Raw genomic sequence first — 288,358 nt, 5'->3', positions numbered from 1 at the left:
CTGTTTGATTTCTTGCTTTCTGATGTATCACATTGAAGGGAGTTTATTATGCTCGAGGCTGATGTTAGTAATATTGATATTAGTAGTGATACTTTTGTAATCACCTTTGTTTATGTGCAAGCAGCTTTGAAGGTGCTTTATATGGGAAATTAGTTCTATAAAAGCAAATCTTTCATGCTTTAGGTACAGGGGACTGCTTACGTGAAAAGAGCATGGGGAGGGGAGGGGGCAAAGGAGTTATGGTGGAGCCTGGGTTGTTGCGTTTGAGTCATCATCTAGGAATTATTTTTCTGTGCCTTTTGGTTCCTGGTACCAGGACCAGATCTCTTTGTTCTGAAGGGGTATAAAAGGTGGAAGACCTCTTTCCTGGTTGTGGCCTTCATCTCTCTACCAGCCACCAAGAGGGATGTGGCCACCCAATTCTATTTTGATCAAAATAAAAGTTGTTTGCTTGCGGAAACCTCGGCTCAGGAGTTTCTTTTGGCTCTCTTAAATTTTGGCTCTTTTAAATATGCTCCCTTTTCTATTAAACCTTGAGCTCAGTTGAGAATACGACCACCAATCCAACTCTATACCCCCAGAATGTAACTCCTCCCTGGATTTAAGATTGCCTCTCAAATCTATGAGATCTTTATACCTATAATTTCTGTCCGGATTGTGTAACGTTGAATAAGTTACAGCTTCCAAAGGAGTAAACCAGCCAGGTATCTTTGTATAGATCCACCCTCTCACCATACGCCAAGAGTTTATCAATACATCCCTAATATAATGATTAGAGAAAACTTTATATTGACTATCCTTCCTTGGCCAGAGATAGGCATGCCATCCCTGCGTTAAGTTATATCCTTCAATAGTTAACACCCTCCTTCTAGATAGCACAACCCAGTCCCTAATCCAAGCCAAGGCAGAGGCATGGTAATACAGCTCCCAATGTGGGAGCCCCAGTCCTCCCCTTGTTTTGTGCTCCTGCAGCGTTCTTCTTTTAATACGTGGCTTTCGATTATTCCATATGAATTTACCAACTATCTGTTCTAGTTTTTTAAAAAAATTCTTATCTAGTTTTGCAGGAGCAGTTTGGAATAGGTATAACCACTTTGGCAAAATATGAGTCTTAATCACTGCGATTCGTCCTAGAATTGAGAGTTGAATGTTTTTCCAGCTGTCTAATTTCTTCTCCATCTCAGTCATCAATTTTTGATAATTTAATTCCTTTATAGATGGACACCTTGAAGATAACCAAATACCTAAATATTTAACTTTTTTAACTATTTAACTATTTAACTATTTTCACATTTCTTGATGGCTACAGACCTCCACCCTCGGCTCGGGGCTATTTTCCATCATCCTTTCCACCCTATTCCTTGCTTTTCTTTGATTGGAGCACTGGACAGAATAGAAAAATCCCAATTCCTTAGCACCCAACGTCAAAAAGCCCCACCATCTGTGGAAACTCTACCTGTTAACCTGAGGCCACCTCACCGTGAAAACAGACAACGTTTATTCTGCTCCCAAAGGCTTGTTTACTATGCGGCTTCTTGTCTCCACTAGGGTGGCAGAGAGGGGGACCTTTGGGCTCCCCCAGACCCAAATCAATCTCAAGGCGTATTTGCCACCCCCCACCCCCACCACATTCCACCAAGTCAGCTTTTTTGCATGGTGCCCAGACGGATCTCTTTCTCTCTCTCTCTTTTTTTTTTAATTAAAAGTAGCTGGAGGCAAATAAAACATTTTCTATTTCAGTAAATCATCCCTATAGATCTGCTTCCTTTGTCATTTTAATTAAAATTGGCCTGTGCTGAAACATTGATATTGGCCCATTTATTAGTACTAAATCAAGTTGTGGTGGGGGGAGGGGGGCAGTTGGATGAAGAATGAAATAAATATTTGACATGGAGCAGGAGAGACTGTGGGCAAAAGTGGGGCTGTTATGGGCCCAGGAGCTGCCACCGAGGCTCAGGTGGAAACAATTTACCTTCCTGTGAAATGGGTGGATGTGAAGAGAGCAAACAGTCCTGCCTCTTCTTGCTTACTGGCATTTTTTGCTTGCCCAAGTTCCTTCTCTTGTATTAACAGAGGCACAGAATAAGGATCAGGCAAAGTACTAGTACCACTTTATAAAGCCCTAGTGAGGCCACACCTGGAATACTGCAGCCAATTCTGGTCACCATACTACAAAAAAGATGTTGAGATCTTGGAAAAAGTTCAGAGAAGAGCAACTAAGATGATCCAAGGCTTGGAGACTAAAACATACGAAGAAAAGCTGCGGGACTTGGGTTTGACTAGCCTAAAGAAAAGAAGAAATAGAGGAGACATGATAGCAGCGTTCCAGTATTTAATTTAATTTTTAATTTAATTTAATTTTAATTCCATTTATATCCCGCCCTTCTCCGAAGACTCAGGGCGGCTTACAAGCAAAGAAGAGGGCGTCAAACTATTCTCCAAAGCACCAGAGGGAAGGATGAGAAACAACAGTTGGAAGCTGATCAAAGAGAGAAGCAACCTGGAACTAAGGAGAAACTTCCTGACAGTGAGGACAATCAACCAGTGGAACAGAAGTTGCCTCCAGATGTTGTGGGCGCTCCATCACTGGAGGTTTTTAAGAAGAGACTGCACAGTCTCTTGTCTGAAATGGTAGAGGGTCTCCTGCTTAAGCGAGGGGCTAGACTAGAAGACCTCCAAGGCCCCTTCCTGCTCTATTCTATTCTATTCTATTCTATTCTATTCTATTCTATTCTATTCTATTCTATTCTATTCTATTCTATTCTATTCTATTCTATTCTATGTATTCTATTGTATTCTATTCTATTCTATTCTATTCTATTCTATTCTATTCTATTCTATTCTATTCTATTCTGTTCTGTTCTGTTCCGTTCCGTTCCGTTCCGTTCCGTTCCGTTCCATTCCGTTCTGTTCTGTTCTGTTCTGTTCTATTCTATTCTATTCTATTCTATTCTATTCTATTCATCTTAAGCAATGATCTACAGACATTCCTCTTCTCCTAGCACTGCAGTACCTTCTGGATGATAGTCCCGAGTCGGCTTCTTCAGAATAGCCCATCTGGCCCCTATCTTCAGATGGGCCCTGCCCCATCGGTGCCTGTGACTTGCGTGGCTTCTCTCTATATATCTATGTCTATGTCTATATCTATATCTATATCTATATCTATAGCTATAGCTATAGCTATATAATTATATATATATATATATATATATATATATATATATATATATATATATATATATATATATATATATATATATATATATATATATATATATATATATATATATATATATATATATATATATATATATATATATATATATATATATATATATATATATATATATATATATATATATATATATATATATATATATATATATATATATATATCCCAATCTGTACATGTTTGTGTATCTGCATAGAATAGATATATATAGATGCAAACAGCAATATGGATATAGATATAAACTATAAAACTAGTCCCATTTCAGCCCTTGCAGATTAACTAGATTCATTTACTGACTTGTGCAAAGAACCTCATGACATTTGGAATTCTTTTGTCCACATGAATCTTTGATCTTCAGCAAAGAGCTATGAAAAACGGCAGGCCCACAGTTGCACCAATCAATCCCACTTCTTTAAATGTTTGAAAACATTTTGCTTGGTGAACCTTTTTGGAACTCCACAGCTTCCACCCTATTGTAGTCTGAGCTGCCCAGATAGCCAGGATACAGGCTTTCCCTTGTGCAAACCACCTCCTAATTATAACTGAATTTGTAGTATTTAGTATATAAACTGATTCTGCACAATATTAGGAATGCTATCTGTAATGTACTGGGCTTTTTACCTGAACTGTTTTCACTGTCTTTGAATGCTGCTTGAGATTGCTTAATTAGGGAATCTGTGGTCACTGGCTGCCCAGACATGCAGTCTCCAGGATGATCATTGGTTGGCTCTGGGGTGGGAATAGGTTCCTTCAAACCTATTGGCCGCCACCTAGTGGCCAGCTGTATAAATAGCTGCATAGAAGCCTCTGTTCTCAGTTCTGTTCCTGTTACTACAATAAAGCAATGTTCCTGTTTGAACCCTCTCGTCTCGCCTCCTGCTTCCCAAGAATCCACTACACAACATTATCCATATTACTGTCAAGGGAGAATGGAGTGTTCAATACATTTTGCATTGATATGAATAAGCAACTGAACTTATTCTTCACTTTCTCTCTCTCTCTCTCTCTCCCCATCCCCCATCAAACAGGACCCGTAGTGCAGAAAGTCTACGAATCCTTCAGCCCTTTGATCTGTCCAGATGTGGGGAAAGACTGGCCAGAAGGAGAGAAGAGAACTTGGCTGTCTCCCTTGAACTTTCAGGATGCTGTTTTTTAAAAGACTTTCCTTGTTTTTCTACGTTTCCATCTGTGTCTTTGTACATGTTGTTAGAAATGCTGGTTCTTGTCTTTTCTCATACTTTCTGAAACTCTTTGCTAAGTTTGTTTCTGAAATATTTGTCTTCTCGACAATTTCTACAGTTCGTTCTGACATCCAGTTTCCTGTCTTCTTTTTCTTCATTTTGGGCAGACTTTTTTTTTTGTACTCATCCTTAACAACTTCTTTTGTTGATTCTGTAATGCCTATGGCTCTCTAAGGAGGTTCAAGGCTTCAAAGCGATTCCTTTAAAAAATACTTCTATTAAAGAATATAATTGCAATAATGAAAATGAACACACATTTTTGAAAAAGAATAAAAAGTGCAAAGGAAAAGAAAAATGTAGAGAACAGAAAGAAAGGAAAGTAAGAATATAGCAGAAAATAAATTTTTAAAGAGAGGACATAAGTAAGTAAATGAAAAAGGAAGGAAGGAGGAAGTGAGGTACCACCCAGTTCTTTTCAATATCTTCATAAATAATTTAGATGAGGGAATAGAAGGGGAACTCACCAAATTTGCAGATGACACTAAGCTGGCAGGAGTAGTCAACACCCTGGAAGACAAGCTCAGGATCCAAACATTTAAGATCCTTTAGGGCAACACTAACAATTACACATCTCAGAAGGTGTAGCCATGTCATAAACATCATTAGCATTCTGAAAACCCCTCAGCATTTCTCTGTTGAGTGCCGTTGTCTGGCCGTCTATGGCCAATCCGTTTATACAATTTTCTACCCACTTGGCTCTCTGGATGGTTTGCCATGGCCTTCTCCTGTGCAGCGCGCATGGATGCATTTGCCAGTGTCCTCTTCCTCCAGCATCTTCATTTCCTCATGGTGCCTGCCCGTGGCATACCTGCCTTACCTTCTTCCCTCATCCCTCCCAGGAACACCCCCCCACACACACACACACACAATAGGACGAAGGAGGCGGTGGCTAAATTATCTCTAAGCTCTTTTGCAACCCTTCCAAATTGTGATGCAGTTTTTTGGAAACAGCAGTGGGAAACTATGCCACTTTGGTCCAGGAAAGGGATTCTTGGGCCATCTGGTACTTTTATTTGGGAAAGCAAATAAGAGCCTTGGTGGAGCAGTGGGCTAATGCCTCCTTAAGTAACACCAGCTGCCTGCAATTAGTGCAGGTTCGAGTCCCACCAGGCTCAAGGTTGACTCAGCCTTCCATCCTTCCCAGGTAGGTAAAATGAGGACCCAGATTGTTGGGGGCAATAAGCTGACTTTGTAATAATGCCGCTTGGGGTGTGTGTGAAAGCCCTAATAGGCAGGCATATACATCGAATGAAGACTATTGCTAAGCACATTTGATTTGTGCTTAGACTGTGAAGCCACCCTGAGTCTTCGGAGAAGGGCGGGATATAAATGGGATTAAAATAAAAATAAAATAAATAAAATTTCCCAGCAACCAAGTAACATTCAAGGGGAATGTGCCTGTCCCCTTGACAGGCACACATAGGATAATCTTTTCTTCTTCTTTTCATCTGGAGGAGAAATGAGGAACAATCTGTTGCAATCATGGTTCACTTCTGTAACAGGGTCTGCTTTGGGTGTAAGCCAAGTACATAATAATTTACACACATTTGAAATCACACAATGCATCATCTTTTGGGTTTTAGAGTCTTGTTCCAACTACCAAACCCTATAAAGTTATTTAAAACTGTTTTATAGCTTCATAAAGCACTTCCAGTAACTATTTAACTTTACTACCAAATCGACTTCTGTCTCCAATTACACACACACACACACACACAGACACACAAACAGGAGATAATTAGAGGTAAGAGATGAGAGTGAAGGGCTGATCTATATTCAAAATGCCTCTCATCTGGCATTCTGCTGTGCTAATTAGACTGACTTGCCAAGTAATAAGGTAAAGAATAAATCAGCACTCGTGTTAATTTGGTGAAAGATGGCACCCCCAGGCAATTCTTCAGGGATCTTTTCTCCACTTGTTTCTAGCTCCTGTTTTTACCCAAAGCAGAACGGCGTGTAAGAACCCAATAAACGCAAGAGGCGAGTAGACCAGGTTCCAATACGGACAAGTTGTATGAATGCGGATGTAAGGTTTTACACTTAGCCTCACAATTGCCCCAGCATTATTCAGGAATTTAAGAGAGCCAAAAGAAACTCCTGAGCCGAGGTTTCCGCAAGCAAACAACTTTTATTTTGATCAAAAAAGAGTCGGGTGGCCACATCTCTCTTCGTGGCTGGTAGAGAGATGAAGGCCACAACCAGGAAAGATGTCTTCCGCCTTTTATACCTTTCCAGAACAAAGAGATCTGGTCTCGGTACCAGGAACCAAAAGGCACAGAAAAATAATTCCTAGATGATGACTCAAACGCAACAACCCAGGCTCCACCATAACTCCTTTGCCCCCTCCCCTCCCCATGCTCTTTTCACGTAAGCAGTCCCCTGTACCTAAAGCATGAAAGATTTGCTTTTATAGAACTAATTTCCCATATAAAGCACCTTCAAAGCTGCTTGCACATAAACAAAGGTGATTACAAAAGTATCACTACTAATATCAATATTACTAACATCAGCCTTGAGCATAATAAAATCTCTTCACTAACATTTTGGAAGATAGATTCAAGATTCAGAAAGATCTTGATAGACTTGAACACTGTGTCCTATCCCACAAAATGCAATTCTAGTTTGGGGGGAGATTTTATTTTATTTTTTTACATTTCAATAGGACACTTTCATGAGCAGCGTCTGTCCGAAAGGCAGTTTTTCTCAAGAGTGCCACGGTATTAATATTGGACAATTTTCAACATTGAAAAAATGTGCATTTCGTCAGAACTGTGATCATAGCCATTTTTCTGATTTTGTTAATCCTAGTTTACACTTTTTAGCACAAAAGTCGCTCGTCGTTTGGTGCAGAAGCCTTGATTCTGATTGTGATGAGAATGATGGAGGAGCTGTTGCGGGACACCCCACACCCAACAGCCCTGGATGCTGCACCCCTAACCTTCGCCTTCTGGGTTGTAAATCAGTGGATTAGATGAGAACAGTTTGCCTACTTTGAACTTGACACAGAATGCAGCCAAAATTGTCTTCAGCTGGAGCGGATGAGGAAGGGCCGAGTTGCAGGGTGGAAGCCGTTGGCTTGGAAGGGCCTGGCCAGGACTCTGCTCGGTTGCTAGGAAGAGCGAGCAGGAAGGGCCTCGTCTCTCTTTTCTACGTATAGGTAGTCCTTGACTTACAACAGTTTGTTTAGTGGCCGTTCCAAGTTACAACGGCACTAAAAAAGATGACTCATGACCATTTTTCACAGTTACAACCTTTACAGCATCCCTTAAAAATATCGATCTGTGAGGGGATTCCTCAGATCCTGTCAGAACCCACTTCAGCCCACATCTTAAGAAAGAAGGACTCTTGGAGACGAGATTTTTCCAAGCAGGAACTTTTATTAAGAAATAGGAGATAGCAGGCATAATAGACAGGATCTGAGGAATCCCCTCACAGATCGATATTTTTAAAGTGTCCCCAAGCAAACCCCACCCCACAGTTCATTCGGGCAGTTCCAGACCAGCCAATCTCCAGGTGGTAAGTCCATCACGGGAAAGGAGAGATAACGGTCCGTTTGCAGCAGGATCATTTCCACAGCTACTCACACCTCCTTCGGAGAAATAAACCAGATCCCGGAGGGTTGCATTTCTCCCTTTTCCACCCCCTTTCCTCGTTGCCCATAGTTTGAGAGTGTGCAGTGGTGGCGAACCTATGGCACGGGTGCCAGAGGCGGCACTCAGAGCCCTCCCTGTGGGCACCTGTGCCGTGCTTTGGATGTGGCAACTGTCCCTCTTCAACCAGCTGCTCCCCACAGGTGTCCCTCCCCACGAGCGACATTGAGGTGACCACACCCACCTTGGCCACACCCACCCGATCTTCCATGACCACCTCAGCCACCGAGTAGGCCACGCCCACCTGGCACCCAGTGATAAATAAGTGGGTTTTGGGTTGCAGTTTTGGCACTCGGTCTCTAAAAGGTTCGCCATCACTGACCTAGTGAGAAAGCAATTGGTTATAATTGTTAGATGTTTTTGTGCCAGCCATGGCAGTTCCCCAAAAAGGTCATCAGATGGGAGCAAAGAGGCATCTTTGCTCCCCCTGGTGGGTCAGGGGTCTTCGGCCCCTGCAGCCCCATTGGAGAGAGTTAATGGCCCTCCAGCCCCCTCACTCTCATTGGTAAGGGAGGGGCTGGGGACCCCCATAAAAACCTCTGCTCAGGGGCTGCTCTCTCTCTTGTTGCTCTCTTGTTGCTTTCTTCTTCAAGCTCCCTCTGGGAATGATCCACGAGCTCAATCCAGGCATGGATGCCTCCATGCCAGGGAACTCTTTCTCTTTACTCTATCTTTAAATAAAGCTTCATCTGATTGCATCCCTGCGTGCTGCTTTTTCCTTGGAAGCACCTCAATGAACCATCGGTCTCGTGAGGCCATCTCACAATATTGTGATGGATAGCAGGCAGGTGGAATAAACAAAGGTTACATTTAAGGGAGGAAGTGAAAGCCATAAAGGCCCATGCCTGTTCCTTCTCCCTCCTTGGGAATGGCAGAATCCAGGGGAAGTTGAGATTTGGGTTTAGTCCAGAGGAGATAGTTAGAAATGAAATATAAATGGATTCTGACAATGCCCCCAGTCACGCGATCAAAATTCAGACACTCGTCAACTGATTCATACTTACGACGGTTGCAGTGTCCCGTGATCCCCTTCTGACAAGCAAAGTCAATGGAGAAGCCTGACTCACATAACAACCATTTACTAACTTAACAACTGCAGCAAGAAATGGGGCAAAACTTACCTAATGTCTCCCTTAACAACAGAGGTTTTGGGTTCAATTGTGGTCGTACATTGAGGACTACCTGTAATTATGTAGCTACATGTAAAAGCAAATAAAAATGTCATTATTTCACCATAACCTTATTCAATTGATACTGTACGTTGTGTTCCTACCATTTAGTTTGTAGTCTTAATATTAAGAATGTTTATACCGTATAAGGTTCTTAGCATTTTAATATTACAACATTGTGTTAGCAGCATTAATGTTTAGACCTCTTTTTATAGGCTCCACTGAAATAGTGGCAATTTTTATTGAGGTTACTGTATGCTCTTCTATGATCAAAATAAAGATCCGATTTGATACATGCATAGTTTAGTTTATAATAATTTTGGGGGGTGGGAATCATGCTTTATGACTATAATAATAAGTTGGAAGGGACCTTGGAGGTCATCTAATCCAACCCCCTGCTCAGGCAGGAAACCTTATACCATTTCAGACAAATGAGTGTCCAGTCTCTTCTTAAAAATGTCCAGTGTTGGAGCATTCACCACCTCTGGAGGCAGGTTGTTCCACTGGTTAATTGTTCTAACTGTCAGGAAGTTTCTCCTTAGTTCTAGGTTGCTTCTCTCCTTGACTAGTTTCCATCCATTGCTTCTTGACCTGCCTTCAGGTGCTTTGGAGAACAGCTTGGCTCCCTCTTCTTTGTGGCAGCCCCTGAGATATTGGAACACTGCTATCATGTCACCCCTCACCCTTCTCTTCGTTAAACTACACATACCCAATTCCAGCAACCGTTCCCTATATGTTTTAGCCTCCAGTCCCCCAATCATCTTTGTTGCTCTTCTCTGTACCCTTTCTAGAGTCTCGACATCTTTTTTACATCGTGGTGACCAAAACTGGATGCAGTATTCCAAGTGTGGCCTTACCAAAGCATTGTAAAGTGGTATCAGTACTTATTTATTTAATTATTTATTTATTTGTTTGTTTTATATACCGCCCTTCTCCCGGAGGACTCAGGGCGGTGTACAGAGCAATAAAGTAAGAATACAATAAAGCAATAAAGTGAGAAAATTTTAAAACCCAAATCCATCAGGCCAGGCCGGCTTGTTGGAATAGATAAGTTTTTAGATCACGCCGGAAGGAGCGAAGGTCGGGGCCCATCCGGATTTCAGCTGGTAAGCGGTTCCAAAGGATTGGCGCACCCACCGAGAATGCTCTCCCCCTGGGGGTCACCAGCCGACATTCTCTGACTGGTGGCACCCTGAGGAGGCCCTCTCTGTGGGAGCGCACAGGACAGAGGGATGTTGACGCTGGCAGTAGGTGCTCCCGTAGGTAATCCAGACCCACGCCATGTAGGGCTTTGTATGTCATCACTAGCACCTTGAAATTCACCCGGAAGGCAACTGGAAGCCAGTGCAGCTCACGGAGCAGAGGTGTAATATGGGAGTATCGGGAGACCCCCAAAAGCACTCGTGCAGCTGCACTCTGCACCAGCTGAAGCTTCCGAGTGGTTCTCAAGGGCAGCCCCATGTAAAGAGCGTTGCAGTAGTCAAGACGAGAGGTCACAAGTGCATGGGTGACTGTACGCAAGGCATCCAGGTCACTTGATCTTGATTCTATCCCTCTGTTAATGCAGCCTAGCACTGTGTTGGCTTTTTTGGCAGCTGCAGCACACTGCTGGCTTTGTTATAATACTGATTATCTATTGCCTGGATGCTACCACATTGGCCAGGCCACAGCATGGAGCTTTAACGTGCACACTGATGCACAGATCTTGGGATGCTGGACTATTTCAGAAGACATTTGATTTGCCATAGCCCGGGGTTCAGGGGTTCCCATCTCCCCACTTTTCCCCCTTAACTTTGAGTTTTCTTCAAGCTGGGGAAATAGAAGAGGAAAAAGTACACAGGAGTTTTTCTCAGAATCTTGATGTGATTCATACAATACGTTAAAACTGTCTCCTTTCTTCACAGGGCATTCAGTCAGGAGGATGTGAGCTGAAGATAGCAATAAAGGTTGTTTTTTTAAAAGGTTTTGACATGACAATGATTCTTTTTTTTAATATTTTAAATTTGCAGCCTGGAAGTTAACTGAATTTGTTCCAGTAGGCACCATATCAATTATAGTCAATAAAACAATAAACTAAGAGCCATTTTTGTTGGGAGTTAAGCTAGCAAACTGGAAAAAAAACAGGCAGAATGGAGTTGTACTCCTGCGTGAGGCCCAAAGCCAGTGGGAGGACTTTGGGCCAATCACTTTGTCTCAACCCCAGGAAGGAGACAATGGTAAATCACGTCTGAAATCTCACTCAATAAAACTGTTGGGATTAGTTCAGGCATTCTCCAGGAGGCAATGCTAACCTGAAGTCATCCATCGCCATCTCATATGAATGAATAAATAAACTAGGTTACTGAATTAACCAACTTCCTGACTCCAGACAACATCCTAAACCCTACCTAGACCGGGCTAAGTTAAATTAGCTTAGACCTAATGAAGGTGGCTCAGTGGGTTAGGACGCTGAGCTTGTCGATCAGAAGATCGGCAGTTTGGCGGGTCGAATCCCGAGTGCCGCATAGCAGAGTGAGCACCTGTTACTCGTCCCAGCTTCTGCCAACCTAGCAGTTCGAAAGCAAGTAAAAATGCAAGTAGAAAAATAGGGACCACTACGGTGGGAAGGTAACAGCATTCCGTGCACCTTTGGCGTCTAGTCATGCCAGCCACATGACCACGGAGACATCCTTGGACAAGTGCTGGCTCTTCGGCTTTGAAATGGAGATGAGCACCGGCCCCTAGAGTTGGAAACGACTCGCACACATGTGCGGGGGAACCTTTACCTTTACCTTTTAATGAAGGGACGCGGTGGCTCAGTGGGTTAGGACACTGAGCTTGTTGATCAGAAGGTCGGCAGTTTGGTGGGTCGAATCCCAAGTGCCGCGTAACAGAGTGAGCGCCTGTTACTCGTCCCAGCTTCTGCCAACCTAGCAGTTCGAAAGCACGTAAAAATGCAAGTAGAAATATAGGGACCACTACGGTGGGAAGGTAACAGCGTTCCGTGCGCCTTTGGCATCTAGTCATGACCACAGAGACATCCTCGGACAAGCGCTGGCTCTTCGGCTTTGAAACGGAGATGAGCACCAGCCCCTAGAGTTGGAAACGACTAGCACGCATGTGCGGGGGAACCTTTACCTTTACCTTTAATGAAACAGAGCCTGGTCTGGATGCATACAGCTTTGGCTCCAGCTCCAATTAAGAGCATCTGCGACAGCAGCCAAGAACCGGAAGACCGAACTCTGAATTTGAGGGCCAGATCAGACCTGCAAGAACTTGCGGAGAACCCAAAGGTGCTTTTTTTCCCCAGTTCCGAAGAAGCTTCTTGGATGGTCTTCAAGCAAAAGCAAAAAAGCCCAGTTGATTTTTGAAAAAAGCACCTTTGGGGCAACCATGACCTGGAGGACGGGGCATCTCTGTAGACTTGTGGAGAAGCAGCTTCACAGGGACACATCTTTGGAAACAGGCAGGGCCACAGCTGCCTGAGCCCGACCTTCTAGGAAGTGCTCAGGGCCTTCCTTTCGTTAGCATTTAAATTCATTACAGGATGAACTTGCAGCAACATGGGTAGCAAACAGGTTTAATAAGTAAGTAGGTAAGTAAGCAAGTAAGTAAATAACTCCTGCTCCTCTGAACTCCAAACTTGCCAAATCTATGGATTAAAAGACTTGCATCTGGCTACAGCCGGGAGCTGTTGGGCTGTTCAGAATACAGCCCCCTTGGCCAACCTCCATTGCTAAGAAGCTCTTCTCCACACATGGGGGCATCAGCACCATGGCTGAGGATGCTTTGTCTTATTTTTATAGGTATGTGTTTTATGAAGTTTTAAATTGTTGTCGAAGGAAGGAAGGAAGGGAGGGAGGGAGGGGACGGGGAGAAGGGAGAGAGAAGAGAAGAGAAGAGAAGAGAAGAGAAGAGAAGACAAGACAAGACAAGACAAGACAAGACAAGACAAGACAAGACAAGACAAGACAAGACAAGACAAGACAAGGCTACTTCCTGGGTCAGCTACTTTCAAGGCCTGTAAACCGTGGAGAGTAAGAAGGCCAATAAATGTTAAAATAAAAAATTGGTGAATATAGAGGAAAACTCTGTAATTTAGTAACTTGAGTCGTAACTGATTTTTTTTTAATTCCAAAAAGTTCACAATGAAACTGTTCAAAACAACTCTTGCGAAAGAGCCATGCGGTGGCTTGTGACTCCCCAGCAGAAATTTTTAAATCAACAGACCTGGGAAAAGGTCATTGCTGTTCATCTCCCTTAATAGATGTTTTTATCAAAACTGGTGCTGTATTACTCAGCAATTATGGGAAAAGATGGTAAAAATTCAGTTGTATTGATTCCAGCTCTTTTATTCTGTTTTTCAATGCCTACCAGAAACTCATTTTTTCCAATATGTGAATTAATTCAGCAGAATTAGCAATGTATTAGAAAGAAATGCAGTAGTATGTATGTAAAAGTAATAGAAGATTGAAGAGCAGCGGTGATGTGTGTGCATATCTTGGCTTCCATTCAAATACTGGAATTCAGTTTATATTGTTAATGTTGCAAATGAACAGTTGTAAAAAAATACCTCTTAAAGTTAGAATCCTGGGACGTCTCAATGAATCAATTCAATTAAATGCAGTCAAAGATGAACAAAATTTAAGACGGAATTAAAATATACGTATAATATAATCTAACATAGAATGCAAAGTTTGGAAGGGATCTTGAAGGTCATCTAGCCCAACCCAGTGCAGTAATCTCTACTACAGGCATCTTATGCATCCAGCACAGTGGTAGGATTCAAATATGTGAACAACCGGTTCTCTGTGTGAATGCTGCTTCCGGAAGTCCATTCTGGGCCTCAGCCAGAACTCAAGAAAAAATTAGCTACCGGTTCTGCCAAACTGGTGCGAACCGGCTGAATCCCACCACTGATCCAAACGTCTAAAAGAGGTTTAATCAAAGAAAACCCAGCACCTTCCCAGGCATCTGTTTGAGTGATGAACAACTCTTGCCAACAAGAAAGGCATTTGATAATGTTTCCTGGCAATTTATGACTCCACAACTAAAAACAATGGACTTTCGACAACATTTTATAAATATGATAATAATAATAATAATAATAATAATAATAATAATAATAATAATAATAATAATAATAATAATAATAATAATAATAATAATAATAATAATAATAATAATAATGAACCCACCAATTCCTCTCCCAGGTTCCAAAGGGGGTGTGTGTCCTGAGTTGCTGCTTCGTGCTTGGGGGGCATTGAAGGCACTAAACCCAGGCGAGTGAATTCACTCATCTTCTAGATTTGCCAATAAATTGCTCCCCATGTGCATGGAACAGGAGGGATTCACACAACTTGTTAAGCAACACACACAAAAAAGCAGCCTTGATCAAGTTCAGTTACTATAAACGCAGATTTTACGCTTGCAACTGACCTGGTTAACTTCCTGTTCTCCCCCCCCCCCCCATATTTTATACTTAAAAAGGGTCTCTGAGCTACTACAGATGAAAGCCAGTCCCACCTCCAGCATTAAAATTGCCTCCGGATCCAAGCAGCCTCTCAGAAGATAAAAGGGCTGTGGGCTGAACTCAGATCTAAACTTGGAAGAATGCCCATTAAAAATTGATTTGAAAAAGATAAAATAAGGTTGTAGACAACATCTTGAGGGAGAAAATATGGTAGCAGTGGGGAAGTAGGTTGGTTTGCTGATACTTGGCTCCTGTCATACTGTAATATAAATATTACAGAAAAATGATACTTCTCCAATTCCCTCTTTTCCAAATCTGGAAAAATAGGAACATCTTGGAATTGTACATCCAACACTGTAACTGCTGTGGTCTTTAAACAATCCTTTTCTTCTCTTTCCCCCTGGAAAATTGCCTCCCCTAGGATTTTGCAAGCATCTTTCCTTTCTGGTTTGTTTGATTTTAAATTATGTGACAAGCTTTATATTTGTCTGTGATGATAATACAGACAAATGATGATTTTTCTTAAAATACAGGCGCTGTTGATCCATCAATGGATTTATTGATCATGATCAATACTTGATCTTTTAAAAATAAAATAACCAGGGAAAAACAACCTGCGTCCTCTGGAGTTGTGTTAGTTTTACTAAGGGGCTGTAAAAATCAGCTCCTTGATCAGTGACCTGGTCTGCCCGCTTTCTGTTTAGCTTCCAACTGATGATCCAAATGAAGTGAGCACAGCTGAGGCACTCCAATCTCTAATGCAAAACTTTATTGAGTTCAGCATATCTGCCCTGATGAATAGAAAACCAGCTCTGGTGAAATTGGTGCCAGAAGAGAAAATTAAAAGTATAGAACCTCCCGCTTGATAGTAAAATAGAATAGGATAGAGCTGGAAATGACCTTAGAGGTCTTCTAGTCCAACCCCCTGCTCAAGCAGGAGAACCTATACCAGACATGTCAAACACAAGGCCCGGGGGCCAGATCCGGCCCGCAAAGTGGTTTCATGCGGCCCGGAAGCCATCCTAGAAACAGTGAGGGAACGGCCCCCGCTGCCTTGGCCCTGGCCCAGAGACCCTCCTTCTGCCAGAGACCCCCAGATCTGTCCCACTCCTGCCCAGGCCCTCATAGGCAGCCTTGATGCGAATGATGTAGAGCTGGCCACGCCCACCCAGTAGGCCATATGCACTCTAGCCACGCCCACCCAGTAGGCCACACCCACCCTGGCCATACCCACCCGGCCCCCTGAGGGCAACCGCAATGCTGATGCCGCCCTCAATGAAATTGAGTTTGACACCCCTGACCTATACTTTCTCAGACAAGTAACTGTCCAGTCTCTTCTTAAAAACCTGTGGTGATGGAGCGCCCACGATTTCTGGTGGCAAGCTGTTCCACTGGTTAATTATCCTGTCAGGAAGCTTCTCCTTAATTCCAGGTTGCTTCTCTCTTTGATCAGTTTCCAATAATTGTTTCTGGTGCTTTTGAGAATAAGTTGACCCCCTCTTCTTGGTGGCAGCCCCTCAAATAGTGGAATACTGCTATCCTGTCTCCCCTATTTCTTCTTTTCTTTAGACTAGCCAAACCCAAGTCCCGCAGCCGTTCTTTGTATGTTTTAGTCTCCAGGACTTTGATCATCTTAGCTGCTCTTCTCTGAGCTTTTTTCCAAAGTCTCAACATCTTTTTTGTGATACGGTGACCAAAATTGGTTGCAGTATTCCAGGTGTGGCTTCACTAGGGTTTTATAAAGCGGTACTAATAGTGCAGGCCATGTTCCCCAATTAAGTGTCAGACATTGGTTATGAGAAAAATCTTTAGATCCCAGCCAACGGTTCTCCGATGACCTAGATTTCCATGCTGCACCGCTTACACCTGCAATAAGCATTCCAACCACCCCCCTCCCTCCCTCCGGGTCTGATGGCAAGCTAAGAAACAACAATGGCTGAAGCAGAATAAAGTTTCTTTGAAGCTTGACACTTCCTTTTCACGCTTCACAATCCGCATCTTTCATTTACAATGCCTTTTGTAAATTAAATTAAAATTAAACTTACATAACATATCATATCTTATCCAGATTTCATATAATATCTGGTCCAGATTTGGGCTACTCCCAATGCCAGATTTTTGACAACTGAATGAACTGGATCCTCTGTTTTAACTTTGTCACCAAAACAAGTAACTAGTCCTCAAAATTACTAGAGATTCAAAGCAAGGCATACAGGAAGCACTCTGTCTTGCCACTGGTTGAAAAATAAGCCTGCTCCCACCTTCTTTTTGGATCTGACCAATGAAAGAGTTCACCTCAGTGATTGGCCTAGAAGCAGTGATGTCCAGAGAGACGGAGCAGGTTAAGATTTATAGTTCAATTCTTTGGAGCTGGAACTACATTCCCAGGGTATTGTTTGTTTCCCCCACGAACAGCACCAGAAACAGTCAGATTTACTGTGGCTATAACAGGGAAGCAGAGAGTATGCTCAGAAAATAAAGGTACAAAAAAGACGGGTGTTTGCTATAACTCCAGCGCTGAAAGGTTTACAGCTTTGTTATGCTTGTCTTTCTTCTAAATCACCTCCCGCCCAGATGTCAGTGCAAGCTCTGGGGGGACGGTTCAGGCTACGTGCTCAGGGAGCCAGAGCTGGGTCACAGCACTCTGCACAGCCCCTAGAGGGCAGTGTGGACAGCAGCATTTTGCATTATTGTGTTCCCCTGGTGGACATCCAGAGCTTGCAGCCCAGAAAGGGTGCTTGGACTGCCTTGGACTCCCAGCCCTAACTCTCTCTCTCTCTCTCTCTCTCTCTCTCTCTCTCTCTCTCTCTCTCTCTCACACACACACACACACACACACACACACACACACACACAGAGAGAGAGAGAGAGAGAGAGAGAGAGAGAGAGAGAGAGAGAGAGAGAGAGAGAGAGAGAGTTGTGATTTGATGATCCCCCACATAGACATACTTTCGCCAGGACAATCTGTCCCCAGCCTGTCCCCTTTGCGTCCATCTTGCTCTTCTCTTTCCTTCCACTTTTCCCAGCATTATGGACTGCTACAGTCTCTGGATGGACAGCACTTAGACTTAGACTTATATAGCACTCCATAGTGCTTTACAGCCTTCTGTGAGCAGTTTACAGGATCAGCATATCATCCACAAAAATCTGGGTCCTCATTTTACTGACCATGGAAGGCTCAGTCAACCTTGAGCATAGTCAGGACTGAACTCCTGGCTGTGGGCAGAGTTAGCCTGCGATGCTGCACTTTAACCATTGTGCCATCATGGCTCACCATGGATAGATGATAGACAGACAGACAGACAATAGATAGAGGTAGGTAGAGGTAGGTAGAGGTGCTGAAGCTGGCTTGTACTATCTTGCAAGAAGACAATTGTTACATTTTCTGCAGTTTTGCAAGCCATCAGAGAGACGAGCTGAGCCATCTAACACACCAACAGTGTTTGGTGCGGAGCGGTGGTGGAAATGAAGACAGCAGAACCACCTGCTAAATCTTTACCAACAAACCCCTGGAGATGCAGATAGTTCTAGGTTACATAGCAACCATTTAAAGTGGCAATGATGAACTAGGGCAGGGGTAGGCAACCTTGGCTCTTTTATCACTTGTGGACTTCAACCCCCAGAATTCCTGAGCCAGACTAGCTCAGGAATTCTGGGAGTTGAAGTCCACGAGTCATACAAGAGCCAAGGTTGCCTATCCCTGAACTAGGGGGACGTAGGACAGATCGTTGTTTCAGCCATTGCATAGATGAGACAATAGAAGGGGAACTCACCAAATTTGCAGGATAAGTTGGCAGGAATAGCCAACACCCCAGAAGACAAGCTCAGGATCCTAAAAGATCTTGACAGACTTGAACAGTGGGCCCTATCCAACAAAATGATATTTGTGCTGGACCAATATGTAACCATTTGGCCATAGCTTATATTTAAGAACTGTGTTAGAGTATTTAGCATTTACAGGGTTAATACTGCATCCTTAGCAGAATTGTATGTAAGAACATGTAGCATTTACAGGGTTAAATGCTATTTCCTTAAGAAATGGCTTCTGGGAGATGTAGTCTAGTTCTTAGTAAATCCTATAGCTTATCTAAACAGTGGGAGGAGTTTCAAAGTTTATTGCAGGACTTCCTGGCTTTGTGTCTTTGTATTATCTCTCTTCACGAACCCAAGTAATGAGGCTTCTTCACTCCGAATCGATATGAGGTGAATCTACCTTTAATTTTTTACACTGCCAGAATGGACAAATATACTCATGATCGGATGAACTTATCAGCAAACGTAAGTCTGCCTAGGATTCCTGATCAATAAAAGTCTGATTAAAACCGTTCTGCAGAGTTTATGCTATCTGGATCAGAATTATAAAGCATTTTAATTCATGGTCCACCATAATATTTAATGTGGAGAAAAGCAAGGTTTTACACCTGGGCAGGAAAAACCAAAGGTACAACTACAGATTATTTATTTCCCAAAGCACCAGAAGGAAAGACAAGAAGCAATGGCTGGAAACTGACGAAAGAGAGAAGCAACCTGGAAGTGAGGAGAAACAGTGAGGACAATTAACCAGTGGAACGGCTTGCCTCCGAAGCTGTGGGTGGCTCCATCACTGGAGGTTTATAAGAAGAGACTGTGGACAGTCACTTGTCTGAAATGATATAGGATCTCCTGCTTGAGGAAGGGATTGGACTAGAAGACCTCCAAGGTCCCTTCCAGCTCTATTCCATTTGATCATGTGATCATGATCCAGGTGCTCAGCATCCGGCTCAAAATCACAACATTGCTGTGAGCTGCAGTCAATGACTGTGTTTTCCAGTGTTCCCTCCCAGCTTCCCACAAACAAAGTCAATGGGGAAGCCAGCAGGAAGTTGGAAATCCTCCTCATATGAGGCCCTCGCTTAATGACCGGCATGATCCTCATTTAACTATGGCAACCGGGATTGCCAAACTTGCCATCAGTGAGCAACGCAGTCATGTGAGGTCACACTTTATGACCTCATCACATAGCAGTGGCCTAGGTTTGCCTGAAGGAGATAGTTCACTCCCCACCAAACCCCCAATTGCCCCATTTGTCCTCCCCCCATCTGTGGGAGGGAAAAGGGGATCTCTTCCATCCACCTCCTCCGGGAAATCAGGGTGTGGCTGGAGGGGGAAACGGCAGAGGGGAAAGCCCAGCTGAAGATTTGCTTTTTCCTTTCCTCTCTGCCCTTTTGGTTTCCTACATTTCTCTAAAAAAAAAAACCCAAAAGACTGAAAATGAAAGTCAGAGCACTGGGCAATTAATCAAAACCACTAATAAATTTCATGCCTGACATTCCAAGGAGCCCCCCTGCAAATCATCCCTCATTTGCCTCTGGGGGGTTTTCATAAATCCGTTTAATTAAGTGAATAATCTTTCAAAATTAAACGATAACGAATGGCATAAAAATCCTTCTTGGTGGGTGAACTGCGAGGCGGCAGGTGGCCTTTGGAAGAACCCGCTCCTCCCCCCCCACCCCCGCTGAGCCCCCCCCCCCCGCCTCTCCCACTGGCTCAGGGTCGGTCCTGGGGTCTCGGCCAGAAGCAGCAGCAGGCAAAGTGGGGAGGGGGCAAAGAAAGGAGGAATGGGGGACCCTCCGGCCCTGCCGCACAAAGGCACATGGTGTGGAGGCAGACATTTTCCCCTGGTTTCCATGCCTTTCACCCAAAATGTTACTTTAATTAAAGTTAAAGGGGAAGTTGAGCTCAGCTGCAAAGTCAAGACTAGTTGAAGAAATCAGATCTCCTCCCCCAAATTCCTCTTCTATTTGATTGAGACCTGACCTACATTTTCGGGAGAGAGTGTCCCGGGGACTGCAAGCCATCTGAACTCATGGGGAAGGAGCCCTATGGCTGCCTCTGGGGAGCGGGGGGGGGGGGCAAGGGGGTCTCCAGAAGCCCCCAGGCCTCTTGGCTAAAAGCCTCTGACTGGCTGGCTTATGCAAGCGAGGGGGGAAATCTCATGGCTTTAAGCCAGAAGAATCGGGGGGGGGGGAGGCGGCTCCAGGGATTGGGGCTGGATGAGGAGGGTCAAGCTCAGATAAATACAGTGAAGGTTGTATTTAAATACAGTGAAGGCAAAAAACAGGCAAAAAACCACGGCTGTGCCATGGGGTCACCTGTGACAAAAGTTTTAACACTTATGTTTACAGAACCCCCCCTCCCCCCCAGACACACAGATCAGTATTTACATTCTGATTCTCACCATCCACTGGAGCACAAAATGGGAGTGATCAGAACCCTACACCATTGGGCTAAAGAATCAGAATAGAGCTGGGAGGGACCTTGGAGGTCTTCTAGTCCAATCCCTTCCTCAAGCAAGAGATCCTATATCATTTCAGGCAATCCAGGAGTACACTAATGTAGGAGCTTGTCTAACCTAACATAAACTGAGCAATGGGATATGCATAGTACCGTGCAGAGAGACATGTGCAGACCTGTACATTGGAGAAACAAAACAACCACTTCACAAATGCAGGGCACAACATAGCAGAACAAACCCATCAGGACGAGATTCAGCAGTCCATCTGCCTTTGAAAGACAAGGGTCACTCTTTTGAAGACAGCAAGGTCCACATTCTGGACAGAGGGGACCGTTGGTTTGAAAGAGGGGTCAAAGAGGCCTCTACATTAAAACTGAACAGCCCTCTCTCAACAGAGGGGGAGGGATATGACACCACCCATCTCCTGTTTATAACACAGTCCTGTCAGCAGTTCCAAGAAGGTCCCACACCCATTTGCACGGTTCAGGTGACCCTGAGGGCGCGAATAAACCTCCCAGTGGCCTGAATGATTCTCAGAGAAAGTGCTAACAACCAGATGACTGCAAGGAACATAAATCCTTCCATTCTCCACCATTCAGTCAGAGCTGAAGAAGCTTCCTAAATGAGAAGTGAAATGTCTTCAAGGAAAAAACCAGAGTATGGTCAAAGAAGTCAAGATGGCATTGCGACTGTGACTTTGAGTAGACTTTGAGTAGAGGAAAGCCCATGCACCCTCGTGCCAACATACATACTGTCAGAGCCCCTCAAATGAATTTGCCTTCAGTCCTCCCTTTCTTGCTTTTGCCTGTGTGTTTTCGGAGCCTGCCATACTGTTGGGGGAGGGGGCTTGCATTATTCTGCTCTGTATGAGATGCCCCCCCTCCCTCTGGCTTTGCTCCTCCCCACTCTTTTGTTTGAGCTGCGAGCCAAGCTGCCTTTGTGACGCCCCCTTGAGGCGCCCCCCTTCCTTCCCTGGTCCCCCAACACACTCTCGCCTGTCTGCCCCCCCCAGTGACCCCGGCGGCTGCTACTCCCCCCACCACTCTCCCTCCCTTGGGTCCTGGTGACAGAGCTGCAAGGCCCCAAAACTTGTGGAGCAGCCGCAGCACTTTTTAAAGGATCTGCGATCTCCCCTCGCATGCTGCTGCCTGCCGCACTGTGGCTTCTGCCTGCCACCCAATTGGCTGGGCGCTATTTGTCCTTGTAGCCAAAGGCCCGGGTCAAGCGGTGCTTGGAGAAGGGGCCGAAGGGGCGAGGGGTGGAGGGCCTGGGGCTCATCGGCCAGGGAAGGGCCAGAAGTGGAGGAATGGGGTGAGGTGAGTGGCAGGGGCTGAAGGAGGAGCAGCTAAGGGTCTTTGCCTAAACGTCCTAACACACACACACACACACACACACACACAGAGAGAGAGAGAGAGAGAGAGAGAGAGAGAGAGAGAGAGAGAGAGAGAGAGAGAGAGAGAGAGAGAGAGAGAGAGGTTGCATGACGTGCAAATATATGACTATTCCCACGTGGAAGTTATCGATCAGAATAGAGCTGGAGGGGATCCTGGAGGCATTCAGTTTCTTTGGAGCCCACCATGTCTTCCCCATCTTGTATTCCAATCATGGGCTCTCTGTCCCGCCAGGTAATGCCAACCACCTCGGCTCAGTTGCCCCTGATTAGTGCACATCATCAGGATCCAGATCAGCATCGGGGGAGGGGCAGGGTGTGGAGGGAAGAAGCCTTGTGTTTCACTGCAGGGAGAAAGAGCAATCACCATTCCATGAAAAATTGATCAGGGCCCATGGTTTGCCTCAGGCATGGGTGTGTGTGTGTGTCTGTGTGTGCCAAATAACACATTCAAAGCGAACGAGAGATGCGCGTCCTTGCACCAATCCAGGCGGGTGCTGGAGTTGCCTTCCGACTGCTGGCTAAACCTCAGGGGCTCTTTCCGGCCCAAAAGGTCAGGATGAATATTCAAGCACTGTCGCTGAGAGTGGGAGAACCACAGGGCACCATTCTCCCCCCTCCCCCCACTGAATGCCAGCCCCACCACATCCCCTGAGCAGCAGCGAGACAGGTGCAAGAGTTCAGAGGGGGGGCTGGGGTCCTCCTTCTCCTTCATTTCTCTCTACGGTTGGGTGGCTGCCCTGCCCTGGAAGACACTTTGCCAGCTTGGGAAAGCTTGGCTCAAAGATGTTTGGGAAGTGTGTGTTGCTTTGGTAGTAGGTAAAGCACACTACACATAAGAAAGGCTGAGCTCCAAAGAATTAAGGCCTTTGAACTCTGGTGCTGGAGAAGACTCCTGCGAGTCCCTTGGACTGCAAGTCGATCAAACCGGTCAGTCCTAGAGGAGATCAACCCTGACTGCTCTTTAGAAGGCCAGACCTATCAGCCTGACCTCAATACCTGGGAAGATTCTGGAAAAGATAATCAAACAACAAATCAGCGAACACCTTGACGCGAACAAAGTTATCACTAAAAGCCAACATGGGTTTGTCAAAAACAGATCATGCCAGACAAACCTTATTGCATTCTTTGACACAAGTGACAAAACTAGTGGACAAGAGGAATGCTGTAGATATAATTTACTTGGACTTCAGTAAGGCATTTGATAAAGGAGCCTTGGTGGAGCAGTGGGCTAATGCCTCCTTAAGTAACACCAGCTGCCTGCAATTAGTGCAGGTTCGCATCCCACCAGGCTCAAGGTTGACTCAGCCTTCCATCCTTCCGAGGTAGGTAAAATGAGGACCCAGATTGTTGGGGGCAATAAGCTGACTTTGTAATAATGCCGCTTGGGGGCCCCCGAAAGCCCTAATAAGCAGGCATATACATAGAATGAAGGCTACTGCTAAGCACATTGATTTGTGCTTTAAATTGTAAGCCGCCCTAAGTCTTCAGAGAAGGGCAGGATATAAATGGGATTTTTTAAAAAAAAAAAAAGTAGAGGAAGGAATAAGTCCAAGCGCCGTCTGGAACCTATCTGGGTCCATCAGGCGCCTGGGGCGGAACCACCTGGTCGGTTCCGCCTCCCAGCAGCGGGGAGTGGCATGACGGAGGCTCAGCTGCAGGAGATAATGGTCTGTCCATGAAAGGGGTTGAGATGTTGGAGTAACCCCACCCAGACCAACTCAAATGTGGGAGCATAAACTGTGCTCCCACCTTATTCCCCTCCTACAACAGTCCTGTGAGGTGGGTTAGTGGGAGGCAGAGGAAATAAAGTCACCCAGATGCCTTTCCATGCCCAAGGGAGGAGTAGAACTCGCAGGCTTCTGGTTTCTAGTTCAGCGCCTTAAACACGACACCAATGTGATTCTTGTTAATGCACCTTGAACCTAATGGAGGAGGACAGCATGGCACCTGGGACAGGGTGGGCATCCCACTGGGGGCAGCAGACGCTGTGCGGGCAAGTTCCCTACTAGTCCAAAGAAGTTCTTGGAAGTTCTGCTCCACCTCCAGAAGGATCCCGGCCCATCCGTCTCTGGCTGCCTTCTGGGGTGGGGGGGTGGGGGGGTAGGTGGGAGCTGACTTCAGGCAAACCAGAGACCACAGCTAGATTCGGACCGGTTTGGACTCCGACTGGGCAGAGTCGGACGATCAGGACACGGGTGGTCTCCTCAATGTTATCTGGGAGGAGTTCGATCCTGTAACTCCGGAGGAAGTGGACAGGATTATGGGGAGGCTGAGCTCCACCACATGTTTATTGGACCCGTGCCCTTCCTGGCTGGTTTATGCAACCCGGGAGGGGACACGAGGCTGGTTCCAGGTGGTTATATCTGCCTCTTTGAGTGAGGGTAGTTTCCCCGCCGCCTTGAAAAAGGCGGTGGTGAGACCTCTCCTCAAGAAGCCTGCCTTGGACCCAGCTGTGTTAAATAACTTTAGTCCGGTCTCCAACCTTCGCTTTCTTGCGAAGGTTGTTGAGAGTGTGGTGGCGCATCAGCTCCCTCTAGTTCTGGATGAAGCGGATTACCTAGATCCGTATCAATCGGGCTTCAGGCCCGGGTACAGCACGGAGACGGCATTGGTCGCGCTGGTGAATGATCTCTGGAGGGCTCGGGACAGGGGATATTCCTCTGTCCTAGTCCTATTAGACCTCTCAGCGGCTTTCGATACTATCGACCATGGTATCCTGCTGCGGCGCCTCAGGGGATTGGGAGTGGGAGGCACGGTCCTTCAGTGGTTCTCCTCCTATCTCCTGGGATGCTCGCAGTTGGTGTTTGCAGGGGGGCAGAGGTCGACTGCGAGGCCTCTCGTTTGTGGAGTCCCTCAGGGGTCGGTCCTCTCGCCTCTCCTGTTCAACATCTACATGAAACCGCTGGGTGAGATCATTCGTGGTTTTGGAGTTGGGTATCATCAGTATTGCTGATGATACCCAGCTTTTCATTTCGACCCCAAACCACCCCAGTGATGCCCTCAACGTGATGTCCCGTTGCCTGGAAGCGGTTCGAGTCTGGATGGGGAGGAACAGGCTTCGACTCAACCCTGACAAGACTGAGTGGCCGTGCGTACCGGCATCTCAGGATATTCAGGATATTCCACCCCTCTCTATGGGGGGTGAGTTATTACCCCCCGTAGATAGGGCTCGCAACTTGGGAGTCCTCCTAGATTCACAGCTTTCCCTAGAAGACCATATAGTAGCTGTGACTAGGGGGGCCTTCGCCCAGGTCCACCTGGTGCGCCAGTTGCGGCCCTATCTAGACTGGGATGCCTTACGTACGGTCACTCACGCGCTCGTGACCTCTCGTCTGGACTACTGCAACGCTCTCTACATGGGGCTACCCTTGAGGACCACTCGGAGGCTCCAACTGGTACAGAATGCAGTCGCGAGAGTTGTGTTGGGAGTTTCCCGACACTCCCATGTTACACCTCTGCTCCGCGAGCTGCATTGGCTTCCAGTTGTCTTCCGGGTGAGATTCAAGGTGTTAGTAATGACCTACAAAGCCCTACATGGCATGGGTCCGGAATACCTTGGGGAGCACCTACGGCCGGCGTCAACTTCCCTCCGCCCAGTACGCTCCCACAGAGAGGGCCTCCTCAGGGTGCCACCAGTCAAAGAATGCCGACTGGTGGCCCCCAGGGGGAGGGCATTCTCTGTGGGCGCGCCGGATTTATGGAACCATCTTCCGGTCAAGATCCTTCCGGCGCGATCTCAAAACCTACCTTTTTGAACAAGCTGGCCTGGCCTGATGGGATGGGGTTGGGTTTTATAAATCGGTCTTAATTTTTTAATCTGTACTAATTTATTTACGGGCATTGCTGTTTAATTACTTTTTAATTTTTGTATCTTGTTTTTTATTATGTATTGCCCTGTTCACCGCCCTGAGTCCTTCGGGAGAAGGGCGGTATACAAATTAAATAAATAAATAAATAAATAAATAAATAAATAAATAAATAAATAAATAAATAAATAAATAAATAAATAAATAAATAAATATCCAAGCAACTCGGCTGGTTGCAGAGACACCCCCCCCCAAGTCATGCCTTCCCCTTTAGTCCCTGTTCATCGGCCGTTTCCTTGCTACAATTCCTTCCAGGACCCTTGGCAGTTTGAGCAATAAGTCAAGTTGAAGGATAGATGGAGAGCGACAGGTGGGAAGCGGAAGAGACAAACGGCGAAACTAATGAAGTCCTGAGCACTCTTACCCTTTGGGGGAAAAAATCATTTGCTGCTGAGCATTTCAGGTAACTGACCTAATTTCATTTAATAGGACAGTCCCTGCCTGCTGATTCAGTGTCAGGCCAGTATTTAGAACCGGATTTAATGGGTTTCACGCTGGTAAGAAGCCAAATCGTGGACCTCGGCTGCATCTCCTAAAAGGGGGGGGGGCTTCTCTTACTTCCTGGCAGGATCAGTCTCATCTGGGGGCAAAATGATGGTCTGCATTTTTAATCACGAGAGGCTACTAAAATGTCCTATGCGCTCCACCCCCCCACCCCCCGTGTGTGTGTGTGTGTGTGTGTGTGTCAAAAAAGTTAAGGTAGCCGCTTTTGTTCCACATCAAAAAGACTCTCCTGATTGGAAGTCCTTATAGGCCTTTTGTGTGAAAACCAAAAGATCTGAACTCATGCTATGTTTTTGATTATTAGAAAAAAAACAGATAATAGAAAAAAGGCCTTCTTTTCACAATCATAGAGTAAGAGGCAACTTTGTATTTGTACTTATAATGGCTGTAAAGAAAATTGGAACCTATTTAAAATTTTTCTTTCAGAACTTCTGGCTTTTTCTTTGTTCCTTTTTTCTTTGTTCCTTTTTTCATGTTATATTGCTTCTTGTTTGTTTTTACCTTTTGCTTAAAATCCTTACTATATAGTAACTGGATAGTGTAGTATGTGTGTGGGTGGTGTGTGTGTGTGTGTGTGTGTGGTCCTTGGGCAAAGACCCCCCCAATGGTTCACCTGCCTACCTGAAACTACGAGAATGAAAGGAACTAGGAAAGTCATGCTGGCTTGGATGTAACCCGGATTATCAAGGTCCATGTTGAATATTGGGGAACCAGAATAACCTGAGGATAAGTGAGCTATTGGAACATACCCTACATGGATGGCCCAAGAACTGCCGGGGATGCATGAAACGCCTGAGGGAATTAGGGATGGAGAGAAGGGCTGCAAGCGCACCAGCGGAGGAACAGCTTTTATCCAATGCTTCAACACAGTAGTGAAAGGAATAGATCAGACATGTCAAACACAAGGCCCGGGGGCCGGATCCGGCCCACAAAGTGGTTTCATGTGGCCCGCGAAGCCATCCTGGAAACAGGGAGGGAACGGCCCCCACTGCCTTGGCCCTGACCCAGAGACCCTCCTTCTGCCAGAGACCCTCAGATCTGTCCCACTCCTGCCCAGGCCCCCATAGGCACCCTTGATGCGAACGATGTAGAGCTGGCCACGCCCACCCAGCAGGCCATATGCACTCTAGCCACGCCCACCCAGTAGGCCACGCCCACCCTGGCCATACCCACCCGGCCCCCTGAGGGCAACCCCAATGCTGATGCGGCCCTCAATGAAATTGAGTTTGACACCCCTGGAATAGATTATTATTCAGAAATTTCTAATGAGTCTAAAGGATGTTAGAAGAAGCCACCTGAAAATCATAAGTAATAATAACGGTTGTCCATCTATCTTATCTAAAAGTTGACGAGTACAAATGAGACAAGCGGAAGTCGCTAGCTAACTGAAACCGCAAGTAGAGGAAAAACACCTGTGTGTAAAGTTTAGAGCTGAATGCATAACCGCAGACAGATAAACACCAAGCTTCATGACAGAATAGCAGATGGTGATAGGAGGTGCACAAAGGGGGCTTCTTGAAACATGGGGAGGGGAGGGGGCAGTGGTTTTAGGCGGTCCGGAGTAGTTTTCAGATGATTTGGAAAGGGGTGTTGAGTGACATAAGGGAGGGGGGGAATCTGCGTGGGGAGCAGGATATAAAAATGTGTCAAACAGCTGTTTAAGGTGTGACTGAAGTCCTAGGTGTGTTTCAGCTCACCAAGCCTTTGCAAACGCTTCCTTCAAATAAAAATTTGTTGCTGGCATTCCAACCAAGTGAGTTTGCTTGTTTTGGGATCTTGAGCCACTCTCTCACAACTTGAGGTAGATCAACTGCACGTTACATCCCGTATTCAAGAAAGCCCGGGAGAATGACTGGGTGTGCAGCCAATCCCTGAAGCTGGAACATCACTACCGCCCTGCCCATTACAGAACACAACTACTGATACGAGGCATACAACCACGGATAAACTAGCTACAATCAGTACTTCAGACCAGTTGCCAAGGCCTGGTAGAGACGTACCCTCAGATAGAAGGCTAGAAGATGCTCATAGAGAGCCCCCACAATAATTCCTACTACCACCGTAACTCAAACCATTGAACTCTGCTTGGCTACACAATCAAAGGGAACAGCGGTTCATACCGCTGAAATGAGAGACTAAGATTAAGGCAACTCAGAGAACGTTTAGTCAGTTGGTGGAATTATGGAAGGCTGAGAAAATTAAGGATAAAACAGCTGCTGGAAAAATAGTAGTCCACCAGAGAGTACTAAACAAAGACTCACTGCCAGTGGTGCACAGAGCAGGCATACAAACTGCTTGCAGATAGATACCTTGGTATCCCACAGTCACATGGGGACCAGGATGAGGAGGCGAGGAAGAAAGCAACATCCAAGTACCACACCAAAGAATAAGACAGGCCTGAAGATCCAGCTCAATGGAAAGAGCAAGATCCACGCTATCAACAGGGTCTCCTGCTTGAGGAGGGGGTTGGACTAGAAGAGTCCTTTCCAAGCCTATGATTCCATGTTCCATGTATGCTCTGCCAGTCATCAGCTACCCTGCGGGTATAGTTAGCTGGCCAAAGCAGGACATGGAAGCTGCTGGTGCTAAGACCCAGAAGCTCTTCACAATGTATGGAGGTTTCCACCCCAAATCCAACACACAGAGACTGTACATAAACCAGAAAGTAGGAAGGCAAGGTCCGGTGAGAGTCAACGCTGGATTAAAGACTAAGGCATTGATAATAGCAGCACAGGAGCAGGTACTAAGCACCAGGTCCATAGATGACAAGTCTACCACACTCTGCACTGCAGGTTGTGCAGAGCGATCCGGATAGACAGGCAGGTAACTGGGCAATCAGCCAGACATTGTGGTAGTAGACCAAGTCCAGAAGACAGTGGTGGTGATATATGTAGGGGTGGCAAGAGACAGCAACATCAAGAATAAAAAGAATGAGAAACTGGAGAAGGACAAAGATCTGAAGAAAGAACTGGAGAGGATGTGGAAAGTCAAGGCCAAAGTGGTCCCAGGGATGGTTGGTTGTAACCACATTAACCCAGTAATCCAGAGTTGAAGTTTGGCACTCAAAAAGGGATTTCTAGTAGGGTTAGGGTCAACATTGCCCTCCGCTAATGCAGAACATCAGAAAAGGGATTTCTGGAGGGTGAAACTGACCAAGAGACACACAGGGGATTCATACCCAACCCCAGGCTTGGATGCCACAGGACCTGATTTCTGAGACTCACTAACCTCCGTGCAGAATTTAGTTCAGTTTTAAACTCAAGCTTATGTGCGTTTAGGTTAAGCACCGACCGTACTTCCAATGTGGTTGTTTTCAGATGGGCTGGACCTGCAAATTCCCAAGCCCCCTCGCTAGATCAGGGGGATCAGAGGACAGAATCAGAGCAGGCAAATGGGGTTTGTTGCTTTTGAAAACCTTGCTGTTTGCCACGCAGCTGTGTGGGGGTATGGAGGCTTCAGCTAGAAACAACCACCTCCAGAGGCACCGCATGGCCCCAGCTAAGGCTTCTCCTTCCCTCTCTGGAGAAGCTAAAGGTTTCGCTGCTTCTCCTTTTCTGGAAGGGAGAGAAGATGGCTGCCAGATCCTTCAGCATAACAAGCATCCCAGAAGCCAGGGTTAGGCTGTTTCATGGTTTAGGTTTAATGCCAGGCAAAAAGCGTGTGTGTGTGGGGGGGGATTCTGGAGATGGAGTAAGCAGAGCTCCAGCTCTTTGGTCCACCTGCTTCTGACTGGCCACAGGTTGCCCAGTCCCAGCCTCTGGGGTGCCCTCTCACCACTTGACCCTCCCTGGTTTCCGTGTATGACATCAGCAACTCTGCCCTTTTTTACAGCTGCATCGCTTTTAGCTCTGTTCAGCCTGCAGCCCACAAAAATACTCAGATCCTTTCACACGGACTGCTATCTCATTATGGTCGCCCTCCACTCCCACCCCCTCCCACTTCACTTTTTTTTCTGCCTGATGCGCAATAATTGATGCAAACCTAGTGGGTAGAGTTGTTCAGTCAACTCTGAATCCACCCAGTTCAGCCCACATTTTGTCAGCTTCCCTGCTTCAGATCTGCTTCAAATCTCACGAAAGACTGTCGAATGCTTTGCAGAAGCCAAATGTCCTCTGTGGCCACTGCGTCCTGACGGTCAACTGAACTCAGTCTTATCAAAAAGGAGACCATGTCGGCTTTTCGGGGGGGGGGGAAACCCTCTGGTCCTGAGGACCAGCCCAGATTGGATCCTGCAACATCTCTTTTTTTAAATCCTCACAGATAGAATGCTTAATGATTTTATTATAAATAATACTATACTATACTATACTATACTATACTATACTATACTATACTATACTATACTATACTATACTATACTATACTATACTATACTATACTATACTATACTATACTATACATAATAATCAAATTGACTGCTCCTCTTTTTCCCCCTTATGAGGTGAGGAGGAATAGTTATCTTTCTCCAAGATGCTTCCTCACAGAAAAGGGCCCCAACATCTCTCCTGTAATTGCTGCAGTCCATGTGATGGGACGCGGTGGCTCAGTGGGTTAGGATGCTGAGCTTGTCGATCAGAAGGTCGGCAGTTTGGCGGGTCGAATCCTGAGTGCCGCGTAACAGAGTGAGCGCCTGTTACTCGTCCCAGCTTCTGCCAGCTTTTGCACGTAAAAATGCAAGTAGAAAAATAGGGACCACTCCGGTGGGAAGGTAACCGCGTTCCGTGTGCCTTTGGCGTCTAGTCATGCCGGCCACATGACCACGGAGATGTCCTCGGACAAGCGCTGGCTCTTCGGCTTTGAAACGGAGATGAGCACCGGCCCCTAGAGTCGGAAACGACTAGCACGCATGTGCGGGGGAACCTTTACCTTTACCTTTATGCAGTGCTTTTTTTGTAAAAGAAAAAGGTGCCGGAACTCACACATGTCATACAACCTGCCTTGCCTACTCTACAAGGTTCCATCCAAAAAAGGGGCCGGAACTTTGTTCTGAGCGTTCTATGAGAAAAAAAGCCCTGCCTTTATGTGATGGGAGCTCTACCCATCTCCTTACTTGCTTTGGGGTGTTACTACCTCCTTGAGATCAGCCCTCCTTTGTAAGGAAGGATAAACCAAAGTAGGAGTTGGGGACCGATGCTCCCTCCCTGCCACCCATTATTTCCCCTGGCATGGCAATGGGGCCACTTCTTCCTTTAGCTTCCTTTATGGCTGAGATAGCCTAGCCCTAGACTCTCTGGGGACTGCAGCCAAGAAATTAAAAGATGCTTGACAAGCCATGGCAAACCTAGACAGCACACTAAAAAGCAGAGACGTCACCCTGTCAACAAAAGTGTGTATAGTCAAGGCTATGGTCTTCCCAGTTGCAATGTATGGCAGTGAAAGTTGGACCATAAGAAAGGCTGAGCGCCAAAGAAGACTCCTGCGAGTCCCTTGGACTGCAAGGCGATCAAACCGTTCAGTCCTAGAGGAGATCAACCCTGACTGCTCTTTAGAAGGCCAGATCCTGAAGCTAAAACTCAAATACTTTGGCCACCTAATGAAAAGGAAGGACTCCCTGGAGAAGAGCCTAATGCTGGGAAAGATTGAGGGCAATAGAAGAAGGGGACGACAGAGAAGGAGGTGGCTGGATGGAATCTCTGAAGCAGTGGGCGTGAGCTTAAATGGACTCCAGAAGGTGGTAGAGGACAGGAAGGCCGGGAGGAACGTTCTCCATGGGGTCGCGATGGGTCGGACACGACTTCGCAGCTAACAACAAGACTCTCTGGGTCGTACGTAGCTTCCCCTGCAGCCCAAAACCCTTTCAGGCTTAGTCTTCCTATTCCTTTTCCATGCAAATATGAGTCTTGCTGGGGCTCCCTGATAATTACCTCTGTCCCCCCTCTTAAATTGTGCCAGCTCCACCTGCAACCCCGGCTCTTGCGAAGCTGCCACCTTCCCCCATTTTATGGTGTGCAATTTTACTTCCCGGATTTTTACTGGAAACTTCCTGTAGAGAGCCAGTTTTGTGTAGTGGTTCAGGCATCAGGTTGGAAACCAGGAGACTGTGAGTTCTAGTCCCACCTTAAATACAAAACCAGCAGGGTGACCCTGGGCCAGTCCCTTTCTCTTCGCCCCAGGAAGGAGCCAATGGCCAACCCCTTCTGAAAATCCTTGCCAAGGAGAATGGCAGGGACTTGTCCAGCCAGTCTCTGAGAATCAGGCACGATTGAATGGAAGGGGGGGTGGAATCCTTTCTGTGCTTCCTTGGATGTGATGATTTCTGTCCATGGGATCCCAGCTAGTAGATCACCAAGCTTGTGGAAATTAGATCTGATTGAATCTAATATGTATGTACAACAATGTCCCAATTTCTCCTTTTGAGGTAGAGAAGAGACTTAGATGAAGAAAGAAAAAGAAAGAACAGAAATTGATTTATAGCCTGAGAGGCTGGAAACATTATATGGATTCACTTTGAACCCTTGTAATAATTCATAAGTACAGTATGATAGGATAAGGCAGATAAGATAATATGATAAGATAAGATAATATGATAAGATAAGATAGAAGATAAGATAAGATAAGATAAGATAAGATAAGATAAGATAAGATAAGATAAGATAAGATAAGATAAGATAAGATAAGATAAGATAAGATAAGATAAGATGATAAGATAAAATGAGATGAGATGAGATGAGATGAGATGATAAGATAAGATAAGATAAGATAAGATAAGATAAGATAAGATAAGATAAGATAAGATAAGATAAGATAAGATAAGATAAGATAAGATAAGATAAGATAAGATAAGATAAGATAAGATAAGATAGATAAGATAAGATAAGATAAGATAAGATAAGATAAGATAAGATAAGATAAGATAAGATAAGATAATCTTTATTGTCATTTTTTTACTGTGGGCACAATGGCGCACATCAAAAATGAAATTTAGTTGCCCGCTCTCAAAGTGAGACACATACATGACACCCCCAAAAAATATACTACATACAACATATGTATAGACACACACCCCTACATATACATAAAATATTAAATACTGTCCATGTGCTGCCACCACGTAGCTGTTTTGGAGAAATTACAATGTGGGCAGTCAGACCCTCCTACTCTATGATGTATTTCCTCTTCCCTCCCCTTTCTGGGATGGACTTCCTCCTCCTTTGTCTCTGGAGAGAATCCCATCCTCCATTATTATTCAGCTAACATGTGACAACAGCAGACTTACGCAGGCACTGGGAATATTACCATCTTCTGACCTTGGGGACACCTTGGAAATATCTTGGAAATGCTGTACAAACGTCATCTTAATCTACATGCAATAAAGGTATTTCTATATGATAAAGGGTGTTTCCATGAGTTCAAACTATCTGGAGAGAGCTGTTAATGTTAAGGAAATCTGTTTATCTAGACCATAGAGGTCTTATCAAGAGATTAATTAATGCACAATGGCTTTGGACCCAGAATAGTCCATCTTGAATATATAACGGAAGGAGGAAGCCTGAGAATTCACAAGGTTAATGCTGTATGGAATGAAACTATGGTTGAATCTGGATGTTCTGCTATGGATATCACGAAGCCCCCACCTCCCAGAAGGTAACAAGAAAAACAGGTTGTGAAGAGGGTGTGTCGTGTCCCAGATAATCTTCCGGACCCTGTTCAAACAACACTTCTGTGCTATGTCCTGGATGGGAGGGAGGGAACTGCCAATGATCTTTTCAGCTGTCCTCACCACTCTCTGCACCACCTTCCTGTCTGAAGCAGGGATGCTTCCAAACCAGACTGTGACGCTGTATGACAGGATGCTCTCGATTGTCCCTCTGAAGAAAATGGTCAGGACAGGGGAAGGAAACTGTGCTTTTCTCATGTGATGCAGAAAGTGCAGGTGTTGCTGTGCCCGCTTCACCAGGATCTCGCTGTTAAGTGACCAAGCCAGCCTACTTCTTAGCTGCACACCCAGGAATTTGATGCTGGTAACCATCTACGCTGGTGAAGCATTAATGCACAGAGAAGCGTGGCTGTGCCTGCCTTTTCTGAAATCGACAACGATCTCTTTGGTTTTCCCGGTATTTAAAACTAGGCTGTTTTCCTTACACCAGTTCACCAACCCCTCAACCTCCTTGCGGTAAGCTTCCACATTGTCATCATCAATAATATTTCATGAATGGCAATTGTTCTGGGAATAACAGTATTTCCTTGTTAATTCCAATAAAGATTGATTAGTATATTTTTATAGGTTATGAAAAAGTATAATGAAGTTTCATTAACATTAGTTAATAGGACTACATACATTTTGAAAATTATGCAGGAATGCTTCACACCTTGGCCGAGCAAGACCCCAGCCCTCCTCTGATCTGCTTTGAAAATACTGATATTTTCTGGCTATTTATGAGCCTGGACAAAGGTGCTTCTGCTTTAAATATTGCCTGCTTTAATGAGTAAATTCTTCAAGCAGAAAGTATAATCCAAACAAACAAAATTCCACATGTAATTTTCTTTGTGCAGTATGGATGCTATTTACATGTGCTATTTTAATAAACTTTGCAGCAGGAAATTCAAGTCAAGCCCTCCTCCTCCTCCTCCTCCTCCTCCTCCTCCTCCTCCTCCTCCTCTCATTTAACATGCACTAGCCCAGATAGCTCCCAGCACCCTGGCCTGGAAAAGAGAGACCTTTCTTTGGTATGCAAAAAAAGGAAAAAAAGATGTTTTTTCCCTAGCAGATCATCAAGCGTATGGTTCCCTCCACCCCCGCACAAGCTTGTAAGCATTTATGCAGGAGATGGCCAGACTGAGGGAGGGGTCAAGTGTATCATTAGTCTCCAGTCTCTAGAGATCTAAGTACAGCTCCCACTTGAATTCGGCTGACTTTTATCTACAGCCAATTTGCCTGGACTGATAGTAGTTCAGATTCTTGTAGAGTATTAGCAAACAATAAACCTGTATTCATCTGGACCACCGTGTCCCTGACTTTTCTTGTGCCTGATGATTTATTTTGGGACACCTGGGAAGTTTGCAGGCTCTCACGCCCACAACAAAAGTCAGCAGGTAGGTTTGGGCCCTCTTTTGCGCCCAAAAAGCCTGTGAAATTTCACAGCTATGTTGAGGTAAGTGTGTCTAGGAATGTGTGAAGCCGCAAAATGTACTGCTCTGCCATTGCTATAGCAACCTTCCCTGATTCTGCAAAGCAGAGTGTGGAGGTAGGAGGCAGGCTTGAATCTGGAGAGCAGGCCTTAGGCTCCTGAGACCCCAGCCTCATTTCCAGAAAGCAGGCAGGGAGTTTCCTCTCCTCCTCCTCCTCCTCCTCCTCCTCCTCCTCCTCCTCCTCCTCCTCCTCCTCCTCCTCCTCACCCCAGCCCTGACCCCTGGTGCCCTCTGCACTGGGCAAGGCAAGTGGGGAAAGGCTCCTGCCGGCAGCCCCCTTGCCTGGGTCTCCCCTTTGTCTGCAGCCAGCTATCCCCCTTCTGCACTTCAGGTGAGGCTGTTATTTTAGGAGGAAATTGCTTTCCACTTTGTTAGTAGCTTCCTGGCCAGCCTTGGATAGAGGACTGAGTGACTAAGCTGGATGAAAACGGTGCAATTAATCCTTGTGATCCGGGCCCATTGACACCAGCCATTGTGGAGGCCCAGGTGTGTCTTGCCACTTGGCGGGGGTGCGCGAGAGCCAGCTTCTGTCCGGGGGCTCAGCTGAGCAGAAAGAGGCAATGCTTCTTCTCCTAAGCCTTGGAAGATTAATAATTTAACAGCCAACAGAGCTGAAAGCTTTTGGGGCTTTTGAAGTATGCCGGATTGTCATAAATGAAATAAGGAAGCAAAACAGCCAGGATGGTTCACGGTTTATCGTTTACAAAATTCCTGGTGGGCATTTGTCACAGTTCTCTCTCTTTCTTCCTTCCTCTTTGAATTTAACAATTTGGGGTTAGGGTTTAGCTGCACGGTAGCATTTGCTTGGAGAAGCTGCGAGGTGACAGGGGCTGTTGTTACCTGAAGAGACTTGGGCTGAGAACACCTGGCAGGAGAGAAGCTGGCAGGGCAGCTCCATCCCCGTCCTCACCCCAGGGCCCCGCTGGTCATCTGGCTGGTTTTCCAAGGCATTTGTGAAAGTTCCTCAGAGTTTCCTGGGATTATATTCTCCTAACATTTTAGTTTGTTTGTTTTTAATCCCACCTTTATTACTCTATAAATAACTAAAGGTGTAGGATATGCATAGTACTCCTTCCTCCTCCTATTTTCCCCACAACAACAACCCTGTGAGGTAGGTTGGGCTGAGAGAGAGAGAGAGAGACGGCTGGCTTTGTGCCCAAGGCAGGACTAGAACATCCCCTCATTTCCTGGTCTGCACCTTCCACCCTGGACCAAACTGGTTCCCGTCCAGAATGCAGAGGCCAAAGAGACCTTAAGATCCAGCAGTCATGATCTCCATAAAATGTCATCAAACCTTTGCTGCCAGCGATGTGGGAGGCAGAATGAAACAATCATGATTAATAAGACTAATATCTTTAGAGAGTTAAATCATGGTCTAATCTTCTTTTAAATACATCCAATTGCTGACAGTGTCTCGCAGCAGTGAGTTCAGTGCCCCGTGTGAAAAAAATTATACTTTTTTTCCTGGCCTAATAGTCTCTTGCTTCCCGGGGTGCTTCTCAAATGTTGACCTGCAAAATCATGGGATGAGTCCAGCCTCTGCCCACTGCAAGAATACAGCTCCCCAGATGTGCCATGTACTGTTGTGTACTGGGTTCTTTGCTTGAATGAAGAGACGAGGCAAGTGAGTTCAGGCAGCAACATGCTTTTATTGAAGAGCAGGAACTGAACTGAGAAAACAGGGCTGCAATGCAGCTATTTATACACTGGCCTCTAGGTGGCGGCCAATAGGTTTGAAGCAACCTGTTGCCGCCCTAGAGGCAGCCAATGGCAGCGCTGGAGACGGGTTGTCTGAGGAGCTGGGAGCCATTAGCCAGCTTCTATCTTAAGCAAACTTCCAGCATTCAAACCCATGTGGTACGCTCAGATAAATAAGGCCCAATACATTACAGATGCTTCTGCTTGAACTCAACCAGTCTGATCTAATGGTTAAGGCCTAGGCTAGAAAGCAGTGGGCTGTGAGTTCAAGTTCTGCCTAAGCCATGAAAGCCGGCTGGGTGATCGACCTCTCTCTCTCTCTCTCCCCAAACCACCTCACAGAGTTGTTGTTGTGGGAAAATAGGAGGAGGAAGGTGTGTTGGAGATGTTCACCGCTTTGAGTTATTTGTGAAAATGATACAGGTGGTATACAAATAAATAAGCAAATAAAATCCTTCAGTTTGGAAAAGAAGAAGCCTTGGGCATTTTCTAGGGGGCATTTTTCAGATGTTCAAGAATATTTGCTACCATTTTCCTCATTTGCTCAAAATAAATACCTTCAGCTCCTTCAAACTTCCTGCAGAGGCATTACACCAGTTTCTTGTGCGTTTTTCTTCAGGGCAGCATTGCCCCATCATCTTCACGAATGAAAGTAGCATTAAGACTTGCCACTTTTGAAGGGTTGCACCCAGAACTGTGCACGGTGTTCATAGAATCCTTAACCTGGACGGTCTGGTGCAGAGCAAGGAGGCAAAAAGGCCTCTGATTGATGGAAGAAACATGATCACAGCAAGGTTCCAATCAAAGCACCCAAAGACAACCGTCTTATGCACAGCAAATGGAAGTGAAAAGTGCGTGTTCGGTGAAGAATTACTAGACATTGTCAGCAACATGCCCAAATATGACATTGCGTGTTTTATTGACAACAGGAATCTATTCATAATAGGCAACGACAGGAACCTGGGATTGGTGCATTTAGCAAAAGTGGAGAATGGTGGCTCTTATTCAGTCACATAACATTTGTGTCAGGAAGCCCTACTTTGCACATAAAAATATTCCTCACCAAAAGGATGACTACTGCATGAAGACACTAACAGTGAAATGGACGACATCTGTGTCTGCAAAGGGTGGTGGTCAGCACTCCCAGGAGCCAGAGCATCTGTGACGCAGATGTGGGATCAGACTATCATCTTCAGATGGCTTCACTAAGACTGACGAAAGTTTTTGGTGTGAAGCAAAAGGATCTACAACGCACCCCCTGCTGTTGAGAAGGTCAGGAATTCTGTCATCAATAGAACAACCCAGAACTGTCCAAACTCAGCAACTACAACACGAACATTGAGCTTGAAGATCATGATTCAGGCACGCAGCATCTGAAGAAACATTGGTTGAAGGAGGGGGACACGGAAAGAACGCTGTGACAAAAACTGGAGCTGATTAGTGGCAAAAGGATGAACAGAGTCACTAAGTGAGAAATCAGAACCTATGGAAAAATATACTAGTCATTGGCTGTAGAATCAAAAAACAAAATGAGAAGACACAATATTTGGAATATTAACTATCTGCTTATCCTGAGATCTGGATGGCCCCTAATGTGCTGTTTAGAAATTTGAACTCAAAGCTAAATGGAGGAAACATCATTAAAGTTTTCACACTTACGACCTTTGCAGCATCCTCATGATCATGTGATCACAATTCAGATGCTTGGGAACTGGTTCATACGGATAACCATTGCTGTGTCCTAAGGTCACATGACCACCTTTTTGTGACCTTCTGACAAGCAAAATCACTGGGGAAGCGAGATTCACTCAACAACCGGGTTACTAACTTATCAACTGCAGTGATTCACTTAACAACTGAGGCAAGAAAGGTCTAAAAAATGGGGCAAATCTCAACAACAGGGCTCAACTGTGGTCGTAAGTCAATGACTACCTGTAGTGAATACCTGAGCCATCCCTGTTATTTGATAGACATCAGGAATCATTGACTGGATCCAGGTGGAGCTTGATCGACTGGATCAGAAGAGAAGAGGGCAAAGGAGAATGCCCCATGCTTGGCACCCAAAAAGCGACATTGACTGGCTGTGTGGGCCAAGAGGCGAAGGGGATAGAAACAAAATGTGGAGGAAGAAAAACCTACATTGATTGACCATGTTAAGAAAAGCCCAAGTCTCTTGACGAAGGAAGTTAATCAAGGAAAGGTCTTGAAACAACAAAGGTGAAGGCTGAACTTGGGAAAGAAACAATTGGAAGCCAATGTCTTAACTGGAAGAACAAGCCCATCCATAGTCAACACTTGAAGGATATAGAAGGAAAGGCTGGAGTTGGTTAGGATCAAGAGTGCTAAAAAAAGGAACTCAGAGGCTTTATTTTAGAATAGAATTTAGAATAGAACAGAGCTGGAAGGGACCTTGGAGGTCTTCTAGTCCAGCCCCCTGCTAAGCAAGAGATCCTATACCATCTCAGACAAGTGACTCTCTAGCCTCTTCTTAAAAACCTCCAGGATGGAGCGCCCACAATTTCTGGAGGCAAGCTGTTCCACTGGTTAATTGTCCCCATTATTAGGAAGTTTCTCCTTAATTCTAGGTTGCTCCTCTCTTTGATCAATTTCCAACCATTGTTTCTTGTCCTGCCCTCTGGTGCTTTGGAGAATAATGTGATTCCCTCTTCTTTGTGGCAGCCCCTCAAATACTGGAATACTGCTATCGTATCTCCCCTATTTCTTCTTTTCTTTAGACTAGCCAAACCCAAATCCTGCAGCCATTCTTCATATGTTTTACTCTCCAGGCCTTTGATCATCTTAGTTGCTCTTCTCTGTACTTTTTCCAGAGTCTCAACATCTTTTTTATAGTATGGTTACTAAAATTGGTTGCAGTATTCCAGGTGTGGCCTCACTAGGGTTTTATAAAGCGGTACTAATAGTGCAGGCCATGTTCCCCAGTTGTCAGACATTGGTTATGAGAAAAATCTTCAGTTCCCAGCCAACGGTTCCCATGTGATCTTGATTCTATGCCTTTGTTATACAACCCAGGATTGCATTAGCTTTTTTGGCTGTTGCTGCACACGGCTGGCTCATGGTCAAGTGATCGTCCACTAGGACTCCAAGGTCCCTTTCACAGTTACTGTTTTTCAGCCAGGTTTTGCCTAATCTTTACTTATAGCTTTGGTTTTTCCTACCTAAATGTAAAACTTTGCTTTTCTCCACATTAAAACTCATTTTATTGGATAGGGCCCATTGTCCAAGTTTGTCAAGATCTTTTTGGATCCTGAGCTTGTCTCCTGGGGCATTGGCTACACCTGCCAGCTTAGTTTCATTTACAAATTTGATGAATTCCCCTTCAAGTCCCTCATCTAAATCATTGATTTTAGCTGCCTGGAGAACAGCTTTTTCCAACTAATTAAAGGAAGGCAAAAGTCCAACATGTAACAAACAACACTAAATGTCATCTTTGTGGTAAAGAGGATGAAACAATTGACCATGTTGTCATGTACTGTCATGACCAAATCGCCAGAGCTATTCATTAGAAACTTTGCCAGGATTTTAATGTGGTAAAAATGACCCTCAAGCTGAGAACGTTTTGGGATATGAGGGTGTTAATCTTATGGGACTTTAAAATCCAAACAGACAGGCGCATTTTCTTGTTCACAATGTGCCTGATATAAGCGCAATTGAAAAGAAGAAAGTCTGGCTCATTGATGTTGGTATTCCGGCTGCTGCTAGGATTGAGAAAAATCATTGGAAAAAATTACAAAATCCTGGGACTTGCAGATCAAAGTGTTTTTTTTTAATTCCATTTATATTTATACTCCGAAGACTCAGGGCGGCTTACAAGCTTAGCAGTAGCCTTCATTCTATGTATATGCCTGCTTATTAGGGCTTTCACACACACCCCAAGCGGCATTATTACAAAGTCAGCTTAATTGCCCCCAACAATCTGGGTCCTCATTTTACCTACCTGGGAAGGATGGAAGGCTGAGTCAACCTTGAGCCTGGTGGGACTCGAACCTGCAGTAATTGCAGGCAGCTGGTGTTACTTAAGGAGGCATTAGCCCACTGCTCCACCAAAGTTGAAAGCTCATGGGGGGAAAAGAAACAGTTGTTTTACCAGTCATTACTGGAGCCCTTGGAGTGCTATCTAAAATGCTTCCTCAATATCTGGAAATACTGGATTTATCAGATTCAAACACCTGAATTTATAAAATCCCACCCTTCTTGGAACTGCCCATACTAACAAAATAACAGAGCTGGAAGGGACCTTCGGAGTCCACCCCTCTGCTTAAGCAGGAAACCTAGACCATTTCAAACAAATGACTGTGCAGACTTTTCCTAAAAACCTCCAATGTTGGAGCACCCACAACCGCTGGAGGCAAGCCGTTCCACTGACTAATTGTTCTAACCATCAGGAAAAATATTCTTAGATGCTACTTTAATAATTCTTAGGTCTTTGGTTCGGACTTGAATTTCCAGCAGTCTTAAACTGTGCATCTAACTGTAGATTATTCACACATAATAACAAGTAGGGACGCGGTGGCTCAGTGGGTTAGGACGCTGAGCTTGTCAATCAGAAGGTCGGCAGTTTGGCAGGTCGAATCCTGAGTGCCGCGTAGCAGAGTGAGCGCCTGTTACTCGTCCCAGCTTCTGCCAGCCTAGCAGTTCGAAAGCACGTAAAAAATGCAAGTAGAAAAATAGGGACCACTATGATGGGAAGGTAACAGCGTTCCATGTGCCTTTGACATCTAGTCATGCCGGCCAGATGACCACGGAGACGTCCTCGGACAAGTGCTGGCTCTTCGGCTTTGAAACGGAGATGAGCACCAGCCCCTAGAGTTGGAAACAACTAGCACGCATGTGCGGGGGAACCTTTACCTATAATAATAAGTAGAACAATGGTGGCAAAAGAAATCAAAGAGGGAACCAATAGTGGAAGGTGCCTTGAGTGCCATCCCAGAACATCATTGGGCATTGACAAAAATCACCATCAGTCAATTGCAAAAGGCAGCTTTACTCAGAACAGCTGACACTCCGTGGCAGAAACTTTAACCAAAGCAAACAATCACACCTGCCCATCCTGGGTCCTCGGGAAAGTCAAATCCAGTCTGAACTGCTGCTGTGCAACGAGCCATCAATAATAATACAGGTTTGCTGAGTGCTTATTCATGTCAGAAGCATCACAATTAAAATAAGGCATAATATAAGATAAAATGTAAAATACAAGATGAAAGTAATAATAAAATATTAATATTTTAATAATACAGGTCATCCTCACTGAACGACCACACCTTCAGTGACATTCAAAGTTACACTGGTGCTGAATGGGGGAATTTGCAATGGCTTCTCATAGTTGCGGCCACAGGACCGTGATTCAGGAATTGGCAACTGACTCACAAGAGCGAAGTCACAGCATCCCTTGGTCACGTAATCACCTTTTCTGACCTTCACTGTTGGTTTCTGACATGCAAAGTTAATGGGGAAGCCCAGCTGTGCAGGGTTTGTTTAATGAAGGCAACTGGGACTGCCGTAACTGCCGTTGTAAATCTATGTGGTTACATGACATTATGCTTGATGACTGCATTGCTTAGCAACCGAGTTGCTGGTCCCAATAATCACAATTAAATGCAAACTCTTTGCAGTATAGAAACACCAAGATGCTGTGTTATTTCTGTTGTGTACCGGGTTCGTTGCTTGAGAGAAGAGACGAGGTGAGTGAGTTCAGTCAGGAACATTCTTTATTTGCTTGCAGGAACCAAACTGGGAAACAGGGCTGCGAATGCAGCTATTTATACCCTGGCCTCTAGGTGGTGGCCAATAGGTTTGAAGCAACCTATTGCGGCCCTAGAGGCAGCCGATGGCAGTGCTGGAGACGGTTTGTCTGAGGAGCTGGGAGCCGTTAGCCAGCTCCCTGCTTAAGCAACCTTCCAGCATTCAAACCCCACGTGGTACACTCAGTAAAACAAGGCCCAATACATTACAGTTTCATACAGGTTTCAACAGGAAGAAGTAATGCAGATGCTCATATTAAGGATGAGAATGAGAGAACACTGCTAAGAAAAGAACCGCACTCAAGCAGAGAAGCTCAAAGCACCCCAAAAGGCAATTCCATACACCAGCTTGGACTTCTCTACATCCAGCAAATCTGCATGTGATCACAGTGAGGACATTACGGAGTAATACATTTGCCAGTTTAGGACAAATCCAAACTGAACTGCAGAAGCTTGGTGGGACAGGTATGGCTCAAGACTTTTATAAGTCTTTATAAAGCCTTAGTAAGACCAGACCCGGAATACTGCACCCAGTTTTGGTCACCACATTACAAAAAGATATTGAGACTTTGGAAAAAGTGCAGAGAAGAGCAACTAAGGTGATTAAAGGCCCAGAGGCTAAAGCTTATGAAGAATGGATGCAGGAATTGGGTATGGCCAGTTAGAGAAAAGAAGGACTGGGGGGGGATGATAGCAGGATTACAGTATTTGAGAAGCTGCCACAAGGAAGAGGGGGTCACATTATTCTCCAAAGCACCAGAAGGCAAGACAAGAAACAATGCATAAAAACTGTCCAAAGAGAGAAGCAACCTGGAATTAAGGAGAAACTTCCTGACAGTGAGGACAATCGACCAGTGGAACAGCTTCTCTTCAGAAGTTGTGGGTGCCTCCATCACTGGAAGTTTTTAAGAAGAGACTGGACAGTCACATGTCTGAAATGGTATAGGGTCTCCTGCTTGAGCATGGGGCTAGACTAGAAGACCTCCAAGGTCCCTCCCAGCTCTATTCTGATTGTGATTGATTGTGAAGTCCAAAAAAATTGACGAATGATTGCTGGCAAATAGAATGTGTCTGAGGTGAGTAGGGAAAGGAGTTGATCATCAAGCTACAAAGAAGGACAAACCCATTTTGGAGAGTCATCCTGCTCCCCTCAATCCGTTGGAAGCTCTTTTGCTTTCCAGGTAACTGTTGGGTGTTCAAGGTAAACGACCGAAGGAACAACAAGCAGGTTTTCTTCATGGACACTCATTCAAGTCTTCACATTGTGCCACTTCATTAAAATAGCACATCACATTTCAGTGCCTGTGGCTAATAAACGATATCAACTTCAAAAAAGCTTTTGATACTGTGTTATCAAGACAGCATATTCTTCGGAAAGAAATGAAAGTGAAGCTAATCTGGTGCAAAACATTTAGAAAAGAAATGCAAATCATGAAACTACATAAGAAAAAGTAGAAATTGTTGCAATAATGGACATTAGTCACTGCACTGCACAACACAGGCAGACCTTAGACTAAGATTAAGGCAATCTCTCCAAATGGTGTATAAAATGGGTGGGTGGGGAGCACGTTATGCAGCCTCGTGCCATCCCAAAGGACAGAAGGAGACCCTGTCTTGTGACCAGTTACTGGCATGGCGATAGTTTTGTAAATGTCAGTGGATAATGTTGTGTAGTGGGTTTCTTGGAAGCAGGCGACGAGAGGGTTCAAACAGGAACATTGCTTTAGTGTAGTAACAGGAACAGAACTGAGAACTGAGGTTTCTACGCAGCTAGTTATACGGTTGGCCACTAGGCGGAGGCCAATAGGTTTGAAGGAACCTATTCCTGCCCCCGAGCCAACCAATGATCGTCCTGGAGACTGCATGTCTGGGCAGCCAGCAACTGTTACACAGACACCCTAATTAGGCAGTCCCAAGCAGCATTCAAGACATGTGAAAACAGTTTGAGTAAAAGGCCCAATACATTACAGATAAGGCAGCATAAAGAGACTGGAGGAATGAGTGAAGGCAAGCATATATGTCCCAGGATAATGTTGCAGGATCCCATCTGAGTCGGTCACTGGGATCTTTGTGAAGAGTGGACCTTATTACCAGCACCTCCACCTCTTCATCTCTGAATGTCATTAGGTCCCATATAAGTGAACGTTAAAAGCTTTGACATTAGAAAGAGGTTAGCAGAGCGAGAGGCTTTGGGCTTTGATCCAGGGTTGAATCCTGTGGTTCCCCCATTTAATACCACCATCCAAATTGATAACGAACTGCTGATGAGCCTTCTTGGAGTTTTGCTTATTATGTCAGAGGCATCACAATTAAAATAAGGCCTATTATATGACATAAAATTTAAAATATAAAATGCCAGATGAAAATATGTACAAATAAAACTTGCCCAGAAGCTAGCAACATTAATTATGTTCTGTTGCTCTGCTGTGAGGTCCTTAAGTGTACACTGATCAGGATACAAAGGGCGGGCATCCATATGTGTTGTTGTCTGCATGTCACCACAATCACAAAGGGCAGAAGCCACTGGAGAGCCCCATTTGTTCGGAGTGTCTCTAGATCTTGTATCCATATGCAGTCTATTCAACGATGTCCATGCTTCCCAGCTTTCGACCCGGGTGCCAGCTCCTCCGTTGGTTCCACCCAGTGTTGGTCCTTTGTAGCTTTCCATAGATCCACTCTGCTTTCAAATTGTTCAAAGTCTTCCATCAACCTAAGGAAGATTTCCTGGATTTTAATCTCTGATGATCTGGTTGTAGGCCATAGAAAGGGTGTTGTCTAGATATAGTTGATTTAAGCTCTCTGTGTATGTTGGTGTTTCTCTGTGAACAGCAGAAGGGCAGTGCTGGCTAGATGGTAGACCTTATTTAGAAGGGCATCCATCTGGTAATAATTCTGCTAGCTTCATTCAGAACAATGTCCACTTTCCCAGTGTGGGCTGATTTATACCAACTGGGCAGGCATATTCACCTGCTGAGTAAATATATTAAACCTGGGCATATACTGGTTTAATAGTCATACTATCCCAGCTCATAGTTAACTAGCATGTTAATGAGCATGTCACAGAACAAGTTATATTACTCTACAACATACCCACGTTCCATAAGGGAAGCTGAAAGAAGCTACCCCATCAAAACCAAACACTGTTTGGCAAGAAACATTTTTGAGCAATGCATGGTAACTTTTGATAGTTCTTGCATTATGTTCAAGTTGCTTGCAGACAGATCTCTTTGTGGATTTCTCTGCAATCTTTCTGGGAACTGATATCAGCTGACTGAAGCAGTGTCCCTTGGATCCCTGTTTCGCCCTCTTTTGAAAAAACATAATTTGCTCTCCTCCGTTATTTCATATCACCGGTTACTTCAACGCCCAAGGGTGCACTCTGTTTGGCTCTAGATATTCAAATTCTGGATACTTAGACAAGCCTTCCCTGCCTCTGTTCCTATCAGTCTTAAACATTGATTCTGCTCTCCATACTTGTCCGGTGTGCAACATAAGAATGGCTGGAAAGGAGAGAGAGCTAACTTCTATTTAGGATGGAGCCAAAGAGGCTTTAATCAAATTTCATGTTGCAGTTGCTTCAGTGGCCTCAGGCTTTACCTCCCACACCATTTCAAGATCAGCTCTCATTTCTGTATCTGTTTTCTCAGGGGCTGCATATCAGCAGCATTCTATAGTATATATATAAAGCCCATGAATTTTTTTTTTAAAAAAACCAGAATGAAACTGTATTTGTTTTGTGAGGGAAGTATGTGTGTTGAGATAAGAAATTTTATAATTTATCTGCAATCTGTATTAGAGAAGAAAAGAAAGGAAGGAAGGAAGGGAGGGAGGGAGGGAGGGAGGCAGGGAGGGAGGGAGGGAGGGAGGGAGAGACAGAGAGAGAGAGAGAGAAAGAAAGAAAGAAAGAAAGAAAGAAAGAAAGAAAGAAAGAAAGAAAGAAAGAAAGAAAGAAAGAAAGAAAGATCATGCTAGGTCCACCAGCATGTCCTGCCATTCTGTGGAAAGGGTGGAGGGGAAGTAGTCTTTGCTGGCATCTTTCACATGCTTTTGCTTTTGCTGTGACTCCTTGGGAATTAGGGGGATTGTCTTCAGAGATGGGACAGACTCTCTCTCAGCCAGTTCCAGCTTGGCTTCAAGGCCATTGTGCCCTATTATCTGCCTAGCACCTCAGCATTCTCAAAACAACCTTGTGGCATCACATTGGCTACTGGTGGACTAGTCTGTGGGGGATGGGTTTGGGGAAATGGAAGAATTACTTTGTGCTCCGCATGGGGCTTGTCACTGCACGTTTTTTTTGTTCGTCAGAAAAGTTCATTTCTAACTGTACATTTCCCCCTGCTCTCTGCACCTGTTGTGATAACTTATCTGGTAACCATAGTGAATCCCATATGACTAGTAATGTTATGGTTTCAGTCTGTTTAGTGCGCATGTCTAGAAAAAGTTCCCAGTGTTTATCTTTATTATTTTATTCACTTTGCTGTTACTGTCTGTTACGTTAGGATGTAGTGAACTAGCTCTCTTTATAATATATATTTAGTTTTTATATTTTTGTAAGTAAAAGGTATTTAGTAAGATTATGTGTCGTGTTTTTATTGCCTTCCTGCATGCACATCAAGTATTCTCTGAAGCACGGTCCTTCGCCCTCTACAAAGGTGATTTATACCTTGACATTTTGGTAGCAGAGGATGGTTTGATTTATGTTTTTAGAGATGCATGTTTCTGCGGCTGTTATCAGTTAGTTAGCGAGGCAGCGGTGATTAACTGCTGAAACATGTCAGGAAGGAAGCCACGGCTGAAAAGGAGTCTTTCTGTGGGGCAGCTCCCTTCAACTTTAAGAACTCCGATAGCTTCGGCCACACGCCTTGGAGAAGACGCACCTGCTCCTGTCGACGATGCAAGGTCAGTCACTCCTTTTTCTACTTATCCAAGCTCCCTGGCAGCTGCTTTTGAAAATGTTCACACTCCAGGGGCTCAAGATGAATTTCAAAGGCTTGGAGCGAAACCTAAAGTTCAGCCGAAGAAAATTCCTTCTGCTCCTTCAAGCCCCAAGCAAACTATGCGAGATAGGGCTATGCAAGGCTACTGTGAACAAATTGGGGGTTTTGAAAGGCGTTTGCAGCAGGCAAAGGAATATGTGTCAATGGTTCAGCAATATGAGAGGAATTATGAGCATGAACCGGCCATATTGCCACACCCACAAGGAGAAGCCATATTGCCTCCTTCTTCCCCAAAGCCAAAGTCACGCCCATCATTGAGTGTCATGCAAGACGAATGGGAACCGGAGGCTCCTATGTCACATGATTATGGGCTGTCCCAAAGGCCATACAGAGCCACAGTGATGCCTGAAGCAAATGTTATAGCACCATCTACTGGTGAAGCTGCATTAAGGCATGAATTGGAGCTCTCACTCTCGCAATTGTCTATGGAGGAATCTTTGCTCAGAGATACAAGATTTCTGCCGTTATCTGAGGCTCCAGCCCCTGATGGTGCTAGGATTCCTGTTACTATTGCTTCTCCTGTTAATATTGCTTCTATGCAAGCCCCTCTACCTGGCAGAACACAGCCATATTTAACCCACATGCAATTGCCACCGGGTTCTTATATGCGAAGGCCAGTGTCATCTGCAGGTTATGCTAATGCACCAGCCCCAGCGCCAGCGCCTCCTGCTGGCCAGGGTGGAATAGCAGCTCAAAGACAGTCACAGCCAGCACCAAGACTACCGGCAGCTTCAATGCAACTGCCGCATGTCCAGGCACAGACGCCACTGGTGCCCCCTGCAGGTTATGGTCGGATTGCACAACCTGCACAGCCAGTACCTCAATTGTATATTCCTCATCAAACACCTTCCATTGTACCACTGGCTGGTGATTCAAAATTAAAGAAGTCAGGACAGAATTACAGGGCATGGGTCAGTGAGGTTGGACTTTTGTTACGCAGAGAAGGTACTCACATGATGGTGTTTAATCCTCCTGCCCAGCCATGGACTCCTGACATATGGGACTTGGATAATAGAGCATGCACAACATTATTGATGTCAATGGACACTGAATTGCAGCTCACGTTTTCACAAGATGCAACTGCCCAACAAATTTGGACTCAGTTAGAGACATGTTATCGGCCTACATCAATTGAGTCTACATGTTTACTTTTGTCTGAGTTCCATGGTTCCAGATTAAAACCTGGTGAACATATTGGAGCACATTTGACTAAAATGAAAGGTATTAGAAAAGAACTGGGTGAAAAAGGCTATCCTATTGATGATTTTCAAATGATCAGCATTATCATCAATTCTTTGAATCATGAGTGGAAAGATGCTATTTCCAAGATCAATCAAGTGCCTATTGCTCAACGCACAGTGGATCATGTATGCAGGATTTTAACCGAAGAAGAGGCACTTATGCAAGCTGCACCACATTTAAGGGAACCACCTGCATCAAGAGCTTCAGCGAGGCGTGCCTTCCGTGGAAGGACCTACGTTCCAAGGATGCCAAGATGCTACATCTGCAATCATGTGGGACATGCCACCCGGGATTGTCCCCAACGTGTTCCAGCGCCCGTCACATACCAGCCCAGAGGAACAGATTCCAGAGGAGGCAGAGGTAGAGGCGGACGACAAGGTCGTGGTCGTGGTTCCAGGCGTGATTCACAAGCTCCACTCGTCACATTGGTTGTGGCCAACGATCCACAGCCTCAACCAGAGTATGACAGACGACTTCTTTGGACTTTGGACAGTGGAGCAGCATTACATGTTACCTACAGAAAAGAGCTTTACACAGAGATGCACGAGCCTGAACCTGAACTTCGTGAACTTTACTCTTTTTCCAATCATCCTGTTCAGGTCATGGGAAAAGGAACTGTTTATATTGAAGAGCTCGGTGCTCTCATTCCAAATGTTTACTATGTTCCATCTGCCAGTAGTAATTTGCTTAGTCAGAGTCATTTGTCTAGGTTTTCTCATTTTCAGGTCCACCATCTTGAAAAAGCAAGTTATATAGTCAAAAACGGAGATATTGTTGCTGAAACCATGTTGATTGGTGGTGTTTATTACTTAAAACCAAAGTCTAAGCAGCAAGAGCAGGCAAGTATACACGTTCCAAAAAGCACAGGCCCAGAGAGAGACGTCCCAGAGAGAGATCCTGTTGCTACTCCAAAGGTTCCTAATAATGATAAAAATACAAAAAAGACACAGGTTGCTCACAGCAAGCCTGGGGTTCCTAATAAAAATGCTAATGTTGAGAATTCACTAACAGGTAAACCTTTGCATTCCAGGTGTATCCATAAGTGGCACAGAAGATTGGGTCATGCCAGTTTCCGTGTTCTGAAGAAGATGCCAGAGTTCGCAAGAGGTTTGGATCTAAAGGGGTGTAAGGTGTTTTTGGACTGTGCTGTCTGCAAGAAAGCCAAATCCAAGGCAGCAGCAATTCCAAAACGCGCTACACGCCTGTCAACACGCATTTTTGATTTGGTACACACTGACATAGTTGGTCCTTTTGCACCAACAATTGGTGGTAAAAGATATTTCTTGACAATCGTTGATAATTATTCTAGATATGGATATGTATATCCTATGAAAGAAAAATCTGAGACCTTTCAGATCTTTAAAGACTTTGCTAGTCTTTTCTATACCCAATTCGAGGTCAACATTGCCAGAATCCAGAGTGATCGCGGTGCTGAATTCATGTCTCAGCGTTTCCAGGACTGGATGCGTGAGAATGGGATAATACATCAGACATCTGCTCCTTATACGCCAGCTGAAAATGGGGTGGCAGAACGCAGAAATGGAGTTCTGCAAACCATGATGCGTTGCCTTCTTGAAGATGCTAACCTCAGTCTTCCATACTGGGGTGAAGCTATCAAATATGCTAACCATATCATCAACCGCACTTGGAGTAGTGTGATAAATCAGACCCCTTATTTCATGTTGTATGGACACAAGCCTGATCTCTCACATCTCCATATTTTTGGTTCCTATGCTATGGTCAATATTCCTTTAGCCCAAAGAAAGAAAGGGGGTCCTGCAGCAAAAAGGATGAGATTTATGGGCATTGATGATAATTCAAAATGGAGCAAATACATTGACTCTCATCATGTTATTGTGGTTTCACAATCTGCTACTTTTGAGGAAGATGCTGACTGGTCCAGAATTCATTCTAACGATCCTGGAGATTTTCCTAGAGATGATGTTGCTGATGCCACACAACCTGATGATCAAGATTCACAGGAGAATGTTCCTTCCACGAGTTCTTCTCAACCTACTGTTCCGTCTTCGCAAGCCGCTGATGTTGCTGCTGGCGACAATGATGAAGATGAGGACGACACGGAAGAATGGACGGTTGGCCCGAGACGTTCCAAGAGGACCACAAAGGGAATCCCTCCAAAACAGTATTCGTGGCAAGTAACAAAAACACCTGTACCTTTGATTTGTAATGTTACACTTCCACCTGAGAAGTTCACACAGATCAAACATCTTCCTGAATCAGAACAAGATAAATGGTTTGAGGCAATGCAGGCTGAAATGGACAGTCTAAAGAAACTCCAAGTGTTTACGCCTGCAAGCCCTCCAGCAAACAAGAAAGTTATTGGTACTCGATGGGTCTACAGGATCAAAAAGAAGCCAAATGGTGAGTCGTTGTACAAGGCTAGACTCGTAGCCCAGGGTTTCGCTCAACGTTATCCTGAGGACTATACAAATACATACTCACCCACAGTGCGGACTGAAAGTGTGAAAATTGCTTTAGCCACTGCAACTATCCTTGGCCTGGAAGTTTTCCAGTTCGACGTTGAAACAGCTTATCTACACGCTGATCTTGACGAGGACATCTACGTGAAAGGTCCTCCAGGTTTCAGACAGCAAGAAGGGGATACCTGGTTTCTACACAAAAGTCTTTATGGTCTGAAACAGTCTGGTTTAATGTGGTACTTATGTCTTTCTGAGAAACTAAATTCAATGGGCTTTATTAAGTCCGAAACAGATGAATGCGTGTTTACTAAATGATCCGGTAATAGGTATGAGATAATTCTTGTTTATGTCGATGATATTGTTTATATTGGTCCAAATAAGCAGATGAGTGAGGTTTTTGCTAAAGCTTTACAAAAGTTTTTCACATTGAAGTGTTTAGGATGTATTAACACTTATTTAGGTGTTCAAATTGCCAAAACTCAGAAGGGGTTCAGTCTCACACAAGAAGAGAAGATTGAACAACTGTTACATCACTGCAACATGGAGGACGCTAAGCCTGTGAGTATACCCATGCAAACTGACTTTCACATTTTGGCACATGAACCAAGTCCTGAGTTCGAAGATCAAACACTATATCGCTCAGTCATTGGGTCGCTGCTGTATATTAGTAGTTGGACTAGACCCGACATTGCACTTAGTGTTAATCTTTTATCACGACACGTAGGCAAGGCAAAACAGTTTCATTGGACATGTGTTAAAAAGTTATTGAGGTATCTAAAACACACCAAAGACATGAAGTTGTTGTTGGAACCCACACATACTGATTATGCAGAGTTATGTTGTTATGCAGATTCCGATTGGGCGAGTGATAAGAAGTCACGGAAAAGTACATCAGGTTATATGATGTTTTTGAATGGATGTCCTGTTTACTGGCATGTGCGTAAACAGAATTTTGTTTCTTGTTCCTCTACAGAAGCTGAGTATGCTTGTGTGTCTGATGCATGCAATTCTTTAACCTGGTTTGATGCTTTAGTCACAGATATCTGGACACATCCGATTCGACCGATCACTGTGATGGAAGATAATGAATCTGTGGTTTATATTTCTGAAACACGTTTTACAGGTTCAAGGTCCAGACACATTGACATCCGATATCAAAACATAAGGCAACTGGTTAAACAAGGTTTTGTGACATTACAGTATGTGCCTACACGTGATCAAATTGCTGATATGCTGAACAAACCACTTCCTACAGCCCAGCATGAGTATCTGCGTGAGAAGATGTGCCTTACTTGAGTCTTCACTTTGCTGACGAAAGAAGGGGAATGTCACTGCACTTTTTTTTGTTCGTCAGAAAGTTCATTTCTAACTGTACATTTCCCCTGCTCTCTGCACCTGTTGTGATAACTTATCTGGTAACCATAATGAATCCCATATGACTAGTAATGTTATGGTTTCAGTCTGTTTAGTGCGCATGTCTAGAAAAAGTTCCCAGTGTTTATCTTTATTGTTTTATTCACTTTGCTATTACTGTCTGTTACGTTAGGATGTAGTGAGCTAGCTCTCTTTATAATATATATTTAGTTTTTATATTTTTGTAAGTAAAAGGTATTTAGTAAGATTATGCGTCGTGTTTTTATTGCCTTCCTGCATGCACATCATGCATTCTCTGAAGCACGGTCCTTCGCCCTCTACAAAGGTGATTTATACCTTGTCAGGGCTCTCAGATTTTGCCTGACTTTACTGCATCCACTTTCTCTCAGCAAAGGTTCTTTTTATTCCATTCAAGGAGTCAAGAGTTTTGCTTTCCTGAGGGACTCACTAGGGCAGGTCCTTACATTAGGTAAATCAGCAAACTCAGCCAACCCAGAAACGCACCTAGCCCTACCGTGGGGACCGTGCAAGCGATGTCAGCTCAAGGCAGCAACCAGGAGGAAGCTGAATGCTGAATACTGGGGGGAAGCATCATCTAAGCCTGGGAGATTCATTGAGACCCAGGTGGTCCACTGGAGTTGGAAAAAAGGAAGACTGGGAAGGAGGGACCAGAGGGGTGATCCTCACCTGAGGCAGCTGTGGCAGCCGATGGCGAGAGCGACAGCAGAGCTGGAAGAGCAGGAGGAGGAGGAGGAGGACAAAGAACCCAACCACATGCTGCAGCTGCTGCCAGTGAGTTCTGACAAACCCAGGAGGAGGAAGATGGGAGCCAGTGCTAGACACCATGGTGGGAGCTTCAGCGGGCCCAGCTGCTGCCACAGCCACTACCAGTGCGGTGCAAGGGCCCCCGCCAGGACTGCCACCTCACTGGGAGCTGGTCATGCAAGGGCAGAATGCCGGAAAGCCCCATCCCTTGGTGTGAATTTCGATGGGGACGCCCAACAGTTGGGATTTTTCCTAGCACTCGTCCTGACATATATGCAGAAGGCTCAGGGCAGGCATGAAAGCAGTCTTCCAATGTTTGAAGGACTGTCACAGGGAAGAGGGCATCGATTTATTCCCCATAGCACATGAGGACAGAATTAGTTCTTCAGAGGGAGATTCAACTTGGAAATGATGGAATTTCCTAACAGTGAGAACGATTAATCAGTGGAACAACTCGCCTCCATGAGTTGTGGGTGCTCCATCTCCAGAGGTTTTCAAGAAAAAGATTGGACAACCATTTTCCCAGGATGTTATAAGGCCTGCCTTGGGCAAGGGGTTGGACTAGACCAGGGGTAGACAACCTTGACTCTTTTATGATTCGTGGACTTCAACTCCCAGAATTCCTGAGCCAGCATGGCTTAGCTTGGAAACTTAGCTTTTCCCTCAGCATGGCTGGCTGAGGAATTCTGGGAGTTGAAGTCCACGAGTCATAAAAGAGCCAAGGTTGCCTACCCCTGGACTAGACTTTCAAAGTTCCTTCCAGCCCTGTGACTCTATGATTCTATGATGATTCTATGACTCAAGAATGGTAGGTAGGTAGGTAGGTAGGTAGGTAGGTAGGAAGGAAGGAAGGAAGGAAGGAAGGAAGGAAGGAAGGAAGGAAGGAAGGAAGGAAGGGAGGGAGGGAGGGAGGGAGGAAGGAAGGAAGGAAGGAAGGAATGAAGGAAGGAAGGAAGGAAGGGAGGGAGGGAGGGAGGGTTTTTTTTACTACACCTGTTCTAACTTGTTTATAAAAACCTCTATAATTATGTGCAGACAAAATGGTAAAGATATTGTGGCAGGTGTGGAAGGAGAAACTATTTATGCTTCAATATATTTTTAAAAGCTATTTTTCAGGACTTAAAAAACAGAAATCCTGCAGAAGCCAGCTGAAAGAATAATTCATTCATCTGTCCCTCATGGGCACCAGCGGGTCTACGGAGAGGAGCCTGGCTTGGGTGGCGTTCAGGAAGCACCGTTCTTCTCTTCAGATGAAGCATCCCAGTTTGCCTGGCTGCAGCCTCGCAGCCCCTCCGTGGGCCGGAGCAGATGGTGCTGGAAAAGCCTCAGAAGAGGACAAGGCTCTGCAAAGCCACGCAGCTACTTGCCTTCCCTTTGAGGACTGGTGGGGCTTTGTAGCTTTGAAGGGGGCTTGACTTGAAGCCTTATCAAAGTAAGCTTCCCTCAAAGCCTTGCACCAGACTTAAAAGTTTCCTTAGCAGAACAAAAAACTCTCACCTTACTTTAGAAAACTATGCCTTTGCTTTCCTTGAAACGTAACTGAAATGGGACCAAGCACCTGGACGTATTCTTGGAATCTTTGCGTTGGAGTTGGACCATCTAGTCCAGTGCAGGAAAGCTAATTTGAGCATCCATGATGGAAGGTGCCAAGATACCAAGCCAAGCTTCTGGCTTCATCTTTCTTCTGTAGGCACTCCTAAAAATTAGGATGGGATCTTTAGACAGGTATCAACACGTTCCCAAAAAGAAAAGCAAATTGATGTGGGAGGGAACATCTGGAAGGGTTAGAGAGGAAATGCTTGGGGAAAACTCATTAATTTCCTCCCTTCCCATCTTTCCTAAAACTGATTGAATCCACCAACTCCACCATTTTGTGTCTTGACCAGTGAGAACACCCAGGACCTGCTTTCATTCCAATCTGCCGTCAGCCCCCCCCCTCCCCCAGACACACACACACAAAAACTGGCAAAGACTCAGCTTGAAGTAAGTGGCCTTTGGCTTTCAAAGCAGAGTCGGTGCAAACATTTGGGGACATTGTGGGTCAAAACAGAATTCCAGAAAATGAGGGAGAGGAAGCGTATGGGGCGGGGGCTAAGTGGAGACATTTCTTATGTGCCTGTCAGAATCCATTTATATTTCATTTCTAACTCCCTCTCTGTGCAAACCCAAATCTCACCCACCCACTCTTACTGGATTCTGCCATTCCCAAGGAGGAAAGAGAAGACAGGGGTCTTTATTGCCCCATCTCTTTCCCTTAGATGTAACTTTTTGTTTATTCAGCCTGCCTGTTGGCCATCGCAAAAAGACCGGTGGAAGAAACCCTCTCCCTCTGAACTACGAACAACTAAGAAAGGGGGTGGGGGAATTCTGGCTTGTATCTCCGGATGGAATGGGAAGGGGAGGAAGTAATTGTGTTGTGAATGGACTGATGGTTTTCCCTTTCCCACGAGAGGTTTGACACCTGAGACTTGACTGATCCGGGACTGACCAAATGGACTGAGGGGTGGGGTTTTGCTCAGGGACACTTTAAAAATATCGATCTGTGAGACAGTTTTCAGATCCTGTCTATTATAGCCTCTGTCATCTATGTCTTAGTAAAAGTTCCTGCTTGGACAATCTTGTCTCCAAGAGTTTTTCTTTCCTAAGATGTGGATTGGAGTGGCTTCTGACACTGCCCATCTTATTTGTCCAGTTAAAAAGCTCTAGCCTGGAATTGCAGAAAGCCACCTGGTTGCCATCTCAAAAATGTTGCACTAGAAAAGGGGGAAAAAGTGGTGAAATATTGAAAAGGTTGAAGGGATTTCCTCTGAAGGAAGCCAAATTTAAATGTAGGACATTTCAATGTAGAGCAATGGAGGGCAATGCTGTAATCCCTTATAGCTCCAGAGTATGAAAATGTTTCTGATTTTCCCTTCATGACTGCCCTCCCACCCCATCCCTAGCAGAACAAGCCTTTGTCTCATTGACACACACCCCCGCCCCCATGCAGCTGTATGGAAGACCTGTGGGGATCACAGCAAGAGTTAGGATGTCCCCCTAACACCCAGCCTCCTGGCCTGCCCTCTCGTGCCCTGACCTGGCTCAGATGGACTGTGTGGGGTTCGCTGAGCTCAGCTGCTTTTGGAAAACTGCCCCCCCTCCAGTTGCTGCCTTGCACTCTGAAGACACTCCAGAGAGTGCGGCTCATAGGCAAGTTTTGCTTCCACTTTATTTTTGGGAATGCATCAATTTCCCTTCCCTGCTCTACTCCAGGAACCCTGGAGAATCTTCTCAGAAATATGCACATAGAAGAGTTTTGTGAGAATTTCCCCCCCACCATTAACACATTTTTGAGGTTTTGAATCAGCTGAAGGCTTTCTCTTTGCTTCCCCAAGACCAAACAAATTACCTGGCTCTGTGGTCAATTAGCCATCCTCTCTCACGCTTTTCCAGACAATTGGATCATTAAAGCAGAAGGAACGGGGGGGGGGACACAGATGCCCACCTGCTCATACCTGCAGTGCTGACCTTTGCTGAAATTGGGGGAAGGAGGGGAGGGTTCAGACTCCTAAGCTCTCCCCCTCCCTTACGATCTATCAAGCAGCCAGAAAATATCAGGCATGACTGACAGTTGGATACCCCAGAGAGATTTGCTAATTTTGTTTAAAGAGATGTTTTATTTATGGGAGGATAGATTTGATTATCTGTGAAGCAAACCAAGTGTGATGCGAGTTCCACGAAGCAACTCAGCTAATCCAGCACTTGGGCAAATATGGGGCTCTGCTAACATTGCAGTTTTCTAGAGTGCTGGAGCTGCTGAGCCAGGCCATGCCTTCGGTTGAGTGCTTAGAGTTGGAGGAGCTTCTTAGAAAGCTCCTGGATTCGGCATGGCCTTCTCCTGAACATTCCTGAAGCAACGAGAACACCTGGCCTTCCTTGGACAATGCTCTGCTATGGGAATGAAACACGATGTCAACTGTCCCAACTTGGCCCATTAGAAAAGAAAGATTCTCAGGTCTATGTTAGCCAAAGGGGTACTTTACTAAAGCCAAGGGGTTTAGTAAAGCTGGATCTGGGGTTTTCATGCCCAAAGCATATGGTTAACATTCCCTTGTTCTCATCCAACCCCCTGGTTATCAGAGTGTCCAGTTAGGTGCTAACAAATTTGTAATGTATTGGGCCTTTTTACTTGAACTGTTTCCACGTGTCTTTGAATGCTGCTTGAGATTGCTTAATTAGGGAATCTGTGTAACGGTCACTGACTGCCCAGACATGCAGTCTCCAGGACGATCATTGGTTGGCTCTGGGGCGGGAATAGGTTCCTTCAAACCTATTGGCCGCCACCTAGTGGCCAGCTGTATAAAGAGCTGCGTAGAAGCCTTGGTTACTAGTTCAGTTCCTGTTAAAGCAATGTTCCTGTTTGAACTCTCTCGTCTCACCTCCTGCTTGCAAGAAACCCAGTACACAACAAAATTGTTTGGGTAACAGTCCCTGTCTTGGTGGGCAGGGTGGTTCTGCCTTTCTTTGTGGGACCATGAAACGGCCGGTGATTCTCATGGACAGCCTGATGCATAGTTTTGATTCCTCATGCTAACCCTCCCCTTATCCCATCTCACTGATCTCCCCACCCCCACCCCATTTCGTATGGCAGGCTGACAGTATTCCAGTATTTGAGGGGCTGCCACAAAGAAGAGGAGGCCACATTATTCTCCAAGGCACCAGAGGGCAGGACAAGAAACAACGAATGGAAACTGACCAAAAAAAAAAAGAGAGAAGCAACCAGGAATTAAGGAGAAACTACCTGACAGTGAGGACAATTAACCAGTGGAACAGAAGTTGCCTTCAGAAATCGTGGGCGCTCCATCACGGGAGGTTTCTAAGAAGAGACTGGACATTCACCTGTCTGAGATGGCATAGGTTCTCCTGCTAGAGTGGGGGGCTGGACTAGAAGACCTCCAAGGTCCCTTCCTATTCTATTCTATTCTATTCTATTCTGTTCTGTTCTGTTCTGTTCTGTTCTGTTCTGTTCTGTTCTGTTCTGTTCTAAATATAGCAGGCAATGCATGGCATAGCAAAATGGCAACCCTGACACACAGATTGCCTGCTGTTCCTCCTCTGCCTCTGGAACAGGCAAGCCCAGGAAGTTTTGGGGTGTGCACAACTCTGTTGACATGGCTTCCTGTTGCCTTGGAGCTGTGTGGAGGAATGCCATTTGGCTAAATTCAGGTTAAAATTTAGAAGAAAATCAAGGAAATGACAGAAGAGAGATTGTCTTCTATCTCCTTTGACAGCCAGGAACATTTTGTCTGAGGAAGAGTTTGGAAAGAACTGGGCACTAATATCATTCAGCAATAGAACATCCCTCGCAAGAAAAACATTTTTGATTCTAGCCTTGCTGCTTTAATCTAAGGAAAGCCCTTTGGGGATCCAGTTGCCACCCATACTGAGAGAAACCAAGATGATTGGCTAACGTTCGACACGCCAGTCTGCCGCAGTGCTGGTGTGTCAAAATGTGATTCGTCACTCAGTTTGGCCTTCAAACGAGCTGTGAGTCCTGCTTTTATCCCCATGTCTGGCATCTTCCATTTAATTTAAGGCAACTGAGCATCACCTTCTCTTTTTTTGCTTTTGGCCATGTCTTTTAAAAAACAGCCCCACTGCCTGGGTGCCTTCAGCATGGCTGTGCCTGGTGGCTGCTGCCTCAGCCAAAGCGATGGGCTTGGATGAGAAGCAAAGCATTTTCAAGGAAAAAACAAGAAAATCCAGTTGCCTTTTGAAAAAGCACCTTTGGGACAACCCCGACCTGGACGACTGAGCTCAGAGTCTCCGGGCCCCTCCCTCCTTGCTCCCCCCCCACACCTGAGAAGCAGCAGCTACATTTCGAGTTCCTCCTTGATGACTCGGGGACACCGGGGGGGGGGTCGTCCCGGTTCCTGCTTGGCAGGGTGTCAAAGAAGTCAAGGTGGGATTGTGACTCCCAGCCGAAAAGCTCTGGGGGAGATGACAGGGGCGCCGTTGGCTCACTTGCTGGGTTGATGTGGGCCGCTTCTTGATCCAACCACACCGTGTCAACCACAGCCTGGAGGGCAATGTGGGCCATCATAGCAGGGAGAATGAAAGAAGCAGTCCGGCTCTCATGGCGAATCGACCAGTTGCTCCCGCCAGTCTCCCAGGAGCCCCCTTGCAAGGCAAATCTCTCTTCCGAACAGGCGGGTCTTCTGGAGAGAGTCCCGTTGGCACCAGCATCTCCGGGCAGCGCTCCTGGGTGTCTGGAGGGGGAAGCCGGGCAGAAGGAGGCTGGCATGAACTATCAGCTGCAGCCCTGTCCCGAAGCATTGGTGGTATTAATGCAGCTGTTGAGGGTCTGTTGCAGAGGGTCTGCTGTGGTATGTTGTGCACATTCATCCTCAGTGTCCCACCTCAATGTTTATTGCTAATAACACAACAAAATGAATGTGCCTTTAAATCCTATTTTTTTAACATAGCAGCACAACAGGAATTATTTGAAATAATACATGTGAAATTATTCCCCTCCTACACTGGAAGATTCATATAGTTTCCTTTTAAATTCATGACTCATTTCCATATTTTCCTTTTTTAAAAAAAGGTCTCATTTAATTTCCTCTCTCTAGCTCTATGCCAGCACCTTCTACTGCATCACCTGTCAAGCCCCACCACCAACAGGCTGCCTGGTTTCTCTCTTTCTGCAGCCTCCAATATTGCTTTTCCAGAAGGTGAGGAAGGCCAGAAACAAATTGAAAAGCTGTGGCAGTTTACGCAAAGCCGCTGGATGAGCAGAGGGGCCCTTTGTAGCTCCACCAGCACAGTGATGGGATTATACACCTAGCAGAAGATAAATTCCAATTTACAGTGACACAAACTATTACTGTGCAAACAGCAAGCATCCGTCTTCCAGCCCCCCTCCTCCCACGTGGGCGCACATTTAAACAGATATTATCTTCTTTGGGAAATTCGAAAGGAATTAAACAGGGACAGGAAGAAGAAGAGGAGCTAGGACAACTTGTGGAAATATGGTCCTTTTAGGTGTCAGGACTCACTCGCCCTCTCACTCATACGCTGCTTTGCTGGCAGCTTGACAAAGAAAAAGGAGGGGTGGGATGGAATGCAAGGGGGGGTGGTATTTAAGCAACTGAGACATTGCTGGCATTTTCAAGGACACCCCAAGTGTGGCTGGATGTTTTCTCATAACAACATGAACAGAAGTGATAGGTGGATGTAATGGACTGTGGGTGGCTCGTAGGGAAAGAGGGAATTAACTATGCTTGCTTTTGCATGGGAAACCTAGAGCTGGTTTTGCTTCTTCTTTGCCCATGTAGTTTTTTCAGTAAAGTTTTACACTCTTGGTAAAATAATGTCCCAGGAGTTTCTTTTTACTGGAAATGCCAGCTGGACAGTTGACATTAGGAATGGAACTGGCCACCTGGGCTAGGATGGACTTAGGTTCAATGCCTTCCTCCCCCAGTGAGGAAATGGCAGGTGCTATGGAAGATGGTGGGGGGGGGGCGCTGAGCAGACTGGTCTAGAAGCAGCTCCAGAGCAGTTGATTTCTTGTTTACATCTAGACACCCATCTAGCTGTGGAAAGGGAATCTTACCTTGACTCATTTGGTGGTTTGAAGAATTTTATAAGCCTTTTGCTCTTCCAGATTGACAAGTCCAGATATGACGTCCCTGTTAAGCCCAAGGCTGGGGCAGGGCTTCCAAATCATGCTAACTCCTAAAACCACACGCCACCTTATGGCTTAACCTAATGACATCTTTGCCTGTTTACACTATATTCACATCAAAAGCTGAACTACAAACTAACCAACCTCACTTAGCCTAGCCAAGTGTATTGTGTAAACCTCCCATAGAAGGATGCCCAGATCGCAGGGTAGCCTTCTGCCAAAACACACTCCCGGTTCTAGCTGAGCATCGGGTGGCAGGGGCAGCTTCTATGCCGCGACTCTTGCACCACAAAACAACCTCCCTCCCCCAGGCCTGACAGCTGCCACGACAAGGTATTGTTAAACTGAGGCTCAGCACTTACAGCAGTGGCAGATCCCAGCTTCAAGGACACCCAGCTAACAGGTGACAGGCATGGGGGAAGGTCGCCCCTCCTGCTACCTTTTGCAACCCCACTCCCCTTGTCACCTGGTAGTTCAGGAGATCTTCAAGGCCAGCCAGAACCTGCTCAAGGCAGAATGACCCTGGCAGATGGGGAAGGGGGGGTTGGCTGATGACCTCTGGACGTCTTGTCCTGATGATGGTCCAATTGAAGAAGCATGCGTGGCCTATTGAGAAATGCCAAGCATGGTGTTTCCTCCCTCTACAGACCCTGGACACCGTGCTTGGCATGTTACATTTACTTCCCATCTTCCATCTGGGAGCTCAAAGCCATGTTCCAAGATCGTTTCTTCTCCACAACCCCCTTGCCAGGTGGCTGCACAGACGGACTGGCCCACACCCTCCCTGTGGTTGAATGAAGCTCTTCTGTCTAAATCCCAAAACTTCATTGTGAACAACATAGTTTTCTTAAGATGTTCTAAGATGGTGGCACCTGGATCAGCTGTGGCTGCATTGGCTCTCAAAGGTGAAAAGTTTTGGGAGGGATATTAAGGGATATAGGCCACATGATCAGGATGGTTTTAATGTGTTTGAGCAACGTGGTGGAACTAAGGTAACATACGACCGACAATCTTTGCTGGCATGGCGAGTTTCTAGCTGTTTCTGAACCGTTGGTGAGATCGTTAAAAGTTGTTGGCGCTGTTTGAAATTGTTCTGCCAGCAGCAAGATCTGACTGCTGGACCAGCGACGGATTCTATTGCAAATCAGGGCTGTTTCCGAAGGAGGCCGAGGAGGAGAGGTCCCAGGGCAAAGGAACTGGATGAGGCTGTCAGCAGGCCCAGAGGAAGAGAGAGAGGCTTTCGGAGGAGTTGGAGGCGGCGGCAGCGTGCTCCAGGGGCGAAAAGAAGCAAGGCCTCTTTAAGGAAAAGGTGGAAGAGACAGGATCAGAAAAAGGAAAGGAGGTGAGGTTGTTGTGCAGGAATACAAGCTAATTTGAGGGCTGATCCACATGGAGCTCTGTGCCCATCTGTCCCATTTTCCATCATTCACTCCCTAGAGACTAAAATGGAAGATCTGTAACTTGAGCTGGTCATGAACAAGGAGTGTATATAGGAGGGTGTACATTCAAAGTGACAATAAAGTTGTTGTTATGATGATGATGATGATGATGATGATGATGATGATGAATATCAAGCTTCAAAGAAACCTCATGATGCTTCGGCTGTGAGCTGTGGGAATCAAGGTCATTCAGATTGTTTCCTAAGTAAAGAAAGATTTCTCTCACAATTAAGCATCTCACAATTGTCTGATGCTTAATTGGGGAACGTGGCCTGCACTATCAGGAGGGAGTTTCTGTACTTTTCATTTACTGTTCTGGTGCCAATTTTACCAGAGCTGGTTTTCTATCCATCAGGGCCGATATGTTGTGCTCAATAAAGTTTTGCATTAGAGATTGGAACGCCTCGGCTGTGCTTACTTTGTTGGGTCATCAGTTGGAAACTTGGACCTGAGATCAGAACTGAAGCCTCCATGGTTTTCTCCTTAATTCTGGGTTGAATCTCTCTTTAATAAATCTTCCGTCTGTTACTTCTTGCCCTGCCCTCGGGGTCTTTGGAGCATAAGCGGATTCCTCTCCTGGATTAGGATTCCTTTGAAAAGGAGGCATTGGGGAGAACTTCCACTATGATGCCAGCTGTACCCATGGCATGGTTTCTCCTGGAGAAGGCAGAATAGAAATTCTTTTTGCTGAGAGGGCCGAGTGTCCCTGACTGTGGGGATCTGGCATCGTATCACTGGCCCTCGGCATGGAAAGAGTTGGCTCCTCTGCAGAGCAGGAGTCAGAAAATTGGGCCTCCCTCCTTTGAAGGGTGCCAGCCTACCCCTCTGCCCCTATTTCTGTGCCCCACCTCACTGCTTTCCTTTCAAGACGCTCACCTGCTGGCCAGAGAGTGGTGAAGCTTCTGTTGGCCCCCACCCCATCCCCCGGGCTGGGCTGGTTTGGGGAATCAAGAAAGTGGGGCAGGTTTTTGGACCCACAGGCAGAAGAAGCATTCATGTCACAGGGGTTAGGTGGAAACAGTAAACTTGGTTTATTGAAAAATATCGATTACATTTATCCTTTATTACACAGGTTCAATTTTTTTTTCTTAAAAATACCTCTAATGGGCATTGATACTTTGGAATTTGGAAACCTGTACAAATAGGGTCACCTGATCATACGTGAGTGTGTGTGTGTGTGTGTGTACACATGTACATACATGCAGGGATTCATACCCACACATCCTCACTTCAAAGGGGGAGGGGCTCTATGTATTTAAATCTTTGTTTTCATACTTTTTTTATCAACATTTGTTCAAGTCATGATATATATATATTAGGGGATAAAATTACACAGAAAGATATGTCTGCAAATACAAGAAGCAAATTTTATTGCAATATACGGTAACTACGTGTTCTGGGAGGGAAGGAAAAAACGGAACAGGAATGAAAGACGCAACAGTACAGTTTTACAACACTCTGTAGGATTTTGATAGAAGCACCAAAAAAAGGAAGGAAGGAAGGAAGGAAGGAAGGAAGGAAGGAAGGAAGGAAGGAAGGAAGGAAGGAAGGAAGGAAGGAAGGAAGGAAGGAAGGAAGGAAGGAAGGAAGGGAGATGAAATAATCAGATCAGAATCACATGACCTAAGAGAGAGAGAGAGTATCTTGGCTCTCCACCCTCCATGCGGTGATTCCCCCCAAATTCCCCAGAGAAGGGAAAGAGCACCATGAACATTGTGCCTAAGTTGCCACTTGGGGAAGGGGATACAGAACAGCTTCTGAACTGCTGACTTCCAGGGAATCTGTTGCGGAGGGATGCTCCAGCTTAGGATCTACAGCTCACCAATCCCCGAAGACCCGGTGCGCCTCGGGAGGCTGGCCAGGAGAGGGACAGAGCATTGCTGCCTGCCAACGAAGAGTGGGAGCGGGCTGCAGGGAAGGCCCCCCCAACCGCTTCAAGAGACAAAAGGCCACGACTGGCCAAGCAGGACTATTCAGAGGGCAAAGTGGGCTGTTTTCAACCAGAAAGGCGTCGTTTCCTGGCCCTCCGGGCAATATTTGGACAGCTACTCTCGGAAGCTCCTGCTCCTTCGGTGGAGAAGGAAGGCAGGGGAGGGGCCAGGGTCCCCAGTAAGGGCAGAAGGAAAGTCAGCCAGCCCAGCAGGGGAATCTACAGATGCAAAGGCTGGCCGGTGACTCTCGCCCCCGGAGCTTCCCTGGGTTAGGAAGGCTGTAGGAAGAGGCATCCCACAAGGGCTCCCATTCAGACACGGCGATGGCCTTCCCTTTGACCCCGAGGCCGAGGCCCGGGTGTGGGGCGCTTTCTCCCTTTCTACTCACGGGGGCAGTGAGCAAGAGGGTGGGTGGGTGCTGCAAGCTCCCCACTGGAGAAAGACAACCCACAATTGCACTGTTCAGTTTTGCTCTGGAAAGACAGAGGAGGGGAGTTGTAGAGACAGGTCAAGTCTGGCCTTGACTTCAGTACATTGAATAAAGTCATAAATTAGCACCACAAATATTCAGCAACTGAGTACAAATCTGGCATGTTTACCCTGGTAGGCATTGCACGAAGAGCCATTTGCTACCAAAGAAAAACCCAGATCCTCAGCCCGGCTGTAAAAACTCAGTCGTCGGACACACCGCTGAGTCCAGGCTGATGGGTCACATGATACAAGGTCACGAGGGGGAGCGGGGGGGGGGGAACGGGCGATGTATTCCTGGGCTGAAATGAGGGGAAAGCTGGGAGAGACCCCCGGCAGGGCTCAGCCAGGGTGGTCTGGAAGTTTCCTCCAACAGCTATAGCACCAACAAAATGGAACGAAGATAAGATTTTCTTGGCAAAAGGTATTTTTTTAAAAAATCTCTCCACTGAACCACAGTACGTAAGGCTGGAGGACGGGGTGGGGGGAAGCTGGCCACAAATCTTTATTGCTCGTCAGAGATGACAAATTTCAACACTGCTGGTGCACTTGGTGCAAAGATGCAACGATCTGGCAGCCGTTTTCCTTTGTCTGGAGAAAACGCCTGCCTCAGTTCCCCCAAAGTTCAGCCACACTTAATTTTAACCCTGCTTGCTTGGGTGAGGCGTGTCATTCCTAAGGCTGACCGGGCTGGGGAGTGGGGGGGGGGGCTGAGGGAACCGGCTTCCTGAGTCTGGGGGGAGCAGACGGTTCCCTGCCAATTCCTACTGTGGTCTTAGGGGACGCATCGGACCATGCTGGGACCAAGGAGGCTGCCCGCTCTCAGTGCAGCACGGGAGGGGGGGGACTCACATGCATGTTTTGAACCCAGAAACATTTAATATTTAATATAATAATATACAAATATTTACTTACAAAATACAAAAATAGAAGCACCTTTATCATATGGGATAAGCAGTCAGAACCTGGCATTATTAAAGGGGGTCGGTTTCTGGTGGCAGAACAAGACCAGAGGAAGGTCTCTGGGGCTGGCGGAGATCCATCCAGGTTCTGAGAGAAACCCCAGCAGAGAAGAGAATCCACACCGGGGTGGGGGTGGGGGTGGGTGGGCTTCAGAGTTCTTCGTCCATGTGTCTGTACAGAGATCAGGCATTGGCTGAATCGCCTGGCTGAGGGCTTTCGATGGCCTTTTAGGGACTGTCCAGTGATGGGAAGCTGGCGACCACCGGGCACTTTTCCATCGGATGCGGAGAAGCTGCTGACAGGAAGGCCTCTTCCCCGGCGGGATGTGCTGGTTTCGAGGAGGCGGCAGGCGTTGAAGCGCAAGAGCGGAGGGGCCCTGGGGCGGCCTCCGAGAAGGAAAAGCTTGCTTTGGCCAACCGGGGGGGCTCTAGGTCATGTGATTCTGGAGTCGGTGATGAGCAGGGTCCGGTTTCTGACTGGGATTGGGGGGGTCTTGCGGCAAAATTGACGTTGGGGCACACGGGAGAACAAGTAAAAAGACAAACCCATCAAACTGTCCAGTTTCAGAACGTGCACGTGATGACCAAAAAAAAAAAAGTAGCCAAAAAATAGAAGGCGCGATGAGGTTAGGCAGTTGCTCTTTTGGAGAGTCTTCTGAGCGGCCCTCAGCCCATGAAGCACGCCGGTCCCACCTCGAACCCAAACTTCTGAGACGCTTCGCCAAAGTCATTGAACATGATGTCGACAATGGGGACCTGCTCAACTTTGGGGGTGCTGATTTCCAAGACCGTCTTTTGGTAACCCTTCTTGGCCTGCAGAGGGAGAAGGCAGCAGAAGAGGCGGTTCAGGGCCCCGGAGCAGCAGGCTGGCTTTATCTATCATTTTATTGACTCTCCCTGACACACCTTCCCACTCCTTCTGCTCTGCTCTGCTGTTCAGCAACAGGAAATAATGCTGAGCTAGATTATTTTTTTAAAAAAAATCTGGCTGGGACTGAATGCGCAGCAAGCTGCAAACCTTGGCCCTTGCCAGTTGAACCGCTGGATGGCGAAGCCGGTCGGTTTGGGTCTCTTTCAGTCTGTGTTTACTGCATATCAAGTTTGGCCTGCTGTAACTTAAATATTTTTTTAGAATTCCCATTAAGGTTTGTATCTTTTTGTTCATGTTTTAAAAATATATACATTTTGTTCAAAATACTGCCTAACACACACTGCTTTTGCCAACAGTTTTCCTTGATATAAGGCATTTGTGTACAAGCGTATGAATCTATGTATGACTTTATGTTTAGCTGGAGGTCTGTCTACCTCCCTCCATTTCTCTCTCCCTCCCTCTCTTCCCCCTCCCTCCCCTTCTCTCCCTCCCTCCCTCCCACTCTCCCTCTCTTCCCTCCCTCTCTCTCTCTTCCCCCGTCCGTCCCGTTCTCTCCCTCCCTCCCTCCCTCTCTCAATCTCCCTCCCTCCCACTCTCCCTCTCTCCCACTCTCTTCCCTCCCTCCCTCTCTCCCTCCCTCCCACTCTCCCTCTCTCCCACTCTTCTCTCCCTCCCTTTCTCACTTCCTCCCTCCCTCTCTCTCTTCCCCTGTCCGTCCCGTTCTCTCTCCCTCCCTCCCTCCCTCCCTCCCTCTCTCTTCCCTCCCTCCCTCTCCCTCCCTCCCACTCTCCCTCTCTCCCACTCTCTTCCCTCCCTCCCTTTCTCTCTTCCTCCCTCCCTCTTTCTCCCTCTCCCACTCTTCCCTCCCTCCCTTTCTCACTTCCTCCCTCCCTCTCTCTCTTCCCTCCCTCCCTCCCTCTGGTCCAAGAAGATTTTGCAGGTGGTCCCCAAAAAGTGCTCTAGGGGCCCTGGGGGCTAATGGCCCCTCCCTCCTTTCCTTAGCATCACGTGGCTACTGGCTGCACCTGAAAGGCCACCTATTAAGAAGCAGTACGCCCCCATCGTAGGAAAGAGTGAAAACCTGGAGGAATGTAACTGTATAAGGTGTCAGTTTGAAATGGAGGAAATGTAACAACACCTACTCAAAATTAGATAATTATAAGAACTGGCAACAAGAAAATAAGCAGCAGAAACCGCAGGCAGAAGGCATAACTCTATAGGGGCAAAATAACATGCTCAAGCAAGGCATAACTGCACAGACAAGCGGACACGAAGACTAAAAGAACTTCAAAAAGGGAAATAGCTTTGTGAAATTTTACTTCCCTATTTCTGAAAATCAATGGTATAAAAGGTTGTGTTTTGCTGTTGTTCAGAGTCTCAGCTCCTTTAGTGGCTGGGACCCTTTTGCTGGAAAGTGAAAGTCCGTCACTCCTTTCTGGCTCTGATTGGCCTCTGCACCAGGCTGAGCCCTTTTGGGGACAACACACCCTTGCGCCCCACGACCCTTGGCAGAGGCCAGAGCTTTAGGGGGTTGCAGGCAGATGCTGCTTTTGTGCTTTCATGTGCTCTGCAGAGTCTTCTGGAGGCTGAAACTGACAGCTCTGCACAGACTTTATGTCTGAATGTAAATCTCCATCTTATTGACAAACCACCTTACAAGCCTCTGGGAGGTGAATTCTGCATTTCCATTAAGTATCAATTTTGAAATGCAAAGTTAGCTAAGTTCACATCAGTTATGGAAATCTTCCATCTTTTTTCTCCAAACGGTAGGATGGGAGGAGACCGCAGAGGTTCTCTCCGTCCACCCCTCTCCCCCAGGTCAGAGTCCTTCTCAAGGTCCGGAGATCCCTCCTAATTTCAACTTCAGATCTCTCCCTGTAAAACCTCTTGGCTCTTGGGATCTGCCCCCTCCCTCTTCCCTGGGACTGCTTTCAAGACTCTCGTCGTGTCTCTCATTCGGTTCTTTAATAAGAGGGACACGTGAAATTGTCACTCTTGTATAGGATGCTGTTCAGACCAAGGAACCTGAAAAACCTAAAAAAAACTTGGTTTGTTCTGAGATGTATGACACAGGTACCCACCAGAGAATCCCAGTCAAGACCACTCTGATGGAGCCCCATGTACTTCCTCTCCCCCCAAATTAAATGGATCATTCATTCATCCACCCAAAGACCGTTCATCCTAATCTCTGTTAGTGATATTAGTGAATGTGATATTCTGTGCTTAAAGTCAGACTTTTACTGGAAATCCAGTACTGATTGTTGCACTTAATGAATTCTAATCAGCGACAACAATACACATTATTATATCACACTTAATTAAGCTCTTTTAGTTGATGGCTAATATATGCAGTAATAATTATTTTCAGACATTAGTCAAAAAAATTAATTTATTGCCTCTTCTCTTTTCCTCCTGCCCCCCTCAGATAATCAGGCGCTTGAGAAGGTGGTCCCGCTATCCACGTGAGCAGCCCACGAGGTTGCACGAGAGGGCTCTGAGCCCCCCTCCCCCCCACCCCAGGAGCCTCTCCTTTGCACCACCACTCACCGCACAGCCGTCCAGGGCCGCCCTGATGAAAGGGCTGTTGTCATACGACATCTCTTCGTCATTGGAGCCCAGGAAACGCAGGGCCTTCTCGTAGTTGCCCGCGGTGGCGTCATGCCAGGCCACGGACTGGAAGCAGTTGTAGGTGACGTTTTGGTGAGCCGACGCACTCAGGAGCCGCAGGAAAGTCATCTGAACCACTCCGATGGGGTTGCCGTCAGCGTCCACGTAGGAGAGCTAAGGAGAAGCGGGAAAGGAGACCAGGAAGAAGCAGACCAAGGCAAGAGGTGGTGGGCAAGCAGAAAGTTTACCCCCAAGTGCACAAGTTATCACAAAGCGTGTCACAGTATTCTTGGACCACCTTGAGGAGGATCAGAGAACGCTTTAGCTACATTTGAAAAAGGAACACAGCCACCATGGTTTCCGAAAACTAAATGGGATTTTTTTGTTTCAGGGTGGGCAAATCCTAACCTAAGAAATGGGTCTCATTTTGACAACATTCAGGATGTAGGAAATAATTGAAAACCCTACAATTGGCAGAATAATCAATAATTAGAAAGATCATTACATAGACACATAAGAATTAGGACCACAGTTAGGAAAGATCCAAGACGTTAGAAAACTTGAATGTTGGGTTAACCGTAGATAACTCACCCATGTTAGAATTTTGGATTTTTCCTCCATGGATTTATCTGAGTCTTTCCTGTGTGTTTGTGTCAAAGATTAGGCTACCCAATGCATCAGATGCTCACTTTATATTTTGTATTGCATGCCGAAGTTAAACAACTTTCAGACAAAACCCTCGTGTTCATTAGTTACTGTGGGAAGGGACTGAGTGGGCCAGAAGGGAATGGCAATGCGTCCACACATGCTCAGAATCAGTCAATTTAACACACACACACATACACACACACGATAAGAAGAAACAAAGGTTTTACCAACCAGTTATGTGGACTCCTGTCCGTGTTTGTCTTGAGACAGGTCAATATGACTGACTGAGGCAAGCAGAAGCATGCTAGATGAAAGGCTAGAAGGAGCGACCAGGAACTAGAAGATGGAATGGATTGTCCTGGATCAGGACCTGTTCACAAGAGACTCACAGATGGCAACTGACTCTTCCGTAGTAATGTCTATTTACAGCAGTGAGGATGGACTGGCAGAAAGTCCCCTGTGCTTAGAACCACAGAAAGATTTTTTTCTCCTTCCTTCCAAGGCAGAACAGGTCTCTTTCGAAAGCAGCTCTTTTTAAAAAAATGAAAGTCTTACTAAACATCACTAATCTTAAAAGGTAAAGTTTCCCCCGCACATGCGTGCTAGTCATTTCCAACTCTAGGGGATGGTGCTCATCTCCGTTTCAAAGCCGAAGAGCCAGCGCTTGTCCGAGGACGTCTCCATGGTCATGTGGCCGGCATGACTAGACGCCAAAGGCGTATGGAACGCTGTTACCTTCCCACCGTAGTGGTCCCTATTTTTCTACTTGCATTTTTTACGTGCTTTCGAACTGCTAGGTTGGCAGAAGCTGGGATGAGGCGCTCACTCTGTTACGCGGCACTCAGGAATTCGACCCGCCAAACTACCGACCTTCTGATCGACAAGCTCAGTGTCCTAACCCACTGATCTTATTCTCTCCTAAATTTTTCTGATGCAGAAAGACCTAAAAGTAACTTCTTTCCAGTTATTCCAATGAGAAGTGGAGTGGCCGTCTACCTGACACAACGTTCATTCAGTTCAGAGGCCGCCCAGCACCATCAGACTCCGGGTGGAACACTTCCTTGGAAGAAATTTCGGATAAAATTCCTGAGGGGCTGCATCCCACCTTTGGTTCAGGGAACGGCCAGGTTTTTAGCACCGAGACCGAGACGGCGCCCTTCCTGGGTCTTCCTCAAAGGGGTCTGGATTACATCTCCCCCGCCTGTTCTTCCAGGATGGGCAGAAGCAGTTGGGGTCCCTCAGGAGGGACACCAGCGCCTGGCAGCCCAATGGCAGCAAGTGCAGCTGGCAGAGCCGGGGTGCCCTTTGGACAGACTGAGGCATCTCTACCCACTGAATTCTGGCCCAGGTGCACCTCCGATCATCGTCGAGCAGAGGCCCCGCGGATGACTCATTGCGGCCACCCATTGGTGAAACTCCAGGTAAATTTTTACTACATCCTCTGCTAAAACGCCCTTTGAATTTGGAAGGAGATTAAGAGATCTCCTAATATCCTACTACTACATATTTTTTGTTGTTGTTAGCTGCGAAGTCGTGTCCGACCCATCGCGACCCTATGGACAATGTTCCTCCACTACATATTTTTACCTCAAGGAATATTGTGTGTGTGTGTGTGTGTGTGTGTGTGTGTGTAGGATTCAACTACTTCTAGAAATTACATACGCAAATTAAACTGATGTTTATCAACGTTTAGTTAACCAGTCAATTAAATTAATTAACTTTTTTTTTACTGAAAAGCTAGTAGCCTTCTCTCTCGCTCCCTACCATGCACAGAACCCCAGTGCACCCCACTTACAGGTCTGGAAATCTTTTTGGGGGGGAGGTGGTACCTAATTTGCATTTATTATGGAAATGATTAATATTTCATACTGGAGCTTCATACTGGAGTTTGATTAATTAAAACATAATCCCCCCTCCCCTTCCTGCATGTCCAGCTCCCTCCCTTGCCATCTGCTGTTAATGATTTTATTTGTTAATTATTTTATCAGCTGTGTTTCTATGAGTGATGATTTTAATGCTTTTAATGCTTTAATGCTTTTATGTTTATAAGCTACTCGGAATCATACGAGATGGGCAGCAAATAGATTTCATAAATAAATAAATGTTTAGAATTTTAAAAATGCTAATTGGAACCACGAAGGTTAAACCATCCTATTAATCAATCATGCATTATTCAATGCGTGAACAAGGGAATAAATCCCACCTCCAAAAAACTGTTAGTTGGCAACCTCTCCCTAAGAAGGTTTCAAGCCAAGCCAACAGAGCAACAGGTCCTCCAAACACTCAGGATGAAGAGTTTATGATGGAAACCGTCTGTCACCCAAACCAGAAGGAGCTCAAACAGGCGTTGAAGCCCCTGAGATACCAAAAGGAGCACCTGCAGGCCTTCTGGGTGAGGGGAAAATAGCGTGAGAGACGAAACCCCGAACCCACCATCTGGGTCGAGATCCTGAGCTACAAATGGCCTTTAAAGGCCCTGGGACCACACCAATAGCTGCTCCCCAAATCAAAATGCAGTAATACCTAAATGGGCAATCACAACTATATAAACCGAAGTGAATATTAGGATTATTCTTCAATCTCTGTCACCTAATGCATCAGAGGAGCGGTGACATTTCTCAAACAAATCTGGAATCCCCACTGCATGAGCAAACGGGGCATGGTTGCCTTTGCGAGTCTTCTAGATCCTGGTGGCTCATTTCCAGTTCAAGAAACAATCCTGATGACCAGCAAGATAATGAGAGGGAAGGGAAAATTTGAGGTGATGAGCAAAAACCAGCTGTTGAAAACAAGGCCCTTCCCTTCCCCGACAACAAAATGATTGGCACAAGACTGGTGGGACGATCTGGCCTCTCAAGTTAGTTCGGTGTGGTGAGTCTGGGAACATGCACGGGCTCCCTCGGGCAGGGAAGAAGCTCTGGACACACACAAACACACGTGACTGCAAGCCTTTTCTGTGAGGTGGCAGTGCCGCCTAGCTGGAAAAGCTTTTGTGCATCTCATTCAGAAGCATTCCATGCGCAGTAATGTTGACTGCAGACAGAAGAGTAAGATGTATTTTTTTTTAGAGATTAAAATAAAATTAAGACTGTTGGAGAAAACTGTGCAAGGGTGTTTCAAGAGGTCCTAAAAGCTGTCACTGTTGTTGTTTGGAAGGAGTGAATTCCCTTGCTCAAGAGGAAGCGATGGGCACAGCAAAGAGCATCGTCGGGAAAATAATTGTGATGGAACTTCAGCATCTTCAGAGTCTTGCACCGCTCTTCTTTCGTGTGCTTCCAAATGTGCACCAACACTTCTCTCACAAAGAGAGGACTTTTCACTTGCCTAACTTCATCTAAAACTGTTTTACCCCCCCCCCCCCAGCCTTCCAGATTATGAAATATGGACTTGTGGAATATGGAACTCAAGTAGAAAAATTACGTTTACCTTATTTTGATTTTTGCCAATCAAGCTGGACAACTTGTGGCCAAACCTCCAGTTCTGAGACTATAGCAAACACTGGACAGAGACTGTCAAGCTGAGAAGGTCTTTTCTGAACAACAAAAGCTGAGAGAAATGAATTCTACATCTTTTATCACTTTCTTGGCTTTTCTTGATTGCCACACCCAAAGTTTTCTCCTCATGTTTCAGTTGTTCAGCAATGCCCCCCCCCCATTTGGTGCAAGCAATTCCACCACTTTTCCAGTGTTAAGTAGGGTTCCCTTGTGCTTCTGTTGCTCCAGTGAGGAGAACGCCTGAGATTTGGCATCAGGTTGCTTCCCATAGGTTCCCGTGATCGTGTAAACTCAGGTCTGTATTTGCTTCCAAAGTGAATTGAAAATTGGGGTTGAATTCCATCAGGTGCCGTATGGGAACGAATTTTGGCAGAAAGAGGCAAACCGGTTGATTTTGGCTATTCTAATTTTGAAAATGTTTCCATTCCATTTTCCCAGTTTTGGGAATCTTCCAATCTTTCCAGTTCAATCATTTTTAATGTAATGTTTTTAGTTTATTTTGGAGCATATTTCTCCAAACACAAATATTTTTATATGAAATTCTTAGAATTTACATAGTTTCTGTAAAGTAGTTCTGTAAAGTAGTTCATCAATATAATACCGTTTATGCATATATAATTTCCATGAATATTCACATACTTAATTTTATATATTTATATATATATATATACACACACACACACACACACACACACACACACACACACACAATATGTGTGTGTGTGTGTGTGTGTGTGTGTGTTGTGAATTCTGCCAGTTGTCTGGAATCAAGTTCTGATTCAAGCCCTGTCCTGTCCTTTCCTGTCCTGTCCTGTCCTGTCCACAGAAGAATCTCCTGATCAGGTCAAAGGAGAAGCTAACCTCAGGAAGGCCAAGGAGTTGTCGATCACGGCGAGGGCCCCAAACTCCCTCTGCAATTGCTCCTTTGCCCTCCTTGGACTCTTCCATCCAGCGTTGCTTGTTAGTTCAGCATATAGAGTGAAATTAGTTTGGGGCCAGACGTGGAAAGCGGACATGGCTGGCGTGCTCCAGATGGAGGGCGGAGGGAGCCAGGAGCTTTACCACTTACCAAAGACCCTCGCTTGTAGCGACTATACCACGTGGCTGGCTGCTCTTTGGGCCAACGCGCCATTTTGCTCTGCAAAATACGAGAAGGGTTAAAGCCAAACAGAAAGCCGAGTGTGGGTTCCTCTTACCAGTTTACCGCGCTTGAATTCACTGAACCAGGAGCCCGGGGTTTCCTTTGGCCATGAAGTAATTCTAGCCTGAAAACGGTGGAAGAGGCACGTTGGGGAAGAGAAGAACAGAGACAAGACAAAAAGAAGAGTTACAGTCTGCAATAAAAGATTCCCACGGAAATCACTTGAGTCTTTCTTTTAAGCAAAACCAAAAACCATCAACTCAACTCCTGATGTGTTGAAAGAGCACCCAGAAAACCTGAGCCTGGATGGTTGGCGGTTGGTGGGGAGGAAGCCAAGAGAGAAACGGGCCTGTTAAGGCAACCGGGGGGGGGGGTGTTGATTCGCCCCTCTATTTAAAAAGCCAAAAAAGGCTGTTCTGCTTCCAAGGATTTGCTTCTCTGAATGCTTATTAGTGTCTTCAAATATATTGTCATCGCTGTGAAGCCTAGAGCCCTCCTATTCCTTCTTTCATTTCATTTCATGGTGATCCACTGCCGTGGATAGGTGAAATCTCCAGGGCACAGTTGAGGAACCGGTGGTCCTCCAGATGTTTTGCATACCAACTCCCAACAGCCTCAGCCAGAGGCCGTTCTAGAAGGAGAAGTAGTAGAAGCCACTTTTATAATCATAGTGTCAAGCAATACGTCAGAAACCTGACACATAGGAGTACTCTATTATTTTACACACTCTTATTTGCCAAGAAATGTTCATGGTTCTGGAATCAAAATTCAACATGGTGCATGAATTTTAGGGTAACCTCTGAGCCATCAGACACTGTTGCGTCCTGTTTCCATTAGTTCTAGTCTGCAGAGCCAATAATGGATGATGGAAGTGCAATCTAAAAGTATCTAAGGCCCATCCAATTCTAAAGCATCCCCCAGTAAGCACCATGGCTAAAACTCAACACAACAATTTCCCACAGTCTGAGGCAGTTCAAAAATCAACAATCATTGTCCTTCTTGTATGTTTATTTATGGCTGTTTTCAATGAATCTCCAAGGAGTTCCAGATATTGTGATAGGAGAGCTATGTCAAAGTTCAGAAAAAAACCAAAGTTCAGAAAAAAATCTGACAGTCAGCTGCCACCTCATACTTGCTTGGGATTCACCGATATGCGGTGACACATTATGGAGAAAGGGGATGTATTTTTGTATGTTTGTTTTAATCCTCCCTGTACACCGCCCTGAGTCCTCCGGGAATAGGGCGGTATATAAATTTAATAAAATAAAATAAATAAATAAATAAATGAAGGGGGCATGTTGGGGAAACCCCAAGTAAGGGCCATGCCAACTTGAAACGCCGCTTCAAGGTAACCCAGCTGGAAGGAGGAGAGAGAGGCACAACAGAGCACGCTTGAACTGACCCTTAGGAAAACAGCTTGCAAGATTTTAATTGGTTACCTTGAGTGGGAAAGGAAAGACGGTTCAGAAGGGGAAAGGAGGGGAAAGTTCAACATAAGGATTTTGGCACGCAAAATCTCAGTTCTGGCTACGCATTTGCTGCAACACCTTTGATCTCTAATAAAAATATATCTTTCTCAGCAAATAGCCCTAGCCCTTAGCACTTAAGACTTATAGGCCACTTCACAGAGCTTTACGGGCCCCCCCTCTAAGCAGTTTACAGAGTCAGCACGTTGCCCACAACAATCTGGGTCCTCATTTTACCGACCGCAAAAGGACGGAAGTCTGAGTCAACCTGAAGCCAGTAAGTCTGAAACTGCCAAACTGCTGGCAGTGCTGCCCTCCAACCTCTGCACCACCAGGGCCAAAGATTGCTTTCTACTTAGAGCAGAGGCCCCCAACCTTTTGGGCACCGGGGCCCGGTTCCGTGGAGAGGTTTTTTCTGCGGACCGGAGGGGGCCTGGCTTGTTGTGCTGCCTGCATCCCACGGATGGGGCTTTGCTTGATTGTGCAGCCTGGTTGCTGGCATGCCGCGGCCCGGGGGTTGGGGACCCCTGACTTAGAGGATTAAGTTTGTGGTAGGTCTGACACTGATAGCAGCTTTTCAGACCAACTGTGCCTTCTGTGCATTCACGTGCCTCTTTCTTGCTACAGTTGTGTGTGTGTGTTTGTTTGCTGCCAAGAATACAGTGGCAGGCAGGAACTTAGGGACTCGGGAGGCCGAGTGCTGAGAATTCAATGCTGCCTGCGCTGTTCAAGTGGAGAATGTTCTGGAACCTTCCACCCCCCCCCCCCAACTCTCCTCCTCCCCGGTGGGAAGCACAGAGGACGTATCCATCCCCAAACCCAGCCTGAAAGATCTGATGCGGCTTTGAGCGGCTTTCAAAAAGGCTACAGTGATTAGGGAAAGAAAAGAGGATTGACTCCTATGAACAGGCCCAGACTTTTTCATGTGACTCTACGTTATTTGCAGGGGTTTCACGGAGCCTCCTTCGTACTTGAACAAATAGTTTACATTTCAACGTGAAAAAGCTGTTTTTAGGGCAGTGTATAATGAGGAAAATAAATCTGTCCCATGAATAAACAGCATTTAATCACAAGAATAAATAAACAGATGCATGTCTGCACGCTTATACCCCCCCACACAAACCCCTTTTGGTCCATAGCTTAAAGAAGTTGAGAGTGACAAATGTTCTTAGGATAAGAGTGTTTTATGCTCACAGGGCTGAGTGTGGTTGTTGGTCCCACACATCCAGGCCCCTTCTGCCTCCTAGAAGACTTCGGGCCCGACTCCTGGAGGCTTTTTGTGGTCAAATTGTCACGGTTGTGTGGGTGGGTGGGGAAGGAGGCACAACAACAGAGGTTTCCTCATTTTCAGAGACACAGAGAAGTATTTCTGCCAAAAAGAGTGTGCTGGCTGGAAAATGATGGAATTAGTTTTCCATCTAAGAGGCAGAGGCCCTCAAAGCCTCCAGAGAGCCGGGGATTCTCAAGGCTGAGTGCTCCGAAGGACATCAGCCTCATCTCCAGAGATGCCCCAATCTATGTGGGGAAGAGAGGGGCCCGGATGTGCTTGGGGTCCTAAGAATCACAGGCCTTCCATAGATGTTCACACCAAGAAAAGGAGATCCAACATGTTGGATTCCAATCTGGACAGGGAACAACATGGGGCAATATTTAACCCACCCAAACCAGGAGGCCCAGCAGAAACCTTTGTCCCAATGGTCCCTAGGCCTCCCCCCAACTGCCCCGCCCCCCAAGAACAGTCACAACCAGACTGGGCTGTTCTCTAGATCTCACTCTCAAAGCAGACTGGCTGTGTGTGTCAGTACAAGGCCCTCATTCACCCATGTTCACGTGGGATCTATGAACTAACAGGGCACCATGGAAGTGAAAGTGTGAATGGACGACAACAGGACGGGCAGCCGTTCTCACCTCCAACGCAACATTTTTCACTCAAACTTAACCTACCAATAATTTAATATACAGGAAGTGACATGATATATTTGCATGTATGAATCTGCGGGAAATGCCACATTTCAGCTTTTTTGCAGCTTATTAGCAGCGCAAGTTGTTTTCAGAAGTCTATCAATAAACAGGAAGATTTAAAAGATGTACAAGGCAATAGACTGGAGACTAAAACATACGAAGAACGGCTGCAGGACTTGAGTTTGGCTAGTCAAAAGAAAAGAAGAAATAGGGGAGACATGATAGCAGAGTTCCAGTATTTGAGGGGCTGCCACAAGGAAGACGGGGGTGACATTATTTTCCAAGCCACCAGAAGGCAGGATGAGAAACAATGGTTGGAAACTAATCAAGGAGAGAAGCAACCTGGAATTAAGGAGAAACCTCCTGACAGTGAGGACAGTCAACCAGTGGAACAGAAGTTGCCACCAGAAATCGTGGGCGCTCCATCATGGGAGGTTTTTAAGAAGAGGCTGGACAGTCACTTGTCTCAAATGGTATAGGTTCTCCTGCTTGAGCAGGGGGCTGGACTAGAAGACCTCCAAGGTCCCTTCCAGCTCTATTCTATTGAAGTGAGAAAGGTCAAAGGACAAAACGTAGCATCTGAATCAGCGTTCAGACGTGTGAGAGGCAAGGATGACTTGCAAAGGGATGGAGAAGGGATGGGGCTGTTGCTGAAGTAAACTAGATTTGCTCAATTTCATTTTCTTTGCTCTTTTTTTCCTGCCTCTAATTCATAGAATCATAAAATCACAAGGCTGGAAGGGACCTTGGAGATCTTCTAGTCCAAGGCCGGAGTTCTCATCCCATCCTAGACCAATGGATGCCCAATCTCTTCTTTAAACACTACAGGGATGGAGCACCCGCTACGTCTGGAGGCCAGCTGTCCCATTGATTAAGAGTCTTTACCGTCAGGAGGTCCGTCCTTAGTTCTAGGGTGAATCTCTCCTGTTCAGAATTTAGAATAGAAGAGAGGGGCTTTGGAGAATAGGTGGACACCCCCCCCCTTCTCTGGGACAGCCTTTCGCTCACTTTTCAATCTTTTCCTGATGGGCATTATGTCGCTGAAAGCAAAATCAAGGCAATGTGCAGACCGCGAACATTTGTATCTTCCAAAGGGAGAGCAAAAAATAACAAGAGTTACTCACCCCCTCAGACTTCTTATCTGGGAAGATGCAAGTTTCCCCACCAGCTGTAAAATTACAGTACACTTTGAAGGAATCCCGGGAACAGCCTTGATTCGGGTCTACCCAATATTCTCCTAGAGTTGGGAGAAAAGGCAGTGGCTAGAAATGATAAAGCCCAAACACCGTCTTCGGCATTCGCTCCAAAGGCCCTCCAGAGAAGCTCCGTCTTCAGCGTTTTTCCAGGCGTCTGACACCGTTCCAAAGAGCTGGAACTGACCCATCACTGAAAAGCTTCATTTCTGTCTTTCAGCAGGACTTGTTCAAACTTCCTCCACTTCTGAAATTCATGTCATTCCTCAATCTACCTTTATTCTTTTTTAAAAAGGGAATGTTTCCACTTTAAAACACAAATATGAAAAACAGCTTCCAAGAGAAGAGCATCTCTGTGGGCTCCGTAGTGCCCGCTGAGCCCGGCTGTTTGCTTGCAGACATTTCGTTACCTGACTAGGCAACACCATCAGTGCTGGTGAGTGTGAGGTTTGCTCCCTGTTCACACACGGTTGCTTCTCCTGCTGCCTGCCTGCCTGTCTAAAACCAGTCAGGGTGGGAGCCCTACGGAACTCTGGAAGGAAAACCTGGCACCCATCTGGATTAACTGTGTTTCTGTCATGCCATCCACGATATTTACACAACTTTTTAACCTTAGATTGAAATCTCTGGTCTAACTGGTCTGATCAATGGGGCCGAACTGGAACATCTGCGAACATTTCGAAAGAAGTTCAATTGCCGCTTTCTATGTCCAGACCCAACCATTCCCCCTCCCCTTCCAGGGATGCCGCCTACCGTCTGGGAAGTCCGGGTGGCAAAGCTGCAGGTCCTTGCAGGTCCGAGCGGGATTGTGCTGGGTGCCCAAGGGGTGTTTCATCTGCTCGATTTCCAGTTTCAGGGAGTTCAAGGAGCCGAAGATCTCTTCCATGCCATCGGCGTAGTCCACGTAATTGTCAGAATTGGCATCATCCATCAGCTGGCTGGCATCAATGTTTCTGCGAGTCCGTTTGGAGGACTGGATGGGAAGAGGTTGGATGACCTCTCCTGGAGGACCCTGGAGGGCGGGAGAAGAACAGGAGCCTGGCTTGAGCGAGGCCACAGCAGAGAAGCGACCACCTGGAAGGAATCTTAGCCGCAGCACTTACCGGAGGTCCTGGCAGGCCGGGATGGCCAGTTTCTCCCTTTGGACCGGTTGGCCCCTGGGAAGAAGGAGAAGCAGAGGAGACACGGCCAGTTAACCGGGTGCCGAAGCGCGACTGCAGCCCTCCAGAGCCCTTAAGGAAAGCCACCCTGACCACTGCGGTTCCCACCGTACAATTCCCGGGGGGGTTTCAAGAGGACGAAGGGGGAGGGATGAGGTTGTCTCCTGGAAACCCACGTGGAAATGGTGTGGCGGGAACCGCAACCTGCCGAGGCCTCTGAACATCTCTGTCATGGCTGCATCTCGCCTATCCAAGCCTCACGAGCTGACAGCCGGGCATTAGCGGGCGAGGGGAAGGGAAGGTCGGAACGTGAAGGAAGTGGGGGGGGATGGAAGCCCAGCTGAGCCGTGTGAGAAGCGAAGGCGATGTGGGGAGCCGGGAACCGAGCACCTGTTTCCTGAACAATATGCAAGCACCCGATTGGACCTTTGCAGACAACGGGGGCAGGAGGGGCAGGGAACTTTCCTTTGTGCTCAGATTCAGCTTATGCTACTTCTGTGACCATTTGAGCTTCAATAGACTCTTGGCAAAACAAACGGCCAGGAGTCTTTCTTTGCTAGATGGACTGAGTGGGACATTTGACCATCTCCGTGGAACAAGTCTCCTCTTTCGATCTTGACTAGCTCAGTTCCTCCCAACCTCTAACGTTTTCTCGGGCCAGGCGGGGGCACCCAACTCCCCCTTCTGCATTCCCTTCTGGGCAGCCATAAAAGGGTGAAAGGATTGAGCAAAGGCTACATAGACCCCATGGCCCACTAACGGACAAGTCTCCAAGCAGGGACTCATCCTGTTGCTTTTCTCCAAAGGAAATTCATTGGAAGAAGAGATGCAGAAGGACAGTGCTCCCAGCCACCCTCACCCCGCTGCTTTTACAAGTGGACCATCCCCAGTCTGGGGTCTGGAAGAGGACCCCCCCGCCCCCCCCGTCTTCTGCCACTGTGCTCCTTGTTAGAGCTACTTTTCCTTTCTTCCCCAGGAATGAGGAAGATTCAGGAAACACAAATGTCACCTTTCATTCCTCTGGGGGATGACACCAGAGTAATCAACCTCAGAGTAATCAAAGGAGCAACTTCTTGAAGGGGGAGATGTGGATGATGGGAGGGACAAAGACACGGAAAGGGGAAGGGGCTGGAAAGACAGGAAAGGAATGAAGAGCTTCTTTCCCCCCTCGCCCCCTCCCGAGACCATGAGGACTGCAATACTACCATGAATAGTAATAAAACAATTTTCTGATAGATTTGATACTTGTACTTACGGAAGATCCTTTAGCACCTTTTGGACCGGGGGGGCCCTGGTTGAAAGACAGAAGAGCTAGTTGGCAAGGCGCCCATTAAAAATAACGAAGCAGCCCCTACCCGAGGTCGGTGCGGATTAGCAGAACAAAGTTGCGTCCTAATAAACGCGTCCAGCGTGTCAGTCTGAGGCTGAAGCAGCCGTTGGCTCTGTACGCTCAGAATTCTTACTATCCTTCAGAATAAAGGCATTTATCTTTCTGAAATCACCGAAAGGCCAAATCATGTTCTATTATATTGGGGTGGGGAGGGACACGCACGTGTTCATTTAATGGAGCCAAGTCCCGGCCTCTTTGCTACTCACCGGCAGCCCTGGAGGACCAGGAGGGCCAAGCGGGCCGGACGGACCTTGAATACCCTGGAAGGAGGAGACAAAGAGGAGAATCCATGCTTGCAAAGCCTTCTTAATCGCCAGCTTTAGTGGGGGAGTTCTTTCCAGTTCGGAAGCTTCAGCCGCACCCGCCGCTCCCATCCTCACCACGGGGGGGGGGGGAGCTTAAGAAGAAGCAGCAAGGGACCTTGTGGCAAGGCTCTCCGTGGTCTCTACCTGCTCTCCTTTAGACCCTGATCCTCCTTGAGGTCCCGGCAGTCCTCGGTCTCCCTTTTCTCCTTGCTCGCCGGGAGGCCCAATAAGACCGATCAGCCCAGGATGACCCTAGAAAAAGGCAAGGGCCGGCATGGCAAACGCTCTTTGGGTCAAGAGCGGAGAAGGCCAGGAGCTGCAATTCCCAGCGGGCTTCAGGAATTCCCTTTCCAGCTCCGGATGTCACCGTCAAGACGGGGGCTTCCAATTCACAGGCTTCTCCGGAGGTTAATGTTTGGGCCACAGACGTATCTTAATGCCGAAAACTCACCTTTTCTCCCTTGGGACCCGAATCCCCTTTCAGGCCAGGTAAACCAGGTGGACCCTTTGGAGAGAACAAGAAGGATGACACTAAAAATCAGGCGTCTCGTTCGGCCACTTTTTTTGTTGGTTTGTTTGGATTTATGGCAGCCAAATGTAATTTGGGAAAGGAAAATTAACGCATTTCTAATTCCGAGCCTTCGCTTTCCGTGCCGCTCAAGAGGGGCCACTTTCAAAGGGCCCTCTGGCTACATTCCAGTGCTTCCGCATAAAGGTCAGGACAGGAGCTCTTTTGTGAGGGAGGGGCTGGCCAGCCAAGGTGCTCGGGGGAGGAAAGAGGCTGCTCGGGATCCCGGGCTGCAGACGCCCCCCCGACCCCCCCATTGAGAGGCAGATCTTGCTTGAACCAGGAAGGGGTGGGGGAGGGGCCAGCCTTTGCTTTCAGCCCCAAGGCAGGTCAAGCACAATTCCCAAAAGGTCAGACATACCATTGGGCCAGGAGGTCCATCTGGGCCTGGAGATCCGGGAAGCCCTTGCTCGCCCTAGAAAACAACGGACACATTGAGCTATTATGGTGCATTCTGGGTTAGTAGGAGAAACGGCTAACTGAGGTGGGAGATGCTCGTATATCTCCCGCACTCTAGAAGAATCAACCGAGGCAAGGAGAGTAGAGTTTTTATGTTCCATTTCCACCCCGACTATTTGTTTCAAGGAGGGCTGCCCTAGTAATAGCCATGATTAATGCAGCGTTCACTGTCGAAACCTGAACTCAGTGCTGTCTCCCAGCAGGTGCCAAGCACGTCTGTGCATCGCCTTTCTTTGGGGCAGCAGCCGGACGCGACTCCCCCGCAGTCTAAAAGGGCCACAGGCGGTCCTGTACAACCACAACTGGAACCGCCACAGGCGGTCCTGTACAACCACAACCAGAACCACCACAGGTGGTCCTGTACAACCACAACCGGAACCGCTACGGGCGGTCCTGTACAACCACAACCGGAACCGCTACAGGCGGTCCTGTACAACCACAACCGGAACCGCTACAGGCGGTCCTGTACAACCACAATTGGAACCGCTACAGGCGGTCCTGTACAACCACAATTGGAACCGCTACAGGCGGTCCTGTACAACCACAATTGGAACCTCTACAGGCGGTCCTGTACGACCACAATTGGAACCACTATAGGCAGTCCTGTATGACCACAATTGGAACCACAACTAAGCAATGCAGTTGTTATGTGAGTCTCACCCAATTTTAGGCCCCCTTTTTTTGCTGCTGTCACTAACCAAACAGCTAACAATTATTACAGAAATGACTTCACTTGCTGGAAGCCGGCAGGGAAGGCTGCAACCAGGGACCCCCTCACCCTGTGAGGTGGCAACAGCTCTAAATGCATGCTGGTTGCCAAGGGCCCGACTTGCAGTCATGCGACTGCGGGGATGCTGCAACAGTTGTAAGTGTGAGGCTAAGTCACTTTTTCAGTGCCATCATAACTGAACAGTCGCTAAACAAATAACTGTAAGTTGAGAACTACCGCTATTGGCCAGATGTAAAATCTAACATATAACTAAGGATAAAGGAGTGGGAGTGAAATGCCTGGTGGGGAAAATACCTGGGTGTCTGTGTCTCTGCTTTAGTATTCCTAGTCCAGACTACCAAGAGGAATATCGCCGAGTAGGAGGCCAGCCTGCCCTTGGTCTCCACCTGGGGTACAAATTTACAGGCCTGACCAAATTCTGATTTCCCTGCCAGGTAGCTGGACGGCGATCTGCTTCCTGGGATTCGCCCTCAAAAAATCCGTTTCCTAGAATTTGCTGCAGCAGCAGAGTCTGCAAATGGTGTCAGAGACCCCATTACGTGGAGCTTTCCTGGAAACCAGGCTTCAAAAATCCCATCTCCTCGAATCTGCTGTGGTGGCCGACTCTACCGATCGAGTCACGAACCTTATTACATCAAACGGAGATTTTCTGGAGGCCACCAAAATAGAAAAAGTTCTTCTGAAGGACTCTGCAGTGTCACCCTGTATGGCCAGAAGAGTAAGGCCAAAATAAGGCCTCATAAGATACAAAACAAGGCCTCGACAAGGCCAAAAGGAGAGAACAAGAAGGCATCTCCTCTCAAGGCTCGGTTTTTCTGACTGACACCTGACATCAGAGAGAAATCCCATCTGAAGATTCTTGTGGTCCACGAAACCTGCAGCTTTTTGGTTTGGCTAATTTGTGGTCATGACTGACCGTCCGAAACGTGTTTGCTTTTCAAGGAGATCCAGATTCCTTTTCTGTCAACTCTCTGCTCTCCATGCATACTACTGAGGTGGGTTTTTTTCCCCTTCTCACAACCAGCTGGTGGGCTTTGACCCATACCATGAACCGGGCTGTCTTGATTTTTAGTTTATTAAGTGATTTGAAACAAAATCTATTCAATCGCTCACAGTTATCTGATGTCTTGACAAGCGCCTCCGGTCAAGTCTCTGGGGAGGCTGCTGTGTCAGTGGCGCCACCACAATCAGATTAACATCCATCACAACAATCAACAGACACACTTGGGGCACCTTTAATGCCAACAAACACAGGCTGGCTGAAGCTTCCACAGACTAAACTCCAATTAATCTTACATGAACACTTGTCTTCAGCTGTCATATCTGTATCCATCATTATAAAAACCTTGACAGCAGCTGCAAACTGAAAGAGGATGGAGGACATCACATCGTAACGTCATAACCTAACTAATTTTATATGTGAGAATTGATGCCTTTCTTCTTAGAAGGAACAGGGAAATGTTTGTCCAAGGTCTTCAGTCTTCCAGTCCCTCAGATTGTCATGTCATTTGTAGTTCTAGTTCTAGGTTAAAAAGGTAAAGGTTCCCCCGCACATGTGTGCTAGTCGTTTCCGACTCTAGGGGCCGGTGCTCATCTCCGTTTCAAAGCCGAAGAGCCAGCGCTTGTCCGAGGACATCTCCGTGGTCATGTGGCCGGCATGACTAGACGCCAAAGGCGCACGGAACGCTGTTACCTTCACACTGTAGTGGTCCCTATTTTTCTACTTGCATTTTTACGTGCTTTCGAACTGCTAGGTTGGCAGAAGCTGGGACGAGTAACAGGCGCTCACTCTGTTACGCGGCACTCGGGATTCGACCCGCCAAACTGCCGACCTTCTGATCGACAAGCTCAGCGTCCTAACCCACTGAGCCACCGCGTCCCTTGCTAGTTCTAGGTTACCATCTCCAATACTTCTGATCTGATGTTGCAGATTTCAAGTTCCAAGGAAGAACACCAGCCAGTCTTCATGGCAAAGGACATTTGTTGGTCTGGATGTTTGTAGTACTGGATTTTTTGATTCCCTAGAAAATGCTGGAAATAAGGTGGTTTCTTGAACTTAAAATGTTCTGCAGATAAGAATTCTGGGGCAGTTCCTGAAAAACTGAGCCAAGGAAATTCCAGCAAGAATTCCACAACTCAACCTTTACGAAGGGCACATGGGGAGATGGCTCTGAAGGACAGGAGGAACCTTCTTGCCACCACCAAGGCAATGTTCAGACAAGCATGTCTTGACCCCATTCCAAGAAAATAATTTAGGAAAACTTTTCAGGCCTTTCTTGGTTTACCCAAAGATAAAGGCAGGGAGGGAGAAGCACTTTCAGACTTGAAAGGTCCTGTAGCCACGACAATAAAAGCAGCCTTGATGTACATGCTTTTGGTTTTGGATCAGCACTCTCCTAGAGATGAAGTGGACCTTGGTTGGCCAACACTTACCACTGGGCCAGGTATTCCCCGAAGTCCATCTGGACCTGGCTTTCCTGGAGGTCCTTGAGGACCAACAGGGCCCGTTTTCCCGGGAGGTCCTTCCAATCCAGCTTCACCCTAAAGAGAAGCGAGACGTTACAGGGAGAACATGGCCGAAACCAGAAATGCTGATTTGTCTGGCAGCAGCTCAGCGTTTTACCTTGGCGCCTTTCTCTCCCTGACGGCCTTCAGGTCCTGCTGGTCCAGGTGGCCCCTAAAGAGATGGGGAGACACAGCGCAGTGTGATTAAACCCAGATGGTTGGGGCAACTTTGCCTCTTACGAACCTCCTGCCAGATCTAACAACAGCTCGAGCAAAGGAAGGCCCAACCCCCATCTCCAGCACGAGCCAAGAGGCTGGATGGCTCTTCAGAGGTATGGTCATTTTTTTTAAAAAAAAAAACTCTTTTATCTTTCACGGTTATTTTTTATCCAACGTTTTGGTTGTTAAAAACAATACCTTCCTTTCACTGAATGCCAGGAGTTGTCTGAGATTCCCCCAGGTAACGAAATCAAAATTGCTTTTGCTTTTTGAATACAGACTACAGAGCAACAGAGGTGGAAGGGACCTTGGAGGTCTTCTAGTCCAACATCCTGATTGGGCACGAAAACCTGGACCATTCCGAACAAAGGGTTGTCCGGTCTCTTTCCAAAGACTTAAAAGAAACCTCCAGTTGCAGAGCTTCTCTACCTGTTTTATTGGCATCTAACCTTCTTCTTAAGTGGAAACCAGCTTCAAAGCAAAACAGCTGATTTGTACTCAAAGAAATGAGAACAAATATATAACTTTGAAATAGTATCTATGGGAGGTTTGAAGTCTGGCTGGAGGGGAACCAGGGCAATCTAGAAGACCCCCCCCCCCTATTTCTGGGGGTGATGTGATTTCTCCAAAGCCTCTGACAACTCTTCTTATCCTTGCTTTCCTGTTTTTCAAACGAGCTGCAAACTAACATGTTGTCACGGCAAGAAAGATAATCATTTATTCATAGCAGCAACACAAGAGTCTGCCTTTATTCAGGCCAAGATTTCCAAGTATGTCAGAGATTTGTTGTTATGGTGATACATTATATTTTCAATAATTAACACCTCTGATGTCCCCGTTTTCTTTGCAGGTATGCAGAACTGGCCCCTGTTTGCATCAGGATACGGGTGTCCATTCAGTAAAACGAAGCTTGGCTGTGCCTTTTGGTTGCATTTTCTGAGAGGTTTTGGCTAAAAACTGGGAGATGAAAGACTGAAAAGGCAACTTACTCTCTTGCCTGGTGGTCCAGAAGGGCCTGGCTCTCCAGTGGGACCCGGGGACCCCTGGAAAGAAAAGAAGAGGGGAAAAATGTGCTTATCCTCTGAGCTCTAACACAAGAACCGGCAGGACAGGCTAAACCCTCGTTTGGTTACCCAAAGTCCTCAACTGACCCCAAGTGTCTGTTGCTAAGCAAGAGTTGATAAGTGATTTTTGCCCCCCCCCCCACCTTTACGTCTGTCAGATCTGCCATCAAACCGCTTCAGCCCAGCTCAGCTTTGCTTTGCTGGGAGCCTGTCATAAAATGTGGGGAGGGGGAATGACGGGAACCAGATGTAACAACCAGAGACAACAGTGGACAGATCCATGGACACCTGCCAGGGAACAGAATGCAAACACCTGCCACCAAAGAGGCGCCAAAATGTGGAACTGTTAGCAAAACCCCCAATTTGAACGTTCCTGGACACCACCAAGATGGGGGGGAGGAGGGCCTAGGAGAAGGGAAATCATCACATCTGGCTTTGCTATGCTGTAACCACTTGGCTTTCACTATAAATGGAGTCGGGGGGGGGGTCTTCCTTCCCTGGATGCCCAAGCTGGGACAAGCCTGACAATGTCCTTTTATGAGGTTTTGGGGTCACCACGAGCTCAAAAGAGCATCCGTAAGTATCTTTCTGACTCCTAGGCTTCTTATCATCTTGCCCGTTAAATTCACCCTGGCATTATGACTCTAGACGCACCAGAAATTTGCTATTTCCACACTTGTGGAAAGAGAGAGACGTGCCCAACTGTCTTCTGCAGAGAAGCAGCAGGAGTACCAGCTAGGACAGTTGTGAAAAAAGAAGAAAAGGGGGCTTAGTCTTGGGGCAGGCTTTCCTCCAGACGAAGGCTTCCAGGTCGACCCATTCAGGAAACACCAGCTGACCCCAGCTTCTGACTCATGGCTCCCACCACTCCTCAGCTCTCCTACTCAGTCACTAACTCATCCACATCCTATTTTTGCTACTAATCAAAGAGATGCATCTTTTGCCCCTAAGAAAGACACGCAACCTGCGTCTAGTCAGGGTACTCACCGTTTGGCCAGGTTCACCATCGTCTCCCTTATCGCCTGGTGGGCCATCCTGACCCTAGGAGAAAGTAGAAGAGAACAGAGTTGGAAGGGACCTTGGAGGTCTTCTAGTCCAGCCCCCCACTCAAGCAGGAGAACCTACACCATCTCAGACAAGTGGCTGTCCAGCCTCGTCTTAAAAACCTCCAGGGATGGAGCTCCCAGGATTTCTGGTGGCAAGCTGTTCCACTGGTTAATTGTCCTTCCTGTCAGGAAGTTTCTCCTTAATTCCAGGTTGCTTCTCTCCTTGATTAGTTCCCATCCGTTGTTTCTTGTCCTGCCCTCTGGTGCTTTGGAGAATAACGTGACCCCCTCTTCTTTGTGGCAGCCCCTCAGATACTGGAATACTGCTAACATGTCTCCCCTGTTTTTTATTTTCTTTAGACTAGCCCAGGGGTAGGCAACTTTGACTCTTTTATGACTCATGGACTTCAACTCCCAGAATTCCTGAGCCAGCCATGCTGGCTGAGGAATTCTGGGAATTGAAGTCCATGAGTCATAAAAGAGCCAAGGTTGCTTACCTCTGGACCAGCCAAACCCAACTCTTGCAGCCGTTCTTCATCTGTTTTAGTCTCAAACAGAAAATAAATTCTTAACTTTCCCATTACTATTTCATGCCTTTTGAAGGGCATGTTCCTGAGGAATTTCCTAATAAAATGGAAGTTATTAATAGCTAAATGCAAGAGGTGACACAGAAACTGTAGATATCTTATATATAATTTATTACATTGTAATATATTTGTGTGGCTTCGACTCAGTGTTGGCTCCTCATGACTGCCTAGACCGGGCCCTACAATTTTCTTGGCAAAGTTTCAGAAGGGTTTGCTTTTCCTGCTTCTTCTTGGGGCTGAGAGGAAGGGTCTGGCTCAGCCCCCCCCCCCCCATGCTTAGGGCAGGTCTAAAACTCAAGGTCTCACTCTCCACCTGGTGCCATGACCACAGCACCAACCTGGCTCTTGTAATTAAGCCATACAGGATGAATGTATTAATATCTTCCATGGGCATTATCTCTAATGAGTTCAATGGAAGATCGAGATTTCAAAAGATCAAGTTTCCCCCTGGATTAAAAATTTCTACCATTCAATAATATCAAAGAAAAATGAGACCATTGTAAAAAGAATAGACTAGATGATGATGATGATCAGACAATGAATCAACAAGCCACAAAAAGTGAAAAACACGCATATATGCAGAAATATATATCTCTGAAATCTTCAGGGAAATACAACATCCACAATCCCTATTTCAATCCAAACTGAAATATTTCCAAAAGATCTGGAGAGCAGCTGCCTGGAATTTTCTTCCCGTGGAAATTCTCAGACCCGTTTTGAGGAAGAACGGCTCTCCCTGTTTTTCCACCTTGGTACTTACAGCGGGACCAGGCTCCCCCGGAGGTCCTGGATCACCTGGAAAGCCCACTGGGCCCTGGAAAGGAATGGAAAGGAAGAGCATGTGTCAGAATCCATTTATATTCCATCCCTAACTCCTTCTCTGTGCAGACCTAAATCTCACCCCCTTACTGGATTCTGCCATTCCCAAGGAGGGGAAGAGAAGACAGGGTTGTTAATTGCCCATCTCTATCCCTTAGATGCAAGGTTGTTTATTCAGCCTGCCTGGAGGCCATGACAAAGACCAGGGAACAAAACCTTTGAACTGAGAAAAACAAAGAAGGGGGGGCATTCTGGTTTGTATCTCCGATTGGAATTTGAAGGGGAGGAAGCAATTGTTGTAAATGCATGGGTTTTGACAAAGGGTTTTGACACCTGAAACTTAACTGATCCGGGGCTGACCAAATGGACTGAGGGGAGGGGGTTTTACTCAGGGACACTTTAAAAGTATCAACCTGCAACACAGTTTCCAGATCCTGTCTAGATTATCCACTGTCAACCATGTTTTAGTAAAAGTTCCTGCTTGGACAATCCTGCCTCCAAGAGTTCTTCTTTCCTAAGATGTGGATCGGAGTTGGTCCTGACATTATGACTGGATTCCCATGAAATCCTACATTCAGCAGAAGAAAGAAAGGAGCGACAATCTTGGCAATACGCTGACCACGATCAAGGGGGATTAGAAAACCCATTGCCATGAAATGGAACAGCTCCATGATCTCAAGCAGAATACTGAGAGAGAATATCCTGTTATTGGTCTGAGGGTCTATCAACTTGGCCCCTGCAGTCAGAGGGGCCAAGTTGAGGTCCCTGGGCAGCGGGTTTGATTCTGTGACTCTTAGGCAAGGGGAGACTGCTCTAGCCTATTAACGCCGCCATCTGCTTGTTAGACCCTAGGTCCGTGGTGGCGAACCCATGGCATGCGTGCCACAGCCCTCTCTGTGGGCACACATGCCATCGCCCCAGTCCTAGGACTTCAGCTGGGTTTTATAAAACCTTTTTGCTTTAGGCCTCCGCCACCGTGTGCAAAAAAAAAGTTCAATCAATCAATCAATTTCAACTTCTCATGGGAAAAAAAAATCTCGTAAAGTTGGAATTGATTGATTGAACTTTTTAGTCCCATCCAGTTTGCCGTGACCACCGCAGTCACGCCCACCCAATGGGCCACGCCCACCCAATGGGCCACGCCCACCCAATGGGCCACACCCACCTGGTATCTGACGATACATAAGTGAGTTTTGGGTTGCAGTTTGGGCACTCGGTCTCTAAAAGGTTCGCCATCATTGCCCTAGGTGGTTAATGCTGCCCAAGCAAACTAGAGTCGTCGCGTCAGGTTCCTTGAGGGATGGGATGGTCCCCTCAACCTTGAAGGAGCTACCCTTTTCTCAAAAAAGACAGGGAGCCAGCGTTCCCGGTCAGTTATCATCCAATCTCTAACCTTCCTGCACAGGCGTGCGAGACTCCCAGCCTTACGTCATTTGTTTCTTTAATTTATTTGCTGCCCATCTCACCCCAAAGGGGTTTGTCGAAGACTTGGTTATTCACCCAGGCTTTGGGGACAGGGTGACCGAGAAGTCCACTTTGGGGTTTGTTTTTGTTTTGTTTTTTTTGCTTTGCTTTTATTTATTACATTTATTTCTGCCCCATCTCACCACGAGGGGCTTTGTATTTTGGTCTGTTGGATTTTCCTTTCCGTGACTTGCTTTTCAGATGTAAGCTGCTTAGACTTGTGTAGGAGTTGGGCAGCCTATTATTCATAAGAATAACAAACTTGTTGCATAAATAAAAAGGCCCAGCCAAGCAAGCTCCTGATCTCCCGCAGTCCCCCAGCCCCCTCTGGATGTCTTTCTGAAGGCCCCACCACAGTCTGCCCCCAAGGTCTGTTGGAAGAAGCGCCGAACCACCAGGCACGCGGAGCAGGATTCTCAAGGAGCAGGAGACACGCAAAGGAGGCCACCCGCTCTGCCAGCCTGGAGAAGAATGGCCAAAGGGGGCAATCTCCTTCCAGGACTGGGCAAAACAGAGGAGGGAGTTACTTACCGGGCTCCCTTTGGGGCCGTCATCTCCTGGGGGACCTTTGGGGCCTGGGGGGCCAGCAGCCCCAGAGGGGCCTGCTTCACCTTTTTCCCCTCTCTCTCCTTTAGGACCCTGTCAAAGGAAGAGGCTTGTTAGGAGGTCGGAGTTGCTTCAGCAACAGATTAGGGGGGACAAGGACAAGTCCACTTAGCACTTAAAGAGAATCAAAACATGGCCAGCACTTGATTATTTTCTGATGCTCAATCAGCCTCGCCTCAAGACACAGAGGTCTCCTCCGCTGCTGTGTCTTCCTGGGACACAAGAGCTCACTTCCTACCCTGGAGTTGGGTCTTCTGACTTCTCCTGCCTTGATTGAGAAGCTGGTTTCTGTGGGGCTGGGTTTCAAGGGGCCAACTGGCCCAACAAACAGACAGGCTGATGGGTGAATTGTTGGTACTCAGAAGAATTAGGGCTCTGAGAGATGACTGAGACGGGAACAAGCACAACCGTGGCTGCCAATCATCTTGTCAGTCCATCTGGTGGAATATTGCTCCAGGAGACATTGTTGGCGGCAGGGTCGGAAAAGGGACAGAACCGGAAGCGGTGTTATGAACTCCATTTTGAAAATCTTTGCTTGAGACTTTGGAAGCATTCCTGAGTACCGATCTGATTCCGTTTCATCTCAACGATACTGTCAGAATCCATTTATATTCCATCCCTAACTCCCTATCTGTGCAAACCTAAATCTCACCCCCTTACTGGATTCTGCCATTCCCAAGGAGGGGAAGAGAAGATGTTAATTGGCCATCCCTATCCATTAGATCCCCTTCATGGATTCCTGCCTTGTCGTGGCGAAGGGGCTTGCGTAATTCAATGAAGCTATGAGCTATGCCGTGCAGGGCCACCCAAGACGGACAGGTCATAGCAGAGTTCTGACAAAATACGATCCACTGGAGAAAGAAATGGCAACCCACTCCAGTATCTTTGCCATGAAAACTCCATGGACAGTAGTAAAAGGACCTCCTGGAGGAACGTTGTCCATGGGTCACAATGGGTCAGACACGACTTTGCAACTAACAACAACAAATCCATTAGGTGGAAGGTTGTTTATTCAGCCTGCTTGGAGGCCATCTGAGGGAAGAACCTTCAAAATGAGAAGAACAAAGAAAGGGGGTGGGGGATTCTGGTTTGTATCTCCGATTGGAATTTGAAGGGGAGGAAGCAAATGTTGAAAATGCATGGAAGTTCTCTTTTCCCACGAAGGGTTTTGACACCTGAAACTTAACTGATCCCGGACTGACTGAATGGGCTGAGGGGAGGGGGTTTTACTCGGGGACACTTTAAAAGTATCGATCTGCGAGACAGTTTCCAGATTCAGTCTAGATTATCCACTGTCAATCATGTTTTAGTAAAAGTTCCTGCTTGGACAATCCTGTCTCCAAGAGTTCTTTTTTTTTTAATCCCATTTATATCCCGCCCTTCTCTGAGGACTCAGGGCGGCTTACAATCTAAAACACAAACCAATGTGCTTAGCAATTTCTTTCCTAAGATGTGGATTGGGTTAGGGTCCTGACAGATACTTTTCACCACAGATACTTTAAAAAACGTCTTAAATCTTACTGTTGGTCCAGAGTCTCCGGGCAGGCCAGGCCCTCCTGCTTCTCCAGGTTCCCCCTGCAAAAGGCAAGACATGTGCTCATGTGCTCCAGGCAAACCCCTCTCAGCTCCAGAACGCTTTGGTCAGACGGCCGAAGATGCTCAGAGTCCAGAGCTTTCTCCAGATTTCCTACAATCTCTCCAACCCCCAATCTGGAAGTTGGTCCAGCTGCTCTTCATTTGCACCCCTGACAGGTAGCAGGAGAGCTTTGGTAAGCCCCCCCATTAGATCTCCTTAAAACCCAGCTGAGACTTTCAGCCAGAGGATTCCCTCGCAACTGGATCTTTCTGAATGGCAGCGTTTTTAGGCTCCGTTTTCCCCTCCCGAGATTCCCCTGCAAAACGGCATTACCTTTTCACCAACGGCCCCTGGATTTCCAATCCCTCCGACTGAACCTTGTGGTCCATCAGCTCCAGGGGGTCCACCTGGGCCTCTGGGTCCGGGAGGGCCCGGAGGACCCTGGGGGAGGGAGAGAAAAGAGCCTTTCAAAGGATGGAAAGATAAAGCTTTTGACCAGAACATACACAGTAACATTAACACTTAAGGGAAAATAATTTGCTTTATTACCATTTGACCAACATCTCCAGTTTCTCCCTTGTCACCTGGAGGTCCAGGTAAGCCCTGTTGAAAGAATTAAAAAGAGGTGTGTTTTTTTTCCCCTTTAGCTTTTGAAAAGATAGAACATTTTGCTTGAAGAGATAAAGTGAAGACAGGCTTGCATTTGCAAACACCATGGCTGTGTTGATGCGACACATCTGACAAATCCATGCAACCCACATGATGTGAGAACCCAGGTGGTACAAACAGCCATCACAAGAGCTCTCTGCTGTTGACAGGCAGGTTGTTAAGAAATTGTTGGTGCTGATCAGCTGTCAAATGACAGCAGCTTGATGCCCATTTCCTTGCCTGGCTAAAAGATAACCCAGTGATAGCTGAAGATCCCCCTTTGGTAACTCTGAGGGCCAAATATCGTCCTGGACCTTTTATGACTGACACTGTGCTCCAGTTCATTGCCTGCACCGGTTGTGTCGAAGAGCTCGGCCTTTATTGACTACAAGTTGTGGCTATCAAACTTATCCAGTTAAACTTTGCCATCTTTTTGCAAGCCCTACATTTGTTCTCAGCTAAAAGGCTAAAAAACACTCTCCTTATTTTATTGAAGACCTGGCAAGACCTGGCTAGGAACGGTGAGACTTGTATTGGTAAAAAGGTAAAGGTAAAGGTTCCCCCGCACATGCGTGCTAGTCGTTTCCGACTCTAGGGGCCGGTGCTCATCTCTGTTTCAAAGCCGAAGAGCCAGCGCTTGTCCGAGGACGTCTCCGTGGTCATGTGGCCGGCATGACTAGACGCCAAAGGCGCACGGAGCGCTGTTACCTTCCCACCGCAGTGGTCCCTATTTTTCTACTTGCATTTTTACGTGCTTTCGAACTGCTAGGTTGGCAGAAGCTGGGACGAGTAACAGGCGCTCACTCTGCTACGCGGCACTCGGGATTCGACCCGCCAAACTGCCGACCTTCTGATCGACAAGCTCAGCGTCCTAACCCACTGAGCCACCGCGTCCCCTTGTATTGGTAATTGTCCTTTATTTTCTTGATTCTATTTCTAACCATACTTTGTATCATCCATCTTATTTTATTAATCTTATTTGCTCCGTTACTCTACAACCAAAATAAAGTACTTTGAGAAAATATTTACACTTTGCAAACATTTCACACATTTTGGAAATAATGACAATAATGCTAATAATAACAACGTGTTAAACTTGTTCGCTTCCTGATTCTCAACAATGCTGGGCTGCTGCTCACTTCAGACGAGAGATTAGAATAAAACCAATAAAACATAAAAAGTAAAGATAAAAGCTGGCAGGTTGGATGGAGAAAATAAGAGCCCCCCCGCGCCCCCCCCCCGTCTCCCACGGAAGCCCTGGGTGGGGGGCCAGATCTTCACAGCTCTTCTAAACAACATTGTGGGGGGGAGAGATGGGGAAGGCATCCTGATGAGGGGAGGGAATCTCGCTTCAGAGGGCATTTCACACATTTTACAGATATTTCGTACATCCCTCCATCCACCCACCACCATGACAAAGCTGGAACAAACACTCCAAGCTTAAAAGCCCTTTTAGATTTTTACAGCCCAAGCAGTAGTGCAAACAGGCAGAGTCAATGTGCACACACACAAAAAAGAAGGAATCATAACTGCAGAAGCTCTTTGACACCCAGTTCAACGGGCAACCCTAATTTCTCTGTTTTTCTGTTTTGGCTGGAACCATCCAGCGCTGTGAATGAGGAATCCATCCCAGACTCCTTTTGACAGTTACCTGCAACCCAACTGGTCCCGGAAGGCCAGGAAACCCTCTCGGCCCTTCGTCCCCCTTCTGTCCGAAAAGGCCTTGCTGTCCTCGTGGGCCGGGCTCCCCATCGGCTCCCTTGGAAGAAGAGGGGAAAGTGTACAGCTAACAGCACATGAAACGCTCTCTGGATTCCAGGAAGAAGAAGATCAAGGTCTTCCAGGAGGCCATCAAAGGTTATGGCCATACAGGCATCCATCCAACCGTTTAAGGAACTCGATTCTAGTTTCTTGAGCCGAGCAATTCAACTTGAAAGGCCTTTTATTTGAAAAGTGTGGTCTATTTATGCTCCCAGAACTACAGACCGCGTGGAGTTAAAAGGATACATAACGAGAAGTGGGAGAAGCTGAGAGGAAATGAGAGATGGACAAAACTTTTCTCATCTGCCTCCCGTTCCCTCTAAAGCCACAGAGTGATGGACCTCATAGCTTATATTTTATATACAGAGAACATCCATACGCAGAAGGATTACTTACCGCTGGACCTGGTTGGCCAATTGGGCCCTGTGGACCAATAGGACCCGGTGGACCCTGGCAAGAAACAAAGACGTGTCTTCAAAGAAATGGCCAAAAATTTGAAATCAATCGAAGGAAACCGACGCGGAATGAGGCTCTCAAGTCGCACCGACGCTTTGCTGGATCTGGCTGAACGGGTTCCCCCACCCACACTCAGGTTCTGCCAGGTCCTCCAACCACGGTGAGGGATGCTCAGAGGGGAGGGCTGAAATATTAGACCCTTGCCACTCAAAACCTTGCTAAAGAAGTAACGAGGCGCATCCCGATGATATCGGGCAACTGAATGTGTCTCTTTGTTTGGGAAGTGGTGGGGTGGGCTCCAGTACCGAGTTGAGATTTGTGTGGCCTCACTCATTCCTGGGGCCTCTGGCCCACCCCGAGGGGGGAGAGGCTGGAAAAGGAGTTTTGACTCATGAATGCTCACGCCAAAGCAGCTCCGACTCCATAGCTGCGCATGAGAGTTAGTAGAAAAGGGAGGCTGGGATCCCTCAGCACATGGGTGATGACCTCCTCGCTTGCCTCCACGTGGGAAAGCCACAGCTCACCTGTTCTCCTTTGTCACCTCTGCTTCCTTTCTGTCCCGATTCACCAATTTCACCCTAATAAATGGAAAACATCATTCCGTAATACAGGCAAAACTGTCATATGCAAGAACCAGTGAGGACCTGAGAGAGGAAGAAGATTCCTGGATTTGCTCCATATCTTATACATTCTTTACAAATTAATAACGTTTATTAGTTTGGTCTGATCCTAGAAAATGAAGAATGAATACACCTCTGGGTAGATTTTTTTTTCCCCAGGTCAAAGCTGCACTTCCAGGGGAAAAAAACATTGTAAAATTAAAATCATTTTGGTATGTTGAGAAATTTCTTGGAAGAAAACCATGCATGAAACACGACCAGCATTGCAGAAAAGGCATCTGAAGAAAGTTCCTGCTTTTCATAAAAAAAAAGCCTTCCTCACGTTAAGAGCAGCTGGACCCCGAGAGAGGCTGGGCTTTCCTTCAAGGGATGACTGGACAAGCCATTCCTCTGCTGGGCTTTGACCACAATTCCTGCACTGCGGCAGCCTTACCAGTAATGGACTCCAGAGCCCCTGCCAATGTGGGCCTTTGGATACCATTCCCATCGCTCTCTGAACAGGCAAAGCTGCTTTACGCCCTGTGACAGGACACTTGGCAAGGCCACGGCGTAAGCACTGAGCGGATTCGGGCCAAAGTGTGCCAACACCTGCAAGGCCATCTTGCATTTTGATAGCCTTCAGCTCATGGGCAGAGACAGCCTTGGATCCTCAGCTGCCCTTAGAAGAAGCCTTTTCACTTGGAGGGAGAACTCTTCCGCCCTTAAGACACCCCAAATGTGGACAGATAAAGATATACAAGAAATGGAATGGCCAGTTCTGAAGTTGGCACAGTTTCACTGCCTGCCGTTTGAAAGCATTGGAGGAAAACCATCTTGTTGCCAGGGGTTTGTGGCCCTACATGCAAAGCAAACCAATCTGTCAAGTTTCCGACGTGTGGGCTTTTCAAGTGACTCTGAGGCATCGTTTACCTTAAAAGTCCTTTATTCAGCCTAATACACCGGCAAATGCTTGCTCGAAGGAAGCTGGAATCTGAAATCTCCGCCCCCTTGCACAATATATTAAAACACAATTCTCCACCTTTCTAACTTTGTCATTAATCATATTCTCCAATTAATTTAAAGAAACAGTTTCCCTTCCGTTAGAAAACCCGCCAAGGCCTTATCTTCTTTAGTTTCAGATGGCCTTGAGGAACAATCCTCCTCGTCCCCCCTCCCAACCTTAAACTAAATGTCTTAAAGCAATACACAAGTTTAACATACGAAATGGCTACTTCTTCATCTCTTGTCAAACAAGAACATTCGATGTTAGCAGCATTGACACAATCAATGGAAGAAAGCCAGAACGTTTGCCTGGCATGGAAGCTGCCTACCTTGTCGCCATCTTCCCCCGGGGGGCCAACCGGGCCGGCAGGACCTGGAAGTCCAACTGGTCCTTGGATGCCGTCTCGTCCAGCTGGTCCTTGAGGGCCTTTTTCACCCTAAGCCCAAGGAGGAAACCAAAGTCTTCTCAGCCACAACCCAGAAGACACTGGCCCTTTCTCCGGACAGGCAGTATTTAAGGCTCTCTTTCTTGGGCTAACGTGGGAATTAGGAGCTGGACAAACAAGAGAACTATGGGCAGGGTGGGTGGAGGCTCTGCCCTGCGGTCTGATGGCAATGGACCCCCGTTTCATTTGGGCTGGGGAAGCAGCCTTAAACACAGCCCAACCCAAGCCCTGAGACCGAGGGACTTATGGCAGGAAGGTTCCCTCGGCCGAATCGGAAGGTGGTGATCTTTGCATGCAAAGCTGTTGGGCTCCCATCTTTCTTCTGAGCCAGAAGGAAACACGAATAGATGAGCTAAGGATTGATTAAATGATTAAGTCTGAAGGGCTGCAAATTTAAACCCTTCATCTAGGCAAGGAAGTGCATACTGATGCTAAGACCAAAAAGAATTTAACATCAATCCTGATGGGATATTTTAATGACTCTTCCTATTTACATTCCTTCACGTTATTTCAGCCCTCCCAGCTAAACCAGATGAGCCAATTCTACCTTATTAACAGCATTTTGCAAATCTGAACATACAAACTTCCTGAGGCTTCTTTTCATTGCTTGCTCCTTCAGGGCTGGTCCTTCCTTAGTTTCTCCCTCTGACTGGGGGGCTCCTTACCTGGTCGGATGTTTCCTGGGCAGCCTCTCTCCCCCCGCTTTCCCCAGGGTCACCCCCGTGTTCCCTTCACTCCCCAGGAGTGTCCTGTGCTGGTCTCTGGCCAGACAGAGATTCCCAAGGTCGCTCATTGCCTCCTGTGAGGCCGGCTCTGCCAGCCCTGGCAGCCTTTCAGGTTTCACCCAGCCGTTTCCTTCCGCCGGACAATCAAAGGGGGGCAACACTACTGAACCCCATTCCCTGTCTCATCGCCCCAGGAGGAGGCCTCAGAGAACACAAGAAAGTATAAGGTTGGTGGGGGCTTTCTGGAGACCCCCTTCCTTCACCGTTGGCATCGGAGGCATCAGAGGCTTCAGCAGAGCAGCGCCCCCCCTGGCAGTGCCAGGGCTGTAGGGCAAATGTCCCTGAAGGGAGCTCAGACAGGAGGTTAGGGCTACAGGCACAGCTGCCTCTTTCAAGCCCCTTCCCCGTGCATCGATCACAGGGGTGGTGGGGGAAGGGGAGGGACAGAGACCCCTCCTGTCTGCTTCATGCAATATCAGGAGTCTGGGAAAGGTGGTGGGGGGGGGAGGAAGCAGAGGGCTGCTAGCTCCAGGCAGAAAAAGGCAAGGCAAGATTTGCTTGAGGTATTAGATCAGGTCACCCCCACTGGATCAGCCCCCGTTAGTTCATACCCTCCCCGTAATGAGGACACTGGCTTCTCTCCCTGAGCTCTGGCCCTTGGCCTTTGACCCTTGCCAAGGGATGTCCCCTTGTCCGTGGAGCTTCCTGCCTTCTGGGTCCCTCTCTGGGCAAGAGAAACTACGACCAGGTGTGTGTTTGTGAGCAAGTCCCTGTCTGTCTTAGCTCTCTTGCTACAACTCTTTGGTTCCTGTGTTGAAGAAGGAAGCCAGCAGCCATAGCTCAGAAGGGAACTGGACGTGGCAAGTGGACCAGGACACGGGGGCAAAGATGTTTATGGTGGAATATGGGGAGGTGTGTGCCAGGGAAGAGACATGTAAGGGGAGAGGTGACAGAAGCTTTCCCAAGTCAACTGCCGAATCTGCTCCAGCCAATGCTTAGGAGTCACACACACGCACGCACGCACATGCACACCCAACTTACCGGGGTCCCTTTCTCACCCGCAGGGCCAGGGGGCCCTTGGGCTCCAGGGCGTCCTGGCAGACCAATTGGGCCAGCTGCTCCCGCAGGACCTCGCTCCCCTGGAGACCCCTAAGAAGGAAGAAGAAAGTTAGTGAATGTGACAACGGAAGGCAAACGCCCCAAGGAAAGGGGGCTGAGTAGAGAGTGGGGAGAGCCAGTGGCCTCTTTCTCCTGAAGCCTTCCACAGGGGTCGAGACGGACTGGCCACGATTCCATCCATGCTACCCACAGTAGCTGTTCTGACGAATGTGACCATCTGGGGTGTCATGGCTGCCATTCTGCTAAGCTACACATCGCAAGTGGACAGCCTGACATCAGGAACAGGGGGGAGGGGCAGCGGGGGTTGAGACGCAGGGAGGGAACTTAGATAAATGGAAACCGAGCCGTCCGGTCCCATGAGAAGCAGCAGCCGTCTCCAGGTCACACCAAAAGAACGCGGAGCCGGTCAGCGCCCGAAGACAGGGACCGTTTCCCAAACAATTTGTTAACTCCGGATTGGACATTGAGTGATAATCAGGGGGCTGGCTGGGACCAAGGAAAAGTTAATCGTATCTTTTGCGCACGAAAATCTCAGATCCAGCTTTGCCTCTTCTGCAACCACTTTGGCTTAGTAAAGTATACTTTTGGCTAATCGTGGGCCAGGAGTCTTTTCTTTCCTAACTGACCAAGTTGGGACGGTTGACATTACTGTCTATCGCAGCCGCCAACTTTGAAATCTCATCCGGCGAAGCCCGAGGTAGAGTACCAAGAGCATGGAGAGGATAGAAGAAGCGCCACAAGTGAATCCCAAGAAATGCAACATTTATAGGATCACCTTCCAACTAATGAACAGAGCCGTATCCAGGGTGTGTGTGGGGGGGTGGGGTGGGGGGGAAGGCAAGGTGGTAGGTGCGGCATACAGGGCAGCCCCCCCTTTCTGTATGCATGGAGGAAGCTTGCAGCATGACAGAGCGTGAACTCTCTTGCCTCTCTTCCAGCCCCCCTCAGATCCCACGGCTGGACAGGGACAAACGATGAAGAGTTTAATTGCTGCAATTAAGAAAGAGCAGAAGCACCGCCTGGGTCTCTCCTCTGCCTTCGGTGCGTCTGGCCAGGTTAGAAAAATCCTTACGAGAAAGGATTGGATTGAGACTTAAGAGGAAGGATAGGCACCAAAGGAAAGACGCCCAAGCCAAGGGCCAAAGAAGCACAGGAGGGCGTCGCCGGGTGGGGACCGAATAAGAGAGAGACGGATAAGCCTCTGAATCCTCCCAACGGCAAGGGGAGCAGCTCGTGGGGGGTGGAGGGGGGGCTTCTGCCCCACTGGGCCCAGGCAGGAACCAGGGCAGGAGAGGAGCTCCGAGGTCAGGTCCGCATCTTCTCTGAAGCAGCAGCAGCCTTCTCCCAGCTGCCTGGCCTTGCAGGTGGAGGCCCCCCAAAGGACCCCAGGGAACGGCGAGGGCTGAAAGCCCCAAGCGAGACTGCCCCACCCTCCGCACAGAGAGCAGGCAGAGACAGGCGGTACTTACCGCTGGTCCAGGCGGCCCCGGGGGCCCTTCGTTGCCCTTCAGCCCCACTGGTCCCTGCAGGGGAGGAAGGCAGCGTCACTCGCGGGCAAAGGCCCCGCAAAGACGCCAAGGGGGCAGGAGGGGCAGAAGAGCTCTCCACTCACCACTGGGCCAGGGAGTCCTCGGTCGCCCGTGAAGCCTCGGAAGCCGGCGGGGCCATCTTTCCCGGGCAAGCCGGCCGGGCCTGGGTCACCCTGCAAGCAGGACCAGGGGTCAGAGTGCCAGGCAGCCAAGCCCCCCCCACCTCGTCCCCCAGGGCCCGCCGAAGAGGAGGAGGAGGAGGAGGAGGAGGAGGGTGCTACGGGGTTTGAGTTCCGACTGGCGGTCCCGGATGGTATCTGAAGGGACGGATCCCCTTCCCAGCTTGGCACAAGGACATTTTACAAGCTCTGATCTTAGAAGAGGCATAGCCAGAAGAACCCGCTCACCTTCCGATTCTTTTGGTAACCTGGTCTGAAAACAGATCCAACCCATAAAGGGAATCTGTCTTTGGGAAGAAGGGACTCTGCACTGGCCACTCGGGAGGCCAGCCCAGCACGGAGGTCACTTTCCCAACGCAAACATGCGCGTGAAAAGGCTTGAGGCGGCGTCGCTGTGACGCCGCTGGCCTCCTTTCTCCAGAGGGTCCCAGAGCTGGGGGCTTTCTTAGAATCCTGGGAGGGAGGCGGTCATCAGGGCCACCCCACCCCCACCCACCCCGCCCAGCTCAGGAGCTCCATCTTGGCCCCCTGGGGGTGGCTGCAGGAGGACGACCGGCAATGGAGGCCCACAGCCTCCCCGGGACGTGAAAGAGCCAACCAACCAATATTCAGGAATTCTTGGCTTGTTCTAGACCAGTGGCGACGAACCTATGGCACGGGTGCCACAGGTGGCACACCGAGCCCTCTCTGTGGGCACACGTGCCGTCGCCCCAGTCCTAAGCCTTCAGCTGGGCTTTATAAAACCTTTTCGCTTTAGGCCTCCGCTGCCGTGTACAAAAAAAAAGGTTCAATCAATCAATCAATTTCAACTTCTTGCGAGGGGGGGGGAAGTTCTCGCAAAGTTGGAATTGATTGATTGAACTTTTTAGCCCCACCCAGTCTGCCATGACCACTGCAGCCACGCCCACCCAATGGGCCACGCCCACCCGGCACCCGACAATACATAAGTGGGTTTTGGGTTGCAGTTTGGGCACTTGGTCTCTGAAAGGTTTGCCATCTCTGGCCTAGACTTTCCTCCCAAAGAAAGAGCAAGCCTCTTCAGTCTGGAACCCCTCCAGACGTACAACATCAACTTGTTAAAACCAGGGTCTTCTCCCACCCTGGATGTCTTCTCGGTCCAATGCAGGCGATACCTTTGTTCCTTCTTTTCCAGCCAAGCCAGGAAGTCCCTGTTCACCGGGGGGGCCGGGAGGGCCCGGATGGCCACGCTCTCCCATCGGGCCTGTTTCTCCTGTGGGGCCCTGCAAGAAATGGGGAGGCACCTTCAGGACCGGCATCCGGAAACCTAATCCCATCTGGGAATCTGGGGGCATTTCAGGGGGTGGAAGCCGGTGGCAAGTAGGGGGGAAAGCCCAGGAGAAATACACAAACCAGTAAGCAGAGAGAGGCAAGCCACAAAACCCGCCCCGGGTTGAAGTGCAAAACCGCCAGTTTGTCCTCCCGCAAATCAAGCTTAATTCTATCGATGGGATTTTAGTGTCGTTCTACGCCTTGCATCCTCCATCTATTCAATCGCCTAATTCACATAACGAGCAAAGTGAGTTAACAAATCACAATGCATATTATCTGATGTCTGAAGAAATAAACCCCCTAATGCGAAAGCCTGGTTCAAACCACCAACCGAAGACAATAACTCAGTACCCACAATACATTGGGCCACAGCCTGTTTTGAGCTCGGCTTAGCAGGTTGTGTGAACTGGCACTCCCAGTCCTGCGTAGCTGCCTACGTATTTGCAAGGGCTATGCTGTTCCTTCCTCTTTGGAGCCAAGGCCTAGTTGTAGGCATCAGCCCAGAAGAAGTACTTTTCAGGAGTTAGGGCCTGGAGCAGGCCCACCGCTCACCTCGCCAACACCTAGTGTTCTGCAACGGCCAACTGAATGCATTGGGGAACTTTGCAAGCCGTGCTGGATACCAAGAGACCTCTCCGCTGTTGCTTCCCATCTACCAGTGTTGAAACTGGTCTGCTGGTGCCTCGGACTGGGGGAGTAGTTACACAGCCCCAGAGAGCCCCGGGCTTTCACAACCTCTCCAGACCCTGTTTAAGACCATCCAAACTGGCTGCCCCAAGTGCAAGCAGCTAATCTGGGTTTGATTACACCCTGTAATGAAAGCATATCTGCTTCTGTTGCTTCTGAACCTGCACCCATCCTGCTCCTACAGCTCAAAACCTCCTGCCCAACCAGGAGCCAGGGATCCAGACAGCCCAGGAATCTCTCAACTCAGGGTGTCTGGAAAGGGCCACATTAACCTCCAGAGCTGAGGACCCTTCCAGCTGTCGACCCCCTCCCCTCTTCCTAGCCGACGTGTGGGATCCATCTGCAGCACGAGGCTCTCTCTGAGTAAGTGAGAGTTGCTCCGATCTTGCCAGGCGAGTCTTCACAACCTTCTGGAATCCTGGGGTGATCTGGGAGGGTCTTAGGAAATCCCAGTTTTGAACAGTGGCTAGGCTGCGTTGCGTCTTCCAAATCATCCCCAAATCATGGGATTGGACAGTGGCCACGTGTCTAACCCCCTGCCTGGGATACAGGGTCTCCGAAGGAGGCCATTCAGCCGCTCTGGAGGCCTTGGTGCCCTCTGAACTTGGTTGGTTGTTTGCCAGTGTTTTATTACTCGGTTAGGTAACACCATCCGTGGGAGCGAGCGTGGGGTTTTCTGCCTGCTTATATACAGAGCTTGCCCATTCAGCCACCATCCAGACCTTTCCAGGAAGGAGATCTACCATCTCTTCTGGGGCAGTCTGCTCTGTAGTCTGCTCAACTGAGACCCCATTGAGGTTCTTCTTTGGGCAGAAGAACTAGCCATTTCTGGAGGGGGGGGGTTTGATCCTAAAGCATTTTTCCTTTCTTTCCAGCTGTCAGAATCCATTTATATCCCATTCATAAATCCCTATCTGTATGTTCTAAAATCTTACATCCCTCACTGGATTCTGCCATTCCCAAGGAGGAGAAGAGAAGATGTTAATTGGCCATCCCTATCCATTTGTCACAAGGGTGTTTATTTCAGCCTGCCTGGAGGCCGTCATCAGACCAGGGGAAGAACCTTCGAACTGAGAAGAACGAAGAAAGCGGGGGGGGGGGGAGATCTGGTTTGTATCTCCGATTAGAATCTGAAAGGGAGGGAGGAAATGTCGTAAAGGCATGGAAGATCCCTCTTCCCTTGGAAGGTTTTGACACCTGAACCTTAATTGATCCGGGACTGGCCAAATGGACTGAGGGGAGGGGGTTTCACTCGGGGACACTTTAAAAGTATCAACCTGCAACACAGTTTTCAGATCCTGTCTAGATTTTCCACTGACAATCATGTTTTAGTCAAAGTTCCTGCTTGGACAATCCTGTCTCCAAGAGTTCTTCTTTCCTAAGAGGTGGATCAGGGTGGGTCCTGACACCAGCATTGCTGCCTCCTTGCCCATCTCCCCTAATCCTTGGCTGCTGCTCTTCCGCTCAGCCTCTGCCTCATTTCTGTAAAACCAGGTTTATCTGCTGCAGGAGAGACCCTCCCCACATTCTCCTTATTTCTAGAGGAGTTATCAATAGACTGAAGCCTGAAGAGATGATGGTACCGGTTGCTGCTCCGGCATGTTTGAGCCTCTGCCAATGCTGCCCCCTTCCAGGGGGGCAAGAACGAAGGAGTCATCCAAGAGTTCCAGGGCCTTCCGCTCTGAGCCCCTCCGCCTCTTAAGCCAGGTTTTTCTCTCCATGGGCAGGGAGGCCCCAGAGGTCAGTGGGGAGTTTCCTAGAGGGCAAAGCGCTGCCTTGCTGCTTCTTAACAGCCAGCAAAAGCCCCGGCGTGGGTGGGAAGAGAGGCCAGTTCAGAGGAGGCCAACAGCAACCTCTGAGGACAGACCCGCTGTTCCAATGAACTTGAAATAAAACTGCAGGACTGATTAAAACCTTTCTGTGAAATATCTGTGCCTCTCTTAACTGGAGCTGGTGAAGCAAACTCACATTCAGGGTTTTGCAAACCATGTTTCACAGGGCAGTGTGAGAACTTGCAGCTGCATTCACATGTCATGCAACCTTTGGGTGGCATTCCCCTTCTCCTTTATCCTGTTTCTGGAAATTACACTAATTACGTTTTAGCATTTCCAAACATAATTAGCAGGCAGTAGACTTTTATACCTCAGAAAGCAGACAGAAACATGTTATTTGCCATGCGATACAGAATTTAAACGGTCGTTAATCTGGCAGGGTTTCTACAAATTAGTAAGTAATTTGAGAGTCAACAGATCTCCTACAAAGCTGTGGGGAAAAAAGGGAATTTTGACCAGAGAATCTGAAAGGTTCCTGGGAATAGCTCACCTGTGGACCAACAACACCTGGCGGTCCAGGTGGACCCGTCTTCCCTTGGAAGCCCTGGGAAAAGAAGAAAGGGTTAATTAAAGGGCAAAATACTGGCAGACCATGTATTGTAACAAATAATGACAGGACGTCTTTTGATAACCTTTGGAAGAGTGAACATTGAGGAAGGAAGGAAGGAAGGAAGGAAGGAAGGAAGGAAGGAAGGAAGGAAGGAAGGAAGGAAGGAAGGAAGGAAGGAAGGAAGGAAGGAAGGAAGGAAGGAAGGAAGGAAAGAAAGAAGGAAGGAAGGAAGGAAGGAAGGAAGGAAGGAGAGAGAGAGGAAAGAAAGAAAGAAAGAAAGAAAGAAAGAAAGAAAGAAAGAAAGAAAGAAAGAAAGAAAGAAAGAAAGAAAGAAAGAAAGAAAGAAAGAAAGAAAGAAAGAAAGAAAGATGGAAACCTGGATATTCAAAAGCCAGCCAAAAGCAAAGAGATTACCAAAGGCTAAAGTGGAAATGCTGAAAGTAAAGGAAGGCAGATGCAGTTCCCAGAAGGGGGGGGGTTGTCTGGTGAGAACAGGGACCTTGTCTATTACGTAGGCAGCTGCCCATCTACCTGGACAACTTCTGGCCCACTAATCCTGCCCTGGAGGAGTCAGGAGCCCCAGCTGGCATCCCGGAGGGAGGCAATGGACACCCCTGGTCCCCAAAAGGCAACCAAGGCTGCCGGGAGGGGGGTGGTTTTCCTCCCTTTTTACTGCCGCCATAAAAAAAATGCCCCAAATATGCTACTCCTATTTTGCTACCTACAAAGAATCCTATGGGGAGGGGGCTTCAAGTTAGCCCAAGGCATCTTCCTTCAGGGCAAGACAGAAGTCCAAAACATGCCAGTCTGTGAAAGGAGGATATAAAAGCCATTAAGGTTTTTTGTAAACCCCAAACCAATGTGAAAAATGTGGAGCCAAAGAGTTGACAGAATGAGGTGTCCATTATTCATGCGAGCAGCATCGATTCGGGGTGCCTTATGAAGTTCCTCAACCCTCTGTCTGGCCGCTGCCACCCCTGGGGAGCCCTGCACCGTCACAGCAGGAGCTGGCGGCTTTGGGGCCCGGGAGAGAGACAAGGACCCTGCTCCCTCCAGGAGGAAGCACTTGATCAGTCCCCTGATTTATACGAATTAGAAGACAGCAGAGCTTGGAAGTCTGATCGGTAAGGAGAAATGTTCTGACAGCGAGAACAATTAATCAGTGGAACACCAACTAGCAATTTAGCAATTGGACTTACAAGTCGCTTCACAGCCCTAAGCAGTTTATAGAGTCATGTGGTCCCCAACAATCTGGTTCCTCATTTTGCTGTCCTCCAGCCGGGCAGGATCGAACTCCCGGCAGCGAGCACTGAGTTAGCCTGCAATACTGCATCCTAACCACTGCGCCACCAGGGCGCTTGTCTCCCGGGCTTGTGGCCGCCCCATCACTGGAGGATTTCAAGAACAGACTGGGTCAGCCATTTGACTGGACATTTTAAGACTCCTGCCTTTCAGTCCTACGATTCTATGCTCTATGTTCTCCCTGCCATGATAACAGCCTCATTTGAAACTGCTTTCTCTAGGCCAGGGGTAGGCAACCTTGGCTCTTTTATGACTCATGGACTTCAACTCCCAGAATTCCTGAGCCGACACGGCTGTCTCAGGAATTCTGGGAGTTGAAGTCCATGAGTCATAAAAGAGCCAAGGTTGCCTACCCCTGCTCTAGGCTTTCTACAGCTGCAAGGAGAAAGGGCTGACCGTCCCCTGGCTGACCGGTCCCTCAACATGCAAAGATCAACTCATCTGTCAACTCTTTGGAAGGAGACACAAAGAGGGAGCAGAGACTCCAGGGGTGTAAGGGTAAAATAACCTTGAAGCTCAAGTGCTTTTTCCGCCCCAGAGTGTGTTTGACCTAGTCTTGCCTCCTGAATGTTCTGGGGCGCCATAGCCCAGGCAAGTTTCCGTGACGTCCCCAGGGAAAATAAGGAAGCCCTTAAGATGGGAGGCTGAAGTGATGGTCTCTGCCTGGCGAGGTATGTCTGGGGGTAGGGGGAAGCCGAGGGGTTCAGCAGGTTCTTGACAGAGCAGGTGGAGAACAATGGAGTTGGATCAACCCCACCCAAGGCACTCAGAGAAGGGCGGCCATATTGATTTCAGAACAATCAGAAAGCAGAACAAGCACAAAGCGCGCCAGGAAAATGTGCTTCACACGTTACAGACTTTTGCGGTCAGGAAATGTTCGCGTCAGGTGTCACAAGATGTGGGAGGCTGGGAAAGGCTTTCCTCGGAAGTAAACATTTATCCAATTGGGAGGATGTCATTGAGAAGCTCTTTCTCCCCCCCCCCCCCGCCGCGCGTCTGCCCACAAATCCCGAACGCAGCCCCCAACAGCTGCTCCCGGTACCAGGTTGCCCTATTTAATTTCCAGTGAAAGAAATGGCTATCCATATGTAATGAATGTATTAATCAATGTAACAAATTGGAAGTGAATTCAATTTAACTTTGCCTTTCCCGGCTCAAAGGAGGGAGACCCTCAAAGGTCCTTGGAGAGTCCGTTTTGGAGGGAAGGAGAGGGTCAAAGCTCCGCTGCTTTGGCTGGATCCTGGAGGTGGCCAGAGACACGCTGAGCCCCTCTGAAGGCCTGGAGAGAAGCCGCCATCAGAAGGAGGTTTGTGCTCTTCTTTAAGGCTTCTTGCACTGAGCGGCCAAGACGCTGGATGAGGAGGAGGCCGGGATCTTTGGGGATGGGAAGGCTCCAGGATCCAGCGGCAACTCTGAACCATTTCTGGGAACTTAAAAAAACGCCTTAGTGTTTGGGGTGGGGGAAGAGAGGGGAGAAGGTGTAGAAGGTGTACTGGTGGGTGGCCTTTTCCTTTCAGCAGCTTTCTCTTTCCTAAGATGGGTCCCTTGGAATAATCTGTCCAGGGACTCGGGACCTTTGGGGTTGCATTTCAATATGAATTTAGCACTTCCTGAAACTTCCTGACAGTTAGAACAATTAACCAGTGGAACAACCTGCCTCCAGAGGTGGTGAATGCTCCAACAGTGGAAGTTTTTAAGAAGAGACTGGACAGCCATTTGTCTGAAATGGTATAGGGTTTCCTGCCTGAGCAGGGGGTTGGACTAGATGACCTCCAATGTCCCTTCCAACTTCTTCTTCTTCTTCTTCTTCTTCTTCTTCTTCTTATTATTATTATTATTATTATTATTATTATTATTATTATTATTATTATTATTATTATTATTATTATTATTATTATTATTATTTAATTTTTTATAAAAGACGTAATTTGTAGCACTGCTATCCAAGTGAGATATGCACTTTCTGACGACAAGGAACATATTAAATGAATAGGCAACTAAGAAGAAATCTCCACATCTTTTACTTTTTCCCTTTCTCTCCGGATTATCCGGGCTCCGTAACTTGGGAGCTTTCTCTGGAGACGGAGATTGTCGCCAAGGGCCACTTGGCCAGATTCTTCTGCTTGCCTGGTCCTAACCGAAGGGGCAGAAGGGGGCAAGAAGGGGAAGAAAAAGTCTTGCTTAGTCAGATGCAGACCTAAGAAGGTCAGTCAAAAGAGAGAGAAAAAGCTCCTGCCAGATCAAGCAAAAACTGTGAAAACATCAAAGGACTGACCGTTTCGCCTCTCTGCCCGGGATGGCCTGGCAATCCATCTTTTCCCGGAGGACCCTAGGGAAGGAAGGAAACGGGATCGTCAGTAAAACTGAGAGCATTCAAGGTAATCATGTCCTCACGTGCAGCAGAGCAGATTCTGCACTGAGCTTCCTTGAGCCCATTTTAGCCTGGAGAGACCTGGGTAAGCAGAGGCAAACCTCTCTCCCGCGGCTTTTCCTGCTCTTGGCTGGACTTACCGGGGGCCCTTTTGGTCCAGGAAAACCGGTGGGTCCTTGCGGGCCTGGAGGTCCCTTGGGGAGCAAGAAACACAAGGGTTAGGGGTGCTACCCTGCACGGAGGGAGCAATTCTCCGCCTGAGCATCTGGCCAGATTAATCCTTCTGCCTTGGCAGCACTGATGCCCATCGAGAAGTCCCGCCCCGTCTTTCTACCTGAAGCACAAACTGGGGCACACGTGTTCAGCCACGGCTGGCTTGACCTTACCCGTTCACCTGGAGGTCCTGGAGGTCCGTCCCCACCAGAATTGCCCTTGGAAGGCAAAAAAGAGAATTATCAGTTCAGTGCCAATAAGCCATTACCCTCCGGTCATCCTCGACACTAAAGGTTGAGACTGGCAGATGCTTAGGATCATTGGGGACAGGTTTATTCTTTGCCCCTTATTTGGGGGGGGTAACTTTTACCGGATGGAGAGGTTGACCACAATGTCTGTGAAACTCTGGCTTTTCTCATACTCAGCCTGGCCCCTCCCAGCAGAGACATCAATCCGCAGGGGGGAAAAACTACACAGGAGCAGGCGGAACCTGCAACCCCCTTGAACAAAACACCGGCGCTTGCATAATTTGCACTCAGGGTCTCATGCACCTGACGAGAACGGCTTCAGCTCTTCATTTGGCTTCTGCCCCTTCAGAGCTGCCCATCGCTCGGATCCTTACTAAGTGGTCACCTTGCACTAAGCTCCTGTGTGGCATCAGATCACGGGTTTTTAAACCTTTTCAGGCCCCGGGACCAGTTAGTTAACAAAAATACCCCCCCCCAGAAGCCCCACTGCTGCCCCTCAGACCCTGTCAGGAGGATGGGCTGTCATGCGCTTGACAAGCCCTTCTCTCGGCGCTGGACTTGCTTCCTAGGAACGCCCATCTGCCCAGCGGAGAAGGAGGAAGCAGCCCCCACCCAACTGTGATGGCATTTGTTTATACAATTCATTTTCCACTCCTTTCCTATTCAACGACTCTGGGCAGCTTGCAACACAAAAAAGGCATCCTGGGACCCTCCTAGAAGGCAAGCTGGGAGCCCCAGTCAGGAAAGGGAACCCAGCTGCGCCGTCTGAGACCGGAGAGTTGCCACGCGGACCTTCTCTGCCGCACTTCATGCCCAGAGAATTTTCAAGGGCAACCGTCTATTTCCCAGCCCTCCCAGGGAGACGCAGGCGTGGCTGGGAAGCAAGAGCGGAGGCTTCTGAGCCCTCAGCTCACCCTCCAAGTACGTAGACAGGGCTTGTTCTATCCATGGTCTCCCTTCCCTTCCAAGCGGAGGGAAAAAACGTGTTTTGGATGATTAGGGAAGACAAAAAAGCACTGGGAACTGGGGGAACAATCAACCAGTGGGATGCCTTGCCTTCTGAAGTTGTGAGTGCCCCATCACTGGAGGTTTTTGAAGAAGAGACTGGACGGTCATTTGTCCGGAATGGTTTAGACTCTCCTACTTGTGCAGGGAGTTGGACTAGATGACCTCCAAGGTCCCTTACAACTCTGTTATTCTACATTCTATGATTAATGTCTCTGCCAGGACCTGTTAATTACATAAACAAGACATCGTGGTGAGTATGGGAGTCACTGGGTGTCGGGCAACATATACATTTAATAAATTACGGTTGGTTGCACAGTCAGCCAAATGTTTAGATTGGATTTGGCATTTTTATCCAACTATCCCTTCCAAAGGACCGGGGATAGGCAGCTGTCCTCTGACAATATTAGAAGTATTGTTGCAGGAGGCAAACTGTTCTAGGGTGAAGCTGCCTTTTGCAATTGAACGATGGCAATTTTGTAAATGCGGGTGGTGTTCCACTGGTGCTCCCGATGTTTTGGGATTGCACAATCTTTGCTTTCTTTGGCCACAGTCGTTCTACTTGCAGATCTTTGCATTTTGTCATTTTCCCCCAATAGTTCTTCTGCCGTCTCCAAGTTATTATTACACTGAAACCCTTGCAACCCAGGCTGAAGTGACCAGCAATGGTGGACCACATTCTGCAAGCTGAGTCACCCTCCCTCAGTCTCTTTCTGCAAGCAAAGGGAAGCTGAAGACCGGCCCCAGCGCTGAACTGGCACCGGGAAGAGAGTTTTTCAGTACCTTTGGACCAGGCTTCCCTGTGATGCCTCGCTGGCCGCGTTCTCCTCGGGGACCCTTGAGAGCAGACAAGGAGAAGGTGATGTCAGCACGGAGGGAGGGGGGGAAAGGGAGGCATTCAACAGCTCTTTCCTTCCTCACGTGACATTCTGTTCGCTTCCAGCTTAACGTGAAAATCTAACGTGTAAGTCTGAATATATTTTTAGGCATATTTTTGTAGGCAATATTCCCTCGTGCAATTTCTGGGTTTATGCAATTTCTGCTCCTTCTAACCCAACGTGCCCTCTTCCCCTCCTGGCGACTCGCGTTGCGCATTGCCAAGTTCGGAACTCGCTTGGTGGCTGCGCCGCTTCTGCACTCTGCAAAGAGTCAGGAATTTGAAGTGGGCAGGTTCCCTTGAAAAAGTGACCTAGGAGCCCTCGTCCACCGACAGGCAGCCCTCGACGTGCTCTGGACTGCCTGGGGCTTCGGGCAGCAACTCCGGAGCAAGGAGGAGGAGGAGGAGGGACCGGAAGCGTCTCTTCTTACCGTGGGTCCTCGCTGTCCTCTGGGTCCCGGTTTGCCAGCGGTGCCCTGCGAACCGAGAGAAAAAGCAGCTGGGACCAGAACCGGGGTAATCCAGTGCCTAACTACAGGTAATCCTCGATTTATGACCGTAATCAAGCCCAAAGTTCCTGTTGCTAAGTGAGACATTTGTTAAGTGAGCTTTGCCCCAATTTATGACCTTTCTTTGCCACAGTTGTTACGTGAACCCAGGTTCAACCCCTTTGACTTTGTCAGAAGGTCGCAAAAGGGGATCACGTGACACCCCACCCCACCCCTCCCGGGACACTGCCTCCATCATAAGTATGAACCAGCATCTGAATTTTGATCACATGATCATGGGGATGCTGCAAAGGACGTAACTGTGAAGAATGGTCATAAGTCACATTTTTCAGTGCCGTTGTAACTTTGAGCAGTCACTGAATGAATTGTGGTAAGCTGAGGATCGCTTGTCCTGGACCAAGCCAGCTGCAAAACTTCACTCTGCCCTTCCAGAATTCTGTTCAGTCATTGCCTCACTCTGACTTTGCCACCTCTTGGGACCCCTTCCTGGTCTTCGGCCTGCCCCACAGCCAGGATCCTACATCAGACTGATCACTTCAGGTTGGCTGGGTTGCAGCCAGTCTCCCAATATCGCCCCCTCCCCAACCAGTGAGAGAGACCCTGCATGGCTCACGTTCAAGAAATAAAAACTGCAGCAGGGGGAGAAAAAGATGGGGGATAAAAGAATGAAAACACAGCCTTGCTTCTTCTGTTCTCAAGCTTTGTAAATGAAATTGAGACTGCAGAATATGAACAGGCTGAAAAACGATATATCTCCAGCAGTCCTACCGAGCAGGCCTGTTACGGTAGAAGTAATCTGTATTTAAATGAGATGAACAAAAGGAACTTTGATGCTATTCCTGCTCTCTCTCTAACTGAATAGTCCCTGCCAGAACTGTGCAAACTGGATTTGCTCTGATAATTGCGCAAGCAACTTGCCAGAGCGCTTGATCTTAATTTAATTTAATTTAATTTAATATTTGCATTTGTATACCGCCCTTTCCCTGAGGACTCAGGGCGGTTTACAGGGAATTAAAAATCAAAGCATACAAAAGTTAAAACCAATTTAAAAAGCATTAAATTCACCCTGTACATTAAAACCCCAGTTAAAATTTTCCCCTCAGCCTGGGCCCGAGAGCTCAAAGAGCCAGGTCTTCAGGCCCCGGCGGAATGATCGAAGGTCGGGAGCAGTCCTCAGCTCTACTGGCAGCTGGTTCCAGAGGGCAGGCGCTCCCACTGAGAAGGCCCTATCCCTGGGTGTCACCCGCCGGCAATCTCTCACCGGCGGAACCCTGAGCAGACCCTCCCTGTGGGAGCGCACTGGGCGAAGGGCGTTTGATCTTGGTTGATAAGAACAGAAATTGCCTTCAGAAGTTGTGGCTGCTCCAACACTGGAGGCTTTTAAGAAGAGGCTGGACAGTCACTTGTCTGAAATGGTAGAGGCTCTCCTGCTTCAGCAGGGGGTTGGACTAGAAGACCTCCAAGGTCCCTTCCAGCTCTGTTGTTCTGATTCTGATTGATCTTCTCTAATTGCCAGGAATACCCGGATCTTGCTTAGAGGATTGGGAACACAACATCCCTTCCCAAAGCCACTGGAAGTGGCCAGTTCGGGTGCATCTCCTTCTTTATCATTCTTACACCCTCCGGTCTGCCGGCCCCACCCCGGTGGACCCCTGGGCACAGGTGAAACATGACCTTATTCTGAATATGTTCTTTTCTTTTTTTACTGATTTTTTTTCCCTTTCAAAGTTGTTAATATTCTGGAACAAACTATCCAGCATTGCAAATTTGGCCAGAAATCCCTCCATTCTGTGCCCCTCTGGCCAATTCTGACATTGATTCATTCTCACGCACCGAAGACAAGGTATTTTTATCGCAGGAGTTAAAAGAGAAAGAGATTTACTGAGATTCTGGAGTGGAGTCTACTTTATGGGTGGGCGAGGTGACGGGACCACCTCTGTCATAAAGCTTGGGGGACCCTCTGCAGACCCTTCTGGTGCTCTCTGAAGCCCTGCTGACTTTTGCACCCAGCAGCTGTGACTGGGTTACTCTTTTTCCCTTTTAAGTGTTAACCAGAAGAAAGAAGCATTTTAGTTAAAGGAGGTGTGTGTGGCTCTGTGCCTATTGCTTTTTGTCTGCTTTGTTTTGTTTTGCGGAGGCAAATTTATGCCTTGTCCAGACTTCCCTATATCCTGTCTTCAAGGGCAGAAATAACCACTGCAGAAAATGTAAAAACCCAGCGAGCAACAGCCGGTGAAAGAGATCTCCTGGAAGCCCCCAACAAAGCCCCCTCTTACCCTTCCTCCTTTCTCTCCGTTGGCTCCTGGGAAGCCTGCAAATCCAATGGAACCCTAGAGAAAAAGGAAGCAGAGAAGAAAGGAGATGGAGACGCAACCGGAGGGAGCATTGCGATTCTGTGTCAGCCTGTGCTCCCAGCAGCTGAGTCCGATGAATCTGAGGAGGAGGAGGACGGGTTTGAAGAGTCTTTGGTGTCAGAGGGAGGCTCTGATGCACTGCAGGACTCTCAGCCTGGCCCCTCCAGTCGTGTTCCTCATGAGGCTCAGCTGTGTGAGGAGGAGGTGTCGGACTGAGAAGAGTCACAGCTGAATCTGTTCAGAGACGCTAGAAGCAGAAGGCAATCCAGCAGAGCAGAGCAGAGAAAATCAATGAGGCAACTCAGTGAAAGGAGGAGAAGGCATTGAGAAGCCACGCCTTGGGACTGATAATAAAAGGGGAAGGTGTGGGCGGGGCTGGTTGCTGAAGGCAACTGTTTGGAGACATTCTAAGAGAATCCTGGTCTGTTCTTGATACTTCTGTTTAACTCTTGTTTGTTGACTCTTGTTTGATATTTTCATTCGTTTATTGAAGGAAATATTCTGTTGCTTTTTTGTTTGAACTGTAAATAAATTTGGGTTGGTTTTTTCCAGCCTATTGACTGTAAAAAGGAAAAAGGGGCTGTCCCTGACACACAAACAGGGCTGGTCGTAGGCTGGAACAGAACAGGGGACACGACGGTTCTCTGGAACCATTGCGAGCTCCTTGTGGCGGATGGTTCAAGAGAGAATCCAGGATTCCACAACGGTCATCCTTGGCTAGTGAACCTCATGCCTGGAAGGAAGAAATGCCAGGATGCCCAGCCTTCCTTCAGCCCCCTGGAGTCTGCGCTCATCCCGGGCCAGATTGTCCCCTCTCCCTCACAGCCAAATGGCAGTAGAGATGGAGTAGGGGGGCAGCCTGCAGCAGGCTGAAAAGGCCAAATGGAGCTGGGAAAACCGCTCTGGCTGACCCCTCACTGAGCCCCTGCAGATGGTTTGTGTGGCAAGACGTGGACTGGAGGAGAAATGAAGGGGACACCGAGGCCCTTCCCTAGCAGTTGGGCGTGCGAGGGAGTCAGTGGCATGGGCCAATGGCCATTAGTGACCTTGTGCTTCGTGACAATCCTCCCTGTGTCAGAGGGACCCTGAGATGACCCTTAGTCAGTGGATAGGGACTTCCTCCCCCTCCTCGTCCTCCTCTCCCTCTCTTCTATTTAAGAAGAGAAATGAAACCATCCATCATGCAAACTGGGCCATTGCTTTATAGGTCTGTCTTGCTCGCCATTTTCCACAATTATAATGGCCGAACAGCATGCGTGGAGAATCTCCCAGGCAGAAGGGAATGCTACAGCTTTGGCACAAGGACTAGAAGGGTCCCAAGGGAAGACTCCACCCAGGCAGCGGTGGACGATGCTGGAAGCAAAGGACTCTCCTCAGAGGGTCAGGACCATCCACGGTGGTTGCTCTGTTTTGCTCTTTCATCCCCTGGAGCCTGGAGCTGATGGACCTGCTCCACACCGCTGCTTCTTGTCTTACTAAGATGAGCTTTTATGACGCTCGCATCAGTTTTCCTAGAGATTCTGGCTTGAGTGAAGCATCTTCCAAGGGAAGTTTTAAAATGGTTAAGTTTAGCCAGGTATCTAAGAAAGGCTGCAATGCGGCTCAATGCATCACCTCGGAGTCTTGCCCGTGTATACCGTGTATTTTGCGAGACATTCCTCTCCTTCCTTAAAGAGAGCACAGAAGCACAAGAAAGGCAACACCTCCGAAGCCCTCGGCACCTGGAGGGCTCTGGGTCAAATGCTCACCTTGCCTCTCCGACCCAGACGGACACACGGAGAGGAGCGTTAATTCAGACGTTGGCCAATAAAAGTACATTCCATAAATTGAACAACACAAGACTCCCCTCATCACAAGAACGATTGGCAGATGTGGGTGGGGGAAGTTTACACATAACAGAACAGCACAATTTTGCTACTTTTGGAGAAATAGATTTATCTTGATTGTTTGATAGAGAGTGCAAATAAAAATTATCACAGTGCTCCAGCACTTTAAACAAAAGAGGGGGTGTGTACAAATTTAATAAATAAATAAAACCAACTCCTGGTGAATATCCCCGTAGGACTGGCAGTGCCGAAGAACATGGGCCACGTGCTGTGGCACCCGCTTCACAGGGGCAGCCTCGGGTTTCACAGGGGTTCCCCTTGACTTCCCTTCCAGGACAGGGTGGGGAGAGCCTTAAATCGAGCTGGATCAGGCTCTCCAAATTTGGGAGCTTTCATATGATATAAATGTGAAGCTGGCTTAGGCACGAACAGTTGCATCTTATGCCAACCTCCCTGTCAGCTGGTGGTGCCATCAAGGGCAAAGCCCACCTGACTGGACCCCCACGCCCCACGTGGGCTCCTTTGCACTGATTGCACGATTATCTTGTGGGGGAAATAGCAGTGGGGGGGGGGGAAGGAGAAGATGATTGACTGTCAGTTCTGGGCCGTCCCATTTTGCCAGGCAAAGCCAGGGCGGATTGTGAGAGCAGCCAACAAACCAGCAAAGGAACTCAAGAACACTGCCCATGGGTCTGGGCTTGCAGGACAACCAATGCCCATGCTGCTGAAGAAAGGCAGGGGGTTGGGGGTTGCAGGGTCAGTCCCTGGGAGGGCGATGGGGCCTTTTACCCACCAGTGAGGTTTAAGGGTTCCACAAACTGGTGTCTAGCTGACTGTCTTTGGAGCAAAGGCAGCAAAGGAGAAAAAAAAAAGATTTCAGTTCTTCCGAACGACTGACAGTAACTCGAAGTATAATGTCCCCCCCCAGCAAATTCAAATTGCAGAAACAAATTCGTCAGAAACTATCGCAGCTTCCTCCTCCGAGCTGCGGGGAGCCCCCAGAGAGACTCAGAGCCTCCCACAGTGAAGGTGGACACGGAGTCTGCCTCCTCCGGAGCATCGGCCAGCCTCTCTTGCTCCCCAGCCGTGGCCTCGCTGACCTACTTAGCGCTGCAGAGACACGCAGCGCCTTCCCGTTGCACCTGGCTGGTTGCACAATGTCTCGGTAAACTCAACCAGCAGCTCAGCTCACGTGGTGCTAACTTGCACACTGAAATGGAAATTCATTTACGAAAAGGGGCAAACGTTACCTTGGGGCCAAGTCTTCCAGGGTATCCAGGCAAACCAGGAATGCCAAGTTTTCCCTGTGAAAACAAAGAGAGGTGGAGGAGGATGGTGATGATGTTGGAGGAGAAGGAAGATGGAGGAGAACACAGCTCTTCGTTCCTGAAGATTCATCACCAAGTAAATCCCACAATTTAGCAAATGGTAAAGGTTGAAAGGAATATCAGTTCATCCCTAGAATCTTCAGGAATCTTCCAGATCTGGGATTACATTTCCATCCCAAGATAGCAAGGGGCAGCGTCACCCAGTGAGCTTCCACTTGCACCATCCTTGTACTGGAGCAAGCCTGCAGGTAGATCAGGAGTCACTAACCAAAAGCTGGGAGCCTCGGCAACATTTCTCCAGAGGAGGTTGCATTCTGTGCCTGAGGGGAAGCATGGAGAACGGGAGCCTCAGGAGCACCCACCTTTTCTCCAGACGGACCCAGTGGGCCTGGCTCTCCATTGGGGCCACCGCGACCTTTCGGGCCTTCTGGCCCATCCTCACCACGAGGACCAGGAGGGCCAATTTCACCCTACAAAAAATTGAAAATGAGATTACTATTTCTGCCTTTTTTAAAAAACCCTTTCTGTGTCAGTGTTTGAAGACACCGGTAACAAACTGCCCGAATCAATGAAGAAAATGGCGTCCACGCAGAGTCCCCAAAGAATTGAGAAGGACAAGAAAGCATTGGAGATAAAGAGGCTGATTTGGCTTAGCTTGGCTCCTGGTCCCTCACTAGGGCTATGAGCCAGACGCTCGTCAAACAGGCCGGGTTTGCGGAACAGGCTCAACCAAAAAGTCCCTAATCAAAGTTAACTTTGATCTGTGCGCTGTGCACATAAAGCCACTGGGCCTTTGTTGACCTGGGGGAAGATCCGTGTGAACGCAGCCTCAGAGTAGCTAAATTTTCCAGACAGCAGCCCACCATTTGCTTTCTGGGAACTAGAGAAAAGATTCGTGCTCGGTTTCAGACAGGCTGAATCAGGACCACATCATCAGACCTTTTCTGGCCCGGATTCCTTTTTTGGAAGAGCTGGAGACGCTCTCAAGGCTGCTGCTGCATTTAGGAGTAAGCCACGTCAAGGCAAACTCATTATTCTAAGGCAGGGCTTTTCAACCAGTGGTACGGGCACCACCTGTGGTACATTGGCACCTGGCAGGTGGTACGAAACCATCCTAGAAAAGTGGTAGCGGGGGAGGGGAATGAGCTGAACCGGTGGCAGCACCGCACAAGCCTGAGCGAGAGACGGCTGGAGCTGCAGGGTTGTCGGGGCTCAGCGGAAGCGCCAGGATCAGGAGGAAGAGCGCCGCCGGGCGGGCGGACAGGTGTCTTGCTCGGCTGTGGCTTGGGGGGCACTTTTTCAGTGCCATTGTAACTTCAAACAGTCACTAAGCGAACTGTTGTAAGTCGAGGACTACCTGTACTTCATCACTTTTTCCCTTTTTTGGGGGGGGTCATCAAGTTTTTGGCACCTTGCTAGGAGACTGGTGGTCCTCGGATGTTGCCACATCCTAAAAGTGGCAGAATGGGTGAAAAGGTTGAAAAGCCCTGATCTATGGGAGCTTCTCTAGCGAAGAGCAAGCCAGGCTCAGCTGGACAAAACAGGCAGCTTCGTGTTATGCCTGCAGATCCGGGCTGCCTCTTTCCCCCTGCTCTTCATGCCCAGCTACCCTTTTTCCTAACTACCTGATTTCTAACCATCAGAGTAATGGAAGATCCCTGAAGCCTGGCATTTTGCCCACCCCTGAGGGAATGCTTGGTAAGTCCCAGGAGACAGTCAAAGTTAGGAGTAGTTTGGGGTCAGAGGCAAAAGATTTGACCGTGTGCGGGGGAAGGATAATTTTCAAACCCTCAACCCAAAAAGGTTCATCACACGTTGGGCCAAGCTTGGCAGCGCTCCGCCAATTTCCACCAATAGCCCTTCCACAGCAGCTCCCGCCCTTGGCCAGGGGCCAAGCTATTGCAGAAGACCCCCGGAGACCGTCTCAAGGCATAAGGCACCGTGCCACATGGTCAGGCCCAATGCCCAGGTATCAACAGAGGACTAAGGCATTGTTTCCATGACGAAGGAGGGAGAGGGAGAGAGAAAACAGGGCAGAGCGCCTATCAGCTTCTTCAGCAGCCCAAAAGACATACCATTCGGTTTTGTTTAGAAGGCACTTGAATAATTTATCTGCTGGTGTTGTTTTGCATTGCACGTGTGTTTTTCCAGAAAAGCCGTACAATCTCATTTTCCCTGAAATGAAAATTTGCTATTTTCTGCCGTAGCTGGGGGGGGGGGTTGTTTTTTTTTCCATGCAGAAAGGAGCTATTCTGGTGTGAGCAATCAAGCAGTCACTTTATGGGACCCACCAACAACTAGGTCTTTGTTTTTGTTTTTTAAAAAAAGGTTGCATGGAACTGGCTAAGTTACCCTCTTCCCAATCCCAGGCCAAGAACCGGCCACTATTGTAAAAAGAGAGCAGGCTGCAATATCGGGATGGTTGGCTTAGACTGAACGGGGAAGTGATACTTTGATTAAAAGCCCCCTAATGATAGACACCAGCTCCACAATTAATGAATGGGAGGTAAAGCAGCGGAAAGGACACTTCTGGGGGAGCTGCTTGCATTCCCGACTGGCCTATTTCCAAATCCGGTGTCAAGCATAAATTTGGTCAGTTCCGAGAAGATGGGAAAGGGGCACCATTATCAGCTTAGAAGGCCAGGGAGACTCTTGGGAGACTCCTTGAGCAGAAGGACCAGCGGAGAGCTTTGAGACCAGACATCAAAGAGTTTTCATTTCTGGCCCTGGAGAAGAAGTGCCAGAACTCACCCGGTCGCCTTTAATGCCCATGTCGCCTTTGAATCCTGGGAAGCCATCTTCACCCTGCAGGAGAACAAGAGGGACCTTGTTAGGGATGCCCACGGTGCACAACCAACACTTCCTGCACAACCAACACTTCAACAACTGCCCCTCCTTCGCAGGGTCTAGACTAGGAGTAGGCAACCTTGGCTCTTTTAGGACTCGTGGACTTCAACTCCCAGAATTCCTGAGGCAGCCATGCTGAGGGGAAAGGGAGTGGTTTCCAAGCTGAGCCATGCTAGCTCAGGAATTCTGGGAGTTGAAGTCCACGAGTCATGAGGGGGCCACAGTTCCCCCCTGCTGACTGAGGGATTCTGGGAGTTGAAGTCCACGAGTCATAAAAGGGCCAAGTTTGAAGACCCCTGGTCTGGATCCAAGCCCGCAGTTTCATCAAAATGGCCGACTGAGGAATTCTGAGAGTTGAAGTCCACAAATCATAAAAGAGCCAAGGTTGCCTACCCCTGCCCTAGACCAGCAGGCCAACTTGCTGGGTGTGACAGAAGGATCTGTGCTTTCACCCTCCAACAATACAGTTCCCAACCAAGCATTTCAACATTCAGGGCAAGGACGGGCATTTTTTTCTTCAGACTTCCCACACTCCCATTTGCCAATTTTGGCTTTTGTGATTTCACTAAATTCTGGGAAATAACAGTTGCCATAATCCCACAAGATCTCATACAAAAATTTCAAATCTTGCCAACTTTTGGTGAGGTCTCGCAACATTTTAGTAAGTCCAATCACTGCTAATTTGGACCATTCGCCGGCTTCTGATTGAGGGAACTCTATCCAGATGGAATGCTGAACAGAGGGCCTTTTGAGATGGTCAGGAAATTCAGGCGATTTCATGGGCCAGGCGCTCTGGACCCAGAGAATACCTAGGGCAGGCTCCCCACCGGGGCCGGCTTCCATCCCTATAATTACCAGCCAGAATATTTGATGGGAAAGGAGCTGCAGTTGTAAGAAACACCACGTAGGATATACCTTGTGCAGAAACAGATAAATTCTCCCAGGAAGAGGGAGATGTACAATCGTAGGCAGGAGACATGACACAACGCAGCATCTGAACCTCTCTGCTCTGAGAGTGGAGGAGAAGGTGGACCGTATAGATGCTCTCCTGCTAGCTCTCTTCATTCTGAAACTCTGTGGTTTACAGGGCAAGCCATTTTCCTGAGCTATTGGACTCATCATTCTAGCTTTTTTTCCACCGAAGACGCTTCCTTCTTAAGAAGGTTCTGGAAAGCTCCTACCTTTAAAGACCATTGCTCAATGAAACCAATTCGCCATCTAGTTCTCGAAGGCGAGACAGGTGACACTTGGGCAAGTGGGAAAGTCATTTCCAGTGGAGCAGAGGAAGCGAATGGGATGAAACCAATTAGGAGACTTTCACGTCCATGGAGGACGTCCTGCTCAAGGTCCCCAAAACCTCCCACCCCCTCCCGCAAATCCAGCGAAAACTGGGGGCCCTCCTGCTCCCCTTCTTCCATCAGGAGCCAAGTCTGCCAGCTGGACTGATAACAGGTGGGAGAAAGTCCCAGGGCCGGCCACAAATCACTCTCAGTTGGCCCACTCCAGCCCAGGCTTTTCAGAAAGGACTCCCGGCCAGCCGTAAATATTTCTTCCGGTCAGCAAAGGTGTCTACTGTTGCGTTTCAATCGATGGAGCATCACGGCCTAAAGCAGGCCTGTCAGGGACCGGGAGGTGGGCACAGGAGCCCAAGAGCAACACTGGGCCTTTGCTCCTTCCTTCGGCAGTCCCTGCAGCTGCTGCCTGGTCTGGAGAAGGCAGGGCGGGAGAGTGAAGGCCAGAGCAAGGCCGGAACGCTGCTCAACACGATGGGCCACCTGGACAGAGTGCTGCCTCTCCAAACTCGTCACAGCCAGGTTGTAAAAGCCGCTCTGGAAGCTGCTGCCCGTTTCCCAGACAGCCCGACAGGTGTCAATCAAAGGCATCTACTTTCACGAATGAGCTCCCCACCTCCCTGTGCAAAGGGGACCCAGGGGGGCTCATGTTGCCAACCGAACATGGGACCAGCTGTCCAAAAGGGGGGGCTCTGCGTTAGAGGCCATTTATATATTGATGGTTAGGAGCCTCATCAGGCCCCTGCACATTTTTAAGGGGTGAGAGGGGAACTCTGGGGAACTCTGTACATGAGGAAGAATCGGAGACTTTTCAGCCCCTGGGCAACTTTGTGACCCGTCCGTACTGTGGTCCAAGCCATTTTCCCACGGAGAATGCGTTTTTTTTGTACTTTGTTTTCATAAATCCGAAACTGCACTTTGGCAACCTAGGAAATCAAGAGAATTCCCCTACAAGGCAAATTCTAAGCCTGATTAAGGCAGAGCCAGTCGTGGGCCCAGGCTGCCTGCTTGGCAAGATTCGGCACTTTCTCCGATGATGGAGCTACAGAGATGGAGGAAGTGCAGAGGCCCTGTTGAATTTCTGCCTGTCGTGCGGCGGCAAACAGACTGAGCCTCAGAGAGCTGGAACCTTCTGGGAAGGCACAGAAAGCAGAGGGGGGAAAAGAAGGGAATTCAAACGGAGGCTCACTCACCTTCTCGCCCTTCGTTCCTTTCAAGCCACGGATGCCGTCAGCGCCCTTAAGAGCAAACACAACAACGAAAGGCAGTGATTTCACCGGGCACAGGGCGAGCGGCCCTGGGGCCTGGCAGGTTGTCCACCCGAGGATCTCAGTCACATGGAGCCTGATCTGGTGGCACCAACTGCCCAGCCCACTTAATCCATCCAGCCTAGATTCCTCTCGGCCTGAGACAGATCCAGGCTGTCTGATGGGTACCTGACAACCACAGCTGCGTGATCCACTCTCCGCGCCTTTCCTTCCTACTTCTAGAGGTAGTATCTAGAGATCTTTTGTGGGGGTGCAGAGTAGGGAAGCCCTCCCTGTTTTGCTTTCTGGGGCACCGAAGAGAACCTATGCAGTGGCTGCTCTTGGCCACATTGACCTGCCATCCTGAAGCGCCTCCTGCAGTGACCCCCACAGTGAGAGAGTTGCGGATCGGGGGGCAAGGAGGCTCACCAGCCTGGGGCTATCAAGAGGAAGAACATTTGTGCAGTGAACAAGGTACGATAATGTCTTCAGAAACGGGAACATCCATCCTCCAAAGAAGGCAGTATCTTGTCTTCCGGTGCCCAAGAGGGTGGGCTTAGATGCCAAGGGGGTTGGATTTGGGTTGCAAATTAAGGGGTAGAATAAGAGGAGTTTGGCAGAGAAGGCTGCCAGCTGGGCAGCGGAGATATTTCTCTTTCGCTTGGACTGGGCTCTTGATCTCCCAGGAGACTGCTAAACTTGTGTCAACATCCCTTGTCCTCAGCTCAAGGTCTGGTCTCTTTGCAGCCCAACTAGATGAAGGAAAACCGTTACTGGAGGGGGGGAAGAGGTTGGGCCTGCAGTGGTCCCCGAACTTCTGCCTGATGCAAGATATGAAAAAAAGCTGCAGACATGGAAACTTCTTAAAAATATGACAGGCCTCCAGGGCTAGCAGCAGGAAGCAAAGAAAGCTTTAAGTATGACTCCAGACCTCCAGCCGGGAAGGGGACCGGCCTGTCTCAGCTAGTGGAGGTGATCTAGAGGCAACGGTCCACCTCGAATCTTCTGGAGAATCTATGGTCCATTTGAGGTTATCTTGATGGGGACCCAGAACTGGCCAGCTTCCACTTCCAAGAACTGCAAATGGCTTCCTTCCAACCAAGAAATGAGCCCAGGCAAACGTTTGTTTCCCTCTCGGGCACTTGGCTGAGATCATTTGCTGTTCCCCGTTTCTAGTTGCTCTCGATGGGCGACAGAGCTGCACCCGGAGGCAGCCTAGTCTTGGTTTGCAGGGGCAGCCCAACCCCTGGCCAGCTGCTCTTCCTTTAGCTTTCCCAGGATCTGGAGGGCAGGCCAAACCAATGGGCCCATAAAGGCAGTGGACACTGCAGAAATGGGGGGGTGGGGGTGGAGTTTGACTCCTGTTGCGCCAAAAGGAATAAGTAGAGAAAAGTCAAAAGTACATTTTTAGGAAACATTTTTAAAACCAGTAGCAGATTTGGGCAATATCCAAAAAAGTTGCTTTCTCCCCATTTGACTTTCTCCTTTTATTCAGCGGTTCTAAATTGCCAATTTTTTATATCTGAATGTTATGCAGAAGATTGTCCAGATTACATGTTTAGCCACAGCTGTCGCTCTCCTTCTTTTCATCCTTAGCTATCGGCGTTATGCAGGCTGATAAATATTGCAAGAAGGCAACACTGAGCCAGCTCCATGCGTGATCTCATTCAGAGTGCGCTGGGAGGGAGGGAGGGAGGGATTGGGAAACGGCACGGATTGTTTGGCTCTAAGTGGCTAAACGTGGATTAGTTTCCGGGGCGCTTCCCCACCCAGCAGCCACTTTCCCTCCACACCTGCGCATCAGTAAGCAGCAGGGCCTCCATGCAGCCTTCAAAATGGCTTCTTGCAGCTTCAATGTGGATTTTTATGGGTGGGGGAGGGGGGGCGCCTAATGATTTGAATGCTGAGATGTTCTGTTCGCTTTCCACTGCTGGGATCAGTTTTAGGCATTCTTCCAATTAAGTCAGGATTGACCTGGAAATGGAAACTTGTGCAACAACCCAGGTGCAGAATAGCAGGAAGGATCCATCTGGTCACTCCCAGAGTAGGGGGAGAAAGAGAGAGAGGGGGGAGAAGGGGAGAGGGAGGGATAGAGGGAGGGAGGGAGGGAGGGGGGGAGAGAGGGAGAGGGGGAGGGAGAGGGGGAGAAGGAGAGGGAGAGGGGGAGGGAGAGAAAGGGGGAGAGAGGGAGAGAGTGGGAGAGGGGGAGGGAGGGGGAGGGAGAGGGAGAGAGGGGGGGAAGAGAGAGGAGGGAGAGTGAGGGAGATGGGGAGGGAAAGAGAGGGAGGGAGAGAGGGGGAGAGAGAGAGGGAGAGGGAGGGGGAGGGGGAGAGAGAGGGGGGAGGGAGAGGGAGAGGGGGAGGGAGGGGGAGGGAGAGGGAGAGAGGGGGAGAGAGAGAGAGAGAGAGAGAGGGGGAGAGAGGGGGAGGGGGAGGGAGGGGGAGGGAGAGGGGGGGAAGAGAGAGGAGGGTGAGGGAGATGGGGAGGGAAAGAGAGGGAGGGAGAGAGGGGGAGAGAGAGAGAGAGAGGGAGAGGGAGGGGGAGAGAGAGGGGGAGAGAGAGGGGGGAGAGAGGGGGGAGGGAGAGGGGGAGGGAGAGACGGGGAGAGAGGGAGAGAAAAGGCTTCTGGCCGCATTGAAGAGGGAAGAGCAGGCAGGGAAGCTCGTGGGCGAAAGGAATATCTCAGGGGCTGCCCCAAAGAAGAGGGAGTCAAGCTCTTCTCCAAAGCCCCTGAAGGCAGGACAAGAAGCAACGGATGGAAACTAACCAAAGAGAGAAGCAACCTAGCACTAAGGAGAAATTTCCTGAATCTGGAACAATTAATTAGTGGAACAACCTGCCTCCAGAAGCTGGGAAAGCTCCAACACTGGATGTTTTTAAGAAGAGGCTGGACAACTGTTTGTCTGAAATGGTATAGGGTTTCCTGCCTGAGCATGGGGTTGGACTAGATGACCTCCAAGGTCCCTTTCAACTTTTATTATTATAAGTGCACCTTCATTCAACATCCCAGGGTGGCAAGAGTTGGGCGGTCCAGGAATGTATCCTCTGACCATATCCAAAGTTCTGATCCCTCGTTTGCAGCCACGATCGAGAGCGAAGAGTTCAGCCACCGTTAAAAGCTTAATGCTGGCCTGAGAAACTGAGTTATTCACTCGGAAGCCACTTCAGAGGTGTCCTCCGCTTGCCATCGGTGGGCCCTTTTGCAACCCCTCTGCTCGGGCCCAGGAGAGAGTCAAATGAAGCGAGGAAGAGTTCAAGTCTCAAACGGCACGGAAGACATTTTGATTAAAGGCCGGGGTGGGGGGGAGGCAAATTGGCCACTTCAACAGAGGTGCAGCTGCTGGAACTTTGCTTCTTTGGCACTTAGTATCTCCCCGTCCTCGGGGCCTCTAGGACTTGCCTGCAAACATCCCTAAAGCCTGTTCTGGGCCTCAGGGGAGGCCCGGAGGCCGGGCTAGATGGAGCCCTGCCTGTGCCAGGACGACTTTTTCGGAAGTGCAGACTAGCTCTCCATCCCCCTAGGAGGCAACGGGTCTCCCATGGCACAGAAGGCCGAGCAGTCCCCAGTGTCCTTTTGTCCGGCTCAAAACGGACAGTAAACCTTCACACAACTCTATGAGAGCAAGAAATTGGGGGGGGGGCATTAAGCCTCAGCTGCCTCTCAGCATTCAAAAGGGCCCCAAGAGGGGGTCCTGTTTCCTTACCTTCACTCCACGGGGGCCGGGATACCCAAGTGGGCCCTGGGGGCCAGCTGGACCCTGTGATCGGAGGACAAGGAGGGGGGGGGTGGAGAGAATTCAGCCATCCTGAAATGCCCTTTGAGAGAAAATAGACATCCGTGCCCCTTCCTGCCAGCCAATCAGAGCTGGGCCCACCTTGCGGGTAAAGAAATCCCCCAAGCTGGGTATACAACGTGATGCCCAAGACAATGCACGTATTATATGCCGGGACTTGAGGGCCTGCTTCACACACCCTGAGCAAACAATGGCTTGGCTGCAAACGCCACTAGGCATCGCTGTCTTGGGCAAAGGTTTGAGAAGCCGGCTTAAGGAAAGTCCTCCAGCTGGAAGCAACCAGCAGCTACATCCTTGGGTGGTACTTCCCCCTCGCCCCCCACCCCACTGACAAGGGGGGGTGTAGAAGCAAGGTTAGTTATGGCCTCTAGACCAGCATCGAAATGCACCCATCGGGTTCCTTCCCGACTCTGGTTTGCGTGGTGGGTCTCCTGAGACCTCTGGCCTCTCAAGTCTGCAGACTGTGGGGTTGTCTTTGCCCCCCACCCCCAGGGGGGAGGATCTCTGATCTTGCTGGCGAGCCCCTTCCCCCACCAGAGGAATGCGGGGGCCACCCTCTACCTACCTGGGTCCCCTTCTCGCCGGGAGGCCCTTCTTTGCCAGGATGGCCCTGCAGGCAAGGAAAGCAAGAGAAGCCCGTGAACTGGGCTGCCTGCCCTTCCCGCGTTCAGCCCCTTGGCCCAGCTTCCCTCCCCCCCCAGCCTTGTGTGTCCCTCCCCCTCAGGGGGCTCCAGCTGGGGCAGGCCGAGCACTCTGGGCTGGGAGCTTCTCTCGGAGAGTCCAAGGGCCTCGGCTGTCGTACTCAGCAGCCAGCTAGACAGAAAGGGCTCTGGCCATCTGTACGACCAGGAAGGCCCAAGGTCCAGGAAAGAACAAGAACAGAGGGGGGGGGCTCCTCTTGGTCAAGACAGCCGGGCCTCACGCTAGACATGGGTGGCACCACAAATCAAGCCGTGGCAATGCGTCTCTCGACAGAAAGCAACTCTGGAACTCGGCTCTGCTGAGCGCCTGCCAAGGGCTGCCCTGCCCTAAAGCAGCCCTGCCCCTGCCAGCCTTCCTGCTGGCGCTTCTCCCGGTTATCCATAAAGAGCAGAAGCGAAGAGACGGAGCTGCACCTGCAAGCCCCCGGCTGTCGTTCTGGGGCCGTTTCTGCAGGCTGGCCCAAGAAGACAGAGGTCAAGGCACCATGTCCGCCGGGACTGGGTGCAGTCCAGGATGCAGGGGAAGCACGGAGGGCATTTTCCTGCTCCCCCCTCCCCCCGAAAGCTTCCCCCTCTCTGCAGGACACAAGCAGGCAGCAAAATCGCATCTCTGATTAATGTAGGCAGATGCAAGGGATGCACAACCAACAAATCTTCCTTGCAGAAGCCAAAACTGGAGACGGGCGGGTTCCCAAGCGCCCGTGTTTGTGTGCCAAGGACTGAAGACATTCGGGCGGGAGCTGCATTTTGCAGCCATCCCGCTTCCTTTCCTGAGCACGAGGCTTGCAGCTCTTTGCAAGCAGTGCTGGTTTGTGCGTAGACTAGCGTAATGGAAGCGTTGGGAGAGACCTTGGAGATCATCTTGCACACCCCCTGCCCACCCCACTGCAGGGATCCAGTGGAGGGGGGAGGGGGGCTCCTGTAGCATTCTCAGCAGGGCTTACCGGGGGACCATCTGCTCCAGGCATGCCAGGAAGGCCGGATTTTCCCAGAGGGCCCTAAGGGAGAAAAAGCAGGTGGGACTTCCGTCACTTCTGCAACCGACGTGCAGGATGGCAACAGCACTGAGCCAATTACGCTCTCAGCTTTCAGAGACTGCAGACTCCTCTGAGGAACTAAGACGTGGCTCTCTCCTTCCCAGGAACACCTTGAATGTTTCAGGGGCGGCTCAAGCACAACCTCTGTGCATCTCTTTCGCGTCTCCTGCTTGGAGCCCGTTCCCACCGTAAAGGCTTCCCAGTGACCCAACGAAGGGTTCAGACCCTCGGTTACATTCTGCGGTAGCTGAGCTGAGGTTGGCTCAGGTGCCTGTGAGGTAAGATCCTCTGACAGGTATTGATCTGTTCGCGGGGGCCTTTCAGTTCAAGCAGGAGAGGAGAGGCCTCCGTGCGCTTCTCTGCTGGCTGCCCACCTAAAAACCCACCAGGGGGGGCTTCCAGAGGAAATTCAGCAGCTTTGCCAGATGACAATGCTCTGCTCAAACGCCTGAACTGACCCTGGGTGCGTTCCCAGCTCCAACCCCCATTTTCACCTACTCTCTTTTCACAGGCTGCAAATGTTAGAAATCTGTGATGAAGAAGCCGGAGGCCTGATCCGTTTCCGCAAAAGGAAAAAGACTCCCCAGCAGAGAAAATAAAGGAAATATACAGGCAGATATTGCGCACAAGAACGGGAACCACCCCGAAGTCCACCAGCCTCTTCCGAAGAACGAGGCCGGGGAGTTTGCCATCCCCCTACCTTTTCTCCGGGGGCTCCAATTGGACCTTGAGGGCCAGGAAGACCCTAGAAAGAGAAGGGGGGGGAGTGAGAGGCAAAGAGGGCACCAGCACCGCATCCTTCCCTAACCCCAACCCCAACCCCAACTCAGCCAGGGGACGGCTTCCAGTCTGCGAGTGCCGAGGTTTTCTTCTGCAAAACAAGATGGACCCCCTCCCCATTTGCCCAATTCCAACAGCAGCTTCAGCAACAGGGCTGGTTTTCAGTCTAAAAGGGATTCAAGTGTCCCACAGGAGACCAACCTCCTCCCCTATGCGCTGGAAAGCTGCGGCAAAAGGCTCAGAAAACCCCCTCCCCAATTGCACCCAGACACGTTCAGTAGTTCGCTTGCTGGGATTCTTGCAACTCTCCTAGATTCTTGGTAACCAGGCTCGCAAAGGGGGTCTCTGGGACTTCCATCCTTGAGGAAAAGGGGGAAAAATATTCTGGTTTTCTCCAGCATGCATGGCGTCTTCCAGAGCACTGAGACCACCGCGCCAAGTCTCTCTCCGTGCTGGCTTGGAAGGTCCCAGGCTGTGCTGCTGTCAGGTGCAAGGGGCTGGGGACCCCCCAGTGCTCAATCTCCCCCCCCCACATCAGAGGGGCTGCCGCCGGAGGCAATGCAGGGAAGACCTTTCATACAGGGAAGTCTCTTCCATAGGGGAAAACGTGGCCAGCTTGGACGTGGCTCCTCAATGTGGTCTGTCTTTCCAGGCCTTTAGGCTGGAATTTTAGGTGGTGAGAAGTGAATTTGCTACAGGCCCCAAATGAACCGACTAGCCAACATTAGGAATGCCCATCACAAGCCCTACTCTAACCCCACAGCGAAAGGGGCGACGGAGCCCCACCGCCACCTCATGGAACTGCCCCTTCTCACCTGAGCGCCGGGACTTCCTTGTTGACCTGGGGGTCCCGGCTCACCTTGAGGACCCTGAGGAAGAAAGCGTAAAGAGCATATTCAGCACGGCTGGCTGGATTTCATTTGAGAGAAACTAACCTAATGGAGGCCTTGTGTTATAACCGATTAGGCTTTCGATCAGTAATGCTGTATAAAATAACAGGGAGCTGCCAGGAATAGGACTCCTCGCAGTATAATCCTGCTTACTGAGATTATTTAGAAAACCTCTAGCACGCTAATGAAAATCATCCCGAAGCATCCCATTTTACCTGGCTTTGTCATTTTTGGGTGCTAATAATGCTTTTTACGGTTGGGGAAAAAAAACACCCTCATAAAGCACTGAAATGTCAGGTCAGGTATCCTGCAGCCAAAGTATTTTCTCGTTTCTGAGCAAGGTGAAATATTGGACTCCAAAGCTGAGGCTGCTTCTGACACAGCTCTGAGTTCAGAAACTGAACAGCTGCCCAGGGCTATGCGAGGCGCTGATCACCCACAAGCCAGGCTGCCCCTTTCCCCACCCGTCGGTCCCCTCGGCAGAGAAAGTTGTCCCTCATCCAGCACGGAACTTCCTTCCCTGTGGGAAAGAAACGGCCTTTCTCCTAAGTAAGGGGTAGGCAACCTCGGCTCTTTTATGGCTCGTGGACTTCAACTCCCAGAATTCCTGAGCCAGCATGGGGGAACTATGGCCCCCCCTCATGACTCGTGGACTTCAACTCCCAGAATTCCTGAGCCAGGATGGGGGAACTATGGCCCCCCCTCATGACTTGAGGACTTCAACTCCCAGAATTCCTGAGCCAGCATGGGGGAACTATGCCCCCCCCTCATGACTCGTGGACTTCAACTCCCAGAATTCCTGAGCCAGGATGGGGGAACTATGGCCCCCCCTCATGACTTGAGGACTTCAACTCCCAGAATTCCTGAGCCAGCACGGCTCGGCTTAGAAACCTCTCCCTTTCCCCTCAGCATGACTGGCTCGGGAATTCTGGGAGTTGAAGTCCACGAGTCATAGAAGAGCCAAGGTTGCCTACCCCTGTCCTAAGTGAAGGTGGGGTGGGAGGGAAGGGTGGAGATATAGAGAACGCAAAACTAGCAGGGGCAACTAAAGGAGAAAGAGGAGATTCGGAAGGACCAGGACCGGCTTCAGCAGGCAGCCGAAATGAGTAGCAGGGAACTTAACAGGGAGAAAATTTAAAGTTACCCATTTGGGTGGGGAAAAATTAAAGGAGCCATGGGTAGGATCTGGGGCTGGCAGTGGGATGAGAAGGGGGCCTGGGTCTCCTCCTCCACCAGGTGGGACACATGAGCCAGAAGAGGGAAGCGACTTCTTCAAGCAAAAGGGCTCTCTTGAGGGCCATTAACAGGAGAACTGGCCAAGGTTCAAGAAACAAACAGCACCCTAACCAAGGAACTGCCACATAAGCTAACAGGAAACAGCCCAACCCAAGGGACCCTAAGACCACCCCCCACCCCCGCCGACAGGGCGAGACGCTGGGACTCAGCATGAGAGCAGATCCCGTTCCTTGCTAGCACTGGTGCGTTGCCGAGTTTAGGGAACGAAACGTCTACAAGAAAGCAACCCAGCTCAGAGAGCACCGAGGACCCCTCAGAACTGACTGTCCCTTCACTGCTGCCCCACTCAGCCCCCCCCCCTTGGGGTTCTGGGCATCCTAGTACAAAATGGACTCCAAGAAATTAATCAAGGGGACGGCTTGCCTCCCAGAGTTGTGGGTGCTCCATCGCTGGGGGTTTTCAAGGAAAGATTGGACACCCATTTGTCCAGGATGGTCTAAGGACTCCTGCCTTGGGCCCCTGGGGGTTGGACTAGAAGACCTCTGAGGCCCCTTCCGTCCCTAGGGTTCTAGGATTCTATGAAACTGGAGTAAGTTCACAGAAGGGACGATGAGGGGTCTGGAAACGAGAACCCGTGAGGAGGGGCTCTGGGCCTGGATATAGCTGCAAGAGAAAAGACAGAAGAGAGAAATGAAAGCAAGAGAGGACGTAGACCGCAGGACCAGCCTCCTGCTTTTGAGTTGAGGTCTCCCCTCAGCATGGCTCCCACCCAGAAGGTTCTTGTCCTGCCTTTGGGCACCACGGAGAATAATCCATCCCTCCTCCTTGGGCCGGTCCTTCAAGGACTGGAAGAGCGCCGTCTCCAGGCCCTTCCCTCCTAAGCTCTGTGTGCAACTAATTATGTGCCTAAGTGCCTCATGATGCAGAGAGAGACAGACGGCCCTCGATGCGGGAATATTTTGATGACCACTGATTACTCCAGTGATTTCTTTATTCAAAAAATGCAATAGGTGACCCATGAAAATCAATTTAAAATGTAAACTTAATTAGCACCATTTAGGAAAGCAACGTCCACTGGCTTTGAAATGAAGACGGTCTGAAAAAGTAATTAGTGGATTTAATTTATGCAGCGCAAGTACGATCACCCTTGGTGGGCATAGACTTACCACGTTCCCCTTAGGGCCAGTCTGTCCATCCATCCCAGCAATGCCCTGGCGGGAAGATTGACAAAAGGAAGGAAGAGGAACAATGCGAGTCACAATTGGCACAAACGGAAGCATTCACACACACACCCCAAAGCCGGCCTGCACCTTTCCTGCCATCGGCCCTGCAAACTCTGCTTCTGATCGGCAGGTGGAAAAAATATTTCCATGCCAAATACTGGGAATGAAAGCAAACCAAGTGAAGTTTTTTTTGCCACTGCAACGAAGTGAGAAAGTGCCCGTGAGAGTTGAAGGACGGGGGCGTCCCGGGTGGCGGAGAGGTGTCCCGGCTTCCTGCCAGAATATTTCTTTCTACTCACCGGAGGTCCTGGTGGCCCCGGAGGCCCCTTCGGTCCAAGCAAACCACGGGGACCCTGCGAGAAGAAGCAAGTTTAATGTGAAAGTGCCCGCGAGGAGCAGAGGCAATTCAGCTTGTGCCGCACTATAAACTTTGCCCTGGAAAAGACAATGGACCGTGTTGAGGGTGACTGTTGCTCCATGAGCTGGCCTTGTCCTGGGAGCACCAGGATCTGGCCACCTAGCCTGGTGCCTTCATGGGTGGCAGCAGTCCTTCTTTGCAGCTCCAGGGCTCTGTGGGGACTTTACCACTCATTGCAGCAAGTACTCAGTGAGAGAGAGAGAGAACACGAGGGGGCGGGGGGGGGGGAAGGCCCTCAGGGGAGAGAACAGCGGCCTGCCTTTTCAGCAGCTGAAACAACCATTTCACAGATCAGCAAAACCTGAGTTTAGCATCAACTGAAAAATACAAAAATAAAATGCTGACAGTTCTTTGGCAACCAGTAGTCCACTCGGTATTCTGAACCACATGCGGACAAAAATAAACTTGACCAAAAAGGACCGCAATTTCAACCTATTGTCTGCAGCTTAGCAGCACAAAGGCACTTTGTGGAGCTGATGCCCCAAGTGAAAAGATGCTAGTATAAATTATGTGCTCCTTCACTGGAGGTCTTCAAGAAAAGTTTGGACAAAAACATTTGTCCAGGACGGTATAAGGTCTCCTGCCTCGGGCAAGGGGTTGGACTAGAAGACCTCTGAGGTCCCTCCCAACCCTGTTATAATATCTGCACTGATGGAGAAAGACCTCTAGTGACAGCAGGTTGGACAATCTCTTCTGCTGGCTGGAAGCCTTCTGAAACCCACTGATGCGAGAGGATCTGCTGGGCCAACAAGCTTCCACCAGGCCAACTTCAATGTTCTTAACAGAGATGTCAACACTGCAAACATTGTGTTAGATGTTTAGTGCCAGCCATTGGCAGTTCCCCAAAAGGATCATCAGATGGAGGCAAAGAGGCTTCTTTGCTTCCACTGATGAGCCAAGGGTCTCGGACCCACAGCCCCATTGGCGAGAGAGTTTTATGGTCAGGGAGGGACCAAGACCCCCCATAAATACCTCTGCACGAGGGGCTGCTCTTTGTTCTACTTCTAGTTTCTAGGTTCTATTCTCCAGTTCTATCTCTACTCCTAACCTCTAGTTTAGTCATGTAATGCTAGCTTGTTTTCTTTTCTTTTATTTCTCTCTCACATGCAGGCATGAATGCTTTCATGCCAAGTATTTCTTTCTCTTTGATCTATCATGAATAAAGCTAATATGATTGCATCTCTGCGTGATGCCTTTGCTTGGAAGCACCTTTAACGATTCACTCGTGAGAACACCTCACAAGTTGGTAGCCAGAGGATGGTTTAAAGGAAAGCTTCCAAGCTTGCAGATAGCAGTAAGATGCCTAGATTTGAAACTGAAATGGATGGCCGGAGATCCAAGATTGTGACCAGAAGTCTTCAATCAAGATCAACAGCCCCAGTCCCTGATGCAACCTCAGCTGCAGATGAGAGCACAAATGGCCTTCATCCCGTCAGAGGATCCAGCAGAGCGTCTAGGACCCCTTCACATGTCTCTCTACAACTGAACGCCACAGAGGAGAGCATAGAAGGTTTGCAGACTGTCCAAGGCTGCTCAGATGCTGCAGAGACGGACCTGGCTGAAACCAAACGCCGCGTGAGTAAGCTGACTGCACAGGAATGTGAAGAGCTGCTTAAAGAGATCTTTGCAATGCAGGAGAGGGGGAAGGCAGCCCAGGGAACCGCGCAGGAAGCCTCCGAACACGCGGTGAGTCTTTCCCTAGCGGCCACGAGGCCTCCAAATATGGCACCCGCCACCCTTAGTGACCCCGGGACCCCAGGGCTTTTGGCGCGAACCCCCCCGCCCAGCTGTGAGCTACAGTTTCCTGGGGCAAGCGGAAACAAGATGGCTCCGCCCACATGGTCTGGAACAGGAAACAAGATGGCGGCCCCCTGTAACCCCACACGGTCTAACAAAGACAAGACTTTTTTAAGCCTGGAAAGCCAGCAGTCCCTGGCATCCAGCCAGAATAGCCAGCAGTCCCTGGCGTACAGCAGAAATGACATGCAATTCCTGGCATCCGGCCACAGCAGCATGCAAATTCCTGAGTTCTCCCCACCACAAAGCCTAAAGCCCTATGATGGCGATGAGATCTGCCCAGCCGATACTAATACAAATACAAATGCAATTAAAACGGCCATCCAAGTCCTGACTACGGCCCTGGGGGCCAAGCAGACGTCGGGGGCGCCCACCCCCCCCAAGGCCTCCCATCCTCTCCCCAGGGCCCAACTGCCGGGGGAAATCCAGCCTGCAGCCTCCCAACAATCAACCCCCGCGGCCTCCCACCTTCTCTTCAGGTCTTCAGGACCAGCAATGGGCTCCTCAGGGCAAAACAGGCAGTGATGAAAATCCATGTGGCTGCAATTCTCGGGAGGATTCATTGCAGCAACTCCGAGCCGGCAAATCTGGGCTCCGCCCCCCCAATGCATCATAGGAAGAAGGGAGAAATCCTGAACAACGCCCTCCCCCGGATCAAATGGTTTCCGGGCACGCCCATCTGGAGTTACTAAATAGTCAAGAAAGGATTCCCTCCTCGACCACTAGAGGGACCCCTTTCACTGTGGGAACGCCTTTCCCTTTCCCATTTATGTCAATGGACATTTCAAAAATTTTTGAAAGTGGGTCTGATAAGGACTATATTCCGGCAGCCAATCTGCCAAACGATTTTAAAAAACTACAACTGGGAGGGGAAAATTATAACAGTTGGAGTAAAGATATACAGCTATATCTCTTAAAGAATGGGACTCTACAAATGGTCCAGAAACCACCCCCTCCCCCATGGGGACGTCAAGAAGAGTGGCGACATTTGCAGGCTTACTCGACCCTGCTCAGTTCCCTGGATAATAACCTGTTCTCCAGCATACCAGCGGGGCTCAGAGCTGATGAAGTGTGGCGCCTATTATACAATTTATTTAACAGCGATACCATTGGTTCCATCACCAGACTTACAACTGAGCTTTATACAACCAGACTGAGGTTTGGTGCCAGCATGCCTGAACATCTTGCAAAATTAAAGGCACTCAGGTCAGAATTGATATCCAGAGACTTTCCTGTAAATGATGTGAGCATGGTTGCGATCATTTTTGCTTCCCTAGACAGGAGTTGGAGCAATTTCATTGTTTCACTCGAAGCGGTCAAGAGGGAAAACATAAATCTGTCCTACCTCACAGGAAGACTCATCGAGGAAGATAGAAGGAGAAGAGATGCCGGAGAATACGCCAGAGTCACCACTCAGCAAGCCAGAAAGGGGCGCCACAACTCAGAGCAAATTAATGCTCTACTTAAGTGTTTCATCTGTGGCTCTGAGGAGCACCTCAAGAAAGACTGCCCCCATCAACATCAAGCCCCTAAATGTGGTCCCAATCAAGTAAGGGGCAAGGGGCAAGGAAGGGGGCGTGGCAGGGGCAAGGGAAATTCTCTGCATACTTGTTCCCTCACCCCCACAACAAAGGCTGATAGCTCCACTGACTTATGGTTACTGGACTCTGGAGCTTCTTCTCACATTACTAATATGAGTCAAGGTTTTAAAAGGTTAAAGAAAATTAACTCATCTGTCAAAGTGGCAAATGGAGATACTGCTTCAATTGTTGGTGAGGGGTTTGTTTCTGTACCTGGTCTTGGGAAAGTTGAAAGTGTCTTGCACGCTCCCTCCATAGCCAACAACCTATTAAGCATTACCAAATTGTGTGACGATGACAAAGTGGAAGTTTTATTTCGCAAGGGGGGAGGTCATGTCACCAGGGACCAGAGGGTCATTGGAAATATTACAATCATAAACGGCTTACCATATTTTTCTCCCAAGCCACCACAGCCTGCCCCAAGGCTTTCCAAGGGCAGTGTGGGCAAGGAGCCTGAATCTCAGCAGGCACCTACAGCACCACTCAAAGCAACTAGAGCCAAGAGGGTGTCAGTGGGGAAGCGGCTTCATGATAAGTGCGCCCACTTATTGCACAGAAGGCTGGGTCATGCAAGCTTCCCTGTAGTTAAAAAGATGGGAGAATTTGCTGAGGGAGTCCAGCTCAAGGACTGTGACGTATTTCTGGACTGTGCCATTTGCAAGAAAACAAAGAGGAAGGCTGCACCTATCTCAAAGGTGTCATTACGTAAGTCTCTATACCCGTACCAACTAGTACATGTTGACCTAGTTGGGCCTTTCACACCATCCCTAGGAAAGAAAAAGTATTTTCTCACTGCCGTTGATGATTTTTCAAGATACGGCCACGTGTATACTCTCACAGAAAAATCTGAAGCCTTTGACGCCATAAAGTCACTGTACAACTTCGTAGAGACCCAGTACAAGACCAAGATCGCACAATTGCAGAGCGATCGCGGGGCTGAGTTCATGTCTCAGAAGTTCCAGGACTGGGTAAGGCGTAAGGGCATCCGCCATTTTCTAACTGCACCATTCACACCTTCGCAAAATGGTGTAGCTGAGAAAAGGAATGGAATCCTGCAAACCATGATGCGTAGTCTGATTGCAGACGCAGATGTCACAGAATCATACTGGGGAGAGGCGGTCCATTATGCCAATTACACCTTAAACCGCACCTGGAGCAGTGTTGTGAACCAGACCCCATATTTCCTGGTTCACGGTAGGAAACCAAATCTGGCACATTTGCGTGTGTTTGGTTCCTATGCATGGGTGCACATCCCCAAGCAGCTGCGGAAGAAGGGGAGATCTGTTTCCCAGAGACTAAGGTTCTTGGGCTATGCTCCTGGCTCCAAGGCCTATCGTTTCCTGGGAGAAGGGGGCAGGCCTGTGACTTCCCAATCTGCCTCTTTCGAAGAGGATTCCAATTGGACCCAGATCCACTCAAATGATCTGAGCCCATATGCCAACCGATCCAGCAGAGGCACACCGACCACGACATCACCTGAGACGACCACATACCCTGCCACCGACGAAAGTGAGGAACAAGACGAAGATGCGTCCAGTCCCATGGAAGAAGACACGCCGTCTTCACCCCCAGCAACACCTCAGAGACCCGCGGAAGAAAAGAGCGGTGAGTGGCAGAAGGTAAGGAGGTCAAAGCGGTCCAACAAAGGGGTCCCGCCAAAGAAAATTGACATTGGCCACATCGCGTCTGTCAACAGCATTGTGGTCACCCCAAAATCCTTCTCTGACATCCGGGAGCTGCCCATCGAAGAGCAGGAGAGATGGCAGCTCGCGATGGAGAAGGAGATGCAAAGCTTAAAACAACTCAAGGTCTTCACCCCCCAGCACCCTCCAAAGGAGAGGAAAGTCATTGGCACAAGGTGGGTTTACAAAGCCAAACCACTTGCCAATGGCCTCTACCTGTATAAGGCCCGTTTGGTAGCCCAGGGCTTCGCTCAGCGTTACATGGAGGACTACTCGGAGACTTACTCTCCAACCGTCCGGGCAGAGAGCGTCAAGGCCGCCCTCGTGACTGCAGCCGCTCTGGGAGAAGAAGTCTTCCAATTTGACATCCAGACGGCTTACCTCCACGCCAACTTGGACCCGCAGATCTACGTGAGAGCTCCTCCTGGCTACCAACAAGAAGGGGGAAATACATGGTTGCTTCACAAAGGGTTATATGGTCTTAAGCAGTCAGGGAAATTATGGTATGACTGTCTTAGAAAGAGTTTAGAACGAGTTGGTTTCTCAGAATCTCATGCAGATCAATGTGTTTTCACACGCAATTCCAAGGGAACCACAGAACGGGTGTTAGTTTATGTGGACGACCTATTATATGTAGGGCCTAACAAGGAAAGGTGTGATGAATTTGCCAAGGCCCTGGAAGAAAAGTTTACTCTGAAGTCTTTGGGGCGGGTTGACAAGTACTTGCGTGTGCATATTTTGGCCACTAAGGGGGGGTTCGCTCTATCTCAAAAAGAAAAGATAGAGGAATTACTGGCCAAATGCAAAATGACAGAATCTAATCCTACGCATAGCCCAATGCAAAGCGACTTTTACAACCACACCCATAAGGACGGTCCTGAGTTCACAGATAACACGCTTTACAGATCTGTGATTGGCTCCTTGCTATACATCAGCAATTGGAGCAGACCTGACATAGCTTTAGCTGTGAATCTATTGTCCAGGCACGTGGAACACCCAAAGGAATTCCACTGGACTGCTGTTAAAAGGGTGCTTAGATACCTAAAGGGCACAGCTGATGCTCTCCTTATGCTAGAACCAGAGAAGGGGAAGACGGCCCAGCTCTCCGCTTACTCAGACGCAGACTGGGCTGGCGACACCAAAACTAGACGGAGCACTTCTGGTTTCCTCATATTGCTAAATGGCTGCCCAATACATTGGCATGTTAGGCAGCAAAAATTTATTTCTTGCTCCACAGCCGAGGCTGAATATGCCAGCCTGTCAGACACGGCCAATGATTTGACTTGGTTCAATGAGCTGATAACAAGCATCTGGGCATCTCCCCCTCTGCCCATCCAAATTCTAGAGGACAACACTGCCACAATTGCAATCTCGGAGGCTTATGCAGTAGGCTCCAGATCTCGCCATATAGACATACGCTATAAAAATGTCAGGCAGCTTACCAAAAAGGGTTTTATACATGTTGAGCACTGTAACACAGCTGACCAGATAGCTGATCTGTTTACCAAGCCTGTTCCCATTGACCGGCACAACCTTCTGTGTAAGCGTTTGTGTTTGGCCTTCTGAATGTTTTCATGCATGTCTATGACACCTGCTCGCCCCTTACATACATTCACTGGTCCCTGTCATTGGCTGGCAAGAAGGGGAATTGTTAGATGTTTAGTGCCAGCCATTGGCAGTTCCCCAAAAGGATCATCAGATGGAGGCAAAGAGGCTTCTTTGCTTCCACTGATGAGCCAAGGGTCTCGGACCCACAGCCCCATTGGCGAGAGAGTTTTATGGTCAGGGAGGGACCAAGACCCCCCATAAATACCTCTGCACGAGGGGCTGCTCTTTGTTCTACTTCTAGTTTCTAGGTTCTATTCTCCAGTTCTATCTCTACTCCTAACCTCTAGTTTAGTCATGTAATGCTAGCTTGTTTTCTTTTATTTTATTTCTCTCTCACATGCAGGCATGAATAATTTCATGCCAAGTATTTCTTTCTCTTTGATCTATCATGAATAAAGCTAATATGATTGCATCTCTACGTGATGCTTTTTGCTTGGAAGCTCCTTTAACGATTCACTCGTGAGAACACCTCACACATTGGATGTTTTTGCTTTGACAATATAAGAGGCAGCCTTTTCCTTTAAACTGTTTTGACCTTGAATTAAATGAAGCTGGAGGGGGGAGAATGCTACCCCAGTTGTTTTTAATAAGATAAGAAATGGCGTGTTATAGAACGGAAACAAAGCTTTGCATTTTAAACTAATTGGAGAATGTGAGTGCCGATGCTTCGATCTCGTTATTATAGACTTTTTAGAATAAACAATGCCTGAAGATTCTTTGAAGTGTTTCATTAGTCGGAATCATGACATCACGCCAAAATCTGAATTCTCCTCCCCTGAGCACATCGTATCAAACACAATTCCCTCCCTTAATTAACATCATAAATCACATTCTCCAATTAGTTTAAAATGCAAAGCTTCGCTTCCGTTCTATAACGCGCCATTTCTTATCTTGTTAAAAACAACCGGGGTAGCATTCTCCTCCCCCCAGCTTCATCTAATTTTAAGAGCAAAACAGTTTAAAGGAAAAGGCTGCCTCTTATATTGTCAAAGCAAAAGCATCCAATGATCCACCCAAGAAGAGGTGCACTGGGTGCCAATTGGCTCTGGGTTGCAGAAGAGCCAGTTTGAAGGAGCTGCCTCATCAGCCCCCATAGTTGGTCCTCTCCCCAGCCACTCAGTTCAAGGAACTTCGTCATCTTGAGTGGAAGAAACATTAGCTCAGTTTTGCATCCAGGAGTCCTTGGTGCGCTCTGAGCTTGGTGGACTGCTGGCCGACATTTCACGATCCAACAGGGTGACATCTTCAGAAACATCGGCAAGCATAGCACCAAGCTCAGAGAGCACCAGGGACCTCATCACCCCTGGTGAGCAGTGCAGATGCTCAGACGGTCTCACGGGCAGAGGAAACAAAATCGCTGGGGAAACCGGCAGAAGTGGAGGAAAGGGCTGCTCTCTCAGCCAGAAAAGGTGAGCGACAACCTCTGTAGCCAATCTGTAGCCGCGGTGATACAACTGCTCTCCTCTGCAAAAAAAGACTAATTTTGCACTGAAAATTCCCAAAGCACAAAAGATGGGAAAGCAGAGCAAATAAAAGACACACAGAGCACCCCAAAGCGGCATTCAACTTCATGTCCCACGGCGGTCCTACCTCTCTGTGTTCACACTCACACACAATTCGCATCTTCAGGTCATACGCTCTGCTCAAATGCCAAATTCTGTCTCAATGGGACAGCTGAGTGCCCACCACTAACTCCACAAACCCAGTCTAGCTTCATCCACGTCTGAGTGTCTGGAACTGGAAGAGCGGCCAGTTCAGAAGCGCAGAAGGGCAATGAGCCAATCTGGCTGCAGCCAGGCCGAGATTATCGCGCTGCTCCTGCCCCCATCCTCCCCGCCCTTCTCTCTCCATCTGTCAGCAAGAGACGGCTCCTCCAGAAGCCCAACTATTCCAGTTGCACCTGGTGGTCTCAGAGCTATCCACAGCTTTGATTTCATTGCGGAGAAGCAGGTTGGGAAAAACAGGAAGGCTGGTGCTAACTGAAAGAATTTGAACAAGACAAGTCAGTGCTCTTCTATGCAAATCCCTGGCAAAAGCTGCTGGAGGGATACTCTTGCGATTACAACAGTAGCCTTCGTTTCCATACTGTCAAGTTCTCTTAAGAGCTGGGAAGAAAGGGCGGTCTGTGTATGGGTGGGAAAGAGGGGATGTAACTCCAGCTGTCAAGAACTCCTGAAGCCCCCCCAGAGGTGTGGTCTGAGGAGGCCCCTGGAAGGGCCTGGGCTGGGAATCCACTGACAGGTTCAAGCCTTCTCTTCCTTGGGCCCCCTCCTCAGCAGCGCCTGGGAGGCTGTGCTGTGCCCACAGGGCTGTGTTCCTCCTTCCTGGAACTCGCCAGGCCTTTTGGCCACAACGTCCATCCTCGTGCCTCGTGGCCAAGATGACCGAACGAGCCCGGTCGACATAGCTGGCCTAAGGGAAGGGCCTGAAACATTTCCAAGCAGTATATAAACACCACCGGTAATTACACAGGGAAGCACAAAGAAGCTGTTTCCAAATTCCAAAGAGAGACTTTCCTTTCTTGCATTTGTGGGTCAATTTCCCTATAATCGTGTGGAGCTTAGTGTCAAGCTCGGAAAAACGTCACGTTGCTTTGCATGTATTTTCTTCTCCTTCTTTGGGTTGCCTACAGAGGAGTGGGGAAGAATGGAACGCGTGTTGCACCTGTGGAGCTGCAGGATCATCCACGAGTTTGTTTTGGAAACAGAAGATTCTCGTCATAATTGTCTGGAGTTTAATTGGGTCATGTGACCTGCACTGTCGGGGGGGGGGAAGGAAGTTGCTGTACTTTTAATATGCTGCTTTCACACCGATTTAATCAGAGCTGACTTTCGATTCATTAGTGCCGGTAATGCTGTGCTCAATAAAGCCTTGCCATTAGAGATCGGAATGTCCCAGGTGTGCTTGCTTTGCTGGGATCATCACCTGGAATGCTGACCCTTAGCTTTGGCAGGGAGGATTTGCCACCAGCCCAGGGAATAAAGTCTCCTTTCCATCAAACCTGGCCTGCTGGCCTCTGTGTGATTCTCCTGGCCACAGAGCAGGTGTCCTTTCCTTCTGCCTCGGTCTACAGCCCTGAGGCTCCGAGCGGACTCTGCTCTACAGTCTTCCCAATGCTGGGACCTCAAGCACCCAGGCCTCTTCTGGGGGAACAATCTTCCAAATGAAGGCATTTGGTGTAGAGAGCAGCTCTCCACCCGCCCAGGTGGTCCAGTGAGAGCAAGGAGGCATTTTAGAGTAACACACTCACAGCTCTGGCTGCATCGCCATCTTCAGCTTTCCCTGAATTTGAATCTGAACCCTCAAAATGTGCATTTTAAATTCTGGAACGGGGAGAACACTTATTCTGGCCACGTTTAAGGCTACAAGAGACAAAAGTCCTACATTCACCTTCAGGGAAGCATCTCAGGAGAATCTGTGACAGGAGCAGCTGAAAAACAACATCGCCGGGGCCGTTTCTACACATTATACCTGGAACTCCCGTAGGGACCTCTGGTTACCTCAGCTGATTCCCAGCCATCCTCCGCTGGTCCCCATCGATTCATATATTCTGCTCTTGTGCCTTAAATGCCTACCCAATATTGCTTGGGAAGCAGCAGCACACACACACACACACCATTGTTCCAAAGAAAGGGTTGCCTCCATTTTGCAGAAACTTACGGGTTCGCCGGGAAGACCTCTGGGCCCAACTTCTCCATCGTCACCCTGTTTGGCAAGAGAAAGAAAAGGGGGAGTAAGAGACAGACCCTAATCAGGCCTCTCTCGTTGAGCAACAACAGGAGGCGGCAAACCACTTGGGGAGGGGAAGCAAAGCAGCTTCATTCACTAGAAGGCAGGAGAAGAAATAATGGATGGAAACTAATCAAGGAGAGAAGCAAGCTAGAACTAAGGAGAAACGTCCTAAGGAACGGCTTGCCTCCTGAAGTTGTGGGTCTCCGTCACTGCAGGCTTTCAAAAAGAGACCGGACAACCATTTTTTCTGAAATGGTGTGGGGTCTCCTGCTTGAGCAGGGGGTTGGACTAGAAGACCACCAAGGTCCCTTCCAACTCTGTTATTCTGTTCTGTTCTGAAGACAAGGACTCCAAAGGCTGGAACAAGACCGCTGTAATTGTGGTCTCACTGATCTTGGCTGAAATGCTTAAACAAAAGATGAAAGTTGGGTGACTACATTTGACCCAGGGAAGTTACAATCAGGGATGGATCGAGTGACCAGCCGAAGGATTCACAAGAATCCTTTCTCTATAAGCCTTCCTATATTTATACATCCTATGTAGCATATAGGGTGGGATCCTATAGCCCACCACTCTTTGTTTCGCCTCTGGAGGCATAACGTGGCGTGTGTGTGCCTGGATTGTGGCAGTGATTGATTCGCAGCGGCTTCGTCCCCCCAGGGAAGCTCAGTGAATGATAAACAGACCCCAAATTATTTAAGCTTCAAAAGAACACTTGCCAGAACTCACCCTGTCACCATCTTCACCTGGGGCTCCTGGGGGGCCCGAGGGGCCAGGATCACCCTGAAGGGGGAAAAAGGGCAGCGTCAGCCATGTTTTTGATGCCCCCTCCCACCCCCCAAAATCTTAAGAGTCCAAGGCTGAGAGATCGGCTATGCACTAAATGGCAGGAGAACCAGGAGGTGCGGGGGAGGGGCAGGTGTCTCACCTGTTCCTCTAGTCTAGATCTTCTTGGAAGTCCTTGTGTTGTGTGCACCCTTCTAAAGGTCGCACTGGGTGTGTGAGTGAAGGGCCAGGCAAATCCCTCTCCTGAGAGGCCAGGCCTGCTACCCCTGCCCAGTCCAGCCGCCTGCGCTCCTCCTACAGCTCCAGCCCCCTAACCCTAACCCCCCCCCCCCGTCCCTGGCTGGCAGAGTCCAATGTGAAGTAAAATAAAAAGAGCAATGCTGCGAGCAATGAGGAAAACAGGGATCCGAAGGGGAGGGGGGCACCAAGGTGATCAAATGCCAACGTAAAGATCTCTGAGGTACCAGCAGGAAAGAAAGCGGATTAATGTGGCACCCCAGGCAGGCGTTTTTACTGGGGAGCAGTAGAGAGCTGCCCAATCCATCGCCCACAGACCCAGCTGCCTTCTGGAAAGGTTTTGGGCCTGGAACCAGCTCTCCCGCTGGGCCCGGATGCTTCAAAACACTGGGAACTATTTGCAAGACCATTATTTTGCAAATCGCTTTCCGTTTCCTCACTGACATCCCCACCCAGGTTGGCCAGGATGTGTCACTGTTGGACGTTTTCAAGCAGCCTTTGGGAAAAACCTCAATTCTTGAACAAGCACATCATTAAAACCTTCCACTGCAACGCTCAGCTGCACTGGAGATTTCAGGATTGATCCCCCACATTCATTTCACCAGTAACGTCTGTCTTCAATATATACACACAAATTTACACAAATGTGAGCTGCCACTGCTGTGGCTACTGCCTGTAGATGGCCTTGGGCTAGGCTGAAACAGGAAACAAGCCCACACATGCTTCCAGGTAGCAGGGAAAGGGGAGAAGCTGCTGGTCCTCTGAGAAGTTGCTCGGTCCAAATCAATGGCTTGCCAGGAAAAAAGCCAGCAGAGAGAGGCCATCTTCTCCTTAGCAACCTTTGGAGAGCCGAGCAAGGCGGAAACGTAGCCGGGACTTACCCTGTTCCCCTTTTCTCCGGGAATCCCAGCCAGGCCGTCAAAACCTCGGTCCCCCTGCAAGAGAGTTCAGAGGGAGAGTGGCTGCCGGATCCAGGAAGGGTGGTGGGTCGTGACCAAGCCCTCGGGAGTGCCCGCGTGGGCCAAGCACCCGGGAGTCCCATCTCCAAGCAGGATTCGAGGAGAGGGACGGAGGAGCGCCTGGCACGGGGAGGTTTGCTTGGCCCTGCTGGGCGGCGGGGAGCGGGCGCCGGAGGCCTAAGCCTGGGAATCTGGGCCGGCTGGGGCTGCTGCCCGCTCAGGCAAGTCCTGTGTTTCAGGAGCTCCTGGGCCCGCTCAGCCTTCAACTGCGAGCATCAGCCCTGGCCTGGTGGTGCCTCTGTCCTCTCCCGACTCTTTGCCCCCTTCCTCCCTCTGGCTAAGCGAACGCTGCTAAGGAGCAGCCGTGCCTGGAGGAAGTGCGAAGAGAGGAGGAAGGGAAGAGGGAAAGGGAAGAGGAAGGAAAAGGAAGGGAAGGGGAAGGGAGAGGGAGGGGAAGGGAAAGGAAGGAAAGGAGGAGAGGGAAAAAAAGGGGAAGGGGAGGGGAGAGGAGAGAAGGGGAGTGTTGGCTAAAGGAGGGTGGAAGATGGGGGCCCTTGGAGAGACTTGGAACACCCCCCTCCATTCACTTGCAATGACAGGTCTCCGTTCTCCCTCCAGAGCCATTTTATGCTCAATTCCCCCTTTCGGGCCTTTGCACTCGGTCTGACTCAGAACAGGAGAAAAAGACCAGTGCAACCTTTTAAGGCCAATTTGGCATCGGAGACCCTCGCCACGGGCAAGGAGCCAAAAGAAAGAGATGGGCAAAAGCTTGATTAGGTTTCTTTTCATTGCAGTGAAATTTAAATTACTAGGATGACTTCCCAAAGAGTTACCTTAACAATGGCAATTTTGGGGAAGGGCTTGGAGGTCTCCCGTCGCAGGCAGCGTCTGATCTGAGGCTTGCTGGGGGACCCCACCTCCCCTCCCCGACTATTCCTGCTAGGTGGGACTTGCTTCCCACCCCAGGATAGGGCCCAAAGCCCCAGGCAGCCTCACACTTTTGCCCGTCCTCCCCACTGCCTTGCCTTGGCAGCGGAAGATCACTGGAGGTGAAGGGTGAAGAGGAAGGGGGTTCAACGGGTAAGATTTGCAGAAATCCACGCTGCCTTTCCCTCCTCATCGCTCCCAAACTATAATTCTTTTGTCCACAACCTCCTCTAGCAGATGCTTTTCCAACCCCTATTTTTCAACTTTATTTTGGTGAATGTTATTTTTTATTGCTGCAAGCAGACTCTCCGCTTGCGTTTCTCCCCATCCCAGCCCTTTCTTCAGGATGCTGCTCCCTCTGCTCTGGCCAAGTGTTGCCTGCCTTTAGTGAACATCTCCGACAGGCACACACACAGTTCTCTCCACCTGCAATTGCACAAAGTTTACACACACACACACACACACACACACACACACACAGGCACTGCCCACCAGGAGGGGGAGGCTTGGCAGAATGAATTGCCTGGACCTTTCCGAAAGCAGTTTAAGCTGTCCTTGCAGGATCTATGAGGAGAAAGCTGATGGATGGGGATTCTCTTAAGTCCCGGAGCCTCCTTGCACATCCTCGCCTCTTGGAATCAGTTCTCGCCTCTCTGGATGTAAATTATCCTTCTGCCAGCTCTCTCGCCCCCTCCCTCCTCCCGGAAGCTGGGGCTTCAGGAGACCAAGAGCCTTGGAGAAGAAGCAAGTGATTTGCAATCCTCCTCTTTAACAATTCCCTCCCTGCCTCTCTTTCCACGTTAAGTACCTACATAATCAGCCACTTAAACCTGCTAATATACGACTTCCAGGCACACATCCCTGCATTCAGATTGGGCACTAATGCTTGTCTCTTTCAATGAAAGCGGAGTGAGGCCATAGAAAGAAGGCAGTTCTGTAAATGGCAATTTGTCTGCCACTCAGTGTGGGATTCCTCCCTGGATGCTGCAGATTTCCTGTAAAGAACATCTGGAACGGTGAAAGGCCGGCAGGGGTGAGAGATGAGATGGTTTGGCCCAGTTACCTTCGGTCCCGTTTGGCCTGGCATCCCTCGAGCACCGTCGCTGCCAGCTCGTCCCTAAAAGGGGAGGAGAAAAAGGAAATCAAGTAGCCAAACTAGATCAAGGGGCAACAAAATCTGCTCTGCAGCTGAGGCTAAGTCATCAGACAATCCATTCACTCCATCATCTGCCTCTTCCCTTCTTCCCCTACGGTACCTATTCAATCAGAAAAGAGCTAGAAGGGACCTTGGGGGTCTTCTGGGACAGGGCTTTTCAACCAGTGGTATGGGTACCACCTGCGGTACATCAGCACCTGGCAGGTGGTACATGGCCATCCTGGAAAAGTGCTAGCAGGGGAGGGGAATGAGCTGAACCGGTGGCAGCACCGCACAAGCCTGAGCGAGAGACGGCTGGAGCTGCAGGGCTGTCTGGGCTCAGCAGAAGCACCAGAAGCAGCGCCAGGATCCAGCTGGAGCTCGGCACTGATCCTGGCACTTCTGCTGAGCCCAGAAGAAGCGCCGATCAGCTGGAATGTTGCAGCATCTCCAGGGCCTTGTGATTTACGTTCAGATGCTTGGCAGCTGATTCATATTTACGACGGTCACAGTGTCCCAGGGTCATGTGAAGCAACCAAAACCTGCAGCAACCACCCAGCAGACGGGGGGGGGGAAATAAAAACCAAACACCCCCCACCCCCACTGCCAATCCTCAACAGAAATGCTCACAACAATGAAAACCTCGGACAGGAGGAAGAGCGTGGCCAGGCGGGCAGGCAGGTGTCTTGCTCGGCTGTGGCTTGGGGGGCACTTTTTTCAGTGCCATTGTCACTTCGAACAGTCACTAAGCGAACTGTTGTAAGTCGAGGACTACCTGTACTTCATCACTTTTTTCCTTTTTTGGGGGGGGATCATCAAGTTTTTGACACCTTGCTAGGTGACTGGTGGTACTCGGATGTCGCCATATCCTAAAAGTGGCAGAATGGGTGAAAAGGCTGAAAAGCCCTGTTCTAGTCCACCCCCCTGCTCAAGCAGAAGACCCTAGACCAGGGGAAGGCAACCTCGGCTCCTTTATGACTCATGGACTTCAACTCCCAGAATTCCTGAGCCAGCCATGCTGAGGGGAAAGGGAGAGGTTTCCAAGCTGAGCCGTGCTGGCTGAGGAATTCTGGGAGTTGAAGTCCACCAGTCATAAAAGAGCCGAGGTTGCCTACCCCTGGGCTAGACCATCTCTCACATGTTGTTGTGCAGCCTCTTCATTAAAGCCTCCAGGGATGGAGCACCCACAATGTCTGAAGGCAACTTCTGTTCCACTGGTTGATTATCCTCACTGTTAGGAAGTTTTGCTTCCTCCTTAATTTCTCCTTAATTCCAGGTTGCTTCTCTCCTTGATTAGTTTCCATCCTTTCTCCTCCTGCCCTCTGGGTGCTTTGGAAAATAAGTTGACCCCCTCCTCCTTGGGGCAGCCCCCCAAATACTGGAATACCGTTATCATGTCCCCCCCAGTCCTTCTTTTCTCTAGACTGGCCGTTCCCAAATCCTGCAACCGTTCTTCGTACGTTTTTGTCTCCAGGCCTTTAACCATCTTAGTCGCTCTTCTCTGCCCTTTTTCCAACGTCTCAGCATCTTTTTTGCAAAGTGGTGATCAAAACTGGACGCAATATTCCAGGCGTGGTCTTACTAAGGATTTATAAAGTGGTTCTAATACTTCACGTGATTCTGATTCTGTGCCTCTGTTTATACAACTAAGGATTGTATTAGCTTTTTTGGGCTGAAGCAGTTCGTGCCCAAGTTAAGGCATGTCTTTTTTTGGTTGGGGGGGGTGCCCCACCCAACCTTGTCTGGTTCATCTTGTTAATTAACCAGTGGGACAGAAGTTGCCTTCAGATGTTGTGGGTGCTCCATCACTCGAGGTTTTTAAGAAGAGACAGCCACTTGTCTGAAATGGTATAGGGTCTCCTGCTTGAGGAGGGGGTTGGACTAGAAGACCTCCAAGGTCCCTTCCAGCTCTATTCGGATTAAATCACTCTGGGTTCGCTGCACGTTTTCCTTTAAAACGTGGGCCATTCTGAACAGAACTGGCAGATTTGTGACAGGTCTGTTTCAGAGTCTAAAACAGTCTGCTTCCCTTCACACCCCTCCCCTCCTGGTGTCCATTTGCCTCACAATTCTTCTGACTGGTTCCAAATCAGGATAGACCTTGGCTTTGATCTTGGGCTTGCAAGAGTTGACCTGCCCTAAGCCATGATTGCACATCCTCTCTGCCAGCACCAAAATTGCAGTTTAATCAGGTACTGGTCCAAGAAATTCTGCAAAGATTCTGTAGTAGGCAGATCAGACTAGGAAACAAAGCCACGCATGCTGACACCACTTTTATCCTAAGGGTGCAATAACAGAATCTTGCAAATCTCAACGCGCCTCCCCTTCGCTCCCTTTTTGCTCCTGAGAAAGAGGGAGGGTCTCATCTGAGGTACATTTCCGCCCAGGACTCGGATTTCTTTTATCTGACCATCATCTTGGTAGCGGCAGTCCCTTATCCAGTCCCCTGGTTACTTGGGGCCTTGTAAATCTCACCACTTGGCATCCAGAAGACCAGGGAGAAGTTGCGTCTGGAAAGATACACCCAGGGCTGCCTACAACTTCCATAAGAGCAAGAACATCTTTTGGCGGGGGCGGGGGGGGCTTTCTGTGAGCACTGCAGTTATCAGAGGATGTGAATTCTCGCGGGCCTGCCTGTCCCCTTCCTCCCAGACTAGCAGGCTGGTGCAGCTCACGCGCCACAGGTGCCACCCAGGCGCACTGTGCAAAACTGCACAGACCACGCCAATCCAGACTAGTTGCCGTTTCTTCAAGGGCAGCCCCATGTATAGTTCATTGTAGTAGCGATCCAAATTTGTGTGAGTCTGTGTGTGTATGTGTGTGTGTGAGAGAGAGAGAAAGAGACTAAGACATGAGTGACCATCAGCAAGCCTAGCAATGGGTACAGTTGGCGCACAAAATGAATTCACGCAAATTACTTCTCCTGATCTTAAGTAAGCGGCCACGGATCTAGCTAAAAAGGTTCCCCTGACCAGGAACGGACTTGATTGTTCTGACCTTGTGGCTTAGATGCTCTTCTTGGTTCCCCCCCCCAGTTAAAGGAGGATGGAGAAAAGGGGAAGAAACGTCTCCATCCTCCCCTCCCCTCTTCCTATGCACCACTCCCTCCCCTTCCTCCCAGCAGCTCTGGGTATGCACAATATCACTTCTGATCAAAGGCTTCTGATCTGCAAAAATGTACGCAGCAGGACCCAGATTGTTGGGGGCAATAAGCTGATAATGCCGCTGGGGTGGGGCGAAAGCCCTAATAAGCAGGCATATACATAGAATGAAGGCTATTGCTAAGCACATTGGTTTGTGCTTAAATTGTAAGCCGCCCTGAGTCTTCGGAGAAGGGCGGGATATAAATGGGATTAAAATAAAAAATAAAATAAATAAAGTTCATCTACTCTTCCTTAACATGCCACAAGACTCCTTGTTTCTTTATGGCAACTCATTCGAAAACAGGATGCGGAATTAGGGAATTCTGAAATCCTGCAGGACTCACCAGCGCTATTTCAAGAATACGGATGAAAATCTTCCTGCCTTCATTGGCGGATGCAAGGAGGAAAGGCCGAGTGAGTCTATTCTCTGAAAATATTTGGAGGGGCGGGTCCTTCAAAAGCACACGGGGGGGGCTTCCCTGAAGAGATTACGGTAAGATGCAGATGGGTTTGGCTGAGATGAAAGAGGTGCTAACTGGCTTAATATTTCAATTAAACAAGCGAGGGCTGCTTGTTAATTCAAATGAACCTGATCACAAACTGCTCCTATTGTTCCTGCAGGCTCTTTTGAACCATCAATTGGCTCTCTCTGTTTTTCCTCCTCTGCGGCTGCGTAAGTGACGCAGCCACGGAAGTTGGACTTGCCCCAAACTGAAAAACGCTGAAATTAAACATGCCGAGTCCACACAATTCCTTCTCAAGACAGACTAAAATACAGGGCAGGAGGGCTTGGTGTCCCTGCCAGCTTTCCCCATTCTTGAAGCTGTTGTGAGAACTTTTCCTCCTTCAGTTGCTTGGTCACTTGTGTGTCCCTGTGACCCGACGGACATCAGCTCCCCAGGACCGTCTCTCCGTGACTGAAGTGCTCATAAGCTCCTGCCTGAGTTGTCAGAGATAGGACCACTCTGCTTGTCTTCTGTCAGCCTCTTTTTCTGTCCCTTCGATTTTTCCGAGCATTGAGTCATCCTGAATGGCTCTTCCCTTCGCACGATGCCTTCCGAACATCCAAAGTTTAGCCTGGATATTCACAGTGAGCCATCTGGCATCCCAGTTTCTTTCGTTCAGCCTCTCTGGTGGTGCAGCTTTCATAGCCAAATGTACAGCTGGGAAAACCAAGACCTTGACAATACACACCTTTGTCGTTTGCACTGTGATATCCTGCACTTCTTAAATTGCCATAGTCTTCCCTCCAGTAGCAGATGCTTCTTTCTTTCGTGGCTACAGCCACAACCTCCGTTTTGCTTCAGCTTCTTCTCCACACTTCAACATTGGGGGTTGGCAAATGACACAATCACTGGGATTTTCCTAATACCAAACCTGCTTTTGCGCTTCCTTCTTTCGCCTTCAAGGAGAGGTTCCTGAATCTTCCCTGCTCCCGGCAAATGAGGTGGTATCACCCACTTAGGTGAGGTTCATCTTTACTTAAGTTTATCTTCAGGAACTGCCCTTCAGTTCTGAGAAAACCACTTCAGGATTGTGAAGGAGCTTTGATCAGAGCACGAGCAAATCTGAATAAAGGAAGCGGTTTCTTTCGGGCCCCTGCCAAACAGGCTTCTCGTTCTGTCTTGGGGTGCCCTCCCCGGGTCTTTAGGCCAAAGCCAATGACGTTTGAGCCTGCCAGGATTGCCCAGGCCTAGCCACGCATTTCAGAGTTTACTTACCCGTCGTCCTGGCTTCCCCGATGGACCGGGAGGGCCTTGCACCCCTCGTGGACCCTGGAATAAATTGAACCAAAGGAGAATCAGACCCTGGGGGTTTTGGAAAAGCCTGGCTCTTTTCTTTTGCACAAGAGGGCGTGGGGGAAAGGCCAAGTGCCTCTCACCTCCAATTAGACCCCAGGCTCTCTGCTGAAGGGGACCACAGGATGGAGAGGTAGGGAAAGAAGTTCAGAGTAGCCTCTCTGTTACTAGATGTATTGACAGCCTGCAACTGGCAGAGTGGTGGGGGGAAGGGCTTGACACTGTGTTAATGTGTCTCCCCAGAACAATTATTCTGGGAGAGTGCAAAAATTCAAGAGTCTCAAGAAAGTTAACAGACGAACAGGACTATGGCCCCAAATTGTCCAATCTGACAAAAGAAAAATGTATCTGAAAGAAGAGACGTATCTCTGGGGCATTCCCTTGCGGGCAACGAAGCATTCTTGGGCTAGGAGGCCTACAGGTGCGAACGCTGCGCCTTGCCTTGCCTCCTTCATTCCCAAGAGAAGCCCCCAACTCTCCCGAGGGGGGGGGCATAAGGGGCTCCTTCAGAGCAGGGAATGTGTGCTGGCAATTTAATGCACCTTTTCATCAGGGTGCAGGGACAGGGCAGGTGCTTATCCATACAACTACACAAAAATACAAATGCCTCAAATGTCAAGATTGTGCTTCGTGGTCTTTGGGAGACAGGCCCAAAGCACAGTTCCCTTGGGGGAAGCGCTGGGTTTGCCTCAACGCCGGTATTGATTTTAGAAAGCTGCTCCGTCAAAGCAAAATTCGGCAGACTTGGGAGGCGAAGCAGAGCCCCCCCCACCTTCCCCCCCCCAAGATTGGCCTTGCCAATCACTCCTACCTGAGGTCCCATATCTCCAGATTCACCTTTGATGCCTCCACCGCCTGGGGGCCCCTGTGTGAAAAGAAACGCTGTTAACAAGGCACATCAGGAAAACAATCCTTGCAGATGCAAAAGGGGGAGACAGGGACCCAGCGGGGACAGGTGCAAAGGACCACTGTGATGGCAGACCAAGAAAACAGGCTCGGCCTTAAGCACCAACCAGCACCTTCCACCCGGCAAATCTTTAGCCAACAGAAAAAGGTCCATTCCGAAGGGCCTACGAGCAACAAGGGTCCGGCTGCATCAAGGCAGGAGGAGCCGGAAGCCTCCAAGGGATGCCGACACGGATTTAAGAATCGCCCAAGTGTAACTGGGGAGGAACCCCGAGGCTCGCCTGGTCCACACCATCGTCTCGGTTTAAAAAGCCATCTTAAAAATGTGCTGCTGCATCCAGCCTTTAAGTTCTATTCTCAGCAGGCTTTAAGGAAATTAACTCAATAGGATTCAAGCTGCTAAATAATGACTATTGATGAGTAACGAGAGTCAACAGGAGACTTGAACGGAAGGCCTGATCACTGCTGCAAGTATCTAAAGGGCTGAATAACTGCCTTCCACATGACAACTGTTGTTGTTCCAAGAGACAGGAGAAGAAACAGGGAACTAAATGACCACAAAGCCGATTTTGGTTTAGCAACACTAAGGGCCGTTTGTAGGGAAGACACCCTGCTGGGGGGACGGGGGGGGAGGACACTCTGGGCTGGGGGCCTTTAAACAGAGACTACTGGCCAGGTGTCAAGTGCCGCTGGTTCCTTCCAACCTGACCTTCAATGTCTGACTTTTGTCAGAGTTTGTGCCAAGTTAGGCTAAGCACAGCCAGAAGCCAAAGCTTCCTCACTGAGGTATGACCAGGTGAGCCGCTCTGCATTCGTTCATCTCAAAGTTGCAGGAAACGGTGTCCAGCGCTGGGGGAAAGGAAGGGGCTTTACTCACCATGGGGCCTGGTCTTCCAGTCAGTCCCATTGGGCCGGCTGGTCCCCTCAGAGCCAACTGCAGGGAAAGAGAGAAAGGGCATCAGGGACAATGCCAGTATCTGGAGAGCCATCCGGGGGGGGGCTCTCCAGGAAGAGGGGGCTGCAGGGCCTTTGAAAGCCCCTCTGGACAGGGTCAACAACCCCGCTGGTGATCGTAAGCCTCCGGGTGGATGCTTCTTCTGTATAGCTGGGGGTGGAGGGGGTGTTCAGGCACAAGGGACAAGCGGTTCTCCCCAATCTGGAATAAAAAGATGTGCATACGAGGAAGCACTGAAGTCATCTTTACCCGGATGCTGGAAGAAGCAGGCGCAAAGTTAGACTGCTGCATTTGCTCAGAGGAAGACGGGGATCCGGGGGGGGGGGGAGAATGGGAAACCAGGGCAAGAGGAATGGAAAAGGCATGGAGAGAGGGGAGGGGAGGGGGGAGGGGAGGGAAAAGCAGGGGGCTGCTGTGCTAGGACTGGACTTTGCCCAGTGCAGTCCAAGGCCACCTCTTGCAGCCTCAGATCGTTCTTTGGACGTGCAAGGCTCTGCAGAACTGAATGAAACCAACTAGTATGTAAACACCCATGCTGCATTCACACGTGATACGGGCCAGTTAAAAGCAATGATGCTACAGGGAACAGGCAACCCTGGTTAGTTTTTTGGGGATAGAGCCTCGCTGCAAATCCAGCCTGTTAAGTGACATTGAAGAGGCAGAACTCAAAGGAATCTTTCTGGGGCTTTTCTCCGAAGAAAACCGGGACAGACAAGTGGGTTACTCATGAGACTTACTTCTGAAGTGCAAGAGGATTAGCGCTCCACCCCCCCATGTGTTTCCCCCTAAGACAAGTACAGTCGTATTCTCAGTGCACCAAAATAATAAGATTATATACGTATATATCCTAGATACAGATAGAGAGGTAGGAGGTGGGAAGTCAGAGAATCTGGAATAATTAACAATGACTATATCAGTACACCAAGAGCTTAAAATGTCACTGTCACGTTTTATTTTTATTTTTATTTTTTTTAAAAAACCCACTAATTAAAAAGTCATGTAGCTCTATGAGAGTCAATAAATCTTTGGGTAGGTAATGGCACTGTCCACATTTAATAAGCTTGCAGGGAGAAATTTGTTCCATTGCTAGAATTCAATACGCTAAAAGACCAGTGATTATCTTCTTCTGTAATTAAAAGCCACCCAGGTCTGCAACTGGAACAGCAAGGAAGTCACAGAAACACGGATTATGCAGTGAATGGGAGCTGAAAGTTTAACTGCTCCCCTAATTAAAAGAGGAAGCAAGAAAAAAAAACATCTCTGCTTTAAGAGCAAAATCCATGCATTGTTTCCCAAAAGGCTGCAGGGTTTTAAAGCCAGATTTAAAATCTCAGGCAGCCCCACAATCAAGTAGGAAGGCGGAGGTGGGACTTTAAACTGGGCACATCCGCTCTGCATGTGAGGACTATCCTATGAGGAGCAGGGAGTCCCTGGTAGGACCACATGTATGTTGGGGAAGAAGGACCACATGGCATCTGGGGCTAAAGGGGACCGCTGAAACTTAGAAAACGCTCTATGCCCACCATACCTAAGTGAGGAGGTTCCTATGTATGTATGGCTGCCTTGTGAGGTCTATGATACAAGTAACAGACCTGGAGATACCTACCAATATCCAGATGCCCACTAGATGGAAGCCATGATATAGGAAAGTCCATCTCTCTACTGTTTTCTTGCAGACATTTCATTACCCTGACTAGGTAACGTCATCAGTGAAGGAATGGCTGGTCTCAAAGCTGCCGCAGGGGTTTTTGCTACTGGGCCTCTAGAACAGAGGCCCCCAACCTTTTGGGCACCAGGGACCCGGTTTCGCGGAGAGAGGTTTTCCACGGACCGGAAGGGGTGTTGGTTTTGTGTGCGGCCTGCATCCCGTGGATGGGGCTTTGCTTGTTTGTGTGGACCGGTTGCTGGCATGCCACGGACCGGTACCGGTCCACGGACCGGGGGTTGGGGACCCCTGCTCTAGAAAGAGAGCAAATTACTCTCCACCGGGACTGTGGGGTTTCAAAGGGTTTCAGGGGAACCTGGGCAAGTCAGAACAGGTCAAAGGTGGAGAAATGGCACCCGCCTGGGATGCTGAACTAGCCACGGGTTACATTTGGGATCAAAGAAGCCTCCCAGTAACAGCAAAGCATCGTTTCTGATTCAGAGGTGGATGCTTTCAGTACACACGCACACACACACACACACACCAAGCATCCAGAGGAGGGAGGGGAGTTGGCTCAAGGCCACGCACAGGCAGACCTTGACTTACAACCACAATTGCCATTGCTAAACAACCCAGTTGTGAAGTGAGTTTTGCCCCTTTCTTGTCACGGTTGTTAAGTGAATCCCTGGGGTCGTTCAGTTTGTGACACGGCTGTTAAGCGAACCTGGCTGGATCCACAGGAGAACGTTTGGGGCCCCGGCTACTCACCCTGGCCTGCTGCAGGATGGCTTGTGCCTGGGACTCCTGGGTAGAGATTTGGGGCCCTTTCGAGCCCGCGTCTCCGCCCCCGGTGAAGCGGAACTGCAAGGGAGCAAGAGCAGAGGGTCAGCCAACAAAGCACAAGCGTGCACAAAAGAACACAAAGCACTTTTGCAAATCGCAATTACTCGACCACTCGCTGTGGGGGTGGTTTCTTCTTCCTGCACTTCTCACGCCCGCAGCCCCACACAAAGCAAGAAGGGGGGGGAGCCTCCCACCCCAGATGGGAGTCAGCCTTCGTCCAGCCCCCCCTAAGGCCAGGCAAAGGGGCAGGGAGGAAAGCTGGAAGTCGCCTGCTGAGGGCTGACCCCCAGATCCTTGGACACCCTCCTGCAGCGGCTCCTTCTGCTCCTCCAACGGCACCCCCAGCTCAGCAGTCGCCGGGGGGGGAGCCCCCAACAGCACTTGCCAGGAGAGGAAGAATCGTGGGGCTTTCTGATCCACAGAATTGGGCCCCCGGGAGACTGTGGCCCATGGGCTCAAAAGCTGCAAAGCGATTGGGCGGTGCCTCTGCCAATCTCTTTGTGCAGGGCAACAGCCCCCTCCCTGGTGGTGAGGGCGGGCCTGGGCCAGAGAGAGTCCCAACCACTCAGAGCCGGACGGTAGTCTCCCAAATGGAAAGCGCAACCTGCGTGACCTCTGTTGTCTTTCTCCTCCTCAAAAACTCCCCTAGAGGAACGAAGCCGCCTTGACAGGAGGATTAGTCGGTTTAATCTCTCCCTGTCCAGAGCTTTTCATTTCCTGAGTTTTCTTCCGGCTATTTGCTGCTTTGTGGTTCTGCAAACTCCAACGTTCTTCCAATTGTGAGGTTCTCCCTCTGGCACAAGGAGGGCGCGGAGCAATTTGGCTGCCCGCGGCTGGCACTGAACATCGGGATTGGCAAGAGTCTGGCTTCCCCTCCTTCAGAGGCCTATTTCCCGGATGGAGGTGCTGGCTGAATTTGATGATCCCGCAGTTCCACATCTCCGAATGTTGTGAAGCCCAAGAAAATATTCAAACATCTCAAAAAATGTGCCTTCATGGTCAGCATATATATAATGTGCTGTTAGGAGAAAGACAATCATACAATCTAGAATTCCAAAGCTGGAAGGGACCTTGGAGGTCTACATGTCCGAACTTCTTGTCCACGGCAGGAGATCTTATACCATCTCGGAGAAATGGTTGTCCAATCTCTTCTTCCAATCTCTCTTCTTCTTCTTCTTCTTCTTCTTCTTCTTCTTCTTCTTCTTCTTATTATTATTATTATTATTATTATTATTATTATTATTATTATTATTAATAATAATAATAGGGGGAGCACAGGGGGAGGCTCAGCTAATCTCAATGTACACATGTTGTACTTTGACAATAAAGGTTTATTATTATTATTATTATTATTATTATTATTATTATTATTATTATTATTATTATTATTATTATTATTATTATTCCTAACCCCCAGCAATGGGGCATCCACAACTCTGGGAGGCAGCTTCTGTTCCACTGATTTAATTGTTCTGTCAGAAAATTCCTCCTTAGTTCCAGCTTGGCTCTCCCTTTAAAGAGCTTCCACCCATCGCTTCTTGTCCTGCCCTCCGGCACTTTGGAGAATGAGTCGACCCCTCATCCCCATGACAGCCCTTCAAGGACTGGAAGACAGCTTCCCCTTAAGTCTTCCCTTCATTGCAGAATGTTTCAAAACATCGATTTATGTGATGGCTTCAGCAATTATTTTCAAATAAATGTGGAAATAGAGCAGAGACGTTCACGAGCACACACGTAGGAACTCTGAGATGGATGGATGAGAAACGCTTCTAGAGCAGGCCTAGCTGAGTCGGAAGATGGAGGTCAGAACTGAGACAGCCAGTGGCCGACGGGTCCCCCACCTCCACCCCACAGGACAAACTCCATCTGAAGGTTCAGGAACAAATGCAGACTGTGGAGAAGACAAAGAGGGCCTGGGGGGCAAGGAAGACCCAGAGGTGAGGAGGATCCCACAGGGCAAGTGGCTCGCTGCTCTTAGAGCATCAGTGGCCACACCGCAGCGGCAGGCTGACCAGAACCTGCTCACAGCAGCATTTGGGGTGGACCCCCTGCTTCTGGACTTCTAAGGCCACCGTCATCCTGAAAACCAGAATAGTGGCTGTTGCAGAGCTGTGCAGGACTTGGGGCTGGAGGGGGGAAAGGTAGCTTTTGCCTCTTGGATTCTGAAGTGCTGCCACGCCGTGGCTGGGACAAACCCTTCCCTGTACACCCAGGCAGGAATGCACCAGCCCTTCATCACGGGTGACCTTCTTCCCACTCCTTCCTCTGCACTCCAGCGGTCGCTACTCAACGGAGGAAGCCAGCCCCAAGGGGCTTTGCAGCTCAGCCATACTCACCGGCAGCATCAGCATCGTCCCGGGTGGGCCTGGCAAACCATCAGCACCAGGAAGTCCTGGACGTCCGGGTGGACCCTGGCAAAGGAGAGCGAGAAGGACATCGTCAGTCCCGGGAAGGTGGGTACAAAAAAAATCAGGCTGGGCTGAGTGGGCCCCGAGGCCACCCGGCCACTGTCTGAAATCTAGACAAGCACGTTCAGTCAAAATCTGATTGGTTAGATCTTGAGAGGACAGAGGGATTGTGCTTGTGTGACCTGGGCCCAGGACTAAGCATGGATGAACCTCACCGCTGGCTGTGAAAGGGGTAGTTGGAGCTGAGAGTGCTGGGGAAATCACACACACACAGCGCCGGGAGGTCCTTCTTCAACCACTGCCTGCCAAGAGACACACACACACCCCGATGCCCTGAGCTGGGAGCACTGCCAGCCCCACCACCTTCCACAAAGCCAAGGGCTGCCAAACCTTTGAACCAAAATATCTGCTAGGTCTTGGATCATTTGGGAAAGGCTGCACTGAGTTGTGAGGAATAAATGTTTAAAAAATGAATTTCCCTTAAAAACATGTTACCCCTCATGCTTAATATCTGTCATCAGCTGAAGGAACATCTGCTACTGCTATTTAAACCTATGCCCAGTATCCGAGAGAGGGCAGCTGCTGCCCAAGCCCAGCTCTGCCAAGCCTCTTAGGCGCTGGCGCACAGGGTGAAAGCAAGGGGGGGGGGGAAATAGTGTGAATGCAGCCAGCAGGGAGAGAGTGTGGTGTGTGGACCTGCCTGGGGGCCTTGGTCCATAGCCCGGCTGCCTGGGTAAAAGGGCAGGAGATGCCACCTCCACGCTCGGTGCATCGCCAGGATGGCCCTGGGTGAAGCCTCGCCTTCCACGGGCGCTAATTCCTCTGGGAGGGGCAGAAGAAGGGGGCTCTCACGGTAAGGCAGGGGTCCCCAATCTCCGGGCCTTGAGCCCTTCGGAACTGGGCCGCAGAAGTAGTGGATGAGCGTGTGGGTGCACGCATCCCCACTTGCCCGAGCAGCAGACAAGCATGTGTGTTTGTGCGCTTGCCCATCACCCGGACAGAACCATCCCCTCTTCCCCTCCCCCAGCCCGGCCGGTCCGCAAAGCCGGAAAGGTCGGACATCCCTGCTGCAAGGGAGAGACGGCTCAGGCAATGCTTCAAGAAGTAGTCAATAAAACATAAAACAGTAATAAATCTTGGGGTTGCTGATGCTTTTGAAATGATTTAAATGCTAGCTCTTCCTTACAATTTCATTTGATTTCCAAATTTAAACACCCTAACCCTGCACATTTATTTGTTTTATTTTCATTCACTTCTCCTCTGGTCCCTGCAGAGGCTGCAAATGGGAGGGGGTCTCCAGCGCCACCTGGTGGTGTGTGAATTCAGGGGCTCATGAAAGCTCCAGATTTCCTACCTAGGAATCAAAGGGGCACAAAGAATCCCCAGGCCCGGCCCCAGTGCTGGGCTGCATTGCCCTCCAGCCAGCCTTGAACTGGCCCAGGAGAGAACTCTCTGCCCACTCCCGGCTGGCCTGCCAAAGGCCGCTGCCCTCGGGCCGGCCGGGCTGTCTGGCTTGACCGCTGACCCCATCAGCCGGGACATCCACCAAGTGGGGCTGCTATAGGAAAGGGAATGGGGGGGTGGGCTGATTTTTTTCTCTTTTCTCCCTTTCACCCTCTGAGCGTCCCCCAAGTTAACATAAAGTGAAATTTTGAAGAAATGGAAGGAAGTAGTACCAATGAGGCAGGCAGGAGACCCTACCACAATTGGCTGTCGAGCAGGAGAAGGGACTGGTTTTGGAATGGAGGATTGTGGAGGAACCGGCTGCTCTTCCCCAGATCTGCTCTCCCACATCCAGTTTCTCGGGATTCGGTGGAATGAGCTGCAAGTGGCATTCTCTGGCATTCCCCTCTCAGAGGTGAGACTCACAACGCCCCCCCCCCCATTCTGGAAGAGCCTGAAAAGCGGGCTGGGCCTGGGGCCCCAACAGGGCCTCCTGCTGCTTTGGGGTGGCCCTCAAGTTGTCCGTTGTCTTGCTTTCTCGTTTTAACTTCAACGTTTTAGTCTCTTTTAATTGTTTGCTGCATTTTAAAACTCGTATTACATTGTAAGATGCCCAGAGCCATCGTATTAGTAAGACGGACAGCACAGAAATCCAATAAATAAATAAGCAAGTAAATAAATTCCGTCCAAAAGCCGAAAGTTGGCCTTCAGTGCAGCCTCCTCTGCTACTCCAACAATTGTCTCACGGGACTGACGGAAGACGGCCCCTTCCAATCCGGGCGGAAGGGGGCTGAGCGGGAAAGAGGAAGACATATTCTCGAGGGCTGGGTCTCGATTCCTGCACAGTGGCCTGGCCTCAAATGGGCCCTTCAGCTCATCCTCCCTTTGGGGCAGCATGAAGATCGCTCGCTCAGCTTCACAAGGTGACCCTCAATTTGTCCCCCTCCAACCAGGAAGGCAGACCCCCCCTTCAACTCTCTCTTCCTGTCTGAAAGCCAAAACGCTGCTTTGAAGGTGCCTCTGCACCCTTCAGCTGGCTGCCCGGGTGAGATCCTTAGATGTGGCAGGCAGCTTGTGGGACAGGCTGGCCTGGGACGAATCCAGACACCCCAGATCAAATATGGAGCATGCCGACCACTGAAGCAGACCGAGGGTCTCTTCTGCTGCCCTTGGCAGAGCCCCCCCCAGGTGCTGCTGCTTCTCTGCTTCCAGACTGGCACTCTCTGGGGCAGAGATTCTTCCTTCTCCATTCTGTAAACCATCCTTTTAATGCTTCGCCAGAGCTCAGCACGGCCCAGTTCAATTTTCAAAAGCAAATCTGGAGGTCGAATTGATTTGTTCAGAGCACGGCACATGAATTAAAACATCAGTATCGGACCAGCGGGCTGCAATGCAGGCAGCCCACGAGAGAGATGCTGTTTTGGTTGCTTCCACTGGCAGAAATAACTTTTACACCAGCTCTGCAGGCCAAGAGCCAGGCGTTTGTAGGAAATGCCGGCTTGGTGTAGGTTTTATCAAACCACGGGGACCTTTTGTTTGCAAGGGAAGCATATTGAGAAACGGCACCCTGGAACCTAGAGCAGCCAGCGTCCGCAAGCAGGGCCCGCCGTGCTTTGCAGAAGCTGGACCTCTTCCTTCCACCCTCCTAGCTGTGCAGCCCATGGCTTTCAAAGCCGAGGGCTCCCGGGGCATAACGAAACGGCACTGCAACCTTTCAAAGATTTTTTTATTTTTTTATTTTAATTCCATTTATATCCCGCCCTTCTCCGAAGACTCAGGGCGGCTTACAAGCTTAGCAGTAGCCTTCATTCTATGTATATGCCTGCTTATTAGGGCTTTCACACACACCCCAAGCGGCATTATTACAAAGTCAGCTTATTGCCCCCAACAATCTGGGTCCTCATTTTACCTACCTCGGAAGGATGGAAGGCTGAGTCAACCTTGAGCCTGGTGGGACTCGAACCTGCACTAATTGCAGGCAGCTGGTGTTACTTAAGGAGGCATTAGCCCACTGCTCCACCAAGGTCCCAAAGACCCCTGGGTACAATCCCAGGCAATGGTGTGGACCACTCAGTAGGGAGGGCACGGGATGGGGTTCTGGAGGCCGGAGTGAGGCACGCAGAGGGACCACTACGGTTCCCAGGCTGAGTCCAGACTTCCTCAGCACGGAAGGACTCACCGCTCCCCAAAAGCCTGCTGGGACTCAGCCACACTGCCGGGTGCTGGATCCCTTGTTCAGCCCCACAGCAGCCCCGCTGGTGCTTCCAGCCAAGGCTCTAATCCAGGGATCTTCAAACTCGGCCCTTTTATGACTCCTGGACTTCAACTCCCAGAATTCCTCAGCTAGGTATGCTGGCTGAGGAATTCTGGGAGTTGAAGTCCACGAGTCATAAAAGGGCCGAGTTTGAAGATCCCTGCTCTAATCCATTCTGACCTTCTTTTGGGGGAAGGGAGAAAAAAACACACCTCCCTAGTTTCCTAACAAAAACATCTCTGAGGGAAACTTAAATATCAGGACAAGGAGTTCAGACCAGTTCTTTCCATATGCTGCAGCGCCTCCTGCTGGTCACCATGAAGACTGCAGGGAAAACTTTCCCATCCAACCAGACCATCTTCATCTGCGGTTCATCTTCCCAGGCGGATTATGCATTTCAGAAAATGCGCCACGTTTATTTCAACCCTGAAATGCCCCAGTGAATTTTGTACAATTTAAACTCATCCTAAATAGAGCTGAATATTCTGATTATAGCTGAAGCAGATTAAACCTTTCCTTTTAGCTTTCATGATGATTAATCAGTCAATGCCTGACTGAAGAGCCTACACAGGGACACAAAAACATTTAACGTAGAATAACAGGGCTGGAAGGGAGCTAGGAAGTCTCCTAGTCCAACTCTCTGCTCCGGCAGGAGACCTTATACCAGGGGTAGGCAACCTTGGCTCTTTTGTGACTTGTGGACTTCAAGTCCCAGAATTCCTGAGCCAGCATGGGGGAACTATGGCCCCCCTCATGATTTGTGGACTTCAACTCCCAGAATTCCTGAGCCAGCATGGCTCAGCTTGGAAACCTCTCCCTTTCCCCTCAGCATGGCTGGCTCAGGAATTCTGGGACTTGAAGTCCACAAGTCACAAAAGAGCCAAGGTTGCCTACCCCTGCCTTATACCATCCCAGAGATGTTTTCCTGGAAGCCGGACGAAGCCTGGACCGAGGCTTAGCTAAGCGGTCTGAGGGCCCCAGGGAGCCTCAGGGCGGCCCACTCAGGCCCTCCAAAGCGGAGGCCTAAATAGGTTTCTGCATTTCATCTGGAGACGGGGCGGGGTGTTTGCTTTGGCTTCCGTTCCCAGCAAAGCCCTCTTAGAAAGCAATTATATCTTAGGCGGAATCAAAAGCTGCCAGCCCTTCATTTGCCTTGCAGCACCAACACAGCAATTATCTCCGGGTCCAGATGGCAGAGCTACGAGCGAAGGGGGGAGGGGGAGGGAAGAAGACCATGTTTTACCTAAAGACTCAATGTAGGCCTGGAGGCGAAAATTGTCCCATATAATTTGCTTTTTAAATGTAAAGTTGCCTCATCTATGCCGCCCAAACGACACACGTGCAACCATGCGACAATGTGCTCGAACCTTTCCGTAACACTGCAGCCTGTCTCACAAGCGAAGCGGTGGAGATGGGAATGCATCCACGAGGCAACATACACACCCAAACACACTACGTAGGGAAACCGTTTGCAGAAACTGCAAATTCTCCGGAAAGGACCTACAAAAAAATGCACCCAATCTAGCTTCTGCAACACCTTTGACCTGCTTCCTACGCCGAGCGATAGTCGGGATTCACTGAAGATGACGGAATCGTAAGCTAAAGAAAAGAACTGGATTTGCAAAGAGTCTGAGAACAGGGAAACCTAATTAAAGTTGACATCAGTGAAGCTTTGTGTGCAAATAACCTGATTCAGAATGATGAGAATCCCGTTGCTAAGGATGGGGTTTTCTGACTTCCCATCCTCACCCTCAAACTGCTAGCTGATGAAATACACCGACAAGAATTTGCAGTAGGAAAATGGGGAGATGACGACACTAAAATCAGTCCCAATAGCAGGAACCTCTAAGATCTTCTTTGCGAGAGACATTCAGCGAAAGATGGGGGGGCCCTTTGCTGGGGGCCCCGTAATGTTATCCTGCACTGCGCTGAGGGTGATGTGGGTCTGGCAGATGTGCAGAAAAGCTGATTCCGGCTTTCTGGCATGAGCGGCCAGTACGTCTTCCGCTTTCCTCCATGCTGGGCCCGGCACTGGACAGAGAAACCCTAGAGACCTCTCCACCCCCAGGGCAACCTGCCTTCCACACCCCTATTTTTACCCCCAGATGAAGAGGGAACTTTCAAATCACAGGGAGGTGGGCAGCATATACACTTCAACAATAACAAAGGAATGGAGAAGCTCCAGAACTTTCGAATTCAAACACCTGCCATGCAACACCTCAGACCTAACAAGCTAAGTTGGTAAGAACTCAGAAAATAAAATATACCATCAGAGTCCTTGGAGGGACCTTGGAGGTCTTCAACCACCTGCCCAAGCTAGAAACCCTATACCATTTCAGACAAATGGCTGTCCAATCTCTTCTGAAAACTTCCAGTGATGGAACACCCACAATGTGGGAAATTGTCAAAGACAGATGCAACATTTCCTGACAGTGAGAACAATTGACCAATGGAATGGCTTCTTTCCAGAAGTTATGGGTGCTCCATCATTGCAGGCTTTTAAGAAGAGATTGGACCACCATTTGCATGGAAGGGTATAGGTCTCCTGCTAAAAAGGGGGGTTAGATTAGAAGACCTCCATGGTCCCTTCCAATGCTATTATTCTGTACCCTGTAATACAGCGGTTCCCAACTGGGAGTGTGAGACGATATTCCAGAGGGTACAAAATGTGGGTTTAGAAGTTTCAAAATTATAGTGTATATGCATAATTCATTATTTTGAACTTTTGTAAGGGATGTGAGAACATATCAGAAGGGTGCGGGGTATAGAAAAGTTTGGGAGCCACTGCTGTAATAGATGCCTTGGGTGCAATCCCAAAACAACTGGGGCATCCCTTGAACACCATCAGCATTGACAAAATCATCATGAGTCAATTGCAAAAGGGAACAGCTCACATCCTGCTGTCAACACTGCTAACATCGAACATTCTTGCTTTGACAAAAGATGAAGAAGCAGCTGTTTCATATTTTAAACTTGTGTGTTACTTTTAGAGCTAGAATCAGTTATTGCTGGGAGGGAGGAGAAAGAATGTGTCTCAAGGCTGTCTCGAAATAAGAGAAGATAAGAATTTGGCAGGTTGTCTAACAGAAGGGAAAACTGACCCTTCAAACTAATTGGAGAATGTGATTTATGACAGCAATGAAAAGAAGGAGAATTGTGTTTAACATATTGTGCTAAGGGGAGGGGAATTCAGATTCCAGCTTCTCCTAGCAAGCTTTGCCGATGTTATAGGGCTCTAATAAAAGACTTTTATGGTAAATGATGCCTCAGAGTCATTTGAAGAGCTCATCTGTCAGAATCTTGACACCTGCGACAAGTCTTTTAACACCATCAAACCACAACATCTGACCTTCCCAGGACTTTGGGAAGGACTCAGTAGGTGGATAAAAATGTCAAATGCAGTCCAAACATCTGGCTGACTGTGTAATCAACCATAATAATAATATTGATTGGGAAAGATTTGTTATTCTTCTAAAAAAACCAGTATTTTAAGGACTAACCAGTCTAAGCAGTTGGATTTTGGGATAATGTGTCATGGCAGATCGTGTCTACTTATTGTCCACTCTATGAAATGGACGTGATGCAGAATATGGATCATGTGCTAATAAACTTCCCTCGCAACCTTTTATTTATTGACTGGCCTGGGGTGTCTGTAAAGCAGCTTTGGCCAGCTGTTCCTGGGCTTCATACTGCCAGACGAGCGCACCTCAGCGCAAAAGAGGCCCTTGAAAACTGGAGGCAGTTCTTTTCTCTTTTTCTCTAGCAAGGAGGAGTGGGGGTCTCCCCCTGCCTGCCTTCTATCAGCACCAGGCCTGAGTGTGGGCACCGTGCCCCAAGTGGCTTGCAACCTCCCCCACCTCTGGAGTGCAGTGGTGCCCTCCGCTCCAGGTAACCCTACCTGCGAGAGAACTTACCCTTTCTCCAGGATCTCCCAGTGGGCCCACTGGCCCCGTTGTTCCCGGAGGACCTGGAAGCCCCTGGTGGAGGAGAGAAAGAAGGAAAGTCAGCCCCAAGGGGGAAAGGAAGTTCTCGCACTCAGCACAGAGGGGAGAAGCCCAAGGGGCGCCTGTTCACTTCGGCATGGTCAAATTGGCCTGGGAGCCAGCCACGGGGCACCACGTTCACCCCGAGAGCAGCTGCCTTCTGCAGACTTGCTCCAGCCACAGCGGAGAAGACCCATCCACATCCCTGGGGCCAAAAGGGAAAGAGAGTCAAGCAACTTACGGCTGGGCCTTCTGGGCCAGCCGGCCCTTCGAGAAGCATGCCCTGAAAACGAAGGAGGAGGAGATGAAAAGCACAGAACAGCAACCGGACACCCCCCGTTACAAACATCTACCCCAATTGTCGTGTGCATGGCTGCAAGGAGAACCACCGTCCCTCCAGAAAATCCCACTCAGTCTTAAACAACCCACACACACACACACACACACACCATTGCTAGCACTGCTTACAAGCATCCTGGGCATGAGAGCAAAAAAACTAGAGGGAGGGAGGGAGGGAAAGACGAGCTTCGCTAAGTTCAGGTTTTGTGTGCTTGGGTCATATCGGGAGCAGGTGAAACGAGTCGACATCGTGGGCTCTCCAGTAATCTTTGGTCAGAAATTCCTGGCCACTGACCAGGAAGGCCTCGGCCCTTCTCCCCCACAGATCTGCCCAGGTGCTTTTTCAGGCTTCATCTCTGTGAATTCCGGCAATGGTGAGAAATTACCGTTTCGGCTTCTGCATTGCAGGACAGAAGCTGAACAGCAGAAGATGCCAGGGTCACGATTCCTACCGCGAAATTGCTGAGGAAGAGCTCCTGTTTATTATCTGCATATCGACTCCAGAGCAGTTTCAAAAGACGGTCCAGGGCGTCTCTTCCCCACCCCCCACCCCACATCTCTGTCCCTGGCTACACAAAGAGTAGCTGATGAATCCCAGGACATGGACAGACAACCTTTGGGTCGCCCAGGAAAGGCCTCTTCCCCAAATGGGGGGGGGCTGCTGGGAGCCTCTTCATTTGGCAATCTTCACATCGAAGGACTGGGGGACCCCTCTCCCCCTTTAATTTCCCAAGAATCCGCTGGGATTCAGAGGATCCTAGGACTGTCCAGGGGCTGCTGCCTTGCAGGAAAGGAGGAAGGCCAACAAGAACCGAACAGAAAGTGAGCTGCTTCGGAAGAAAACCAGGGTGCCCTCCAAACTGAGGCCAGATTCCTATTTCCAAAAAGCTTTCCAGCTCCACAAGGCCTCGAACATTCTTGGGAACAGAAATGGGGAAGAGGGCTACCACCTTCCCGCTTATTTGTAGTTTAGCACCCAAAGCGCCTCAAGTGAAGCAGCCCGGCAGGGCAGGGAGCCAGGCAGATGTCCAAGGAGAGAAGGCGGCAAAGGGCACCTGGCTGCACCCTCCAAACACAGGAGATCCAGATTTGTTACTTGAAGAACACCAGGTAGCCATAAAACAGACCAGGAATGAGCACCACCTGGCAGCTCCCAAACTGGCACTCTCAGGAGCCTTGAACTGTAAGACAACCACTGGTGCCACCCATATTTCCGCCTCACCCTTCACAAACACAGCTAGTAGACACACCTCATCTTTGCCCTTTGTGGGACAAAGAGCTTCACGTAGGCCCAACCGTGGGGACAGCCTGGTCCGCTCTGGCTTACAGCGCTGCCGAGGCGAGAGAGAAGCGGTGAAGGCAGCCACCATGCTCCCCGCGGGCCTTTCCAGGAATGGGCCGGTTTGCTGATGGCAACAGCTCCGAGGAGGCGATGGGGGAACGGTGTAACCTCGGATTGATTATTGATAAGTCTATCATTTGATTTTTGGGTTTAATCTTATTATATTAATACTGTAGCCGTTCAAATTCTCTGCATATACAGCATCACGGGAGTTGTAGAAAGGAATGAACAGTCAATCAAAAAATGTGTTTTAGCTTGCTCTGACATGAAGACGGCGGCAAAACCACTCAGCTGCCAACTTTCTGGCATAACCAAGTGGGCAGCACATTGCAGGACTGCTGGGAAGGTGAGAATTTTGTTTGCCTTGTCCAAAAAACCCCAAAGAGTAACAAAAACAGCAGAAAACAAAAGCTCTGAAGCCAAGGGAATGATCTTAAAATCGTTGAGACTGGAATTAGTGGACTCGTGCTCAATGGTTTTTAAGGCACCACAAACCTTTTGTCTGTCTGCACAAAAGATCAAAGTGGCTTCTATCAAAGTCTAAACATTTGCATGAGAAAAAACAATCCGGTGGTTATCTGGATTCCTGCAGCAGAGATTGATTACGCCTTCAGATGTCCAAATGGGCTTTATTTAGCTAAAGAATGTTAGTGAGGCAAAAGTGATCTGCCCCTTTAACAGGCACACCAACCCATGAGGCTCACAAAAACATGTTCGTGATACCAAAGAGATGGGAAAGGTGGGATAAAACTTGGACTGAAGCACACCTGGAATTCCTCAGCATCTCTGGGAGGCACGGCGGGGAGACCAACGTCTCGTCTCACCCCTGGATCCAAACCGGCTCTCCAGAGTCTGCTGGACTAGGATGCCCATCGTCCCAGGCGAGCTGGGGTCGGTGGCAACTGCAGTGGGGCTGCACAACGAAGCAGGACAGAGGGAGGGGGCTGCTCTGTGCGACTTTCGGCGGCAGCCCTTGCTGCACCTGCCAGCTGTCGCTTAGGCTGCTTTTGGGCTGAATGTCCCTCTGGAAGAGTGCTAGGCCCTTGTCTAGAAGGAGCCCAGCTGACTCCCTTAACACACCCACACAAAGCGCCTGGGCAAAAGTGAAGGGAATATTGGCGGGTGGCGGCTAAGTGGCACATCTTCCGCTGGATGGTGACGTTTAATTGGGGGGAGGAGAGAGCACACGCGGGAGACCCCAGCAATCCCTGCCCTCTGGGCTCCGTGCACAGCACGCAAGGACGGGGCCTCCTGAGGGCGCCTCACCGGAGGCAGGGCAGGGATCGGGAATGGGGGCAGCACATTCAATGCCAATCTAGCGAGCAGCGGAGTCTTTCTCTCAGTCCTGAAAGAGCCTCAAGATGGAAGATTACTGAGAAATGCCACGCAAAGCTCCGGGCTCTGTGCCGCTGGCCCGGAATAAGGCATTGTGGTGCTCAACGACAGCCACAATCCTACGGCCATCCAATGCCACTGGCATTACGCGCCTTCTCAGCAGTCAGTGCAGGAGAGTCCTGGGCTGCGAGGATGCCTTTTCTCCTCTCTGACCATCTCAGCAGCAGCTGGCTTCCACATTCAAACCCCCTTTGGGACTTGAGCAAGGAGGGACCGCCGAGGCTTCAGGTGAGGGCCCGGCACACACAGCAGCCGATCTCTAAAGGTGGCAGAAATCGCCTTTTCCAGAGCATTCCACATAAGCCGTTCCACAGAGTCCCACTATTCTGGCAAGAATCCCAACCTCCACGTAAGGGCAGGCCACCCTTTCACCTGATCCAGGACTTGGGACTGCCGCCTGCCATTCCAGGCGTCTCTCCGTTGCCCCGTCAGGAAGCAACGGGGTGCAAGGCCAAGTTGTGCAACAACGATTAAGGTTCACTTCCACACAGACTAAATACCCCGGCGGATCTGGTCTCTGGAGATCCCCACAGGAAAGCTGTGAGGTTCTGCAGCACACCTTTACCTGCAAAGGAAGGGCACTTACTGGCTCTATGATCGCTGGCTCTCCCTTCTGCCCTTTTTCGCCTCGAGGCCCACTGATCTGCACCAGAGGAAGAGAAAGCAAGTCAAGAAAGTGGGGTACAAAACGTAAGCAGGGAGAGCTGGGCCCAAACCCAGAAATATAGATTTTTGATGCTTAGTCAATGCACTATTCAACTTGCAACGATCTTGGGACAGTTTCCTGAACAAGAAGCTAGCAGGTTTCCTGGGCCACCTCACACCCTGAATATACCCCACCCAAACCCCGGTGGCTTCTCTTACTTTGACCCCAAAGCGCTCTACACTGTGCTAATGTTGGTATAAAGGCAAACTGCGATTGCAACCCGAACTTGGCATTTGCTCTGCACTTTCAAAGAAAGCTTTTAAATAATGCCAAACCACAATTCCAAGTATTGGGACTTCATCTACCAAGTCGGTTGGGGTCTATCCAGTTGTATGCAAAAATATACCACCCCACCCCTCCCCCCAGTCAAACTTTATGTTTCAATCAGATTCACTGGTTGCTTCTTTGAAATCTGTAACCATTGCACAGAAATGGCAAGAATGCATTCAAATTTGCAGGCAGCATTGTGGTTAGTCTCCTATCCCGGAGAGGTTATGTCAGCTTCATTCGGGGATTCCCTGAAATCTTCCATTCGACCTGGAGCACCTACATTTTTTGCAGGCAACGGCCAGAATTCTCAGCATTGGATCCCATCAGCTCTGGCCCAGCCGTCATGTGGGCTGCATCCGCCCAGGAACTGAGCCTAACTCTCAGACAAAGTCCTTCCTCACCCCCTCATAAATGGTATCCTGGTTAGCAGGCATCCCGGGTCCAATGTCAGGGGAGTCAGTCCTGTCGAAGTAGCCGTCATAGTATCCTTCCCCATACTCAGTGACAGAGAAATCTTTGTCAGGATCCTCTCCACCTTCACTTCCTCTTCCTGTGCTCTGAGCAAATAATAATAATCACAATCACAATCCTCATAGTAATAGTAGTAGTAACAATCCCCCAATGAGACACTACCTTGACGTGGCTGTGGGGCTTGTGTGCTCTGAGAGCTATACCAGAGGTTCAACCATGCTGGACAGGTCTCATCAGAGGAGTCAGACAAAGAGTGTCTCTCCCATAAAAAATACGGTGAGACGTAAATTTCAGAAAGCCAAAACGGCTTGGATGTCGCCCGGGTAAACGCCAGATGTTGGAGTTCCTGGATATCTGGTGCAAAATGGGCTACAGGACTCAGGACTGTTGGATAAGCAGCCAGGGCTAGCAGCTGCAGAATTACTGGAAGAAAAAGTGTTTACCTGACGCAGATACACAGTGATTGCAAACAAAGAAATAATAATCTCATATTACAGATCAAATCCAACAAGAAGAAGATATTTGAAATAAATGCACCATTTCTGGAAACAACAACATCCAGAATCAGAAAATACAGAACAGAGGCTGGCAGATCAACATCAATTTACAATACGAAATAAAGTATTCATAGAAGCAGAATTGGAAGAACTGCAAAGGTTTACCGAGGGCAAAGAAATCAAAGTAACTCAGAACGTAGAGGCAAAACAGGGGGAGCTGGAAGTAGAGGAATCCAGCAGAGAAATGCAACTGTTTTCATTTGGAAATCAGGCACCGTCTCCTCTGCCTCAGGAAGAACAAAGCCCTCTGACTAAAGAAATAAAAGAAGTGAAACAAAGAATAACGGAGCACCTAGAAAAGCACAAAAAAATCAGAATTAGGCTGCCTGCATTGAAGCTTGTTCCAAGAAACAACTAGCACAAGCACTAAAAGATGCAAATACTGCAATATCAAGTATAAGCACCAACTCACTGCAAGAAGAAACAAACCAACCAATGTACAGCACAGCTGCAGTGATAACTGAATACCTGGGTTGCAAAATCAACAAAGAACCACAAAAATGGAAGATTAGACTGGAAAATAAGATCAGCAAGTTGAGATCAGAGGCAAGCAAGCTAGAACAGATGAAAGAAGCCAAAGAACACGAAGACGAAAGAAGACCTCATCAAGAAATGCCGCTTAGAAACAAGGAAGATCAAGGAAGCACTGGAAATAATAAAGCAGCAAGTAACAGCTATAGCCAGGAAGATCAGTAGATAGGAAGCTCGAATTGCAAATTATAGGCAGAACCTCCAATTTCAATCCAATCAGAAACGTTTCTACCAATCCATCAATGGAGAAACTGCAGTGAATCAGTCAGTACCTGGCAAGGAAGAAATAATGCCATTCTAGGCGCAGATATGGGATAACCCACAGGTCTGCAACCCGCGGCTCCGGAGCCTCATTTGGCTCTTTCAGCCGTCTCTTGTGGCTCCTGGTCCTCTGCCATGTGCAGTCCAAAAAAAAAAAGTGGGACTAAAAAGGTTCAACCAATCAATTCAAATATGCAGGGTAGGTGCATATCTCGCCTTGGCTCCACTCTTCAGTTAAACCCTGTTCTGCGCATGTACGCACATGCGTACACAGTTTTTGCAGCTCCCAGTTTTTCCTTTTGTGAGGGAACCGGTTCCGAGTGGCTCTTTCACTGTTTCAGGTTGCTGACCCCTGGGATAACCCAAAGAAAGAGTTAAAAGAGTTAAAAGAGTTGGATAAAAATAAAAAAAGAAGTTGAAATGGAAGAACTAGTAATAACAGCAGAAATGGCAAAGAGCAAGGAAGATCAAGAATTGGTCAGCACCAGGTGAAGTTAAACTGCATGGCTTTTGGTTGAAACATCTAACTGGTCGATTACCCACTCATTGCCAAGCAATTTAATAACATACGGTGAAATTGAAGAGTGACTAACATCTGGGAAAACTTACCTGATAATGAAAGATACAGCAAAAGGGGCAGCTCCAAGAAATACAGGCCAATTACTTGCTTACCAACAACTTTCAGATTGCTAACTGGTGTGGTAGCTGATGCAGTCCAACAGCATCTAGTTGAAAACAATCTCTTTCCACCTGAGCAGAAAGGAAACTGCCCTAATAGCAAAGGAACAAAAGATCAATTCCTAATAAGACAAAATGATTTTGAAAAACTTCAAGAGAAGGAAGACCAACCTAAATGTAGCGTGGATTGACTACAAAAAGGCATTTGATTCTCTGCCATGTGACTGGATAATCAAGTGCCTAGAAATAACAGGAGTTAGTAGAAACATCAGAAACTTTTTTGCAAAGGTCAATGGCACAATGGGAGATAGTTGCAGGTCAATGGTGAAAGACTGGGAGAGATTAGTATCAAGAGAGGAATATTTCAAGGAGATTCACCATCACTACGAGTTGTTATTGCACTGTTTCCTCTGTCAACAATACTGAATAACTCAGGCCATGGCTATCAAACATCAAAAACATCCACCAGACTATCCCACTTCCTTTATATCAGGGGTCAAACTGACGGTCATGGGCCAGATGCATCATAGCGAAACAGCGCCCACCCCATTGCCGGCAATGGGGAAAAAGTCATGATATGTCACAACATGTCACGTGATGTTGCGAGTTTGACACCCCTGCTTTATATGGATGAACTGAAGCTGCAAGGAAAAACTCCATCTGAAATAAAATCGCTGTTCAACACTGTCCATATATACAGCCAAGATATTGCAATGGAGTTTGGACAGGACAAATGCACCACACTCACAATCAAACAAGAAAAAATAGTGAAAAGTGAAGGAATCAAAATGCCCCACAAAAATAACATTAACAGTCTGGATGAGGATGATTACTACAAATACTGGGTATCCTTCAAGCTGACAACATCAAGCACACTGAAGTCAAGAAAAAGATTTGAGGTGAATATATCAAGAGAGTGAAAAAGATCTTGAAGTCCAAACTCAATGGAGGAAATACCACCAAAGCAATCAACACCTGGACAATACACAGCTGGAATAGTGGACTGGACTCAAGCAGAACTAAAAGCAATGGATAGCAAGACCAGAAAAATAATGACTATGAATCATGTCCTTCATCATCACAGTGACATTGATAGACTCTACCTACCAAGGCAAATAGGTGGGCATGGAATGTTGCAAGTACATCAGATAGTTGAAGAAGAAAAATGGTCTTTGGAAGAATATCTGAAGGAAAGTGATGAAGATGCACTGAAGTTAGTATGTCAGGAAAGTTTACTGACTACTGGAGAGACCAAACTGGCCTACAAGAAAGACCAAATGCAGAACAGAATGGAAGCATGGGAAGACAAAGGACTACATGGCCAGTACATTAAGAAAATAGCTGGGAAAGCAGATAATAACAAGACCTGGCAATGGCTAAGAGCAGGAAAGCTGAAGAAAGAGAGCGGGGGACTAATTTGGGCTGCACAAGACCCAGCATTAAGGACAAATGCATACAAAGCCAGAATTGAGAAGACAGCAACAGACAGTAAGTGCCACCTCTGCAAAGAAGCTGAAGAAACAGTTGCTGCAAGAAGATTGCCCAGACTGACTACGAGCAGCGGCACGACAAAGTAGCAACAATGGTGCATTGGAAGATCTGCAAGAAATATCATTTGCCAAAGCAAGAATAGGTGGGACCATAAAATAGAGAAAGTCGTAGAAAATGAAGAAGTTAAATTGCTCCGGGACTTTAGAATTCAAACAAGCACCTGCCACATAACACCCCGGACTTAACAATTGTTGATAAGAAACACACAAAAAATCTGGACAGTGGACATGGCAGTGCCCGGAGACAGCAGAAGAGAAAAGAAAAAGCTGGAGAAGATAACAAAATACAAGACCTACAAATAGAAATAGAACAACTGTGGCAAAGAGAAACAAGGATAACGAATGGAGAACAGAACAGAACAGAACAGAATAGAATCCTAGGGTCTTTTAGCCCAATCCCTTGCCCAAAAATGGTTGTCCAATCTTTTATTGAAAATCTTTATATTTAATTATATCTACTGTATATAATATAAAGTAATAATATAAGACAATGGTTCTCAACGTGTGGTCTGCGGACCCCGGGGGGGCCCATGATGTCATCACAAGGGCTCCACAAAGGCTTGAAGAAATGTTAGGATCTAAATCTTGAGTTAATTTGGGCGTCCATGGCCATGGTCCATGGCTACAAAAGATATTTAAAGGGGGTAGGTGATGAAGAAAAGGTTGAGAACCACTGTTTATATGGTATAATATAATATACCTTACATTTATTACCTGATAAATAATAACCCTTTTAAGTGTTGGACATTTTCTCAGTGCTGTTATTCATTGACTACTCTTACTTCTCTTCCACTATAAAATATCTGTGCTCATTTCTTTTAAACTAATCAGAGCTGAGAAGCCTGCAATGACCAGCTTCATTTTTAAGCAACCTTTCACTGCAGAAGTGAGCAATCTTGGATAGAACTTCGAAATAGGTCAGTATGTCAAAAGACAATTCTCATAAAATCCCAGCCAGCCTGGTCACTGGGAGTTGATATCCAAGATACCCAAAGGGCTTCAGACCGAAGAGAAATACTTCAACTCTTTTCAAGACATTTAAACTAGCAACTCTCGTAACCCGGAGCGCCTGCCTGCCTTCTGTCCGGCCCAGGTGGGGTCTCTCCTGTGTGCCCAGAAAGATCCCCTTTCCAGGAGGGCCTGTAAATTCTGCCTCGATGGGCAGGGGGATCCCTGTGCTGGTCTCAGTCCTCTGGGGGCGAGGAGGGGGGGCTCTTCTTTGCTAACGGATCCCTTTGCAAGGCAGGGAGAGGAGCTGGATTCCCAGGGCCTCCGGCTCACACGTATGGCCTGGGATCTCTCTGCCAAGTGCCAGCTTTCGCACCTGTGACTGAACGACGTCTCGGGCCTCCCCCTGAAGGCCACCAGGCAGGGTCCACCAACAGCCTGGAACCATCCTGTGACTTAATCCAGTTGGGGCCCTGCACACTGGCAAGCTCTCCCAGTTGTGGCTTATTCTAGGAACCACAGGAAACACATTTTTAATTTCTGAGTGAACTTCAGGCTGGAATTTAGGTTGCTGTTTTTTTTTTCATCCCACCCACATCGACTGTACCTATCTGGCTTGAGAAAGCCCAGATTCACACACTGGGTTAGATCCTAATGTGGTCAGGTTGGGCTTCGTTTCACAGCCTGTTTCGCACATTGCAGGCAACATAAAATGTCACCCCACGCTATACTAAGATGATTCAAGCTTTTCAGATTACAGTAGGTGTGGCTTGCAAACCATGCTTCACGGTTGGGTATGTTATGGGACCCAAACCAAGACTTGGGCGGAGAGCTAGGAAAGAATCCCGGCCAAGCTCAGAAGCTGATCATTTGCTTATGATGTTCCATGACATTTTGCGTGTTTTCCTTTGAGTCAGTCTAGAACAGTGATGGAGAACCTTTTAGAGACCGAGTGCCCAAACTGCAACCCAAAACCCACTTATGTATTGTCAGGTGCTGGGTGGGCATGGCCCATTGGGTGGGTGTGGCCCATTGGGTGGACGTGGCTGCAGCAGTAATGGCAGACTGGGCGGGACTAAAAAGTTCAATCAATCAATTCCAACTTTGCGAGATCTTTTTTTTTCCCGCGAGAAGTTGAAATTGATTGATTGAACCTTTTTTTTTTGCACACGGCGATGGCGGCCTACAGCGAAAAGGTTTTATAAAACCCATCTGAAGGCCTAGGACTGGGGTGATGCTGCGTGTGTCCACAAAGAGGGCTCTTCGTGCCACCTGTGGCACGCGTGCCATAGGTTCGCCACCACGGGTCTAGACTGCTGCAGGCTCTACGGAGAGACCTTACATGGCATCAAAAGGGGTCTGTCACTGCCCTTTTCCTAGGACTGAGGAAGGCTGGCTCATGGTCAATCTATTTCTGTGCCTGGAGGGACTGGAACTCAGGTCTCATTTGTACTCAAAGCCTGGCTTTAAAACCGCTCCACATGCTTGTTTCATTAGCTTGACCCAAATACGTCCTGTGTAGAAGAAGCAAAGCAACTTACATCCGTTTCATTGTAGGTGATGACTGTGCTGGTGGGAACTTCTGCCTCCGTGCCACCTTCTGGGAGCTTGTCGAAATTGTCCAGGTCTTCGTAGTTGAGATCTTCGTAAGGGATTGGCGTGTAGTATTCGTCCGTAATGGGCCCGTAGTTGTATTCCTCTAACAGCAGTTCATCCTCTTCCTTGGGAATCTTCTCCTGGGTCTTCTCCACCACCGGTGGGGGGGTGGGCGGAGGGGTGGGGCTCTGCTTGAAAAAGGAGACAAGAGGCGGGTGGGCTGCCACAAACTCTGCCCAGGAGAGTCGAGAGGCGCAGACAGGCAGGGACCACCATCCACGCAGCGTTCTGTGCTGCCCAAACAGAATTCCCATTGACACAAAGACACACGTGGCTGGAGCTTTCCTGCTTTCACCAAAAGCCCCCATAGAGTGACTCAGTGGAGAAGAGCAATCCAGGAGAGAAACACCTTCAGATGTTAAGATTTGTTACTGTAATCTCAGAATAAGACTCGTACTGGCATTTGTGACTTGATTTCCTCGTCTGGTCTACCTTGAAGCAATGACATCAATCTTGTAAGTCTCGATGCGCTTCCCCCTTCCCTCCCAAGAGACGACCTTGCCTGGATGGTTTTCGGATTACGGTACAGCCCTGGACTCGGCTTTCTTTTATCTGACTAATGTCTTGGTCACAGCTCTTTCTCCTGTTTGTCAAAGGTATTCCTTCTGCTCACTACAGCAGATCTCTGGAAAAACACTAATCTGCTTTGGATCTTCTTCCTTCCTTCTTGGCTTCCTCCTTAACTCAAGCCTTCCCTCCTAGGAGATGGGAGATTAGACCCAGAGGACGAGGCTTCCCACTTGGCCGGACATCCATCTATGTTCTGAGGCCAAAGGGAACAGCAGAGGAGAAGAACCGTGTTAATCGAGCAGAAGCCAAAAACTAAGGAGTCTGCAGCACCTTTTCCAATGAACGCATTTTATTGAAAGCCATAAGCTTTTGGGAGCTGCAGCTCACTTCGTCCAAAGCAATATCAAATATGGTTTATTTTTTCCCCAAGGCATCTACACTCCCCAGGCCAAGGGCTACCCGTGGTATCTTGAGCTACTTGGAAGAAAGACTTTTAAATGGAATTATTTAACAGCCATCCTCCCTAGGTCTGTAGAATAAAATCCAGGCCCATAAGGAAACTGGAAGTTAACAGAGATGACCCACTTGCCAACCCAACTGGGGCTGTTCCTGGGCAGGAACAAAGCACCTCGCTTGGTCCCCGGAAGGAGGCCGTGGGCCTCGCCTCTCCACCCAGCCCTTTGAGGCAAGCCAGTTCAGGAAACGGGGGCACGGTGGACTTGATGGCTAGCAGGGCAAGGGAATAATGGGGTGTGGAAAGCCTGGCGTACCATTTGCAGCTCACCCTACGTCAAGCATAAATAAGGCAGAATTGCTTTGAGTCTCTTTCTCAGGCTTCCTTCCTTCTGCGGACTCTTTTCCTGCTCCATCCTCCATAGTTCCTGGAATCTGTTAGAGGCTCCGTCCCACCTTTCCTTCCGCCCGACCCACACAGACCCACTGGTCCACCTCCCCCTGGCAGACGGTCCCACCCTCCCCCCTGTCCCTTTACCTCAGTGGTCTCAATCACTTCCCCGGCTACTCCATCAGTTTCCACAGGTTGGGCGGTGGTCGGGGTGGCTTTCCCTGTGTCATCCAGGTCCTCGTAGTAGGGGTATTCGTAATAGTAAGTTTCTCCTTCCACCTCCATGTTCCCGGCCCCGTCTGGGTACTGTGAAACAAGGAAAGTGGCTGAAATGACGACAGGCACCCTTGCAGGACATCATTATATTGTGGGATTCGCCCATGGGACCCGGAGAAGGAAGGCCGCTGGCTTGGCTGCAGTGAAGGGGAACCGGCTAGGCCAGGGGTAGGCAACCTCGGCTCTTTTATGACTCATGGACTTCAACTCCCAGAATTCCTGAGTCAGCTGACTCAGGAATTCTGGGAGTTGAAGTCCATGAGTCATAAAAGAGCCGAGGTTGCCTACCCCTGGGCTAGGCCCACAGGGGACGGGTCTAGCAAGTGTTCCTGGTCTTAGCCCAACCCCAACAAAAATGTAACTTTCATTGTTAACAGTCATTCACGGAACCCCTGTGAATCCCAAGCCGTCGCACTTCTCTGTCAGGTTTGCTCTTCTGGGTTTTTCTCCTCCCAAACCATCTCCAAGGCCCATCTCGGCCCCTCAGTCGGGGCTCTTCGGTTCTGAATGCAGACGAAAACGATAATCGACGGGGGACCCAGCTACTTCTCTTTTCTTCTGCTGCACATGCGAATGTGGGCAAAGAGGCTCACCCAGCTGGCAGACTTCAGAGCTAGGAGGGCTCTGGCTGGCTTGTCTGAAGTCCAAGGGAAAGTTACACAACCTTCAGGTCAGGGGCTCACTCATAAAGACAGCAGCAGCGATGTTGACCATCACGACTGCTGCCTGCTAGAATGCAAGCGACTTCCATGGTAGAGGTGGGGGTGGGATGGGGTCACTCGGAATTACCACTTGGAGCAAAACCACCCAAGCAGCTTGGTGAGTGGCACGGTGAGTAAGATGAGCCCCCGTCTTGCTTTACAAGAGCGCCATTCCCATCCTGGCTTAAAGACGCACACTTGAAACGACCACTGCACCTTACAGCCAGGATCACTTTTCAAAGGGAGGAGGGGTCCAGCCGAACTTCTCCACGGAAGGTCCAAGGGAGGCTGCTTTCATTTTACGCCTGGACGTTAAGCAGCCCCTGCCTGCCTTGCATGTATCAAGATCGATCGACAGGAAGCTCAGCTTGGACAATAACTTGCATGATTTTTTTTGCATTTATTGGTGAACTGTATTCCTGGTTCATAGTGTTATTATCATCGGTATGCTTTAAAAAATTTTTTTTAAAAAAACCCTTTAAGGGACACAATCCACGCATATTTAAAGACGGTTGTGTTAAACACCCCAACAGAGACTGACCCTTTTCTGCTTCCCTTCCTAGCCCTCTGTCTCTGCCTGTCTGTTTCTCCACCAGAGGCGTCTTAGGGTCCTCTCTGCAGACCTCCGCCGTGGGCCTTTTGGCTCCGCCCCCCTTCCTAAGGGGGCCTGGGGAAACTCTGCCCTGCCCAACCCAGCCCTTGCTTGTGGGCTGCCGCTCAGGCTCCCAGCCCCTTCCCCACTCACATATTCGTCCGGGTTCGGGTCCTGCGAATGAGGCACGTCCGGCACCGCCGTGTCGCAGTCCGGGCTGTAGTGTTCGCAGTAGTCGTAGGCGGCTTGATGGTCTGAGACGATGAGCAGCTGCTGGATGTCACCCTGCAAGGAAGAGGCGGACCACAATGACGGAAGCCCCACCTGATGGGCAGCCCCCTTCCCTGGAACACTCGGAGGCCCCCTCCCTTAAAAGAGGAGCCCCTCCCACCACTTTTCTGAATGTGTTGAATGGGAAGAGACCGGAATTCCCACACATCTGGAATTTCAGGAAATGTCGAGGGAGCACTCACAAAATGCCCGCCATGCTGCGCAACCTCTGCTGTCCGTTACAGTTCTCTGTGTCTATGAAAACTGGAGCTTCCCTCCACGTGACACGCAGACAGACGTGTGCACCCCTCCCCTTCTTTTCAATTGTCACGTTTGGTGTGGAGTCTCAGTAACCACACAGAGGCTGCTGCTCCAACCCAGCCCTCCCAGGGCACTCATGGTGCGACTCCTGAACTTTCTGCCATCACACCCGTGGTCTTAATGTACACATCCCTCCTAAACAGCAACAGCACTTAGACTTATCCACCGCTCAGCAGTGTACAGAGTCAGCATCTTGTCCCCAACAAATTGGGTCTCCATTTTACTGACTATGGAAGGAGAGAAGGCTGAGTCTAACTTGAGCCAGTGAGGATCGAACTGCCGAACTGCTGGCAGCTGGCAGTCAGCAGAAGGAGCCCGCAGTGCTGCACTCTGACCACTGTGCCACCAGGGCTCCGGTGGTCACAAATGAACAATACAATGAAACTTTGGGAAAGGTGGGTTTACTGTAGCAATATAAGTAGAAGATTCCTCTCTTTCCTCCCCACGGGACGTACAGCTCGGCCGAGTGTGAATGCAGGAAAGGGGGTCCTGCAGCCAGCAGGCACAGTGGGGTTTGTGGATCCCAGATAAGCACATCGTAGCCAGATCAGATCGTACCAGAAAACCCCAGCAGTGGCCAGGCAACCGCAGGGCAAGAAGACAGGGAGGAAAAGGATAAACGTTCAGGGTGAAGAGCTAAGCATCTCTAGAGAAAAGCCTGAAATTTCCAACATAAAGATGTGCATAACACTTCATAAAGGGCCGAGAACTTTTGTAAATTCTTAATTTTTAAAAATTTCTGAATGAAGCCGCTCCTCTTGGGTATGTTAATTTCTTAGGGAGGGGGCAGAATAGGACTCACTAGAAGTTGCAGGGAGCAACATGGGCAATATTGGTGAGGAATAGCAAGAGTGTGTGATCTTTTAATACTATCATCACAGAATCTGTGGCAGAGGAGCAGGCAAAGCTGAGGGGCGGAGTAAAAGGGATCATCAGTTTAGAGACCTCGCATTGTCACAAGTGATCCAAGTCCAGCTCCCTTGAATTCGATTGGCTCTTATCTTGTACCAATTTAATGCTGACCAATTTAATGCTGTAAATTGACCAGATTGTTGTGCGTATACGTTTCAATAAATGATTTATGCTGCAAACTATACAAATGGCCCGCATTCTTTGCACCTGACAGAATCCTCCAGTTGGGGGCTGCGTTTCCAAGGGTCCCACAGGTGCTTAAACACTTTTTATCCAAACAGAGACCTTGGTGAGGCTGGGAGCTACCTCTGTGAGCAAATGGGGTGCTTGAAAACACAGCGAATCGCTGCATTTCCGAGCATTCCATTTGCACACAGACAGAGCTTACAACCTCCCCAAGGTCTCCGTTTGGATAAAAAATGTTCCCGTGGTGGTAGAAAGGAGTTGGGGGGAGAGCAGGAGACAGGCACAGTGTTTGTGCCAAAAATGAAAGTTTCTGGGGTCCATGATCTCGTGAGAGTTCAGGCACCCGTTCTCTACAAAAGAGGATGGGTGCCTGAACTCGTACAATATTATGGCACCCGGGAGCTTCCATTGACTCTCCTCTCGCTCAAAGGCAGAAACTGCAGCAGAGAGGAGACAGATCTTCTCAAGGTTAGTGCGTCTGGCGTGGCAGGAAGGGAAGGGGAAGCAATTGTGGGGAGCGGGGGAGAGTTAGGGTGAATGTTGCAGAGCCTCTGCAGTCATTCATAAGGGCAAACAACTGCTGTGGTGCTTGGGATTTTCTCTTAAACACTAAGGACGCTTATCGCATAACTTCGAATGAACGTTAAGTGAACACTTGTAACTCGGGGATTATCTGTATCGGCAGCAGAGTCCCTCAAGGTTTTGGGTTCTATAATCTCCCAGGATTTGAAATGGACGCCTAACATTAGAACCATCCCGGAAAGGAAGGCACAACAAGGAAAGTTCTTCCTGTGTCAACTCAAGAAGTTGAGACTGGCCCAGGAGCTGCTGAGGCGGTTCTACAGAGGAATCACTGAGTCTCAGTTGTGCTTCTGCACCTGTCTGGTTTGGTACAAACGGGACAGGTACAGACTCCAATGAATAGTTGGGACTGCAGAGAAAACAATTGCAACCAGCCAGCCTTCCACAGAGGACACTGCACAGGGAAAAAGGAGGGCTGAGAAAATATCTACAGGCCCCGCGTATCCTGGACATAAACTATTCCAACTCCTCCCCTGGAGATGATCCTATAGGGCCGTGGTGGCGAATCTATGGCACACGTGCCCCAGGTGGCACGCACAGCCCTCTCTGTGGGCACACATGCCGCTGCCCCACTCCTAGGCCTTCAGCTGGGTTTTATAAAACCTTTTCGCTTTAGGCCTCCACTGCCGTGTGCCAAAAAAAAAGGTTCAATCAATCAATTTCAACTTCTCGCGGGGAAAAAAAAAAGATCTCCCAAAGTTAGAATTGATTGATTGAACTTTTTAGTCCCACCCAGTCTGCCGTTACCACCACAGCCACACCCACCCAATGGGCCACACCCACCCAATGGGCCACGCCCACCCAATGGGCCACGCCCACCCAGCACCTGACAATACATAAGTGGCTTTTGGGTTGCAATTTGGGCACTCGGTCTCTAAAAGGTTCGCCATAGTCGCTATAGGGAACTGCACTGTCCAATGTCTATGTCTATTTACCCCTGTAGTAGGGCTGTACTATTATTATCATCATCATCATCATCACCATCATCCTCCCTATTACTTTTTTTACTACCCCCTTTTATTGGTATTATGGTGATGGTGGTTACATCTTGCAACAGCTGTTAAGTGAATCACTGTAGTGGTTAAGTTAGTAACAGGGCAGTTACCGTATATACTTGAGTATAAGACGAATTTTTCAGCCCACTTTTTGGGCTGAAAAATTCCACTTCGGCTTATACTCCAGTGAACAAAAAAAAAGAACTTACCGAGGACTTGCGCGCGGCCGAGCTACTTTGCCTGACGCTGCTAGGGTCGCCCGGGCGCCTCTGCTCGCCCTCAGCAGCACCTGGCCCGGAATCACATGCGAAACAAGCCCGGCAGAGGAGCCGGAGCAGCGAGCAGAGGCACCTGGCCCAGATCCTGCAAGGCCCGGCCGAGACGCGCCCCCAGCAGCGGAGCTGCTCCGGCTCCTCTGCCGGGCTTGTTTTGCATGTGAGCTACTTTGCCTGACGCTGCTGGGGTCGCGTCTCGGCCGGGGCCTTGCAGGATCCGGCCCGGGCGCCTCTGCTCGCCCTCAGCAGCACCTGGCCCGGAATCACATGCGAAACAAGCCTGGCAGAGGAGCCGGAGCGGCGAGCAAAGACGCCCGCCCGGATCCTGCAAGGCCCCGGCCGAGACGCACCCACAGCAACGGAGCCGCTCCGGCTCCTCTGCCGGGCTTGTTTTGCATGTGAGCTACTTTGCCTGACGCTGAGAAGACCCGCTTGGGCACTCGGGTTGGTGTCAGTCTCCGCAGGCCCTTCTCGTTTCCACGAACGTCAAGCGCGCTTGGCTCCCCACCCCCACGGCAGGGCAGGGCAGAGACTTGCTCGCCCTTCTGACGGCCCTGAAGAGAAACGAAGGGCTTGCAAACTCCCTGCGAGAAGCTGGGCGAAGTGCGCGGCTGGGCGAGTGTGTGCCTGCGCGCGTATTTACGAAAGAAACGCTCCGAGAGTTCTTCTTTCTCCGCCCCCTTGGGGGGAACTCTAGCGACTGCTGTAGCCGCGCTTCTCTTCTCGGCTCCGAAAATAGGGATTTCTACTCTCTCTCTCTCTCTCTCTCCCCTCCCCACCCCGCATTCTCCTGCCTCTTCGATTGCGACAATAAAAGGGCGAAGGGTGCGCTGGTTTCTTCCTCCTTCCTCCCCCCCTCCCCTCCCCTCCCCGATTGTCAGGTGTGGCTTCGACTTTAGTTTTTGCCTACGGTGCTAGGGAGTTGCCAGTGGTGGGATCGTTTTCGGAGTTGCGTGCTTGGCCCAGAGGTGCAAACAAAATGTTTGGAAAAAGGGGGGTGAGGTGGGGTGGGGTGGGGTGGAGGAAGCAGTTTGCGAAGCAGCCGAAATGGGGGTATATAGAGGATGGGAGGTTCCCACCGAGAGAGCCAGCAGAGTTGTTGTCGAAGCGCGTCACACGCCTTTCCAACCACCAGAGAAGGGAGGAATAAGCAAGAAACACACACACACACACACACACACACACCAGGAAATCGAGGAAGCTTGCGTAAGATCTGAAGGAGACACGATCGTGGGAAAGGCACCGAGCGTGCCGTGGAAAAAAAAGAAAGGGTGGGCTTGGGCTCGGCTGGTTTCGCAACGGGAAATGGGAAATCCCCACAAAAGATGCCGGGGTCGACAGCGTTTTTTCTACCCGGAACAAGCAAACGCGCTTCGACAACAACTCTGCTGGCTCTCTCGGTGGGAACCTCCCATCCTCTATATACCCCCATTTCGGCTGCTTCGCAAACTGCTTCCTCCACCCCACCCCACCCCACCTCACCCCTCCCCGCAAAAGATGCCGGGGTCGACAGCATTTTTTCTACCCGGAACAAGCAAACACGCAGGCAACACTGCACTATTCAGCTCAGTGAAGTCATGCTTGGTTAAAAAACAGATTTAATAATAATAATAAGAAGAAGAAGTTGGGCTGATCAAATGTTTCAATAATGACTGAAGGAGAGCTGCTTGTACCTTGGTCTTTGTGCTGGTGTCTTGACATGCCAGTGTTTTTATTTATTCCATTTATTCCATTTGATCAGCCCAAAGTACAAAAAAAAACCACCAAAAACAAGGTCTAGTTTCACGGCGATGAGCGACCGGAGTGCCAATCAATTAGTTAACAGACTTCATCAGTTCCAAAATCAAGATCACACCGGCAAGCTTTGTCAGTTGTCACTCGCGGCAGTACAAATACACTAGTACGGAAAGCTGCCGTTCACTTTCGGGGGGAGGAAAAAAAAACACAACAACACCGCACGCTTTAAAAGATTGGAGTTTTGCAGCCTTTTTTCTCGAGCCCGTCCGCCACCTTTAACTTAAGGCGGCGCTCTCGATTTCCTGGTGTGTGTGTGTGTGTGTGTGTGTGTGTGTGTGTGTGTGTGTTTCTTTCTTATTCCTCCCTTCTCTGGTGGTTGGAAAGGCGTGTGACACACTCGCCCAGCACACACTCGCCCAGCCGCGCACTTCGCCCAGCTTCTCGCAGGGAGTTTGCAAGCCCTTCGTTTCTCTTCAGGGCCGTCAGAAGGGCGAGCAAGTCTCTGCCCTGCCCTGCCCTGCCCTGCCGTGGGGGTGGGGAGCCAAGCGCGCTTGACGTTCCTGGAAACAAGAAGGGCCTGCGGAGACTGACACCAACCCGAGTGCCCAAGCGGGTCTTCTCAGCGTCAGGCAAAGTAGCTCACATGCAAAACAAGCCCGGCAGAGGAGCCGGAGCGGCTCCGTTGCTGGGGGTGCGTCTCAGCCGGGGCCTTGCAGGATCCGGGCGGGCGTCTTTGCTCGCCGCTCCGGCTCCTCTGCCGGCCTTGTTTCGCATGTGATTCCGGGCCAGGTGCTGCTGAGGGCGAGCAGAGGCGCCCGGGCCGGATCCTGCAAGGCCCCGGCCGAGACGCGACCCCAGCAGCGTCAGGCAAAGTAGCTCACATGCAAAACAAGCCCGGCAGAGGAGCCGGAGCAGCTCCGCTGCTGGGGGCGCGTCTCGGCCGGGCCTTGCAGGATCTGGGCCAGGCGCCTCTGCTCGCCGCTCCGGCTCCTCTGCCAGGCTTGTTTCGCGTGCGAGCTACTTTGCCAGCCGCTGCTGAGGGAAGATCTCTGGAGAGGAGCATAAGGTGAGCTGCTGCATTTCCCAGCCTCGGCTTATACTCGAGTCACTAACTTTTTCCATTTTGGGGGGGTAAAATTAGGGGTCTCGGCTTATATTCGAGTCGGCTTATACTCAAGTATATACGGTAAGTGATTCTGGCTTCCTCCCCATTGACTTTGCTCAGCAGAAGCTCACAAAAGGCAATCATACGACCCCAGGACACTGTGACCGTCGTAAGTATGAGCCAGTTGCTAAGCATCTGAATTGTGATCATGTGACCATGGGGGATGCTGCAACAGGCTTACTGTAAGTGTGAAAAACTGTCTTAAGTCGCTTTTTTCAATGCCATTGTAACAGTTACTAAACAAAGTGTTATAAATTGAGGACTTATATGTATTATTCTGCTGCTTTGCATGTACACTGAGAGCTTCTCCACCGGACACCAGTTCCTTGTGTGTCTACTCTGTTCTATTCATCTCCACAATTCTCTGTTCTTGCAAACTCTCCCTTTGTCCACCGCGTCTGTGCGCTGCTCTGCACCGTGTTCTTTAAAACTTTTGCCTTTCTCTGTTACGGGGTCTTAACTCCAAATGGCCGTAACTTCTCTTCCTCTCGGCTCGCTCACTCTCCTTTCATGTGCTGTGACTTCATCCTTTCCCTTCTGCCTGTATGGCCAAGCTGGAGATCCAGATGCCCCCCCTTGACCTTTGCAAGGCAAGAAAAACTTGGCTGTTCCGTTCCCCCCACCCGGCTCGTGGGCTGGGAGGCAGGGTGAGCTGGGAGGCAGCTGATGTTGCTTGTAGTGGAAGTTGGAATTTGTTTTTGGCGACCTCATACAGCTATTGTTTGGACGGTTACTCTAATTTGCTTTTAACTTGTACGCTGCTCAGAGTCACTGCTGTGAGATGGGTGGCTGGGTCGATTGTACAAACAAGCAAAGCAAAACAAAGCAAAAGCACGAGAATGGGTTTCTTTTGTATACAGAGTCTACTATCGCGACCCTGATAAAGGCTTGTTTAGGGATTTGACTGAGAGTCCCAGTTGCCTTATCATCACCACCACTTCCAAAGCCAAGACTTTGGCCAAACTTCTCTGCAACAGTTACTTCAGCTCATCATAAGGCCATTAATGATAAACAGTCTCTCTCTCTCTCTCTCTCTCTCTCTCTTTTCCCCCCAGAATTGTCTGAACTCTGATTAGAAAATTAGACAATCCGCAACAGCGGCCGCCAGGAAGCACCATTTCCTGGGCCAGTGTTGGAGACGGTGAGTTGCTTGGCAAGAACGTTAAGGAGTTAGGAGCACAAGTGCTGTTTCCATCTGTACCTCCAAAAAAAGATTAACATTCAATGAATGAGTAAAGTGTTTTTGAAATGAACCACTGCAGGGGTATCAAACTGCCGGCCCACGGGCCAGTTTCATCATACCGAAGCCACACCCACCCCATTGTGGGCAATGCAAAAAGAGTCACGATACATCACGACACGTCACATGGCGTGGCGAGTTTGAGACCCGTGGGCTTAAGGATTGGTGCCGCCACGAGACGTTCAGATCCCTAGACCACGCTCCATACTATCTGCACAAAGGACTTCTGGCACGGGATGGGCTGCACCTCACAAGAACAGGGAAGAATATATTTGGAGGGTTTAATTAGTTTAGAATATAAAATACAAAAATAGGAAAGCAAATAGTAGGGGAAAAAGGGAGGAAAGGGGGAAAGAAGAAGTGTAGAAAAGGGAGAAAAGAGGAAAAAAGTGTTGACTTCCTACTCCCTCTGCTGCAGTAGAATAAAACAGCAAGATCAAACCACAACTTTTTACTTTTACATAATGGTATAAACCAGCTATTCCTACAAGAACCAAACTACCTAATCAGTAAAACCCAGAATCAAAGTTTCACATTTTTCCACTTCCAGCACAAAGTCCAGAAGCGGTTTCCAAGTAGAAACAAAAGTACTTATGTTTTTTTTTCTTTGATCAAAGCAGTCAATTTAGCCATCTCTGCTAATGCCATCAACTTCTGCAGTCATTCGTCCATTGTGGGGATCGAAATGTCCTTCCATTTTTGTGCGTAAAATAGTCTTGCTACTGTCCACATATATAACATCAAAGTTCCAAATTTTCCCCCCAAGTTTTTTCCTGTTATACTCAAAAGAAAATTTGTGGTTTTATCTTTATATTCACTTTAAGAATTTTCTGTATTAGATTATGAAGCTTACTCCAATATTTCTTTGTTTTTACACATAAATGATAAAAGGCCCTTTCTACATTTACATTTCCAACCTTCAATTCAAATACCTTTATACATTCTGGATAACTTGTCTGGTGTTAAATAGCAGCCATACATCATCTTATAGAAATTTTCTTTTAAATTGTAACGTAGTGTAAATTTTTGTCCACATATTCTCTCATTGTTCAAGCATAACATTATATCCAAAATTCTTTGCCCATTGAATCATACAATGCTTTTACATGTTCACTTTCCAAATTCAATTTCAGTAACATTTTATAGACGTTAGCAATAATGTTCATCACTACCACACAGTAAGATTTCCAATTCATTTTTAACAGTCAAATCCATGATTCTTTTTATGTAATTTAAATCTTTCTTTCAATTGTAAATAAATAAACCAATGGCAGACATGTCCTTCTGGTTCTAACTCTTCCTTAGACTTGATAGCAGGATCACCAAAATTAAAAGATGTTATTTTATCATAAGTCCACCAATCTGGCCTCTCTACCATTGCTCTTTTAAAAAGGCTTCCTGGGGGGGACGCCCAAAGAAGCATCTTCATAGAAAACCTTGTTTTATAATTATTCCAAACTCTTAGAATGGCACATCTAACAAAGAGGTTGTTAAAATCAACATTCTTTGTCATACCATAAGTAACTGTGCCATCCAAACCTTAGTTTGTGACCTTCTAAATCAAGTGGCCTCTTACTCTGGAGATTCACCCACTCTTTTAGGCAGACCAAACAACAAGCATCAAAATGCAGTTTCAAATCTGGTAAACCCAACCCTTCTTTCCTTAGCATCTTGCAATAGTTTATATCTAATTCTGAGGAGCTACCAGAGGATTGGAAAGAGTTGGTAAGGTTCCCATCTTCAAAAATGGGGCCGGGAGGGAGAACAGATCCAGGAAACTACAGACCAATCAGCCTGATATCAATAGCTGGAAAGATCCTGGATAAGATCATCAAACAACAGATCTGAAAGACCTAGAAGCAAACAAAGGTATAACCAGAAGCCAACATAAATGTGTCAAACCCCAAAAAACATGGGTTTATCAAACAAATCTTATTTGATTATTTATTTTTATTTATTTATTTTATTTTATTAAATTTATATACCGCCCTATTCCCGGAGGACTCAGGGCGGTGTACAGGGAAGATTAAAACAAACATACAAAAATTAAAATCAGATTAAAACAATTAATTAAATAAAGTCCCCAAAATTTAAAACTAAAGCCTAATAAAAATTAAAACCCCTCAGCCTGGGCCAGACAGCTCAAAGAGCCAAGTTTTCAGGTCCCTGCGGAATGAGCGAAGGTCGGGGGCAGTCCTAAGTTCCATGGGGAGCTGGTTCCATAGGGCCGGCGCGCCCACAGAGAACGCTCTTCCCCTGGGAATAACCCGCCGGCATTCCCTAATCGGCGGTATCCTGAGAAGGCCCTCCCTGTGAGAGCGCATGGGATAAAGGGAGCTTGATGCCGGCAGCAGGTGTTCCCTAGACAAAGTAATTAAATTAATGAACCAGCAAAATGCTACGGACATGGTATACTCTAACCCCCTGCTCAGGCAGGAAACCCTGTACCATTCCAGACAAATGGCTGTCCAGTCTCTTCTTAAAAACTTCTAGTGTTGGAGCATTCACAACTTCTGGATGCAAGTTATACCACTGATTAATTGTTCTGTTAGAAAATGTCTCCTTAGTTCTAGGTTGCTTCTCTCCTTGACTAATTTCCATCCGTTGCTTCTTATCCTGCCTTCAGGTGCTTTGGAGAATAGCTTGACTCCCTCTTCTTTGGGACAGCCCCTCAAATACTGGAACATTGCTGTCACATCACCCCTGGTCCTTCTTTCATTAAACTAGACATTCCCAATTCCTGCAACAGTTCTTTATACGTTTTAGCCTCTAGTCCCCTCTTTGTTGCTCTTCTCTGCACTCTTTCAACATCTTTTTTATATTGTGGAGACCAAAACTGGATGCAGAATTCCAAGTGTGGCCTTACCAAAGCCTTATAAAGTGGTATTAACACTTCACCTGATCTTGATTCTATCCCTCTGTTAATGCCGTCTGGAACTGCGCTGGCTTTTTTGGCAGCTGCAGCTGCAGCCTACTAGGACTCCAAGATCCCACTCATAGTTACTATTATTAAGCCAGGCACCATCTATACTAAATCTGGGCAATTTTTTTTTCTTGCCTAAATGTAGAACCTTACTTTTTTCACTATTGAATTTCATTTTGTTAGATAGGGCCCAGTCTTTAAGTCTATCAAGATACTTCTGTATCTTAAGCCTATCTTCTGGAGCATTGGCTATTCCTGCCAGCTTGGTGTCATCTGCAAATTTGACGAGTTCTCCTTCTATCCCCTCGTCTAAATCATTGGTGACGATATTGAATACTACTGGGCCTAAGACGGAGCCTTGGGGTGCCCTGCTGGATACTTCCCTCCATGTAGATGCAGTTCCATTAAGTGTGGTTAGTCAGCCAGTTGCGAATCCATCTGGTGGTGATGCTTGCCCAGGTCCCTTTCCTAGTCCCACCTGGGGTGCAAAGAATTGCCGATCAGAACTTAGGACCTAAGCAGAACAGTTGGAAGCCAGGACAGCGGTAAATGACTAGAAAGAGGATGATGCAATGAAGAAGACCACCTTCTCTCTCTTGCAATCTTCTCACTTGACCTCCTCCCTCACTGTCAACCCTTCCTTTACACACACACACACACACACACACAGAGAGAGAGACAGAGACAGAGACAGAGACAGAGAGAGCGAGCTGCCTGCTGGCTAAAAAAGTACATCATGTCCCACTGACATTCTCTTCTCCTAGGAAGGAATTTTGAAAGCAAGTCCCTTGGTCAAACCAAATGAAAATTGGAAATACATTTCTCTGCCTGTAATGTGAGCCAAGTGACCTTCTTTTAGCTCCTCTAAATACTTTTTGGGGGGGGAGAATAAAATTAAAGGGGTGAATTCAAGAACACTTTTCTGTTAGAGTTAAAATTGCTTCCCACAACACTCCTTATTACAAGAAAGGTAAGGTTGATCTTCATAACAACTTGTATCTCTCTTGGTGTCACTAGGATGAGGAAACAGCCATGAGTGGCTGTTTAAGTGGATGAGGAAGGAAGGAAGGAAGGAGAGAGGGGTGGCAGCCATGTTTCTTTTCTAAACATAGTTCACATCACTCATCAACCCTGCCAGATAACCAGGACTTAACCAGATGACCCACATTTAGTTCCTCGGCTTTATGAGGGTGTGAGTGTTGATTTTCTCTTTGCCCTAAAGGAGAGAAACAATCATCTGGAGACATTTCCCAGATCCTTTGCCCGTCTTGGACAATTGATAGAGCAGATCAGTCAGGAAGAGTTTCAAGCCTGCCTTTCTCCTCTTTAAGAAATAACCTTTGCATGAAGGGATCAAGCATTTATACCTTGTGCTGCTAATTTATGCAGAATTTCTAGAAATATAATCCAAATTTAATGGGGAAACATTTCTGATCAGAGAGCTATATTTTTAAGTTTTTGATAAGAATATGAACAGAACAAAACAGAACAACAGAGTTGAAAAGGACCTTGGGGGTCTTCTAGTGCTCAAGGGGAGACCCTACATCTCTCCTAACAAATGGCTGTCCAGTCTCTTCTTAAAACCTCCAGTGATGGAGCATCCACAACTTCTGAAGGCAAACCTTTCCACTGATTAATTGTTCTCATTCTCAGGAAATGTCTCAGTTCCAGGCTGGACCTCCCTTTGATAATCTTCCATCTGTTGCTTCCTATCTTATCCTTGGAGGAAAGATCAATCTTCTCTTCTCTGTATAGAAGACTGCTAGGATATCATCCCTAGTCCTTTTCTTTGGTAGATTAGACATACACCCCCCCCCGTTCCTGCAACTATTCATCATAGGTTTTAACATCTGGTCCCCTCATCATCTTTGCCATTCTTCTTTGCAGTCTTTCTAGCATCTCAACATCTGTTTTGTGCCTAGTTGACCAGAACTGGGCACACTATTCCAAGTGTGAACTTACCCAGTGCAGTATAAAGCGGTAAACGCCTCACCTGATCGTAATCCCATCCCTCTGTTGATGCAGCCAGGGCCACGTTGGCATTATTGGTAGCTGCAGTGCACTGCTAGCTCACTAGACTCCTAGATCCCTCTCACAAGTACTGCTGTTGAGCCAGGTACCACCTATATCAGACATGTCAGACTCGCGATGTCACGCAACGTGTCGGAGTCTTTTCGCCATTGCTGGCAATGGGGTAGGTGCAGCTTCTGGATGACGCATCTGGCCTCCGGGCTGGCAGTTTGACACCCCTGACCTATACTACACCTGTGCCTAAATGTAAAACCTTTACTTTTCTCACCCCTCAACTGCATTTTTGGATTGGGCCCAGCGTTCAAGTCTATCAAGATCCTTCTGAATATTGAGCATTTTAAAACAGGGGTCCCCAACCTCTGGGCTGTGGACCACTATTGGGCCACAGTATGTTGGGAACCGAGCTGCCGAAGCCGTGGACGAGTGTGTGAAGCTTCATTTACTCAAGCGTGGGATTAGGTCGCTTCATTTGCACCTACACAGGGTTTAGGTTGCGGGATTTAGGTTCCCCCCCCCAAGGCCAAAACTACTGAAGCCACCACCACAGTCCACAGAACCAAAAAGGTTGGGGACCCCTGTTTTAAAGTGTTAGCTATTTCCACCACCAACACCATCTTGATGAGTTCCCCTTCTATCCTTTGGTCTAAGTCATTTATGAAGATATTGAAGAGTACCGGGCCTAAGACAGAACCCTGAGGTGCCTTACTCCCCTCCAGAAAGATCTGGCTCCATTAAGGACTACACACTGCGTGTTGTTTGTCAGCAGTTACAAATCCATCTGGTGGTGACGTTATCTGTGCCACGTCTTTCTAGATTACCAAGAAGGCGGCTGTGGTTCCCTTTGTCAAATGCCTTGTTGACTTTATCAACTTGTATTTCAACGTGCTCGTTTTTCTACTCAATTCCTTGGGTAGAAAAGGGAGGAAAAAGCGCCTAGTTCGGCATGAAACTGTCTGGCACCAGGTCCTCTGGCGACAAATCAGAACAGTCCACTCTCCATCGATGACTGGACCATGATCAGTCTGAGAGTGAGAATAAGGGTGTCCTTCAGCCGGGCTCAGCTACAATTCCCAGCCAAGCCAATCACGGACGTTGAAACTGCACATAACAGAGTCGATCCACAAACCCCAAGATCGTCCTGAAACAAAGAGGAGGAGGGCCTCCCCGCACTCTCTCTCAGTTCACACTTAAACGAATTCATTTCCCAGAATATCCTCTGGTGCTTTAACAAGTAAATATAGTGTTCGAGCAGAATCGAGAAGAGGAAAATCTAAGAAATGCGGTTCCCATGAAGTCCAAAACAAACTAAGCTGGCCCTCGTCTCCTAGACGGGTGTGCAGGGGGGGGCAGAGTCCACCGCAGTCCTTGGCTCACTAATAAATGGCTGCACTTTTGCAAATGGGTTCCAGAGCGAGTACTTTAATACACAGCGAAATACAAATAGATTAACATATACTGAAATTCAACCTTTTTGCACACCTTTTTTAAAAAGCAGATTAATTTGGAAACCCAATAGAGCAGAGCTACATATGAACACTAGCAAAAGTGGCACAACCGAGAGAGGGTGGGGGGGTGCCATGGAGAGGGGGGCTGCCATGGGCACAGGCTGGTTCCTTCTTGCCACAGAGGTGACGTCTCCTCTAACTGTGCTCGGCTGTTATGACTCCACACACAGGTCCGGGCACTTTCTTTTGGCAGCCTACAGACCTAGCATTATTTCCTGGTGGTCTCCCATTTAAATACTAGCAGATGCAAGTCTGCTTTGCATTTTTTTCAAGATCAGCTAAAAGTGGCTTCTTTGTTGGCATAAATCCGGATCAGGCTTGGAATCCTCCTGTGAGCCCCTAAGGCTATTTTTGTTTCGTGGCTCCCCGCACTGAGCAAGCAAGGGGCGAATCAGGTCTCCTTGGACCAGCCCTGCTCCTCTTCTAAGCCCTGAGCAAACCATCCTCAGCCTGCCACTGGGGTCAGGAACTGCAAGATTTTGCAGGGCCCCATAGAGCCCCTATGGCTGTGGTGGCGAACCTATGGCACGCGTGCCAAAGGTGGCACGCAGATCCCTCTCTGTGGGCACACATGCCATCGCCCCAGTCCTAGGCCTTCAGCTGGGTTTTACAAAAACTTTTCGCTTTAGGCCTCTGCTGCGTGTGCAAAAAAAAATGTTCAATCAATCAATCAATCAATCAATCTCAACTTCTCGCCGGAAAAAAAAAGATCTTGCAAAGTTGGAATTGATTGACTGAACTTTTTAGTCCCACCCAGTCTGCCGTTACCACCGCGGCCATGGCCACCCAATGGGCCACGTCCACCCAATTGGCCACGCCCACACGGCACCCAATGATACATAAGTGGGTTTTGAGTTGGCAGTTTGGGCACTCGGTCTCTAAAAGGTTCACCAGCACTGGTTCCAGGACAGTGGAACCAAAGGTTTGATGTTCAGACCAAAATCTCTTGCAGGGAACTCACCAGCTAATTTGCAGGATAAAAAAGGTTCAAGGTCTATCCCAGGGGTAGGCAACTTTGGCTCTTTTAGGAATCGTGGTCTTCAACTCCCAGAATTCCTGAGCCAGCTATGGAATTCCTTCCTCAGTTAAGTTAAACATCAGTGACATTCCCACAACATGTTTAATTTAGTTTTAGGGTTCGCCTCACTTAAAGAGAAGGACATGGTGTCTTATCAAAAGCCAATTCTTACTTAGCTTATGGATCAGTGTCTGGCACATAATGGTTTAAGAGTTCTTGTTTCTTATTTCCTTGGAAATAACGTGGAATTTGGAGTACAGCACCAGCTGTGACAGTGTCTTAACAGATGTTCCTAATATATTCCGATTCTTAATAATAAGCACGCCAATCTGACATAAACTCTGACTCTTTTGTACAACTGTCAAGATATTGCATACACAGTTAATAGGGGGAGAACTTACTAAAGCTGGTTTTCTTCTTTCTTTTCTTTTTCTTTCTTTCTTCTTCGTGTGTGTGTGTGTGTGTGTGTGTGTGTGTGTGTGTGTCTTCAAGTCAGTTTTTGACTCCTGGCAACTGCCTTGACAAATCCTTCCAGCTTTCTTGACAAAGTTTTTAAGAAGTTTTCCATTGTCTGCTTCCCACGGCTGAGAGAGAGTGATGACTCAAGGTGCCTAAGATGGGACTAGAACTGAAGGCTTCCCAGTTTCTAGTCGGATGCCTTAACCACTACACCAAACTGGATCACTGCTAAATATTTTGGATCCTCAGAGAGGCTGAACGAAAGAAACTGGGATGCCAGATTGATCACTGTGAATATCCAGGCTAAACTTTGGATGTTCGGAAGGCATCGTGCGAAGGGAAGAGCCATTCAGGATGACTCAATGCTCGGAAAAATTGAAGGGACAGAAAAAGAGGCCGACAGAAGACAAGCAGAGTGGTCCTATCTCTGACAACTCAGGCAGGAGCTTATGAGCACTTCAGTCACGGAGAGACGGTCCTGGGGAGCTGATGTCCGTCGGGTCACAGGGACACACAAGTGACCAAGCAACTGAAGGAGGAAAAGTTCTACTTTCAGGGGGAATCTCGCAACAGCTTCAAGAATGGGGAAAGCTGGCAGGGACATCAAGCCCTCCTGACCGGGCTGTCCTACAACCCAAGATTGCTTGGAGTCGTCTTCTTTTAATCCTCTTGTTTCATGTCTATGGAGAATCTCAATGATCTTGTTTTGTTTTTGAAGACCTTTTGCTTCTCATCCAAGACGTTTCTTCAGCTCTGATCGGATAGTGGGGAATGGAAGGATTTATAGTTCTTGCAGACAGCTGGTCATTTGTATTCTTTTAGAGAGCTGTTGAGGCCATTTGGAGGTTTATCTCTTACAGCCTCCAGGTATGCAGTTGGCCCCTGAATGGCATCACCTGCTCAGCCAGTGGTGCAAACGTGTAACTGGGTATCATCACTGTACTGATAATACTATACCTCTTGCCACACTGAATGACCTCACTCAGTGGGCTCTGATATCCCTAAGACCCTCGTACACCACCCCTCCACAGAGAGATTGGACCCAAATGGATTCCAGGAGGACCTGAGGGATATCCTGGCAGTTTGCCTGCCGAAGTCTGAGTAACGGCTGCTAGGACTCTGGACAGGATCAGGCCTATGCGATCTCTGGCGACTCTTCACTCCCATCATTCCCTGTGGTTTTCAGGGGAACGGAGGGTTCTGAAACGGGTCAGATGTCTGGAACAAAGAATGATTCCAACTGGGCATGTCACAGAGCTGCTATTACAGCCTGTCCCGTGGCAATAAAAGAGGCGCTGTTATTGCATCTGCAGAGTGTTGCCCATCAACCCGTTCTCTCGTTGCGTTCTTTTTCACTGTTTGCTTTATTGTTCTATTACTTCACTTCTGTTCTGTTTCCACTCTTTTCATTTCTTCCTTTTTATTGTTGAAAGCTGCCTAGAATAGCCCCACAGTGGGACACGCGGCAAATATATTTCACAAATAAATAATACTACAGAAGAGCAGTGAGAAACCTGAACTGTGAAGCACTCTGTATAAGGCTGGACCTTCTCCTTCCAGCATCCACTAGAATCAGAGCAAGAAAGAGAACCACTACAAAACTGTGCCTCCCCCCCCCCCCCCGCTTAAACCCCTAAAGCTGGTCCAGGAGGACACCATGGTCAGTGGTATCAAGAGCTGCCAGGAGATCCAGGAGGGCCACAATGATTCTACCACCCAGAGTCCTCCAGAACCATCAGCAAACATAACCCATGCTGCAAGGTTGACTCAGCCTTCCATCCTTCCGAGGTAGGTAAAATGAGGACCCAGATTGTTGGGGGCAATTAAGCTGACTTTGTAATAATGCCGCTTGGGGTGTGTGTGAAAGCCCTAATAAGCAGGCATATACATAGAATGAAGGCTACTGCTAAGCTTGTAAGCCGCCCTGAGTCTTCGGAGAAGGGCGGGATATAAATGGAATTAAAATAAATAAATAAAATTGACATTGAAACCTGGCCTGAACCACAACGTAAAAGGATGCAGATCAAACAGGTCAAACACAAGGCCCCCAGGCAGGATCCGGCCCACGACTGGCCCATATTTGGCTCGCAGGGCCACCCTGGAGACACTTAGGGACCAGCCCCCACTGCCCTGGCCTCACCCAGCCCAGCCGGGTGCCCCCCCAAGACACATGCACAAGAGGCACCGAGCACACAGAGGCTGACGATGTCCGGCAGCAGGGGATCCGCAGCCTGCAGTGACCACCGAGGCCGCCAGCAGCTTGCGCAGATCCATTAGGCCGCTGTGTCGCCTGCAGTGGCAGGCTCACCCAGCACGAAGAAGGCAATGCAGCCAGCTAGGAAGCCCGAGTAGAGGTGATAGAGAATGCCCAGGCCCAGCAGGCAAAAGATGGCCACCGCAAGTGGGGAAAGCCGGATCCCCATCGGCACCATGGCCGCCCAGGCCCAGCAGAGATGGTGGGGAAGCACACCTTCTTCGTGCCAGACAGGCCTGCCGTTCCAGGCGGCAGCAGTGTCGGCCTAGTGTGTGAGCTGCTGGTGGCCTCGGTGGTGGTGGCACCCACCTCAGCCACGCCCACCCAGTCGGCCACACCTTCCCCCTCCCTGGGGGCAGCCACAATGCTGATGCGGCCCTCAGTGAAATTGAGTTTGACACACCTGGTGTAGATCATCTGCTTCCTCCAGGATCCTCTGCAGCTGAGCTCCTCCCTCCCTCCCTCCCTCCCCACACTGACCCTAGAAAGGGAAGGTTGGAGATTAGACAAAAGTTCTCCATCACAGCCAGGTCCAAAGATTGCACTCGGGATACAAGCAAACCTGAGCTACTTTATCTGACAAACGCCAAGGACACTCCTCAGAGAAACTCTGCAAGGGACCTGACCAGCCAAAATGGGGGGAGGGATAGGGAGGGTTAAGTAGGGGTGGGTGGAGGGAGGGGGGGGATTGTTAAAGATAAAATGTACTGTAAAACTTTTCAATAAAAAAAAATGGGCTACCGGCTGGCTGGCTATAGCCACAAAGAGAGCCCAGAAGCAACTCTAAATGCAACTGTCCGGTTTGCCCTCTTCGGCTTGGCACCTTGCTGGCATTCAAAGGCTATGGGGAGGGGACATAAGGGCAATCAACCTGTGTGGGGAAATAGGGAGGATGACAGCTTGACGAAGGCCAGGGAAGGACGGAAACAATTTGTGCCAGCACTCAAGGCCACCCACCCTGAGAATGGAATGTGGATTGCCCCAAACACCTCAGCATTTCTCAAAACACCTCCACAGCTCTTCACTGGCTGAAGACGGGCTGGCCATGGGGGGAGGCCTGGGATAAGGGGGGAAATTTTGTAACTTTCCGCGTGGGAAACTCAGTTCTAGCCTGACTTTACTGCAGGCAGCAACTTTGAGTAAAAGAATCTATCACATCCCCCAAATGGAGTCGAGGGTCTTCCTTTCCTAAGGGGCCTGACTGGAGCAACAAGGTAAATCCTGATTAAAGCTGTCGCCTACACTTGGTAGGATTTGCTCTTCACCTTCAGCTTTTAGGAGTCTCTCTTTTCGTGGTGCTCCTCCATCAACCAGAGGGCTGTGCAGATCCACCAGAGTCGAACAAGCCCTTCCCAACACAAGGCTATCATCGAATGCTCGTTCAACACCACGATTAAAGTCTCAGGCAAACCATGCATCAGAGCTTCAGGAAGAGCCCCAAGCTCTTATTGGATAAGCTCCGCCTCCTGCAGTGGGGTCGCCCCAGAGAACTCCTGGGCCAAGAGAATATGACTTTCCAGGACAGTGGACTCATGGTAACATCCCCAACCCCAGGTCACACAGCACCACTGTCGCAAAACAAAAAACATATCTAATGTGTGACTTCCAGTGTAAGTTGGGCTCACAATAAATTGGATCAGGTCCATCCAAGCCATCTCAAAGAAGGCAGACTGAGATCTCCCAGAGCATAAACCCAAGGAATTCCATTGCCAATTCAGCCATGAAATACGTCAGGCAGGGACACCGCAGAGTAGAAGATGGACAAGCAACAGCCCCAGCTGGTCCGTTATGGCCCCATCAGATCCCAGTTCGGAGGAGGAGGAGTTGGAACCAGGACCATCCGAGGGGATGGCACATGTCCCCTGGACTGTTTGGAGAGGCCAAGGACAGAGGACGATGTTGTCCCAGGCCCTCAGACATTGGGGGAAGTGGTCGACTGGAGAGGGATCTGCCTGCCCTCACAAACACAGGGGAGGAGTGGCTGCTGACAGGTAGTGGTACTGATAGGCAGCAGATCCCCTCTGATGAGGAACAGCTGCCTCCCCCCCTTGACCCGAGGGCATGGAGAGCAGAGCAGAGGCAAGCTCAGAGGAGGTCTGCAAGGTTGCTCAGAAGAAGGTCACCCTGCTCCTCCTCACAAGGTATATGGCTTGGATTGACTTAAGCAGAGGCCAGGGGAAGGTGTCTTTGTTGGGAACAATTGCTTCGCTTTGGCCTGTACTTCTCCGGCCTTGGAAAAACTGCTCTAAATTGTGTTTCTGCCTGTGGACTTCAACTCTTGCTTGTGGACTCTTGACCTTGCCCCGTGAACCCTGAATCTTGGGCACGACTTACGGACCTTGCCATGTGGACTTGCACCTTGTTTTTGGACTTCCTCTCTGCCTTTGTGATTTGGCTCTGGTGATTATCGGCTTTTGTTTGTGGGATTGTGGGTGGCTGCCTTCAGGGAAGTTTGGGGTGGGGCCTTACTGACTGTGGTAGGGCCATTTGTTGTGGACTTAGCAGAGCAATAAAGAACTCTATTGAAGCCTGCCTAGGCGAGCTGGTCCTTATGACCCAGTTTCACAAACACTGTCTCCCATTCACTGAGGTCTCGGGCAATGCTCCTAAAAGGCCACCAAAGATTCTTGGTTAACAACAGCCCCATCCCCATCCCTGTCCTGAGATTGCAGCCTTACCCAGAACCCAAAAAAATTGTGTTCTCTGAGAGAACAACACGCCAACCCATGGCCAACCAGATACTGACGATGCAATCATGGCTGAGGGGAACTTTATTACATGCAAGTATCTTGCCATTGCTGGAAGTAGGTGCCGATCCACCCGGCATTTGATGCCCCATGATGGGGTGGGGGTGGGGAACGGAGGTAGATCTGGAGGGGAGGAAGAAAATTGGGATCTTGTGCACAGTTCAGAGAGAGCAGGGCTCTGCTGGAGTTCTCCAGGAAAGAACTTTTTAAAAGCTTTTTGAGAAGCAGGAACTGAGTAATCCTTCCAGACCGGCAAGGGCGGGGGGTTAATACAGCCCCTCCAGCCCTCCCCCCAGACTGAGCCAAGCCAAGTCAGTTCCAGGACATGAGAAACTCAAAGGCCGGGGAAACAGATTCCAAAATGTGCAGACAATTCTAACATTTTCCAGCCTGCAAAAGTGCTTTGGTTTTGGTTTGGAAAAGAGTTTCTATTTTTCTCTCTCTCTCTCTCTCTCCAAACTGTCCTCCTTCTGCTGTGCCTCCCTCTCCAGTCTGCTCCCTACTTATTTTCCTCTTTTTCTCCCTTTGCTCATTTCTACGGTATAAAACCTGCTGGGCTTCCAGCCACTCTCTCAAGAAGAGGCAGACAGAAAGGGAGAATAAAAAGCCTTTTACTAAAAAAAGGCCTGGCTGGCAAACACAAAACTCACAACGGTAAAGGGGAAGAGGATCCTCAAAGTCTTGGGGGGAAATGGAATAAATTCTGCCTTCTTTGGCTACTGTCCCAGGATGGAGAGCTGGCAAGGAGAGCACAGATGCTTTTCTGGAAGAGCGTTTCGGCGACAGGTAAACGACTCTGAACCCCATTTTCAATCCACATCGGAACTTCAAAAGAGGGCTGCCCCCGAGATCACCCTCTTGGCCAAACTCTGCCGGGGAAGCTCCTGGGGGACCACAAGCCCCCTTTCAGGACCTCCCCAACGGTGTCCCGGGAGGAAATGGGAGAAGCAGCGGAGCAATTCAGCGCTTGCCCCTTTGACTGGCACAGGAGGCCGAACAGCCTGCAGGGCAGTGCCACGTGCAGGCTCGGTTCGCCCAAGCCCCGTGGGCCCTCTAGCTTGAAAGGGGACCAGGGACTTTGTCCGGCTTGTTTACGGGAAGCCAGACGCAACCGTAGCTGTGGCCTGGGCTTGTGAACCCAACCAGTGTGTGGCAGCGGTAACTAAAGGAAAAGCACAAAGCAAACTTGGGGCTTCTTGGTTAGCAAAGCGGGAGTAGCAGCAAAAATGCCACAAGCCTGAATGCTAATCCATTCCAGGTGGAATCTGCTTGTCACACAACATGCTGTATCCCCCCTCTTCCTCCCCCACCCCCCAGGTTCCTCCTGCCCATTTTCAAAGGGAGGGGCCGCCAAGGGAGGAGGAAGACCTGCTGCCCAGACAGGAGGCTTAGCAGCGCCGGGCATGGAAACAGGGGGCCCTCTCGGCACCGCAATGGGACAACTTGGTTGCAGCCAACTTGCCACAGCCACCTCACAACTCACTGCAGGACAATTCAACTATTCCATTTAAGTATTTAAAATAATTTTTGTCATTCACAATTCATTCTGTTCCTCCTTTTGCATCCTTTAGTTAATGATTCTGTTCCACTATTTCTTGGATATTAGTGTAACTCTTCTCCTGCAGTGAGTTGTCCCGTGGCGAGCCGGCCACACCCCAGACACAAGGCGGGCACCTCTTGGAGAGCCCCATCAGCCAGGAGTGACGCTGAGGGCCTTCCCATCAGCCAGGCTGGAGGGCTCTGCCTGCCAGATTTAGGTTACAGCCCTGCAGCCTCCCTGCACTTGCAGCCACGTGCTCATGTGGTGCTTATTTTCCCAGTCTGGGCAATGTTCGGTTAGCTTCGACGGCAGAAATGCTTGACGTCCCAGCTGAGGCACCTCCGTCTCAGATTCACGTTTCTTCGTAGTTCCAAACCAAGCGACCAAGTGGCCTTTTTACAGTGGCTCAAGTTTTCCAAGCTTTGCAATGTTACAAATTTTAAAAAGAAAGAAGGAAGACTTCCGGTTTGCCAACACAGCCGCCACGGACATTTGGAAGGCGAGCTCCATCTTCCATGTCCGATTTTGCACCGCAGGGGGACCCTGGAAAGGGTCGAAAGTCGCCCTGTAGGGGCAACCAGCAAGGAGGGGATCCCCGCTTGATCACAGGAGGGCAGTAGCCCGTCCACTTGATATAGGACAGCCCTCCAAACCGGCGGACGAAAGACTGGCCATAGCAATATGGCTCGTCACTAGGCTGCAGACAGCCGAAGTCAAATTTACCATCAGGCACCTACAAAGCAGCGCAGATGAGACTGGGTGAGATCTACCTATGTTCAATCCTAAGTTTTTTTTTACCTGCATAAGCTGCCCAAAGTATTTTTCCCCGCCCCCCGTGGAGAGAGGGAAGGGAGATTCTATCCCACCCTCTAAAAACAGCGGCAACTGACTATCCAGGGGAGTTTAAAACGTTGTAAGAATACCCTGATTCTGATTGGATCTTTATTTTTCTAAAATCTGTGGACTAAAAGACTTCTTATTCTTATTGAAGATTTGGGTTTTTACTTACAAAAAGAAGTAAAATTGGATAAAGGATTATAAAAATTTTGGACTTTAAAAAAAAGGCAACATCTTGTGGCTAAACCTGATATTACAATTTGTTATGGCCTAAAAGAGACTTGGCTTGAAGCCAAGATAAAACTGTAACCTTGGCTGATATCAGCTGTGAGGAGCCCAGCTGTGTTCTACACTCAGTGACAAAATTATTTTCATTTTCTGATTGCAAAGCTTTTAATGTAGCACTCTATTAAGAGAACATGGATGAAGATCAAGAACAGATTATCTTTATGTTGAAAGCAATTTATGAAACTATTCTTACAGCTACTGATGAAATAAGAAGCTACAGAAAAGAACAAGAGGTCAGCCTAGATATACGAACCCAAACTGATTACAACTAAAGAATCAACTGCACAGAATATAATAGAAGAAGTGGAACAATCAAATACTATGACAGAAGATTCAATTGATCAACAAACCCAGTTAATGGAAAACCCAGAAAAGAGACTGACAACATGGAAAAGGGAAAAGACTTTCTATGTAAACCAGAAGAAACCTGAGGATCAACAGACTGAAGGGAAGACAAACATTTCAGGACAACTACGTTGAGATACAAAAATAGAGAGACGATCTATTAATCCTTCCAAAAAAATACCAACCGGATGGCCTTTTCTACTACAAACAATATATATAATACACAGGGAGATCTATTTGATGATTTAAAAGCAAGGACATGGAAGGAGAGTTGGCAAAGAAAGAAAGCTAGAATAAGGCTGAAGAAAATTGGAGTTTTGACTTATTAGTGAGAATTAAAATAGAACATACTCAAATAGACAAGATGTGTACTTTGAATATTAGATTTTGTCATAAGCTGAGATAAAGAAAAATTTGATTATTCAAAACTTGGAAGTATAAATATGAAAACTTGAAATTGAATATTGATTTGCTTATAAAGGTTGAATGCAAAAGTAATTAACACACACACACACACACACATATATATATCTAAAAATCTATTGATAAATGTAATAAATATGAAAAATTACTAGCTTAAATATGAGATAGTCAACATCAAGAGAAGAAGAGAGGAAGTATTTAATGTTGAAATAAGAGAAAATTTTGTTACTAAATTTAAGACATTTGGAAATTAATAGAAAACAAGAATGTTATATTGCATTATTAATTAGTTGGTGTAAGATGGTGAGAAATAGAATATATTCAAATAGATAAGACGTGTATCCTGAACATTAGATTTTGTGATGAATTGAGAGAAAGAGAACTGGGGTTACGTAAAACATGGAAACTATAAACATTAAATGTTAAATTTAAATATTAATGGGAAACTAAAAATTGGGAAAAACTAATTAGGACATTGATAGTCTATAGAGATGGAATGTTAAAATAACCAGGATATGTATAAACTAAAGATTATTGATAAATGTAAGAAAGGTATTTTTATTTAATTGATATAGTAAGAATTGTATTAGTTTAAACATGAGACAGGAAAGACTAAGGGGAAAAGAGAGGAAATATTTAATGCAGTAGTCTGAAACTTGTATTAAAGATATTTGTATATTGAATTATCGATTAACTCAGCCGCCACGTTGCTTTTTAAATATTTAAATGTAAAACTAGAAAATCAATAAAACTTTTTTTAAAAAAGAAAGAAGGAAGAAGAACCCTTCTCCACATTTTAATGTCCTGTTGTGTAGTGGGTTCTGGAGAGCAGGAAGGACGCCGAGACGATGAGTACAGCATGGCAGACCTTTATTCGGTGGAAGTGACTGTACTGAGGAATAGGGGTTACCTGCCCTCCTTTTATACCTGGCCAGGTAAGCAGCCAGCCAATCGGTTTGAACCTCTGTTTCCTGCCGAAACTGGGTTCCGCCAAAACAGTTACAGTTCAACGCCCCCTGGTGGTGACTGCTATGTAAGCGTGTAAGTGTTCTCTTCACCTGGATACATAACAGTCCAGTGTGAAGTGTTACTTTAGAAGGAGACAATGTACCACCTACTCCTCAAACTCCTAATGTTGATGGAAGTTCAGGGCTGGGAAAGGAAAGGACTGATCTTCATACCATTTTGCAGATTTTTGGCCTCAAGGAAGAAAATGGCGGATACTGGAGCAATTCTGCAACTACGCAGTCTCTAGAAAGATGCTTACACTTCAATAAAGCATTTGACAATATAGAACACAATCTACTTCTTGGTAAGACAGAACAATGTGGGAGAGACAGTACCACCACATGATGGCTTCGCAATTGACTAACCAACCACACCCAGCATATCCTCCATGGAACTACATCTACTTGGAGGGAAGCAGGCAGTGGGGCACCCCAAGGTTCTCACTTATTTTTATTTTTATTTATTTTATTATATTTGTAAACCGCCCTTCTCCCGAAGGACTCAGGACTTAGACCCAGGACACCTCAACATCTTCATCAACCATCTAGATCAGGGGTAGGCAACCTTGGCTCTTTTATGACTCGTGGACTTCAAAGCTGGCTCAGGAATTCTGGGAGTTGAAGTCCACGAGTTATAAAAGAGCCAAGGTTGCCTACCCCGATCTAGAAGGGAAACTCAACAAATTTACAGATGACACCAAGCTGGGGGGAACTGCTAACACTTTAGAAAATAAACGTAAGATTCAGAAGAACTTTGACAGACTCTAACCAGTAACATGCAGCTCAGTGGTGAGGAAGGTAAGGCCCTGCACCTAGGCATGAAAAACCAAATATCGCAGGTATAGAATAGGCACAAGTGGCCCTCAGACTTTGGGACACATCTGCGGTATATTTGACCTCATCCCTCCTTGCATTTGCGCCCCTCTCTTCCTCCTGTGGGCCTTTGGCCTTGGCCTTGTCGGTTCTGTCTTTCTTCTGCAAACTGCTTTGCACTTTCACTCCCTAGGGCAGGTCTGCCACTTATGTCAGATAGATGGGGGATAATGCTGGTCCTCCCCATTGCATGCTGAAGATGAGAACATTGTTCTCCAGAAAGGCTGGGCGGAAGCCAGGCACTGAGATCCCTTCGAAGGGGGAAAATGTCCCAGGCCTCAAGTTACTCTTGCTCCATCATGAATGAAAGACACCCTGCCTGCCTTGGGCACTAAATCTAGTTCAATATTGCTGCATCTGATGGGAAGAAGGAGCACAGATAAGGATGAATCCTTTTTTGTTTTCCTTTGGTTCAGAGCAGACAGATTTCTTTCCCAAAGGATCCATCATAAGAGAGATTTGGAGTTATCTAACTTTAAAGGTAAAGGTAAAGGGTCCTGCGCACATGCGTGCTAGTCGTTTCCAACTCTAGGGGCCGGTGCTCATCTCCGTTTCAAAGCCGAAGAGCCAGCGCTTGTCCGAGGACGTCTCCGTGGCCAGGTGACCGGCATGACTAGATGCCAAAGGCGCACGGAACGCTGTTCCCTTCCCACCGGAGTGGTCCCTATTTTTCTACTTGCATTTTTATGTGCTTTCAAACTGCTAGGTTGGCAGAAGCTGGGACGAGTAACGCGCTCACTCTGTTACGCGGCACTCGGGATTCGACCCGCCAGACTGCCAATCTTCTGATCGACAAGCTCAGCGTCCTAACCCACTGAGCCACCGCGTCCCTCTTATCTAACTTTGCTGAGGTCCAAAAGTTTTACTTCCCTAATTCAACAAATTTCAAGAATGTCTCATGTGAATGTGTGAGATCTTTTCTGGCAGCTGGGCAGTTCCTGCTCTTTCTCTTCCCTCCACCCCAGCCCACTGCAGCGTATGGACTTTCAGCTGATACGTGACTCACGGTGGAAGAATTTCAAAACAAGTGTAATAACTTTAATGTGATTTGTTTTGGCTAATGGGAATGTATTAAACTGGGAACCGGTGCTGGCTGTGTTTTCCATTCAAGAATGGAGCAAGCTGGTCTCCCTTAATCGCTTTCTTGATCTCCCCACTGTGACTTGTGGTGGTGCACGATCAGCGTAAGACCCAACCGTGAATTTGATTTGTTAAGATAATTACGGTTCCCCCCTGAGTTGAGCCTGACTTGTGACGATACCAAGGACCAGGGCTTTTTTTCTCATAGAACGCTCAGAACGGAGTTCCGGCACCTTTTTTGGATGGAACCTTGTAGGGTAGGCAAGGCAGGTTGTATGACATGTGTGAGTTCCGGCACCTTTTTCTTTTACAAAAAAAGCACTGCCAAGGACTGTCTTGTTTCCTTGGCAATAACGAAGGAGAGGCCTGAGTGGGTTGCATTTGCCTGCTATTGGATTTGGGGGCGGGATTTCTCTTTTACCTCCCAGCTATGAGATTGCGTGGTGGTCTCCCATCCAATCCTAGTTTGATTGCTCTTCTTCCACAGCAACTTCTTTCCCTCCTTTCTCCTTCCTTGTCAGCATTTTCCCTTCTCCCTCCAGCCACCGCCCGGCAACAAAGCCCCCAGTTGCAATCCCAGAGGGGGGGTTCTTCCAGATGATCGGAGCCGGGCTCTGGCTGGGGAAACAAGGGCTCCAGGGCTCCCAGTTCTGGAGGCCAAAAGCAAAGCAAAGCAATGGCTGAAACCACAAATTATATTTTGAGCTCCTGGAGAGGCATTCCTTTCTGTAACAGAAAGCCCACTGGCTCAGCGGGTTTTAGATTTTCCATCGCTTGGTGGTACGAACCTAAGGCTTAATTTCCTTTAAAAATACTTCCTTAAAGGGCTCCACAGTGAGAAAGTGAAGTCAGCCTGGCAGTCGTGGTCAAGCATGCAGCCAAGGCACCCTCGTGAATTATTGGGGGAGGCATTAAGGTCTCCCCTCAGCCTCAGCTGCAACTTGCGGTGAACCGCTGCACTCACACCTTACTGTGCCCTGCACCAAATGCCCAGAACTGAGTCCAACTAGCATGCCCACCGTGACGCTTCTGTTCTGCATCTCAATCTGACCCACAGATGGTCAGACGGCACTGGGCCTCCAATCCTGCCCAAATTCTGGAAGCCCACCCCAAATAGTTGCTGAATTCATACCGAAGGTGGCCTTGGGAAGACTCATATCCCAGGCCTATTTGGTAAGCCAGCCTCCTGGGGCCCAACCAGGTCGATGAACTGTTCTTAAAGACCTTGGCCAGGTGCACTCCTGTGCAGCAGTAAAAACAACAACCCAAAACAGCTAACCTCCACCTATTCTGTACAGTGATACAAATGGAGCTCCCGATACCCCAAAACCTAGAAATAACCTGAGATTGATAGAAATTTTGGTAGGGAAAACAAAATAAACTAATTAACACAGGGAGGGGAGAGGAGAAGGGAGGGGGAGGGGGAGGAGGAGGGAGAGAGAGGAGAGGGGGAGGGGAGAGGGGAGGGGGAGAGGGAGGAGGGAGACAGAGGAGAAGGGAGGAGGAGGGGGAGGAGGGAGAGAGAGACAGGAGGAGAGAGGCTGGGAGGGGAGGGGAGAGGAGGGGGAGGAGGGAGGGAGGGAGGGAGAGAGGAGGAGGAGGGGAGGGGAGGAGAGGGGAAGAGGAGGGGAGGGCAGTTTGCCGGGTTGTTTCTGAGCTCAGCACACAATGTCCAGGACCAATTCAGTCTCAAGCAGCCCTGGAAAGTTTACATTTTCTAGCACTCCATGAAAACGAGGGGAAGCAATTAACTGGTTCAATATAATCCGCAGGGAATATGGAATGAAATTAATTAGAACATTCCCCTTTGTATCTCTAATGTCTTTTAAACTGGTTCTATTTAGCTGCAATAGATGGCACCCTCAGCCATTTAAGGGCCTCTTGTTTGGCAGCTAAAGCAAATTACAGACGTCAAGCCAGTTTCCAGTTAAAAACCACCCAAACTGTATCTGCCTTTTTTAATCTTCTGAAATGTGTTCGTTCTTCTGTGGAGCATATCATTATCTTTTTTTAAAAAAAAAAATGAGATGCGGAATAGAGCAGCTCACAGGAGTAGCGCAAGGTGGGAAGATGTGGCGGGAGCTGCCCCGCAGAATGGCCAGGAGTCGGACACGGAGGAATGGATGACATCATCATCGCAGCCTCTTTTAATTGGCTGAGAAACATCCGGGGGGGGGCTCTCTTTGGGACTTTGGCACGTCCCTTCCCACGTCTTTAAAGCTCAAGAGGGGAAGGTCTCCTGGGAACCTCTGGCTGCGCTGAGCCATCTCTTCCGCCGGCGGCTGGACACGAACTCACCCCTGACGGCAACCAATCTGGGCTTCTCTCTCTCCCTGGGGGATCCCAGAAGCATCGGGGGAGGAAGGGCAAGACTCACCCAAGGGATCTCCTCCGCCCTGGGGAGGCTCCTCCTTGAAGTGCTCTTTCCCCCTAAGTTCTGGGATCTACCTTCCGATCCCCTAAATCCAGTGCAGATCTCTGGGCCCGCTATTCCCAGCTCTTTCCAGCTGTCTTCATGGAACCAATCTGCAAATAGCGGAGCCAAATTTTCCTTGAATATAGTCAGACCTCTTGGGGAAAAGGATATAACTTTGTAAATTTATTTATTTATTTGCTTGCTCATTTACTGTTATCCCGACCTTTATTACTTTATAAATAAGGCAACAAACATACCCAATCCTCCTTCCTCGTCCTATTTTGCTCACAACGACAACAACCCTGTAAGGAGAGTTAGCTGAGAGAGAGAGTGACTAGCTCAAATTCACCCAGCTGGTGATATTATCACATCAGGTGTATTCATTAAATGTAGAAGTCGGCTATACTGATTGGATTAAAAGTGAATTTAATATTTTTTAACTGGTTTTTAACTTTTGTATGTTTTGATTTTTAATTCCCTGTAAACCGCCCTGAGTCCTCAGGGAAAGGGTGGTATACAAATGTGATAAAATAAAATAAAAAATAAAATAAAAGGACTAAATGTTGTTAGAAGTGAAACAATGTGTTGCACCTTGGACTCTAAGAAACCTATAATCGCTTAATGCCAATAATCTCAGGGCCAAGCAGAGGCTGAGCTGCCGTGTTTTTGTGGTGAAGAGAACTCGCCCTTCTGAACGCCTGTCTGATTCCACAGAGGTGGATGGGTTGAAAGGCATAAAGCTGAAGAGAGCGGAGGTGAGGGGGGTCACGTACCCCTCTCCACCCCAAATGCCAATGGCCCCGGGTGGGGTGGGGGGCAGCAATCATTTCTCAGCCGGCTCTGAGGGGCCAGAGAAACCATCCCGTAATGGGGAAGCAGAGCGGCTCTCCCGCAGCTAGTAGCCCGAGGCCAGCCTGGATCCTCCACTGCGGAGGCTCCTTGCAGAGGGACCGCCGCCCCGCTCTAGATAAACGCCTCCCCATAGGAAGGCAGGAGGGAGCATTACGGGAGAGAGAGAAAGAGATACTCTGTCTTGTTGCATTCGTTATTCTACAAGAAAACCTTTCGTTGGGCTTTCCTATTTTGTTGAAAACATAAAAGCAAAGGTCAAGGCTTCCCCGTCTAGCCGTGTTCGACCCTAGGGAGCGCTGCTCATCTCCATTTCTTAGCTGAGGGAGCCAGCGTTGTCCCAAGACATTTCCATGGTCATGTGGCCAGCATGACTATACACGCGAGGCGCATGGAAAGCTGTTCCCTTCCCACTGAAGTTGATACCTGTTTATCTACTCATATTTGCACGCTTTCAAACTGCTGGGTGAGGAGGAGCTGGAGCAAGGAACGGGGGCTCAGCAGGTCATGCAGCGCTCGGCTCTCGAACCCAGGCTGCCAGTTTTCCAGCTGACAAGCTCAGCATCTTTAACCACTAAGCCACAGAGCCTCCCAAATAAAAAACTTACAAAAAGGAGGGGGGAAAGCAAAAAAAAAAATCCAAATTTTTTCCTGCATTTTTCCCTCTCTTTTTAGCACATCCCATCTCTGTTTATTTCGCTTTCCACTGCTCTAATTATTGCGTAGTGGGTTCTTGGCCGCATGGTCAGACAACAGACAAAGGATTCAGCATGGCAGCTCTTTATTGGTAGCAGTATCGAAGAGGACGAAGGGGTTATCTCTACCCCCTTATATACTTGGCCAGGTGCACTGACAGCCAATCCCTTATTTGGGTTTTCCCGCCAAGCGCTACCAGCCAATCCAGATACAGTACAGCGCCACCTGATGGTCACACTGAGCTGCTGCTATATTTTATTATCCCCATACATAACACTAATTGTCCTTGTTGCTTTCCTTTGAGCTGCTCCACCATGTCTGTCCTCCCCAAACTGGGATGGCCAGAGTGGGCTCCATATGCAACACGTCTGTCGCAGGCAAAAGGGGAACTCTAGAGGGTTGCGTTGTGAAAAGCCCCATTTCTGTTGGTGCAACCAGAGTTCTGTTTTAGACCCTTGCCACGCTGTTGACTCTGATCCAGCACTGCTTAATTTTAGTTCCAAGATCATTTTCAGCCAGTTTATTAATAAACCAGGTATCCCCAACCCTATGCCCATATTTCTCTTCCAAAAATGTAGAGCTACTCTCAGTCTAGTTCCCTACCTCTTCAAGATCATGAAGGATTCGATCCGACAAGCATTGTTCTATCTACTCGGCCGAGTGGAGGAAAAGGCCATCTCAGTTTGGTAGGACCATCTCCAGATTCCAAGCTCAGCTGCCTGTCTGGGCTCCCCCAAATTCTCCTCCTCCTCCTCCTCCTCTTCTCCCCTTTTCACGCTTGGGAGATTCCTTCTTACATCCCCCTTTTCCAGGATTTTTCAAAAATAATAGAGAAAGATTTCTGGCATTTCCCATCTGCAGATTATGTTCTCCAAAAGGACTGGAGCAAAATAAGGGCTCTGGCTTAAGATGCAGTTGAGTGGTAAGAAAAGGTAGGTCCTGCACCTAGGCAGGAAACAAACCAAAAGTACAGGTATAGAACAGGTGAACCATGGCTCAACAGCAGTAACAAAGAGAGTCCTAGTAGACACCCCGCCACACTTAAGGATGAGCCGGCCGTGTGCAGCAGCAGCCAAAAAGGCTAATACAATCCTGGGCTGTATAAACAGAGGCACAGAATCAAGATCACGCGAAGTATAAAACCCTACTGAGGCCACGCCTGGAATACTCCAGCCAGTTTTGGTCACCATACTACAAAAAAGATGTTGAGATGTTGGAAAAAATTCAGAGAAGAGCAACTAAGATGATCAAAAGCCTGGAGAGTAAAACATACAAAGAACGGCTGCGGGACTTGGGTTTGGCTAGTCTAAGGAAAAGAAGAAACAGGGGTGACATGATAGCAGTGTTCCAGTATTTGAGGGGTTGCCACAAAGAAGAGGAAGTCAACTTATTCTCCAAAGCACCAGAGGGCAGGATGAGAAACAATGGTTGGAAACTAACCAAGGAGAGAAGCAACCTGGAATTAAGGAGAAACTTCCTAACAGTGAGGACAATTAACCAGTGGAACAGAAGTTGCCTTCAGAAATCGTGGGCGCTCCATCATGGAAGGTCTTTAAGAAGAGACTGGACATTCACCTGTCTGAGATGGCATAGGTTCTCCTGCTTGAGCGGGGGGCTGGACTAGAAGACCTCCAAGGTCCCTTCCAGCTCTATTCTATTCTCATGTGAAATGGATAGCATCACTTTATTCTGCACTGGTGAGACCACACTTGGAATAATACTGCGTCTAATTTTGGTCAGCACAATACATAAAGATGCTGAGGCCCTAGAAAGAGTACAGAGGAGAGCACAAAACATGATTTTGTGGGCTGGAGGCTAAAACATACAATGAACTATTGAGAGAACTAGGTTTGTCTAGACGAGAAGGAGTAGGGGGTGATATGATAGAGAGGCTGGCTCTGGGCTCTGCAGTGGGCCAGCATCTACCATCCTCATCATTGCCAGAAATTAAAACCAGTGGGGACACATTCTGGCATCTGCCATGGGCAGAAGTCCATGCATCAGGACGTGATCTGACTTTCTGGCCAACTTCTTCTTTCTCTAGGAACTTTATTAAAAATGTTTTCATTCATGCACTCATTCATTTGGTTTGACCTACTGCCCAACTCAGAACCACTTGGGGTAGCATAAAGATGAATCGAAACCCGTAGTTAAAGCAGGTGCAGCATCAAAATAAACAAAATGGAACTGACAATTAAGGACTCTAATCAAGATACTACTACACTCCCGGAGTCACACTCAGTCCACCAGCCGAGCCCTCAGAGCCTTACAATGGCCCAGAGATGCGGATTTCTTACGTACCTTTTTTCAAGTACAGGTCAACGTGGAAACAAACAGACGGAACTGCTTTAAGAGGGATTACCCATAGCAGGCAAAGAAAAGGTGATCAGGGATGGAAGCAATAAAGGATTTCTGGGCTACCTAATGGATTAAATGTATATAGGACAGTGTTCTAGAAGAACTCCTAGAGTTTGGGAACAATTAGGGCAGCAAAAACAGAATTTAAACAAAAATAATATCAGATCAGAGCGAGTAATACAAAAATGTGTCTCGGCCTCACTCCTTAAACAACTCTGGACCTGCTCAATTATTGCCGACTTCTAGAATGCCATCAGAGTGTGAGGTCTGCAGCTAGAGAGGGGTGTGGGAGAGGCTCACATTGGCCAAGTAGGGATCCTTTCGTTGGGATTCCTGCACTAAACACGGGGTGAGGTGTCTCCCGGGCCTCCCTTTCCAAGGGTGTTGGGGCCAATTAATGTGATTCCTTCATAAAATTAGCAGTATTAGAGCAGAATTTGCCCTTGTCACTTCCGAAAAGAACGTTAATTATGCACGTTGACTGGATTAAGCACGTCTAGCTTCTGAGATACTGTTAGAAGGGAAGGAGACGAAGTGCAGGCTTTCAGCCTAGCCCAGGGGTAGGCAACCTTGGCTCTTTTATGACTCATGGACTTCAACTCCCAGAATTTCTCAGCCAGCATGGGGGAACTATGGCCCCTTCATGACTCATGGACTTCAATTCCCAGAATTCCTGCTCCAGAAGAAGACCTTATACCAGGGGTAGGCAACCTTGGCTCTTTTATGACTCGAGGACTTCAACTCCCAGAATTCCTCAGCCAGCATGGAGGAACTATGGCCCCTTCATGACTCATGGACTTCAATTCCCAGAATTCCTGCTCCAGAAGGAGACCTTATACCAGGGGTAGGCAACCTTGGCTCTTTTATGACTCGTGGACTTCAACTCCCAGAATTCCTCAGCCAGCATGGCTCAGCTTGGAAACCTCTCCCTTTCCCCTCAGCATGGCTGCCTCAGGAATTCTGGGAGTTGAAGTCCACGAGTCATAAAAGACCAAGGTTGCATAACCCCTGGCCTAGCCAATGCCAGAAGCCTCACAGAACTTTCTGAGCAGAAGTAGTCTATCTGATTACAGTGATGCCCACAGACTTAAACTAGCAAAAGAGCCGCTGCTAAAGCCATTTTAGTTAGGATCTAGTTGCTCTCTGCAGGCATATGGAAAACTGTACTTCATTCTTTCTTGCTCATTCAGCATCTCCCTCCTGGGAGAAAAGGGATTTCACCTCACCACCTAAAGTTTTCTGGCTTCAAGTAATGTCTGAAGCAGAAGTGTGCGTTAAAAAGGCGCCTGGCTGAGACTTTACAGCACTCAGTTTGGAAGAAATAAGTCAAGGTTTTGGGACGGTGATAAAGTGTTTGACTAGAGTGCTATTTAGTGGCCAAAATCAACCCCGATCTTTCAGCTCCACAGACCCCTGGAGTCTCCCCTGAAACGATGAGATGTGGAGACTGCAATAGGAGAAGCCAGGGAGAAACTCTTTGTTGGATCATTAGTAAGTCAAAGTATATTCACAAAGGATTTTTTTAAGGTGAGGAAACTCTGTGATTGAAAGACCAGGCTCTTAATTCTCTGTTTCAGCCAAACTGCTTATTGTAAAACCTAAGCAGGAAATATTGATTGCCTCTTTGGAGACTTAGCTGAACACTCTATTCTTATCCAAGTACAATGAATCTTTGGCTTTGTTTTTCCTCAAGTTCTTTGCAAAGTTTTTATTTTAAAATGAATAATAACAATAACAGAATAACAGACTGAAAGGCAAATTGAAGCAAACAAAAATCTCACTCATCCATTTAGCATCTTAGAAGGGTGTCCAAGCAGCCCCCAATTTAAGACCATTCGTTTAAGGATCATTCGGAATTGAAAGGGTGCTGAAAAAAATTACTTATAACCCATCCTTGTATTTATGACCCTGCAGGGTCCCTGTGATCATGGGGTCACGGTTGCAGCATCCTGGGGTCAGGGGATCACCTTAAGCAGCCTAATGATCGCAGTGATTTGCTTAACGACCACGGCAAAAAAGGTCATCCAATCAGGCACGAATCACTTAAGTGGTGGAAATTCTGGCCCAAACTGTGGTCATGCATTGAGAGCTACAGGTAGTCCTCAACTTACGATCACAATTAAGATCAGAATTTCCATTGTTAAGCAAAGTGGTTGTTAAGCGAATCACATGGTCATTAAGCAAATCCGCTTCCCCCATGTTGGAAGCTGGCTGGGAAGGCCCCAAATGGCGGTCACGTAACCCTGGGGTGCTGCAACCGTCGTGAATCCAGGCCAGTTGCCGAAAGCCCCGGGATTTCGGTCCTGCGGCCATGGGGAGCAGCAAGGGTTCTGTGAGTGTGAGCGCCGATTGTATGTTGTTATTTCCAGTGCTTTTGTAACATCAAATGGTCACTAAATGAATGGTTGTAAGTTGAGGACTACCTGTTCCTGTAAAGCTTCCTCATCCACACTTGGCCAGACTCTTGTCCAGCATCTCTGCTCTTGATTTTAACTGCAGGTGGAACTTTTTTCCACAAACCTCTTTCAATAATTCCCATTTAATTTGATGATAAAATGTCCTTTTGATTTTTATTTTTATTTTTCAAATAAGAAAAATGCAATAAACTTCTCTGGACAAAGTGTCAGGGTCTTTGTCTCAGACAACCACCGAGCAGGTGTGCATATCAAGCGCCCCCATTTTAACGCTGCCCAAACTCTGCAGCTTCTCCTCCATCCACGAGAATCCCCTGGAAACGGCATCAGGCGGATCCCCTCTTGTGGCAAAGAGAGGGCGGCACGTGTCAGCACTAGACTACAAACCCAATGAAGAATGCCATCCACCAAGTGGCATTCAGAAGCCCCAGATCGGGTGGGGAGGAAACCTGAAGGAAATGGAAGAGTGGCTTTAGCACGGTAATTTTAAAAAGCCAGAGCTTCCAGGTAGAAACGGAGAAGGACAGTGAAGACGGATGAGGCTGGGCCAGGAGAATGGGTGAGAGAGCTCAGAGCCTGGCGCTGATGGGCTTTTCAGACCCCCAAGGCTGGCCACTCAAGGGCTCAACGGCATAATGGAAACCCAAAACTGGACAGGAGCCAGTCCACTTCTTGGCAGCAGAAATAACAATGGTGATGGCTTAAAGCTGAGTTGGGAGCGGCAAAGGGCAACCTCCCTCTGGGCCGCTCCCAAGTCAGTCCCAGAGCGCCTTTGACCATGGCTTATTAATTTCGGGTTTCTACCTGTCTTCCTCTCGTGTTAGGGTCACCCAAGAGAGCTCCGTTATGAGCCGAGGCTACGTTTTCAAAGCTCTGCAATGGAGGCTGTTCTATAGTGGTTTTCTCTATATAGACGTCCTTTCTGAAATAGGACGCGACAAACTCCCCCCCCCCTTTTTCTTTTCTCTCTCTCTCATCCTGAACAGGTTCTTCTTATCCCAAGAAACAAAATCCTCCGATGCTCAGCATCGAGACGCCCTCCCGGCCGTTCTGTCTCTCTTGCACGCTTACCTCAAAGACTTCCTCGTCCAGGATCCTTGTTCCAAAGACAATGATGCCGTTAACGTCAATGATGGGGTGGTCGCTTCGGTCCAGGAACTTGGTGACCTTTTTTTTACAGTCCAAAATCAGAGTGACATTCTTCTTGTGGACACTGAAAGCAACTCGATGCCACCTGGGGAAGAGCAGGCCCAGCAGAAGGTCAAAAGAAGGTCCAGGTGTCATGGCTTCCCACACCCACCTCAGCCCAAAGGGAAGCTTCTAGAACCACCAAGCATGAAAGCGTCTTCCCTTGGTTGGCCATTACATTTACACTGATGCTTCCTCTATCGCTGCAGGATGGAAAAACCCACCGGCATTATCTCAGTTCTCAAGAAGTATGAAACGCTAAGCCCAGTTTAATCAATCACATTGCCTCTGATATAAACCAGACGGCATGCCACTCATTTTAGCCTAAACCAGTGGTGGCGAACCTATGGCACGGGTGCCAGAGGTGGCCATTCCATCCCTCTTGGCCTTGCATGTTCTCCTTTTCCCAGGCACGACCCACTGCATCACCTCCTCAGCTGTTGGCCGACCATCAAGCTCAGAGGTGGCTTCTTTGAACAGCTGGTGACGGGCTGCGGAGCCCCAGAGTGCGCCTGTCGAGGGGCCGGCAGGCTGTGGCTACTGATGGACACCGTTGGCCCCCATGCGCTCGCCGGCCTCTGTGTGCGGGGGCCAGTGGTGTCAGGCAGCAGCCGCCACAGCCCTTGCCTTGCCCCATGGCAATGGCACCCCCACCCTGCCTTGCCTCACCCCACAGGATGAGTCTCCTGCCTACCGACCCATCTGCCAGAGACCTCCTGGAGCTCCCCAACCCTCCCCACGAGCAACATTGAGGTGACCACAGCCACCTTGGCCACACCCACCCAATCTTCCATGACCACCACAGACACACCCACCCAGTGGGCCACGCCCACCTGGCACCCAGTGATAAGTAAGTGGGTTTTGGGTTACAGTTTGGGCACTCGGTCTCTAAAAGGTTCGCCACCACTGGCCTAAACTTTCACTTTCCTCCTGGAATTTTCATGTGTGGATGCCTCCTTTTTAACTTATAATGGACAGCCTCTCACCTCCATGATTGTCTGCCTATTGTGCAGGGTTTGGGGATCAAACAATTTAACACATCATTTGAACAAAAACCTATTATGCCAATAACGAACTGTGATGAAGGTGTGGTCATAAAAAGAGGGTTGGCACACTACTTGCAGCCGACTCCTGATCATGGCAACTTTCCACGGTTAGGCAGCTCCAGAAGTGTTGGCCAACCATGGGAATTCTGGGTGTGAGTGTTCCAAAACCTCTGGAAGGCAGATTTGATAAGAGTGACTTAGGAAATTAAATTCATTTGAAACCCATTGTGGGCTCCTGCATTCTCATAGTTCTCTTGTGCTGTTCCAGCCATAAACAGGTTATTTTGCTTATTTGTAAATGTAAGGAAACCTTTACTGAGAATGAAAAAGTTGTTATGAAAAAAGCTTGCCAAGTGCCACTGCAACAGGGCACCCCCAGTTTTGGGTCTCATTCTTTCAGTACATGGGTGAGGAGCTTAAAAGAAGCTCTCACCTCACATCCACTCGTGAAAACAAAATCCACGTTCAAACTCTTCTTGGAGAGTTGAGTCTCCTTCTTCCCAGGGGCCACAGAGACAAGAAGGAACACGGGTGCAGCAGTTGTTTCTTTATAGTATTCCAGGAAGTGGCAGCCATAGCAGGGAGACAGCAGTTTCCGAGCAAGGGGGAAAGAGGGCTTCAGAATGTATCCCATGCCAGGTTTCAGACTTTCAGGGCGCTCCGGCAGCAGCCCCTTCTTCATGGGGGGGAGAGCAGGCATTCGCCCCCTCTGCTCTCCAGCTTTCTTGGTCTCCCTCGAGGACGGAGCCGTGTTTACGTTCCCAGCATTCCTGCTTCCTCTGTAGAGACAGGAACCTTCAAGCCACCGAGGCCTGTCCGTTTCTGAGGACACCCCCAAGTGGAATCTTTTTTAGAGCTGGAAATATCTTAGCAAAAAGGATCTCCAGGCATTAGCTGCGGAGCGTGAAATGCTCTGAGAATGAGATGCGGAAAACAGCAACAAGACAAATTCCTGTTTTCCGCTGGGAAAAGACACGCTTATCTTCAACATATCTTTAAGTCTAATGAATGTTATTTGTTGGACGACTTCTTGCTGTAATTCCAGCCTGCTGCTTCTTTCTTATCACTGTAATTGGATTTGTGTCTCGTTAAATTGTTCCACTTGCATTTTTATATGTAACTGTCTTTGCTCTTAGTTTCGTGAATTAGAGGCCCTAAATACCTTGTCAAATCAGAAGGTGAGACGCGGAGTATTTTCCAGGAAAAAACACAAAACGAATAAACAGCTATGTAGTATGTAGTAAGATTTCCGAAAAGGGGAAAGCAAAAAAACAAGGTCAAATCATGCCAACTACGCAAAGACTGTGTGCCTGGGCATCTCGGCTTGGCTTGGATTATTTTAGCAAGTTTCTAGAGCTCAGGACTGTCGATGGATCTGAACGTTTATGAGCAGCCAAAGGAGTGACGATGACAGTCCCCACAGCACTTTCAGCCCCATTTGGCAGAAACAAAATTTTCTGACTTTAAAGAAAACCGGCCCGGACAGACACAGGATTCCCTTTCCTCTTGGCTCCTGTCTGCCATGGCTTGGAGAGGGGAAGACGGAAAGCCAGACTTTTCCAGGCCAGATCTGCTGGTCAGAGCCTTCTGGAGCTACAAGAGGCCCCCGGGGAAGCCAAACGCCCCAGAGAGAGGCCAGTCCAGCCCCTGCCTGCCCCTCCAAGCCGCATTCACTCCTTGGATCCACTGCCAGGCCGCCTTCCCCCAAGGCTGCGGCTGGATGCAGAGAAGTGGCAAGTTTGGCTCTTGGTGGGAGGGGGTCACACATACACACAAGGAGCCAGAATCACCGGTGGGTTGGTGTGGGTGTGTGGGTGTTGATTTGGGTTTGCAAACTCCAACTTGACCTCGGATTCAACGTATGGTGGGAACTCAACCACCGTCTTACCCCACTGGACAAAGTAGGCCGCCATGTGAGCCACCATCTTGCTTGTTTATCTGGGGCCTCACATGCTTCTCTCTGACGTTTTATGACCCCCCTCTTTCCCCCTTGGGGGGGGCTCCCATTGGGCCACTTCTGGAGAGGGTTTCTGGAGCTTCAGAAGCACCTGAACATGCCTGACCCGATCATCTCCCGTCAACCACCCAAAGGAGGGAACCTGGAGTTCCTCCGCCTGACCCTCCACCAAGCCCCCTTTCGTCCCCCTCACTCACTTGCCGTCCGAGAGGTTGATGCCCCGGAAGAGAGGGTAGTTCTCGGGGCCCGGCTTCTCCATGTGGTCCTCATACAGGAAAACCGGGGACCGCCCCAGCTCCACCCCGACCTGCTGGATGCCTTGCTCGTTGTAAATGGAGATGAGGAAAGACTGGCCGCCCTTCCTGGCCTTCACCGTGGTCAGGATGGAGAAATCCTCCGGAAACGGAGACACTGGAAGCGGAAAAGGGAGCAGAGCAGAGGGCGGGATCAATTTCTCCCCCAAAGGGAATCACCAGCGTTGGCTCTGTAGCCGCCGTGGCAGGGCTGGGTGCAAAAAGCCAGCTGAACGAGGAAGGTCTGCTTTGAGACTTTAGGTGCAGGCAGGCCTCGGCTTATGACCACTTGTTTAACGACAGAAGCTACAACAGTGCTGGGAAAAGTGACTTACGACCAGTCCTGCCACTGGCAGCCCCTGCAGCGTTCTTGCTGTCCCTGGGTCAGAATTCGGCGACTGGCCTGTTTGGATGGAGGTTGCCACGTCCAGGGGCCACGTGGTCACCATCCGCCACCTTCCCGGCCAGCTTCTGACAAGCAAAGCCAAAGGGGGAGCCAGATTCACTTAATGACCATGGCATAAAGGTCATAAGATTGGGTGTGACCCACTTAACCGTATCACGTCCTGATGGAGGTTCCAGTCCTGATTGTGGTCATAAGCTGAGGACTACCTGTATTAGCAGCTGTGGTGGCATAGTGGTTAGAGTGCAGTTTTGCAGGCTGACTCTGCCGACTGCCAGCGGTTCAATCCTGACTGGCTCCAGGTTGACTCAGCCTTCCATCCTTCCGAGGTTGGTAAAATGAGGACCCAGATTGTTGGGAGGGACAATAAAGTACGGGTCCCCAACCTTTGCAGCTTGGCTGAGCTGGGAGGATGAGGGGGGGGCAGCATGAACAGCGGACCAGCTGGCACATGCATGCCTACACAGCCCGGCTTGCAAAAGTCAAGCTGCAAACCTGTGTGCATGCACACCAACCCACTATTCATGCAAGTCAAGCTGCGCATGAATGCATACGCACCAGCCCGCTGCTTACATGGCCCGGTTCCAAACAGGCCACGGCCCAGGGATTGGGGACCCCTGCGGTAAAGCACTGGGAAGCGGTATATAAGTCTAAGTGCTATTGCTAGTATGATTAATGATATCCCAAACTGGGAAATGCTTCCACGTCCACACAGACGCGCACAGAGCACAACTCCACTTGGACTTAGGATCCTTTAGGATCTCTGAGGAATCTCCCCCGCCAGGAAGGGTGTGGGTCGTAGCATTCCAGGTCAAACAACTGGATGCTTTGCACAGCTGGCAGCGGCGAGAGCAGCGACACACCAAGATCCTCAAACTACCAGCTGCGGAAAGCAAAGTACCAATTAGCCCCAACTGCAGCCTGCCCTGGACTGGAGAGTCTTTTGTGTAGCTACGTGTCACTGCACCCTCCCTCAAGACCCTTTTAATGTCTGCATTTCCTTTTGTAAATGCTCTGCAATTACCTCTGTTGTCTTTCTCTCGCCATCCACTCATCTGCTTGTTTGGAGGGGTGTTATTACACAAAAGGAGTGGGAAGCGCAGCAAAGGCCAGGCTGCCTCTGAGAGCTAAGCTGTGCCCTTGTGGGGGGCAGTTTTGCACACCAATCCCTTCTGCGCCTGTCCACAATTCCTAGGCCCCTTTTCTTGGCCAGGGCCAAGCCCCAGATGATGTTGAGAAAATGCCTGGCATCTTGGCCGTCGGATCAAAGCAACCCGCTGCTTCCCTGCACATTCCTCAAGCTTTTGGCAAGAGGTCTTCCAGATCCCCCCCCCCAAAGCAAGGCGCTGCCCTGGCTGAAGATAGTTCTGCCACGGCTTTGCTCAGAAAGCAAGCATCTGCCTGGCCTGCCACAAGTCCAGCTGGGAGGGCCTCCACGTCGCAGCCAAGCAGGACCGGAATCCACCTGGGCAAATCAGGAGAGGAAAGGGCGGAAGCGCCAGGCTCCGTCTAGTGCCCCAGGCTGGCTGCCAGCAGGACACGGGCATCCTAGGAAAGGAAAAGGTGCCATCTTTTCTGGGAAACAGGAGTGGTGTCCCTAGCGCTGAAGAGGTTCCCTAGCTGGCCAATGAAGATCTGCAAGCCAACGACCCAGCCCAGAGAGCACCGAGGGCCCCCCAGTTGCACCCTGAGCCACAAGCACCCTCTTACCGGGGAAAAGCTGCTTGGTTGGGGCACTCAGCTGCGCATCCTTGGTCACGTGATAGGCCACATCCGCTCCCTTGGAAGACCGCCTGCTGGCGCAGAATCCTGTCGTTTTTGAGACGCCATCGGGTAAATTATGGAAATCTAATACCTTCAATAGATCTGCAGGCTCAGCTGAAAGAGAGAGAGAAGCCAACATCAGGACTACAGATTCCCAGAATCACAGAGGTGAAAGGAACCCTTGAGATCATGTAGTTAAACCCCCCGCTTAGCACCTTCGACAGATGACCACTCAGCCTCTCCTTGAAGGAGAACGCGCCACTTCATGTGGCAGCCTGTTCCCCTGGCTGTACCTCTTGGCAACCAGCCTTTAGGTTTAATCCGCCACACAGCCCAGTAAACACCAAAGCGGCTTTACTTCAAAGGAAGGAAGGGGGACGCATCCATTCCAGAGAGGAGCGCCCTCTGCAGGTCAGCCAATATAATGAAGAGGCCCTTTGGTTTGCAGCCGCTTTTTACAGAAAAACTTTCCATTTAAGGAAACAAAGTTTTTCCAGAGTTTATCCATTTAACCTACATAAAATGTTCCGACAGATTTTTTTTCCATTCTTTACTCCTCATTTTGTACCTCTAACTTTACTAAGCGGCTGAAAGCAAGAGGGTGGCAATGTCTACTGATAAAGTCAGGAAGCCCTGGAAGAAACGCGTTTGGACGCCTTGTTGCTCCTCTCCGCTGGAAGACTTTCCGCAGAGGCTGGACGGCCACTTCCCAACCTTCCCTGGTGAGCCACACCAGAGCCGGCGCTGGACTGCATGGCAAGAAGGACACTTGCCCAGCCACATGGATCCTCTCCTTGTTGACTAGTCAACTGCCTGTCCCGGGGTCTCAAAGATGGCCGAGGATCCAAGAAGGCCAGTGGTTGGGGGGAGGGGGCTGTTCTGCCTCTTTCCTTTCGGCCATCTTGGCTGCTCGAGGGAGCTGGGTGGCAGGGGTGTGTGTGTGTGTGTGTGTGTGTGTGTGTGTGTGTGTCCATCTCCCCCTGGAATGGCAGCTCAGGGTGAGTCGCCTCTGCCTGGCTGCCTTTTGCCCCCTGCTCTTATGGGGCCACTGCACAATCAGTAAGAAAAATAGCCCTGTGGGAATCCAGGGAGAGAAAAATAGCTGCCGATGGTTTTGACAAAATGTCTTTTCCTATTTTAACGAAACCAACCCTTACCCCAGGAAGCCATTATGAAAAAGCAGAGCCTAGTAATAAGCAGCAGAAGATGTCAGAGGAGCGAGCATCTCGGTAAGGACATCGGCCAGAGCCACTGACTGAGATGGGCAGAAATCAAATGATATAAACATATAAACAAGTAAAATTCTGAGGGCAGGTAGGAACCTCTGCCCATCCCCATTCAACCTTGGGTCCGAGGAGAGGGAGCAAGGAGCCCGCCAGCATTTCTTCACTGGCTCCACCGAAGGCTCAGCGGCTGCAAAGCCACCGAAGGGCTCCCCAGCCAGGCTCTTTGCTGGGGTTCAGATCTCTCCGGGTCTTGACTCCTGGGCCCTCTTGGCCGCGTTTTCAGAAGGGGCTGCCCTTGCCTGCTTCCCAGGGCTGAGGGAGAGTGGCTGGCTCAGAGCCCCTCAGCTTTCTTGATGCTTCTGGTCAGACTAGAATTCACAACCTCCCGGTTTCTGGTCTGGTGCCTTCAGCACTAGGCCAATAACGGTCTACTCCAAGTGAGCCAACCGAACAACAGAAACCGCACTCGGCTCACTGCGAGGGGTCTATGACGATTCCTCTCGGCCAACTCACCACAGCCAACTCACCACAGGACAAGAGTTACACTAATATCAAAGAAATGGTGGGATCGTTAAAGAAAGGATGCGAAAGGAGGGACAGGATGAAATGGGAGTGGCAAAAATTGAAAACAATTAAACTGAATTGTTAAACTGTCCCGCAGTGAGTTGTCCTGCGGTGAGTTATCCCACTCCGCACTGGGGGAACGGGTTCACACAAGATACTATGAGAGCCAAGCGGAAGCCGCCACGGTTGAGGTGGGAAGCGACTTTTGGGAAAGGGGGCGGAGCCACTCAGAGCCAATCAAGGGGCTTCTCTGACCGCATTGCCACTGCCGCAGGGTGGAGTTTGAACCTGGATTTTTAACGTTAAGCGCTGCCTGGAATCTGTGAGTTGGGCGGCTGCATAAATCTTTTTAATAAATGCGTGTGCAAGGCCACTGCCTGGAGCCGCCTCAGGGCCTGCAGAAAGGGCCTGTGGTCTCCGTGCAGCCCCTGCCGGCAGAGAGAGAATTGTCACAAAGCAGCTCCCCCCACCCCGCCCAATAACGGCAGGCAAGGCAACAGGCCTAACGACAAGGCTGCTTTCTAGGTGGAAACAAGCAATGCAGGAGGCTCCACGGTGGCCTGTTTGGGGCTCTTCCAGTCTGGGAAAGATCGGGTGATCCTGCACCGAGAAGCATCCCAGTCAGAATATTCTGCACTGGAGCTTCAGGGAACAGGCCAGGCCTGGCCCAGCCCCAAACACAGCAATATGGGCCTGGTCTACACAGCTCCCCCAAGCCAACCAGGCTGAAAACTAATCAAGTTGGGTCCTCACGTGGCCTGGTCAAGCCTGTATGGAAAAGGCCGCTCAAAAGGTGTGCTGTGTATTGGAGTGTGTATTGTATTAAGCAATAGCTTAACAGATGACAGCTAGAAGGGGCTGTACATAACTGCCGCTGGGCGTGGCTCAGTTTTCGGCGGGAAAGCCTAGTTAAACTGATTGGCTGTCAGCTCAGCAGCCAGAGTATATAAAGGGCACAGGCAGCCCATTCTGTTGCTGGTTCTTCTCTACAAATAAAGAGCTGAATTCACTGCCTGGCGTCATCTTGTGTGTGTTAACCCACTACACTTCAAGGTGTCAGTCCCATTGTGTTCCCCGTAGTCAAGTTGTGAATGCTCCCAGGTGCCGAACCAGTGGGTCGTTATTTACAGTATTTGTTTATCTAATTTATAGGGCTGCCATCTTGTCTGCAGCAACTCCAGATGGCTACCAAACATATAAAAATGCAGTTCAAATGACATCAAAATATTAGAAAATGTAAGAAAGCAGCTGAAGTAAAACCTAAATCGATAATAAATTCGAACTACAAGTCACAGGATCCTAGCGGTCAACTGACTTCCACCTTGACCAATTCAGCCCGCTAGACCTGGAGCTCCTGTGGACAAATCCAAGCCAACAAGCCTTGTTTTCATTTCCCACAGAGACCTCCGAGTGTTTCAAGCAAACTTTTGCCGGCCTTCCCATCTCCTCTGACCCAGTTCTGTCAGGAAGCCTGTTTTCCCCACCCCCGTCCATCTCTACTGCCTTCTTCTGGATCTAACCCATATTGTCTACATCCTTGTTAATTGCAAAGGTCCCAGAGTGAGAGCCAGCTCTCCAGGTGGGCTCCAGCAAGAACAGTTATCTGGAGCTTCTTACTTGCCCCCAAAGCAGGTCTTCAAAGGTGGTGACGCAAGGGTTAACAGGCTGGGGAGACCTTCAGCCATGGAAGCCTGGTGGACGACTTAGGCCGGTCTGTCACCCTCAAGTGAAGGGGATAAAATGGAAGAGGTCCCAAGCCATCCAGCTTGAGTGCCTGATGCAGCACCAGGACAGAAATCAGATAAATGTCTCAATAAACCTGAATTAACTGGGTTAATACAATACATGAGACGGGCTAAGTGCTGCTGCTTCCACCAGACGAGTTCACTCCCCTCTTAGAGCCAGTACTTGATTTTTCTGCCCTTCCTTATTTTGGACCTATTCTGCCCTCTCAAAGTCGTTGGCACTGGATGCGTCTTTCTGCTCCCAGTTTTGTTTTTCTCCAACTCCCGACCTGGATGCTGTCCACGCTTCCTTGCGACTGGCAGGGGGAATGGGCCAATCCACTCTGAAGGACAGCCCACTTTCCCGGCCCTCTCCCAGGATTAAGCAGGAGCCTCGCTGCAGAAATAAAGAAATAAGAGCTCAAATGAAGCTCGGCCTCCTCAAAAGAGGCCTTGTTTCTCCCGGCTGCATTACAGGGGCTGCTCGTCTCTGGGTACGTTCTTCACCTTGACTGGGTGCCCAGGGGGTAAGGACCTATGCTGCCCTGCCAGAGCTTCCCACCCAGCCCCCTCCAAGGTCTCCCTGCTTCCCTTGGTCCTGCTCTGCCAAAGGCCCAGAGAGAAGGGGGTCAGAGCCCAGAGAGGGGCCAGAGACCTGGGTGAGGGTTGCTCTAACCAGCCTGGCACAAAACTCAGGAAGAACACATCGCAACTGCAGGACAGAAAGCAACGTGGGGACCCTCCGCTTCCTCTCTAGCGGTTCCTTCTCCTCCCATTCAGCAGCCGGACAAGGGAGTGATGTGGGCAGCCAGGCATGTCTGCATGAAGGGAGACAGTGAAGGATGTGAGGATCTGGGGGGACGGGGGAGGGGCAGACACTGGGTTCTTGAGCTGCAGCCCGGGGACAATTTCCCCAAAAGGAAGGTGGAGGAGAATGGAAAAGGGGCTCCCAGCGAAGATGCGGAGGAAAGCTTTGAATTGAAAGCCGATCAGATCTACTTTCTTATGCTCGTAGCTTACAAAGCATCCAACGTTCCCTTGGAGTCCTCTCTGTGGAATCGTTACACTTAATCAGAAAATAAATGAATGCAGTACACTGGTGAGGCCACACTTGGAATAATACTTCATCCAGTTCTGGTCACCAAGATACAAAAGAGATGTTGAGACTCTGGAAAGAGTGCAGAGAAGAGCAACAAAGATGATTAGGGGACCGGAAGCCAAAACATATGAAGAACAGTTGCAGGAACTGAATATGCCTAGTCTAACCAAGAAATTAACTAAGGCAGGGCTTTTTTTGTCATAGAACGCTCAGAACGGAGTTCCGGCACCTTTTTTGGATGGAACCTTGTAGGGTAGGCAAGGCGGGTTGTATGACGTGTGTGAGTTCCGGCACCTTTTTCTTTTACAAAAAAAGCACTGACTAAGGGTGACAGGATAACAATCTTCCAATATTTGAGGGGCTGCCACAGAGAAAAGAGGGTCAACCTATTCTCCAAAGCACCTGAGGCAGGACAAGAAGTGACAGACGGAAGATCATTAAAGGGAGATCCAACCTAGAATTAAGGAGAAATTTCCTGACAGTGAGACGAATCAATCAGAGGAATGGCTTGCCTCCAGAAGTTGTGTGTGCTTCATCACTATGTATGAAGAGACTGGACAACCATTTGTCTGAAAAGGCAGGCAATTTTATTTTAACTTTCATTAACAAAAGGCATCTCAACTTCTGCTACATCAGGAAAAAGGCTGTTATTTCGCAAGGAGTGTGTCCTAAAAGATACAGCCGCATCACGATAAAATCCAGCTTCTAACAGGCCAGAAACTAAGATGTCCTGTAGGCATGCAGCAATTTTTTTAAGCAACTGGCAAAGAGGAATAGGAACCTACTCCCAATTACATTATACCTCCCATAAGATTTGGAAGGCACTCAAGACAGAGATCTCAAAAAGGATAATTAAGAACAAAGTACAAAGGTTACATTAAAGCGCTTCCCCCTCGACTGAAAAGGACACTCATGGAGCCATTTCAAAAATGTGCAAGATATCATCAGGCGAGTTCTTGGCAGGAAAGAGGCCCGAATGCAGCCTGCCTTCCCTGCCCTGGGATGTTCCCTCCTGCAGGGAACCTGAACGGCAACGGCCCACGGAGAAAGGCGGCTGGGTCACGGCCAAGAGGGCGCTGAAGTCTTCCGAGCAAGCACTGCTGAGAAGCACAAGGGTCTTCCTGGAGAACCTTGAATTATTCCCCCCCCCCCGGTGCTGCAGTGGCAGAAGGGCTGCCCTGCTCTGCCCCAAAGCCGAGCCCTCTTCTGGGAGACGTGGCCAAGCAAGACTGTCCTTAACACCGGGCAGTCCACCGTCTGCTTCGCCATCCCACCAAGCATCACCAGACGGTGGGAAAAACAGCCACCCACCCATTCGTGGGGGAGGAGGGGGCAGAGAGACTGGGAGGGAGGGGAGTTTTGACAGACAGCCAAAGCAGCAGGGCTAAGAACTTGCTTTCTTTTTGCACCCACCCTTTGAGTGAGCGCTTTCAAAGGGAGCCCAACTAGCCACCCTACAAAGGACCAGACACAGATGAGCCAAGAGCCAGTTGATCTCGCAGCTCAAGCCAAGCGGCCTGGGGGCAGTGCCCAGGGACCAAAGGAAAGGGCCCCCCGCAGAGGAAAGCGGCCTGGCCATGCCTTTACCAGTACTAAGAGTGAGTCGCCATTGTTTTTCATAAAGCGAGACTTGTGTCGGGAGAAAAGAAAAAACACGACTTTAAACCCGCGGAAGGAAAATTTAGTCCTTAGGATGCCTGGCGGAAACCTGTGCATTGCCACTCTCTCGGGGGATGAGTGGAGACCAAGGACCACCCGAGCAGGTCCAGGTCAAGCCCTGGCAGAGGCCTCTCCTGCCTGCTGAGGGCCGGCTGTCTTGCACTGGCGGGTCAAGGTTCAGGTCAGCCTTATCAGGCAAATCTCAGCTCAGGCCCAAATAAAACACCCAGAAAAAAAGCGTAAAGGCAGATTGCCCGGAAGGAAACCATCGCTCAACCTCAGCCTTCGCAGAAGTAAAGCCATTGGACTTGGCAAGGGAAACCTGCAGGGCGACTGCTGGGACCCCCAACTCTCTCTCACATCCTCCTCGGCCAACCGCTCACACCCACTCGCTTTCCATCCTCCCCTGCTCCACCCTTCCACCTCCCCTGCCCAGCTTGTGTCCCCCCATCTTTCCTTCCACTTTCCCCTGTGATGCTCAGCACTTGTGGCCCCACAAGTGCCTTTGCTTTTATGCTGCAAGATTCAATACCCCGCAGATTTCTATGAACCAGAATCCTCCTTAATATGCAGGAGCACAATTACCCACAATGGTGTGTGTGTGTGTGTGTGTGTGTGTGTGTGTCTTCCAGAGGCAAGGACTCCCAAATTTCCAGGTCCCAGTCCAACGTGCACCAACATTCATGCTGGGCTGCTTTTTTTTTCCAGGTATGCAAATCCTGACTAGACCATAAAACCAAAGTAGGCATGGATTTTCACAGCCAGAGGAGTAATGACAAAAATATCATTTGGCTAATTAACAGCTGCAAGAAACTTGGAGGAAGTCCAAGTGCACTGGGAGGCATTCTGTTTGAAGTTGCTCGCGCATGTGTCTTTCCCACGTGTGATCGAAAGCAAACCTTCTTTCGTCAGGTGTGAGCATCGCCCTCTTCCACCCTGGGTCACCTCAAAGGGGGAGGGCGTAACCTGAAAGATGAAACAAACCACGTCTCTCTTGCAAGGGTGCTCGACTCGCCCAACACGCTCGCGTCCTGCCTCAGCGGGCCACCTGGACTGCCCGGCAGCCCCAGATACGCCTAGCTGCAAAGCCTGGAACTCTACGGCACTTCCCAGAGGGGGCATCCGGACCTCCCAGGGTTGTCAGCAATTGAAGGGGAGGGTCACAATTAGAAAAAGAAAGCTGACTAACTTTGCACAAGGAGGGGAGGGGAGCTGGAACATTTGCTCACAGCTTTGCCTGTACAAACCTCAGTGGGTTGCACAACACGTCAGAAGTGCCCAGAGTCACTTTCTGTGAGATGGCAGCTACATAAAGTTGATAAATAAATAAAATGAAATAAGTATCACTTAATTATTACACTTCAAACCCAATAAAAACACTAATTTTTATTCCAGGGGGAAAACAGACAATTCACGTACCATTTTTCAGGGAGTCAAATTCCCAGAAAGCTAAGGAAGGCCTCCTGCCCAACCAGCCACAGGCAAACTTTCCCTTCAGGCACCCGATGAGCGGGGCCGCGTTCCTCCACATGGACTGCCAGGGGCATCTCAGCTGCACCCAGGCCAGACCAGCCCTCATGCAGCCAGAAGTCCCCTGCTTGTAACTCAAATCCACGGCAACCGTTCTGCGTCCCCCTGGACAAAAGAGGACTCCATCCTCAGCATCTTCTTAGTCGCCTCCACTCTCAGTTCAGCCAACTCCGCCTGCCCCTCGGCACTTGCTCCCCTGACCACCCCAGTGGCCCTTTCTGCACCTTTTCCAACTTCTAGGAAACATTCTCTGGTTGGTGCGGGTGTCAGAATTGCCTGATGGTGACAACTGATGAACACAGAGTATTAACTGGAGTCCAAGTCAGTTGACAACTTTAATGGCAATCTTCTTATCCAACCCACCATTCACTTTCCAGAAATGTAAATAATTATAAATTCCTTAACTAAAAATAGAGGCAGAATCACCCTCTCTTCATATGCTGCATTCACATCCCAGGCTGGAGCAAGAATTGCCAATTTCTTTGCATTGGTGAAAAACAAATACCGTATATACTTGAGTATAAGCCGAATTTTTCAGCCCACTTTTTGGGCTGAAAAATTCCACTTCGGCTTATACTCCAGTCAACAAAAAAAACTTACCGAGGACTTGTGCGCGGCCGAGGCTTTGGTGCTTCCGGGATCGTGTGCACCTCTCCCAAGCCACCGCCATCCGGAGACCTGCCGAAGTTTGGGGAGGTTTGGGGAGGTGCGCGCGCACCTCCCCAAACCTCCCCAAACGTCGGCAGGTCTCCGGACCTCCGCGCCTTGCCTGCCTGCTTCTTTCCGCAGCGGAAAGAAGCAGGCAGGCAGGGCGCGGAGGAACGGAGACCTGCCGACGTTTGGGGAGGTTTGGGCGCCTCCCCAAACCTCGGCAGGTCTCCGTTCCTCCGCGCAGACCTGCCGACGTTTGGGGAGGTTTGGGCGCCTCCCCAAACCTCGGCAGGTCTCCGTTCCTCCTGCCGACCTTTGGGGAGGTTTGGGCGCCTCCCCAAACCTCCCCAAACCTCGGCAGGTCTCCGTTCCTCCTGCCGACCTTTGGGGAGGTTTGGGCGCCTCCCCAAACCTCCCCAAACCTCGGCAGGTCTCCGTTCCTCCGCGCAGACCTGCCGACGTTTGGGGAGGTTTGGGCGCCTCCCCAAACCTCCCCAAACCTCGGCAGGTCTCCGTTCCTCCTGCCGACCTTTGGGGAGGTTTGGGCGCCTCCCCAAACCTCCCCAAACCTCGGCAGGTCTCCGTTCCTCCGCGCAAACCTGCCGACGTTTGGGGAGGTTTGGGCGCCTCCCCAAACCTCCCCAAACCTCGGCAGGTCTCCGTTCCTCCTGCCGACCTTTGGGGAGGTTTGGGCGCCTCCCCAAACCTCCCCAAACCTCGGCAGGTCTCCATTCCTCCTGCCGACCTTTGGGGAGGTTTGGGCGCCTCCCCAAACCTCCCCAAACCTCGGCAGGTCTCCGTTCCTCCTGCCGACCTTTGGGGAGGTTTGGGTGCCTCCCCAAACCTCCCCAAACCTCAGCAGGTCTCCGTTCCTCCGCACAGACCTGCCGACGTTTGGGGAGGTTTGGGCGCCTCCCCAAACCTCCCCAAACCTCGGCAGGTCTCCGTTCCTCCTGCCGACCTTTGGGGAGGTTTGGGCGCCTCCCCAAACCTCCCCAAACCTCGGCAGGTCTCCGTTCCTCCTGCCGACCTTTGGGGAGGTTTGGGCGCCTCCCCAAACCTCCCCAAAGGTCGGCAGGAGGAACGGAGACCTGGGGAGGTTTGGGGAGGCGCCCAAACCTCCCCAAAGGTCGGCAGGAGGAACGGAGTCCTGCCGAGGTTTGGGGAGGTTTGGGGAGGCGCCCAAACCTCCCCAAAGGTCGGCAGGTCTGCGCGGAGGAACGGAGACCTGCCGAGGTTTGGGGAGGCGCCCAAACCTCCCCAAAGGTCGGCAGGAGGAACGGAGACCTGCCGAGGTTTGGGGAGGTTTGGGGAGGCGCCCAAACCTCCCCAAAGGTCGGCAGGAGGAACGGAGACCTGCCAAGGTTTGGGGAGGTTTGGGGAGGCGCCCAAACCTCCCCAAAGGTCGGCAGGTCTGCGCGGAGGAACGGAGACCTGCCGAGGTTTGGGGAGGCGCCCAAACCTCCCCAAAGGTCGGCAGGAGGAACGGAGACCTGCCGAGGTTTGGGGAGGTTTGGGGAGGCGCCCAAACCTCCCCAAAGGTCGGCAGGAGGAACGGAGACCTGCCGAGGTTTGGGGAGGTTTGGGGAGGCGCCCAAACCTCCCCAAACGTCGGCAGGAGGAACGGAGACCTGCCGAGGTTTGGGGAGGTTTGGGGAGGCGCCCAAACCTCCCCAAACGTTGGCAGGTCTGCGCGGAGGAACGGAGACCTGCCGAGGTTTGGGGAGGTTTGGGGAGGCGCCCAAACCTCCCCAAAGGTCGGCAGGAGGAACGGAGACCTGCCGAGGTTTGGGGAGGTTTGGGGAGGCGCCCAAACCTCCCCAAAGGTCGGCAGGAGGAACGGAGACCTGCCGAGGTTTGGGGAGGTTTGGGGAGGCGCCCAAACCTCCCCAAAGGTCGGCAGGAGGAACGGAGACCTGCCGAGGTTTGGGGAGGTTTGGGGAGGTGCGCGCGCACCTCCCCAAACCTCCCCAAACTTCGGCAGGTCTCCGGACGGCGGCGGCTTGGGAGAGGTGCGCGCGATCCTTGAAGCACCGAAGCCTCGGCCGCGCGCAAGTCCTCGGTAAGCTCCGGGCGGTCACTTGCTTCGCGTCTCCTGAGGGAAGGGGGGGCGACTGGAGCGGGCGTGTTTCCTCGCCTGCTGGGCGCCGCAATTTGCCCGGGGAACGCGCGGGCCCCGAATGGCAGCGTGGAGCGAGGAAGCGGACAGCCAGGGCTTCCCCGAGAGCCGCGGCCACACAGGGTATTCCTGTGTATTCAGGCTTGCAAAATGGCGGATCGAGCCTCTGCTGGCGGCAGAGGCTTGCAGAACGGCGGATCGGCTTATACTCGAGTCAATAACTTTTTCCAGTTTTTGGGGGTGAAATTGGGGGTCTCGGCTTATACTCGAGTCGGCTTATACTCAAGTATATACGGTAATTCACAAAACCGGGAAATGCATGGAACCTGAAGATCAGTCACTCACCTCCGGTTCTTGACCGAAGACATTTGCCAGGGTCATGTAGCCAGCACGGCTATACACCAGAGGCGCACGGAACACTGTTGCCTTCCCACCAAAGTGGCACCTATCAAACTGCTCACATTTGCACGCTTTCGAAGCTGGGGCAGGAACAGGAGCTCACCCCCTTGCACAATGTGTCTCGAAGCTGGGCTGTCAGCTTTCCAGCTGACAAGCTCAGCATCTTTAACCACTGAGCCATCGATAGAGACAGAGAGAGAGAGAGAGAGAGAGAGAGAGAGAGAGAGAGAGAGAGAGAAATAGAGATACACGCACATACATACATATACTCATACCATATATACATACCATACACACAAACAAATACAGACATCATTATCATTTTAGCTATTGTCTGTCCACTGCAGGGTGAAGGCCTCTTCTGCATGCTTCCAACATATACATATACATATACATATACATATACATATACATATACATATACATATACATATACATATACGTATTCCTACCTACCTACATACCTACATACATACATACACACACACACACTGCCTTGCAGTGAGATGGGCAGCAAACAAAATTAATAAATAAAAAATAATTTTAAAAAACGGACAGACTCCAGAGTCACTTCAACACATCAGGCTCAGCTAAAATGGATTAGTCACTTTTAAGATTCTTAGCTAAAATACTGCATAAAAAATATGTTCTTTGAGAAGCAAAGTGTATAAACGTTGCACACAATCCTTACATGTTTGGGGAAACTGCTTTGAAAAATGGATGTTTCTAGTAAATATGCATCCCAAATGCATTTACGGTAAGTCCATAGAAACAAATGAAAACACAGTTTGGATCGACATGAGACGGACATGGGTGGAGCACTCACTGCCAGATTACCTGGCTATAGCCAATCGGAACACTTGGTTTCCTACCTAGAAGAGAAGGCAGCTTGCAAATTAAAACTGCCATTGGCCAGAGCAACCGGAAGTGGGGCCTTCAGTTTAAAGGTAACGCATTACCAAAAGAATCTGTATTTTGTGCTGGCACTCACTTCCCACCCAGAAGTCCTGCCAAGTCCTCCTCCAGAGTTAAATCCTTTTTGACATGGTTAAAGTCAGCCAAAGTCAGTTCATCTAACCCAAAAGGAAGGTCAAATGCACAGAAGCTTCAAAATGAATTTCTTCCCCAGCAGAAATGTCCCACTTCAAGTTTCTGCTTTCTCCCCAAACACTCCTGATTGGGCCTTTTTCTCTGTACTGGAAAACCAACTAACTATTTCCACAAGACGCATGAAGTTTCTGTTTGTCAAAAAAACAAATTGTTGGGGCTTCCGGTTTGCGATCGTGGCGCCAGCAGACGGTGCAGAGATAGTTCTCTTCGCCGTCCGGTTTTTCCTCTGTTGACAGACCCTGAAAAGAGTCGAAAATCGCCCTGGAGGGGCAACAACTGTGAGATCGTGGAAGGGCAGCAGTCCTTCTGTTTGATCCAGGGCAGCTCCTTTGAACCGTACCAGCCGAAAGCTAAAAATACCACCAAGCACAACGAAAGCACCGCAGAGGAATTGGGTGAGACCTTACCTTACCTTTCTTCTATCCCAACTAGCTTCTTGAAATTTCTTCCCCACCTTTAAAATAGCGGCGTTTGTCTACCTTGGGGAAATAAAGCTTTGAAAAGAAAAGAAAAGAAAAGAACAACTACACAAAACAACTAAATAATTGGACTTGCACTTTTTGGATATTTGGGGTCCCAAAAAGTTCCTATTTCTACGGGGACCTATTACCTTATCTACTTGCTAAAAGTTGGGGGGGGGGAGAAAATTTAAACTGGATAAAAGCCTACCTGATTTTGGAAAAAGACTTTACACACTATCGTGAACATCTTGTGGTGAAGCCTGGTATAGCAAGTGAATTTCTTTGACTGTGAGACCTGCTTACAGCCTAGACTTGTCCTTGGTACTATCTAAAAGAGATAAGAACCTGAAACAGCTGGGCGGTGAAAACAACTCCTAGGAATAGTAGTGGTGAACATTTACTGACTCTTATAAAAAAAAGTAGCCTCCGATAAAGGACTATCTGTAAACATCATAGAAATGGAGGAATACTACCAACAAATTAACTATAAACTTACACTCGAAAAAATCCTTGAAGCTACTGAGGTAATGAAATCCAGACAGAAAGACAAAGGTGCCAGCTTAAATTTACAAAATGAAGCCCTGCTCCCAACTGAAGAATTTACAATCCAAAAAGCAACAGAAGAGGAAGCAATTAATATCAAGACAGAGCACTTTAAAGGACAACAAGTACAATCTACTGAGAACTTTGACAGCCAAACCCTGATTGCAATTAAAAAACCTACAATCCAAAAAGCAACAGAAGCGGAAGGGTGCTAAGGATCAACAAGTACAGCATACTGAAAACCTAGACAACCAAACAACAATCACAACATTGGACATGACTTTTTACTTAAACCAGATGAAATCTGAGGAAGAAGAAGACGAACTGATGACAAATATACTAAACTAAACATGGAGATTTGAACTACTAGGGCAAAAATTTAATGATTACAAAGGGGCCAGTTCCTTTGAAAAAATGATAACTGGATGGTCTCCCTTGATTCCAGTAGGAATGAAGGGAGATCCACCTGAGGATTTAAAGGCACTGGTATGGAAGCCCGCTTGACACAAAAAGAAAGCCAGAGTTAGATTTTAAAAATGGGATCTATTGATTTATGATGGAAGAGCTTAAAATTCCACTTAATGGGCTAAGGGGAGACTTTAAAAGATTTCAATTGATTTAATATTTAGGACTTAGATTTATAAGGAAAATGAAAATTACTTATTAGCAGGGCTTTTTTTCTCATAGAACGCCCAGAACGGAGTTCCGGCACCTTTTTTGGATGGAACCTTGTAGGGTAGGCAAGGTGGGTTGTATGACATGTGTGAGTTCCGGCACCTTTTTCTTTTACAAAAAAAGCACTGGTTATTAGAATATAGTTTTATGGAAGATGGATTGAGATAATAATCCACATTAGTAAGTGATAAGGTACTAGGACAGGGGTGTCAAACTCAATTTCATTGAGGGCCGCATCAGCATTGCGGTTGCCCTCGGGGCCAGGTGGGTATGGCCAGGGTGGGCGTGGCCTACTGGGTGGGTGTGGCTAGAGTGCGTATGGCCTACTGGGTGGGCGTGGCCAGCTCTACATCATTCGCATCAAGGGTGCCTATGGGGGCCTGGGCAGGAGTGGGACAGGTCTGAGGGTCTCTGGGCCAGGGTCAAGGCAGTGGGGGCCGTTCCCTCACTGTTTCCAGGATGGCTTCACGGGCCGCATGAAACCACTTCATGGGCCGGATCCAGCCCCCGGGCCTTGTGTTTGACATGTCTGTACTAGGATGAGAAATAGAACATATTTGTGAAATAAAATAAGAATGTATTTAAGTAAGTAATATGTAAGGGATGCGGTGGCTCAGTGGGTTAGGATGCTGAGCTTGTCGATCAGAAGGTCGGCAGTTTGGCAGGTCGAATCCCGAGTGCCGTGTAGCAGAGTGAGTGCCTGTTACTCGTCCCAGCTTCTGCCAACCTAGCAGTTCGAAAGCATGTAAAAATTCAAGTAGAAAAATAGGGACCAGTATGGTGGGAAGGTAACAGCGTTCCATGCGCCTTTGGCGTCTAGTCATGCCGGCCACATGACCACGGAGACGTCCTCGGACAAGCGCTGGCTCTTCGGCTTTGAAAAGGAGATGAGCACCGGCCCCTAGAGTTGGAAACGACTAGCACACATGTGCGGGGGAGCCTTTACCTTTACCTTTTTAAGTAATATGTGTATTTTAGATATGACAACTATTATGTAGTGAAATAAAGGAAATTTGGGTTACCCGAAATCTAAATACTATGGATATTAAAGGTTAAATTGGAATACTGTAATTGAAATTAAGTAAAATTTTAAAAACAGGACATGGATATGTAAAATATATTGATAAATCTCTTAATTGAACGTGTTATAACTAGAAATGTACTAGCTTGAATGTGATATAGTAATTAAGGGAAATAGGGAATTTTTGATGATGTAACCTAAGACATGTACAAAAGATTTTGTTATTGGACTATTGATTACCCAATCACCACACTGCTTTCCAAATATTTGGATGTAAAACTGGAAAATTAATAAAACTTGTTTTAAAAAAACCAAATTGTTGGTTTCCAAGGCCTTTTTCAGAAGCAGGGAGCTAACACAGGCTGGATGAAATTAGCCGATGACAGGAGAGGAGGGCTTTTCAGCCTTTTCACCCATTCTGCCACTTTTAGGATATGGCAACATCCAAGGACCACCAGTCGCCCAGCAAGGTAGCAAAAACTTGATGGCCAAAAAAAAAGGAAAAAAGTGATGAAGTACAGGTAGTCCTTGACTTACAACAGTTTGCTTAGTGGCTGTTTGAAGTTACAATGGCACTGAAAAAAGTGCCCCCCAAGCCACAGCCGAGCAAGACATCTGCCTGCCCGCCTGGCCACGCTCTTCCTCTGTCCGAGGTTTTCATTGTTGTGAGCATTTCTGTTGAGGATTGGCAGTCGGGGTGGGGTGGGGGGCATTTGGTTTTTATTCCCCCCCCCCCGTCTGCTGGGTGGTTGCAGCAGGTTTTGGTCACTTCACATGACCCTGGGACACTGTGACCGTCATAAATATGAATCAGTTGCCAAGCATCTGAATGTAAATCGCAAGGCCCTGGAGATGCTGCAACATTCCAGCTGATCGGTGCTTCTTCTGGGCTCAGAAGTGCCAGAATTGGTGCTGAGCTCCAGCTGGATCCTGGCGCTGATCCTGGCACTTCCATTGAGCCCTCACAGCCCTGCAGCTCCAACCGTCTCTCGCTCAGGCTTGTGCGGTGCTGCCACCGGTTCAGCTCATTCCCCTCCCCCGCTACCACTTTTCTAGGATTGTCGCGTACCACCTGCTAGGTGCCAATGTACCACAGGTGGTACCCGTACCACTGGTTGAAAAGCCCTACAATAGAAGAGGCAGTTTCTACCTTGTCCATTCTTCCTAGGAAATTGGAAACAAAGCAGAAGGCAGCAGCCAGAAGCAAGAGGCTTGATCAAGTCCCTGGCAAATCGAGCAGCTGCTTTTGCACGACAAGATAACCTTAGATACCGCAAACTTTCTTTGTCGGCTTGAAGTGCTGTGCAGGGCTCTCCCTTTGCCTATTTGGCCAGTCTGGGGTTGATTCAAAACACAGCAAATGGATTCATTCATTCAGGATCCAGGGTGAGCATCCTTTGAATGTGAAGGTCCGGCAACCGGGAGCGAAGAGGAAGGCAGCTTCTCCTTTGCAGAGGGAAAGTTCCTGCTTGGAAGGCAGCTCCATAATGGAGACTAAAAGAGAGGCCTCCCTCAAGGAGAATCCCGGTTGCAGGGACCCCTCCTCAGTATGGGAGTGGTTAGCCAGTGCCTGTTTCCAGGATATTTCTTTAACTTTCCCTTGTCTACTGCCCTGAGTTACTCAAACGATTTTCCAGGTAATGATGTCAAGCTGATTGGCCTCTAATTTCCTGGATCCATTTTTTCTTCCCTTTTCTCCAATCCTCTGGTAGATCCCCTGTGCTGCAGGGGATTACTTTCAGTGGTGTTAGAAATTCTGCTTCATTATCTAGAAATGGTAGCAGAGGGTTATTATATAGCCACGCAGGTGAAATAAAGTGTGCGGTGTGCAGTCACCGTGGGCGCTGCTGCTTCAACTCTCCTCGGAACGTAAACCAAGAGATAGCAGTCTTCCAGTATCTAAGGGCTGTCACAAAGAGGGAGTCAATCTATTCCCCAAAGCACCTAGAGTAGGGCAGGAAGTAACCCAACTATTCAAGAGAGAAGCAACCTGGAACTAAGGAGAAACTTCCTGGCAGTGAGAACAATTAACCTGTGGAACAACTTGCCTCCAGACGTTGTGGGTGTTACTTAAGGAGGCATTAGCAGTGGGCTAATGCCTCCTTAAGTAACACCAGCTGCCTGCAATTAGTGCAGGTTCGCATCCCACCAGGCTCAAGGTTGACTCAGCCTTCCATCCTTCCGAGGTAGGTAAAATGAGGACCCAGATTGTTAGGGACAATAAGCTGACTTTGTAATAATGCCGCTTGGGTGTGTGTGTGTGAAAGCCCTAATAAGCAGGCATATCCATAGAATGAAGGCTACTGCTAAGCTTGTAAGCCGCCCTGAGTCTTCGGAGAAGGGCGGGATATAAATGTAATAAAAATAAAAATAAAAAAATAAATCACTGGAGGTTTTGAAGAAGAGACTGGACAACCATGTGTCTGGAATGGTAGAGGGTCTCCTGCTTGAGCAGGGGGGCTGGACTAGAAGACCTCCAAGGTCTCTTCCGACTCTGTTGTTCTGTATGTATCTCCATCACTATTATCTTCGTGTTTTTCTCTTTTTTTTCTTTTTCCCTTTTTTGTTATTAACTAAAAATCAAGCAAGCAAGCTCCTGGATGACTTTCAGCTCAACATGTTTCCTAAAAGGGAAACATGAGGGAGGAAAAAGGGAACAGAGGGAGACCTCCAAGTTTGCCATCTTGAGCTTCCACATAAATACTAAATAATTCTCCTGCTAAATTCTATCAAGTAAACTTTGCACCATAATAACTGCCAAGAAGGTGACAGTCTCCAGTGAAGCAGCCATGACCCCACATTTTAGCATCCTCACAAACTGAATTCCTCCATCACTCAGATTAATTATCCTTAATAATAACATTCTTAGCATTTAGACTGAAAAATTCAGTATTGGTTTCCGTATTGAAAAAAACCTGTCAATTTTGGCTGGAAGCAAACCCAATGTTTCCTGCTTTCTTAGTACTTTTTCTTTGATTGATGCGTATTTAAATCATTCTTAGATTCTTCTCCCACCAAGTAGCTTACAATTGGACCGGTAAATAAATATCTTTCCTCTAGCACTGAAAAAGGGGCCCTTGCACCTCTGCCCCTGGAAGCATTTGCTGCAACAAGTATGATTGGCTTGTGAAATGCAATAATGGACATTCTCCCCAAACTGCAGACAGAAGACTGAGTCCAGGAAGGAGAATATTTGTAGCTCAGGGTTGAAATGAGGGGTCCTTGGTGCTCTCCGAGCTTGCTTGTTTTCTTGCAGACGTTTCATTACCTAACTAGGTAATGTCATCATTGCTTACTAGCACTGATGATGTTAACTAGTTTGGGTAATGAAACATCTGCAGGAAAACAAGCAAGCTCGGACAGCACAAGGACCCCACACCAGTGAGTGGATTTCAAGCACCAGACTGAGCCAAAACTCTTGCTATTTTTTTCATAAAAAGAATAATTCAGAGGTCCACTGGGTTATTATGGATACTATGGCAAAGTCCAGTTGCCGGAGAAGAGGGGAAGAGCCAGCTGATTTCCAAAAGCCCCAGCAAGTCTAAAGATTTATTTTGCCCCTTTTGTTCATTCTTTTCCTGCTGATCCACAAGAAATGCTGGATCCCAGGACGCAACCTGGGTAGATTTTCAGGCCAGCAAAGGGAAGAGCACCCTGTCCAGAGTAGATTACAAAGAAGACGATCAAGTATAAATGGACAACTGTGCTGAGTGGAACAGGGCAGTCACGAAGGTTTGACTAAATTTGGCAGCAGAGCGATTCTTGTCTCTGTGAAGAGATTGTGGCCTCTGAGAGGTGATGAATAATTCTTGAAGTATCCCTCAGAAAATTCAGAGAGCCTCATTAATTTTGGCCTTCCTCTAAAGCAGAGGTCTCCAACCTTTCTCAGTTGGTGGACTGGAGGGGAAGGGAGGGGGAAGCATTTTGCGTGCACGCACGGACACACACAAATCTGCTGCCGGGAACAAATTCCCATCGTCCAGTACGCTCACACAGAGAAGGCCTCCTCAGGGTACCGTCAGCTAGGCAATGTCGGCTGGCGACCCCCAGGGGGAGGGCCTTCTCTGTGGGAGCACCAACCCTATGGAATCAGCTCCCCCCTGAGCTTCGGATAGCCCAAAACCTCCAATCCTTTCGCCGCGGCCTCAAAACACACCTGTTCCACCAAGCTGACCTAGACTGACAGGCATCTTAATTAATTTATATTTAGTATTTTTAATTCATTTTTAAATTCTCTAATTTTTTATTGCACTGATGTTCTCAATTTCATTTATCTTGATTTATGCACTTATTATATGTTTTATTGTGAGCCGCCCTGAGTCCTTCAGGAGATAGGGCGGGATATAAATCCCATCAATAAATAAATAAATAAATAAATGGGGCCGTAAGCACACGTGACGCAAATGGGGCGGCGCTAGTGAGTGTCACGTGGGTGCTAGCACCGCCCTGGTTTTGCCAGGTGGCTCCCTTTTGTAGAAGCGGCACTAGTGCGAGTGGGGGTGAGTGTGCACACACACATGCACACACTAGCCAGCCTGTCTCACGGCCTAGTGGCCAGTAGTGGCCACGGCCCATAGGTTGGGGACCCCTGCTCTAAAAAACTTAGCCGCAGAAATTCAAATCCTTTACCACTGGAAATCTATATGACATTGGCGTATAAATTCTGCCCAAGCTTTCCTTCTCTCAACGTCTTATCAATCTGCCTGCAATTACAGTATGTTTCCAGGTAATTTAATTTAATTTAATTTATTAATATTTCTATACCGCCCTTCTCCCGGAGGACTCAGGGCGGTGTACAGGGCAAGAATAAAACACCGAAATTTACAAAAACTAAAAGATAATTAAATGCATGCCCGATTAAAATACAATTGATACATAGTAAAAACCCCAATAAAAATGATAAAAACCCCACCAATCCCCCCTCAGGCCAGGCCGGCTTGCTCGAACAAGTATGTTTTCAGATCGCGGCGAAAGGAGCGCAGATCGGGCGCCGTCCGGAGCTCAACCGGTAACTGGTTCCATAGCTCCGGGGCGCCCACAGAGAAGGATCTCCCCCTGGGGGCCACCAGTCGGCATTCTCTGACCGGTGGCACCCTGAGGAGGCCCTCTCTGTGGGAACGCACAGGGCGCAGGGAGCTTGATGCCGGCAGCAGATGTTCCCTGAGGTACTCCGGCCCCATGCCATGGAGGGCTTTGAACACCATTACTAGCACCTTGAATCTCACCCGGAAGACAACTGGCAACCAATGCAGCTCACGGAGCAGAGGTGTCACATGGGAGTATCGGGAGACTCCCAACACAACCCTCGCGGCTGCATTCTGTACCAGTTGGAGCCTCCGGGTGGTCCTCAAGGGAAGCCCCATGTAGAGAGCGTTGCAGTAGTCTAGACGAGAGGTCACGAGCGCGTGAGTGACCGTGCATAAATCATCCCGGCTTAGATAGGGCCGCAACTGGCGCACCAGGCGAACCTGGGCGAAAGCCCCCCTAGTCACAGCCACCATGTGATCTTCCAAGGTAAGCCGCGAATCTAGGAGGACTCCCAAGTTGCGAGCCCTATCTACGGGGGGTAATAATTCACCCCCCATAGAAAGAGATGGAATATCCGAATAGACCCGGGATGAAGGTATGCAAAGCCACTCGGTCTTGTCGGGGTTGAGTTGAAGTCTGTTCCTCCCCATCCAGACCCGAACCGCCTCCAGGCAACGGGACATCACGTTGAGGGCATCACTGGGGTGGTTTGGGGTAGAAAGAAAAAGCTGGGTATCATCAGCGTACTGATGATACCCAACTCCAAAGCCACGAATGATCTCACCCAGCGGTTTCATATAGATGTTGAACAGGAGAGGCGAGAGGACCGACCCCTGAGGAACTCCACAAACGAGAGACCTCGCGGTCGACCTCTGCCCTCCTGTCAACACCGACTGCGAGCGTCCCTGGAGATAGGAGGAGAACCACTGTAAAACCGTGCCTCCCACTCCCAATCCCCTGAGACGCCGCAGCAGGATACCATGGTCGATGGTATCGAAAGCCGCTGAGAGGTCTAATAGGACTAGAACAGAGGAATGACCCCTGTCCCGAGCCCTCCAGAGATCATTCACCAGCGCGACCAATGCCGTCTCCGTGCTGTGCCCGGGCCTGAAACCCGATTGGTACGGGTCTAGATAATCCGCTTCATCCAGGACCAAAGGGAGCTGATGCGCCACCACACTCTCAACAACCTTCGCAAGAAAGCGAAGGTTGGAGACCGGACGAAAGTTGTTCAATACAGCTGGGTCCAAGGCAGGCTTCTTGAGGAGGGGCCTCACCACCGCCTCTTTCAAGACGGCAGGGAAGCTGCCCTCACTCAAAGAAGCTGATATAACTGCCTGGAACCAGCTGCGTGTCCTCTCCCGGGCTGCATAAACCAGCCAGGAAGGGCACGGGTCCAATAAACATGTGGTGGAGCTCAGTCTCCCCATAATCCTGTCCACTTCCTCCGGAGTTACAGAATCAAACTCCTCCCAAGTGATATCGACAAGACCACCCGCGTCCTGATCGCCAGACTCTGCCCAGTCAGAGTCCAGACCAGTCCGAATCCGAGTGATTTTGTCCGACAGATAATTGTTAAACTCCTCGGCACGACCCTGCAAGGGTTCCTCCCTCACCTCCTGATTAAGGAGGGAGCGAGTCACCCTAAACAGAGCGGCCGGGCGATTATCTGCGGACGCGATAAGGGTAGCGAAGTGATTAGACCTCGCCACCCTCATCGCAGCGAGATAAGACCTAATATGGGTTCTTAGTCGCAATCGGTCGGATTCGGATCGGCTGGACCTCCAACCGCTCTCTAGGCCCCGTCTCCGGCGCTTCATCTCCCGGAGCTCCGCGGAAAACCATGGAGCTCGACGGGATCTGCATCGGGTCAGGGGCCGCAAGGGTACAACTCGGTCAAGAGCCTCAGTGGCTGCCCTTTCCCAAGCTTCCACTAAGGCATCTGCCGAGCTGTGAGTGGGGGAGGCAGGTGGGGACCCCAGCGCTGCCTGGAATCTCGCGGAATCCATTAAGCGTCTGGGGCGGTACCATCTAACTGGTTCCACACACCCACGGCGGGGGGTGGCAAAACGGAAGACCAGCCGCAGGAGATGATGATCGGTCCATGACAGGGGCATAATAATTGGAGAGCCCCCACCAAGGTCATCTAACCACCGACCAGATAAGAAAACTAGGTCAAGGGTGTGGCCTCCCTCATGAGTCGGTCCTGAAATTACTTGCGTCAGGTCCATGGCCGTCATGGAAGCCATGAACTCCCGAGCCAACTCAGATGATCCTCCCAGAGATGGTAGATTGAAGTCCCCCAAAACTATAAGTTTCGGGAACTCAACCACCAACCCAGAGAGGACATCGAGAAGCTCAGGCAGGGCTGCTGCTGCGTGACTAGGCGAAAGGTACACCAGCAGCAAGCCCAACTGCGCACCAGGGCCGCATCTCAAGAAGAGAGACTCACACCCGACTATCTGCGGAACGGTGGCCTCCCGCGGAGCTAAGGTCTCCCTCATAACAACAGCCACTCCCCCACCCCTACCCTGAGCCCGAGGCCGGTGTAGCACCCGGAAACCTGGTGGGCAAAGATCAGCCAGAGGAATACCGCCCTCTGGGCCCAACCAAGTCTCCGTGATGCAAGCCAGGTCCGCCTGCTCACCCTCAACCAAGTCACGGACGAGAGGAGCTTTATTAACGACAGACCTGGCATTCAAGTACACCAGCCGGAGCTCAGGCGGCTGCACATCCTCACTCCCGGGACCTCGGGGTAGAACAAGAGGGTCGGAACGCCTCACCACTTGCAAGTAGCGGAGAGGCCTTCCCTGAGATCGATACGGCCCTCTGTTCCTGCACCTGCTGCCATTCCCTAACGTCGTGGGAATAGGCATTCCCACGACTTGCCCTGGAGCCCCAGGGGCGACCGACCCCCGCTCCTCCCCTCCGCGATCAATCCCGGCCCTGGCCTGAACAGTGGTTGCTGGACTGCCCCCCATATCCGAACAACCAAAAGAAGTTCCCACCCCCCTCCCTAACCTCCTAAAAAATTTAACCAAAAAACTAACCAGGGGCCTCCTATTTGGCTTATATCGGAGGCCCCTACCCATGCCCAGCCATCTCTCAGGGTCCCAACACTCGGGCCCTTCATCAAGAGGAGGTGTAAAAAGTAAGGCGGGTCGCTCCCAGGATGGGGGGGCCCCCCTGAGAGCGTATAAGGTCGTGCTCGAATAAGTCAGACGCATGATCTTAACAAGTCCGACAAACAAAAAAACAGCAAGGCAGACCAGATCAACTCAACATGGGAGGATCTCAAAATAAATAAATCGAAGGCAAATGACCAGAGAGCCAGCCCAGCTCCACTGCCACTAGAGCTGGGAAATCCCGGAACAGATCGAATCGAATCCCGCCCTCTCACGGCGGTCAAAGCCGGGGGGGGCAACCTGGTACATACAAACCGGGGGAGCAATACCCCCCAGAGCTCTCACCTCTGGGAGGCAGCAGATGTAAAAACTTAACCACTCTCCCACAGTGGTTGTACCCCGGGCCTTCCAAAATTAGGCAACCATGCTAATGTTTAGCAGCATGTTAATCTTGTAAGCTAATTTTTGGAGGCATCAGACGCTTCTCTGTGACCAGTTCTATGACCCTGCTATCTTGATTTCTGAGATCACTGATCACAGGGCCAGTTCAATCAGATCTCTGACTTTGGATGAATAAGAGAATTATAGAGTTGGAAGAGACCTTGGGAGGTCTTCTAGTCCAACCCCCTGCTCAGCAGGAGACCTTATACCAGAGGTCCCCAACCTTTTGGGCACCAGGGACCAGTTCCGTGGAGAAAGGTTTTTCCACGGACTGGAAAGTGCGTGGTTTTGTGTGCTGCCTGCATCTGTGTGCTGCCTGTATGGATGGTGCTTTGCTTGTTTTTACGGACCGGTTCCTGGCATGCCGCAGCCCGGAACCAGTCCACAAGCTGGTTGGGGACCCCTGCCTTATACCATTCCAAACCAATGGCTGTTCAGTGTCTTCTTTAAAAAACACAACCCAGTGTTGGAGCACCCAAAACGTCTGAAGGCAAGCCGTTCCACTGGTTAATTGTTCTCAGGAAATTTCTCCTTAGTTCTAGGTTGGATCTTTCCTTAATTGATATCTACTGCTAGAAGAAATGCTGTTGTCTTGCTCGTGCAATGCCTATGGACTCTTCCGTGGCTTCCAACAAGGAAAGCCACTATGTCTTGAAATAAAATTATACTACGATACGGTAACAATGAAACCATGGAAACACACTGAGGATGCAACAAATGTGAGTTTCTCTTCGACGTAAACACATTCAACAGCAAAAATGTTTTGAGTGCAACCAAGGAGAAGCCCTGGAGCCCCATTCATATGATAGATAGAGAGAAAGGCTCCTCCCCCTGAGTTTGAGGAATAAGCCCCTCCCTCACCCAGGAGCTGGACAAGCCACTGCAACCATCAACATTGTGCCCAGATGCGCCATTGAACATCCAATCAGGCACTTCCGTCCTTGTTGCCACACATGTTAACAAATGAACTTGGCTTCCCTTTTTCAACCAGAGATGGACGATTCACACACATACCCACCCATCCATGATCTTCCTTCCACTAAAACCCAGAAGGTTCCTGGGCACACTTCAAAAGCTGCTCACCTCGCGAAGACCTCTTGCACCCTGGCTTCTGCGTGGGCTCTGAGGGGCAGCTGTTGCCATGCTTACGTCACGTGTGCCGCTAGCCAGGGTTAAAGATGTGAAGACTAGCCTCACAGACACAGCCAATTACAGTGCAAGATGTTCTTCTCTGGGTAAAAGAGGTACAAAACCTTCCATGGTTCCCCTGGGGTCTCTTCTCCCCTTCCCACCCCCCTGCCACTCAGCCACCCCAAGAGAAAGTAGCTCTGAGACTCCTGGAAAAGTTTCACCAACCTAATGCAGAATGCAGACAAGGAGGAAGTCTGAGAAACACACCTCTCGTTTCCATGCAAGAAAGTACAGAAAAGCTCACTCTTCTGCATGACTGCAGCCATCTCTTCTCCCAGCAGTCATTCCTCATAAAACACCACACACTGCCCGCTATCTTTTTACCATTATTTGAGGGGTTTAAAATTTCCCCACCCATTTTTTCCATCTGGAGTAAATAAAAGCTAATACAATCCTGGGTTGTATAAACAGAGGCATAGAATCAAGATGACACGAAGCATTAGTACCGCTTTATAAAACCCTACTGAGGCCACACCTGGAATACTGCAGCCAATTCTGGTCACCATACTACAAAAAAGATGTTGAGATCTTGGAAAAAGTTCAGAGAAGAGCAACTAAGATTATCTAAGGCCTGGAGACTAAAACACATGAAAAACGGCTGCAGGACTTGGGTCTGGCTAGTCTAAAGAAAAGAAGAAATAGAGGAGACATGATGGCAGCCTTCCAGTATTTGAGGGGCTGCCACAAAGAAGAGGGCGTCAAACTATTCTCCAAAGCGCCAGAAGGCAGGACGAGAAACAATGGTTGGAAGCTGATCAAAGAGAGAAGCAACCTGGAACTAAGGAGAAACTTCCTGACAGTGAGGACAATTATCCGGTGGAACAGAAGTTGCCTTCAGATGTTGTGGGTTCCTCCATCACTGGAGGTTTTTAAGAAGAGACTAGACAGTCACTTGTCTGAGATGGTAAAGGTTCTCCTGCTTGAGCAGGGGGGCTGGACTAGAAGACCTCCAAGGCCCCTTCCTGCTCTATTCTATTCTATTCTATTCTATTCTATTCTATTCTATTCTATTCTATTCTATTCTATTCTATTCTAAATACACAGTTCGCCCTTTGCTTCAGTTTTTCCTCCACATATGTGTAACACTGTTCAATTGTCCCCATCAGATGTAAAGCATTTGTCTTGATATGTTAATTTCCATTTTTCCTTCATATAAGCTATTTATGTTTTTGCACCTCAGGCACATCCCTGACCAGGGACTTGCGATGTAGCCATTCGCATGTTTTGTTCTGGCATCCATTAACACATTACATACATCATCTTCTCTTTCTTCCTTTTTTGCTGGCTAAGAGTTTCATTGATTTTCATAGATGGTTTCCTTCCCGTTTCCTGCATCCAACAACATTCACATCCATCTTCACGCATAGCATTTTATCCTTCAGGCCTACTCACTTTTTCCTACGCTTTCTCTAAGTCAACAAAAGTGCAGCCAATTATCTCTTTCATAGTCACCAACTTTTCAACGACTTCCTGAAGAGCAGAAATCTTGAAAGTATGGAAAGGAAGCTTCCCAGAACTTCCCAGATTTTGCTCACTTCCCAGATAATCTCCCCATGGTTTCTGCATTCATTCTTGCTCTTTGCCAGAGAAGCAATAACAGCGGGTTTCGCATCAGCAGGCGCACAGGGCGCCTGGGCGCACCCACTAGACAAGTCAGCAGCCAGCAGCCACCCCATAAGCGAACCACATTCATCTCTGCCCCAGTTACAGCCTCTACATCTGCACTACAACCCTCTGCAATGTCCTCACGTCTTTTTTCTTTTCACCCATGATAGAATCACCATCTTTTTTTCAGCCATCATTCTCTGGTGCTTTTTGTTTTCTCCGTCGCAGCCTCTTTGACTCACAGTTCCACCAAGCATCCCTTTTCACCTTTCTCGTTACTGTGACTTCCTAATCTTTATTTATTTCCAATATTTTCCCAACAGGTTCCTCATACAATTTCCATTCATTCCATTGGGAGATGGTCTTTTTTTTTTCTTTTGTGCCTATTTTCTCTCAAAACCTGTAGCACCCTTGACGCTATCAAAACCAGTCAGCCTGGCATTCAGAAGGTCCCATTCGCCTTCACCAAGTCTCTCAATGCTTCATTATAAGCTGTCAAGTCAGCCTGTCCCTCCGGACTCCATGTCAAGAGCCCGGTAGGGCCACTCTTATCTTTTTAGACCACAACAACCACAAAATATTTCCTTACTTTCTTTCTAAAGCCGGTCTAGCAGCCAGCAAGTTAACTCTATGCTTAACCAACAAATTGTGTACAGAAAACTCCCTAGGACGGTAATAGTGCAATTTGCGTTTGGCTTTCACCGAAAGTGTTCCATTCCTCATTCTTATGGGTGGACGGACGGACGGACGCACAGGTGGGCGGACGGATGAAGAAGCTGCCAGAAAAAATATGGCTGCCACCGTTGCCTGGGCCTACTGGCCACTAGTTGATCTACCACATCTGAAGATCCCTCGGAAGACATTCAAGCACATCTGGTGCCGCTGTGCTGAACAGACAACGCACATGGCAAGAACAAAAAGAAAAGGAGGAAGTGGGGGATGGTGCTATTTGGCACAGCATGAAAGAGTGAAATAAACATTTCTGGCTGATTGAGCAAGAGATGGATTTGAATGGAAGGGAATAAAAATGAGAAGACAGTCCTGGAGCATTTCATTTCTCTCCAGAGAGAATGTTCTCGCAGGAGGGGACGGGGAAGTAGATCCTCAGATGGACTCGAGGATACTTTGAGTTTAACCAATAAAGCCAGGGCTGAAGCAAAGAAGCAACGGCAGCGGCCTTCCAGTTTAGCAAGAAAAGCGACCCCATTATTTCCTGGATTAGCAGCCCTTTCAGGCAGCAGGTCACCTTGTGCAACCTTAAATATGTATGTACATAAAAATAAAATTAAAAAAAACATTTTAAAAAATAAAATATAAATTAAAAACATTTAAATGTCCCCAGTCTATTCTTGGGACTCTGGGGCTCCCTGGCACCCGGCATTCTTCCCAACTCAGCTCCAGCCTCTCTGGCAATTTCTCAGCATAGAGAAACTTCTGGCTCCTTCCCCCTCCCTACCCCACCCAAGCCTCACTGGACCTCCAGTTTCCTTCTGCTGCACACCAGGACTGTGCTGGAGGGATGGGTTGTGGGGGAGGCCACACAGCTACAAAACAGCTGTTTTATTTTTGCAGAAAAGACAAGAGGTCACGTGACCTCCGTGCCTCATTCCTAGCCTTAGAAGTCATAATTGTGTTAGAATTTATGCCTCCACCTTCAGACTGGATTATTGGCCTTCTGTCAAGTGCAGAGCGTCCAAGAATGTATACGTGCACTGCGCTTCATTCACTACACGGTGAGTCCCTAGGGAGAAGGGCGGTATACAAATTAAATAAAACCTAAATAAATAAATAAATAAAACCTAAATTGTGTGTGTGTTTTTCCCCCACCTGGAATCCTCCTTGTGTTGCAATGAGCACAACACAACACAATTCCAGGTAGGGATTCTGGATATCGTAACCAAAACGTAAAGAGTTGCTTTGGAAAGGCGCGTATAAATTCTCTGCCAAATAAAGTGGATATTTTACTGGGAAGTCTTCGTTTTTCTATACTATCTTTTTTACCCCTTTTCTGCAGACTATGGCAGCTTCAGTTCTTATGTCCCCCCCCCACCCAAAGGTAGGAGGCAGCCTGGATGAAATGCGTCTACTTTGGACGGATGCAGCAGCCAATCTCCCATCCAGAGAATGAGAGAACTTCGTTTGAGTTCATTTACATTTTGGTTTCTGCACCACTGTGCCAATTATTTTATTGGGGAAAAAAGCAGAAACACTTGCATTAATTTAAAAAAAAATCTAAAAATATACACTTCTACCAGTTCAACACTGAAACACAAATTTTTAATATACAGGTAATCATCAACTTACAACCACAATTGAGCCAAAAATTTCTGTTGCTAAGTAAAACACTTAGCATTGGTCGCGCTGGTGAATGATCTCTGGAGGGCTCGGGACAGAGGATACTCCTCTGTTCTAGTCCTATTAGACCTCTCAGCGGCTTTCGATACCATCGACCATGGTATCTTGCTGCGGCGTCTCAGGGGATTGGGAGTGGGAGGCACGGTTTTTCAGTGGTTCTCCTCCTATCTCCTGGGACGCTCGCAGTCGGTGTTGGCAGGAGGGCAGAGGTCGACCGCGAGGCCTCTCGCTTGTGGAGTCCCTCAGGGGTCGGTCCTCTCGCCCCTTCTGTTCAACATCTACATGAAACCGCTGGGTGAGATCATTCGTGGTTTTGGAGTTGGGTATCATCAGTATGCTGATGATACCCAACTTTCCATTTCGACCCCAAACCACCCCAGTGATGCCCTTGACGTGATGTCCCGGTGCCTGGAGGCGGTCCAGGTCTGGATGGGGAGGAACAGGCTTCGTCTCAACCCTGACAAGACGGAGTGGCTGTGCGTACCGGCATCTCGGGATATTCAGGATATCCCACCCCTCATTATGGGGGGTGAGTCTTTATCTCCTGTAGATAGGGCTCGCAACTTGGGAGTCCTCCTAGACTCACAACTCTCCTTAGAAGATCATATTATAGCTGTGACTAGGGGGGCGTTCGCCCAGGTTCGCCTGGTGCGCCAGTTGCGGCCCTATCTAGACCGGGATGCCTTGCGCACGGTCACTCATGCGCTCGTGACCTCTCGTCTTGATTACTGCAACGCTCTCTACATGGGGCTACCCTTGAAGACCACTCGGAGGCTCCAACTGGTACAGAATGCAGCCGTGAGAGTTGTATTGGGAGTCTCCCGATACTCCCGTGTTACACCTCTGCTCCGCGAGCTGCATTGGTTACCAGTTGTCTTCCGGGTGAGGTTCAAGGTGTTGGTAATGACCTACAAAGCCCTCCATGGCATGGGTCCAGAATACCTTGGGGAGCACCTGCAGCCGGCGTCAACTTCCCTCCGCCCAGTACGCTCCCACAGAGAGGGCCTCCTCAGGGTGCCGCCGGTCAAAGAATGCCGACTGGTGGCCCCCAGGGGGAGAGCGTTCTCTGTGGGTGCACCGGATTTATGGAACCATCTTCCGGTTGAGCTCCGGATGGCGCCCGATCTCCGCTCCTTCCGGCGCGACCTTAAAACCTATCTCTTTAAACAAGCTGGCCTGGCCTGATGGGATGGGGTGGGATTTTTATTAACGACTTCAATTTTAAATTTGTATTATCTCTGGGCATTGTTTAATTATGTTTTAATAATCTAATTTTAACTTTTGTATCTAATTTTTATGTATTGCCCTGTTCACCGCCCTGAGTCTCTTGAGAGAAGGGCGGTATATAAATTAAATTAATAAATAAATAAATAAATTATTAAGTGAATTTTGCCCCATTTTACAGCCTTTCTTACCACAGTGGTTGTGAATCACTAAAATTCTTAAGTTAGTAACATGGTAGTTAAGTTAGAACTGCAAAAACAGTCCAACCCCTGCAGGGAAAACCTCCAAGGCCCAGCCACGAGCCAGAGAAACAGTGCTAAAAGGAGTGGAGGTCGTGGAGTTCACCCCATCACCCCAAAAGGTTGAGGGAACACCGACCCCCACCAGACAACGGCCAGGGGTTGACGGACATGTGAAACTAGTGATGGCAGTACTCCAGAAACTACATGCTGCCAAATTGTATGTCAAGTTCTCTAAATGCGAATTCCACTAAAGCAAGACGGACTACCTGGATTACTGCATCTCGCATGAGGGGATTGAAATGGACCCCAGAAAGGTCAGAGCAGTGCTAGAATGGGCACCACTGTGCACCAGGAAGGAACTGCAAAGCTTCCTAGGCTCCGTAAATTTTTACAAGCAATTCATTCCTTCGTTTGCCCAAATAACCCTCCCCATTACGAACTTGTTAAAAACTACAGAAGGGAACAAACCTAAACCCAGTCAATCTTTAAAATGGTCGATGGAATGTCAAGCCGTATTTGAGAATCTCAAGCACTTGTTTGCAGCTGAATCAGTTCTAAAGCACCCTGACCCAACAAAACCATTTCTTATACAAGCAGATGCGAGCAATGTAGCTGTGGGAACTGTTTTACTGCAGGAAAACAAAATTGGGCAGCTGCAACCCTGCAGTTAAACCTCCACAAAGCTTTCTGAGACTCAACAGCAATGGGCTGTGTGGGAGAAAGAGGCTTAGGCAGTGAGATGGGCACTGCTATCATGGAGACACTTCTTAAAGGAGAATAAAATACCTTTTGAAGTGTGGACTGAGCACAAGAATCTGGAGGCCCTGAAAACCCCTCGTAAGCTCTCTCGTAAATAAACGCAATGGGCACAGTACTTCAACTGTTTTGATTTCACCCTGCGCTATCTCCCAGGGGGGAAGAATTTCCTAGCTGATGCACTGTTATGCTGCAATACAATTGCTCCAAAGCAGAGGTAATCAAGCCAGTGCTCCCATCCCATCAGCTGGTGGCCCAAGTAACCACCCAAAACAAGCAGACAAAAGGAAAACCTTCAACAGACTCCTGCTCTTAGATGTTTAGATGTTTTATTAATTATCAACAAGATAACTGGACTGACCTTTTGGCATGTGCAGAAGTGGCATACAATAATTCTGTGCACAGCAGCACAGGTTACAAACCTTTCCAGGAGGCCATTGGTCAAGACTTCAACCCTACTCCTGAACTCCCTACAAAACGACACTACAATGCCATCATTGAAAGAATGGATCAACCAACTACAGTGTACCTGGCCTATTATACGGAAGGCTCTTGCAGAAGCTGGGGATGCATATCAAGCTGAAACTGACAAGAAAAGCACTGAGCCTAAGCCTTTCATTGTTGGAGACCAAGTTTACGTTTCCACATACTATGTTCTCAATGGCACTACATCCACATGGAAAGAAATAAGCAGTGGGGTATCACAAGGTTCTGTCCTAGGCCCAGTACTCTTCAATATCCTCATCAATGACTTAGATGAGGGAATTAAAGGGGAACTCCTCAAATTTGCAGATGACACCAAACTGACAGGAGTAGCCAACACCCCAGAAGACAAACTCAGGATCCAAAAAGATCTTGACAAACTTGAACAATGCGCCCTATCCAACAAAATGAGTTTCAAAGTCTTACATTTAGGCAGGAAAAACCAATGGTAGAAAAACAGTAACTGTGAGAAGGACCATGAAGTCCTAGTGGACAATTACTTAACTATGAGCCAGCACCATGCAGCAACAACCAAAAAGCTAATACAATCCTGGGTTGTATAAACAGAGGCATAGATTCAGGATTACGCGAAGTATTAGTACCGCTTTATAAAACACTTAGGGACGCGGTGGCTCAGTTAGGGACGCGGTGGCTCAGTGGGTTAGGACGCTGAGCTTGTCGATCGGAAGGTCGGCAGTTTGGCGGGTCGAATCCCGAGTGCCGCGTAGCAGAGTGAGCGCCTGTTACTCGTCCCAGCTTCTGCCAACCTAGCAGTTCGAAAGCACGTAAAAATGCAAGTAGAAAAATAGGGACCACTACGGTGGGAAGGTAACAGCGTTCCGTGCGCCTTTGGCGTCTAGTCATGCCGGCCACATGACCACGGAGATGTCCTCGGACAAGCGCTGGCTCTTCGGCTATGAAACGGAGATGAGCACCGGCCCCTAGAGTCGGAAACGACTAGCACACATGTGCGGGGGAACCTTTACCTTTACCTTTATAAAACACTAGTAAGACTACACCTGAACACTGCAGCCAATTTTGGTCACAAAAAAGATGTTGAGAGTTTGGAAAAAATTCAGAGAAGAGCAACTAAGATGATCAAAGGCCTGGAGAGTAAAACATACGAAGAACGGCTGCGGGACTTGGGTTTGGCTAGTCTAAAGAAAAGAAGAAATAGGGGAGACATGATAGCAGTGTGCCAGTATCTGAGGGGCCGCCACAACGCGGAGGGGGTCACGTTACTCTCCAAAGCACCAGAGGAAAGACGAGAAATAATGGTTAGAAACTGATCAAAGAGAGAAACAACCTGGAATTAAGGAGAAACTTCCTGACAGTGAGGACAATCAACCAGTGGAACAGCTTATCCCCAGAAATCGTGGGACCTCCCATCACTGAAGATTTTCAAGAAGAGACTAGCCATTCACCTGTCTGGGACAGTATAGGTTCTCCTGCTTGAGCAGGGGCTGGACTAGAAGACCTCCAAGGTCCCTTCCAGCTCTATTCTATTCTATTCTATTCTATTCTATTCTATTCTATTCTATTCTATTCTATTCTATTCTATTCTATTCTTTAGAATCACTTCAACCTTCCAAGAAATTGGGACCTAGGTATGTGGGGCCTTTCCCCCATCAAACATATTATTAACCCAGTCAAAGTAGAATTAGACTTGCTAAAGTCTGTCCACCTGGCCCACCCAGTTTTCCACTGCAGTTTATTGAAATTTGAAATCTTCTCAACCCTTAGACCAGTCCCTCCCCATCCCTGAACCCTAAACAACATTTTGAGATCAGAGAGATTTTGGACTCTCACACACATTGGGAGAATCTTCAATATTTAGTGGCATGCAAAGATTTCCCTACTGCCCAGAATGATCATTGGCATGTTAGAGCCCCTAAATTAATGAAACATTTTCATAATCAGTATCCTGACAAGCCTAAATGATTTCTTTAATGTTCTCTTTTCTCTCCCCTTTTGTTGTGTTTTGTTCTGCAGGTTTAATCCCTTTCTTTTGGGGTGGCAGCATGTCAGGTCCCCTTTTGGGTGCCCTGCCATTCTGTTGGTGGGGGAGGAGGAGGCTCTGAACGGGAGCATTCTTTGCATGCTTTCACTTTTGCTGTAACCGCATGGGAATTAGGGAGGGGGTTTGTCTTTGGAGACGAAATAGACTCCCTCTCAGGCAGTTCCAGCCTGACTCCAAGGTCACTGCGCTCTGAGGATGACCTGTTATTTGTCCTGCACCTCAGCACTCTCGTAATAACCTTGCGACACTATATTGGTGCTGTGGACTGGTGTGGGGGGATTCGAAATGGGAAGAAGAGCTTGGTGATTTGCGTAGGTCCATTAGAGTCCGCCTGTCTTTACTGCAACCACTTTCCCTCAGTAAAAGTTCCTTCGATTAACCTCATAGTCTCAAGAGTCGTGCTTTCCTGAGAGAATCAGCTGGGGTAGGTCTTTACACTGAGAGCTTATGCAACGGAGACAAATCCTTGTGTGTCCAATCACACCTGGCCCAGAAAGAATTCTGTTCTATTCTGTCCTGTCCTGTCCCATTCCATTCTGTTCGATTCACGCCATTCCTGCTTAATTATTTCCATTCTGCCATTGGAAAGATGCCAGATCCACTTCTCCCACTTAGACAGTGAGACAGGAGGAGTCTGAATCTGATAAATAAATAAAAAATAAGGCTGCTGTGCCCCTAGATCCAGCTCCCCATTTAGGAATGAAAGTGAATTACAAAGTGGATTAAGGAAAGCACCCGGATTCCGACGTACAAACACAGGTGCAAATGTGCGTGTTTGAACGTCCTTGGTGGTATGGGATTCTCTTTTATGCAAATGGTGCTGGCAGAGATAACTCTGAGCTGCTAGACATGATAAGCAAGGAGTAAATCATGTCTTAACTCAAAGAAGATGAGCACTTCTGCCTTTCAATCATATAACCCGTCACACATGCTAGCAAGGGGAAAGTCCCAAGAGGAAACAGAGACGAACAGCAATGTGCACATCAGGGCCACTCTGCTCTCCTTCTCCTTCTTTGGTGAGTTGGAGAATAAGCAGATATGATGGGGGGGATCAGAGAGGGAAAGGAAAACTATGTGGGAGATCCATAGAAAAATCAGCACGGGGAGCAAAAAGGCTCTTCAGCGCTGAAAACAAGCAGACAGAAAGTACAATTACACAATTGCAGAGCACAATAAACAAAAACACAGAATCAATTCTCGTGTGCACGGGAATTACAGCAGCTCTTTTCACTTTTTCCAACAGCAGGCAAGGAAATGATGAACGGTTAAGGGAAGCAGGTAAGTCTAGCCTAGTGCAGAGAAGGATTAGGGGCGGCACGATGGCTGCCTTCCGGTATTTGAGCAGCTGTCAAGAGAGAGAGGACGAGGACGACTAATTCTCTAACGCTTCTGGGGTTAGGAAAAGAAGCAATGGGTGGAGGTTCGTGTTCGAGGGAGGCCTGGAACTAAGGAGAAACTTCCCGAGAGGGAGAAGAATTAACCAACAGAACGGCTGGCCTCCCAGAGTTGAGGCTGCCTCATCACTGGAGGCTTTCAGGAAGAGACTGGACAGGATGCAATAAATTCTCCTGCTTGGGGGTTGGACTAGAAGACCTCCAAGGTCCCTTCTATGAAATCTTAAGAGAGAAACTGTGCAAACAGCCACTTGCTTTTTACACAGGAAGTGCTTGACTTACTGAATTTGTGTTGCTAAGCTGGGTAATTGTTAAGTTATCCATGCCTGATTTTTTGCCACGGCTGTTAAGTAAGGCATGCAGCTGCTAAATGAATCTGGCTTCCCCCACTGACTTTGCTGGTTGGAAGCCAGTGGGAAGGTCGCCTATGGCGGTCACCAGGGACGCTGTCAGAGTTGTACGTCCAGGTCGGCCACCCAGTGCCCAAGCTTTTACCCTGGAGATGCTGTGGCAGTCGTAACTGTGAGGACTGGTAGTAAGTCATGTCTTTAAGTGCCACTGTAACTTCAAAGAGTTGCTTAATGAATGGTTGCAAACTGGCTTGGGCAACCAACCGGGCAACCAGGGCTTGGGAAAGAGAGAACTTACAGTAAGCATTTATGTATTTATTTAATTTGTATACAACAGACTCACAATGGCTCTGGGCTTTTTCGGGTGACGTGAGCCTAAAACTGTTGGCACTAGAAGCGACTCCCCACGTTCCTCCTGGAGGTCACATCTTCAAAAATAAATACTCAAAGGCTCAAATGGCCCAAAGCACCCACAGACAATCCCCAGCCTGTATCTGAACAACCGCGAGGTCCTGCTTAGGCCAATTTCAAAGGCCCACGGAAGGGAAACGCTTTAGCACCACTTCAAAGGTCGAGCAATCAGCTGCAGGAATAATTCTGGCAGGCATTTGTTGCTGAGAACTGGCGCTGGATGGGAAAAGTTTCTCAACCATGATGTGGCCATGTCCACACAAAGACAGGGCAGATTAAACCATGAAGTTGGGTGCACAGACACATGTCTTTCAAGCACGTTTTTCAAATAATTAGGCGTGGAGGTGCCACAGGTCTACACTAACAAGCTGGCACTCTTAGTGTCTATTCCACCAGTGTAGGAACTGGTGAGAGAAGGGGGGGGAGCTAGGGGGAGTGTCAGAATATTTGAACAGCACGCTTTGGACTCAGATCACTGGCTGGAGAAAGTTATTGGCAACCAGCTATTGAGAGAATTTGCGTGTGATACAATCAGGGCACGAACTGGCTGCTTGGCTGCCTTGAGACCGCAGAACCAACAGATCCTATTAAAGAAAAGTTACAAATGTTGGTGGTTTTATGGAGGAAAGATTTTAAATCATGATTCTGAATAACGCACCTTGCAGCTGGGAAACCCAAAAGTGAAGAGAAATGGAGAAGTCATTAGTTTAATTGTTGTTTTGTTTAAAATAAGAGCAATTTATCTCTATCCCATAGAACTCTGGGCAGTTCCCAACAACGCACGGTGACAACAATGGAACAGTACAAAAACCAGAAATCATCAACCAAAGTAGAATTAGACACACACCCAGGATAGCAATCCAGCGAAACACTGGAAGCACACCGTTTTAGCACACATCCCAAGAGTTTCTCTCTTCTCTCTTCCCCGTACTCAGACCGAGTCAATCAGCCAATCAGAATAGACCTGGATGGGACTTTCTGTGGGAGCAAATCCAGCCTTAAAACGGGCCAAGATGCTTGGAAGAGGCTGGGAAGGAAATGAAACTGGCAAAAAGAGCTGTGGTTAAGATGCTCAGAACAAACAAGTCGTTGACTTTAGTGTCAAGACAACTTTGATGGCAGAAGAAGGCACGGGGCCCTGGGCAGAGTAGAATAAATCCTCATTTGCTTGCTTTGTGCCACTTGAATTTGGCAGCCTCCTCCATTTTTCTGTCCAGCTGCAACATCCAAGCATCTTTGGGCACGTATGTTTATTTAAGTGCATTTGCCTGACCTCTTGAGAGACAGTTTGGTCTAGCGGTTAAGGCCCGAGGCCTGAAACTAGAAGGCAGTGAGTTCTAGTCCTGCCTTGGGCTAGGTGACTTTCAGCCCAACCCACCTCGCAAAGTTGCTGTAGGAAAATAGGAGGAAGGAATATTAGATACATTCGCCACCTTGAGTTATTTATAAAAATAATAAATGTGGGATTTTTAAAAATCTCATAAATAACTTTAGGTGACTAACTTACCAGTAAGTACCACACGCATCCATTAATTCACTGGTTCCAACCAGGCCTATCCCAAAGGTCTCGTTCGCTATTTCGGGGAACGGAAAGAATGCTGCAAGCCCCGGATGCGAGCGCCCGCCCCACATCCTCCTTCCAGGTTCACACCCTTTATCGTCTCCTGGGGATTGGGGGGGGGGCTTTGCAGCATTCCCTCCATCTGCGGCTGGGCAGATTCTGACTGGACAGGCAGTTGCAGTTATCCTGGCCCTGAGACCCAAAGAGCTTGACAGGACCCTGAATTGGGCCGGAAGGGCACCAGGTGGCCGGTGCAGCCCGGGTCAGTTGAAAAGGGCACGAGTAACTATTGTTAAGGCCTTCCGCGCAGGATTAGTCCTCTTCTAAGCTGTTCCTCAAGGCGTCTCCATCCCACCAAGCATCTCCTTCCCTCAGCTGCTGACACGGAGACTCAAAGAATATGAGTCCACATTCAGACCAAGCCACAGACCCAGAATTGCTTGCTTGTTGCAACAAGACTCACAATGCACTTCCAGGCCAGGAACAAGAGTAACCAAACAGTTAATGGAAAACGGTTCTGTGGACTGAGTGTGAATGCCAACCACAAATGTGCCAAAAACACAAACTGACTCATAAACAATCTTGGTTGAATAGTGTGCTATATCAAAGTCAGAGCTTGTTATGCATCCAAGAATAACAAAACTGTGAGATTTAACTTAGGATGTACCGTAATTAATCCTTGCCTGAATCTGCAAAGAGAGGCACATCTGGTCTTCTTCAGCGAGCTGCCTCTGGCCCTGGCCCCTGCCTGGATGGTTGGGACCCCTGGCCTTAGCGGCCGCCTCCTCAACAACACCACATTCGTGGTCTGTTGTCCCTTTTGACACCACAGGGGACAGCCCAACACACTTCTGCAGACGTCCCATTCCTTCCAAAGGGGAAGCCGAGAGAAGTGTCCTTGAGGTGGGCAGACTATCCTTCCTCACAATGGCCATTAAGGATGCTCCTCCTGGCCCGGCTATTGTGAATCTGAGCAGCCTGGCAGAATTAACAGACGCTGCTGGTGTCGCCTCTAAGTGCACCCTGAAAGGTTTTTTGCAAGCAGTCCAGTCCAACTCAGCCGCATTCCAACATTTGAGCTGTTCGTGCAACTTGACCAATTGGTTAGCCAAAACGATGTCAGAGCATTGTAAGCTGTTCATCCATGACAAAAGGCCTGGCTCCTCAGGAGCTCAGGGGAAGATGACATGTGGGCTGGTTGCGGTTCAACCTGGGGGAGACTGAGCAGGAGATGGAAACCAATGGCTGGACTTTCTGCCCTTCCTCTCCTTCTCCCTCCTTCCCAGGATTTCTGCAGAGGCCTTGCAGCCCGAGGACGGTTCCACAGGCCTGATTTAATCATGTGCTGACTGACATTAAGCAGATGCAAACTACCTGGCTGTGTCCATCTCACTGCTGTCACCAGCTCTTCACTAAAATGGAAAGATTGATTCTGCACCATCCAAAGACTCACAACACAACCACAAGATGTTCTACAGAGTCTACACCCCCTACCAGAAGGATTTAATATCGAGGGGGGGGAACCCCACTGATTCTCATAAAATCAGAGGTCTTCCTAGTCCAACGTCCTGCCCAGGACAGGAGCTCTTATACTATCCCAGACAAATAGCTGTCCAATCTCTTCTTGACAACCTCCAGTGACAGAGGACCCACAACTCTGGGGGGTGGGGGGAGCCACTGGTTAATGGTTCTCACCATCAGGAAATTCCTCCTTGCTTCCAGATTGGGCCTCTATCTGAAGCTTCCACTCACAGGGACTTTGGAGAATAGTTTTGAAAACGTTTTGGTCACCATGATATAAAAAAAGATGTTGAGGCTCTGGAAAGAGTGCAGAGAAGAGCAACCAAGATGATTAGGAGACTGCAGGCTAAAACATAAATTCAAATTCAGAATAGAGCTGGAAGGGACCTTGGAGATCTTCTAGTCCAACCCCCTGCTCAAGCAGAAGACCCTAGACCATTTCAGACAAATGGCTGTCCAGTCTCTTCTTAAAAGGCTCCAGTGATGAAGCACCCTCAACTTCTGGAGGCAAGCTGTTTCACTGGTTAATTGTCCTCACTGTCAGGAAGTTTCTCCTTAATTTGAGGTTGCTTCTCTTCTTGATTAGTTTCCATTCATTGTATCTTGTCCTGCCCTCTGTAAAAATAAGGTGACCCCCTGGTCTTTGTGGTAGCCCCTAAAATACTGGAAAGGCTGGCTTGGTCGCTTCTGTTGATGCAGATAGGACTGCACTGGTTTTTTTGGCAGCTGCAGCACACAGCTGGCTCAGATTGTTGGGGGCAATTAAGCTGACTTTGTAATAATGCCGCTTGGGGGGGGTGTGAAAGCCCTAATAAGCAGGCATATACATAGAATGAAGGCTACTGCTAAGCTTGTAAGCCGCCCTGAGTCTTCGGAGAAGGGCGGGATATAAATGTAATAAAAATAAATAAAATAAAATAAATATGTAAATGGTGGTCTACAAACCAATCGTACCTGGGAATAACCTAGAAAAGATAATGAAGCAACGAATCTTCAAACACCTAAAAGCAAACAAAGCTATTGCTAGAAGCCAGCATGGGTTTATCAAAAACAGATCACGCCAGACAAACCTTATGGCATTCTTTTACCAAGTGACTAAATTAGTGGACCAGTGAAATGCAGTGGACATAGTGGACTTGGACTTCAATAAAGCATTCGACAAAGTAGAGCACAGCTTACTTCTTGACAAGAGAAAAAAAAGTGTGGTGGAGACCAACGCTACCAGATGGATTCCCAAATGACCAACCAACTGCACTCAGCCTGTCATCAGTGGAATTACTGTACATCTACATACCGTAATCTGGGGCTAGCAAATTGAACTTGTCTACAGTGGATAGGTGTTCTATTTCTATTTTCTTCCTGTTTTGATTTGCATTTCTATTCTGTCTTTTAATAAGTTGGACTATTTTTTTCCTTTTGTGTAAAGACCGATGCAGAGACTGGATCAAGTACTTTCTCCCTGCTGCCCATCACCTCCTTGCTCTGTGGGCGAATGGGGGGAAACCCCTAGCAAAGCCTTTGGGAAGGCCTGCTCCGGCTGGTTCAGCCCTCCTGGGGCAAAGGGGGCTTCCCGGGGCTCAGGGATGGCGCAGAGTTGTCCTGGCTGGGCCCAGCAGGCTCAGAAAGGCTCTCCTGAAAGTTGCGGCCATTGCTTTCTTCTCCCTGGCCGCATGGGAGAACTTCTCTCCTGCATGACCTAATAAATGTATTTGCCTTTTTCCTCAATGAAAATTGGCAAGACGTTGCCTCCAAGTATTTCCGCCACCTCAGAGCAGTTTGGTGTGCCCAGGACGGCACAGAAGAGGCTGCCTCAGGGCTGCAGCATGATGTCACCCCCAAATATTTTTTCCTTGTCATGGAAGGGAACGAGAGTCAACATGATACAAGTGTCCCTCCTTTTATTATTTTTTTTTCAGGCTGAAAAGCATAACTTCCAGAGAAGCCCAACTAGATCTGGATGGCTATTTTTCATGCTGGGCAAAATGAACCAGTGACCGCAACAGTGGCTCCACAACGGCCACCTGGAAGAGGCCCAGTTCTGTCCATAGCTGAGGCAGCAAAGTCCATCCCAAGTCAGCTTCCCATTTCCAGCCAGCTCCCTCTTCCGGTGTTGGAGACCCCGAGCAACACCCCTCTCTCGGGAGGAGATCCGAAACCCTCACTTACCACCTCGCCTCCACTAACGTTCAAAACAAACAGAATGGTGGGTGCAGCTGTGCCAGCGCGAAGCCTTCTGCTGACTCAGCGTTTCTGAAATGACTGCCAGATGTGCTCTGCATAAAAACCAAACGCAGCTCCAGCCACATCTGAGAATCCTGCAGCTTAGAGGAATCTAACAGATGCCCAGTTTTTAAAAGATACTTCTTGGACAGTTTTGCATTGCCTGTTGACAGAAAGTGTTGCAGGGCTCCTCTCTGGGACCAATTTTTCCCCCTCCCCATTTTTGGTGGAATGAGCCGTTCTCCAAGCAAAGCTGCCTTTCCTGCTGGCCTGTGGAAAATGGCGGGGGGGGGGGAACTCTCTCTCATTGGGGGGGAGGCCTCAGCTTTGAACTGAGGATGTCGCAGCCCAAAAAAATGAACATTCCCACCATCAGCGGTAGACTTTTCTACCAGGTTGTGGGTCTTTGTGACAACCTTACACTGACTAGTCTGTTGCCTTTCCCTACTCCAGAGTCCCTGTGCTCAGCAGTGGGGGCCCTTCCCTCTCTTGCTCTCTTCTTTATCGGGAGAAAAATTGCCATCGGATCCAAAGGATTGCTTTGCCATAGCCAGGCTACATTCCCCTCTTGCTTTGGGGGCAGTTCTTGAAGACTACCTGGAAAACTATCCTAAGAAGTCAGGATCCAAATCATACGTTCACCAAGAGGTTGGGGTTCACTTATTTCAGTGTTTTGATACCACTGATTAAGACTTCCCCTCCCTCCGTTTTCCCTGCCAAAAGTCCAAGTTCAATTCCTACTTCTCCAGGAAGTCTGAGATGAGTTCCACACAATGCAACATTGTTGAAGCTACAATTCTTTCCACATCTCTGTCCTATCTGTAGGTTGCCATGCCTTGCTGATGACTTCTAAACTCAAGAGGACAGTATCTGTGGGGTTCTTAATGCTCTCTGAGCTTGGTTGTTTTTTTGCAGATGTTTTGGTACTCAACTAGGTAACATACACAAGTGCACTGATGATGTTACCTAATTGGGTAACCTAATTGGGTCTGCAAGAAAACAACTAAGCTCAGAGAGCGCCAAGGACTGCGTAGTTCAACCCACAACAATAAATAGTCTCCTCTATTAGCACAACATCTCCTGAACAGAAGAAGCTGGAGAAACAGACAACTCTGCCCACCTATCTTTCCATCTCTACTTCTGAGCAGAATCCTTCCTACAGCTGACAGACATAATCAAGGAGTCGTTGAATGTGAGCTTTCACAGCTCCTGTAACACAGGGGAATGACCAGAGGACTAGAGAAGAGTTGAGTGATTCCCAATCTACAAACAAAAAACCCCAAGATGGATCCAGGAAATTATTGGCCAATCAACTTGGTATCAAAAACTGGGAAAATCCTGGAAAATATCGTCAAGCGGTGCATTTGTGAGCACCTAGAAATGAACAAGATGATTATGAGGAGACGGCATGGGTTTGTTAAAAACAATGCCAGACAAAACTTACTGCCTTTTTTTGAGAAAATGACTAAATTAGTGGACCAGCAAAATGCTGTGGGCATAGTATACTTGGGTTTCAGCAAGGCATTTGACAAAGTAGACCACAACCTTCTACTTGCTAAGATGGAAAAATGTGGGACAGACAGCATCACCACCAGATGGATTTGTAACTATCCGACCCACCACATTCAAAAGTGTAGTCTTCAATGGAACTCATCCACATGGAGGGAAGCAGGCAGTGGGGAACTCCAAGGTTCTGTCTTAGGCCCAGTATTCTTCAATATCTTTATTAATGATCTAGATGAGGTGACCAAAGGGGAAGTTGTCAAATTTGTGGATGACATGGAGGGGGAGGGCTGGAATTGCTGACACATTGGAAGATAGACTTAAGATTCAGGAGAATCTTGACACACTTGAGCATTAGGCCCTATCCAACAAGGTGCAATTCAGTGGTGAAAAAGTCAAGTCCTGCACCTAAAGAGGAAAAACCAAATGCACAGGTACACAAGAGGCAAGTACCTGGACCAACAATAATAACTATAAGAGGGATCTAGGACTCCTAGTGCACAACCACTTACCTATAAGCCAGCAGTGTGCTGTAGCTGCCAAAAAAGGCAATGCAGTCACGGGCTACATCAACAAAGGGATAGCATCAAGATCACAAGAAGTGGTAATACCAGTTTATACCACCCTAGTGAGGACACACTTGGAATACTGCATACACTTCAGGTCACCACAGTACAAAAAAAAATTGCGGAGATCCTAAAAGTGTGCACAGAAGAGCAACAAAGATGATAAAAAGGTCTGAAGGCTAAACCATAAGACGAATGGTTGAGGGAGTTACCATAGGTTGGTCTAGCCCAGGGGTAGGCAACCTCGGCTCTTTTATGACTCATGGACTTCAACTCCCAGAATTCCTGAGCCAGGTATGCTGGCTCAGGAATTCTGGGAGTTGAAGTCCATGAGTCATAAAAGAGCCGAGGTTGCCTACCCCTGGTCTAGCCTATTGAAAAGAAGAATAAAGGTGGACATGATAACTATCTTCTGCTACTTGAGGAGCTATCACAGAGAAGAAGAGGTCAACCTATTCTCCAAAGCACCTGAGGGCAGGACAAGAAGTACTAATTGAGGGGAACTTATCAAGGAGAGATCCAACTTAGAACTAAGGAGGAATTTCCTGACAGTGAGAGCAATTAACCAGTGGAACGGCTTGCCTGTTGTGGGTGCTCCATCACTGGAGGTTTTCAAGAAGAGACAGGACAGTCATTTGTCTGGAATGGAACAGAGTCTGCTCTTGAGCAGGGGGTAGGACTAGAAGACCTCCAAAGTCCCTTCCAACCCTGTTAGTCTATGTTCTGTGACCTGCTTTGAGGCCATCAGGTTGAATAAAGTGGCCGTTAGCAACAGGGGGCCTTCGGAACCACAGCCAGCCAGTGTTTCCACATTGCAGGATTTGGTTCAACTAGGTTTGGCACTTCAAGAAAACATCCAAGTTGAATCTGGATATAATCAGGGATCTCTAATTCAGACCAAGGCCAAAATCCAAAATAATATTTGTGCCGTTGTTGATTGGCACAAGATACATTAGGAAAAACAGGACGTAAATAAAACCAGAGGGTGATGATGTTATTGCCACTTTTTAATCAAACCAGATAGACTTGAACCCTTAGATTTTAGTTAACTGTGTTTCTCCTGGTCACGCACGTTCCTCTCTCAGCTCCTGCATAGTTTTGGAGAAGGCTGGCTCCTGACGTATTCGAGGAAGAGCTGTTTCCAATTATTAAGCTATATTTTCTTGCTCTATATCTTGCCACAAAAATGTCATTTTATTTATTTATTTATTCTGGAGAATAACACACTCTGCCTTGAAACTTTTTCCTGTGATGTCGAAACCTTTGCTTTTATCTTCAAGTCCAGGGGTAGGCAACCTTGGCTCTTTTATGACTCGTGGACTTCAACTCCCAGAATTCCTTGAGCCAGCCATGCTGGCTCAGGAATTCTGGGAGTTGAAGTCCACGAGTCATAAAAGAGCCAAGGTTGCCTACCCCTGCTCAAGTCGAACTGAAACATCTCAGGTACAGTATTTCCCTCATAAAATAAAACTTAGCCATGCTCTTTCTGGAAAAGAATCCCTGGAAATAATTACACTTACATCTCTTTTCAATTTTCAGTTGAAACATTAAAAAAAAACCTTCTGCACATGCTCTCACGGAATTTATTTTGCAAGTCCTGTAAGCTCCAAAGGTTTTATTGCCGACAAAATTTATGTGAAAGTGTATCTTTCTTGTACAATCTAATTAGGTTTATTGGGAAAGAAATCTCACTGAACTCAGTGAATTTGTATCACATGCAACACAATTCTATTTATCTTGCGCTACTCACAACACCTAATTCAAGGAGCAACAACCTCTAGGGGCCCCGTCCCTTCAGAGTTCACTCCCAAGGAGCCTCAACCTGACTTCTTGCTTCCTTCTCTCCATCCCTACTGCTGTCTCCCCATGGCTGCATTCTCAGGCTGCCCGCCCTGAGCCCCGAGCCCTCCTTTCTTCCCAGACTTTGAATTCAGGCAGCAAGTCAGAGGCAGAGCGCTGGGCATGGAGGGAAGGCAAACTCAAACCACATCTGGAATCAATGGAAACCCACTGATCCTGAAGGTGCCCAGGGGAGGGGGCTGCACCTGCACGGCCATGACTTCCGATTCTAATGAAAAGCTGAGCTGAAAGGCTGCTGACCTGATGGGATCCCCCATGAACCAGGCAATCAACATCCAGGTCCAGATCAAAGCTGAGCACCTGGTCCCAAGAGCACATCCTAAGAGGTTGGGGGGCAGGAAGCAGCAGGACCAGGTCAAGGCATGTTAAGAACACAGCCCCGTCGCAGCAATAAACACGAGTGACACATGCATAGGATTGCAAGACGTGCATCACCACAGCCCTCTCTGAAAGAAGCCATCGAACATTATCTCTCACAAAGACAGGAGACAAATCAAGAAAAGCGAAGTGACATCACTGACATTTCTCTCAAGTTTCACATTTTTTTCTGTCCCGAGACGGATTTTTGATCCTCTTCAGCTTGCAGTTTTTAAACCAAAAGTATACCCTTTATGAAGATTCTTCATAAGGAATACATGCCTTCACTCATTGTGTAACCTGCAAGCGATAAAATTCATTTTTAATTTTGTAATATTTTTATGAATATATTCAGTGTTTTCAAATGAGTCTGCAAATTTTTATTGGAGAATTAATTGTGTCATAACACTTGGAGAGATGTAAATATCAAAGCTTAGTTTGGGCACTGATTTGGGAAGTGCAAATTGGCAGCTATTCATTCAAGTGAATACTAAGCCCAGTTTCAATCCTGCCCAAATGCAGAGGGATCAGCACCTCAATTATGCCTAATCTAAAGAGGGATGCTGGGTTCATAACTGCGCATTAAAATAGGGTTCAAAAATTTGTGGTTCAGTGTGTTACTAAGCCAGGCCAAAGACTTACATCAGAATGTGGTTAATTGGTTTAGGCAGAGTATCTTATATCAACATAACAATGAATGCATATATGGTGCAGCAGTTGGCTTTATAAAACACACTACTGTACAGTTTAAACCTAGTTTATGTTTCTTGCTAGCTTTAAATTGTATTATAATCTCAGCCACTGCACCATGTATGAAGACCTCTCATCTCCTGGTGACACCACTGAAACATCAATCAATCAATCAATCAGAATAGAGCTGGAAGGGACCTCAGAGGTCTTCTAGTCCAACCCCTGCTCAAGCAGGAGACCCTAGACCAGGGGTAGGCAACCTTGGCTCTTTCAAGACTTGTGGACTTCAATACCCAGAATTCCTGAACCAGCCATGCTGACTCAGGAATTCTGGGAGTTGAAGTCCACGAGTCATAAAAAAGCCAAGGTTGCCTACCCCTGCCCTAGACCATTTCAGACAGGTGGCAGTTTTCTTTAAACAGTGTGGAAGAGGCTTGCCAGGCCTTGTTCTGAGATGATTTTTTTCAGCTTCCCATTCTACCTACAGACATGGGGTCGATGTCTGATTCCCACTGCTCTGGGCAGCAGGTCTGACTGCTCAGCTTCCAAGCCCAAAGACGTTGGGCCAGGCTGTGGCCCATGGAAGCATTCTGCATAGGTAGGAAAGCACTTCTGTGTTCCACAGGAAAGGAGAGGAAGAGGCCTCAAGGGTCCCACCAGCCTCTTCTGACATTCCTCGGGCAGGGAGAGGTGGCTTCAAGCCCCGATTTCTCCCTGGATGGGAACAGAGGATGGCCTAGCCCAGGGGTAGGCAACCTTGGCTCTTTTATGACTGGTGGACTTCAACTCCCAGAATTCCTGAGCCAGCATGGCTTAGCTTGGAAACTTAGCTTTTCCCTCAGCATGGCTGGCTGAGGAATTCTGGGAATTGAAGTCCACGAGTCATAAAAGAGCCAAGGCTGCCTACCCCTGGCCTAGCCAGATTTGAGCCACTCTCAGCTACCATTTTCTTCTGCCATTCATGGTCTTACATCTGCACCAAGCTGGATTCCCAGCAACCCGGCCCTGGCCCAGCAAACAGATCCAGGTAGTTTTACCTCAGAACTTAAGCCGAGTCCCACATTTATTTAGAAGCCCAGCCTGACTATAAAATCTGGCTTTGTCCTGGATGCTGATGGAGGCTTTTGATGGACCACAACCACAAAATATATTCACCCTCACTGCAGATTAACGATAGGTGATCAAAAGCAAGCATTTAATTTCACATTTTAAAAAACCCCTAAGCACACAAATCAAAACTTAATTCTCAACTGGTGTTGTCCAAAATTTGTTATGCATCTTTGTAATTCATGTTCAGGAACTATCCACCCAAAAAGTACATATATTCTGAACGAATGTGCAAAATGAAACACATTATGAGAAAATGTTTGCAAATGTTATACACGGTAGACAAAATTGTCAAGAAAAATGCATTTAAAGGTAAGTGCACCAAAATGAATATAATTTTCAGTGCAAACTGTTAAAAATCTCAAATTCAACAAGTCAAATTTGAGCCGGTAACAAAAGCAATAAATTAAAGTTGCCAACTTGTACACATTTCCCCATCCTTATTAAAGGGTGCCTCAGTTATGAGATCACCATAAATGCACATTAGGACACTAGCACGTTGGTTAAGGAAGAAATGAAAAATGCAGCCAGCTGGGTGACTTTCTTTCAGCCCGGCCTACCTCACAGGGTTGTTGTAGGGAAATAGGAAGAGGAAGCAGTACTATGTATGTTCGCTGCTTTGAGTTATTTTTAAAAGTAATAAAGGCGGTGGGGGGAAGCTAATCTCGTAAATAAATAAACATGACATTGTAGGGACCCACACACTGACCGGAGCACCGGCATCCAGGGCGTTCAATGGTCTCCAAGCAATTCATGTTTCTAAGGCAGTCATCCAACTGGGCAACTGTGGGGCTTCTCAAACCAACCAGGAAAACCCACAAAAGAAACCCAGAAATCTTGGGGGGGGGAGACCTCTTGTGCATCTGACTACAACCACAACCTCAGGGCACAGCCAGGGGTTCAGTGCAGTTGTAACCGCGAAGAGAAGGTTCCAGGCCAGGGAAGGCCCATTCTCAGGTGCTGCTGTCCTTGGGCCAAAGTAAAAAACCAAAGTGATTTGGGAGGAGGATATTTTTGGGAACTTTGTTTACGTGTGGATTCCCATTCTCTGACTCCTGATCACTGCCTATACAAAGAAGAGAGGCTTTTTTAGCACCTGGAGGTGCCCCATCCTTGGCAGTGGAGTTTCTAAGAAAGCAGCTTACATTTCTGCAATTGCGTCGAACCTCAAGAGCAGAAGCACCCTGATCAGCCAACTGCAGAGGCGCAGCAGAAGCACCCATCGTCCACACCTCCAGGACAGGGCAAGCCAAACACAAAGCATCTGGACAGGATTCATTCAAGCTGCCTCCAAAAAAAGCCCCCCTGATTACTCACGGCCTGCCCGAATCCCCTCGCCCACCGGCCATCGCTCTGGGCTGTTGAGGCCAGCAGTGCTGGGGGAAGAAAGCCTATTGCCACAAGGCTTTTGCTGCCCCGGCCCTTGTCGCTGGGGTTGGGGCGTTCAGCCAAATCACGGAGCAGCATCTTACAGGGCTGCTCCCTTAACATCAACACCCCCCCAAAAAAACACCCACACAACCACACTGCCCATGGCTCTCCTGATCTCTGGGGAAGGAGCTCAGACAGACAAACTTCCACTCGCTGAATGACGCACGCAGAAGGCATCTCCCCTCTGTCCCGTTCGGCCTCTCTTCCATGTGGTCGGAGGGTAACGAATCACCAGGATTCTGTCCAGCAGCCTCCAAAGCATCCAGATACGCCTGCGTATCTCGGAGGATTTCATGCAGGTTTTTTCTGTGCTTGAGGCAAAAAAGTAGCATTTTCCCAGACTCACTTCACATTCGCATCCTTTTGGGCTCCAAGGTTTAGCCCCTGAACGCAGAAGGAAAAGTTCTGTCCCCCCCCACCCCCCCAAAAGTGGTGAGAGCTGCAGTGAGGCCTGCCTTGCTGCTGGTTGCCCTGGGTAGACAGTCCTCGACTTACAACAGTTCATTTAGTGACTGTTCGAAGTTACAACAGTTCTGAAAAAAGTGACTTATGGCCATTTTTCACACTTACAACCACTGCAGCAGCCCCATGGTCACGTGATCAAAATTCAGGTGATTGGCAACTGACTCCCATTTATGACGGTCACAGTGACCAGTGTGTGTGTTTGTGTGTGTGTGACATGATCCCCTTTTGCAACCTTCTGACAAGCCAAGTCAATAGGGGAGCCAGATTCACTTAACAACCATGTTACTAACTTAGCAACTGCAGTGGTTCACTGAACAACTGTGGCAAGAAAAGTAGTCAAATGAGGCACAATTCACGTAACAACTGTCTCGTTTAATAAATTTTGGGCTCAATTGTTGTAAATCAAGGACTATCTCTACTTATTTAAAATGGATGCTGCTCTTCTCAAGTGGTCTCAAAGACTCAAAAATAATGAAGTTATATTCCTGGCTTTGCGTCTATCAGTCTTGAAGATTTGAGAGAGAACATCAAGAGATGCCTATTCTGTCCACTCCGTCCGTCTCCCTCTCAACCAAATTAGGGTCAAGTAAATCTGCATGTAAGAATTGCCCAGCTGGGACAGAATGCTAAAGGTTTCCCAACCTTGCTCTCTCCATTTGGTTATTGATGTCAACACCTATTAACTGCAACCACCCTTGATAAAGGATGATGGGAGACGGAATCCAAAGCAACTGGAGGGGCTTAGGCTATGGAAGGGTGATCTTGTGAACATCTGGTTGCCACAAGGCAGCTCATGTGGAACACCACATATATTCCAGATGCCTTAATCCCAGCATCTGGAATTCAGAGAAGTTCTGGCTCTCTTCTATTTGGATGTTCCATTTAGATTATCTACCTTTTGCCCCCAGATTTATTTAATCTTTTCCTAGATTCTTGATATCTTCTGCTTGGCTTGGTAAGTGCTATTTCCCCTCACTGTATTTATATTTATTTATTTGTATTTTTACATTGTGTGCCACCCAGAGTCAGGCTGGAGTTGGGCAGCACCAAGGGGAAAACATACAAATAAATATATGCAATCTGTATTGTCTTATTTATGTATTTAACAAATTTAAACAGTCGGGACCTGGGTTCAGGCTGAGCTTCAGACTCACCATGGGTTTTCGCTTAAACTAAGAAGGGGCAGAGAGTGTATGTAATGAAAAGCCCAGATTTGGACCAAACTCTCAGATTTGGTCACAACTTGAGACAGTGACCCTCTGCCAAGCATCTTGTCAGACGGGACGGGGGCTCTGGCTGAGCAAGGCCTGGTCGAGAACCTGAACTCAGATTGGTGAGCCCTGGCTGAAAGGGTCTGAGTTCGGGAGACACAAGCTTCTGGCATGCAGCCGTTGCTTCCTCCTCTGGTCCCTTGCAGGTGTCAGATTGGGGCGCTGGTCTCATTCTCTTTATCTTAAGGATCTGATTCACAAGACAGCCAGGCAGCCCCACCAAGCCTGCTAAAATAGCTTCATAATCATAATAGTAAAGTTGGAAGGGACACTGGAGGTCATCTAGTCCAACCCCCTGCTCAGGCAGGAAACCCTATACCATTTCAGACAAATGGCTGTCCAGTCTCTTCTTAAAAACTTCCAGTGTTGGAGCATTCACAACTTCTGGAGGCAAGTTATACCACTGATTAATTGTTCTGTCAGGAAATTTCTCCTTAGTTCTAGGTTGCTTCTCTCCTTGACTAGTTTCCATCCATTGCTTCTTGTCCTGCTTTCAGGTGCTTTGGAGAATAGCTTGACTCCCTCTTCTTTGGGACAGCCCGAGATATTGGAACACTGCTATCATGTCCCCCCTCGTCCTTCTCTTCATTAAACTAGACAGACCCAATTCCAGCAACCGTTCCCTATATGTTTTAGCCTCCAGTCCCCCAATCATCCTTGTTGCTCTTCTCTGGACTCTTTCTAGAGTCTCGACATCTTTATTACATCGTGGTGACCAAAACTGGATGCAGTATTCCAGGTGTGGCCTTACCGAGGCATTGTAAAGTGGTATTAGTACTTCACGTGATCTTTGGCTTCCAAATGCTAATCTGGAGGAATTCACAGATTGTGCCGCAGCCCCTCTTTGCCAAAAGTTGAAAAGCAGCGAAGTCTCTCTGCGATTCTGATTAGCCGGGAATGTTTGGTTCCAAATGTCACAGTTTGGATGTGGAACAGTCAAAAGCAAAGGAACCTTTCTATAAAGTTAAAGACAGGAAAACAAAACTATTCTGCTGAACATCAAGAAAAAAAGAATGAACCGTTTCAGAAGTTTTGGCTTATTTTCAGACTGTCCTCTCTTCACTCTTTTTGTGAGCAAGATCGGATTTTCTGCAGAACGCGATCAATTTCCCGGGAGGTCCACTGGGCTTCTTTCCCAGCTGCCCAGACTCCGTGCTAAGAGCTCTTCAGCGAAGGCAATGCCCGGGACCCCTTCCACTCTCCGATCTCCTCCAGGTAAGATGGCCCAGCAGCTGCCAAGCCAGCGAGTCAGATTCCCAACATATCTGGAGAGGCCAAGCTGGTGGAGGCTGCCCATTGAAAGCAACATGCATGCCCATTGAAAGCAACTGTGAACAGGCTTGTTACCTGAAAGCAAATGTCACAGAGAGTTCAGCTACTTCTGCTTACCAATGCAGCACAGGACAGAAAACCGCTTTGCCCTGCATTTAAGATGCCATTCGTGATAAGGTCTACATTGGGGTTAGGGCAGGATGCACAGAAAGGATGGCAGAACCTGGGGGCGGAGTCAAAAGAGGAATCGGCCTCAAATCCCTACGTAGCCACAAGAGAACTAGGTCCAACCTCCCTTGAGTGCCGTAGACCCTTATCTAACTCTAAGCAGGTGCCAACTAGTGGTGGAGAATTCCTGTGCAGAGGCCTGAGTAGTAATAAATCAGTTAATCGAACTTTGACATGTGCACCTGGTCGTTCACACCTGAGAGAAGCCCCCTCCTGCAGCTCACGCTCCTGTAAAATCATCCAGACTTTATAAAGCATCTCCTGAAGAGCCACTTGAGGAGTGCCAGCAGCTCCGCCCGTTATGCCAGCCCGTCCTCTTCTCACTCTGAGGTTGGCAACTACAAGCACAATAAGCAGAGGCTGCTGGGAATTCTGCCTGCTGACCCCCCCAATAGCAACATCATCAGTGGTATTCTCAAAAAATTAACCGCATCACTTCCCGGCAAGGCTATAATTCACGTTCCAGCTCAGTATTTTGAATTCAGGACTTCACCTGGTTTCCCTAGAAGACCGAAAGACCCAGTGGAGAAACACTGCCTCTAATTGTTGCCGCGCTCTGTTCACAGAACCCCATTTCCCAGGTACCTCTTTCAGGAGCCTCAAGGCAGTGACGGTAGAAGCAGCAGAGCCACACACCCACACACGCAGACACCCACATCCACACCCATTTTTACCCAAGAAAGGCAAGCTTAACTTAACCAAGATCTCGCTCTGCACGTTCTCCTGCAGCCACCTTAGAAAACATTTCGGCCAGCTGCTTTTCGTGGAAGCTGCGTCCACTTGACTGTTGCTGTACGTTGCTCCCGAGGCCAAAGCAGCTGAGGGGCCTTGGAGAATGGCAACTATCCCGCCAACATCGCCTCTCCTGAGTGTGAGGTCACCACATCCACGCCTGCTCACAAACTTTCATCTCCCACATCTGGATTTCTGGCACACAGCAGGAGCGCAAAGAAGAAAACCAGCCTTGTTCCTCCGCACTCCACTTCTTTCTCAAGCTGGCCTGAAGGCAGCAAAGGCAGCTTAGCTGAATCCCACTAAATCTATTTCCAAAGCCTGGATCATAACATTACCCGGCTGCTCTCTTCGTGGCAGCGAATGCTGGAGCTCTGCTCGGGTGTGTGTGTGTGTGTGTGTGTGTGTGTGTGTGTGTGTCCAAACGCAGGATCTGCTCCATCCCCTGCAGGGTGATCTCTGCAGCAGCCCCGGTTCCTCTGGCCGGAATCTCCCACAGGTGCTTTTCCACGAGGCACCTGGACTTTCTTTGAAGACGTTTCGCTTCTCCTCCAAGAAGCTTCTTCAGCTCTGACTGGATGGAGAGGAATGGAATCCAGTCAGAGCGGAAGAAGCTTCTTAGATGAGAAGCGAAATGTCTTCAGAGAGAAAAAAGAAAGTCCAGTTGCCTCGTGGAAAAGCACCTGTGGGACAACCGTGACCAGGAGGACTGAGAATCCCCCTAGACGCTCAGGCCAGAATCGCTGCCAAATTCCAGAATTTGGAGCAGTGCAGCCGTGGGGTGGGGAGAAAGAGCGCTGCACGACTGCCTTCCAAAGCCAAAGGGCCTTCTCCTGCAGCTGCTGCTTCTCTTCCCCCCTGCAGGATCTGGCAGACAAAGAGCCATGATGCAACCTGACTTCACTGGTGGAAATGTGGAAAGTCATCGCAAAACTATTACATCACACATTTTGCTTGATCGGGGAAAGGCCTGGAGCCAGCTGCGGCGCTGAGAGGGGGGCAGGCTTCTTGCAGCAAAGCAGCCCCCCCTGGCTCAACCCCCAACGCATCTGGGAGACTTGCTGGACGGCCTTGAGCCAGGCACTCCGGGGCCGGGCGGGGCGGCTCATCCATTCCAAAAGAGCACTCACCAGCTCCAGAATAAACAACTTCTGGCGCTCTGAAATCTCTGGTGTGAGTTGTATAATGCAAAATGGATCCTGACGTCCACTCCAGAATGAATTCCTTCTCCAAGATTTTCCAGATCCAGCCAGAGGCCTCCAAGGAGGCCAAGGGACAAGAATGTCAGGGCAGGAAAAGCTTCTTCCCGTCCAGATCATCGCCTGATCTCTTCCCAGGCCATCAGCCCTGGAAGCTGGGATCCTTGCCCAACTTTGATCCAGGATGGAATCTATCACTGTCTCTCATTCGCTGCTGGGCTGCCACGGGCGTAGCCAATGATAACCTCCTGAACTCCGTCTCTTGGAGGAAAGATGGGAGAAGGCCTGGCAAATTAAACACTCCCGATGGCTTTTGTTAGAAGGCAGCTGTGGTTCATCTCCAGGGCAAGATGGAAGGTGGCCTGCTGCCCACCCCAATCCCCGGAACTCAGTCCGCCTCCTGCCAGGGCAAAAGGCACATCAAGAGCAACTGCCTCAATTGCCTCACCTTCTCACTTCGACCTACCACGACTTTTTTTGCATTGCCGGAGCCGGGCTGGGCGCGCGGCCTCCACATGATGCAAACCCCCCCCTTGGGCCGGCAGTTTGACACCCCTGGTCTAGGGTCTCCTGCGTGAGCAGGAGGCTGGACTAGAAGACCTCCGAGGTCCCTTCCCGCTCTATTCTGTTCTATTAATACATCCATCCCTCATCAGGGTGAAATTCCATTAGCCAAATCCACATGACATGCAAGGTAATGAATTCAAGATCTCACAAACCCCGCAGGGCTTCCCAATCTTAAGGCAAGGACTCTTAGTGAACGAGATCCCAAATTTTAAAAAAGGCTCTTGTAGGATGATACCTGAGCTCAGACCTTTGAGCGTGATTAACTCCGATGAAGTCATGGGGGAAATCACACAAATCCTCTCTCCTTTTGAAGGGGGCAGGCACATATGCCAATGCTCCCACCAATGACCCTGTGATCCCCAAACGGTACAACAGGGAGAAACGCCGGGCACACTTAGACTGGAGGCCTTGGCACTAGCTGGCATCTCCATATTTCCCTGAACTGTGGCACACCTTTGCAGCCATGAGGGGGAGGGAGGAGGTGAGGGGGGGAGGAGATGGTTATGGTGACTGTGTCCCTAGCCTTCCAGAAAGCTGGCAGCTGGCCGTCCTTGGCTTAAAGAACAGCGTAAAAGCACTTAATTGCTTTGAAAGACGTCCCTTTTCTTGGCAAGCGTTTATTTCATCACCAATTCTAAATAATTAATGGAATCTATACACAGCCCACTTGGAAGGGAAACTCTGATTCAAATGAAACTGTCTGCATTAAAGAAGTATTAACTGCAACACTTTACGGCAAAGTTCTGGAGGTCCTTTGGGGAGTTGGCCATTTACCCTTGCAAAAACTCTTTGGAGTCGGATCTTCAAAGCGGCTTTGTGGGTTGCAGCTTCTCTCACAAAACACGAAGAGACAGCCGGCCAGCAGCAAAAAACCCGACCGCTCAGCTCTTGGGACAGAGATGCCAGTATGAGGTCAGCTGCCTTCGCTTGCAAAGCTGAGTGGCATTGCCAACCTGTGAGTGAGCCATAACAGGGATTCCACTGGCACGGAGCCCTGCGCATCTCTCTCTGGCACGCTGGGTAAAGTTTTGCTGCCACGGTAGCTGAGATGCACTTACAAATTTCCTGCACAGAAGACCCAGGGGCTGCTCAGAAAAAATTTGGAGGTTCAGGTTTGGGAAACTCCCCCCTCCCCTTGGCATCAGTCCTTTATTTTCCATAAAGTGCAGAGAACTTCGTTTAATTCCCAACTTTTCACCCAATTACAGTAGTGGCCAAAATTGTGGAAACCATTTGGGAAAAGTGTATTTTTGAGGTTTGATGGCTAATAACACCACTTTTGTGGGAGTAGTACCATAAAATTATATATCAATGGAAAGATAATTTAATCAAGAATGTAATGCAACATAGTTTGTTCAATTATCTGTACTGTATTCTATGAAAAGTTATAGCCAAATAACCAGAAAAAGGAAGCACAACTTGCTAAGGTTGATATCAGGTAGCTTTCCTTCATCTGATTGTAGCCAATGATCACGAGTGTTTAGAGAGCCAATCAGGTCTCATCTTGTTTTGGCAATGAGCCAATCAGATCACAGTAGGATCCAGTTATTGATGTCATGTATTGAAGCTGAGAGGGGGACATTTGTCAGTGTGTTATGTGGTTGGGGTTTTTTTCTTTCATTGAGTGAGCTTGTAAAACGTAATAAAATTAAAGTAATGGTGCAAAGAGTTGACGGGTTGCCCAGAAAGCGATGTAGAATAGTATTATCAAGTGAACAAGGCTACAGTTATAAAGAAATTAGAAGAATAATGGATGGAAACTTAACCAAAGGTGGCATTTCTACCGTACACTTTTCCCAAAAGGTTTCCACAATTTTGGCCACTACTGCATCTCAACCCCAAACTTTTTTCAACGCCAGCCGCTTTAGTCCATTTCCATCCTTTTTTAAGGTTGGTCCTCTCTGTTTTAAGCACCCGGGTATTCTACAACATGTCACGCCTGGCTGATTTTGCTACATTAACACAGAAATACGACACGAACCTTAACAACCACTCTTAACAGGGATGTGAGCATTTTCGGATCACTACATGAAGCAACGCAGCTTTAAAATGTAAAACAAAAAAGACGTTCTATCCAAACCCAACGAGGGAAGAGAATGCCAGTTATCATCCCTCCTGGGGGGCAGATATGAAATGAATTTTTCTTTCAACGGCAGCACGGCCCGATGCAAACCCATTTCTTGCAGGCGCCCGTGAAGCGGGAGGGCAGCGCCGGCTCCCACCGAGGCGCAGAGGCAGCACCTGGGGGCGTCCGTGGACGAAGTTCCTCCCAGTTTGCAAAGCTCAGATCGCTCCTAGGAAGAAGTTTGCGGCGAGCGGCAGAGATGCTGCACGCCACAAAGAAGCCATTCCAAAGGGGAAAGCGAGCTCGTCCGCTGTTAAACAACCTCCACTCACACCCTGCCCCCCCCGCCACTTCTCCGTCGCCTAAGACCTCTGCATAAAGTTGCCCCCTCCAAAGGGGCTGCGGAAGCGCCTCCGCAGGGCGGGGACGGCCCCGAGCGGACGCCCGAAAGCCCGGGAGAAGCCGGCCCCGCTCGCTGCCCGGGGCTGCCGGGCGCCCTTACCTGCGCGGCTGTGGGCGAGGGCGGCGAGCAGGAGCAGCGCCAGGCTCCCGGGCCGGCTCGGCCAGCCCCGCCGTTTCCAGCGGGTGTGCGCGTCCATCTCCGCGGCGCGCGGCTGGTCCGGGCGAGGCGCAAAGCGGGGCGGCGGCGCTCCGGGGCGGCTCTTCTCCCGACTCTCGGACTAAGAAGCGGACGCCTCGCTCCCCTCCGGCCGGGCAGGAGCCTCCTAGGCGGCCATGGGCTGGGGCGGCGGCGGCGGCGGCGGCTCCTCTCCCTGCGCAGCCTGCTGGCCCGGCGCGCGGCTGGGGAGGCTCGGGGCGTCCGGCTGCCCCCCTCGGCGTCTCCTCCCGCCTCCTTCTCGGTTCCTCGCCCGACCTCCTTCCGGGGCGCCGCTCGGCCAAGTGCGCTCGCCCCGCTTTGCTGCCCCGCGAAACTTTCGGCTCCCTCGCCCGCTCCCCTTTCCCCGCGTCAAGCCGACGGGGCCGAGCTGCCAATCCGGGGGGCCCTAGCCAATGGCGGCGAGGGAGGCCCCCGGCCCCGCCTCCGCTCCGAAGGCGGGGGCGGCGGGCGCCACGAAGCCTTGCCTGGGTGGCAGGGGCGGCCGGCGCTCCCCTCCCCTCCCCTCCCCGCCCTTCCCGCCGCCGCCAGCCCGGAGCAGGCCCGCGCGCCGCCCCGCACCCGCCCCGGCCCCGCGCGCCCTGCCGCCCTGCCCGGCCCGCGGGGACGGTGGCGAGATGCGGATGGCCCGGGCGCCGGTCGAACCGGGGCTCTCGGCAGGCGGGGTCCCCGCGGCCCTTTCCCCCCTGCCCCGCCGAAACTTCCCGCAGCCAGAAGCTCCGGCTGTCCTGTAGCCGTCTGGAGGCTCTCTCGGCCCGGTCCTTCAGCAGTGCCTTCCCGGGCATCTCGGCTTTGCTGCCTCGGGCGCTCCCCCCCCCCGGCACGAAACGCCCCCCTCAGCACTTGGGGAGAGATGCCCGCCTGTCCCCGCCACCCCCGGGGCCTCCCGGGCAGCCCAGAGCGAAGGCCGCCTCCCGGTCCTCTCCTCGGAGCCCTTTCGGCCCCCCGGACGGCAGTTCCCCGGCCAGCCTCCCCTTCTAGCCCGGTGAGCAGAAGACAGACGAGCTGGCTGGGAAGAGGCCTCGGCCCCAACCTGGCTGAGGGGAGAGGGGCGGCAGAGCTGCCCTCCTGCCTCAGGCCCCCAACTGGCCAGCCAGGCCTCCTCTGGGCCCAAATTCCCAGGGGAGCGGTCGGGGCACCCAGCATGGCCAACCTGCCACTCCGGAGAGATCCCCAAAGCCTCCTTGCCAGGCAGAGACTTTAAAAGCTGGAGGGCAGGGAATGCCCTCCCTGGCGTAAAGGGACCCTAGGCTCCCGCTGCCCAAAATATGCCTTGAACTGCCCAAGCCTGAACCCTGTGGAGAGAAAGGCACCGTTCGGGAAAGGCTGCCGGTAGCCAGAACTGAATTAGCCACTTTTACAACTCTTCATACTAGAAACTGCTGCAGAGTTTGCTCTGGAAAAGGAGCCATGCAAACTCTGGGGAGAAAAGGGATAATAGAGGTTAGCTCCTAGCGGCCCATAAGACTCTTCGTGTAGTCACGGCAGGGCAACCAGCCACAATAGATGTGTGCAAATGGGAATTTGAGGACACAACCACATTTGATTTCAGAAGAGAAACCACTTAAAGTCATTGTTGGGCATCATGAACTTTGGGGGAGGTTGGGTGGGGTTCAGTTGCAGCAGAGGGAAAACCCACAGACACCTTGGAAGGTGCCGCTGGGATCCAGCCCCTCACCGGCCAAGCATTTGCCCCAGGGGGCACTGGACAGATCCCCAAGGGAAGCAAAGGATGGAATCTCATTGGATGATCCAGGGAAAGGCCAAAAAAATGTGAAAAGCCAGGCAAAAAGCAGCAGCAGTTCAGGGGAGGCCTTTCAGACAATGGAAAGTTTATCGTGGGGTGAATGTCGGAGTGGCAGAGGAGCCTGGAGTGCCTTGGAAGGACATTGAAGACCTTCACCCGAGGAGAATATCGGCATTCACCACAGGTAGAAAGTGAGGATGGAGATGGGCTCTGTAGCCTGAAGGGACCATCTGACTCCCAGATGCAATGGAGCAGAGTCCACTGCACAAACGGAGCCACAAGCAGGAGGCTCCAAGGCTTGGCTGCCCTGGCAGAGACTTGGTCCAACTCACTGACCAGCTAATCAGGTGCAACTCACTAAACTCCAGGTGGAGAACTGAAGTTGCAACGTTTGATACCATTTGTACCACCCAAGAAGTATCTGGCAACCTGAAATCTGCCAAGGACTCTGAAGAGCTCCAGAGTTGCGTCCTCCCTTCACTTCCCCTTGAGGCCATGATTCACAACTCAAATTCAAGCAACCCTTTGATGTTTCACACACAGCCTTAATGTATTTATATTTATTTATTTATTTATTAATTTAATTTATATACCGCCCTTCTCCCGGAGGACTCAGGGCGGTGAACAGGGCAATACATAAAAACTAGATACAAAAATTAAAAATTATTAAAACGTGATTAAACAATGCCCATAATAAATTAATACAGATTAAAAATTGAAGTCCATTTATAAAAATCCCACCCATATCTCTTTGTGGGTCTTCCAGTTCTCGTATTACTTTTTCAACCAGAGAATTTTCTCCCCTTTTCAAATAGGGAAAACGCATGCAACACATCTTTAATTTGCTAGAATCTTGTGATAACAAATCCACATGGACCAATGCAGTCAAGCCTTAGTGATGCAGATACTTGGGTCTTCAATGGCCAAAATCGATAGAAGAAATAAAATGTGATACTCCAAATCACCCATTTAAAATGCCCAGGAAATAGTTTCATCCACATAATGAACAAGTAATTTGGGAAATAAAGACAAGTACGTTGAGTGGGGTGGGTGGGTGGGGGATTCAGCTGGAAGGATCAGAGCCTTCCCCGGGCCAAGCCCTCCGTCCCTTGCAAAGGCCGGCCAAATCCCAACCAAAGGGCGGGTGGGCCATAGAGAAGACCCCTCTCCCCACCTGGCTCCCAGCAAAGGGTCCTGCATGGCCCAAATGCAAGAGAGAAAGAGAGTCAGTAGCAAGTAAGATGATTGACAGGATTATCCAAAATATTCCCACTCGTTTCTTGCTCTTCCAGGGGAAACGCAACATTTGCTTGGATGTTGTTCACCCAAGTCTGGTTCTTTAGGTTGGGCGGCGATTCTGTTCAAAATCTCCAAGGCCAGATCAGCACCAGAAGGGCGCCTGGGCAGAAATGACGGAGGCAGGGCACAATTTTTAATCTAGCCTAGAATGCTTTCCTTCTGTTGTTGCTCTTGTGAACTTTGTTTTTGCTTTCATCTCTGCAGGAATGACTAACAAATATGCCATGCGGAAATTAGGTTTAGAAGTCCAAGTAGTGCAGTAATGCAGTCCTGAGGCATGGAATGTCAATCGAGAAGGATGAAATTCGAAACTAACCAAAACGTAACTAATGATAAAAACATTGAGGATGTTTCTATATTTGGTCAGGATCTCATTCCAGAAGGGAATGTATACATTTTAGGTAAAACATGGGATATACGTGCCCCTAAAACAAAGCCAATTCAGTTTCCATGCCGTTTCCTCACATTGAAACCCAAAGTCACCCATCGTGGGAGATTTCTGAGCAGGACTGTTCTCAAGCAGAAGTAGTAGCTGTAACGGCAGAGTATCAATTTATTGATACCTGAGTACCAATTTATTGATATCTGACTACCAATTTATTGTAATCATTGATCAGAAAACATGGTGAATGTTTGCATAGTTTGTGTGTACAATTGCTTGATGTGCTAAGTGACTTCATAAAACCGTAGTAAGACCACACCTGGAATACTGCAGCCAATTTTGAGAGTTTGGAAAAAATTCAGAGAAGAGCAACTAAAATGATCAGGGGCCTGGAGACTAAAACATATGAAGCACGGCTGCAGGACTTGGGTTTGCCTAGTCTAAAGAAAAGAAGAAATAGGGGAGACATGATAGCAGTGTCCAGTATCTGCGGGGCTACCACAAGGCAGAGGGGACCAGGTTGTTCACCAAAGCACCAGAGGGAAAGATTATAAACAATGGTTGGAAACTGATCAAAGAGAGAAACAACCTGGAATTGAGGAGAAACTTCCTGACAGTGAGGACAATCAACCAGTGGAACAGCTTCACTCCAGAAGTCATGGGCGCTCCATCACTGGAGGTTTTTAAGAAGAGCCTAGACCAGGGGTAGGGAACCTTGGCTCTTTTATGACTCGTGGACTTCAACTCCCAGAATTCCTGAGCCAGCCATGCTGAGGGGAAAGGGAGAGGTTTCCAAGCTGAGCCATGCTGGCTCAGGAATTCTGGGACTTGAAGTCCACGAGTCATAAAAGAGCCAAGGTTGCCTACCCCTGGCCTAGACAGTCACTTGTCTGAGATGGCATAGGTTCTTCTGCTTAAGCTGGGGACTGAACTAGAAGACCTCCAAGGTCCCTTCCAGCTCTATTCTATTCTATTCATTCTGCATATTGATTTCCTAAAAAGAAGTGTAGATAATCCTGGGTCCCTCCAGCTGTCTTAACTAACAGAGATCTGAGAGTTTCCAATCATAGGTCTCTGTAATATTGGTGATAATCATATAATAGCAAGAGACGATGAGTTCTAGTCCTGCCTTAGACATAAATGAAGGCTGGGTGACTTTGGGCCAATCACTCTCCATCAGCCCTACCCGCCTCACAAGGTTGTTGTTGTAAGGAAAATAGAAGGAGAAGGAATACTGGGCATGTTTGCTGCCTTGAGTTAGTTATAAAAATAATGGTGGGATTCTTTAAAAAATCTACAATAAAGTAATGCATAAAGCAGGCATATCCAGCCTGCAGCCTATGGGCTGCATGTCACCCTGGACAACTAGATCATAAACTTTTATTATTGTGTGACTAGGCCCCAAACACAGGACAAATCTTATTTCCTGTTTCAGCCTAACCCAAGGCCATCCACAGGCAGTAGTCACAGTAGTGACAGCTCATATTTGTGTAAATTTTTTGGATTGCTAACAAAGAATTAAAGGGAGACTGATATGATCATTTCAAACTTATTTGTTCTCATCAGTCAGCCATACCCTTCTGAGATTCGAACCTGGGCCGATTGCACCTTAGGCTACCTTGCTAGGCCCCAAACACGGGACAAATCTTATTTCCTGTTTCAGCCTAACCCAAGGCCATCCACAGGCAGTAGTTCTTTGTTAGCAATCCAAAAAATTGCTGTGTGTGTGTGTGTGTGTAAATTTTTTTGGCTTGCTAACAAAGACTAAAGGGAGACCGATATGATCATTTCAAACTTATTTGTTCTCATCAGTCAGCCATAAGTTTGAAATGATCATATCGGTCTCCCTTTAGTCTTTGTTAGCAAGCCAAAAAAATTACACAAATATGAGCTGCCACTGCTGTGGCTACTGCCTGTGGATGGCCTTGGGCTAGGCTGAAATATATATATATATATATATATATATATATATATATATATATATATATATATAATGGTCAGCAGTTTGGGTCAAATCCTGAGTGCCGCGTAACAGAGTGAGCACCTGTTACTCGTCCCAGCTTCTGCCAACCTAGCAGTTCGAAAGCACGTAAAAATGCAAGTAGAAAAATAGGGACCACTACGGAGGGAAGGTAACAGCGTTCTGTGCGCCTTTGGCGTCTAATCATGCCGGCCACATGACCACGGAGACGTCCTCGGACAAGCGCTGGCTCTTCAGCTTTGAAACGGAGATGAGCACCGGCCCGGAGAGTTGGAAACGACCTTTACCTTTACCTTTACTATGCATTCCAAGACAATTTCTGCTCACTCAGCATGACCCAGGCAAGCCAAAAGGTATTGGTTTGATTTTACGGAGCTTGTGGGCGGATGGGAAGATGCATCCTCAGATCTGGTTGTCCCCCAAAAGCAAAGTGAATGTTGTCCCTTGACTACCAAATATAAAATTGCAAAACTATCTGGGGGCTGTCACACTCTTCCTGGAGTTACAGAATCACAGGAGCCAAACCGGAATCCTCTGCAAAGTGCAGGGGAAATAGTGAAATGGCTCTCTGAGGGGTGGCTGTCCAACCTCTTCTTCGAAACCTCTAGAAATGGAGAACACACAACCTCTGCAGGAGTTCCACTGTTGAAGAGAAGGTTTTCCTTATGCTGCAACAAATTCTGTATTGCTGCAACTCATATCTACTCCTAACCCAATGAAAAATAGTTCCTGACTATCTTTTCTAGGACACCGCCTTATTGCCTGAACCCCAATACTATTGTCTCCCTTCAGTTTTCCTCCCGCCAAACCAGGAGCCCAGTTTCTTCAGCTTGGCTTCATGCGTTTTGATTTAGGGTAGAGTAGAGCTGGAAGGGACCTTGGAGGTCTTCTAGTCCAGCCCACTGCTCCAGCAGGAGGACCTATACCATCTCTGACAAGTGGCTGTCTAGTCTCTTCTTAAAAATCTCCAGTGATGGAGCGCCTACAATTTCTGGGGGGTAAGCTGTTCCACTGGTTAGTTGTCCTCACTGTCAGAAAGTTTCTCCTTAATTCCAGGTTGCTTCTCTCCTTGGTCAGTTTCCAACCATTGTTTCTCGTCCTGCCTTCTGGTGCTTTGGAGAATAAAGTTGACCCCCTCTTCTTTGTGGCAGCCCCTCAAATACTGGAATACTGCTATCATGTTGCCCCTGATTCTTCTTTTCTTTAAACTACCCAAACGCAAGTCCTGCAGCCGTTCTTCGTATGTTTTAGTCTCCAGGCCCTTGATTATTTTAGTTGCTCTTCTCTGAACATTTTTCAAACTCTCAACATCTTTTTTGTGATAGCATGGCTGCAGCATTCCAGGTGTGGTCCTACTAGGGTTTTATAAAGCTGTACTAATACCTCGCATGATCTTGAGTCTATGCCTCTGTTTTTACAACCCATGATTGTATTAGCTTTTTTGGCTGCTGCGCACACGGCCGGCTCATGGTTAAGTGATCGTCCACTAGGACTCTCACAGTTACCGTCTTTGAGCCAGGTCTCCTCCAATCTGTACTTGTACCTTTGATTTTTCTTGCCAAATATAAAACTTTGCTTTTCTCCACACTGAAACTCATTTTTTGGATACGTTC

General features: G+C 48.6%; 1 protein-coding gene across 1 annotated transcript; it reads right to left on the bottom strand.

The window, feature by feature from the left end:
* Window positions 1-64,306: 64,306 nt before the first annotated feature.
* COL5A1 (collagen type V alpha 1 chain) lies at window positions 64,307-281,453 on the bottom strand. Its single transcript, XM_081339577.1, has 66 exons — window positions 281,223-281,453; window positions 224,646-224,813; window positions 222,437-222,650; window positions 219,120-219,282; window positions 182,456-182,587; window positions 180,881-181,039; window positions 179,265-179,507; window positions 173,129-173,284; window positions 172,338-172,394; window positions 168,917-168,958; window positions 168,607-168,669; window positions 160,924-160,998; window positions 158,513-158,605; window positions 156,022-156,078; window positions 155,050-155,103; window positions 154,161-154,214; window positions 149,225-149,278; window positions 147,157-147,210; window positions 145,982-146,035; window positions 145,181-145,225; window positions 134,735-134,788; window positions 134,379-134,423; window positions 131,902-131,955; window positions 131,007-131,051; window positions 130,214-130,267; window positions 129,134-129,178; window positions 128,479-128,532; window positions 124,721-124,765; window positions 122,140-122,193; window positions 119,751-119,858; window positions 119,311-119,364; window positions 116,157-116,210; window positions 113,803-113,847; window positions 113,278-113,331; window positions 111,415-111,459; window positions 111,169-111,222; window positions 110,933-110,986; window positions 107,296-107,349; window positions 104,130-104,237; window positions 102,901-102,990; window positions 102,758-102,811; window positions 101,211-101,318; window positions 99,328-99,435; window positions 97,922-97,975; window positions 97,338-97,391; window positions 96,832-96,939; window positions 95,082-95,135; window positions 94,866-94,973; window positions 94,478-94,531; window positions 92,882-92,989; window positions 90,828-90,881; window positions 89,422-89,475; window positions 88,360-88,413; window positions 87,270-87,323; window positions 87,080-87,187; window positions 83,819-83,872; window positions 83,341-83,394; window positions 83,034-83,141; window positions 82,791-82,844; window positions 82,450-82,485; window positions 81,138-81,191; window positions 80,788-81,046; window positions 79,966-80,078; window positions 75,469-75,537; window positions 70,071-70,304; window positions 64,307-67,465 (listed from the first exon to the last, which is right to left on the bottom strand). The coding sequence occupies exons 1-66, from the start codon at window positions 281,317-281,319 to the stop codon at window positions 67,319-67,321; spliced, it is 5,520 nt and encodes a 1,839-aa protein (XP_081195703.1). The 5' UTR covers window positions 281,320-281,453; the 3' UTR covers window positions 64,307-67,318.
* Window positions 281,454-288,358: the final 6,905 nt, after the last annotated feature.

Source organism: Vipera berus (genome assembly GCF_964194415.1).
Source record: "Vipera berus genome assembly, chromosome: 15".
NCBI lineage: Eukaryota > Metazoa > Chordata > Lepidosauria > Squamata > Viperidae > Vipera > Vipera berus.
This window is presented reverse-complemented; position numbering and strand designations above follow the sequence as displayed.

Bases quoted from the DNA above. Each gene is read 5' to 3' on its own strand.
- COL5A1 (XM_081339577.1), bottom strand. From the start codon at position 281,319: ATGGACGCGCACACCCGCTGGAAACGGCGGGGCTGGCCGAGCCGGCCC. The intron at 94,974-95,081 runs GTAATAAAGCAA...TCCCTCCCCCAG, and splicing joins CTGGAGATGTTGGTCAAATG to GGTCCTCCGGGCCCTCCCGG. The intron at 83,873-87,079 runs GTAAGTGTTGGC...GTTGTTTTCTAG, and splicing joins GGGGAATACCTGGCCCAGTG to GGCGAGCAAGGGCTTCCCGG.